We start from the raw sequence: 288,358 nt of genomic DNA on the forward strand, positions 1-288,358 counted from the left end.
AAGGTTACAGTTCAAAATCAGTTCAATTATGTCCCACAGTCAAACGTTTCAGTGTTAAAAACGATGCAACCTAGTAATACCCGAATAACATCGCTAAATACATGTTGGTGCGAATATGTGGCCCAACCGTTGTAACTCAAACTCATTGATGCCGCCAAGAAGTCAATGAAATGTAGTTTTTCAAAATGTGTGTATTCCTTCAGCGCGTGCTAACGGCCAGGATTGGTCCCATAGTAAAAAAAGATTTAAATATCTAAATTCTTAAATAAAGTGCTACCACAGAGACCAGTGTAATCGCTGAATTCCATCAGTCATGTCAAATTAAGAAGAATGTTATTCCTTGGAGTCCAATGGGCTCATTTATCACATTTGTAAGGCCACAGTCCAAAGTCAGTTCAATTAAGTCCCACAGTCAAATGTTTCACTGTTAAAAGCGATGCAACCTAGTAACATCCGAATAATGTCGCTAAGTACATGTTGGTACGAATATGTGACACAACCGTTGTAACTCAAACGGATTAATACCGCTAGAAAGTCAATAAAATGTAGTTTTTGAAACTGTTCCTATTTAATCATTGCGTGCTAACGGCCAGGATTTGTCCCACAGTAAAAAAAGACTTATTTATCTAAATTTTTAAATAAAGCGCTACCACAGAGCCTAGTGTAATCGCTGAATTCCAGCAATCATGTCATATTAAGAAAAATGTTATTCCTTAGAGTCCAATGGTCTCATTTATCACATTTACAAGGTCACAGTCCAGAATCAGTTCAATTAAGTCCCACAGTCAATCGTTTCACTGTTAAAAGCGATACAACTTAGTAATATCGGAACAAAATCACTAAATTCATGTTGGTACGAATATGTGACGAAACCGTTGTAACTCAAACGGATTGACACCGTTAGAAAGTCAATGAAATGTAGTTTTTGAAACTGTCTCTATTTCTTCAGCGCGAACTACCGACTAGGATTGGTCCGACACTAAAAACTGACTAACTTATCTTAATTTTTAAGTAAAGCTCTTCCACAGCGCTCAGTGTAATCGCTGAGTTCCAGCAATCATGACAAATTAAGAAGAATGTTATTTCTTGTAGTCCAATTGGCTCATATATCACATTTATAATGTCAAAGTCCAAAATCAGTTCAATTAAGTCCTACAGTCAAACGTTTCACTGTTGAAAGCGATGCAACCTAGTAATATCCGAATAATATCGCTAAATACATGTTGGTACGAATATGTGGCCCAACCGTTGTGACTCAAACTTTATTGATACCGCCAAGAAGTCAATGAAAATTAGTTTTTGAGAATGTCTCTATTCCTTCAGCGCGTGCTAACGGCCAGAATTAGTCCCACACTAAAGAAAGACTGATTTACCTAAACTTTTAAATAAAGTGCTACCACCGAACCTAGTGTAATCGCTGAATTCCTGCAATCATGTCAAATTAAGAAGAATGTTATTCCTTGGAGTCCAATTGGCTCATTCATCACATTTATAAGGCCACAGTTCAAAATCAGTTCAATTAAGTCCCACTGTCAAACGTTTCACTGTTAAAAGCCATGCAACCTAGTAATACCCGAATAATGTCGCTAAATACATGTTGTTACGAATATGTGACGCAACCGTTGTAACTCAAACTGATTAATACCGCCAAGAAGTCAATGAAATGTTATCTTTGAGAATGTCTCTATTCTTTCATCCCGTGCTAACGGCCAGGATTTGTCCCACAGTAAAAAAAGATTTAAGTATCTCAATTTTTAAATTAGGCACTACCACACAGCCCAGTGTAATCGCTGAATTCCATCAATCATGTCAATTTAAGAAGAATGTTATTCCTTGGAGTCCAATTGGCTCATTTATCACATTTGCTAGGTTACAGTCAAAAGTCAGTTCAATTAAGTCCCACAGTCAAACGTTTCACTGTTAAAAGCGATGCAACCTAGTAAAATCCGAATAATATCGCTAAATACATGTTGGTACGAATATGTGACACAACCGTTGTAACTCAAACGGATTGACACCGCTAGAAAGTCAACGAAATGTAGTTTCTGAAAATGTCTCTATTTCCTCTGCGCGCGAAGACGGCTAGGATTGGTCCCACAGTAGAAAATGACTTGTTTAACTAAATTTTTGAATAAAGCGCTACCACAGCGCTCAGTATAATCGCTGACTTCCAGCAATTCCGACAAATTAAGAAGAATGTTATTTCTTGTAGTCCAATTGGCTCATATATCACTTTTATAATGTCAAGGTCCAAAATCAGTTCAATTTAGTCCCACAGTCAAACGTGTCACTTTTAAAAGCGATGCAACCTAGTAATATCCGAATAATATCGTTAAATACATGTTGGTACGAATATGTGGCCCAACCGTTGTAACTCAAACTGATTGATACCGCCAAGAAGTCAATAAAAATCAGCTATTGAGAATGTCTCTATTCCTTCAGCGCGTGCTAACGGCCAGGATTGGTCCCACAGTAAATAAAGACTGATTTATCTAAACTTTTAAATAAAGCGCTACTACAGAAAGTAGTGTAATCGCTGAATTCCAGCAATCATGTCAAATTAAGAAGAATGTTATTCCTTGGAGTCCAATTGGCTCATTTATCACATTTATAAGGTCAAACACCAAAATCTGAAACTGTTCCTACTTATTCAGCGCGTGCTAACTGCCAGGATTCATCCCACAGTAAAGAAAAACTTACATATCTAAATTTTTGAAAAATGCGCTACCACAGAGCCTAGTGTAATCGCTGAATTCCAGCAATCTTGTCAAATTAAGAAGAATGTTATTCCTTGGAGTCAAACTAGCTCATTTATCACATTTATAAGGTCAAAGTACAAAATCAGTTCAATTAAGTCCCACAGTCAAACGTGTCACTTTTAAAAGCGATGCAACCTAGTAATATCCGAATAGTATCGCTAAATACATGTTGGTACGAATATGTGGCCCAACCGTTGTAACTCAAACTGATTGATATTGCCAAGAAGTCAATAAAAATCAGCTATTGAGAATGTCTCTATTACTTCAGTGCATGCTAACGGCCAGAATTAGTCCCACACTAAAGAAAGACTGATTTATCTAAACTTTTAAATAAAACGCTACCACCGAACCTAGTGTAATCGCTGAATTCCAGCAATCATGTCAAATTAAGAAAAATGTTATTCCTTGGAGCCCAGTTGGCTCATTCATCACATTTATAAGGCCACAGTTCAAAATCTGTTCAATTAAGTCCCACAGTCAAACGTTTCACTGTTAAAAGCCATGCAACCTAGTAATACCCGAATAATGTTGCTAAATACATGTTGGAACGAATATGTGACGCAACCGTTGTAACTCAAACTGATTGATACCGCCAAGAAGTCAATAAATATCAGCTATTGAGAATGTCTCTATTCTTTTAGCGCGTGCTAACGGCCAGGATTGGTCCCACAGTAAATAAAGACTGATTTATCTAAACTTTTAAATAAAGCGCTACCACAGAACGTAGTGTAATCGCTGAATTCCAGCAATCATGTCAAATTAAGAAGAATGTTTTTCCTTGGAGTCCAATTGGCTCATGTATCACATTTATAAGGTCAAAGTCCCAAATCTGAAGCTGTTCCTACTTATTCAGCCCGTGCTAACTGCCAGGATTCGGCCCACAGTAAAGAAAAACTTACATATCTAAATTTTTAAATAATGCGCTACCACAGAGCCTAGTGTAATCGCTGAATTCCAGCAATCTTGTCAAATTAAGAAGGATGTTATTCCTTGGAGTCAAACTAGCTCATTTATCACATTTATAAGGTCAAAGTACAAAATCAGTTCAATCAAATCAAACAGTCAAACGTGTCACTTTTAAAAGCGATGCAACCTAGTAATATCCGAGTAATATCGCTAAATATATATTGGTACGAATATGTGGCCCAACCGTTGTTACTCAAACTGATTGATACCGCCAAGAAGTCAATAAAAATCAGCTATTGAAAATGTCTCTATTCCTTCAGCGCGTGCTAACGGCCAGGATTGGTCCCACAGTAAATAAAGACTGATTTATCTGAACTTTTAAATAAAGCGAAAGCACAGAACCTAGTGTAATCGCTGAATTCCAGCAATCATGTCAAATTAAGAAGAATGTTACTCCTTGGAGCCTAATTGGCTCATTCATCACATTTATAAGGCCACAGTTCAAAATCAGTTCAATTAAGTCCCACAGTCAAACGTTTCACTGTTAAAAGCCATGCAACCTAGTATTAGCCGAATAATGTCGCTAAATACATGTTGGTACGAATATGTGACGCAACCGTTGTAACTCAAACTGATAGATACAGCCAAGAAGTCAATGAAATGTAGTTTTAGAGAATGTCTCTAATCTTTCAGCCCGTGCCAACGGCCAGGATTTGTCCCACAGTAAAAAAAGATTTAAATATCTTAATTTTTAAATTAAGCGCTACAACAGAGCCCAGTGTAATCGCTGAATTTCATCAATCATGTCAAATTAAGAAGAATGTTTTTTCTTGTAGTCAAACTGGCTCATTTATCACATTTATAAGGTCACAGTCCAAATTCAGTTCAAAAAGGTCCCACAGTCAAACGTTTCACTGTTAAAAGGGATGCAACCTATTAATATCCGAATAATATCGCTAGATACATGTGGGTACGAATATGTGACGCAACCGTTGTAACTCAAACGGATTGAAACCGTTAGAAAGTCAATGAAATGTAGTTTGTGAAAATGTCTCTATTTCTTCTGCGCGCGCTGACGGCTAGGATTGGTCCCACAGTAGAAAATGACCTGTTTAACTAAATTTTTAAATAAAGCGCTGTCGCAGCGCCCAGTGTAACTGCTGAGTTCAAGCAATCATGTCAGAATAAGAATAATGTTATTTCTTGGTGTTCAATTTTCCCATTTATCACATTCATAAGGTCAAAGTCCAAAATCACTTCAATTAAGTCCCACAGTCAATCGTTTTACTGTTAAAAGCGATACAACTTAGTAATATCGGAAAAAAAATCACTAAATACATGTTGGTACGAATAAGTGACTCAACCGTTGTTACTCAAGCGGATTTAAATCGCTAGAATGTCAATGAAATGTAGTTTTTGAAACTGTTCCTACTTATTCAGCGCGTACTAACTGCCAGGATTCGGCCCACAGTAAAGAAAAACTTACATATCTAAATTTTTAAATAATGCGCTACCACAGAGCCTAGTGTAATCGCTGAATTCCAGCAATCTTGTCAAATTAAGAAGAATTTTATTCCTTGGAGTCAAACTAGCTTATTTATCACATTTATAAGGTCAAAGTACAAAATCAGTTCAACTAAGTCCCACAGTCAAACGTTTCACTGTTAAAAGCGCTGCAACCTATTAATATCCGAATAATATCGCTAAATACATGTTGGTACGAATATGTGACGCAACCGTTGTAACTCAAACGGATTTATATCGCTAGAATGTCAATGAAATGTAGTTTTAGAAACTGTTCCTATTTAATCATTGCGTGCTAACGGCCAGGATTGGTCCCACAGTAAAAAATGACTCATCTATCTTAATTTTTAAATAGCGCTTACACAGCGCCCAGTGTAATTGCTGAGTTCCAGCAATCATGTCAAATTAAGAAGAATGTTATTTCTTGTAGTCAAACTGGCTCATTTATGACATTCATAAGGTCACAGTCCAAAGTAACTTCAATTAAGTCCCAGAGTCAATCGTTTCACTGTTAAAAGCGATATAGCTTAGAAATATCGGAAAAGTATCACCAAATACATGTTGGTACGAATATGTGACGCAACCGTTGTAACTCAAACTGATTGAAACCGCCAAGAAATCAATGAAATGTAGTTTTTGAGAATGTCTCTATTCCTTCAGCGCGTGCTAACAGCCAGGATTGGTCCCAAAGTAAAGAAAGACTTAAACATCTAAACTTTTAAATAAAGCGCTACCACAAAGACTAGTGTAATCGCTGAATTCCAGCAATCATGTCAAATTAAGAAGAATGTTATTCCTTGGAGTCCAATTGGCTCATTTATCACATTTACAAGGTCACAGTCCAAAGTCAGTTCAATTAAATCCCACAGTCAATCGTTTCACTGTTGAAAGCGATGCAACCTAGTAATATCCGAATAATATCGCTAAATACATGTTGGTACGATTATGTAGCCCAACCGTTGTAACTCAATCTGAATGATACCGTCAAGAAGTTAATGAAAATTAGCTTTTGAGAATGTCTCTATTCCTTCAGCGCGTGCTAACAGCCAGGATTGGTCCCACAGTAAAAAACACTGATTTATCTAAATTTTTAAATAAAGCGCTACCACAGAGCCTAGTGTAATCGCTGAATTCCAGCAATCATGTCAAATTAAGAAGAATGTTATTTCTTGTAGTCAAACTGGCTCATTTATCACATTTATAAGGTCACAGTCCAGAATCAGTTCAATTAAGTCCCACAGTCAATCGCTTCACTGTTAAAAGCGATGCAACCTATGAATATCCGAATAATATCGCCAGATACATGTTGGTACGAATATGTGACGCAGCCGTTGTAACTCAATCGGATTTATATCGCTAGAAAATCAATGAAATGTAGTTTTTGAAACTGTTTTTTTTTATACAGCGCGTGCTAACGGCCAGGATTGGTCCCCAGTAAAAAAAGACTTATTAATCTATAATTCTAAATAAAGCGCTACCACAGAGCCTAGTGTAATCGCTGAATTCCAGCAATCATGTCAAATTAAGAAAAATGTTATTCCTTAGAGTCCAATTGGCTCATTTATCGCATTTACAAGGTCACAGTCCAGAATCAGTTCAATTAAGTCCCACAGTCAATCGTTTTACTGTTAAAGTCGATACAACTTAGTAATATCGGAAAGAAATCACTAAATACATGTTGGTACGAATATTTGACGCAACTGTTGTAACTCAAACGGATTGACACCGTTAGAAAGTCAATGAAATGTAGTTTTTGAAACTGTCTCTATTACTTCAGCGCGAACTACCGACTAGGATTGGTCCCACAGTAAAAAATGACTTATTTATCTTATTTTTTAAATTAAAGCTCTACCACAGCGCTCAGTGTAATCGCTGAGTTACAGCAATCCTGACAAATTAAGAAGAATGTTATTTCTTGCAGTCAAACTGACTCATTTATCACATTTATTAGGTCAAAGTCCAAAATCAGTTCAATTAAGTCCCACAGTCAAACGTTTCACTGTTGAAAGCGATGCAACCTAGTAATATCCGAATAATATCGCTAAATACATGTTGGTACGAATATGTGACGCAACCGTTGTAACTCAAACTGATTGATACCGCCAAGAAGTCAATGAAAATTAGTTTTTGAGAATGTCTCTATTCCTTCAGCGCGTGCTAACGGCCAGAATTAGTCCCACACTAAAGAAAGACTGATTTACCTAAACTTTTAAATAAAGTGCTACCACCGAACCTAGTGTAATCGCTGAATTCCAGCAATCATGTCAAATTAAGAAGAATATTATTCCTTGGAGTCCAATTGGCTCATTCATCACATTTATAAGGCCACAGTTAAAAATCAGTTCAATTAAGTCCCACAGTCAAACGTTTCACTGTTAAAAGCCATGCAACCTAGTAATACCCGAATAATGTCGCTAAATATATGTTGGTACGAATATGTGACGCAACCGTTGTAACTCAAACTGATTGTTACCGCCAAGAAGTCAATGAAATGTAGTTTTTCAAAATGTGTCTATTCCTTCAGCGCGTGCTAACGGCCAGGATTGGTCCCATAGTAAAAAAAGATTTAAATATCTAAATTCTTAAATAAAGTGCTACCACAGAGATCAGTGTAATCGCTGAGATCCATCAATCATGTCAAAATAAGAAGAATGTTATTCCTTGGAGTCCAATTGGCTCATTAATCACATTTGTAAGACCACAGTCCAAAGTCAGTTCAATTAAGTCCCACAGTCAAATGTTTCACTGTTAAAAGCGATGCAACCTAGTAACATCCGAATAATGTCGCTAAATACATGTTGGTACGAATATTTGACACAACCGTTGTAACTCAAACGGATTTATACCGCTAGAAAGTCAATAAAATGTAGTTTTTGAAACTGTTCTTATTTAATCATTGCGTGCTAACGGCAAGGATTTGTCCCACAGTAAAAAAAGACTTATTTATCTAAATTTTTAAATAAAGCGCTACCACAGAGCCTAGTGTAATGCTGAATTCCAGCAATCATGTCAAATTAAGAAGAATGTTATTTCTTGTAGTCAAACTGGCTCATTTATCACATTTATAAGGTAAAAGTCCAAAATCAGTTCAATTAAATCCCACAGTCAAACGTTTCACTGTTAAGGGAGATGCAACCTATTAATATCCGAATAATATCGCTAGATACATGTTGGTACGAATATGTGACGCAATAGTTGTAACTCACACGGATTTATATCGCTAGAATATCAATGAAATGTAGTTTTTGAAACTGTTTCTATTTAATCAGCGCATGCTAACTCCCAGGATTCGTCCCACGGTAAAGAAAGACTTACCTACCTAAGTTTTTAAATAAAGCGCTACCACAGAGCCTAGTGTAATCGCTGAATTCCAGCAATCATGTCAAATTAAGAAGAATGTTATTTCTTGTAGTCAAACTGGCTCATTTATCACATTTATAAGGTCAAAGTCCAAAATCAGTTCAATTAGGTCCCACAGTCAAACGTTTCACTGTTAAAAGCGCTGCAACCTATTAATATCCGAATAATATCGCTAGATACATGTTGGTACGAATATGTGACTCAACCGTTGTAACCCAAACGGATTCATATCGCTAGAAAATTATTGAAATGTAGTTTCTGAAACTGTTCCCATTTATTCAGCGCGTGCTAGCGGCCAGGCTTGGTCCCACAGTAAAAGAAGTCTTACTTATCTAAATTTTTAAATAAAGCGCTACCACAGAGTCTAGTGTAATCGCTGAATTCCAGCAATCATGTCAAATTAAGAAAAATGTTATTCCTTAGAGTCCAATTGGCTCATTTATCACATTTACAAGGTCACAGTCCAGAATCAGTTCAATTAAGTCCCACAGTCAATCGTTTCACTGTTAAAAGCGATACAACTTAGTAATATCGGAAAAAATCACTAAATGCATGTTGGTACGAATATTTGACGCAACCGTTGTAACTCAAACGGATTGACACCGTTAGAAAGTCAATGAAATGTGGTTTTTGAAACTGTCTCTATTTCTTCAGCGCGAACTACCGACTAGGATTAGTCCCACAGTAAAAAACGTCTTATTTATCTTAATTTTTAAATAAAGCTCTACCACAGCGCTCAGTGTAATCGCTGAGTTCCAGCAATCCTGACAAATTAAGAAGAATGTTAATTCTTATAGTCAAACTGGCTCATTTATCACGTTTATTAGGTCAAAGTCCAAAATCAGTTCAATTAAGTCCCACAGCCAAACGTTTCACTGTTGAAAGCGATGCAACCTAGTAATCCCCGAATAATATCGCTAAATACATGTTGGTACGAATATGTGACACAACCGTTGTAACTCAAACAGATTTATACCGCTAGAAAGTCAATGAAATGTAGTTTTTGAAACTGTTCCAATTTATTCAGCGCGTGCTAACTGCCAGGATTTGTCCCACAGTAAAGGAAGACTTACATATCTAATTTTTTAAATCAAGCGCTACCACAGAGACTAGTGTAATCGCTGAATTCCAGCAATCATGTCAAATTAAGAAGAATGTTATTTCTTGTAGTCAAACTGGCTCATTTATCACATTTATAAGGTCATAGTCCAAAATCAGTTCAATTAGGTCCCACAGTCAAACGTTTCACTGTTAAAAGCGATACAACTTAGTAATATCGGAAAAAAATCACTAAATGCATGTTGGTACGAATATTTGACGCAACCGTTGTAACTCAAACGGATTGACACCGTTAGAAAGTCAATGAGATGTAGTTTTTGAAACTGTCTCTATTTCTTCAGCGCGAACTACCGACTAGGATTAGTCCCACAGTAAAAAACGTCTTATTTATCTTAATTTTTAAATAAAGCTCCACCACAGCGCTCAGTGTAATCGTTGAGTTCCAGCAATCATGACAAATTAAGAAGAATGTTAATTCTTATAGTCAAACTGGCTCATTTATCACATTTATTAGGTCAAAGTCCAAAATCAGTTCAATAAAGTCCCACAGCCAAACGTTTCACTGTTGAAAGCGATGCAACCTAGTAATCCCCGAATAATATCGCTAAATACATGTTGGTACGAATATGTGACACAACCGTTGTAACTCAAACAGATTTATACCGCTAGAAAGTCAATGAAATGTAGTTTTTGAAACTGTTCCAATTTATTCAGCGCATGCTAACTGCCAGGATTTGTCCCACAGTAAAAAATGACTTACCCATCTAAGTTTTTAAATAAAGCTCTACCACAGCGCTCAGTGTAATCGCTGAGTTCTAGCAATCATGACAAATTAACAAGAATGTTATTTCTTATAGTCAAACTGGCTCATTTCTCACATTTATTAGGTCAAAGTCTAAAATCAGTTCAATTAAGTCCCACAGCCAAACGCTTCACTGTTAAAAGCGATGCAACCTAGTATTCCCCGAATAAAATCGCTAAATACATGTTGGTACGAATATGTGACGCAACCGTTGTAACTCAAACTGATTGATACCGCCAAGAAGTCAATGAAATGTAGTTTTTGAGGATGACTCAATTCCTTCAGCGCGAATTACCGACTAAAATTGGTGCCACAGTAAAAAATGACTTATTTATCTTAATTCTTAAATAAAGGTCTACCACAGCGCTCAGTGTAATCGCTGAATTCCAGCTATCATGACAAATTAAGAAGAATGTTATTTCTTGTAGTCATACTGACTCATTTATCACATTTATTAGGTCAAAGTCCAAAATCAGTTCAATTAAGTCCCACAGTCAAACGTTTCACTGTTAAAAGCGATGCAACCTAGTAATATCCGAATAATATCGCTAAATACATGTTGGTACGAATATGTGGCCCAACCGTTGTAACTCAAACGGATTTATACCGCTAGAATATCAATGAAATGCAGTTTTTGAAACTGTTTCAATTTATTCAGCGCGTGCTAACTGCCAGGGTTTGTCCCACAGTAAAAGAAGACTTACTTATCTAAATTTTTAAATAAAGCGCTACCACAGACTCTAGTGTAATCGCTGAATTCCAGCATTCATGTCAAATTAAGAAAAATGTTATTCCTTAGAGTCCAATTGGCTCATTTATCACATTTACAAGGTCACAGTCCAGAATCAGTTCAATTAAGTCCCACAGTCAATCGCTTCACTGTTAAAAGCGATGCAACCTATGAATATCCGAATAATATCGCCAGATACATGTTGGTACGAATATGTCACGCAGCCGTTGTAACTCAAACGGATTTATATCGCTAGAAAATCAATGAAATGAAGTTTTTGAGACTGTTCCTTTTTATACAGCGCGTGCTAACGGCCAGGATTGGTCCCCAGTAAAAAAAGACTTATTAATCTATAATTCTAAATAAAGCGCTACCACAGAGCCTAGTGTAATCGCTGAATTCCAGCATTCATGTCAAATTAAGAAAAATGTTATTCCTTAGAGTCCAATTGGCTCATTTATCACATTTACAAGGTCACAGTCCAGAATCAGTTCAATTAAGTCCCACAGTCAATCGCTTCACTGTTAAAAGCGATGCAACCTATGAATATCCGAATAATATCGCCAGATACATGTTGGTACGAATATGTCACGCAGCCGTTGTAACTCAAACGGATTTATATCGCTAGAAAATCAATGAAATGAAGTTTTTGAGACTGTTCCTTTTTATACAGCGCGTGCTAACGGCCAGGATTGGTCCCCAGTAAAAAAAGACTTATTAATCTATAATTCTAAATAAAGCGCTACCACAGAGCCTAGTGTAATCGCTGAATTCCAGCAATCATGTCAAATTAAGAAAAATGTTATTCCTTAGAGTCCAATTGGCTCATTTATCACATTTACAAGGTCACAGTCCAGAATCAGTTCAATTAAGTCCCACAGTCAATCGTTTCACTGTTAAAAGCGATACAACTTAGTGATATCGGAAAAAATCACTAAATGCATGTTGGTACGAATATTTGACGCAACCGTTGTAACTCAAACGGATTGACACCGTTAGAAAGTCAATGAAATGTGGTTTTTGAAACTGTCTCTATTTCTTCAGCGCGAACTACCGACTAGGATTAGTCCCACAGTAAAAAACGTCTTATTTATCTTATTTTTTAATTAAAGCTCTACCACAGCGCTCAGTGTAATCGCTGAGTTACAGCAATCCTGACAAATTAAGAAGAATGTTATTTCTTGCAGTCAAACGTTTCACTGTTGAAAGCGATGCAACCTAGTAATATCCGAATAATATCGCTAAATACATGTTGGTACGAATATGTGACGCAACCGTTGTAACTCAAACTGATTGATACCGCCAAGAAGTCAATGAAAATTAGTTTTTGAGAATGTCTCTATTCCTTCAGCGCGTGCTAACTCCCAGGATTCGTCCCACAGTAAAGAAAGACTTACCTACCTAAGTTTTTAAATAACGCGCTACCACAGAGCCTAGTGTAATCGCTGAATTCCAGCAATCATGTCAAATTAAGAAGAATGTTATTTCTTGTAGTCAAACTGGCTCATTTATCACATATATCAGGTCAAAGTCCAAAATCAGTTCAATTAGGTCCCACAGTCAAACGTTTCACTGTTAAAAGCGCTGCAACCTATTAATATCCGAATAATATCGCTAGATACATGTTGGTACGAATATGTGACTCAACCGTTGTAACCCAAACGGATTTATATCGCTAGAAAATTATTGAAATGTAGTTTCTGAAACTGTTCCTATTTATTCAGCGCGTGCTAGCGGCCAGGCTTGGTCCCACAGTAAAAGAAGTCTTACTTATCTAAATTTTTAAATAAAGCGCTACCACAGAGTCTAGTGTAATCGCTAAATTCCAGCAATCATGTCAAATTAAGAAAAATGTTATTCCTTAGAGTCCAATTGGCTCATTTATCACATTTACAAGGTCACAGTCCAGAATCAGTTCAATTAAGTCCCACAGTCAATCGTTTCACTGTTAAAAGCGATACAACTTAGTAATATCGGAAAAAATCACTAAATGCATGTTGGTACGAATATTTGACGCAACCGTTGTAACTCAAACGGATTGACACCGTTAGAAAGTCAATGAAATGTAGTTTTTGAAACTGTCTCTATTTCTTCAGCGCGAACTACCGACTAGGATTAGTCCCACAGCAAAAAACGTCTTATTTATCTTAATTTTTAAATAAAGCTCTACCACAGCGCTCAGTGTAATCGCTGAGTTCCAGCAATCATGACAAATTAAGAAGAATGTTAATTCTTATAGTCAAACTGGCTCATTTATCACGTTTATTAGGTCAAAGTCCAAAATCAGTTCAATTAAGTCCCACAGCCAAACGTTTCACTGTTGAAAGCGATGCAACCTAGTAATCCCCGAATAATATCGCAAAATACATGTTGGTACGAATATGTGACACAACCGTTGTAACTCAAACAGATTTATACCGTTAGAAAGTCAATGAAATATAGTTTTTGAAACTGTTCCAATTTATTCAGCGCGTGCTAACTGCCAGGATTTGTCCCACAGTAAAAGAAGACTTACATATCTAATATTTTAAATCAAGCGCTACCACAAAGCCTAGTGTAATCGCTGAATTCCAGCAATCATGTCAAATTAAGAAGAATGTTATTTCTTGTAGTCAAACTGGCTCATTTATCACATTTATGAGGTCACAGTCCAGAATCAGTTCAATTAAGTCCCACAGTCAATCGCTTCACTGTTAAAAGCGATGAAACCTATGAATATCCGAATAATATCGCCAGATACATGTTGGTACGAATATGTGACGCAGCCGTTGTAACTCAAACGGATTTATATCGCTAGAAAATCAATGAAATGTAGTTTTTGAAACTGTTCCTTTTTATACAGCGCGTGCTAACGGCCAGGATTGGTCCCCAGTAAAAAAAGACTTATTAATCTATAATTCTAAATAAAGCGCTACCACAGAGCCTAGTGTAATCGCTGAATTCCAGCAATCATGTCAAATTAAGAAAAATGTTATTCCTTAGAGTCCAATTGGCTCATTTATCGCATTTACAAGGTCACAGTCCAGAATCAGTTCAATTAAGTCCCACAGTCAATCGTTTTACTGTTAAAATCGATACAACTTAGTAATATCGGAAAGAAATCACTAAATACATGTTGGTACGAATATTTGACGCAACCGTTGTAACTCAAACGGATTGACACCGTTAGAAAGTCAATGAAATGTAGTTTTTGAAACTGTCTCTATTACTTCAGCGCGAACTACCGACTATGATTGGTCCCACAGTAAAAAATGACTTATTTATCTTATTTTTTAATTAAAGCTCTACCACAGCGCTCAGTGTAATCGCTGAGTTACAGCAATCCTGACAAATTAAGAAGAATGTTATTTCTTGCAGTCAAACTGACTCATTTATCACATTTATTAGGTCAAAGTCCAAAATCAGTTCAATTAAGTACCACAGTCAAACGTTTCACTGTTGAAAGCGATACAACCTAGTAATATCCGAATAATATCGCTAAATACATGTTGGTACGAATATGTGACGCAACCGTTGTAACTCAAACTGATTGATACCGCCAAGAAGTCAATGAAAATTAGTTTTTGAGAATGTCTCTATTCCTTCAGCGCGTGCTAACGGCCAGAATTAGTCCCACACTAAAGAAAGACTGATTTACCTAAACTTTTAAATAATGTGCTACCACCGAACCTAGTGTAATCGCTGAATTCCAGCAATCATGTCAAATTAAGAAGAATATTATTCCTTGGAGTCCAATTGGCTCATTCATCACATTTATAAGGCCACAGTTCAAAATCAGTTCAATTAAGTCCCACAGTCAAACGTTTCACTGTTAAAAGCCATGCAACCTAGTAATACCCGAATAATGTCGCTAAATATATGTTGGTGCGAATATGTGACGCAACCGTTGTAACTCAAACTGATTGTTACCGCCAAGAAGTCAATGAAATGTAGTTTTTCAAAATGTGTCTATTCCTTCAGCGCGTGCTAACGGCCAGGATTGGTCCCATAGTAAAAAAAGATTTAAATATCTAAATTCTTAAATAAAGTGCTACCGCAGAGATCAGTGTAATCGCTGAATTCCATCAATCATGTCAAAATAAGAAGAATGTTATTCCTTGGAGTCCAATTGGCTCATTAATCACATTTGTAAGACCACAGTCCAAAGTCAGTTCAATTAAGTCCCACAGTCAAATGTTTCACTGTTAAAAGCGATGCAACCTAGTAACATCCGAATAATGTCGCTAAATACATGTTGGTACGAATATTTGACACAACCGTTGTAACTCAAACGGATTTATACCGCTAGAAAGTCAATAAAATGTAGTTTTTGAAACTGTTCTTATTTAATCATTGCGTGCTGACGGCCAGGATTTGTCCCACAGTAAAAAAAGACTTATTTATCTAAATTTTTAAATAAAGCGCTACCACAGAGCCTAGTGTAATGCTGAATTCCAGCAATCATGTCAAATTAAGAAGAATGTTATTTCTTGTAGTCAAACTGGCTCATTTATCACATTTATAAGGTAAAAGTCCAAAATCAGTTCAATTAAATCCCACAGTCAAACGTTTCACTGTTAAAGGAGATGCAACCTATTAATATCCGAATAATATCGCTAGATACATGTTGGTACGGATATGTGACGCAATAGTTGTAACTCACACGGATTTATATCGCTAGAATATCAATGAAATGTAGTTTTTGAAACTGTTCCTATTTATTCAGCGCATGCTAACTCCCAGGATTCGTCCCACAGTAAAGAAAGACTTACCTACCTAAGTTTTTAAATAAAGCGCTACCACAGAGCCTAGTGTAATCGCTGAATTCCAGCAATCATGTCAAATTAAGAAGAATGTTATTTCTTGTAGTCAAACTGGCTCATTTATCACATTTATAAGGACAAAGTCCAAAATCAGTTCAATTAGGTCCCACAGTCAAACGTTTCACTGTTAAAAGCGCTGCAACCTATTAATATCCGAATAATATCGCTAGATACATGTTGGTACGAATATGTGACTCAACCGTTGTAACCCAAACGGATTCATATCGCTAGAAAATTATTGAAATGTAGTTTCTGAAACTGTTCCTATTTATTCAGCGCGTGCTAGCGGCCAGGCTTGGTCCCACAGTAAAAGAAGTCTTACTTATCTAAATTTTTAAATAAAGCGCTACCACAGAGTCTAGTGTAATCGCTGAATTCCAGCAATCATGTCAAATTAAGAAAAATGTTATTCCTTAGAGTCCAATTGGCTCATTTATCACATTTACAAGGTCACAGTCCAGAATCAGTTCAATTAAGTCCCACAGTCAATCGTTTCAATGTTAAAAGCGATACGACTTAGTAATATCGGAAAAAATCACTAAATGCATGTTGGTACGAATAGTTGACGCAACCGTTGTAACTCAAACGGATTGACACCGTTAGAAAGTCAATGAAATGTAGTTTTTGAAACTGTCTCTATTTCTTCAGCGCGAACTACCGACTAGGATTAGTCCCACAGTAAAAAACGTCTTATTTATCTTAATTTTTAAATAAAGCTCTACCACAGCGCTCAGTGTAATCGCTGAGTTCCAGCAATCATGACAAATTAAGAAGAATGTTAATTCTTATAGTCAAACTGGCTCATTTATCACGTTTATTAGGTCAAAGTCCAAAATCAGTTCAATTAAGTCCCACAGCCAAACGTTTCACTGTTAAAAGCGATGCAACCTAGTAATCCCCGAATAATATCGCTAAATACATGTTGGTACGAATATGTGACACAACCGTTGTAACTCAAACAGATTTATACCGTTAGAAAGTCAATGAAATATAGTTTTTGAAACTGTTCCAATTTATTCAGCGCGTGCTAACTGCCAGGATTTGTCCCACAGTAAAGGAAGACTTACATATCTAATTTTTTAAATCAAGCGCTACCACAAAGCCTAGTGTAATCGCTGAATTCCAGCAATCATGTCAAATTAAGAAGAATGTTATTTCTTGTAGTCAAACTGGCTCATTTATCACATTTATAAGGTCATAGTCCAAAATCAGTTCAATTAGGTCCCACAGTCAAACGTTTCACTGTTAAAAGCGATACAACTTAGTAATATCGGAAAAAAATCACTAAATGCATGTTGGTTCGAATATTTGACGCAACCGTTGTAACTCAAACGGATTGACACCGTTAAAAAGTCAATGAAATGTAGTTTTTGAAACTGTCTCTATTTCTTCAACGCGAACTACCGACTAGGATTAGTACCACAGTAACAAACGTCTTATTTATCTTAATTTTTAAATAAAGCTCCACCACAGCGCTCAGTGTAATCGTTGAGTTCCAGCAATCATGACAAATTAAGAAGAAAGGTAATTCTTATAGTCAAACTGGCTCATTTATCACATTTATTAGGTCAAAGTCCAAAATCAGTTCAATTAAGTCCCACAGCCAAACGTTTCACTGTTGAAAGCGATGCAACCTAGTAATCCCCGAATAATATCGCCAAATACATGTTGGTACGAATATGTGACACAACCGTTGTAACTCAAACAGATTTATACCGCTAGAAAGTCAATGAAATGTAGTTTTTGAAACTGTTCCAATTTATTCAGCGCATGCTAACTGCCAGGATTTGTCCCACAGTAAAAGAAGACTTACTTATCTAAATTTTTAAATAAAGCGCTACCACAGACTCTAGTGTAATCGCTGAATTCCAGCATTCATGTCAAATTAAGAAAAATGTTATTCCTTAGAGTCCAATTGTCTCATTTATCACATTTACAAGGTCACAGTCCAGAATCAGTTCAATTAAGTCCCACAGTCAATCGCTTCACTATTAAAAGCGATGCAACCTATGAATATCCGAATAATATCGCCAGATACATGTTGGTACGAATATGTGACGCCGCCGTTGTAACTCAAACGGATTTATATCGCTAGAAAATCAATGAAATGTAATTTTTGAAACTGTTCCTTTTTATACAGCGCGTGCTAACGGCCAGGATTGGTCCCCAGTAAAAAAAGACTTATTAATCTATAATTCTAAATAAAGCGCTACCACAGAGCCTAGTGTAATCGCTGAATTCCAGCAATCATGTCTAATTAAGAAAAATGTTATTCCTTAGAGTCCAATTGGCTCATTTATCGCATTTACAAGGTCACAGTCCAGAATCAGTTCAATTAAGTCCCACAGTTAATCGTTTCACTGTTAAAAGCGATACAACTTAGTAATATTGGAAAGAAATCACTAAATACATGTTGGTACGAATATTTGACGCAACCGTTGTAACTCAAACGGATTGACACCGTTAGATAGTCAATGAAATGTAGTTTTTAAAACTGTCTCTATTACTTCAGCGCGAACTACCGACTAGGATTGGTCCCACAGTAAAAAATGACTTATTTATCTTATTTTTTAATTAAAGCTCTACCACAGCGCTCAGTGTAATCGCTGAGTTACAGCAATCCTGACAAATTAAGAAGAATGTTATTTCTTGCAGTCAAACGTTTCACTGTTGAAAGCGATGCAACCTAGTAATATCCGAATAATATCGCTAAATACATGTTGGTACGAATATGTGACGCAACCGTTGTAACTCAAACTGATTGATACCGCCAAGAAGTCAATGAAAATTAGTTTTTGAGAATGTCTCTATTCCTTCAGCGCGTGCTAACGGCCAGAATTAGTCCCACACTAAAGAAAGACTGATTTACCTAAACTTTTAAATAAAGTGCTACCACCGAACCTAGTGTAATCGCTGAATTCCATCAATCATGTCAAAATAAGAAGAATGTTATTCCTTGGAGTCCAATTGGCTCATTAATCACATTTGTAAGACCACAGTCCAAAGTCAGTTCAATTAAGTCCCACAGTCAAATGTTTCACTGTTAAAAGCGATGCAACCTAGTAACATCCGAATAATGTCGCTAAATACATGTTGGTACGAATATTTGACACAACCGTTGTAACTCAAACGGATTTATACCGCTAGAAAGTCAATAAAATGTAGTTTTTGAAACTGTTCTTATTTAGTCATTGCGTGCTAACGGCCAGGATTTGTCCCACAGTAAAAAAAGACTTATTTATCTAAATTTTTAAATAAAGCGCTACCACAGAGCCTAGTGTAATCGCTGAATTCCAGCAATCATGTCATATTAAGAAAAATGTTATTACTCAGAGTCCAATTGTCTCATTTATTACATTTACAAGGTCACAGTCCAGAATCAGTTCAATTAAGTCCCACAGTCAATCGTTTCACTGTTAAAAGCGATACAACTTAGTAATATCGGAACAAAATCACTAAATACATGTTGGTACGAATATGTGACGCAACCGTTGTAACTCAAACGGATTGACACCGTTAGAAAGTCAATGAAATGTAGTTTTTGAAACTGTCTCTATTTCTTCAGCGCGAACTACCGACTAGGATTGGTCCGACACTAAAAACTGACTAATTTATCTTAATTTTTAAGTAAAGCTCTACCACAGCGCTCAGTGTAATCGCTGAGTTCCAGCAATCATGACAAATTAAGAAGAATGTTATTTCTTGTAGTCCAATTGGCTCATATATCACATTTATAATTTCAAAGTCCAAAATCAGTTCAATTAAGTCCCACAGTCAAACGTGTCACTTTTAAAAGCGATGCAACCTAGTAATATCCGAATAATATCGTTAAATACATGTTGGTACGAATATGTGGCCCAACCGTTGTAACTCAAACTGATTGATACCGCCAAGAAGTCAATAAATATCAGCTATTGAGAATGTCTCTATTCCTTCAGCGCGTGCTAACGGCCAGGATTGGTCCCACAGTAAATAAAGACTGATTTATCTAAACTTTTAAATAAAGCGCTACCAAAGAACCTAGTGTAATCGCTGAATTCCAACAATCATATCAAATTAAGAAGAATGTTATTCCTTGGAGTCCAATTGGCTCATTTATCACATTTATAAGGTCAAAGTCCAAAATCAGTTCAATTAAGTCCCACAGTCAAACATTTCACTGTTAAAAGCGATGCAACCTAGTAATATCAGAAAAATATCCCTCAATACATGTGGGGACGAATATGTGACGCAACCGTTGTAACTCAAACGGACTGATACCGTTAGAAATTCATTGAAATGTAGTTTTTGAAACTGTCTCTATTTCTTCATCGCGCGATAGCGGCTAGGATTGGTCCAACAGTAAAGAATGACTTATTTATCTTAATTTTTAAATAAAGTGCAACCACAGCGTCCAGTGTAATCGCTGAGTTCCAGCAATCATGTCAAATTAAGAAGAATGTTATTCCTTGGAGTCGAATTGGCTCATTTATCACATTTATAAGGTCACAGTCCAGAATCAGTTCAATTAACTCCCACAGTAAATCGTTTCACTCTTAAAAGCGATACAACTTAGTAATATCGGAAGAAAATCACTAAATACATGTTGGTACGAACATGTGGCCCAACCGTTGTAACTCAAACTGATTGATACCGCCAAGAAGTCAATAAATATCAGCTATTGAGAATGTCTCTATTCCTTCAGCGCGTGCTAACGGCCAGGATTGGTCCCACAGTAAATAAAGACTGACTTATCTAAACTTTTAAATAAAGCGCTACCAAAGAACCTAGTGTAATCGCTGAATTCCAGCAATCATATCAAATTCAGAAGAATGTTATTCCTTGGAGTCCAATTGGCTCATTTATCACATTTATAAGGTCAAAGTCCAAAATCAGTTCAATTAAGTCCCACAGTCAAACGTTTCACTGTTAAAAGCGATGCCACCTAGTAATATCCGAATAATATCGCTAAATACATGTTGGTACGAATATGTGACACAACCGTTGTAACTCAAACGGATTTATACCGTTAGAAAGTCAATGAAATGTAGTTTTTGAAACTGTTCCTGTTTATACTGCGCGTGCTAACGGCCAGGATTGGTCCCCAGTAAAAAAAGAATTATTAATCTATAATTCTAAATAAAGCGCTACCACAGAGCCTAGTGTAATCGCTGAATTCCAGCAATCATTTCAAATTAAGAAGAATGTTATTTCCTGTAGTCAAACTGGCCCATTTATTACATTTATAAGGTCAAAGTCCAAAATCAGTTCAAATAGGTCCCACAGTCAAACGTTTCACTGTTAAAAGCGATGCAACCTAATAATATCCGAATAATATCGCTAGATACATGTGGGTACGAATATGTGACACAACCGTTGTAACTCAAACGGATTTATGTCGCTAGAAAATCAATGAAATGTAGTTTTTGAAACTGTTCCTGTTTATACAGCGCGTGCTAACGGCCAGGATTGGTCCCCAGTAAAAAAAGACTTATTAATCTATAATTCTAAATAAAGCGCTACCACAGAGCCTAGTGTAATCGCTGAATTCCAGCAATCATGTCAAAATAAGAAAAATGTTATTCCTTAGAGTCCAATTGGCTCATTTATCGCATTTACAAGGTCACAGTCCAGAATCAGTTCAATTAAGTCCCACAGTCAATCGTTTTACTGTTAAAATCGATACAACTTAGTAATATTGGAAAGAAATCACTAAATACATGTTGGTACTGATATGTGACGCGACCGTTGTAACTCAAACTGATTGATACCGCCAAGAAGTCAATGAAAAATAGTTTTTGAGAATGTCTCAATTCTTTCAGCGCGTGCTAACGGCCAGAATTAGTCCCACACTAAAGAGAGAATGATTTACCTAAACTTTTAAATAAAGCGCTACCACCGAAGCTAGTGTAATCGCTGAATTCCAGCAATCATGTCAAATTAAGAAGAATGTTATTCCTTGGAGTCCAATTGGCTCATTTATCACATTTACAAGGTCACAGTCAAAAGTCAGTTCAATTAAGTCCCACAGTCAAACGTTTCACTGTTAAAAGCGATGAAACCTATTAAAATCCGAATAATATCGCTAAATACATGTTGGTACGAATATGTGACACAACCGTTGTAACTCAAACGGATTGACACTGCTAGAAAGTCAATGAAATGTAGTTTGTGAAAATGTCTCTATTTCTTCTGCGCGCGCAGACGGCTAGGATTGGTCCCACAGTAGAAAATGACTTGTTTAACTAAATTTTTAAATAAAGCGCTGCCGCAGCGCCCAGTGTAATTGCTGAGTTCAAGCAATCATGTCAGAATAAGAAGAATGTTATTTCTTGGAGTTCAATTGTGTCATTTATCACATTCATAAGGTCAAAGTCCAAAATCACTTCAATTAAGTCCCACAATCAATCGTTTCACTGTTAAAAGCAATACAACTTAGTAATATCGGAAAAAAATCTCTATATACATGTTGGTACGAATAAGTGACTCAACCGTTGTAACTCAAGCGAATAGACACCGCCAAGAAGTCAATGAAAATTAGTTTTTGTGAATATCTCTATTTCTTCAGCGCGAACTACCGACTAGGATTGGTCCGACACTAAAAACTGACTAATTTATCTTAATTTTTAAGTAAAGCTCTACCACAGCGCTCAGTGTAATCGCTGAGTTCCAGCAATCATGACAAATTAAGAAGAATGTTATTTCTTGTAGTCCAATTTGCTCATTCATCACATTTATAAGGCCACAGTTCAAAATCACCTCAATTAAGTCCCACTGTCAAACGTTTCACTGTTAAAAGCCATGCAACCTAGTAATACCCGAATTATGTCGCTAAATACATGTTGGTACGAATATGTGACGCAACCGTTGTAACTCAAACTGATTGATACCGCCAAGAAGTCAATGAAATGTAATTTTTGAGAATGTCTCTATTCTTTCAGCCCGTGCTAACGGCCAGGATTTGTCCCACAGTAAAAAAAGATTTAAGTATCTCAATTTTTAAATAAAGCGCTACCACTGAACCTAGTGTAATCGCTGAATTCCAGCAATCATGTCAAGTTAAGAAGAATGTTATTCCTTGGAGTCCAATTGGCTCATTTATCACATTTGCAAGGTTACAGTCAAAAGTCAGTTCAATTAAGTCCCACAGTCAAACGTTTCACTGTTAAAAGCGATGCAACCTAGTAAAATCCGAATAATATCGCTAAATACATGTTGGTACGAATATGTGACACAACGTTGTAACTCAAACGGATTGACACCGCTAGAAAGTCAATGAAATGTAGTTTGTGAAAATGTCTCTATTTCTTCTGCCCGCGCAGACGGCTAGAATTGGTCCCACAGTAGAAAAGGACTTGTTTAACTAAATTTTTAAATAAAGCGCTGCGCAGCGCCCAGTGTAACTGCTGAATTCCAGCAATCATGTCATATTAAGAAAAATGTTATTCCTTAGAGTCCAATTGTCTCATTTATCACATTTACAAGGTCGCAGTCCAGAATCAGTTCAATTAAGTCCCACAGTCAATCGTTTCACTGTTAAAAGCGATACAACTTAGTAATATCGAAACAAAATCACTAAATACATGTTGGTACGAATATGTGACGAAACCGTTGTAACTCAAACGGATTGACACCGTTAGAAAGTCAATGAAATGTAGTTTTTGAAATTGTCTCTATTTCTTCAGCGCGAAGTACCGACTAGGATTGGTCCCACAGTAAAGAAATAACTGATTTATCTAAACTTTTAATTAAAGCGCTACAACAGAACCTAGTGAAATCGCTGAATTCCAGAAATCATGTCAAATTAAAAAGAATGTTATTCGTTGAAGTCCAATTGGCTCATTTATCACATTTATAAGGTTACAGTTCAAAATCAGTTCAATTATGTCCCACAGTCAAACGTTTCAGTGTTAAAAACGATGCAACCTAGTAATACCCGAATAACATCGTTAAATACATGTTGGTACGAATATGTGGCCCAACCGTTGTAACTCAAATTCATTGATGCCGCCAAGAAGTCAATGAAATGTAGTTTTTCAAAATGTGTGTATTCTTTCAGCGCGTGCTAACGGCCAGGATTGGTCCCATAGTAAAAAAAGATTTAAATATCTAAATTCTTAAATAAAGTGCTACCACAGAGACCAGTGTAATCGCTGAATTCCATCAGTCATGTCAAATTAAGAAGAATGTTATTCCTTGGAGTCCAATGGGCTCATTTATCACATTTGTAAGGCCACAGTCCAAAGTCAGTTCAATTAAGTCCCACAGTCAAATGTTTCACTGTTAAAAGCGATGCAACCTAGTAACATCCGAATAATGTCGCTAAGTACATGTTGGTACGAATATGTGACACAACCGTTGTAACTCAAACGGATTAATACCGCTAGAAAGTCAATAAAATGTAGTTTTTGAAACTGTTCCTATTTAATCATTGCGTGCTAACGGCCAGGATTTGTCACACATTAAAAAAAGACTTATTTATCTAAATTTTTAAATAAAGCGCTACCACAGAGCCTAGTTTAATCGCTGAATTCCAGCAATCATGTCATATTAAGAAAAATGTTATTCCTTAGAGTCCAATGGTCTCATTTATCACATTTACAAGGTCACAGTCCAGAATCAGTTCAATTAAGTCCCACAGTCAATCGTTTCACTGTTAAAAGCGATACAACTTAGTAATATCGGAACAAAATCACTAAATACATGTTGGTACGAATATGTGACGAAACCGTTGTAACTCAAACGGATTGATACCGCTAGAAAGTCAATGAAATGTAGTTTTTGAAACTGTCTCTATTTCTTCAGCGCGAACTACCGACTAGGATTGGTCCGACACTAAAAACTGACTAACTTATCTTAATTTTTAAGTAAAGCTATACCACAGCGCTCAGTGTAATCGCTGAGTTCCAGCAATCATGACAAATTAAGAAGAATGTTATTTCTTGTAGTCCAATTGGCTCATATATCACATTTATAATGTCAAAGTCCAAAATCAGCTCAATTAAGTCCCACAGTCAAACGTGTCACTTTTAAAAGCGATGCAACCTAGTAATATCCGAATAATATCGTTAAATACATGTTGGTACGAATATGTGGCCCAACCGTTGTAACTCAAACTGATTGATACCGCCAAGGAGTCAATAAATATCAGCTATTGAGAATGTCTCTATTCCTTTAGCGCGTGCTAACGGCCACGATTGGTCCCACAGTAAATAAAGACTGATTTATCTAAACTTCTAAATAAAGCGCTACCACAGAGTCTAGTGTAATCGCTGAATTCCAGCAATCATGTCAAATGAAGAAAAATGTTATTCCTTAGAGTTCAATTGGCTCATTTATTGCATTTACAAGGTCACAGTCCAGAATTAGTTCAATTAAGTCCCACAGTCAATCGTTTCACTGTTAAAAGCGATACAACTTAGTAATATCGGAAAGAAATCACTAAGTACATGTTGGTACGAATATGTGACGCAACCGTTGTAACTCAAACGGATTGACACCGTTAGAAAGTCAATGAAATGTAGTTTTTGAAACTGTCTCTATTACTTCAGCACGAACTACCGACTAGGATTGGTCCCACAGTAAAAAATGACTTATTTATCTTATTTTTTAATTAAAGCTCTACCACAGCGCTCAGTGTAATCGCTGAGTTCCAGCACTCCCGACAAATTAAGAAGAATGTTATTTCTTGTAGTCAAACTGACTCATTTATCACATTTATTAGGTCAAAGTCCAAAATCAGTTCAATTAAGTCCTACAGTCAAACGTTTCACTGTTGAAAGCGATGCAACCTAGTAATATCCGAATAATATCGCTAAATATATGTTGGTACGAATATGTGGCCCAACCGTTGTGACTCAAAATTTATTGATACTGCCAAGAAGTCAATGAAAATTAGTTTTTGAGAATGTCTCTATTCCTTCAGCGCGTGCTAACGGCCAGAATTAGTCCCACACTAAAGAAAGACTGATTTACCTAAACTTTTAAATAAAGTGCTACCACCGAACCTAGTGTAATCGCTGAATTCCAGCAATCATGTCAAATTAAGAAGAATGTTATTCCTTGTAGTCCAATTTGCTCATTCATCACATTTATAAGGCCACAGTTCAAAATCACTTCAATTAAGTCCCACTGTCAAACGTTTCACTGTTAAAAGCCATGCAACCTAGTAATACCCGAATTATGTCGCTAAATACATGTTGGTACGAATATGTGACGCAACCGTTGTAACTCAAACTGATTGATACCGCCAAGAAGTCAATGAAATGTAATTTTTGAGAATGTCTCTATTCTTTCAGCCCGTGCTAACGGCCAGGATTTGTCCCACAGTAAAAAAAGATTTAAGTATCTCAATTTTTAAATAAAGCGCTACCACCGAACCTAGTGTAATCGCTGAATTCCAGCAATCATGTCAAGTTAAGAAGAATGTTATTCCTTGGAGTCCAATTGGCTCATTTATCACATTTGCAAGGTTACAGTCAAAAGTCAGTTCAATTAAGTCCCACAGTCAAACGTTTCACTGTTAAAAGCGATGCAACCTAGTAAAATCCGAATAATATCGCTAAATACATGTTGGTACGAATATGTGACACAACCGTTGTAACTCAAACGGATTGACACCGATAGAAAGTCAATGAAATGTAGTTTGTGAAAATGTCTCTATTCCTTTAGCGCGTGCTAACGGCCACGATTGGTCCCACAGTAAATAAAGACTGATTTATCTAAACTTCTAAATAAAGCGCTACCACAGAGCCTAGTGTAATCGCTGAATTCCAGCAATCATGTCATATTAAGAAAAATGTTATTCCTTAGAGTCCAATAGTCTCATTTATTACATTTACAAGGTCACAGTCCAGAATCAGTTCAATTAAGTCCCACAGTCAATCGTTTCACTGTTAAAAGCGATACAACTTAGTAATATCGGAACAAAATCACTAAATACATGTTGGTACGAATATGTGACGAAACCGTTGTAACTCAAACGGATTGACACCGTTAGAAAGTCAATGAAATGTAGTTTTTGAAACTGTCTCTATTACTTCAGCACGAACTACCCACTAGGATTGGTCCCACAGTGAAAAAATGACTTATTTATCTTATTTTTTAATTAAAGCTATACCACAGCGCTCAGTGTAATCGCTGAGTTCCAGCAATCATGACAAATTAAGAAGAATGTTATTTCTTGTAGTCCAATTGGCTCATATATCACATTTATAATGTCAAAGTCCAAAATCAGTTCAATTAAGTCCCACAGTCAAACGTGTCACTTTTAAAAGCGATGCAACCTAGTAATATCCGAATAATATCGCTAAATACATGTTGGTACGAATATGTGGCCCAACCGTTGTGACTCAAACTTTATTGATACTGCCAAGAAGTCAATGAAAATTAGTTTTTGAGAATGTCTCTATTCCTTCAGCGCGTGCTAACGGCCAGAATTAGTCCCACACTAAAGAAAGACTGATTTACCTAAACTTTTAAATAAAGTGCTACCACCGAACCTAGTGTAATCGCTGAATTCCAGCAATCATGTCAAATTAAGAAGAATGTTATTCCTTGGAGTCCAATTGGCTCATTCATCACATTTATAAGGCCACAGTTCAAAATCAGTTCAATTAAGTCCCACTGTCAAACGTTTCACTGTTAAAAGCGATGCAACCTAGTAAAATCCGAATAATATCGCTAAATACATGTTGGTACGAATATGTGACACAACCGTTGTAACTCAAACGGATTGACACCGCTAGAAAGTCAACGAAATGTAGTTTGTGAAAATGTCTCTATTTCCTCTGCGCGCGAAGACGGCTAGGATTGGTCCCACAGTAGAAAATGACTTGTTTAACTAAATTTTTGAATAAAGCGCTACCACAGCGCTCAGTGTAATCGCTGAGTTCCAGCAATTCCGACAAATTATGAAGAATGTTATTTCTTGTAGTCCAATTGGCTCATATATCACTTTTATAATGTCAAAGTCCAAAATCAGTTCAATTAAGTCCCACAGTCAAACGTTTCACTGTTAAACGCCATGCAACCTAGTAATACCCGAATAATGTTGCTAAATACATGTTGGTACGAATATGTGACGCCACCGTTGTAACTCAAACTGATTGATACCGCCAAGAAGTCAATAAAAATCAGCTATTGAGAATGTCTCTATTCCTTCAGCGCGTGCTAACGGCCAGGATTGGTCCCACAGTAAATAAAGACTGATTTATCTAAACTTTTAAATAAAGCGCTACTACAGAAAGTAGTGTAATCGCTGAATTCCAGCAATCATGTCAAATTAAGAAGAATGTTTTTCCTTGGAGTCCAATTGGCTCATGTATCACATTTATAAGGTCAAAGTCCCAAATCTGAAGCTGTTCCTACTTATTCAGCCCGTGCTAACTGCCAGGATTCGGCCCACAGTAAAGAAAAACTTACATATCTAACTTTTTAAATAATGCGCTACCACAGAGCCTAGTGTAATCGCTGAATTCCAGCAATCTTGTCAAATTAAGAAGGATGTTATTCCTTGGAGTCAAACTAGCTCATTTATCACATTTATAAGGTCAAAGTACAAAATCAGTTCAATTAAATCCCACAGTCAAACGTGTCACTTTTAAAAGCGATGCAACCTAGTAATATCCGAATAATATCGCTAAATACATGTTGGTACGAATATGTGGCCCAACCGTTGTAACTCAAACTGATTGATATTGCCAAGAAGTCAATAAAAATCAGCTATTGAGAATGTCTCTATTACTTCAGTGCATGCTAACGGCCAGAATTAGTCCCACACTAAAGAAAGACTGATTTATCTAAACTTTTTAATAAAACGTTACCACCGAACCTAGTGTAATCGCTGAATTCCAGCAATCATGTCAAATTAAGAAAAATGTTATTCCTTGGAGCCCAGTTGGCTCATTCATCACATTTATAAGGCCACAGTTCAAAATCTGTTCAATTAAGTCCCACAGTCAAACGTTTCACTGTTAAAAGCCATGCAACCTAGTAATACCCGAATAATGTTGCTAAATACATGTTGGTACGAATATGTGACGCAACCGTTGTAACTCAAACTGATTGATACCGCCAAGAAGTCAATAAATATCAGCTATTGAGAATGTCTCTATTCCTTTAGCGCGTGCTAACGGCCAGGATTGGTCCCACAGTAAATAAAGACTGATTTATCTAAACTTTTAAATAAAGCGCTACCACAGAACGTAGTGTAATCGCTGAATTCCAGCAATCATGTCAAATTAAGAAGAATGTTTTTCCTTGGAGTCCAATTGGCTCATGTATCACATTTATAAGGTCAAAGTCCCAAATCTGAAGCTGTTCCTACTTATTCAGCCCGTGCTAACTGCCAGGATTCGGCCCACAGTAAAGAAAAACTTACATATCTAAATTTTTAAATAATGCGCTACCACAGAGCCTAGTGTAATCGCTGAATTCCAGCAATCTTGTCAAATTAAGAAGGATGTTATTCCTTGGAGTCAAACTAGCTCATTTATCACATTTATAAGGTCAAAGTACAAAATCAGTTCAATTAAATCCCACAGTGAAACGTGTCACTTTTAAAAGCGATGCAACCTAGTAATATCTGAGTAATATCGCTAAATATATGTTGGTACGAATATGTGGCCCAACCGTTGTTACTCAAACTGATTGATACCGCCAAGAAGTCAATAAAAATCAGCTATTGAAAATGTCTCTATTCCTTCAGCGCGTGCTAACGGCCAGGATTGGTCCCACAGTAAATAAAGACTGATTTATCTGAACTTTTAAATAAAGCGAAAGCACAGAACCTAGTGTAATCGCTGAATTCCAGCAATCATGTCAAATTAAGAAGAATGTTATTCCTTGGAGCCCAATTGGCTCATTCATCACATTTATAAGGCCACAGTTCAAAATCTGTTCAATTAAGTCCCACAGTCAAACGTTTCACTGTTAAACGCCATGCAACCTAGTAATACCCGAATAATGTTGCTAAATACATGTTGGTACGAATATGTGACGCCACCGTTGTAACTCAAACTGATTGATACCGCCAAGAAGTCAATAAATATCAGCTATTGAGAATGTCTCTATTCCTTTAGCGCGTGCTAACGGCCAGGATTGGTCCCACAGTAAATAAAGACTGATTTATATAAACTTTTAAATAAAGCGCTACCACAGAACGTAGTGTAATCGCTGAATTCCAGCAATCATGTCAAATTAAGAAGAATGTTTTTCCTTGGAGTCCAATTGGATCATGTATCACATTTATAAGGTCAAAGTCCCAAATCTGAAGCTGTTCCTACTTATTCAGCCCGTGCTAACTGCCAGGATTCGGCCCACAGTAAAGAAAAACTTACATATCTAAATTTTTAAATAATGCGCTACCACAGAGCCTAGTGTAATCGCTGAATTCCAGCAATCTTGTCAAATTAAGAAGGATGTTATTCCTTGGAGTCAAACTAGCTCATTTATCACATTTATAAGGTCAAAGTACAAAATCAGTTCAATTAAATCCCACAGTCAAACGTGTCACTTTTAAAAGCGATGCAACCTAGTAATATCCGAATAATATCGCTAAATACATGTTGGTACGAATATGTGGCCCAACCGTTGTAACTCAAACTGATTGATATTGCCAAGAAGTCAATAAAAATCAGCTATTGAGAATGTCTCTATTACTTCAGTGCATGCTAACGGCCAGAATTAGTCCCACACTAAAGAAAGACTGATTTATCTAAACTTTTAAATAAAACGCTACCACCGAACCTAGTGTAATCGCTGAATTCCAGCAATCATGTCAAATTAAGAAAAATGTTATTCCTTGGAGCCCAGTTGGCTCATTCATCACATTTATAAGGCCACAGTTCAAAATCTGTTCAATTAAGTCCCACAGTCAAACGTTTCACTGTTAAAAGCCATGCAACCTAGTAATACCCGAATAATGTTGCTAAATACATGTTGGTACGAATATGTGACGCAACCGTTGTAACTCAAACTGATTGATACCGCCAAGAAGTCAATAAATATCAGCTATTGAGAATGTCTCTATTCCTTTAGCGCGTGCTAACGGCCAGGATTGGTCCCACAGTAAATAAAGACTGATTTATCTAAACTTTTAAATAAAGCGCTACCACAGAACGTAGTGTAATCGCTGAATTCCAGCAATCATGTCAAATTAAGAAGAATGTTTTTCCTTGGAGTCCAATTGGCTCATGTATCACATTTATAAGGTCAAAGTCCCAAATCTGAAGCTGTTCCTACTTATTCAGCCCGTGCTAACTGCCAGGATTCGGCCCACAGTAAAGAAAAACTTACATATCTAAATTTTTAAATAATGCGCTACCACAGAGCCTAGTGTAATCGCTGAATTCCAGCAATCTTGTCAAATTAAGAAGGATGTTATTCCTTGGAGTCAAACTAGCTCATTTATCACATTTATAAGGTCAAAGTACAAAATCAGTTCAATTAAATCCCACAGTCAAACGTGTCACTTTTAAAAGCGATGCAACCTAGTAATATCTGAGTAATATCGCTAAATATATGTTGGTACGAATATGTGGCCCAACCGTTGTTACTCAAACTGATTGATACCGCCAAGAAGTCAATAAAAATCAGCTATTGAAAATGTCTCTATTCCTTCAGCGCGTGCTAACGGCCAGGATTGGTCCCACAGTAAATAAAGACTGATTTATCTGAACTTTTAAATAAAGCGAAAGCACAGAACCTAGTGTAATCGCTGAATTCCAGCAATCATGTCAAATTAAGAAGAATGTTATTCCTTGGAGCCCAATTGGCTCATTCATCACATTTATAAGGCCACAGTTCAAAATCAGTTCAATTAAGTCCCACAGTCAAACGTTTCACTGTTAAAAGCCATGCAACCTAGTAATAGCCGAATAATGTCGCTAAATACATGTTGGTACGAACATGTGACGCGACCGTTGTAACTCAAACTGATTGATACCGCCAAGAAGTCAATGAAATGTAGTTTTTGAGAATGTCTCTAATCTTTCAGACCGTGCCAACGGCCAGGATTTGTCCCACAGTAAAAAAAGATTTAAATATCTTAATTTTTAAATTAAGCGCTACAACAGAGCCCAGTGTAATCGCTGAATTCCATCAATCATGTCAAATTAAGAAGAATGTTTTTTCTTGTAGTCAAACTGGCTCATTTATCACATATATAAAGTCAAAGTCCAAAATCAGTTCAAAAAGGTCCCACAGTCAAACGTTTCACTGTTAAAAGGGATGCAACCTATTAATATCCGAATAATATCGCTAGATACATGTGGGTACGAATATGTGACGCAACCGTTGTAACTCAAACGGATTGAAACCGTTAGAAAGTCAATGAAATGTAGTTTGTGAAAATGTCTCTATTTCTTCTGCGCGCGCTGACGGCTAGGATTGGTCCCACAGTAGAAAATGACCTGTTTAACTAAATTTTTAAATAAAGCGCTGCCGCAGCGCCCAGTGTAACTGCTGAGTTCAAGCAATCATGTCAGAATAAGAATAATGTTATTTCTTGGTGTTCAATTTTCCCATTTATCACATTCATAAGGTCAAAGTCCAAAATCACTTCAATTAAGTCCCACAGTCAATCGTTTTACTGTTAAAAGCGATACAACTTAGTAATATCGGAAAAAAAATCACTAAATACATGTTGGTACGAATAAGTGACTCAACCGTTGTTACTCAAGCGGATTTATATCGCTAGAATGTCAATGAAATGTAGTTTTTGAAACTGTTCCTACTAATTCAGCGCGTACTTACTGCCAGGATTCGGCCCACAGTAAATAAAGACTGATTTATCTAAACTTTTAAATAAAGCGCTACCACAGAACCTAGTGTAATCGCTGAATTCCATCAATCATGTCAAATTAAGAAGAATGTTATTCCTTGGAGTCCAATTGGCTCATTTATCACATTTATAAGGTCAAAGTCCAAAATCTGAAACTGTTCCTACTTATTCAGCCCGTGCTAACTGCCAGGATTCGGCCCACAGTAAAGAAAAACTTACATATCTAAATTTTTAAATAATGCGCTACCACAGAGCCTAGTGTAATCGCTGAATTCCAGCAATCTTGTCAAATTAAGAAGGATGTTATTCCTTGGAGTCAAACTAGCTCATTTATCACATTTATAAGGTCAAAGTACAAAATCAGTTCAATTAAATCCCACAGTCAAACGTGTCACTTTTAAAAGCGATGCAACCTAGTAATATCCGAATAATATCGCTAAATACATGTTGGTACGAATATGTGGCCCAACCGTTGTAACTCAAACTGATTGATATTGCCAAGAAGTCAATAAAAATCAGCTATTGAGAATGTCTCTATTACTTCAGTGCATGCTAACGGCCAGAATTAGTCCCACACTAAAGAAAGACTGATTTATCTAAACTTTTAAATAAAACGCTACCACCGAACCTAGTGTAATCGCTGAATTCCAGCAATCATGTCAAATTAAGAAAAATGTTATTCCTTGGAGCCCAGTTGGCTCATTCATCACATTTATAAGGCCACAGTTCAAAATCTGTTCAATTAAGTCCCACAGTCAAACGTTTCACTGTTAAAAGCCATGCAACCTAGTAATACCCGAATAATGTTGCTAAATACATGTTGGTACGAATATGTGACGCAACCGTTGTAACTCAAACTGATTGATACCGCCAAGAAGTCAATAAATATCAGCTATTGAGAATGTCTCTATTCCTTTAGCGCGTGCTAACGGCCAGGATTGGTCTCACAGTAAATAAAGACTGATTTATCTAAACTTTTAAATAAAGCGCTACCACAGAACGTAGTGTAATCGCTGAATTCCAGCAATCATGTCAAATTAAGAAGAATGTTTTTCCTTGGAGTCCAATTGGCTCATGTATCACATTTATAAGGTCAAAGTCCCAAATCTGAAGCTGTTCCTACTTATTCAGCCCGTGCTAACTGCCAGGATTCGGCCCACAGTAAAGAAAAACTTACATATCTAAATTTTTAAATAATGCGCTACCACAGAGCCTAGTGTAATCGCTGAATTCCAGCAATCTTGTCAAATTAAGAAGGATGTTATTCCTTGGAGTCAAACTAGCTCATTTATCACATTTATAAGGTCAAAGTACAAAATCAGTTCAATTAAATCCCACAGTCAAACGTGTCACTTTTAAAAGCGATGCAACCTAGTAATATCTGAGTAATATCGCTAAATATATGTTGGTACGAATATGTGGCCCAACCGTTGTTACTCAAACTGATTGATACCGCCAAGAAGTCAATAAAAATCAGCTATTGAAAATGTCTCTATTCCTTCAGCGCGTGCTAACGGCCAGGATTGGTCCCACAGTAAATAAAGACTGATTTATCTGAACTTTTAAATAAAGCGAAAGCACAGAACCTAGTGTAATCGCTGAATTCCAGCAATCATGTCAAATTAAGAAGAATGTTATTCCTTGGAGCCCAATTGGCTCATTCATCACATTTATAAGGCCACAGTTCAAAATCAGTTCAATTAAGTCCCACAGTCAAACGTTTCACTGTTAAAAGCCATGCAACCTAGTAATAGCCGAATAATGTCGCTAAATACATGTTGGTACGAACATGTGACGCGACCGTTGTAACTCAAACTGATTGATACCGCCAAGAAGTCAATGAAATGTAGTTTTTGAGAATGTCTCTAATCTTTCAGACCGTGCCAACGGCCAGGATTTGTCCCACAGTAAAAAAAGATTTAAATATCTTAATTTTTAAATTAAGCGCTACAACAGAGCCCAGTGTAATCGCTGAATTCCATCAATCATGTCAAATTAAGAAGAATGTTTTTTCTTGTAGTCAAACTGGCTCATTTATCACATATATAAAGTCAAAGTCCAAAATCAGTTCAAAAAGGTCCCACAGTCAAACGTTTCACTGTTAAAAGGGATGCAACCTATTAATATCCGAATAATATCGCTAGATACATGTGGGTACGAATATGTGACGCAACCGTTGTAACTCAAACGGATTGAAACCGTTAGAAAGTCAATGAAAAGTAGTTTGTGAAAATGTCTCTATTTCTTCTGCGCGCGCTGACGGCTAGGATTGGTCCCACAGTAGAAAATGACCTGTTTAACTAAATTTTTAAATAAAGCGCTGCCGCAGCGCCCAGTGTAACTGCTGAGTTCAAGCAATCATGTCAGAATAAGAATAATGTTATTTCTTGGTGTTCAATTTTCCCATTTATCACATTCATAAGGTCAAAGTCCAAAATCACTTCAATTAAGTCCCACAGTCAATCGTTTTACTGTTAAAAGCGATACAACTTAGTAATATCGGAAAAAAAATCACTAAATACATGTTGGTACGAATAAGTGACTCAACCGTTGTTACTCAAGCGGATTTATATCGCTAGAATGTCAATGAAATGTAGTTTTTGAAACTGTTCCTACTTATTCAGCGCGTACTTACTGCCAGGATTCGGCCCACAGTAAAGAAAAACTTACATATCTAAATTTTTAAATAATGCGCTACCACAGAGCCTAGTGTAATCGCTGAATTCCAGCAATCTTGTCAAATTAAGAAGAATTTTATTCCTTGGAGTCAAACTAGCTTATTTATCACATTTATAAGGTCAAAGTACAAAATCAGTTCAACTAAGTCCCACAGTCAAACGTTTCACTGTTAAAAGCGCTGCAACCTATTAATATCCGAATAATATCGCTAAATACATGTTGGTACGAATATGTGACGCAACCGTTGTAACTCAAACGGATTTATATCGCTAGAATGTCAATGAAATGTAGTTTTAGAAACTGTTCCTATTTAATCATTGCGTGCTAACGGCCAGGATTGGTCCCACAGTAAAAAATGACTCATCTATCTTAATTTTTAAATAGCGCTTACACAGCGCCCAGTGTAATTGCTGAGTTCCAGCAATCATGTCAAATTAAGAAGAATGTTATTTCTTGTAGTCAAACTGGCTCATTTATGACATTCATAAGGTCACAGTCCAAAGTAACTTCAATTAAGTCCCAGAGTCAATCGTTTCACTGTTAAAAGCGATATAGCTTAGAAATATCGGAAAAGTATCACCAAATACATGTTGGTACGAATATGTGACGCAACCGTTGTAACTCAAACTGATTGAGACCGCCAAGAAATCAATGAAATGTAGTTTTAGAGAATGTCTCTATTCCTTCAGCGCGTGCTAACAGCCAGGATTGGTCCCACAGTAAAAAACACTGATTTATCTAAATTTTTAAATGAAGCGCTACCACAAAGACTAGTGTAATCGCTGAATTCCAGCAATCATGTCAAATTAAGACGAATGTTATTCCTTGGAGTCGAATTGGCTCATTTATCACATTTACAAGGTCACAGTCCAAAGTCAGTTCAATTAAATCCCACAGCCAATCGTTTCACTGTTGAAAGCGATGCAACCTAGTAATATCCGAATAATATCGCTAAATACATGTTGGTACGAATATGTAGCCCAACCGTTGTAACTCAATCTGAATGATATCGTCAAGAAGTTAATGAAAATTAGCTTTTGAGAATGTCTCTATTCCTTCAGCGCGTGCTAACGGCCAGGATTGGTCCCACAGTAAAAAACACTGATTTATCTAAATTTTTAAATGAAGCGCTACCACAGAACCTAGTGCAATCGCTGAATCCCAGCAATCATGTCAAATTAAGAAGAATATTATTCCTTGGAGTCGAATTGGCTCATTTATCACATTTATAAGGCCACAGTTCGAAATCAGTTCAATTAAGTCCCAGAGCCACACGTTTCACTGTTAAAAGCGATGCAATCTAATAATTCCCAAATAATATCGCTAAATACATGTTGGTACGAATACGTGACACAACCGTTATAACTCAAACGGATTTATACTGCTAGAAAGTCAATGAAATGTAGTTTTTGAAACTGTTCCTGTTTATACAGCGGGTGCTAACGGCCAGGATTGGTCCCCAAGTAAAAAAAGACTTATTTATCTATATTTTTAAATAAAGTGCTACCACAGAGCCTAGTGTAATGCTGAATTCCAGCAATCATGTCAAATTAAGAAGAATGTTATTTCTTCTAGTCAAACTGGCTCATTTATCACATTTATAAGGTAAAACTCCAAAATCAGTTCAATTAAATCCCACAGTCAAACGTTTCACTGTTAAGGGAGATGCAACCTATTAATATCCGAATAATATCGCTAGATACATGTTGGTACGAATATGTGACTCAACCGTTGTAACCCAAACGGATTTATATCGCTAGAAAATTATTGAAATGTAGTTTCTGAAACTGTTCCTATTTATTCAGCGCGTGCTAGCGGCCAGGCTTGGTCCCACAGTAAAAGAAGTCTTACTTATATAAATTTTTAAATAAAGCGCTACCACAGAGTCTAGTGTAATCGCTAAATTCCAGCAATCATGTCAAATTAAGAAAAATGTTATTCCTTAGAGTCCAATTGGCTCATTTATCACATTTACAAGGTCACAGTCCAGAATCAGTTCAATTAAGTCCCACAGTCAATCGTTTCACTGTTAAAAGCGATACAACTTAGTAATATCGGAAAAAATCACTAAATGCATGTTGGTACGAATATTTGACGCAACCGTTGTAACTCAAACGGATTGACACCGTTAGAAAGTCAATGAAATGTAGTTTTTGAAACTGTCTCTATTTCTTCAGCGCGAACTACCGACTAGGATTAGTCCCACAGTAAAAAACGTCTTATTTATCTTAATTTTTAAATAAAGCTCTACCACAGCGCTCAGTGTAATCGCTGAGTTCCAGCAATCATGACAAATTAAGAAGAATGTTAATTCTTATAGTCAAACTGGCTCATTTATCACGTTTATTAGGTCAAAGTCCAAAATCAGTTCAATTAAGTCCCACAGCCAAACGTTTCACTGTTGAAAGCGATGCAACCTAGTAATCCCCGAATAATATCGCAAAATACATGTTGGTACGAATATGTGACACAACCGTTGTAACTCAAACAGATTTATACCGTTAGAAAGTCAATGAAATGTAGTTTTTGAAACTGTTCCAATTTATTCAGCGCGTTCTAATTGCCAGGATTTGTCCCACAGTAAAAGAAGACTTACATATCTAATTTTTTAAATCAAGCGCTACCACAGAGCCTAGTGTAATCGCTGAATTCCAGCAATCATGTCAAATTAAGAAGAATGTTATTTCTTGTAGTCAAACTGGCTCATTTATCACATTTATAAGGTCACAGTCCAGAATCAGTTCAATTAAGTCCCACAGTCAATCGCTTCACTGTTAAAAGCGATGCAACCTATGAATATCCGAATAATATCGCCAGATACATGTTGGTACGAATATGTGACGCAGCCGTTGTAACTCAAACGGATTTATATCGCTAGAAAATCAATGAAATGTAGTTTTTGAAACTGTTCCTTTTTATACAGCGCGTGCTAACGGCCAGGATTGGTCCCCAGTAAAAAAAGACTTATTAATCTATAATTCTAAATAAAGCGCTACAACAGAGCCTAGTGTAATCGCTGAATTCCAGCAATCATGTCAAATTAAGAAAAATGTTATTCCTTAAACTCCAATTGGCTCATTTATCGCATTTACAAGGTCACAGTCCAGAATCAGTTCAATTAAGTCCCACAGTCAATCGTTTTACTGTTAAAATCGATACAACTTAGTAATATCGGAAAGAAATCACTAAATACATGTTGGTACGAATATTTGACGCAACCGTTGTAACTCAAACGGATTGACACTGTTAGAAAGTCAATGAAATGAAGTTTTTGAAACTGTCTCTATTACTTCAGCGCGAACTACCGACTAGGATTGGTCCCACAGTAAAAAATGACTTATTTATCTTATTTTTTAATTAAAGCTCTACCACAGCGCTCAGTGTAATCGCTGAGTTACAGCAATCCTGACAAATTAAGAAGAATGTTATTTCTTGCAGTCAAACTGACTCATTTATCACATTTATTAGGTCAAAGTCCAAAATCAGTTCAATTAAGTCCCACAGTCAAACGTTTCACTGTTGAAAGCGATGCAACCTAGTAATATCCGAATAATATCGCTAAATACATGTTGGTACGAATATGTGACGCAACCGTTGTAACTCAAACTGATTGATACCGCCAAGAAGTCAATGAAAATTAGTTTTTGAGAATGTCTCTATTCCTTCAGCGCGTGCTAACGGCCAGGATTGGTCCCACAGTAAAAAACACTGATTTATCTAAATTTTTAAATGAAGCGCTACCACAGAACCTAGTGCAATCGCTGAATCCCAGCAATCATGTCAAATTAAGAAGAATATTATTCCTTGGAGTCGAATTGGCTCATTTATCACATTTATAAGGCCACAGTTCGAAATCAGTTCAATTAAGTCCCAGAGCCACACGTTTCACTGTTAAAAGCGATGCAATCTAATAATTCCCAAATAATATCGCTAAATACATGTTGGTACGAATACGTGACACAACCGTTGTAACTCAAACGGATTTATACTGCTAGAAAGTCAATGAAATGTAGTTTTTGAAACTGTTCCTGTTTATACAGCGGGTGCTAACGGCCAGGATTGGTCCCCAAGTAAAAAAAGACTTATTTATCTATATTTTTAAATAAAGTGCTACCACAGAGCCTAGTGTAATGCTGAATTCCAGCAATCATGTCAAATTAAGAAGAATGTTATTTCTTCTAGTCAAACTGGCTCATTTATCACATTTATAAGGTAAAACTCCAAAATCAGTTCAATTAAATCCCACAGTCAAACGTTTCACTGTTAAGGGAGATGCAACCTATTAATATCCGAATAATATCGCTAGATACATGTTGGTACGAATATTTGACGCAACCGTTGTAACTCAAACGGATTGACACCGTTAGAAAGTCAATGAAATGTAGTTTTTGAAACTGTCTCTATCTCTTCAGCGCGAACTACCGACTAGGATTAGTCCCACAGTAAAAAACGTCTTATTTATCTTAATTTTTAAATAAAGCTCTACCACAGCGCTCAGTGTAATCGCTGAGTTCCAGCAATCATGACAAATTAAGAAGAATGTTAATTCTTATAGTCAAACTGGCTCATTTATCACGTTTATTAGGTCAAAGTCCAAAATCAGTTCAATTAAGTCCCACAGCCAAACGTTTCACTGTTGAAAGCGATGCAACTTAGTAATCCCCGAATAATATCGCAAAATACATGTTGGTACGAATATGTGACACAACCGTTGTAACTCAAACAGATTTATACCGTTAGAAAGTCAATGAAATGTAGTTTTTGAAACTGTTCTAATTTATTCAGCGCGTGCTAATTGCCAGGATTTGTCCCACAGTAAAAGAAGACTTACATATCTAATTTTTTAAATCAAGCGCTACCACAGAGCCTAGTGTAATCGCTGAATTCCAGCAATCATGTCAAATTAAGAAGAATGTTATTTCTTGTAGTCAAACTGGCTCATTTATCACATTTATAAGGTCACAGTCCAGAATCAGTTCAATTAAGTCCCACAGTCAATCGCTTCACTGTTAAAAGCGATGCAACCTATGAATATCCGAATAATATCGCCAGATACATGTTGGTACGAATATGTGACGCAGCCGTTGTAACTCAAACGGATTTATATCGCTAGAAAATCAATGAAATGTAGTTTTTGAAACTGTTCCTTTTTATACAGCGCGTGCTAACGGCCAGGATTGGTCCCCAGTAAAAAAAGAATTATTAATCTATAATTCTAAATAAAGCGCTACAACAGAGCCTAGTGTAATCGCTGAATTCCAGCAATCATGTCAAATTAAGAAAAATGTTATTCCTTGGAGTCCAATTGGCTCATTCATCACATTTATAAGGCCACATTTCAAAATCAGTTCAATTAAGTCCCACAGTCAAACGTTTCACTGTTAAAAGCCATGCAACCTAGTAATACCCGAATAATGTCGCTAAATATATGTTGGTACGAATATGTGACGCAACCGTTGTAACTCAAACTGATTGTTACCGCCAAGAAGTCAATGAAATGTAGTTTTTCAAAATGTGTCTATTCCTTCAGCGCGTGCTAACGGCCAGGATTGGTCCCATAGTAAATAAAGATTTAAATATCTAAATTCTTAAATAAAGTGCTACCACAGAGATCAGTGTAATCGCTGAGATCCATCAATCATGTCAAAATAAGAAGAATGTTATTCCTTGGAGTCCAATTGGCTCATTAATCACATTTGTAAGACCACAGTCCAAAGTCAGTTCAATTAAGTCCCACAATCAAATGTTTCACTGTTAAAAGCGATGCAACCTAGTAACATCCGAATAATGTCGCTAAATACATGTTGGTACGAATATTTGACACAACCGTTGTAACTCAAACGGATTTATACCGCTAGAAAGTCAATAAAATGTAGTTTTTGAAACTGTTCTTATTTAATCATTGCGTGCTAACGGCCAGGATTTGTCCCACAGTAAAAAGAGACTTATTTATCTAAATTTTTAAATAAAACGCTACCACAGAGCCTAGTGTAATCGCTGAATTCCAGCAATCATGTCATATTAAGAAAAATGTTATTACTCCGAGTCCAATTGTCTCATTTATCACATTTACAAGGTCACAGTCCAGAATCAGTTCAATTAAGTCCCACAGTCAATCGTTTCACTGTTAAAAGCAATACAACTTAGTAATATCGGAAAAAAAATCTCTATATACATGTTGGTACGAATATGTGACGCAACCGTTGTAACTCAAACGGATTGGCACCGTTAGAAAGTCAATGAAATGTAGTTTTTGAAACTGTCTCTATTTCTTCAGCGCGAACTACCGACTAGGATTGGTCCGACACTAAAAACTGACTAATTTATCTTAATTTTTAAGTAAAGCTCTACCACAGCGCTCAGTGTAATCGCTGAGTTCCAGCAATCATGACAAATTAAGAAGAATGTTATTTCTTGTAGTCCAATTGGCTTATATATCACATTTAAAATGTCAAAGTCCAAAATCAGTTCAATTAAGTCCCACAGTCAAACGTGTCACTTTTAAAAGCGATGCAACCTAGTAATATCCGAATAATATCGTTAAATACATGTTGGTACGAATATGTGGCCCAACCGTTGTAACTCAAACTGATTGATACCGCCAAGAAGTCAATAAATATCTCCTATTGAGAATGTCTCTATTCCTTCAGCGCGTGCTAACGGCCAGGATTGGTCCCACAGTAAATAAAGACTGATTTATCTAAACTTTTAAATAAAGCGCTACCAAAGAACCTAGTGTAATCGCTCAATTCCAGCAATCATGTCAAACTAGGAAGAATGTTATTCCTTGGAGTCCAATTGGCTCATTTATCACATTTATAAGGTCAAAGTCCAAAATCAGTTCAATTAAGTCCCACAGTCAAACGTTTCACTGTTAAAAGCGATGCAACCTAGTAATATCGGAAGAAAATCACTAAATACATGTTGGTACGAATATGTGGCCCAACCGTTGTAACTCAAACTGATTGATACCGCCAAGAAGTCAATAAATATCAGCTATTGAGAATGTCTCTATTCCTTCAGCGCGTGCTAACGGCCAGGATTGGTCCCACAGTAAATAAAGACTGATTTATCTAAACTTTTAAATAAAGCGCTACCAAAGAACCTAGTGTAATCGCTGAATTCCAGCAATCATATCAAATTAAGAAGAATGTTATTCCTTGGAGTCCAATTGGCTCATTTATCACATTTATAAGGTCAAAGTCCAAAATCATTTCAATTAAGTCCCACAGTCAAACGTTTCACTGTTAAAAGCGATGCCACCTAGTAATATCCGAATAATATCGCTAAATACATGTTGGTACGAATATGTGACACAACCGTTGTAACTCAAACGGATTTATACCGTTAGAAAGTCAATGAAATGTAGTTTTTGAAACTGTTCCTGTTTATACTGCGCGTGCTAACGGCCAGGATTGGTCCCCAGTAAAAAAAGAATTATTAATCTATAATTCTAAATAAAGCGCTACCACAGAGCCTAGTGTAATCGCTGCATTCCAGCAATCATTTCAAATTAAGAAGAATTTTATTTCTTGTAGTCAAACTGGCCCATTTATCACATTTATAAGGTCACAGTCCAGAATCAGTTCAATTAAGTCCCACAGTCAATCGCTTCACTGTTAAAAGCGATGCAACCTATTAATATCCGAATAATATCGCTAGATACATGTTGGTACGAATATGTGACGCAGCCGTTGTAACTCAAACGGTTTTATGTCGCTAAAAAATCAATGAAATGTAGTTTTTGAAACTGTTCCTTTTCATACAGCGCGTGCTAACGGCCAGGATTGGTCCCCAGTAAAAAAAGACTTATTAATCTATAATTCTAAATAAAGCGCTACCACAGAGCCTAGTGTAATCGCTGAATTCCAGCAATCATGTCAAATTAAGAAAAATGTTATTCCTTAGAGTCCAATTGGCTCATTTATCGCATTTACAAGGTCACAGTCCAGAATCAGTTCAATTAAGTCCCACAGTCAATCGTTTTACTGTTAAAATCGATACAACTTAGTAATATCGGAAAGAAATCACTAAATACATGTTGGTACGAATATTTGACGCAACCGTTGTAACTCAAACGGATTGACACCGTTAGAAAGTCAATGAAATGTAGTTTTTAAAACTGTCTCTATTACTTCAGCGCGAACTACCGACTAGGATTGGTCCCACAGTAAAAAATGACTTATTTATCTTATTTTTTAATTAAAGCTCTACCACAGCGCTCAGTGTAATCGCTGAGTTCCAGCAATCCTGACAAATTAAGAAGAATGTTATTTCTTGCAGTCAAACTGACTCATTTATCACATTTATTAGGTCAAAGTCCAAAATTAGTTCAATTAAGTCCCACAGTCAAACGTTTCACTGTTGAAAGCGATGCAACCTAGTAATATCCGAATAATATCGCTAAATACATGCTGGTACGAATATGTGGCACAACCGTTGTAACTCAAACTGATTGATACCGCCAAGAAGTCAATGAAAATTAGTTTTTGAGAATGTCTCAATTCTTTCAGCGCGTGCTAACGGCCAGAATTAGTCCCACACTAAAGAGAGAATGATTTACCTAAACTTTTAAATAAAGTGCTACCACCGAACCTAGTGTAATCGCTGAATTCCAGCAATCATGTCAAATTAAGAAGAATGTTATTCCTTGGAGTCCAATTGGCTCATTCATCACATTTATAAGGCCACAGTTCAAAATCAGTTCAATTAAGTCCCACAGTCAAACGTTTCACTGTTAAAAGCCATGCAACCTAGTAATATCCGAATAATATCGCTAGATACATGTTGGTACGAATATGTGACACAACCGTTGTAACCCAAACGGATTCATATCGCTAGAAAATTATTGAAATGTAGTTTCTGAAACTGTTCCTATTTATTCAGCGCGTGCTAACTGCCAGGATTTGTCCCACAGTAAAAGAAGACTTACATATCTAATTTTTTAAATCAAGCGCTACCACAGAGCCTAGTGTAATCGCTGAATTCCAGCAATCATGTCAAATTAAGAAGAATTTTATTTCTTGTAGTCAAACTGGCTCATTTATCACATTTATAAGGTCACAGTCCAGAATCAGTTCAATTAAGTCCCACAGTCAATCGCTTCACTGTTAAAAGCGATGCAACCTATGAATATCCGAATAATATCGCCAGATACATGTTGGTACGAATATGTGACGCAGCCGTTGTAACTCAAACGGATTTATATCGCTAGAAAATCAATGAAATGTAGTTTTTGAAACTGTTCCTTTTTATACAGCGCGTGCTAACGGCCAGGATTGGTCCCCAGTAAAAAAAGACTTATTAATCTATAATTCTAAATAAAGCGCTACCACAGAGCCTAGTGTAATCGCTGAATTCCAGCAATCATGTCAAATTAAGAAAAATGTTATTCCTTAGAGTCCAATTGGCTCATTTATCGCATTTACAAGGTCACAGTCCAGAATCAGTTCAATTAAGTCCCACAGTCAATCGTTTTACTGTTAAAATCGATACAACTTAGTAATATCAAAAAGAAATCACTAAATACATGTTGGTACGAATATTTGACGCAACCGTTGTAACTCAAACGGATTGACACCGTTAGAAAGTCAATGAAATGAAGTTTTTGAAACTGTCTCTATTACTTCAGCGCGAACTACCGACTAGGATTGGTCCCACAGTAAAAAATGACTTATTTATCTTATTTTTTAATTAAAGCTCTACCACAGCGCTCAGTGTAATCGCTGAGTTACAGCAATCCTGACAAATTAAGAAGAATGTTATTTCTTGCAGTCAAACTGACTCATTTATCACATTTATTAGGTCAAAGTCCAAAATCAGTTCAATTAAGTCCCACAGTCAAACGTTTCACTGTTGAAAGCGATGCAACCTAGTAATATCCGAATAATATCGCTAAATACATGTTGGTACGAATATGTGACGCAACCGTTGTAACTCAAACTGATTGATACCGCCAAGAAGTCAATGAAAATTAGTTTTTGAGAATGTCTCTATTCCTTCAGCGCGTGCTAACGGGCAGAATTAGTCCCACACTAAAGAAAGACTGATTTACCTAAACTTTTAAATAAAGTGCTACCACCGAACCTAGTGTAATCGCTGAATTATAGCAATCATGTCAAATTAAGAAGAATATTATTCCTTGGAGTCCAATTGGCTCATTCATCACATTTATAAGGCCACATTTCAAAATCAGTTCAATTAAGTCCCACAGTCAAACGTTTCACTGTTAAAAGCCATGCAACCTAGTAATACCCGAATAATGTCGCTAAATATATGTTGGTACGAATATGTGACGCAACCGTTGTAACTCAAACTGATTGTTACCGCCAAGAAGTCAATGAAATGTAGTTTTTCAAAATGTGTCTATTCCTTCAGCGCGTGCTAACGGCCAGGATTGGTCCCATAGTAAAAAAAGATTTAAATATCTAAATTCTTAAATAAAGTGCTACCACAGAGATCAGTGTAATCGCTGAGATCCATCAATCATGTCAAAACAAGAAGAATGTTATTCCTTGGAGTCCAATTGGCTCATTAATCACATTTGTAAGACCACAGTCCAAAGTCAGTTCAATTAAGTCCCACAGTCAAATGTTTCACTGTTAAAAGCGATGCAACCTAGTAACATCCGAATAATGTCGCTAAATACATGTTGGTACGAATATTTGACACAACCGTTGTAACTCAAACGGATTTATACCGCTAGAAAGTCAATAAAATGTAGTTTTTGAAACTGTTCTTATTTAATCATTGCGTGCTAACGGCCAGAATTAGTCCCACACTAAAGAGAGAATGATTTACCTAAACTTTTAAATAAAGTGCTACCACCGAACCTAGTGTAATCGCTGAATTCCAGCAATCATGTCAAATTAAGAAGAATGTTATTCCTTGGAGTCCAATTGGCTCATTCATCACATTTATAAGGCCACAGTTCAAAATCAGTTCAATTAAGTCCCACAGTCAAACGTTTCACTGTTAAAAGCCATGCAACCTAGTAATATCCGAATAATATCGCTAGATACATGTTGGTACGAATATGTGACACAACCGTTGTAACCCAAACGGATTCATATCGCTAGAAAATTATTGAAATGTAGTTTCTGAAACTGTTCCTATTTATTCAGCGCGTGCTAACTGCCAGGATTTGTCCCACAGTAAAAGAAGACTTACATATCTAATTTTTTAAATCAAGCGCTACCACAGAGCCTAGTGTAATCGCTGAATTCCAGCAATCATGTCAAATTAAGAAGAATTTTATTTCTTGTAGTCAAACTGGCTCATTTATCACATTTATAAGGTCACAGTCCAGAATCAGTTCAATTAAGTCCCACAGTCAATCGCTTCACTGTTAAAAGCGATGCAACCTATGAATATCCGAATAATATCGCCAGATACATGTTGGTACGAATATGTGACGCAGCCGTTGTAACTCAAACGGATTTATATCGCTAGAAAATCAATGAAATGTAGTTTTTGAAACTGTTCCTTTTTATACAGCGCGTGCTAACGGCCAGGATTGGTCCCCAGTAAAAAAAGACTTATTAATCTATAATTCTAAATAAAGCGCTACCACAGAGCCTAGTGTAATCGCTGAATTCCAGCAATCATGTCAAATTAAGAAAAATGTTATTCCTTAGAGTCCAATTGGCTCATTTATCGCATTTACAAGGTCACAGTCCAGAATCAGTTCAATTAAGTCCCACAGTCAATCGTTTTACTGTTAAAATCGATACAACTTAGTAATATCAAAAAGAAATCACTAAATACATGTTGGTACGAATATTTGACGCAACCGTTGTAACTCAAACGGATTGACACCGTTAGAAAGTCAATGAAATGAAGTTTTTGAAACTGTCTCTATTACTTCAGCGCGAACTACCGACTAGGATTGGTCCCACAGTAAAAAATGACTTATTTATCTTATTTTTTAATTAAAGCTCTACCACAGCGCTCAGTGTAATCGCTGAGTTACAGCAATCCTGACAAATTAAGAAGAATGTTATTTCTTGCAGTCAAACTGACTCATTTATCACATTTATTAGGTCAAAGTCCAAAATCAGTTCAATTAAGTCCCACAGTCAAACGTTTCACTGTTGAAAGCGATGCAACCTAGTAATATCCGAATAATATCGCTAAATACATGTTGGTACGAATATGTGACGCAACCGTTGTAACTCAAACTGATTGATACCGCCAAGAAGTCAATGAAAATTAGTTTTTGAGAATGTCTCTATTCCTTCAGCGCGTGCTAACGGGCAGAATTAGTCCCACACTAAAGAAAGACTGATTTACCTAAACTTTTAAATAAAGTGCTACCACCGAACCTAGTGTAATCGCTGAATTATAGCAATCATGTCAAATTAAGAAGAATATTATTCCTTGGAGTCCAATTGGCTCATTCATCACATTTATAAGGCCACATTTCAAAATCAGTTCAATTAAGTCCCACAGTCAAACGTTTCACTGTTAAAAGCCATGCAACCTAGTAATACCCGAATAATGTCGCTAAATATATGTTGGTACGAATATGTGACGCAACCGTTGTAACTCAAACTGATTGTTACCGCCAAGAAGTCAATGAAATGTAGTTTTTCAAAATGTGTCTATTCCTTCAGCGCGTGCTAACGGCCAGGATTGGTCCCATAGTAAAAAAAGATTTAAATATCTAAATTCTTAAATAAAGTGCTACCACAGAGATCAGTGTAATCGCTGAGATCCATCAATCATGTCAAAACAAGAAGAATGTTATTCCTTGGAGTCCAATTGGCTCATTAATCACATTTGTAAGACCACAGTCCAAAGTCAGTTCAATTAAGTCCCACAGTCAAATGTTTCACTGTTAAAAGCGATGCAACCTAGTAACATCCGAATAATGTCGCTAAATACATGTTGGTACGAATATTTGACACAACCGTTGTAACTCAAACGGATTTATACCGCTAGAAAGTCAATAAAATGTAGTTTTTGAAACTGTTCTTATTTAATCATTGCGTGCTAACGGCCAGAATTAGTCCCACACTAAAGAGAGAATGATTTACCTAAACTTTTAAATAAAGTGCTACCACCGAACCTAGTGTAATCGCTGAATTCCAGCAATCATGTCAAATTAAGAAGAATGTTATTCCTTGGAGTCCAATTGGCTCATTCATCACATTTATAAGGCCACAGTTCAAAATCAGTTCAATTAAGTCCCACAGTCAAACGTTTCACTGTTAAAAGCCATGCAACCTAGTAATATCCGAATAATATCGCTAGATACATGTTGGTACGAATATGTGACACAACCGTTGTAACCCAAACGGATTCATATCGCTAGAAAATTATTGAAATGTAGTTTCTGAAACTGTTCCTATTTATTCAGCGCGTGCTAACTGCCAGGATTTGTCCCACAGTAAAAGAAGACTTACATATCTAATTTTTTAAATCAAGCGCTACCACAGAGCCTAGTGTAATCGCTGAATTCCAGCAATCATGTCAAATTAAGAAGAATTTTATTTCTTGTAGTCAAACTGGCTCATTTATCACATTTATAAGGTCACAGTCCAGAATCAGTTCAATTAAGTCCCACAGTCAATCGCTTCACTGTTAAAAGCGATGCAACCTATGAATATCCGAATAATATCGCCAGATACATGTTGGTACGAATATGTGACGCAGCCGTTGTAACTCAAACGGATTTATATCGCTAGAAAATCAATGAAATGTAGTTTTTGAAACTGTTCCTTTTTATACAGCGCGTGCTAACGGCCAGGATTGGTCCCCAGTAAAAAAAGACTTATTAATCTATAATTCTAAATAAAGCGCTACCACAGAGCCTAGTGTAATCGCTGAATTCCAGCAATCATGTCAAATTAAGAAAAATGTTATTCCTTAGAGTCCAATTGGCTCATTTATCGCATTTACAAGGTCACAGTCCAGAATCAGTTCAATTAAGTCCCACAGTCAATCGTTTTACTGTTAAAATCGATACAACTTAGTAATATCAAAAAGAAATCACTAAATACATGTTGGTACGAATATTTGACGCAACCGTTGTAACTCAAACGGATTGACACCGTTAGAAAGTCAATGAAATGACGTTTTTGAAACTGTCTCTATTACTTCAGCGCGAACTACCGACTAGGATTGGTCCCACAGTAAAAAATGACTTATTTATCTTATTTTTTAATTAAAGCTCTACCACAGCGCTCAGTGTAATCGCTGAGTTACAGCAATCCTGACAAATTAAGAAGAATGTTATTTCTTGCAGTCAAACTGACTCATTTATCACATTTATTAGGTCAAAGTAAAAAATCAGTTCAATTAAGTCCCACAGTCAAACGTTTCACTGTTGAAAGCGATGCAACCTAGTAATATCCGAATAATATCGCTAAATACATGTTGGTACGAATATGTGACGCAACCGTTGTAACTCAAACTGATTGATACCGCCAAGAAGTCAATGAAAATTAGTTTTTGAGAATGTCTCTATTCCTTCAGCGCGTGCTAACGGGCAGAATTAGTCCCACACTAAAGAAAGACTGATTTACCTAAACTTTTAAATAAAGTGCTACCACCGAACCTAGTGTAATCGCTGAATTATAGCAATCATGTCAAATTAAGAAGAATATTATTCCTTGGAGTCCAATTGGCTCATTCATCACATTTATAAGGCCACATTTCAAAATCAGTTCAATTAAGTCCCACAGTCAAACGTTTCACTGTTAAAAGCCATGCAACCTAGTAATACCCGAATAATGTCGCTAAATATATGTTGGTACGAATATGTGACGCAACCGTTGTAACTCAAACTGATTGTTACCGCCAAGAAGTCAATGAAATGTAGTTTTTCAAAATGTGTCTATTCCTTCAGCGCGTGCTAACGGCCAGGATTGGTCCCATAGTAAAAAAAGATTTAAATATCTAAATTCTTAAATAAAGTGCTACCACAGAGATCAGTGTAATCGCTGAGATCCATCAATCATGTCAAAACAAGAAGAATGTTATTCCTTGGAGTCCAATTGGCTCATTAATCACATTTGTAAGACCACAGTCCAAAGTCAGTTCAATTAAGTCCCACAGTCAAATGTTTCACTGTTAAAAGCGATGCAACCTAGTAACATCCGAATAATGTCGCTAAATACATGTTGGTACGAATATTTGACACAACCGTTGTAACTCAAACGGATTTATACCGCTAGAAAGTCAATAAAATGTAGTTTTTGAAACTGTTCTTATTTAATCATTGCGTGCTAACGGCCAGGATTTTTCCCACAGTAAAAAAAGACTTATTTATCTAAATTTTTAAATAAAGCGCTACCACAGAGCCTAGTGTAATCGCTGAATTCCAGCAATCATGTCATATTAAGAAAAATGTTATTACTCAGAGTCCAATTGTCTCATTTATCACATTTACAAGGTCACAGTCCGGAATCAGTTCAATTAAGTCCCACAGTCAATCGTTTCACTGTTAAAAGCGATACAACTTAGTAATATCGGAACAAAATCACTAAATACATGTTGGTACGAATATGTGACGCAACCGTTGTAACTCAAACGGATTGACACCGTTAGAAAGTCAATGAAATGTAGTTTTTGAAACTGTCTCTATTTCTTCAGCGCGAACTACCGACTAGGATTGGTCCGACACTAAAAACTGACTAATTTATCTTAATTTTTAAGTAAAGCTCTACCACAGCGCTCAGTGTAATCGCTGAGTTCCAGCAATCATGACAAATTAAGAAGAATGTTATTTCTTGTAGTCCAATAGGCTCATATATCACATTTATAATGTCAAAGTCCAAAATCATTTCAATTAAGTCCCACAGCCAAACGTGTCACTTTTAAAAGCGATGCAACCTAGTAATATCCAAATAATATCGTTAAATACATGTTGGTACGAATATGTGGCCCAACCGTTGTAACTCAAACTGATTGATACCGCCAAGAAGTCAATAAATATCAGCTATTGAGAATGTCTCTATTCCTTCAGCGCGTGCTAACGACCAGGATTGGTCCCACAGTAAATAAAGACTGATTTATCTAAACTTTTAAATAAAGTGCTACCAAAGAACCTAGTGTAATCGCTGAATTCCAGCAATCATATCAAATTAAGAAGAATGTTATTCCTTGGAGTCCAATTGGCTCATTTATCACATTTATAAGGTCAAAGTCCAAAATCAGTTCAATTAAGTCCCACAGTCAAACGTTTCACTGTTAAAAGCGATGCAACCTAGTAATATCGGAAGAAAATCACTAAATACATGTTGGTACGAATATGTGGCCCAACCGTTGTAACTCAAACTGATTGATACCGCCAAGAAGTCAATAAATATCAGCTATTGAGAATGTCTCTATTCCTTCAGCGCGTGCTAACGGCCAGGATTGGTCCCACAGTAAATAAAGACTGATTTATCTAAACTTTTAAATAAAGCGCTACCAAAGAACCTAGTGTAATCGCTGAATTCCAGCAATCATATCAAATTAAGAAGAATGTTATTCCTTGGAGTCCAATTGGCTCATTTATCACATTTATAAGGTCAAAGTCCAAAATCATTTCAATTAAGTCCCACAGTCAAACGTTTCACTGTTAAAAGCGATGCCACCTAGTAATATCCGAATAATATCGCTAAATACATGTTGGTACGAATATGTGACACAACCGTTGTAACTCAAACGGATTTATACCGTTAGAAAGTCAATGAAATGTAGTTTTTGAAACTGTTCCTGTTTATACTGCGCGTGCTAACGGCCAGGATTGGTCCCCAGTAAAAAAAGAATTATTAATCTATAATTCTAAATAAAGCGCTACCACAGAGCCTAGTGTAATCGCTGAATTCCAGCAATCATTTCAAATTAAGAAGAATGTTATTTCCTGTAGTCAAACTGACCCATTTATTAAATTTATAAGGTCAAAGTCCAAAATCAGTTCAAATAGGTCCCACAGTCAAACGTTTCACTGTTAAAAGCGATGCAACCTATTAATATCCGAATAATATCGCTAGATACATGTGGGTACGAATATGTGACGCAACCGTTGTAACTCAAACGGTTTTATGTCGCTAGAAAATCAATGAAATGTAGTTTTTGAAACTGTTCCTTTTCATACAGCGCGTGCTAACGGCCAGGATTGGTCCCCAGTAAAAAAAGACTTATTAATCTATAATTCTAAATAAAGCGCTACCACAGAGCCTAGTGTAATCGCTGAATTCTAGCAATCATGTCAAATTAAGAAAAATGTTATTCCTTAGAGTCCAATTGGCTCATTTATCGCATTTACAAGGTCACAGTCCAGAATCAGTTCAATTAAGTCCCACAGTCAATCGTTTTACTGTTAAAATCGATACAACTTAGTAATATCGGAAAGAAATCACTAAATACATGTTGGTACGAATATTTGACGCAACCGTTGTAACTCAAACGGATTGACACCGTTAGAAAGTCAATGAAATGTAGTTTTTAAAACTGTCTCTATTACTTCAGCGCGAACTACCGACTAGGATTGGTCCCACAGTAAAAAATGACTTATTTATCTTATTTTTTAATTAAAGCTCTACCACAGCGCTCAGTGTAATCGCTGAGTTCCAGCAATCCTGACAAATTAAGAAGAATGTTATTTCTTGTCGTCAAACTGACTCATTTATCACATTTATTAGGTCAAAGTCCAAAATTAGTTCAATTAAGTCCCACAGTCAAACGTTTCACTGTTGAAAGCGATGCAACCTAGTAATATCCGAATAATATCGCTAAATACAATGTGGTACGAATATGTGGCACAACCGTTGTAACTCAAACTGATTGATACCGCCAAGAAGTCAATGAAAAATAGTTTTTGAGAATGTCTCAATTCTTTCAGCGCGTGATAACGGCCAGAATTAGTCCCACACTAAAGAGAGAATGATTTACCTAAACTTTTAAATAAAGCGCTACCACCGAAGCTAGTGTAATCGCTGAATTCCAGCAATCATGTCAAATTAAGAAGAATGTTATTCCTTGGAGTCCAATTGGCTCATTCATCACATTTATAAGGCCACAGTTCAAAATCAGTTCAATTAAGTCCCACAGTCAAACGTTTCACTGTTAAAAGCCATGCAACCTAGTAATACCCGAATAATGTCGCTAAATACATGTTGGTACGAATATGTGACACAACCGTTGTAACTCAAACGGATTTTTACCGCTAGAATGTCAATGAAATGTAATTTTTTAAACTGTTCCTGTTTATACAGCGCGTGCTAACGGCCAGGATTGGTCCCCAGTAAAAAAAGACTTATTAATCTATAATTCTAAATAAAGCGCTACCACAGAGCCTAGTGTAATTGCTGAATTCCAGCAATCATGTCAAATTAAGAAGAATTTTATTTCTTGTAGTCAAACTGGCTCATCTATCACATTTATAAGGTTACAGTCCAGAATCAGTTCAATTAAGTCCCACAGTCAATCGTTTCAATGTTAAAAGCGATACAACTTAGTAATATTGGAAAGAAATCACTAAATACATGTTGGTACGAATATGTGACGCGACCGTTGTAACTCAAACTGATTGATACCGCCAAGAAGTCAATGAAATGTAATTTTTGAGAATGTCTCTATTCTTTCAGCCCGTGCTAACGGCCAGGATTTGTCCCACAGTAAAAAAAGATTTAAGTATCTCAATTTTTAAATAAAGCGCTACCACCGAACCTAGTGTAATCGCTGATTTCCAGCAATCATGTCAAGTTAAGAAGAATGTTATTCCTTGGAGTCCAATTGGCTCATTTATCACATTTATAAGGTCAAAGTCCGAAATCTGAAACTGTTCCTACTTATTCAGCGCGTGCTAACTGCCAGGATTCGGCCCACAGTAAAGAAAAACTTACATATCTAAATTTTTGAATAATGCGCTACTACAGAGCCTAGTGTAATCGCTGAAATCCAGCAATCTTGTCAAATTAAGAAGAATGTTATTCCTTGGAGTCAAACTAACTCATTTATCACATTTATAAGGTCAAAGTACAAAATCAGTTCAATTAAGTCCCACAGTCAAACGTGTCACTTTTAAAAGCGATGCAACCTAGTAATATCCGAATAATATCGCTAAATACATGTTGGTACGAATATGTGGCCCAACCGTTGTAACTCAAACTGATTGATACCGCCAAGAAGTCAAAATATATCAGCTATTGAGAATGTCTCTATTCCTTCAGCGCGTGCTAACGGCCACGATTAGTCCCACATTAAATAAAGACTGATTTATCTAAACTTTTAAATAAAGCGCTACCACAGAGTCTAGTGTAATCGCTGAATTCCAGCAATCATGTCATATTAAGAAAAATGTTATTCCTTAGAGTCCAATTGTCTCATTTATCACATTTACAAGGTCACAGTCCAGAATCAGTTCAATTAAGTCCCACAGTCAATCGTTTCACTGTTAAAAGCGATACAACTTAGTAATATCGGAACAAAATCACTAAATACATGTTGGTACAAATATGTGACGCAACTGTTGTAACTCAAACGGATTGACACCGTTAGTAAGTCAATGAAATGTAGTTTTTGAAACTGTCTCTATTTCTTCAGCGCGAACTACCGACATGGATTGGTCCGACACTAAAAACTGACTAATTTATCTTAATTTTTAAGTAAAACTCTACCACAGCGCTCAGTGTAATCGCTGAGTTCCAGCAATCATGACAAATTAAGAAGAATGTTATTTCTTGTAGTCCAATTGGCTCATATATCACATTTATAATGTCAAAGTCCAAAATCAGTTCAATTAAGTCCCACAGTCAAACGTGTCACTTTTAAAAGCGAAGCAACCTAGTAATATCCGAATAATATCGTTAAATACATGTTGGTACGAATATGTGGCCCAACCGTTGTAACTCAAACTGATTGATACCGCCAAGAAGTCAATAAATATCAGCTATTGAGAATGTCTCTACTCCTTCAGCGCGTCTAACGGCCAGAATTAGTCCCACACTAAAGAAAGACTGATTTACCTAAACTTTTAAATAAAGCGCTACCACCGAACCTAGTGTAATCGCTGAATTCCAGCAATCATGTCAGATTAAGAAGAATGTTATTCCTTGGAGTCCAATTTGCTCATTCATCACATTTATAAGGCCACAGTTCAAAATCACTTCAATTAAGTCCCACTGTCAAACGTTTCACTGTTAAAAGCCATGCAACCTAGTAATACCCGAATAATGTCGCTAAATACATGTTGGTACGAATATGTGACGCAACCGTTGTAACTCAAACTGATTGATACCGCCAAGAAGTCAATGAAATGTAATTTTTGAGAATGTCTCTGTTCTTTCAGCCCGTGCTAACGGCCAGGATTTGTCCCACAGTAAAAAAAGATTTAAGTATCTCAATTTTTAAATAAATCGCTACCACCGAACCTAGTGTAATCGCTGAATTCCAGCAATCATGTCAAATTAAGAAGAATGTTATTCCTTGGAGTCCAATTGGCTCATTTATCACATTTATAAGGTCAAAGTCCAAAATCTGAAACTGTTCCTACTTATTCAGCGCGTGCTAACTGCCACGATTCGGCCGACAGTAAAGAAAAACTTACATATCTAAATTTTTGAATAATGCGCTACCACAGAGCCTAGTGTAATCGCTGAATTCCAGCAATCTTGTCAAATTAAGAAGAATGTTATTCCTTGGAGTCCCATTGGCTCATTTATCACATTTATAAGATCAAAGTCCAAAATCAGTTCAATTAAGTCCCACAGTCAAACGTGTCACTTTTAAAAGCGATGCAACCTAGTAATATCCGAATAATATCGCTAAATACATGTTAGTACGAATATGTGGCCCAACGGTTGTAACTCAAACTGATTGATATTGCCAAGAAGTCAATAAAAATCAGCTATTGAGAATGTCTCTATTACTTCAGCGCGTGCTAACGGCCAGGATTGGTCCCACAGTTAATAAAGACTGATTTATCTAAACTTTTAAATAAAGCGCTACCACAGAACCTAGTGTAATCGCTGAATTCCATCAATCATGTCAAATTAAGAAGAATGTTATTCCTTGGAGTCCAATTGGCTCATTTATCACATTTAAAAGATCAAAGTCCAAAATCAGTTCAATTAAGTCCCACAGTCAAACGTTTTACTGTTGAAAGCCATGCAACCTAGTAATACCCGAATAATGTCGCTAAATACATGTTGGTACGAATATGTGACGCAACCGTTGTAACTCAAACTGATTGATACCGCCAAGAAGTCAATGAAATGTAATTTTTGAGAATGTCTCTATTCTTTCAGCCCGTGCTAACGGCCAGGATTTGTCCCACAGTAAAAAAAGAATTAAGTATCTCAATTTTTAAATAAAGCGCTACCACCGAACCTAGTGTAATCGCTGAATTCCAGCAATCATGTCAAATTAAGAAGAATGTTATTCCTTGGAGTCCAATTGGCTCATTTATCACATTTATAAGGTCAAAGTCCAAAATCTGAAACTGTTCCTACTTATTCAGCCCGTGCTAACTGCCACGATTCGGCCGACAGTAAAGAAAAACTTACATATCTAAATTTTTGAATAATGCGCTACCACAGAGACTAGTGTAATCGCTGAATTCCAGCAATCTTGTCAAATTAAGAAGAATGTTATTCCTTGGAGTCCCATTGGCTCATTTATCACATTTGTAAGATCAAAGTCCAAAATCAGTTCAATTAAGTCCCACAGTCAAACGTGTCACTTTTAAAAGCGATGCAACCTAGTAATATCCGAATAATATCGCTAAATACATGTTAGTACGAATATGTGGCCCAACGGTTGTAACTCAAACTGATTGATATTGCCAAGAAGTCAATAAAAATCAGCTATTGAGAATGTCTCTATTACTTCAGCGCGTGCTAACGGCCAGGATTGGTCCCACAGTAAATAAAGACTGATTTATCTAAACTTTTAAATAAAGCGCTACCACAGAACCTAGTGTAATCGCTGAATTCCATCAATCATGTCAAATTAAGAAGAATGTTATTCCTTGGAGTCCAATTGGCTCATTTATCACATTTAAAAGATCAAAGTCCAAAATCAGTTCAATTAAGTCCCACAGTCAAACGTTTTACTGTTGAAAGCGATGCAACCTAGTAATATCCGAATAATACGCTAAATACATGTTGGTACGAATATGTGGCCCAACCGTTGTAACTCAAACTGATTGATATCGCCAAGAAGTCAATGAAAATTAGTTTTTGAGAATGTCTCTATTCCTTCAGCGCATGCTAACGGCCAGAATTAGTCCCACAGTAAATAAAGACTGATTTATCTAAACTTTTAAATAAAACGCTACCACCGAACCTAGTGTAATCGCTGAATTCCAGCAATCATGTCAAATTAAGAAGAATGTTATTCCTTGGAACCCAATTGGCTCATTCATCACATTTATAAGGCCACAGTTCAAAATCAGTTCAATTAAGTCCCACAGTCAAACGTTTCACTGTTATAAGCCATACAACCTAGTAATACTCGAATAATGTCGCTAAATACATTTTGGTAAGAATATGTGACGCAACCGTTGTAACTCAAACTGATTGATACCGCCAAGAAGTCAATAAATTTCAGCTATTGAGAATGTCTCTATTCCTTTAGCGCGTGCTAACGGCCAGGATTGGTCCCACAGTAAATAAACACTGATTTATCTAAACTTTTAAATAAAGCGCTACCACAGAACGTAGTGTAATCGCTGAATTCCAGCAATCATGTCAAATTAAGAAGAATGTTATTCCTTGGAGTCCAATTGGCTCATTTATCACATTTATAAGGTCAAAGTCCAAAATCTGAAACTGTTCCTACTTATTCAGCGCGTGCTAACTGCCAGGATTCGGCCCACAGTAAAGAAAAACTTACATATCTAAATTTTTGAATAATGCGCTACCACAGAGCCTAGTGTAATCGCTGAATTCCAGCAATCTTGTCAAATTAAGAAGAATGTTATTCCTTTGAGTCAAACTAGCTCATTTATCACATTTTTAAGGTCAAAGTACAAAATCAGTTCAATTATTTCCCACAGTCAAACGTGTCACTTTTAAAAGCGATGCAACCTAGTAATATCCGAATAATATCGCTAAATACATGTTGGTACGAATATGTGGCCCGACGGTTGTAACTCAAACTGATTGATATTGCCAAGAAGTCAATAAAAATCAGCTATTGAGAATGTCTCTATTACTTCAGCGCGTGCTAACGGCCAGGATTGGTCCCACAGTAAATAAAGACTGATTTATCTAAACTTTTAAATAAAGCGCTACCACAGAACCTAGTGTAATCGCTGAATTCCATCAATCATGTCAAATTAAGAAGAATGTTATTCCTTGGAGTCCAATTGGCTCATTTATCACATTTATAAGGTCAAAGTCCAAAATCTGAAACTGTTCCTACTTATTCAGCCCGTGCTAACTGCCAGGATTCGGCCCACAGTAAAGAAAAACTTACATATCTAAATTTTTAAATAATGCGCTACCACAGAGCCTAGTGTAATCGCTGAATTCCAGCAATCTTGTCAAATTAAGAAGGATGTTATTCCTTGGAGTCAAACTAGCTCATTAATCACATTTATAAGGTCAAAGTACAAAATCAGTTCAATTAAGTCCCACAGTCAATCGTTTCACTCTTAAAAGCGATACAACTTAGTAATATTGGAAAGAAATCACTAAATACATGTTGGTACGAATATTTGACGCAACCGTTGTAACTCAAACGGATTGACACCGTTAGAGAGTCAATGAAATGTAGTTTTTGAAACTGTCTCTATTACTTCAGCGCGAACTACCGACTAGGATTGGTCACACAGTAAAAAATGACTAATTTATCTTATTTTTTAATTAAAGTTCTACCACAGCGCTCAGTGTAATCGCTGAGTTCCAGCAATCCCGACAAATTAAGAAGAATGTTATTTCTTGTAGTCAAACTGACTCATTTATCACATTTATTAGGTCAAAGTCCAAAATCAGTTCAATTAAGTCCTACAGTCAAACGTTTCACTGTTGAAAGCGATGCAACCTAGTAATATCCGAATAATATCGCTAAATACATGTTGGTACGAATATGTGGCCCAACCGTTGTGACTCAAACCTTATTGATACCGCCAAGAAGTCAATGAAAATTAGTTTTTGAGAATGTCTCTATTCCTTCAGCGCGTACTAACGGCCAGAATTAGTCCCACACTAAAGAAAGACTGATTTACCTAAACTTTTAAATAAAGCGCTACCACCGAACCTAGTGTAATCGCTGAATTCCAGCAATCATGTCAAATTAAGAAGAATGTTATTCCTTGGAGTCCAATTTCCTCATTCATCACATTTATAAGGCCACAGTTCAAAATCACTTCAATTAAGTCCCACTGTAAAACGTTTCACTGTTAAAAGCCATGCAACCTAGTAATACCCGAATAATGTCGCTAAATACATGTTGGTACGAATATGTGACGCAACCGTTGTAACTCAAACTGATTGATACCGCCAAGAAGTCAATGAAATGTTATTTTTGAGAATGTCTCTATTCTTTCAGCCCGTGCTAACGGCTAGGATTTGTCCCACAGTAAAAAAACATTTAAGTATCTCAATTTTTAAATAAAGCGCTACCACAGAACCTAGTGTAATCGCTGAATTCCATCAATCATGTCAAATTAAGAAGGATGTTATTCCTTGGAGTCAAACTAGCTCATTAATCACATTTATAAGGTCAAAGTACAAAATCAGTTCAATTAAGTCCCACAGTCAATCGTTTCACTCTTAAAAGCGATACAACTTAGTAATATTGGAAAGAAATCACTAAATACATGTTGGTACGAATATTTGACGCAACCGTTGTAACTCAAACGGATTGACACCGTTAGAAAGTCAATGAAATGTAGTTTTTAAAACTGTCTCTATTACTTCAGCGCGAACTACCGACTAGGATTGGTCACACAGTAAAAAATGACTTATTTATCTTATTTTTTAATTAAAGTTCTACCACAGCGCTCAGTGTAATCGCTGAGTTCCAGCAATCCTGACAAATTAAGAAGAATGTTATTTCTTGTAGTCAAACTGACACATTTATCACATTTATTAGGTCAAAGTCCAAAATCAGTTCAATTAAGTCCTACAGTCAAACGTTTCACTGTTGAAAGCGATGCAACCTAGTAATATCCGAATAATGTCGCTAAATACATGTTGGTACGAATATGTGGCCCAACCGTTGTAACTCAAACCTTATTGATACCGCCAAGAAGTCCATGAAAATTAGTTTTTGAGAATGTCTCTATTCCTTCAGCGCGTACTAACGGCCAGAATTAGTCCCACACTAAAGAAAGACTGATTTACCTAAACTTTTAAATAAAGCGCTACCACCGAACTTAGTGTAATCGCTGAATTTCAGCAATCATGTCAAATTAAGAAGAATGTTATTCCTTGGAGTCCAATTTGCTCATTCATCACATTTATAAGGCCACAGTTCAAAATCACTTCAATTAAGTCCCACTGTCAAACGTTTCACTGTTAAAAGCCATGCAACCTAGTAATACCCGAATAATGTCGCTAAATACATGTTGGTACGAATATGTGACGCAACCGTTGTAACTCAAACTGATTGATACCGCCAAGAAGTCAATGAAATGTAATTTTTGAGAATGTCTCTATTCTTTCAGCCCGTGCTAACGGCTAGGATTTGTCCCACAGTAAAAAAACATTTAAGTATCTCAATTTTTAAATAAAGCGCTACCACCGAACCTAGTGTAATCGCTGAATTCCAGCAATCATGTCAAATTAAGAAGAATGTTATTCTTGGAGTCCAATTGGCTCATTTATCACATTTATAAGGTCAAAGTCCAAAATCTGAAACTGTTCCTACTTATTCAGCGCGTGCTAACTGCCAGGATTCGGCCCACAGTAAAGAAAAACTTACATATCTAAATTTTTGAATAATGCGCTACCACAGAGCCTAGTGTAATCGCTGAATTCCAGCAATCTTGTCAAATTAAGAAGAATGTTATTCCTTGGAGTCAAACTAGCCCATTTATCACATTTTTAAGGTCAAAGTACAAAATCAGTTCAATTAAGTCCCACAGTCAAACGTGTCACTTTTAAAAGCGATGCAACCTAGTAATATCCGAATAATATCGCTAAATACATGTTGGTACGAATATGTGACGCAACCGTTGTAACTCAAACTGATTGATACCGCCAAGAAGTCAATGAAATGTAATTTTTGAGAATGTCTCTATTACTTCAGCGCGTGCTAACGGCCAGGATTGATCCCACAGTAAATAAAGACTGATTTATCTAAACTTTTAAATAAAGCGCTACCACAAAACCTAGTGTAATCGCTGAATTCCATCAATCATGTCAAATTAAGAAGAATGTTATTCCTTGGAGTCCAATTGGCTCATTTATCACATTTATAAAATCAAAGTCCAAAATCAGTTCAATTTAGTCCTACAGTCAAACGTTTCACTGTTGAAAGCGATGTAACCTAGTAATACCCGAATAATATCGCTAAATACATGTTGGTACGAATATGTGGCCCAACCGTTGTGACTCAAACCTTATTGATACCGCCAAGAAGTCAATGAAAATTAGTTTTTGAGAATGTCTCTATTCCTTCAGCGCGTGCTAACGCCAGGATTGGTCCCACAGTAAATAAAGACTGATTTATCTAAACTTTTAAATAAAGCGCTACCACAGAACCTAGTGTAATGGCTGAATTCCATCAATCATGTCAAATTCAGAAGAATGTTATTCCTTGGAGTCCAATTGGCTCATTTATCACATTTATAAGGTCAAAGTCCAAAATCTGAAACTGTTCCTACTTATTCAGCGCGTGCTAACTGCCACGATTCGGCCGACAGTAAAGAAAAACTTACATATCTAAATTTTTGAATAATGCGCTACCACAGAGCCTAGTGTAATCGCTGAATTCCAGCAATCTTGTCAAATTAAGAAGAATGTTATTCCTTTGAGTCCCATTGGCTCATTTATCACATTTATAAGATCAAAGTCCAAAATCAGTTCAATTAAGTCCCACAGTCAAACGTGTCACTTTTAAAAGCGATGCAACCTAGTAATATCCGAATAGTATCGCTAAATACATGTTAGTACGAATATGTGGCCCAACGGTTGTAACTCAAACTGATTGATATTGCCAAGAAGTCAATGAAAATCAGCTATTGAGAATGTCTCTATTACTTCAGCGCGTGCTAACGGCCAGGATTGGTCCCACAGTAAATAAAGACTGATTTATCTAAACTTTTAAATAAAGCGCTACCACAGAACCTAGTGTAATCGCTGAATTCCATCAATCATGTCAAATTAAGAAGAATGTTATTCCTTGGAGTCCAATTGGCTCATTTATCACATTTATAAGATCAAAGTCCAAAATCAGTTCAATTAAGTCCCACAGTCAAACGTTTCACTGTTAAAAGCCATGCAACCTAGTAATACCCGAATAATGTCGCTAAATACATGTTGGTACGAATATGTGGCCCAACCGTTGTGACTCAAACCTTATTGATACCGCCAAGAAGTCAATGAAAATTAGTTTTTCAGAATGTCTCTATTCCTTCAGCGCGTGCTAACGGCCAGAATTAGTCCCACACTAAAGAAAGACTGATTTACCTAAACTTTTAAATACAGCGCTACCACCGAACCTAGTGTAATCGCTGAATTCCAGCAATAATGTCAAATTAAGAAGAATGTTATTCCTTGGAGTCCAATTTGCTCATTCATCACATTTATAAGGCCACAGTTCAAAATCACTTCAATTAAATCCCACTGTCAAACGTTTCACTGTTAAAAGCCATGCAACATAGTAATACCCGAATAATGTCGCTAAATACATGTTGGTGCGAATATGTGACGCAACCGTTGTAACTCAAACTGACTGATACCGCCAAGAAGTCAATGAAATGTAATTTTTGAGAATGTCTCTATTCTTTCAGCCCGTGCTAACGGCTAGGATTTGTCCCACAGTAAAAAAACATTTAAGTATCTCAATTTTTAAATAAAGCGCTACCACCGAACCTAGTGTAATCGCTAAATTCCAGCAATCATGTCAAATTAAGAAGAATGTTATTCCTTGGAGTCCAATTGGCTCATTTATCACATTTATAAGGTCAAAGTCCAAAATCTGAAACTGTTCCTACTTATTCAGCGCGTGCTAACTGCCAGGATTCGGCCCACAGTAAAGAAAAACTTGCATATCTAAATTTTTGAATAATGCGCTACCACAGAGCCTAGTGTAATCGCTGAATTCCAGCAATCTTGTCAAATTAAGAAGAATGTTATTCCTTGGAGTCAAACTAGCTCATTTATCACATTTATAAGGTCAAAGTACAAAATGAGTTCAATTAAGTCCCACAGTCAAACGTGTCACTTTTAAAAGCGATGCAACCTAGTAATATCCGAATAATACGCTAAATACATGTTGGTACGAATATGTGGCCGAACCGTTGTAACTCAAACTGATTGATACCGCCAAGAAGTAAATGAAAATTAGTTTTTGAGAATGTCTCTATTCCTTCAGCGCATGCTAACGGCCAGAATTAGTCCCACAGTAAATAAAGACTGATTTATCTAAATTTTTAAATAAAACGCTACCACCAAACCTAGTGTAATCGCTGAATTCCAGCAATCATGTCAAATTAAGAAGAATGTTATTCCTTGGAGCCCAATTGGCTCATTCATCACATTTATAAGGCCACAGTTCAAAATCAGTTCAATTAAGTCCCACAGTCAAACGTTTCACTGTTAAAAGCCATGCAACCTAGTAATACCCGAATAATGTCGCTAAATACATGTTGGTACGAATATGTGACGCAACCGTTGTAACTCAAACTGATTGATACCGCCAAGAAGTCAATAAAAATCAGCTATTGAGAATGTCTCTATTCCTTCAGCGCGTGCTAACGGCCAGGATTGGTCCCACAGTAAATAAACACTGATTTATCTAAACTTATAAATAAAGCGCTACTACAGAAAGTAGTATAATCGTTGAATTCCAGCAATCATGTCAAATTAAGAAGAATGTTATTCCTTGGAGTCCAATTGGCTCATTTATCACATTTATAAGGTCAAAGTCCAAAATCTGAAACTGTTCCTACTTATTCAGCGCGTGCTAACTGCCAGGATTCGGCCCACAGTAAAGAAAAACTTACATATCTAAATTTTTGAATAATGCGCTACCACAGAGCCTAGTGTCTGAATTCCAGCAATCTTGTCAAATTAAGAAGAATGTTATTCCTTGGAGTCAAACTAGCTCATTTATCACAGTTATAAGGTCAAAGTACAAAATCAGTTCAATTAAGTCCCACAGTCAAACGTTTCACTTATAAAAGCGATGCAACCTAGTAATATCCGAATAATATCGCTAAATACATGTTGGTACGAAAATGTGGCCCAACCGTTGTAACGCAAACTGATTGATATTGCCAAGGAGTCAATAAAAATCAGCTATTGAGAATGTCTCTATTACTTCAGCGCGTGCTAACGGCCAGGATTGGTGCCACAGTAAATAAAGACTGATTTGTCTAAACTTTTAAATAAAGCGCTACCACAGAACCTAGTGTAATCGCTGAATTCCATCAATCATGTCAAATTAAGAAGAATGTTATTCCTTGGAGTCCAATTGGCTCATTTATCACATTTATAAGGTCAAAGTCCAAAATCAGTTCAATTAACTCCCACAGTCAAACGTTTCACTGTTGAAAGCGATGCAACCTAGTAATATCCGAATAATACGCTAAATACATGTTGGTACGAATATGTGGCCCAACCGGTGTAACTCAAACTGATTGATACCGCCCAGAAGTCAATAAAAATCAGCTATTGAGAATGTCTCTATTCCTTCAGCGCGTGCTAACGGCCAGAATTGGTCCCACAGTAAATAAACACTGATTTATCTAAACTTTTAAATAAAGCGCTACTACAGAAAGTAGTGTAATCGTTGAATTCCAGCAATCATGTCAAATTAAGAAGAATGTCATTCCTTGGAGTCCAATTGGCTCATTTATCACATTTATAAAATCAAAGTCCAAAATCAGTTCAATTAAGTCCCACAGTCAAACGTTTCACTGTTGAAAGCGATGCAACCTAGTAATATCCGAATAATACGCTAAATACATGTTGGTACGAATATGTGGCCCAACCGTTGTAACTCAAACTGATTGATACCGCCAAGAAGTCAATGAAGATTAGTTTTTGAGAATGTCTCTATTCCTTCAGCGCATGCTAACGGCCAGAATTAGTCCCACAGTAAATAAAGACTGATTTATCTAAACTTTTAAATAAAACGCTACCACCAAACCTAGTGTAATCGCTGAATTCCAGCAATCATGTCAAATTAAGAAGAATGTTATTCCTTGGAGTCAAACTAGCTCATTTATCACATTTATAAGGTCAAAGTACAAAATCAGTTCAATTAAGTCCCACAGTCAAACGTTTCACTTATAAAAGCGATGCAACCTAGTAATATCCGAATAATATCGCTAAATACATGTTGGTACGAAAATGTGGCCCAACCGTTGTAACTCAAACTGATTGATATTGCCAAGAAGTCAATAAAAATCAGCTATTGAGAATGTCTCTATTACTTCAGCGCGTGCTAACGGCCAGGAATGGTGCCACAGTAAATAAACACTGATTTATCTAAACTTTTAAATAAAGCGCTACTACAGAAAGTAGTGTAATCGTTGAATTCCAGCAATCATGTAAAATTAAGAAGAATGTTATTCCTTGGAGTCCAATTGGCTCATTTATCACATTTATAAGGTCAAAGTCCAAAATCTGAAACTGTTCCTACTTATTCAGCGCGTGCTATCTGCCAGGATTCGGCCCACAGTAAAGAAAAACTTACATATCTAAATTTTTGAATAATGCGCTACCACAGAGCCTAGTGTAATCGCTGAATTCCAGCAATCTTGTCAAATTAAGAAGAATGTTATTCCTTGGAGTCTAACTAGCTCATTTATCACATTTATAAGGTCAAAGTACAAAATCAGTTCAATTAAGTCCCACAGTCAAACGTTTCACTTATAAAAGCGATGCAACCTAGTAATATCCGAATAATATCGCTAAATACATGTTGGTACGAAAATGTGGCCCAACCGTTGTAACTCAAACTGATTGATATTGCCAAGAAGTCAATAAAAATCAGCTATTGAGAATGTCTCTATTACTTCAGCGCGTGCTAACGGCCAGGATTGGTCCCACAGTAAATAAAGACTGATTTATCTAAACTTTTAAATAAAGCGCTACCACAGAACCTAGTGTAATCGCTGAATTCCATCAATCATGTCAAATTAAGAAGAATGTTATTCCTTGGAGTCCAATTGGCTCATTTATCACATTTATAAGGTCAAAGTCCAAAATCAGTTCAATTAAGTCCCACAGTCAAACGTTTCACTGTTGAAAGCGATGCAACCTAGTAATATCCGAATAATATCGCTAAATACATGCTGGTAGGAATATGTGGCACAACCGTTGTAACTCAAACTGATTGATACCGCCGAGAAGTCAATGAAAAATAGTTTTTGAGAATGTCTCAATTCATTCAACGCGTGCTAACGGCCAGAATTAGTCCCACACTAAAGAGAGAATGACTTACCTAAACTTTTAAATAAAGCGCTACCACCGAAGCTAGTGTAATCGCTGAATTCCAGCAATCATGTCAAATTAAGAAGAATGTTATTTCTTGGAGTCCAATTGGCTCATTCATCACATTTATAAGGCCACATTTCAAAATCAGTTCAATTAAGTCCCACAGTCAAACGTTTCACTGTTAAAAGCCATGCAACCTAGTAATACCCGAATAATGTCGCTAAATACATGTTGGTACGAATATGTGACGCAACCGTTGTTACTCAAACTGATTGATACCGCCAAGAAGTCAATAAATATCAGCTGTTGAGAATGTCTCTATTCCTTTAGCGCATGCTAACGGCCAGGATAGGTCCCACAGTAAATAAAGACTGATTTATCTAAACTTTTAAATAAAGCGCTACTACAGAACGTAGTGTAATCGCTGAATTCCAGCAATCATGTCAAATTAAGAAGAATGTTATTCCTTGGGGTCCAATTGGCTCATTTATCACATTTATAAGGTCAAAGTCCAAAATTTGAAACTGTTCCTACTTATTCAGTCCGTGCTAACTGCCAGGATTCGGCCCACAGTAAAGAAAAACTTACATATCTAAATTTTTAAATAATGCGCTACCACAGAGCCTAGTGTAATTGCTGAATTCCAGCAATCTTGTCAAATTAATAAGGATGTTATTCCTTGGAGTCAAACTAGCTCATTTATCACATTCATAAGGTCAAAGTCCAAAATCACTTCAATTAAGTCCCACAGTCAATCGTTTCACTGTTAAAAGCAATACAACTTAGTAATATCGGAAAAAAAATCTCTATATACATGTTGGTACGGATAAGTGACTCAACCGTTGTAACTCAAGCAAATTGATACCGCCAAGAAGTCAATAAAAATCAGCTATTGAGAATGTCTCTATTACTTCAGCGCGTGCTAACGGCCAGGATTGGTCCCACAGTAAATAAAGACTGATTTATCTAAACTTTTAAATAAAGCGCTACCACAGAACCTAGTGTAATCGCTGAATTCCATCAATCATGTCAAATTAAGAAGAATGTTATTCCTTGGAGTCCAATTGGCTCATTTATCACATTTATAAGGTCAAAGTCCAAAATCAGTTCAATTAAGTCCCACAGTCAAACGTTTCACTGTTGAAAGCGATGCAACCTAGTAATATCCGAATAATATCGCTAAATACATGCTGGTAGGAATATGTGGCACAACCGTTGTAACTCAAACTGATTGATACCGCCGAGAAGTCAATGAAAAATAGTTTTTGAGAATGTCTCAATTCATTCAACGCGTGCTAACGGCCAGAATTAGTCCCACACTAAAGAGAGAATGACTTACCTAAACTTTTAAATAAAGCGCTACCACCGAAGCTAGTGTAATCGCTGAATTCCAGCAATCATGTCAAATTAAGAAGAATGTTATTTCTTGGAGTCCAATTGGCTCATTCATCACATTTATAAGGCCACATTTCAAAATCAGTTCAATTAAGTCCCACAGTCAAACGTTTCACTGTTAAAAGCCATGCAACCTAGTAATACCCGAATAATGTCGCTAAATACATGTTGGTACGAATATGTGACGCAACCGTTGTTACTCAAACTGATTGATACCGCCAAGAAGTCAATAAATATCAGCTGTTGAGAATGTCTCTATTCCTTTAGCGCATGCTAACGGCCAGGATAGGTCCCACAGTAAATAAAGACTGATTTATCTAAACTTTTAAATAAAGCGCTACTACAGAACGTAGTGTAATCGCTGAATTCCAGCAATCATGTCAAATTAAGAAGAATGTTATTCCTTGGGGTCCAATTGGCTCATTTATCACATTTATAAGGTCAAAGTCCAAAATTTGAAACTGTTCCTACTTATTCAGTCCGTGCTAACTGCCAGGATTCGGCCCACAGTAAAGAAAAACTTACATATCTAAATTTTTAAATAATGCGCTACCACAGAGCCTAGTGTAATTGCTGAATTCCAGCAATCTTGTCAAATTAATAAGGATGTTATTCCTTGGAGTCAAACTAGCTCATTTATCACATTCATAAGGTCAAAGTCCAAAATCACTTCAATTAAGTCCCACAGTCAATCGTTTCACTGTTAAAAGCAATACAACTTAGTAATATCGGAAAAAAAATCTCTATATACATGTTGGTACGGATAAGTGACTCAACCGTTGTAACTCAAGCAAATTGATACCGCCAAGAAGTCAATGAAAATTAGTTTTTGAGAATATCTGTACTCCTTCAGCACGTGCTAACGGCCAGGATTGGTTCCACAGTAAAGAGATAACTGATTTATCTAAACTTTTAATTAAAGCGCTACCACAGCACCTAGTGAAATCGCTGAATTCCAGAAATCATGTCAAATTAAAAAGAATGTTATTCGTTGAAGTCCAATTGGCTCATTTATCACATTTATAAGGTTACAGTTTAAAATCAGTTCAATTATGTCCCACAGTCAAACGTTTCACTGTTAAAAACGATGCAACCTAGTAATACCCGAATAACATCGCTAAATACATGTTGGTACGAATATGTGACGCAACCGTTGTAACTCAAACTGATTGATACCGCCAAGAAGTCAATGAAATGTAGTTTTACAAAATGTGTGTATTCCTTCAGCGCGTGCTAACGGCCAGGATTGGTCCCATAGTAAAAAAAAGATTTAAATATCTAAATTTTTAAATAAAGTGCTACCACAGAGACCAGTGTAATCGCTGAATTCCATCAATCATGTCAAATTAAGAAGAATGTTATTCCTTGGAGTCCAATTGGCTCATTTATCACATTTGTAAGGCCACAGTCCAAAGTCAGTTCAATTAAGTCCCACAGTCAAATGTTTCACTTTTAAAAGCGATGCAACCTAGTAACATCCGAATAATGTCGCTAAACACATGTTGGTACGAATATGTGACACAACCGCTGTAACTCAAACGGATTAATACCGCTAGAAAGTCAATAAAATGTAGTTTTTGAAACTGTTCCTATTTAATCATTGCGTGTTAACGGCCAGGATTTGTCCCACAGTATAAAAAGACTTATTTATCTAAATTTTTAAATAAAGCGCTACCACAGAGCCTAGTGTAATTGCTGAATTCCTGCAATCATGTCATATCAAGAAAAATGTTATTCCTTAGAGTCCAATTGTCTCATTTATCACATTTACAAGGTCGCAGTCCAGAATCAGTTCAATTGAGTCCCACAGTCAATCGTTTCACTGTTAAAAGCGATACAACTTAGTAATATCGGAACAAAATCACTAAATACATGTTGGCACGAATATGTGTCGCAACCGTTGTAACTCAAACGGATTGACACCGTTAGAAAGTCAATGAAATGTAGTTTTTGAAACTGTCTCTATTTCTTCAGCGCGAACTACCGACTAAGATTGGTCCGACACTAAAAACTGACTAATTTATCTTAATTTTTAAGTAAAGCTCTACCACAGCGCTCAGTGTAATCGCTGAGTTCAAGCAATCATGTCATATTAAGAAAAATGTTATTCCTTAGAGTCCAATTGGCTCATTTATCGCATTTACAAGGTCACAGTCCAGAATCAGTTCAATTACGTCCCACAGTCAATCGTTTCACTGTTAAAAGCGATACAACTTAGTAATATCGGAAAGAAATCACTAAATACATGTTGGTACAAATATTTGACGCAACCGTTGTAACTCAAACGGATTGACACCGTTAGAAAGTCAATGAAATGTAGTTTTTGAAACTGTCTCTATTATTTCAGCGCGAACTACCGACTAGGATTGGTCCCACAGTAAAAAATGACTTATTTATCTTATTTTTTAGTTAAAGCTCTACCACAGCGCTCAGTGTAATCGCTGAGTTCCAGCAATCCCGATAAATTAAGAAGAATGTTATTCCTTGGAGTCCAATTGGCTCATTCATCATATTTATAAGGCTACAGTTCAAAATCAGTTCAATTAAGTCCCACTGTCAAACGTTTCACTGTTAAAAGCCATGCAAGCTAGTAATAACCGAATAATGTTGCTAAATACATGTTGGTACGAATATGTGACGCAACCGTTGTAACTCAAACTGATTGATACCTCCAAGAAGTCAATGAAATGTAATTTTTGAGAATGTCTCTATTCTTTCAGCCCGTGCTAACGGCCAGGATTTGTCCCACAGTAAAAAAAGATTTAAGTATCTCAATTCTTAAATAAAGTGCTACCACAGAGACCAGTGTAATCGCTGAATTCCATCAATCATGTCAAATTAAGAAGAATGTTATTCCATGGAGTCCAATTGGCTCATTTATCACATTTGTAAGGCCACAGTCCAAAGTCAGTTCAATTAAGTCCCACAGTCAAATGTTTCACTTTTAAAAGCGATGCAACCTAGTAACATCCGAATAATGTCGCTAAATACATGTTGGTACGAATATGTGACACAACCGTTGTAACTCAAACGGATTAATACCGCTAGAAAGTCAATAAAATGTAGTTTTTGAAACTGTTCCTATTTAATCATTGCGTGCTAACGGCCAGGATTTGTCCCACAGTAAAAAAAGACTTATTTATCTAAATTTTTAAATAAAGCGCTACCACAGAGCCTAGTGTAATCGCTGAATTCCAGCAATCATGTCATATTAAGAAAAATGTTATTCCTTAGAGTCCAATTGTCTCATTTATCACATTTACAAGGTCGCAGTCCAGAATCAGTTCAATTAAGTCCCACAGTCAATCGTTTCACTGTTAAAAGCGATGCAACTTAGTAATATCGGAACAAAATCACTAAATACATGTTGGTACGAATATGTGACGCAACTGTTGTAACTCAAACGGATTGACATCCTTAGAAAGTCAATGAAATGTAGTTTTTGAAACTGTCTCTATTTCTTCAGCGCGAACTACCGACTAGGGTTGGTCCGACACTAAAAACTGACTAATTTATCTTAATTTTTAAGTAAAGCTCTACCACAGCGCTCAGTGTAATCGCTGAGTTCCAGCAATCATGTCATATTAAGAAAATGTTATTCCTTAGAGTCCAATTGGCTCATTTATCGCATTTACAAGGTCACAGTCCAGAATCAGTTCAATTAAGTCCCACAGTCAATCATTTCACTGTTAAAAGCGATACAACTTAGTAATATCGAAACAAAATCACTAAATACATGTTGGTACGAATATGTGACGCAACCGTTGTAACTCAAACGGATTGACTCCCTTAGAAAGTCAATGAAATGTAGTTTTTGAAACTGTCTCTATTACTTCAGCGCGAACTACCGACTAGGACTGGTCCCACAGTAAAAAATGACTTATTTATCTTATTTTTTAGTTAAAGCTCTACCACAGCGCTCAGTGTAATCGCTGAGTTCCAGCAATCCCGACAAATTAAGAAGAATGTTATTCCTTGGAGTCCAATTGGCTCATTCATCACATTTATAAGGCCACAGTTCAAAATCAGTTCAATTAAGTCCCACTGTCAAACTTTTCACTGTTAAAAGCCATGCAACCTAGTAATACCCGAATAATGTCGCTAAATACATGTTGGTACGAATATGTGACGCAACCGTTGTAACTCAAACTGATTGATACCCCCAAGAAGTCAATGAAATGTAATTTTTGAGAATGTCTCTATTCTTTCCGCCCATGCTAACGGCCAGGATTTGTCCCACAGTAAAAAAAAGATTTAAGTATCTCAATTTTTAAATTAAGCGCTACCACACAGCCTAGTGTAATTGCTGAATTCCTGCAATCATGTCATATTAAGAAAAATGTTATTCCTTAGAGTCCAATTGTCTCATTTATCACATTTACAAGGTCGCAGTCCAGAATCAGTTCAATTGAGTCCCACAGTCAATCGTTTCACTGTTAAAAGCGATACAACTTAGTAATATCGGAACAAAATCACTAAATACATGTTGGCACGAATATGTGTCGCAACCGTTGTAACTCAAACGGATTGACACCGTTAGAAAGTCAATGAAATGTAGTTTTTGAAACTGTCTCTATTTCTTCAGCGCGAACTACCGACTAGGATTGGTCCGACACTAAAAACTGACTAATTTATCTTAATTTTTAAGTAAAGCTCTACCACAGCGCTCAGTGTAATCGCTGAGTTCAAGCAATCATGTCATATTAAGAAAAATGTTATTCCTTAGAGTCCAATTGGCTCATTTATCGCATTTACAAGGTCACAGTCCAGAATCAGTTCAATTACGTCCCACAGTCAATCGTTTCACTGTTAAAAGCGATACAACTTAGTAATATCGGAAAGAAATCACTAAATACATGTTGGTACAAATATTTGACGCAACCGTTGTAACTCAAACGGATTGACACCGTTAGAAAGTCAAGGAAATGTAGTTTTTGAAACTGTCTCTATTACTTCAGCGCGAACTACCGACTAGGATTGGTCCCACAGTAAAAAATGACTTATTTATCTTATTTTTTAGTTAAAGCTCTACCACAGCGCTCAGTGTAATCGCTGAGTTCCAGCAATCCCGATAAATTAAGAAGAATGTTATTCCTTGGAGTCCAATTGGCTCATTCATCATATTTATAAGGCTACAGTTCAAAATCAGTTCAATTAAGTCCCACTGTCAAACGTTTCACTGTTAAAAGCCATGCAAGCTAGTAATAACCGAATAATGTCGCTAAATACATGTTGGTACGAATATGTGACGCAACCGTTGTAACTCAAACTGATTGATACCTCCAAGAAGTCAATGAAATGTAATTTTTGAGAATGTCTCTATTCTTTCAGCCCGTGCTAACGGCCAGGATTTGTCCCACAGTAAAAAAAGATTTAAGTATCTCAATTCTTAAATAAAGTGCTACTACAGAGACCAGTGTAATCGCTGAACTCCATCAATCATGTCAAATTAAGAAGAATGTTATTCCATGGAGTCCAATTGGCTCATTTATCACATTTGTAAGGCCACAGTCCAAAGTCAGTTCAATTAAGTCCCACAGTCAAATGTTTCACTTTCAAAAGCGATGCAACCTAGTAACATCCGAATAATGTCGCTAAATACATGTTGGTACGAATATGTGACACAACCGTTGTAACTCAAACGGATTAATACCGCTAGAAAGTCAATAAAATGTAGTTTTTGAAACTGTTCCTATTTAATCATTGCGTGCTAACGGCCAGGATTTGTCCCACAGTAAAAAAAGACTTATTTATCTAAATTTTTAAATAAAGCGCTACCACAGAGCCTAGTGTAATCGCTGAATTCCAGCAATCATGTCATATTAAGAAAAATGTTATTCCTTAGAGTCCAATTGTCTCATTTATCACATTTACAAGGTCGCAGTCCAGAATCAGTTCAATTAAGTCTCACAGTCAATCGTTTCACTGTTAAAAGCGATGCAACTTAGTAATATTGGAACAAAATCACTAAATACATGTTGGTACGAATATGTGACGCAACCGTTGTAACTCAAACGGATTGACATCCTTAGAAAGTCGATGAAATTTAGTTTTTGAAACTGTCTCTATTTCTTCAGCGCGAACTACCGACTAGGGTTGGTCCGACACTAAAAACTGACTAATTTATCTTAATTTTTAAGTAAAGCTCTACCACAGCGCTCAGTGTAATCGCTGAGTTCCAGCAATCATGTCATATTAAGAAAAATGTTATTCCTTAGAGTCCAATTGGCTCATTTATCGCATTTACAAGGTCACAGTCCAGAATCAGTTCAATTAAGTCCCACAGTCAATCATTTCACTGTTAAAAGCGATACAACTTAGTAATATCGAAACAAAATCACTAAATACATGTTGGTACGAATATGTGACGCAACCGTTGTAACTCAAACGGATTGACACCCTTAGAAAGTCAATGAAATGTAGTTTTTGAAACTGTCTCTATTACTTCAGCGCGAACTACCGACTAGGATTGGTCCCACAGTAAAAAATGACTTATTTATCTTATTTTTTAGTTAAAGCTCTACCACAGCGCTCAGTGTAATCGCTGAGTTCCAGCAATCCCGACAAATTAAGAAGAATGTTATTCCTTGGAGTCCAATTGGCTCATTCATCACATTTATAAGGCCACAGTTCAAAATCAGTTCAATTAAGTCCCACTGTCAAACTTTTCACTGTTAAAAGCCATGCAACCTAGTAATACCCGAATAATGTCACTAAATACATGTTGGTACGAATATGTGACGCAACCGTTGTAACTCAAACTGATTGATACCCCCAAGAAGTCAATGAAATGTAATTTTTGAGAATGTCTCTATTCTTTCCGCCCATGCTAACGGCCAGGATTTGTCCCACAGTAAAAAAAAGATTTAAGTATCTCAATTTTTAAATTAAGCGCTACCACACAGCCTAGTGTAATTGCTGAATTCCTGCAATCATGTCATATTAAGAAAAATGTTATTCCTTAGAGTCCAATTGTCTCATTTATCACATTTACAAGGTCGCAGTCCAGAATCAGTTCAATTGAGTCCCACAGTCAATCGTTTCACTGTTAAAAGCGATACAACTTAGTAATATCGGAACAAAATCACTAAATACATGTTGGCACGAATATGTGTCGCAACCGTTGTAACTCAAACGGATTGACACCGTTAGAAAGTCAATGAAATGTAGTTTTTGAAACTGTCTCTATTTCTTCAGCGCGAACTACCGACTAGGATTGGTCCGACACTAAAAACTGACTAATTTATCTTAATTTTTAAGTAAAGCTCTACCACAGCGCTCAGTGTAATCGCTGAGTTCAAGCAATCATGTCATATTAAGAAAAATGTTATTCCTTAGAGTCCAATTGGCTCATTTATCGCATTTACAAGGTCACAGTCCAGAATCAGTTCAATTACGTCCCACAGTCAATCGTTTCACTGTTAAAAGCGATACAACTTAGTAATATCGGAAAGAAATCACTAAATACATGTTGGTACAAATATTTGACGCAACCGTTGTAACTCAAACGGATTGACACCGTTAGAAAGTCAATGAAATGTAGTTTTTGAAACTGTCTCTATTACTTCAGCGCGAACTACCGACTAGGATTGGTCCCACAGTAAAAAATGACTTATTTATCTTATTTTTTAGTTAAAGCTCTACCACAGCGCTCAGTGTAATCGCTGAGTTCCAGCAATCCCGATAAATTAAGAAGAATGTTATTCCTTGGAGTCCAATTGGCTCATTCATCATATTTATAAGGCTACAGTTCAAAATCAGTTCAATTAAGTCCCACTGTCAAACGTTTCACTGTTAAAAGCCATGCAAGCTAGTAATAACCGAATAATGTCGCTAAATACATGTTGGTACGAATATGTGACGCAACCGTTGTAACTCAAACTGATTGATACCTCCAAGAAGTCAATGAAATGTAATTTTTGAGAATGTCTCTATTCTTTCAGCCCGTGCTAACGGCCAGGATTTGTCCCACAGTAAAAAAAGATTTAAGTATCTCAATTCTTAAATAAAGTGCTACCACAGAGACCAGTGTAATCGCTGAATTCCATCAATCATGTCAAATTAAGAAGAATGTTATTCCATGGAGTCCAATTGGCTCATTTATCACATTTGTAAGGCCACAGTCCAAAGTCAGTTCAATTAAGTCCCACAGTCAAATGTTTCACTTTTAAAAGCGATGCAACCTAGTAACATCCGAATAATGTCGCTAAATACATGTTGGTACGAATATGTGACACAACCGTTGTAACTCAAACGGATTAATACCGCTAAAAAGTCAATAAAATGTAGTTTTTGAAACTGTTCCTATTTAATCATTGCGTGCTAACGGCCAGGATTTGTCCCACAGTAAAAAAAGACTTATTTATCTAAATTTTTAAATAAAGCGCTACCACAGAGCCTAGTGTAATCGCTGAATTCCAGCAATCATGTCATATTAAGAAAAATGTTATTCCTTAGAGTCCAATTGTCTCATTTATCACATTTACAAGGTCGCAGTCCAGAATCAGTTCAATTAAGTCCCACAGTCAATCGTTTCACTGTTAAAAGCGATGCAACTTAGTAATATCGGAACAAAATCACTAAATACATGTTGGTACGAATATGTGACGCAACCGTTGTAACTCAAACGGATTGACATCCTTAGAAAGTCAATGAAATGTAGTTTTTGAAACTGTCTCTATTTCTTCAGCGCGAACTACCGACTAGGGTTGGTCCGACACTAAAAACTGACTAATTTATCTTAATTTTTAAGTAAAGCTCTACCACAGCGCTCAGTGTAATCGCTGAGTTCCAGCAATCATGTCATATTAAGAAAAATGTTATTCCTTAGAGTCCAATTGGCTCATTTATCGCATTTACAAGGTCACAGTCCAGAATCAGTTCAATTAAGTCCCACAGTCAATCATTTCACTGTTAAAAGCGATACAACTTAGTAATATCGAAACAAAATCACTAAATACATGTTGGTACGAATATGTGACGCAACCGTTGTAACTCAAACGGATTGACACCCTTAGAAAGTCAATGAAATGTAGTTTTTGAAACTGTCTCTATTACTTCAGCGCGAACTACCGACTAGGATTGGTCCCACAGTAAAAAATGACTTATTTATCTTATTTTTTAGTTAAAGCTCTACCACAGCGCTCAGTGTAATCGCTGAGTTCCAGCAATCCCGACAAATTAAGAAGAATGTTATTCCTTGGAGTCCAATTGGCTCATTCATCACATTTATAAGGCCACAGATCAAAATCAGTTCAATTAAGTCCCACTGTCAAACTTTTCACTGTTAAAAGCCATGCAACCTAGTAATACCCGAATAATGTCACTAAATACATGTTGGTACGAATATGTGACGCAACCGTTGTAACTCAAACTGATTGATACCCCCAAGAAGTCAATGAAATGTAATTTTTGAGAATGTCTCTATTCTTTCCGCCCATGCTAACGGCCAGGATTTGTCCCACAGTAAAAAAAAGATTTAAGTATCTCAATTTTTAAATTAAGCGCTACCACACAGCCTAGTGTAATTGCTGAATTCCTGCAATCATGTCATATTAAGAAAAATGTTATTCCTTAGAGTCCAATTGTCTCATTTATCACATTTACAAGGTCGCAGTCCAGAATCAGTTCAATTGAGTCCCACAGTCAATCGTTTCACTGTTAAAAGCGATACAACTTAGTAATATCGGAACAAAATCACTAAATACATGTTGGCACGAATATGTGTCGCAACCGTTGTAACTCAAACGGATTGACACCGTTAGAAAGTCAATGAAATGTAGTTTTTGAAACTGTCTCTATTTCTTCAGCGCGAACTACCGACTAGGATTGGTCCGACACTAAAAACTGACTAATTTATCTTAATTTTTAAGTAAAGCTCTACCACAGCGCTCAGTGTAATCGCTGAGTTCAAGCAATCATGTCATATTAAGAAAAATGTTATTCCTTAGAGTCCAATTGGCTCATTTATCGCATTTACAAGGTCAAAGTCCAGAATCAGTTCAATTACGTCCCACAGTCAATCGTTTCACTGTTAAAAGCGATACAACTTAGTAATATCGGAAAGAAATCACTAAATACATGTTGGTACAAATATTTGACGCAACCGTTGTAACTCAAACGGATTGACACCGTTAGAAAGTCAATGAAATGTAGTTTTTGAAACTGTCTCTATTACTTCAGCGCGAACTACCGACTAGGATTGGTCCCACAGTAAAAAATGACTTATTTATCTTATTTTTTAGTTAAAGCTCTACCACAGCGCTCAGTGTAATCGCTGAGTTCCAGCAATCCCGATAAATTAAGAAGAATGTTATTCCTTGGAGTCCAATTGGCTCATTCATCATATTTATAAGGCTACAGTTCAAAATCAGTTCAATTAAGTCCCACTGTCAAACGTTTCACTGTTACAAGCCATGCAAGCTAGTAATAACCGAATAATGTCGCTAAATACATGTTGGTACGAATATGTGACGCAACCGTTGTAACTCAAACTGATTGATACCTCCAAGAAGTCAATGAAATGTAATTTTTGAGAATGTCTCTATTCTTTCAGCCCGTGCTAACGGCCAGGATTTGTCCCACAGTAAAAAAAGATTTAAGTATCTCAATTCTTAAATAAAGTGCTACCACAGAGACCAGTGTAATCGCTGAATTCCATCAATCATGTCAAATTAAGAAGAATGTTATTCCATGGAGTCCAATTGGCTCATTTATCACATTTGTAAGGCCACAGTCCAAAGTCAGTTCAATTAAGTCCCACAGTCAAATGTTTCACTTTTAAAAGCGATGCAACCTAGTAACATCCGAATAATGTCGCTAAATACATGTTGGTACGAATATGTGACACAACCGTTGTAACTCAAACGGATTAATACCGCTAAAAAGTCAATAAAATGTAGTTTTTGAAACTGTTCCTATTTAATCATTGCGTGCTAACGGCCAGGATTTGTCCCACAGTAAAAAAAGACTTATTTATCTAAATTTTTAAATAAAGCGCTACCACAGAGCCTAGTGTAATCGCTGAATTCCAGCAATCATGTCATATTAAGAAAAATGTTATTCCTTAGAGTCCAATTGTCTCATTTATCACATTTACAAGGTCGCAGTCCAGAATCAGTTCAATTAAGTCCCACAGTCAATCGTTTCACTGTTAAAAGCGATGCAACTTAGTAATATCGGAACAAAATCACTAAATACATGTTGGTACGAATATGTGACGCAACCGTTGTAACTCAAACGGATTGACATCCTTAGAAAGTCAATGAAATGTAGTTTTTGAAACTGTCTCTATTTCTTCAGCGCGAACTACCGACTAGGGTTGGTCCGACACTAAAAACTGACTAATTTATCTTAATTTTTAAGTAAAGCTCTACCACAGCGCTCAGTGTAATCGCTGAGTTCCAGCAATCATGTCATATTAAGAAAAATGTTATTCCTTAGAGTCCAATTGGCTCATTTATCGCATTTACAAGGTCACAGTCCAGAATCAGTTCAATTAAGTCCCACAGTCAATCATTTCACTGTTAAAAGCGATACAACTTAGTAATATCGAAACAAAATCACTAAATACATGTTGGTACGAATATGTGACGCAACCGTTGTAACTCAAACGGATTGACACCCTTAGAAAGTCAATGAAATGTAGTTTTTGAAACTGTCTCTATTACTTCAGCGCGAACTACCGACTAGGATTGGTCCCACAGTAAAAAATGACTTATTTATCTTATTTTTTAGTTAAAGCTCTACCACAGCGCTCAGTGTAATCGCTGAGTTCCAGCAATCCCGACAAATTAAGAAGAATGTTATTCCTTGGAGTCCAATTGGCTCATTCATCACATTTATAAGGCCACAGTTCAAAATCAGTTCAATTAAGTCCCACTGTCAAACTTTTCACTGTTAAAAGCCATGCAACCTAGTAATACCCGAATAATGTCGCTAAATACATGTTGGTACGAATATGTGACGCAACCGTTGTAACTCAAACTGATTGATACCCCCAAGAAGTCAATGAAATGTAATTTTTGAGAATGTCTCTATTCTTTCCGCCCATGCTAACGGCCAGGATTTGTCCCACAGTAAAAAAAAGATTTAAGTATCTCAATTTTTAAATTAAGCGCTACCATACAGCCCAGTGTAATCGCTGAATTCCATCAATCATGTCAAATTAAGAAGAATGTTATTCCTTGGAGTCCAATTGGCTCATTTATCACATTTGCAAGGTTACAGTCAAAAGTCAGTTCAATTAAGTCCCACAGTCAAACGTTTCACTGTTAAAAGCGATGCAACCTAGTAACATCCGAATAATATCGCTAAATACATGTTGGTACGAATATGTGACACAACCGTTGTAACTCAAACGGATTGACACCGCTAGAAAGTCAATGAAATGTAGTTTGTGAAAATGTCTCTATTTCTTCTGCGCGCGCAGACGGCTAGGATTGGTCCCACAGTAGAAAATGACTTGTTTAACTAAATTTTTAAATAAAGCGCTGCGCAGCGCCCAGTGTAACTGCTGAATTCCAGCAATCATGTCATATTAAGAAAAATGTTATTCCTTAGAGTCCAATTGTCTCATTTATCACATTTACAAGGTCGCAGTCTAGAATCAGTTCAATTAAGTCCCACAGTCAATCGTTTCACTGTTAAAAGCGATACAACTTAGTAATATCGAAACAAAATCACTAAATACATGTTGGTACGAATATGTGACGAAACCGTTGTAACTCAAACGGATTGACACCGTTAGAAAGTCAATGAAATGTAGTTTTTGAAATTGTCTCTATTTCTTCAGCGCGAACTACCGACTAGGATTGGTCCCACAGCAAAGAAATAACTGATTTGTCTAAACTTTTAATTAAAGCGCTACCACAGAACCTAGTGAAATCGCTGAATTCCAGAAATCATGTCAAATTAAAAAGAATGTTATTCGTTGAAGTCCAATTGGCTCATTTATCACATTTATAAGGCTACAGTTCAAAATCAGTTCAATTATGTCCCACAGTCAAACGTTTCAGTGTTAAAAACGATGCAACCTAGTAATACCCGAATAACATCGCTAAATACATGTTGGTACGAACATGTGGCCCAACCGTTGTAACTCAAATTCATTGATGCCGCCAAGAAGTCAATGAAATGTAGTTTTTCAAAATGTGTGTATTCTTTCAGCGCGTGCTAACGGCCAGGATTGGTCCCATAGTAAAAAAAGATTTAAATATCTAAATTCTTAAATAAAGTGCTACCACAGAGACCAGTGTAATCGCTGAATTCCATCAGTCATGTCAAATTAAGAAGAATGTTATTCCTTGGAGTCCAATTGGCTCATTTATCACATTTGTAAGGCCACAGTCCAGAGTCAGTTCAATTAAGTCCCGCAGTCAAATGTTTCACTGTTAAAAGCGATGCAACCTAGTAACATCCGAATAATGTCGCTAAATACATGTTGGTACGAATATGTGACACAACCGTTGTAACTCAAACGGATTAATACCGCTAGAAAGTCAATAAAATGTAGTTTTTAAAACTGTTCCTATTTAATCATTGCGTGCTAACGGCCAGGATTTGTCCCACAGTAAAAAAAGACTTATTTATCTAAATTTTTAAATAAAGCGCTACCACAGAGCCTAGTGTAATCGCTGAATTCCAGCAATCATGTCATATTAAGAAAAATGTTATTCCTTGGAGTCCAATTGGCTCATTCATCACATTTATAAGGCCACAGTTCAAAATCAGTTCAATTAAGTCCCACTGTCAAACGTTTCACTGTTAAAAGCCATGCAACCTAGTAATACCCGAATAATGTCGCTAAATACATGTTGGTACGAATATGTGACGCAACCGTTGTAACTCAAACTGATTGATACCGCCAAGAAGTCAATGAAATGTAATTTTTGAGAATGTCTCTATTCTTTCAGCCCGTGCTAACGGCCAGGATTTGTCCCACAGTAAAAAAAGATTTAAGTATCTCAATTTTTAAATTAAGCGCTACCACACAGCCCAGTGTAATCGCTGAATTCCATCAATCATGTCAATTTAAGAAGAATGTTATTCCTTGGAGTCCAATTGGCTCATTTATCACATTTGTTAGGTTACAGTCAAAAGTCAGTTCAATTAAGTCCCACAGTCAAACGTTTCACTGTTAAAAGCGATGCAACCTAGTAAAATCCGAATAATATCGCTAAATACATGTTGGTACGAATATGTGGCCCAACCGTTGCAACTCAAACTGATTGATACCGCCAAGAAGTCAATAAAAATCAGCTATTGAGAATGTCTCTATTCCTTCAGCGCGTGCTAACGGCCAGGATTGGTCCCACAGTAAATAAAGACTGATTTATCTAAACTTTTAAATAAAGCGCTACTACAGAAAGTAGTGTAATCGCTGAATTCCAGCAATCATGTCAAATTAAGAAGAATGTTATTCCTTGGAGTCCAATTGGCTCATTTATCACATTTATAAGGTCAAAGTCCAAAATCTGAAACTGTTCCTACTTATTCAGCGCGTGCTAACTGCCAGGATTCGGCCCACAGTAAAGAAAAACTTACATATCTAAATTTTTGAAAAATGCGCTACCACAGAGCCTAGTGTAATCGCTGAATTCCAGCAATCTTGTCAAATTAAGAAGAATGTTATTCCTTGGAGTCAAACTAGCTCATTTATCGCATTTATAAGGTCAAAGTACAAAATCAGTTCAATTAAGTCCCACAGTCAAACGTGTCACTTTTAAAAGCGATGCAACCTAGTAATATCCGAATAATATCGCTAAATACATGTTGGTACGAATATGTGGCCCAACCGTTGTAACTAAAACTGATTGATATTGCCAAGAAGTCAATAAAAATCAGCTATTGAGAATGTCTCTATTACTTCAGTGCATGCTAACGGCCAGAATTAGTCCCACACTAAAGAGAGACTGATTTATCTAAACTTTTAAATAAAACGCTACCACCGAACCTAGTGTAATCGCTGAATTCCAGCAATCATATCAAATTACGAAAAATGTTATTCCTTGGAGCCCAGTTGGCTCATTCATCACATTTATAAGGCCACAGTTCAAAATCTGTTCAATTAAGTCCCACAGTCGAACGTTTCACTGTTAAAAGCCATGCAACTTAGTAATACCCGAATAATGTCGCTAAATACATGTTGGTACGAATATGTGACGCAACCGTTGTAACTCAAACTGATTGATACCGCCAAGAAGTCAATAAATATCAGCTATTGAGAATGTCTCTATTCCTTTAGCGCGTGCTAACGGCCAGGATTGGTCCCACAGTAAATAAAGACTGATTTATCTAAACTTTTAAATAAAGCGCTACCACAGAACGTAGTGTAACCGCTGAATTCCAGCAATCATGTCAAATTAAGAAGAATGTTTTTCCTTGGAGTCCAATTGGCTCATGTATCACATTTATAAGGTCAAAGTCCCAAATCTGAAGCTGTTCCTACTTATTCAGCCCGTGCTAACTGCCAGGATTCGGCCCACAGTAAAGAAAAACTTACATATCTAAGTTTTTAAATAATGCGCTACCACAGAGCCTAGTGTAATCGCTGAATTCCAGCAATCTTGTCAAATTAAGAAGGATGTTATTCCTTGGAGTCAAACTAGCTCATTTATCACATTTATAAGGTCAAAGTACAAAATCAGTTCAATTAAATCCCACAGTCAAACGTGTCACTTTTAAAAGCGATGCAACCTAGTAATATCCGAATAATGTCGCTAAATACATGTTGGTACGAATATGTGACGCAACCGTTGTAACTCAAACTGATTGATACCCCCAACAAGTCAATGAAATGTAATTTTTGAGAATGTCTCTATTCTTTCAGCCCGTGCTAACGGCCAGGATTTGTCCCACAGTAAAAAAAAGATTTAAGTATCTCAATTTTTAAATTAATGGCTACCACACAGCCCAGTGTAATCGCTGAATTCCATCAATCATGTCAAATTAAGAAGAATGTTATTCCTTGGAGTCCAATTGGCTCATTTATCACATTTGCAAGGTTACAGTCAAAAGTCAGTTCAATTAAGTCCCACAGTCAAACGTTTCACTGTTAAAAGCGATGCAACCTAGTAAAATCCGAATAATATCGCTAAATACATGTTGGTACGAATATGTGACACAACCGTTGTAACTCAAACGGATTGACACCGCTAGAAAGTCAATGAAATGTAGTTTGTGAAAATGTCTCTATTTCTTCTGCGCGCGCAGACGGCTAGGATTGGTCCTACAGTAGAAAATGACTTGTTTAACTAAATTTTTAAATAAAGCGCTGCGCAGCGCCCAGTGTAACTGCTGAATTCCAGCAATCATGTCATATTAAGAAAAATGTTATTCCTTAGAGTCCAATTGTCTCATTTATCACATTTACAAGGTCGCAGTCTAGAATCAGTTCAATTAAGTCCCACAGTCAATCGTTTCACTGTTAAAAGCGATACAACTTAGTAATATCGAAACAAAATCACTAAATACATGTTGGTACGAATATGTGACGAAACCGTTGTAACTCAAACGGATTGACACCGTTAGAAAGTCAATGAAATGTAGTTTTTGAAATTGTCTCTATTTCTTCAGCGCGAACTACCGACTAGGATTGGTCCCACAGCAAAGAAATAACTGATTTATCTAAACTTTTAATTAAAGCGCTACCACAGAACCTAGTGAAATCGCTGAATTCCAGAAATCATGTCAAATTAAAAAGAATGTTATTCGTTGAAGTCCAATTGGCTCATTTATCACATTTAGAAGATTACAGTTCAAAATCAGTTCAATTATGTCCCACAGTGAAACGTTTCAGTGTTAAAAACGATGCAACCTAGTAATACCCGAATAACATCGCTAAATACATGTTGGTACGAATATGTGGCCCAACCGTTGTAACTCAAATTCATTGATGCCGCCAAGAAGTCAATGAAATGTAGTTTTTCAAAATGTGTGTATTCCTTCAGCGCGTGCTAACGGCCAGGATTGGTCCCATAGTAAAAAAAGATTTAAATATCTAAATTCTTAAATAAAGTGCTACCACCGAGACCAGTGTAATCGCTGAATTCCATCAGTCATGTCAAATTAAGAAGAATGTTATTCCTTGGAGTCCAATTGGCTCATTTATCACATTTGTAAGGCCACAGTCCAAAGTCAGTTCAATTAAGTCCCGCAGTCAAATGTTTCACTGTTAAAAGCGATGCAACCTAGTAACATCCGAATAATGTCGCTAAATACATGTTGGTACGAATATGTGACACAACCGTTGTAACTCAAACGGATTAATACCGCTAGAAAGTCAATAAAATGTAGTTTTTGAAACTGTTCCTATTTAATCATTGCGTGCTAACGGCCAGGATTTGTCCCACAGTAAAAAAAGACTTATTTATTTAAATTTTTAAATAAAGCGCTACCACAGCGCCCAGCGAAGTCGGTAAATTCCAGCAATCATGTCAAATTAAGCAATATGTTATTCCTTGGGTCCAATTGTCTCATTTATCACATTTATGAGGTCAAATTCCGAAATCAGTTCAATTAAGTCCCGCAGTCAAATGTTTCACTGTTAAAAGCGATGCAACCTAGTAACATCCGAATAATGTCGCTAAATACATGTTGGTACGAATATGTGACACAACCGTTGTAACTCAAACGGATTAATACCGCTAGAAAGTCAATAAAATGTAGTTTTTGAAACTGTTCCTATTTAATCATTGCGTGCTAACGGCCAGGATTTGTCCCACAGTAAAAAAAGACTTATTTATCTAAATTTTTAAATAAAGCGCTACCACAGAGCCTAGTGTAATCGCTGAATTCCAGCAATCATGTCATATTAAGAAAAATGTTATTCCTTAGAGTCCAATTGTCTCATTTATCACATTTACAAGGTCACAGTCCAGAATCAGTTCAATTAAGTCCCACAGTCAATCGTTTCACTGTTAAAAGCGATACAACTTAGTAATATCGGAACAAAATCACTAAATACATGTTGGTACGAATATGTGACGCAACCGTTGTAACTCAAACGGATTGACACCGTTAGAAAGTCAATGAAATGTAGTTTTTGAAATTGTCTCTATTTCTTCAGCGCGAACTACCGACTAGGATTGGTCCGACACTAAAAACTGACTAACTTATCTTAATTTTTAAGTAAAGCTCTACCACAGCGCTCAGTGTAATCGCTGAGTTCCAGCAATCATGACAAATTAAGAAAAATGTTATTTCTTGTAGTCCAATTGGCTCATATATCACATTTATAATGTCAAAGTCCAAAATCAGTTCAATTAAGTCCCACAGTCAAACGTTTCACTGTTGAAAGCGATGCAACCTAGTAATATCCGAATAATATCGCTAAATACATGTTGGTACGAATATGTGGCCCAACCGTTGTGACTCAAACCTTATTGATACCGCCAAGAAGTCAATGAAAATTAGTTTTTGAGAATGTCTCTATTCCTTCAGCGCGTGCTAACGGCCAGAATTAGTCCCACACTAAAGAAAGACTGATTTACCTAAACTTTTAAATAAAGCGCTACCACCGAACCTAGTGTAATCGCTGAATTCCAGCAATCATGTCAAATTAAGAAGAATGTTATTCCTTGGAGTTCAATTGGCTCATTCATCACATTTATAAGGCCACAGTTCAAAATCAGTTCAATTAAGTCCCACTGTCAAACGTTTCACTGTTAAAAGCCATGCAACCTAGTAATACCCGAATAATGTCGCTAAATACATGTTGGTACGAATGTGTGACGCAACCGTTGTAACTCAAACTGATTGATACCGCCAAGAAGTCAATGAAATGTAATTTTTGAGAATGTCTCTATTCTTTCAGCCCGTGCTAACGGCCAGGATTTGTGCCACAGTACAAAAAGATTTAAGTATCTCAATTTTTAAATTAAGCGCTACCACACAGCCCAGTGTAATCGCTGAATTCCATCAATCATGTCAATTTAAGAAGAATGTTATTCCTTGGAGTCCAATTGGCTCATTTATCACATTTGCTAGGTTACAGTCAAAAGTCAGTTCAATTAAGTCCCACAGTCAAACGTTTCACTGTTAAAAGCGATGCAACCTAGTAAAATCCGAATAATGTCGCTAAATACATGTTGGTACGAATATGTGACGCAACCGTTGTAACTCAAACTGATTGATACCGCCAAGAAGTCAATGAAATGTAATTTTTGAGAATGTCTCTAATCCTTTAGCGCGTGCTAACGGCCAGGATTGGTCCCACAGTAAATAAAGACTGATTTATCTAAACTTTTAAATAAAGCGCTACCACAGAACGTAGTGTAACCGCTGAATTCCAGCAATCATGTCAAATTAAGAAGAATGTTTTTCCTTGGAGTCCAATTGGCTCATGTATCACATTTATAAGGTCAAAGTCCCAAATCTGAAGCTGTTCCTACTTATTCAGCACGTGCTAACTGCCAGGATTCGGCCCACAGTAAAGAAAAACTTACATATCTAAGTTTTTAAATAATGCGCTACCACAGAGCCTAGTGTAATCGCTGAATTCCAGCAATCTTGTCAAATTAAGAAGGATGTTATTCCTTGGAGTCAAACTAGCTCATTTATCACATTTATAAGGTCAAAGTACAAAATCAGTTCAATTAAATCCCACAGTCAAACGTGTCACTTTTAAAAGCGATGCAACCTAGTAATATCCGAATAATGTCGCTAAATACATGTTGGTACGAATATGTGACGCAACCGTTGTAACTCAAACTGATTGATACCCCCAACAAGTCAATGAAATGTAATTTTTGAGAATGTCTCTATTCTTTCAGCCCGTGCTAACGGCCAGGATTTGTCCCACAGTAAAAAAAAGATTTAAGTATCTCTATTTTTAAATTAAGGGCTACCACACAGCCCAGTGTAATCGCTGAATTCCATCAATCATGTCAAATTAAGAAGAATGTTATTCCTTGGAGTCCAATTGGCTCATTTATAACATTTGCAAGGTTACAGTCAAAAGTCAGTTCAATTAAGTCCCACAGTCAAACGTTTCACTGTTAAAAGCGATGCAACCTGGTAAAATCCGAATAATATCGCTAGATACATGTTGGTACGAATATGTGACACAACTGTTGTAACTGAAACGGATTGACACCGCTAGAAAGTCAATGAAATGTAGTTTGTGAAAATGTCTCTATTTCTTCTGCGCGCGCAGACGGCTAGGATTGGTCCCACAGTAGAAAATGACTTGTTTAACTAAATTTTTAAATAAAGCGCTGCGCAGCTCCCAGTGTAACTGCTGAATTCCAGCAATCATGTCATATTAAGAAAAATGTTATTCCTTAGAGTCCAATTGTCTCATTTATCACATTTACAAGGTCGCAGTCTAGAATCAGTTCAATTAAGTCCCACAGTCAATCGTTTCACTGTTAAAAGCGATACAACTTAGTAATATCGGAACAAAATCACTAAATACATGTTGGTACGAATATGTGACGCAACCGTTGTAACTCAAACGGATTGACACCGTTAGAAAGTCAATGAAATGTAGTTTTTGAAATTGTCTCTATTTCTTCAGCGCGAACTACCGACTAGGATTGGTCCGACACTAAAAACTGACTAACTTATCTTAATTTTTAAGTAAAGCTCTACCACAGCGCTCAGTGTAATCGCTGAGTTCCAGCAATCATGACAAATTAAGAAAAATGTTATTTCTTGTAGTCCAATTGGCTCATATATCACATTTATAATGTCAAAGTCCAAAATCAGTTCAATTAAGTCCCACAGTCAAACGTTTCACTGTTGAAAGCGATGCAACCTAGTAATATCCGAATAATATCGCTAAATACATGTTGGTACGAATATGTGGCCCAACCGTTGTGACTCAAACCTTATTGATACCGCCAAGAAGTCAATGAAAATTAGTTTTTGAGAATGTCTCTATTCCTTCAGCGCGTGCTAACGGCCAGAATTAGTCCCACACTAAAGAAAGACTGATTTACCTAAACTTTTAAATAAAGCGCTACCACCGAACCTAGTGTAATCGCTGAATTCCAGCAATCATGTCAAATTAAGAAGAATGTTATTCCTTGGAGTTCAATTGGCTCATTCATCACATTTATAAGGCCACAGTTCAAAATCAGTTCAATTAAGTCCCACTGTCAAACGTTTCACTGTTAAAAGCCATGCAACCTAGTAATACCCGAATAATGTCGCTAAATACATGTTGGTACGAATGTGTGACGCAACCGTTGTAACTCAAACTGATTGATACCGCCAAGAAGTCAATGAAATGTAATTTTTGAGAATGTCTCTATTCTTTCAGCCCGTGCTAACGGCCAGGATTTGTGCCACAGTACAAAAAGATTTAAGTATCTCAATTTTTAAATTAAGCGCTACCACACAGCCCAGTGTAATCGCTGAATTCCATCAATCATGTCAATTTAAGAAGAATGTTATTCCTTGGAGTCCAATTGGCTCATTTATCACATTTGCTAGGTTACAGTCAAAAGTCAGTTCAATTAAGTCCCACAGTCAAACGTTTCACTGTTAAAAGCGATGCAACCTAGTAAAATCCGAATAATGTCGCTAAATACATGTTGGTACGAATATGTGACGCAACCGTTGTAACTCAAACTGATTGATACCGCCAAGAAGTCAATGAAATGTAATTTTTGAGAATGTCTCTAATCCTTTAGCGCGTGCTAACGGCCAGGATTGGTCCCACAGTAAATAAAGACTGATTTATCTAAACTTTTAAATAAAGCGCTACCACAGAACGTAGTGTAACCGCTGAATTCCAGCAATCATGTCAAATTAAGAAGAATGTTTTTCCTTGGAGTCCAATTGGCTCATGTATCACATTTATAAGGTCAAAGTCCCAAATCTGAAGCTGTTCCTACTTATTCAGCACGTGCTAACTGCCAGGATTCGGCCCACAGTAAAGAAAAACTTACATATCTAAGTTTTTAAATAATGCGCTACCACAGAGCCTAGTGTAATCGCTGAATTCCAGCAATCTTGTCAAATTAAGAAGGATGTTATTCCTTGGAGTCAAACTAGCTCATTTATCACATTTATAAGGTCAAAGTACAAAATCAGTTCAATTAAATCCCACAGTCAAACGTGTCACTTTTAAAAGCGATGCAACCTAGTAATATCCGAATAATGTCGCTAAATACATGTTGGTACGAATATGTGACGCAACCGTTGTAACTCAAACTGATTGATACCCCCAACAAGTCAATGAAATGTAATTTTTGAGAATGTCTCTATTCTTTCAGCCCGTGCTAACGGCCAGGATTTGTCCCACAGTAAAAAAAAGATTTAAGTATCTCTATTTTTAAATTAAGGGCTACCACACAGCCCAGTGTAATCGCTGAATTCCATCAATCATGTCAAATTAAGAAGAATGTTATTCCTTGGAGTCCAATTGGCTCATTTATAACATTTGCAAGGTTACAGTCAAAAGTCAGTTCAATTAAGTCCCACAGTCAAACGTTTCACTGTTAAAAGCGATGCAACCTGGTAAAATCCGAATAATATCGCTAGATACATGTTGGTACGAATATGTGACACAACTGTTGTAACTGAAACGGATTGACACCGCTAGAAAGTCAATGAAATGTAGTTTGTGAAAATGTCTCTATTTCTTCTGCGCGCGCAGACGGCTAGGATTGGTCCCACAGTAGAAAATGACTTGTTTAACTAAATTTTTAAATAAAGCGCTGCGCAGCTCCCAGTGTAACTGCTGAATTCCAGCAATCATGTCATATTAAGAAAAATGTTATTCCTTAGAGTCCAATTGTCTCATTTATCACATTTACAAGGTCGCAGTCTAGAATCAGTTCAATTAAGTCCCACAGTCAAACGTGTCACTTTTAAAAGCGATGCAACCTAGTAATATCCGAATAATATCGTTAAATACATGTTGGTACGAATATGTGGCCCAACGGTTGTAACTCAAACTGATTGATACCGCCAAGAAGTCAACAAATATCAGCTATTGAGAATGTCTCTATTCCTTTAGCGCGTGCTAACGGCCACGATTGGTCCCACAGTAAATAAAGACTGATTTATCTAAACTTCTGAATAAAGCGCTACCACAGAGTCTAGTGTAATCGCTGAATTCCAGCAATCATGTCAAATGAAGAAAAATGTTATTCCTTAGAGTCCAATTGGCTCATTTATCGCATTTACAAGGTCACAGGCCAGAATTAGTTCAATTAAGTCCCACAGTCAATCGTTTCACTGTTAAAAGCGATACAACTTAGTAATATCGGAAAGAAATCACTAACTACATGTTGGTACGAATATTTGACGCAACCGTTGTAACTCAAACGGATTGACACCGTTAGAAAGTCAATGAAATGTAGTTTTTGAAACTGTCTCTATTACTTCAGCACGAACTACCGACTAGGATTGGTCCCACAGTAAAAAATGACTTATTTATCTTATTTTTTAATTAAAGCTCTACCACAGCGCTCAGTGTAATCGCTGAGTTCCAGCAATCCCGACAAATTAAGAAGAATGTTATTTCTTGTAGTCAAACTGACTCATTTATCACATTTAATAGGTCAAAGTCCAAAATCAGTTCAATTAAGTCCTACAGTCAAACGTTTCACTGTTGAAAGCGATGCAACCTAGTAATATCCGAATAATATCGCTAAATACATGTTGGTACGAATATGTGGCCCAACCGTTGTGACTCAAACCTTATTGATACCGCCAAGAAGTCAATGAAAATTAGTTTTAGAGAATGTCTCTATTCCTTCAGCGCGTGCTAACGGCCAGAATTAGTCCCACACTAAAGAAAGACTGATTTACCTAAACTTTTAAATAAAGCGCTACCACCGAACCTAGTGTAATCGCTGAATTCCAGCAATCATGTCAAATTAAGAAGAATGTTATTCCTTGGAGTCCAATTGGCTCATTCATCACATTTATAAGGCCACAGTTCAAAATCAGTTCAATTAAGTCCCACTGTGAAACGTTTCACTGTTAAAAGCCATGCAACCTAGTAATACCCGAATAATGTCGCTAAATACATGTTGGTACGAATATGTGACGCAACCGTTGTAACTCAAACTGATTGATACCGCCAAGAAGTCAATGAAATGTAATTTTTGAGAATGTCTCTATTCTTTCAGCCCGTGCTAACGGCCAGGATTTGTCCCACAGTAAAAAAAGATTTAAGTATCTCAATTTTTAAATAAAGCGCTACCACACAGCCCAGTGTAATCGCTGAATTCCATCAATCATGTCAATTTAAGAAGAATGTTATTCCTTGGAGTCCAATTGGCTCATTTATCACATTTGCTAGGTTACAGTCAAAAGTCAGTTCAATTAAGTCCCACAGTCAAACGTTTCACTGTTAAAAGCGATGCAACCTAGTAAAATCCGAATAATATCGCTAAATACATGTTGGTACGAATATGTGACACAACCGTTGTAACTCAAACGGATTGACACCGCTAGAAAGTCAACGAAATGTAGTTTGTGAAAATGTCTCTTTTTCCTCTGCGCGTGAAGACGGCTAGGATTGGTCCCACAGTAGAAAATGACTTGTTTAACTAAATTTTTGAATAAAGCGCTACCACAGCGCTCAGTGTAATCGCTGAGTTCCAGCAATTCCGACAAATTAAGAAGAATGTTATTTCTTGTAGTCCAATTGGCTCATATATCACATTTATAATGTCAAAGTCCAAAATCAGTTCAATTAAGTCCCACAGTCAAACGTGTCACTTTTAAAAGCGATGAAACCTAGTAATATCCGAATAATATCGCTAAATACATGTTGGTACGAATATGTGGCCAAACCGTTGTAACTCAAACTGATTGATATTGCCAAGAAGTCAATAAAAATCAGCTATTGAGAATGTCTCTATTACTTCAGTGCATGCTAACGGCCAGAATTAGTCCCACACTAAAGAAAGACTGATTTATCTAAACTTTTAAATAAAACGCTACCACCGAACCTAGTGTAATTGCTGAATTCCAGCAATCATGTCAAATTAAGAAAAATGTTATTCCTTGGAGCCCAGTTGGCTCATTCATCACATTTATAAGGCCACAGTTCAAATTCTGTTCAATTAAGTCCCACAGTCGAACGTTTCACTGTTAAAAGCCATGCAACCTAGTAATACCCGAATAATGTCGCTAAATACATGTTGGTACGAATATGTGACGCAACCGTTGTAACTCAAACTGATTGATACCGCCAAGAAGTCAATAAATATCAGCTATTGAGAATGTCTCTATTCCTTTAGCGCGTGCTAACGGCCAGGATTGGTCCCACAGTAAATAAAGACTGATTTATCTAAACTTTTAAATAAAGCGCTACCACAGAACGTAGTGTAATCGCTGAATTCCAGCAATCATGTCAAATTAAGAAGAATGTTTTTCCTTGGAGTCCAATTGGCTCATGTATCACATTTATAAGGTCAAAGTCCCAAATCTGAAGCTGTTCCTACTTATTCAGCCCGTGCTAACTGCCAGGATTCGGCCCACAGTAGAAAATGACTTGTTTAACTAAATTTTTGAATAAAGCGCTACCACAGAGCCTAGTGTAATCGCTGAATTCCAGCAATCTTGTCAAATTAAGAAGAATTTTATTCCTTGGAGTCAAACTAGCTCATTTATCACATTTATAAGGTCAAAGTACAAAATCAGTTCAATTAAGTCCCACAGTCAAACGTGTCACTTTTAAAAGCGATGAAACCTAGTAATATCCGAATAATATCGCTAAATACATGTTGGTACGAATATGTGGCCAAACCGTTGTAACTCAAACTGATTGATATTGCCAAGAAGTCAATAAAAATCAGCTATTGAGAATGTCTCTATTACTTCAGTGCATGATAACGGCCAGAATTAGTCCCACACTAAAGAAAGACTGATTTATCTAAACTTTTAAATAAAACGCTACCACCGAACCTAGTGTAATCGCTGAATTCCAGCAATCATGTCAAATTAAGAAAAATGTTATTCCTTGGAGCCCAGTTGGCTCATTCATCACATTTATAAGGCCACAGTTCAAATTCTGTTCAATTAAGTCCCACAGTCGAACGTTTCACTGTTAAAAGCCATGCAACCTAGTAATACCCGAATAATGTCGCTAAATACATGTTGGTACGAATATGTGACGCAACCGTTGTAACTCAAACTGATTGATACCGCCAAGAAGTCAATAAATATCAGCTATTGAGAATGTCTCTATTCCTTTAGCGCGTGCTAACGGCCAGGATTGGTCCCACAGTAAATAAAGACTGATTTATCTAAACTTTTAAATAAAGCGCTACCACAGAACGTAGTGTAATCGCTGAATTCCAGCAATCATGTCAAATTAAGAAGAATGTTTTTCCTTGGAGTCCAATTGGCTCATGTATCACATTTTTAAGGTCAAAGTCCCAAATCTGAAGCTGTTCCTACTTATTCAGCCCGTGCTAACTGCCAGGATTCGGCCCACAGTAAAGAAAAACTTACATATCTAAATTTTTAAATAATGCGCTACCACAGAGCCTAGTGTAATCGCTGAATTCCAGCAATCTTGTCAAATTAAGAAGAATTTTATTCCTTGGAGTCAAACTAGCTCATTTATCACATTTATAAGGTCAAAGTACAAAATCAGTTCAATTAAGTCCCACAGTCAAACGTGTCACTTTTAAAAGCGATGAAACCTAGTAATATCCGAATAATATCGCTAAATACATGTTGGTACGAATATGTGGCCAAACCGTTGTAACTCAAACTGATTGATATTGCCAAGAAGTCAATAAAAATCAGCTATTGAGAATGTCTCTATTACTTCAGTGCGTGCTAACGGCCAGAATTAGTCCCACACTAAAGAAAGACTGATTTATCTAAACTTTTAAATAAAACGCTACCACCGAACCTAGTGTAATCGCTGAATTCCAGCAATCATGTCAAATTAAGAAAAATGTTATTCCTTGGGCCCAGTTGGCTCATTCATCACATTTATAAGGCCACAGTTCAAATTCTGTTCAATTAAGTCCCACAGTCGAACGTTTCACTGTTAAAAGCCATGCAACCTAGTAATACCCGAATAATGTCGCTAAATACATGTTGGTACGAATATGTGACGCAACCGTTGTAACTCAAACTGATTGATACCGCCAAGAAGTCAATAAATATCAGCTATTGAGAATGTCTCTATTCCTTTAGCGCGTGCTAACGGGCAGGATTGGTCCCACAGTAAATAAAGACTGATTTATCTAAACTTTTAAAGAAAGCGCTACCACAGAACGTAGTGTAATCGCTGAATTCCAGCAATCATGTCAAATTAAGAAGAATGTTTTTCCTTGGAGTCCAATTGGCTCATGTATCACATTGATAAGGTCAAAGTCCCAAATCTGAAGCTGTTCCTACTTATTCAGCCCGTGCTAACTGCCAGGATTCGGCCCACAGTAAAGAAAAACTTACATATCTATATTTTTAAATAAAGCGCTACCACAGAGCCTAGTGTAATGCTGAATTCCAGCAATCATGTCAAATTAAGAAGAATGTTATTTCTTGTAGTCAAACTGGCTCATTTGTCACATTTATAAGGTAAAAGTCCAAAATCAGTTCAATTAAATCCCACAGTCAAACGTTTCACTGTTAAGGGAGATGCAACCTAATAATATCCGAATAATATCGCTAGATACATGTTGGTACGAATATGTGACGCAATAGTTGTAACTCACGCGGATTTATATCGCTAGAATATCAATGAAATGTAGTTTTTGAAACTGTTCCTATTTATTCAGCGCATGCTAACTCCCAGGATTCGTCCCACAGTAAAGAAAGACTTACCTACCTAAGTTTTTAAATAAAGCGCTACCACAGAGCCTAGTGTAATCGCTGAATTCCAGCAATCATGTCAAATTAAGAAGAATGTTATTTCTTGTAGTCAAACTGGCTCATTTATCACATTTATAAGGTCAAAGTCCAAAATCAGTTCAATTAGGTCCCACAGTCAAACGTTTCACTGTTAAAAGCCATGCAACCTAGTATTAGCCGAATAATGTCGCTAAATACATGTTGGTACGAATATGTGACGCAACCGTTGTAACTCAAACTGATAGATACAGCCAAGAAGTCAATGAAATGTAGTTTTAGAGAATGTCTCTAATCTTTCAGCCCGTGCCAACGGCCAGGATTTGTCCCACAGTAAAAAAAGATTTAAATATCTTAATTTTTAAATTAAGCGCTACAACAGAGCCCAGTGTAATCGCTGAATTTCATCAATCATGTCAAATTAAGAAGAATGTTTTTTCTTGTAGTCAAACTGGCTCATTTATCACATTTATAAGGTCACAGTCCAAATTCAGTTCAAAAAGGTCCCACAGTCAAACGTTTCACTGTTAAAAGGGATGCAACCTATTAATATCCGAATAATATCGCTAGATACATGTGGGTACGAATATGTGACGCAACCGTTGTAACTCAAACGGATTGAAACCGTTAGAAAGTCAATGAAATGTAGTTTGTGAAAATGTCTCTATTTCTTCTGCGCGCGCTGACGGCTAGGATTGGTCCCACAGTAGAAAATGACCTGTTTAACTAAATTTTTAAATAAAGCGCTGTCGCAGCGCCCAGTGTAACTGCTGAGTTCAAGCAATCATGTCAGAATAAGAATAATGTTATTTCTTGGTGTTCAATTTTCCCATTTATCACATTCATAAGGTCAAAGTCCAAAATCACTTCAATTAAGTCCCACAGTCAATCGTTTTACTGTTAAAAGCGATACAACTTAGTATTATCGGAAAAAAAATCACTAAATACATGTTGGTACGAATAAGTGACTCAACCGTTGTTACTCAAGCGGATTTAAATAGCTAGAATGTCAATGAAATGTAGTTTTTGAAACTGTTTCTACTTATTCAGCGCGTACTAACTGCCAGGATTCGGCCCACAGTAAAGAAAAACTTACATATCTAAATTTTTAAATAATGCGCTACCACAGAGCCTAGTGTAATCGCTGAATTCCAGCAATCTTGTCAAATTAAGAAGAATTTTATTCCTTGGAGTCAAACTAGCTTATTTATCACATTTATAAGGTCAAAGTACAAAATCAGTTCAACTAAGTCCCACAGTCAAACGTTTCACTGTTAAAAGCGCTGCAACCTATTAATATCCGAATAATATCGCTAAATACATGTTGGTACGAATATGTGACGCAACCGTTGTAACTCAAACGGATTTATATCGCTAGAATGTCAATGAAATGTAGTTTTAGAAACTGTTCCTATTTAATCATTGCGTGCTAACGGCCAGGATTGGTCCCACAGTAAAAAATGACTCATCTATCTTAATTTTTAAATAGCGCTTACACAGCGCCCAGTGTAATTGCTGAGTTCCAGCAATCATGTCAAATTAAGAAGAATGTTATTTCTTGTAGTCAAACTGGCTCATTTATGACATTCAAAAGGTCACAGTCCAAAGTAACTTCAATTAAGTCCCAGAGTCAATCGTTTCACTGTTAAAAGCGATATAGCTTAGAAATATCGGAAAAGTATCACCAAATACATGTTGGTACGAATATGTGACGCAACCGTTGTAACTCAAACTGATTGAAACCGCCAAGAAATCAATGAAATGTAGTTTTTGAGAATGTCTCTATTCCTTCAGCGCGTGCTAACAGCCAGGAATGGTCCCAAAGTAAAGAAAGACTTAAACATCTAAACTTTTAAATAAAGCGCTACCACAGAGCCTAGTGTAATCGCTGAATTCCAGCAATCATGTCAAATTAAGAAAAATGTTATTCCTTAGAGTCCAATTGGCTCATTTATCGCATTTACAAGGTCACAGTCCAGAATCAGTTCAATTAAGTCCCACAGTCAATCGTTTTACTGTTAAAGTCGATACAACTTAGTAATATCGGAAAGAAATCACTAAATACATGTTGGTACGAATATTTGACGCAACCGTTGTAACTCAAACGGATTGACACCGTTAGAAAGTCAATGAAATGTAGTTTTTGAAACTGTCTCTATTACTTCAGCGCGAACTACCGACTAGGATTGGTCCCACAGTAAAAAATGACTTATTTATCTTATTTTTTAATTAAAGCTCTACCACAGCGCTCAGTGTAATCGCTGAGTTACAGCAATCCTGACAAATTAAGAAGAATGTTATTTCTTGCAGTCAAACTGACTCATTTATCACATTTATTAGGTCAAAGTCCAAAATCAGTTCAATTAAGTCCCACAGTCAAACGTTTCACTGTTGAAAGCGATGCAACCTAGTAATATCCGAATAATATCGCTAAATACATGTTGGTACGAATATGTGACGCAACCGTTGTAACTCAAACTGATTGATACCGCCAAGAAGTCAATGAAAATTAGTTTTTGAGAATGTCTCTATTCCTTCAGCGCGTGCTAACGGCCAGAATTAGTCCCACACTAAAGAAAGACTGATTTACCTAAACTTTTAAATACAGTGCTACCACCGAACCTAGTGTAATCGCTGAATTCCAGCAATCATGTCAAATTAAGAAGAATATTATTCCTTGGAGTCCAATTGGCTCATTCATCACATTTATAAGGCCACAGTTCAAAATCAGTTCAATTAAGTCCCACAGTCAAACGTTTCACTGTTAAAAGCCATGCAACCTAGTAATACCCGAATAATGTCGCTAAATATATGTTGGTACGAATATGTGACGCAACCGTTGTAACTCAAACTGATTGTTACCGCCAAGAAGTCAATGAAATGTAGTTTTTCAAAATGTGTCTATTTCTTCAGCGCGTGCTAACGGCCAGGATTGGTCCCATAGTAAAAAAAGATTTAAATATCTAAATTCTTAAATAAAGTGCTACCACAGAGATCAGTGTAATCGCTGAGATCCATCAATCATGTCAAAATAAGAAGAATGTTATTCCTTGGAGTCCAATTGGCTCATTAATCACATTTGTAAGACCACAGTCCAAAGTCAGTTCAATTAAGTCCCACAGTCAAATGTTTCACTGTTAAAAGCGATGCAACCTAGTAACATCCGAATAATGTCGCAAAATACATGTTGGTACGAATATTTGACACAACCGTTGTAACTCAAACGGATTTATACCGCTAGAAAGTCAATAAAATGTAGTTTTTGAAACTGTTCTTATTTAATCATTGCGTGCTAACGGCTAGGATTTGTCCCACAGTAAAAAAAGACTTATTTATCTAAATTTTTAAATAAAGCGCTACCACAGAGCCTAGTGTAATGCTGAATTCCAGCAATCATGTCAAATTAAGAAGAATGTTATTTCTTGTAGTCAAACTGGCTCATTTATCACATTTATAAGGTAAAAGTCCAAAATCAGTTCAATTAAATCCCACAGTCAAACGTTTCACTGTTAAGGGAGATGCAACCTATTAATATCCGAATAATATCGCTAGATACATGTTGGTACGAATATGTGACGCAATAGTTGTAACTCACACGGATTTATATCGCTAGAATATCAATGAAATGTAGTTTTTGAAACTGTTTCTATTTAATCAGCGCATGCTAACTCCCAGGATTCGTCCCACGGTAAAGAAAGACTTACCTACCTAAGTTTTTAAATAAAGCGCTACCACAGAGCCTAGTGTAATCGCTGAATTCCAGCAATCATGTCAAATTAAGAAGAATGTTATTTCTTGTAGTCAAACTGGCTCATTTATCACATTTATAAGGTCAAAGTCCAAAATCAGTTCAATTAGGTCCCACAGTCGAACGTTTCACTGTTAAAAGCGCTGCAACCTATTAATATCCGAATAATATCGCTAGATACATGTTGGTACGAATATGTGACTCAACCGTTGTAACCCAAACGGATTCATATCGCTAGAAAATTATTGAAATGTAGTTTCTGAAACTGTTCCCATTTATTCAGCGCGTGCTAGCGGCCAGGCTTGGTCCCACAGTAAAAGAAGTCTTACTTATCTAAATTTTTAAATAAAGCGCTACCACAGAGTCTAGTGTAATCGCTGAATTCCAGCAATCATGTCAAATTAAGAAAAATGTTATTCCTTAGAGTCCAATTGGCTCATTTATCACATTTACAAGGTCACAGTCCAGAATCAGTTCAATTAAGTCCCACAGTCAATCGTTTCACTGTTAAAAGCGATACAACTTAGTAATATCGGAAAAAATCACTAAATGCATGTTGGTACGAATATTTGACGCAACCGTTGTAACTCAAACGGATTGACACCGTTAGAAAGTCAATGAAATGTGGTTTTTGAAACTGTCTCTATTTCTTCAGCGCGAACTACCGACTAGGATTAGTCCCACAGTAAAAAACGTCTTATTTATCTTAATTTTTAAATAAAGCTCTACCACAGCGCTCAGTGTAATCGCTGAGTTCCAGCAATCCTGACAAATTAAGAAGAATGTTAATTCTTATAGTCAAACTGGCTCATTTATCACGTTTATTAGGTCAAAGTCCAAAATCAGTTCAATTAAGTCCCACAGCCAAACGTTTCACTGCTGAAAGCGATGCAACCTAGTAATCCCCGAATAATATCGCTAAATACATGTTGGTACGAATATGTGACACAACCGTTGTAACTCAAACAGATTTATACCGCTAGAAAGTCAATGAAATGTAGTTTTTGAAACTGTTCCAATTTATTCAGCGCGTGCTAACTGCCAGGATTTGTCCCACAGTAAAGGAAGACTTACATGTCTAATTTTTTAAATCAAGCGCTACCACAGAGACTAGTGTAATCGCTGAATTCCAGCAATCATGTCAAATTAAGAAGAATGTTATTTCTTGTAGTCAAACTGGCTCATTTATCACATTTATAAGGTCATAGTCCAAAATCAGTTCAATTAGGTCCCACAGTCAAACGTTTCACTGTTAAAAGCGATACAACTTAGTAATATCGGAAAAAAATCACTAAATGCATGTTGGTACGAATATTTGACGCAACCGTTGTAACTCAAACGGATTGACACCGTTAGAAAGTCAATGAGATGTAGTTTTTGAAACTGTCTCTATTTCTTCAGCGCGAACTACCGACTAGGATTAGTCCCACAGTAAAAAACGTCTTATTTATCTTAATTTTTAAATAAAGCTCCACCACAGCGCTCAGTGTAATCGTTGAGTTCCAGCAATCATGACAAATTAAGAAGAATGTTAATTCTTATAGTCAAACTGGCTCATTTATCACATTTATTAGGTCAAAGTCCAAAATCAGTTCAATAAAGTCCCACAGCCAAACGTTTCACTGTTGAAAGCGATGCAACCTAGTAATCCCCGAATAATATCGCTAAATACATGTTGGTACGAATATGTGACACAACCGTTGTAACTCAAACAGATTTATACCGCTAGAAAGTCAATGAAATGTAGTTTTTGAAACTGTTCCAATTTATTCAGCGCATGCTAACTGCCAGGATTTGTCCCACAGTAAAAAATGACTTACCCATCTAAGTTTTTAAATAAAGCTCTACCACAGCGCTCAGTGTAATCGCTGAGTTCTAGCAATCATGACAAATTAACAAGAATGTTATTTCTTATAGTCAAACTGGCTCATTTCTCACATTTATTAGGTCAAAGTCTAAAATCAGTTCAATTAAGTCCCACAGCCAAACGCTTCACTGTTAAAAGCGATGCAACCTAGTATTCCCCGAATAAAATCGCTAAATACATGTTGGTACGAATATGTGACGCAACCGTTGTAACTCAAACTGATTGATACCGCCAAGAAGTCAATGAAATGTAGTTTTTGAGGATGACTCAATTCCTTCAGCGCGAATTACCGACTAAAATTGGTGCCACAGTAAAAAATGACTTATTTATCTTAATTCTTAAATAAAGGTCTACCACAGCGCTCAGTGTAATCGCTGAATTCCAGCTATCATGACAAATTAAGAAGAATGTTATTTCTTGTAGTCATACTGACTCATTTATCACATTTATTAGGTCAAAGTCCAAAATCAGTTCAATTAAGTCCCACAGTCAAACGTTTCACTGTTAAAAGCGATGCAACCTAGTAATATCCGAATAATATCACTAAATACATGTTGGTACGAATATGTGGCCCAACCGTTGTAACTCAAACGGATTTATACCGCTAGGATATCAATGAAATGCAGTTTTTGAAACTGTTTCAATTTATTCAGCGCGTGCTAACTGCCAGGATTTGTCCCACAGTAAAAGAAGACTTACTTATCTAAATTTTTAAATAAAGCGCTACCACAGACTCTAGTGTAATCGCTGAATTCCAGCATTCATGTCAAATTAAGAAAAATGTTATTCCTTAGAGTCCAATTGGCTCATTTATCACATTTACAAGGTCACAGTCCAGAATCAGTTCAATTAAGTCCCACAGTCAATCGTTTCACTGTTAAAAGCGATACAACTTAGTAATATCGGAAAAAATCACTAAATGCATGTTGGTACGAATATTTGACGCAACCGTTGTAACTCAAACGGATTGACACCGTTAGAAAGTCAATGAAATGTGGTTTTTGAAACTGTCTCTATTTCTTCAGCGCGAACTACCGACTAGGATTAGTCCCACAGTAAAAAACGTCTTATTTATCTTAATTTTTAAATAAAGCTCTACCACAGCGCTCAGTGTAATCGCTGAGTTCCAGCAATCCTGACAAATTAAGAAGAATGTTAATTCTTATAGTCAAACTGGCTCATTTATCACGTTTATTAGGTCAAAGTCCAAAATCAGTTCAATTAAGTCCCACAGCCAAACGTTTCACTGTTGAAAGCGATGCAACCTAGTAATCCCCGAATAATATCGCTAAATACATGTTGGTACGAATATGTGACACAACCGTTGTAACTCAAACAGATTTATACCGCTAGAAAGTCAATGAAATGTAGTTTTTGAAACTGTTCCAATTTATTCAGCGCGTGCTAACTGCCAGGATTTGTCCCACAGTAAAGGAAGACTTACATATCTAATTTTTTAAATCAAGCGCTACCACAGAGACTAGTGTAATCGCTGAATTCCAGCAATCATGTCAAATTAAGAAGAATGTTATTTCTTGTAGTCAAACTGGCTCATTTATCACATTTATAAGGTCATAGTCCAAAATCAGTTCAATTAGGTCCCACAGTCAAACGTTTCACTGTTAAAAGCGATACAACTTAGTAATATCGGAAAAAAATCACTAAATGCATGTTGGTACGAATATTTGACGCAACCGTTGTAACTCAAACGGATTGACACCGTTAGAAAGTCAATGAGATGTAGTTTTTGAAACTGTCTCTATTTCTTCAGCGCGAACTACCGACTAGGATTAGTCCCACAGTAAAAAACGTCTTATTTATCTTAATTTTTAAATAAAGCTCCACCACAGCGCTCAGTGTAATCGTTGAGTTCCAGCAATCATGACAAATTAAGAAGAATGTTAATTCTTATAGTCAAACTGGCTCATTTATCACATTTATTAGGTCAAAGTCCAAAATCAGTTCAATAAAGTCCCACAGCCAAACGTTTCACTGTTGAAAGCGATGCAACCTAGTAATCCCCGAATAATATCGCTAAATACATGTTGGTACGAATATGTGACACAACCGTTGTAACTCAAACAGATTTATACCGCTAGAAAGTCAATGAAATGTAGTTTTTGAAACTGTTCCAATTTATTCAGCGCATGCTAACTGCCAGGATTTGTCCCACAGTAAAAAATGACTTACCCATCTAAGTTTTTAAATAAAGCTCTACCACAGCGCTCAGTGTAATCGCTGAGTTCTAGCAATCATGACAAATTAACAAGAATGTTATTTCTTATAGTCAAACTGGCTCATTTCTCATATTTATTAGGTCAAAGTCTAAAATCAGTTCAATTAAGTCCCACAGCCAAACGCTTCACTGTTAAAAGCGATGCAACCTAGTATTCCCCGAATAAAATCGCTAAATACATGTTGGTACGAATATGTGACGCAACCGTTGTAACTCAAACTGATTGATACCGCCAAGAAGTCAATGAAATGTAGTTTTTGAGGATGACTCAATTCCTTCAGCGCGAATTACCGACTAAAATTGGTGCCACAGTAAAAAATGACTTATTTATCTTAATTCTTAAATAAAGGTCTACCACAGCGCTCAGTGTAATCGCTGAATTCCAGCTATCATGACAAATTAAGAAGAATGTTATTTCTTGTAGTCATACTGACTCATTTATCACATTTATTAGGTCAAAGTCCAAAATCAGTTCAATTAAGTCCCACAGTCAAACGTTTCACTGTTAAAAGCGATGCAACCTAGTAATATCCGAATAATATTGCTAAATACATGTTGGTACGAATATGTGGCCCAACCGTTGTAACTCAAACGGATTTATACCGCTAGAATATCAATGAAATGCAGTTTTTGAAACTGTTTCAATTTATTCAGCGCGTGCTAACTGCCAGGATTTGTCCCACAGTAAAAGAAGACTTACTTATCTAAATTTTTAAATAAAGCGCTACCACAGACTCTAGTGTAATCGCTGAATTCCAGCATTCATGTCAAATTAAGAAAAATGTTATTCCTTAGAGTCCAATTGGCTCATTTATCACATTTACAAGGTCACAGTCCAGAATCAGTTCAATTAAGTCCCACAGTCAATCGCTTCACTGTTAAAAGCGATGCAACCTATGAATATCCGAATAATATCGCCAGATACATGTTGGTACGAATATGTCACGCAGCCGTTGTAACTCAAACGGATTTATATCGCTAGAAAATCAATGAAATGTAGTTTTTGAGACTGTTCCTTTTTATACAGCGCGTGCTAACGGCCAGGATTGGTCCCCAGTAAAAAAAGACTTATTAATCTATAATTCTAAATAAAGCGCTACCACAGAGCCTAGTGTAATCGCTGAATTCCAGCAATCATGTCAAATTAAGAAAAATGTTATTCCTTAGAGTCCAATTGGCTCATTTATCGCATTTACAAGGTCACAGTCCAGAATCAGTTCAATTAAGTCCCTCAGTTAATCGTTTCACTGTTAAAAGCGATACAACTTAGTAATATTGGAAAGAAATCACTAAATACATGTTGGTACGAATATTTGACGCAACCGTTGTAACTCAAACGGATTGACACCGTTAGAAAGTCAATGAAATGTAGTTTTTGAAACTGTCTCTATTACTTCAGCGCGAACTACCGACTAGGATTGGTCCCACAGTAAAAAATGACTTATTTATCTTATCTTTTAATTAAAGCTCTACCACAGCGCTCAGTGTAATCTCTGAGTTACAGCAATCCTGACAAATTAAGAAGAATGTTATTTCTTGCAGTCAAACGTTTCACTGTTGAAAGCGATGCAACCTAGTAATATCCGAATAATATCGCTAAATACATGTTGGTTCGAATATGTGACGCAACCGTTGTAACTCAAACTGATTGATACCGCCAAGAAGTCAATGAAAATTAGTTTTTGAGAATGTCTCTATTCCTTCAGCGCGTGCTAACGGCCAGAATTAGTCCCACACTAAAGAAAGACTAATTTATCTAAACTTTTAAATAAAGTGCTACCACCGAACCTAGTGTAATCGCTGAATTCCAGCAATCATGTCAAATTAAGAAGAATATTATTCCTTGGAGTCCAATTGGCTCATTCATCACATTTATAAGGCCACAGTTCAAAATCAGTTCAATTAAGTCCCACAGTCAAACGTTTCACTGTTAAAAGCCATGCAACCTAGTAATACCCGAATAATGTCGCTAAATATATGTTGGTGCGAATATGTGACGCAACCGTTGTAACTCAAACTGATTGTTACCGCCAAGAAGTCAATGAAATGTAGTTTTTCAAAATGTGTCTATTCCTTCAGCGCGTGCTAACGGCCAGGATTGGTCCCATAGTAAAAAAAGATTTAAATATCTAAATTCTTAAATAAAGTGCTACCACAGAGATCAGTGTAATCGCTGAATTCCATCAATCATGTCAAAATAAGATAAAAACATTGTGGCTTCACGATAAAATACCAATATTAGGACCAACAATGAGTATGTTTATTATTTTTTATTGACAATATATTTCGGATAAAAATTATCCATCATCAGGTCTAAAAGCAAATAAATAATGTTAAAAACAGTTAAAAACAAGTATAAAATTATTCAACATATCATACATAAACTACACCTCACACTACAACAAATCAAATTTACAAGAAAATCTAAAAACAAAACGAGTTTAGAAGAGAGTAAGGTAATTAAATTTTTATTACCAATGCTCTGCTTCTATATTCGTCTTTTGTATTTAAAACCGGTTTGATGTAATTGATCATTAGCGCCTCAAGAGTCATTAAATGATAAACGTTCCGCGTTGATGAACATAAAATTGATACATTTTCCATTGTTAAAAGATTATTGCAATCGTCGAAATGCTTTCCCACCGGACCAGTTCTTTTATGTTCCTTAAGTCGTTTGATTAAATGTCGGCTCGTCTGTCCGACATAGCACGAGTTGCATCGTGGACATTCTATTTTGTATACCAAACAACTTTTGAAACATTTTTCAATTACAGGTTTCAATGGAGGCAGAGAACTTTTCAACTTTTTCAATGGGAAAATAATTTTACACGGAATATTCAACTTTCTCATAGAAGTTTCAAATTTCTCCGAAACTCGCCCACGATATTGAATGAAAATCATCTTCTCTTCAGACTCTTCTTTCTCGTTTTCTTCATCAGGATTCTCGTTATCATTATTTTCCATAATCTTAGATATCGTACTTTTAATTATCGGGTCATAGAAAGCTTTCGGATATTGATTTTTCTCAAGAACAGTTTTACCTTTTTCTAGACTTTGGTGAAAATTCGACCATGTGCTACACGCTCGATGTATTCGATGAACTAGGCCGGATACGACTGACCGTTTATATTTCCGTGGTGCCAGTGAATGAAAGTTCATCGTCAGGCCTGTATCGGTAGCTTTCGTGTACCATGTCGATGATAAATTGTTATTTGAACGAATAATTAACATATCCAGAAAAGGTATAGACGTATTCTTCCCTTCTTTTTCAATGGTAAATTTGAGTGACGGATGCAGGTCGTTAATTTGTAGAAGTTTTCCGTCAATTCTATTACGTTCTATGTTTCTCAAAACATCATCCATATACCTTGAATACAGTACAGCATCGTCTTTGAGGATAGAGTCAAACTTGCTTAGCCAACCATTAGCGAGAAGTGGAGCTGGTGGGCTGCCTGAACATAAAAGAACTGGTCCGGTGGGAAAGCATTTCGACGATTGCAATAATCTTTTAACAATGGAAAATGTATCAATTTTATGTTCATCAACGCGGAACGTTTATCATTTAATGACTCTTGAGGCGCTAATGATCAATTACATCAAACCGGTTTTAAATACAAAAGACGAATATAGAAGCAGAGCATTGGTAATAAAAATTTAATTACCTTACTCTCTTCTAAACTCGTTTTGTTTTTAGATTTTCTTGTAAATTTGATTTGTTGTAGTGTGAGGTGTAGTTTATGTATGATATGTTGAATAATTTTATACTTGTTTTTAACTGTTTTTAACATTATTTATTTGCTTTTAGACCTGATGATGGATAATTTTTATCCGAAATATATTGTCAATAAAAAATAATAAACATACTCATTGTTGGTCCTAATATTGGTATTTTATCGTGAAGCCACAATGTTTTTATCTTATTCGTTATTTGTATTGGAATTGAAACGAAATGGCCGGTGGAAATATTTTCTTGACTACCGTAAATTTCAACGAAAGAGAATAAGTCACAGCCTGCGTATCAGTTTTCTAGAGAATTGTTTAAGAGCGAATATTATCCCAAAGTTTCTGAAGTTTCGAATACCAGAAAATGGTTGTTTCGACGATAGAATAGTAGAAGACTTTCAACTACGACTCTTGAGAAAGGAATTGTTTAAAGCTAAAGGTGAACAACAATCTGTTAACGAGAAACTGACGAAATCTAGAAACGCTTTAAAACAGAAAATCAACATAAAGCTTTTACCATCACTTATACTTCATATAAGAATTCATAACAGACTACATGAAAAAGAACATACTGACAAATTAAATGATAAACTCACTAGACTATCAAGTGAACAAGATAAACCGTTATTTAACGTTGATAACACTGTGATCTGTTACCAGTTGGACAAAAAACCGCCAAAATACGTTTTGGACACGTTAGCCCTGGGTCCGAGAAATGCTGTACTTGGAAAGTTTAATAAGAATGACGTTCTTACAGAGCTTGATGATCTGATTAGATTTTGCAGAGGACAAAAGGTGGAAGAAGATGTCATTACTGATATGAATATTAAAACACTAGCATATATCAAAAGATGCAGTAAACAAAAAGGATCCAGAAATTTGCAATTGACGAATAGATACCTTAAAGAGAATAACCTCGTTGCGCTACCTTTCGATAAGGGCATCGGAATTTGCATCATGAAAGTAGAAACGTACAATAATAAAATGAGTGAAATCACCGATTTACCTCAATTTGAAAAACTCGTCGGGAGAAGGAAGAATGAGAAGCACCCAATGCTTAAAGAAGAAGAAAGAGTTTTATCCATGTTAAAGTTGTTGAAAAAAGATAATAAAATCTCGGACGCATTGTACGATAAGATGAAACCAGTAGGAAGCCAACCGCCACGTCTATATGGCCTAGCGAAGGTACATAAGAAAGATACACCAGTTCGACCAGTACTTTCCATGCCTGGCTCAGCCTACTATAAAATTGGTAATCAAGTTTCAAAATGGTTATCTGTTTTAAAGGAGTGCAATATCAATTCCTCAACAAAGGAAATTTCTGATCTGTTATCTCAAATTCAACTTAATACGAACGAAGAACTAGTTAGTTTTGATATAAAGTCTTTGTATACAAACGTTCCGCTTGATGAAGCCATAAATGATTGCACCGAGCTTTTATTTTCTGGTAAATACGAACAGCCTCCGGTAGATAAAGAAACCTTTAAAACCTTAGTCTCTTTGTGCAGTCGTGACGTAGTTTTATTATCACACGATGGTTATTACAAGCAAATCGATGGCTTAGCTATGGGCAGCCCACCAGCTCCACTTCTCGCTAATGGTTGGCTAAGCAAGTTTGACTCTATCCTCAAAGACGATGCTGTACTGTACTCAAGGTATATGGATGATGTTTTGAGAAACATAGAACGTAATAGAATTGACGGAAAACTTCTACAAATTAACGACCTGCATCCGTCACTCAAATTTACCATTGAAAAAGAAGGGAAGAATACGTCTATACCTTTTCTGGATATGTTAATTATTCGTTCAAATAACAATTTATCATCGACATGGTACACGAAAGCTACCGATACAGGCCTGACGATGAACTTTCATTCACTGGCACCACGGAAATATAAACGGTCAGTCGTATCCGGCCTAGTTCATCGAATACATCGAGCGTGTAGCACATGGTCGAATTTTCACCAAAGTCTAGAAAAAGGTAAAACTGTTCTTGAGAAAAATCAATATCCGAAAGCTTTCTATGACCCGATAATTAAAAGTACGATATCTAAGATTATGGAAAATAATGATAACGAGAATCCTGATGAAGAAAACGAGAAAGAAGAGTCTGAAGAGAAGATGATTTTCATTCAATATCGTGGGCGAGTTTCGGAGAAATTTGAAACTTCTATGAGAAAGTTGAATATTCCGTGTAAAATTATTTTCACATTGAAAAAGTTGAAAAGTTCTCTGCCTCCATTGAAACCTGTAATTGAAAAATGTTTCAAAAGTTGTTTGGTATACAAAATAGAATGTCCAAGATGCAACTCGTGCTATGTCGGACAGACGAGCCGACATTTAATCAAACGACTTAAGGAACATAAAAGAACTGGTCCGGTGGGAAAGCATTTCGACGATTGCAATAATCTTTTAACAATGGAAAATGTATCAATTTTATGTTCATCAACGCGGAACGTTTATCATTTAATGACTCTTGAGGCGCTAATGATCAATTACATCAAACCGGTTTTAAATACAAAAGACGAATATAGAAGCAGAGCATTGGTAATAAAAATTTAATTACCTTACTCTCTTCTAAACTCGTTTGGTTTTTAGATTTTCTTGTAAATTTGATTTGTTGTAGTGTGAGGTGTAGTTTATGTATGATATGTTGAATAATTTTATACTTGTTTTTAACTGTTTTTAACATTATTTATTTGCTTTTAGACCTGATGATGGATAATTTTTATCCGAAATATATTGTCAATAAAAAATAATAAACATACTCATTGTTGGTCCTAATATTGGTATCATGTCAAAATAAGAAGAATGTTATTCCTTGGAGTCCAATTGGCTCATTAATCACATTTGTAAGACCACAGTCCAAAGTCAGTTCAATTAAGTCCCACAGTCAAATGTTTCACTGTTAAAAGCGATGCAACCTAGTAACATCCGAATAATGTCGCTAAATACATGTTGGTACGAATATTTGACACAACCGTTGTAACTCAAACGGATTTATACCGCTAGAAAGTCAATAAAATGTAGTTTTTGAAACTGTTCTTATTTAATCATTGCGTGCTAACGGCCAGGATTTGTCCCACAGTAAAAAAAGACTTATTTATCTAAATTTTTAAATAAAGCGCTACCACAGAGCCTAGTGTAATCGCTGAATTCCAGCAATCATGTCATATTAAGAAAAATGTTATTTCTTGTAGTCAAACTGGCTCATTTATCACATTTATAAGGTAAAAGTCCAAAATCAGTTCAATTAAATCCCACAGTCAAACGTTTCACTGTTAAGGGAGATGCAACCTATTAATATCCGAATAATATCGCTAGATACATGTTGGTACGAATATGTGACGCAATAGTTGTAACTCACACGGATTTATATCGCTAGAATATCAATGAAATGTAGTTTTTGAAACTTTTCCTATTTATTCAGCGCATGCTAACTCCCAGGATTCGTCCCACAGTAAAGAAAGACTTACCTACCTAAGTTTTTAAATAAAGCGCTACCACAGAGCCTAGTGTAATCGCTGAATTCCAGCAATCATGTCAAATTAAGAAGAATGTTATTTCTTGTAGTCAAACTGGCTCATTTATCACATATATAAGGTCAAAGTCCAAAATCAGTTCAATTAGGTCCCACAGTCAAACGTTTCACTGTTAAAAGCGCTGCAACCTATTAATATCCGAATAATATCGCTAGATACATGTTGGTACGAATATGTGACTCAACCGTTGTAACCCAAACGGATTTATATCGCTAGAAAATTATTGAAATGTAGTATCTGAAACTGTTCCTATTTATTCAGCGCGTGCTAGCGGCCAGGCTTGGTCCCACAGTAAAAGAAGTCTTACTTATCTAAATTTTTAAATAAAGCGCTACCACAGAGTCTAGTGTAATCGCTAAATTCCAGCAATCATGTCAAATTAAGAAAAATGTTATTCCTTAGAGTCCAATTGGCTCATTTATCACATTTACAAGGTCACAGTCCAGAATCAGTTCAATTAAGTCCCACAGTCAATCGTTTCACTGTTAAAAGCGATACAACTTAGTAATATCGGAAAAAATCACTAAATGCATGTTGGTACGAATATTTGACGCAACCGTTGTAACTCAAACGGATTGACACCGTTAGAAAGTCAATGAAATGTGGTTTTTGAAACTGTCTCTATTTCTTCAGCGCGAACTACCGACTAGGATTAGTCCCACAGTAAAAAACGTCTTATTTATCTTAATTTTTAAATAAAGCTCTACCACAGCGCTCAGTGTAATCGCTGAGTTCCAGCAATCATGACAAATTAAGAAGAATGTTAATTCTTATAGTCAAACTGGCTCATTTATCACGTTTATTAGGTCAAAGTCCAAAATCAGTTCAATTAAGTCCCACAGCCAAACGTTTCACTGTTGAAAGCGATGCAACCTAGTAATCCCCGAATAATATCGCAAAATACATGTTGGTACGAATATGTGACACAACCGTTGTAACTCAAACAGATTTATACCGTTAGAAAGTCAATGAAATGTAGTTTTTGAAACTGTTCCAATTTATTCAGCGCGTGCTAACTGCCAGGATTGGTCCCACAGTAAAAGAAGACTTACATATCTAATTTTTTAAATCAAGCGCTACCACAGAGCCTAGTGTAATCGCTGAATTCCAGCAATCATGTCAAATTAAGAAGAATGTTATTTCTTGTAGTCAAACTGGCTCATTTATCACATTTATAAGGTCACAGTCCAGAATCAGTTCAATTAAGTCCCACAGTCAATCGCTTCACTGTTAAAAGCGATGCAACCTATGAATATCCGAATAATATCGCCAGATACATGTTGGTACGAATATGTGACGCAGCCCTTGTAACTCAAACGGATTGACACCGTTAGAAAGTCAATGAAATGTAGTTTTTGAAACTGTCTCTATTACTTCAGCGCGAACTACCGACTAGGATTGGTCCCACAGTAAAAAATGACTTATTTATCTTATTTTTTAATTAAAGCTCTACCACAGCGCTCAGTGTAATCGCTGAGTTACAGCAATCCTGACAAATTAAGAAGAATGTTATTTCTTGCAGTCAAACGTTTCACTGTTGAAAGCGATGCAACCTAGTAATATCCGAATAATATCGCTAAATACATGTTGGTACGAATATGTGACGCAACCGTTGTAACTCAAACTGATTGATACCGCCAAGAAGTCAATGAAAATTAGTTTTTGAGAATGTCTCTATTCCTTCAGCGCGTGCTAACGGCCAGAATTAGTCCCACACTAAAGAAAGACTGATTTACCTAAACTTTTAAATAAAGTGCTACCACCGAACCTAGTGTAATCGCTGAATTCCAGCAATCATGTCAAATTAAGAAGAATATTATTCCTTGGAGTCCAATTGGCTCATTCATCACATTTATAAGGCCACAGTTCAAAATCAGTTCAATTAAGTCCCACAGTCAAACGTTTCACTGTTAAAAGCCATGCAACCTAGTAATACCCGAATAATGTCGCTAAATATATGTTGGTGCGAATATGTGACGCAACCGTTGTAACTCAAACAGATTTATACCGCTAGAAAGTCAATAAAATGTAGTTTTTGAAACTGTTCTTATTTAATCATTGCGTGCTAACGGCCAGGATTTGTCCCACAGTAAAAAAAGACTTATTTATCTAAATTTTTAAATAAAGCGCTACCACAGAGCCTAGTGTAATCGCTGAATTCCAGCAATCATGTCATATTAAGAAAAATGTTATTTCTTGTAGTCAAACTGGCTCATTTATCACATTTATAAGGTAAAAGTCCAAAATCAGTTCAATTAAATCCCACAGTCAAACGTTTCACTGTTAAGGGAGATGCAACCTATTAATATCCGAATAATATCGCTAGATACATGTTGGTACGAATATGTGACGCAATAGTTGTAACTCACACGGATTTATATCGCTAGAATATCAATGAAATGTAGTTTTTGAAACTTTTCCTATTTATTCAGCGCATGCTAACTCCCAGGATTCGTCCCACAGTAAAGAAAGACTTACCTACCTAAGTTTTTAAATAAAGCGCTACCACAGAGCCTAGTGTAATCGCTGAATTCCAGCAATCATGTCAAATTAAGAAGAATGTTATTTCTTGTAGTCAAACTGGCTCATTTATCACATATATAAGGTCAAAGTCCAAAATCAGTTCAATTAGGTCCCACAGTCAAACGTTTCACTGTTAAAAGCGCTGCAACCTATTAATATCCGAATAATATCGCTAGATACATGTTGGTACGAATATGTGACTCAACCGTTGTAACCCAAACGGATTTATATCGCTAGAAAATTATTGAAATGTAGTATCTGAAACTGTTCCTATTTATTCAGCGCGTGCTAGCGGCCAGGCTTGGTCCCACAGTAAAAGAAGTCTTACTTATCTAAATTTTTAAATAAAGCGCTACCACAGAGTCTAGTGTAATCGCTAAATTCCAGCAATCATGTCAAATTAAGAAAAATGTTATTCCTTAGAGTCCAATTGGCTCATTTATCACATTTACAAGGTCACAGTCCAGAATCAGTTCAATTAAGTCCCACAGTCAATCGTTTCACTGTTAAAAGCGATACAACTTAGTAATATCGGAAAAAATCACTAAATGCATGTTGGTACGAATATTTGACGCAACCGTTGTAACTCAAACGGATTGACACCGTTAGAAAGTCAATGAAATGTGGTTTTTGAAACTGTCTCTATTTCTTCAGCGCGAACTACCGACTAGGATTAGTCCCACAGTAAAAAACGTCTTATTTATCTTAATTTTTAAATAAAGCTCTACCACAGCGCTCAGTGTAATCGCTGAGTTCCAGCAATCATGACAAATTAAGAAGAATGTTAATTCTTATAGTCAAACTGGCTCATTTATCACGTTTATTAGGTCAAAGTCCAAAATCAGTTCAATTAAGTCCCACAGCCAAACGTTTCACTGTTGAAAGCGATGCAACCTAGTAATCCCCGAATAATATCGCAAAATACATGTTGGTACGAATATGTGACACAACCGTTGTAACTCAAACAGATTTATACCGTTAAAAAGTCAATGAAATGTAGTTTTTGAAACTGTTCCAATTTATTCAGCGCGTGCTAACTGCCAGGATTGGTCCCACAGTAAAAGAAGACTTACATATCTAATTTTTTAAATCAAGCGCTACCACAGAGCCTAGTGTAATCGCTGAATTCCAGCAATCATGTCAAATTAAGAAGAATGTTATTTCTTGTAGTCAAACTGGCTCATTTATCACATTTATAAGGTCACAGTCCAGAATCAGTTCAATTAAGTCCCACAGTCAATCGCTTCACTGTTAAAAGCGATGCAACCTATGAATATCCGAATAATATCGCCAGATACATGTTGGTACGAATATGTGACGCAGCCCTTGTAACTCAAACGGATTGACACCGTTAGAAAGTCAATGAAATGTAGTTTTTGAAACTGTCTCTATTACTTCAGCGCGAACTACCGACTAGGATTGGTCCCACAGTAAAAAATGACTTATTTATCTTATTTTTTAATTAAAGCTCTACCACAGCGCTCAGTGTAATCGCTGAGTTACAGCAATCCTGACAAATTAAGAAGAATGTTATTTCTTGCAGTCAAACGTTTCACTGTTGAAAGCGATGCAACCTAGTAATATCCGAATAATATCGCTAAATACATGTTGGTACGAATATGTGACGCAACCGTTGTAACTCAAACTGATTGATACCGCCAAGAAGTCAATGAAAATTAGTTTTTGAGAATGTCTCTATTCCTTCAGCGCGTGCTAACGGCCAGAATTAGTCCCACACTAAAGAAAGACTGATTTACCTAAACTTTTAAATAAAGTGCTACCACCGAACCTAGTGTAATCGCTGAATTCCAGCAATCATGTCAAATTAAGAAGAATATTATTCCTTGGAGTCCAATTGGCTCATTCATCACATTTATAAGGCCACAGTTCAAAATCAGTTCAATTAAGTCCCACAGTCAAACGTTTCACTGTTAAAAGCCATGCAACCTAGTAATACCCGAATAATGTCGCTAAATATATGTTGGTGCGAATATGTGACGCAACCGTTGTAACTCAAACTGATTGTTACCGCCAAGAAGTCAATGAAATGTAGTTTTTCAAAATGTGTCTATTCCTTCAGCGCGTGCTAACGGCCAGGATTGGTCCCATAGTAAAAAAAGATTTAAATATCTAAATTCTTAAATATAGTGCTACCACAGAGATCAGTGTAATCGCTGAATTCCATCAATCATGTCAAAATAAGAAGAATGTTATTCCTTGGAGTCCAATTGGCTCATTAATCACATTTGTAAGACCACAGTCCAAAGTCAGTTCAATTAAGTCCCACAGTCAAATGTTTCACTGTTAAAAGCGATGCAACCTAGTAACATCCGAATAATGTCGCTAAATACATGTTGGTACGAATATTTGACACAACCGTTGTAACTCAAACGGATTTATACCGCTAGAAAGTCAATAAAATGTAGTTTTTGAAACTGTTCTTATTTAATCATTGCGTGCTAACGGCCAGGATTTGTCCCACAGTAAAAAAAGACTTATTTATCTAAATCTTTAAATAAAGCGCTACCACAGAGCCTAGTGTAATCGCTGAATTCCAGCAATCATGTCATATTAAGAAAAATGTTATTTCTTGTAGTCAAACTGGCTCATTTATCACATTTATAAGGTAAAAGTCCAAAATCAGTTCAATTAAATCCCACAGTCAAACGTTTCACTGTTAAGGGAGATGCAACCTATTAATATCTGAATAATATCGCTAGATACATGTTGGTACGAATATGTGACGCAATAGTTGTAACTCACACGGATTTATATCGCTAGAATATCAATGAAATGTAGTTTTTGAAACTTTTCCTATTTATTCAGCGCATGCTAACTCCCAGGATTCGTCCCACAGTAAAGAAAGACTTACCTACCTAAGTTTTTAAATAAAGCGCTACCACAGAGCCTAGTGTAATCGCTGAATTCCAGCAATCATGTCAAATTAAGAAGAATGTTATTTCTTGTAGTCAAACTGGCTCATTTATCACATATATAAGGTCAAAGTCCAAAATCAGTTCAATTAGGTCCCACAGTCAAACGTTTCACTGTTAAAAGCGCTGCAACCTATTAATATCCGAATAATATCGCTAGATACATGTTGGTACGAATATGTGACTCAACCGTTGTAACCCAAACGGATTTATATCGCTAGAAAATTATTGAAATGTAGTTTCTGAAACTGTTCCTATTTATTCAGCGCGTGCTAGCGGCCAGGCTTGGTCCCACAGTAAAAGAAGTCTTACTTATATAAATTTTTAAATAAAGCGCTACCACAGAGTCTAGTGTAATCGCTAAATTCCAGCAATCATGTCAAATTAAGAAAAATGTTATTCCTTAGAGTCCAATTGGCTCATTTATCACATTTACAAGGTCACAGTCCAGAATCAGTTCAATTAAGTCCCACAGTCAATCGTTTCACTGTTAAAAGCGATACAACTTAGTAATATCGGAAAAAATCACTAAATGCATGTTGGTACGAATATTTGACGCAACCGTTGTAACTCAAACGGATTGACACCGTTAGAAAGTCAATGAAATGTAGTTTTTGAAACTGTCTCTATTTCTTCAGCGCGAACTACCGACTAGGATTAGTCCCACAGCAAAAAACGTCTTATTTATCTTAATTTTTAAATAAAGCTCTACCACAGCGCTCAGTGTAATCGCTGAGTTCCAGCAATCATGACAAATTAAGAAGAATGTTAATTCTTATAGTCAAACTGGCTCATTTATCACGTTTATTAGGTCAAAGTCCAAAATCAGTTCAATTAAGTCCCACAGCCAAACGTTTCACTGTTGAAAGCGATGCAACCTAGTAATCCCCGAATAATGTCGCTAAATATATGTTGGTACGAATATGTGACGCAACCGTTGTAACTCAAACTGATTGTTACCGCCAAGAAGTCAATGAAATGTAGTTTTTCAAAATGTGTCTATTTCTTCAGCGCGTGCTAACGGCCAGGATTGGTCCCACAGTAAAAGAAGACTTACTTATCTAAATTTTTAAATAAAGCGCTACCACAGACTCTAGTGTAATCGCTGAATTCCAGCATTCATGTCAAATTAAGAAAAATGTTATTCCTTAGAGTCCAATTGTCTCATTTATCACATTTACAAGGTCACAGTCCAGAATCAGTTCAATTAAGTCCCACAGTCAATCGCTTCACTGTTAAAAGCGATGCAACCTATGAATATCCGAATAATATCGCCAGATACATGTTGGTACGAATATGTGACGCAGCCGTTGTAACTCAAACGGATTTATATCGCTAGAAAATCAATGAAATGTAGTTTTTGAAACTGTTCCTTTTTATACAGCGCGTGCTAACGGCCAGGATTGGTCCCCAGTAAAAAAAGACTTATTAATCTATAATTCTAAATAAAGCGCTACCACAGAGCCTAGTGTAATCGCTGAATTCCAGCAATCATGTCTAATTAAGAAAAATGTTATTCCTTAGAGTCCAATTGGCTCATTTATCGCATTTACAAGATCTCAGTCCAGAATCAGTTCAATTAAGTCCCACAGTTAATCGTTTCACTGTTAAAAGCGATACAACTTAGTAATATTGGAAAGAAATCACTAAATACATGTTGGTACGAATATTTGACGCAACCGTTGTAACTCAAACGGATTGACACCGTTAGAAAGTCAATGAAATGTAGTTTTTAAAACTGTCTCTATTACTTCAGCGCGAACTACCGACTAGGATTGGTCCCACAGTAAAAAATGACTTATTTATCTTATTTTTTAATTAAAGCTCTACCACAGCGCTCAGTGTAATCGCTGAGTTACAGCAATCCTGACAAATTAAGAAGAATGTTATTTCTTGCAGTCAAACGTTTCACTGTTGAAAGCGATGCAACCTAGTAATATCCGAATAATATCGCTAAATACATGTTGGTACGAATATGTGACGCAACCGTTGTAACTCAAACTGATTGATACCGCCAAGAAGTCAATGAAAATTAGTTTTTGAGAATGTCTCTATTCCTTCAGCGCGTGCTAACGGCCAGAATTAGTCCCACACTAAAGAAAGACTGATTTACCTAAACTTTTAAATAAAGTGCTACCACCGAACCTAGTGTAATCGCTGAATTCCATCAATCATGTCAAAATAAGAAGAATGTTATTCCTTGGAGTCCAATTGGCTCATTAATCACATTTGTAAGACCACAGTCCAAAGTCAGTTCAATTAAGTCCCACAGTCAAATGTTTCACTGTTGAAAGCGATGCAACCTAGTAATCCCCGAATAATATCGCTAAATACATGTTGGTACGAATATGTGACACAACCGTTGTAACTCAAACAGATTTATACCGCTAGAAAGTCAATGAAATGTAGTTTTTGAAACTGTTCCAATTTATTCAGCGCATGCTAACTGCCAGGATTTGTCCCACAGTAAAAGAAGACTTACTTATCTAAATTTTTAAATAAAGCGCTACCACAGACTCTAGTGTAATCGCTGAATTCCAGCATTCATGTCAAATTAAGAAAAATGTTATTCCTTAGAGTCCAATTGTCTCATTTATCACATTTACAAGGTCACAGTCCAGAATCAGTTCAATTAAGTCCCACAGTCAATCGCTTCACTGTTAAAAGCGATGCAACCTATGAATATCCGAATAATATCGCCAGATACATGTTGGTACGAATATGTGACGCAGCCGTTGTAACTCAAACGGATTTATATCGCTAGAAAATCAATGAAATGTAGTTTTTGAAACTGTTCCTTTTTATACAGCGCGTGCTAACGGCCAGGATTGGTCCCCAGTAAAAAAAGACTTATTAATCTATAATTCTAAATAAAGCGCTACCACAGAGCCTAGTGTAATCGCTGAATTCCAGCAATCATGTCTAATTAAGAAAAATGTTATTCCTTAGAGTCCAATTGGCTCATTTATCGCATTTACAAGGTCTCAGTCCAGAATCAGTTCAATTAAGTCCCACAGTTAATCGTTTCACTGTTAAAAGCGATACAACTTAGTAATATTGGAAAGAAATCACTAAATACATGTTGGTACGAATATTTGACGCAACCGTTGTAACTCAAACGGATTGACACCGTTAGAAAGTCAATGAAATGTAGTTTTTAAAACTGTCTCTATTACTTCAGCGCGAACTACCGACTAGGATTGGTCCCACAGTAAAAAATGAATTATTTATCTTATTTTTTAATTAAAGCTCTACCACAGCGCTCAGTGTAATCGCTGAGTTACAGCAATCCTGACAAATTAAGAAGAATGTTATTTCTTGCAGTCAAACGTTTCACTGTTGAAAGCGATGCAACCTAGTAATATCCGAATAATATCGCTAAATACATGTTGGTACAAATATGTGACGCAACCGTTGTAACTCAAACTGATTGATACCGCCAAGAAGTCAATGAAAATTAGTTTTTGAGAATGTCTCTATTCCTTCAGCGCGTGCTAACGGCCAGAATTAGTCCCACACTAAAGAAAGACTGATTTACCTAAACTTTTAAATAAAGTGCTACCACCGAACCTAGTGTAATCGCTGAATTCCATCAATCATGTCAAAATAAGAAGAATGTTATTCCTTGGAGTCCAATTGGCTCATTAATCACATTTGTAAGACCACAGTCCAAAGTCAGTTCAATTAAGTCCCACAGTCAAATGTTTCACTGTTAAAAGCGATGCAACCTAGTAACATCCGAATAATGTCGCTAAATACATGTTGGTACGAATATTTGACACAACCGTTGTAACTCAAACGGATTTATACCGCTAGAAAGTCAATAAAATGTAGTTTTTGAAACTGTTCTTATTTAATCATTGCGTGCTAACGGCCAGGATTTGTCCCACAGTAAAAAAAGACTTATTTATCTAAATTTTTAAATAAAGCGCTACCACAGAGCCTAGTGTAATCGCTGAATTCCAGCAATCATGTCATATTAAGAAAAATGTTATTACTCAGAGTCCAATTGTCTCATTTATTACATTTACAAGGTCACAGTCCAGAATCAGTTCAATTAAGTCCCACAGTCAATCGTTTCACTGTTAAAAGCGATACAACTTAGTAATATCGGAACAAAATCACTAAATACATGTTGGTACGAATATGTGACGCAACCGTTGTAACTCAAACGGATTGACACCGTTAGAAAGTCAATGAAATGTAGTTTTTGAAACTGTCTCTATTTCTTCAGCGCGAACTACCGACTAGGATTGGTCCGACACTAAAAACTGACTAATTTATCTTAATTTTTAAGTAAAGCTCTACCACAGCGCTCAGTGTAATCGCTGAGTTCCAGCAATCATGACAAATTAAGAAGAATGTTATTTCTTGTAGTCCAATTGGCTCATATATCACATTTATTAGGTCAAAGTCCAAAATCAGTTCAATTAAGTCCCACAGTCAAACGTGTCACTTTTAAAAGCGATGCAACCTAGTAATATCCGAATAATATCGTTAAATACATGTTGGTACGAATATGTGGCCCAACCGTTGTAACTCAAACTGATTGATACCGCCAAGAAGTCAATAAATATCAGCTATTGAGAATGTCTCTATTCCTTCAGCGCGTGCTAACGGCCAGGATTGGTCCCACAGTAAATAAAGACTGATTTATCTAAACTTTTAAATAAAGCGCTACCAAAGAACCTAGTGTAATCGCTGAATTCCAACAATCATATCAAATTAAGAAGAATGTTATTCCTTGGAGTCCAATTGGCTCATTTATCACATTTATAAGGTCAAATTCCAAAATCAGTTCAATTAAGTCCCACAGTCAAACATTTCACTATTAAAAGCGATGCAACCTAGTAATATCAGAAAAATATCCCTCAATACATGTGGGGACGAATATGTGACGCAACCGTTGTAACTCAAACGGACTGATATCGTTAGAAATTCATTGAAATGTAGTTTTTGAAACTGTCTCTATTTCTTCATCGCGCGATAGCGGCTAGGATTGGTCCCACAGTAAAGAATGACTTATTTATCTTAATTTTTAAATAAAGTGCAACCACAGCGTCCAGTGTAATCGCTGAGTTCCAGCAATCATGTCAAATTAAGAAGAATGTTATTCCTTGGAGTCGAATTGGCTCATTTATCACATTTATAAGGTCACAGTCCAGAATCAGTTCAATTAACTCCCACAGTAAATCGTTTCACTCTTAAAAGCGATACAACTTAGTAATATCGGAAGAAAATCACTAAATACATGTTGGTACGAACATGTGGCCCAACCGTTGTAACTCAAACTGATTAATACCGCCAAGAAGTCAATAAATATCAGCTATTGAGAATGTCTCTATTCCTTCAGCGCGTGCTAACGGCCAGGATTGGTCCCACAGTAAATAAAGACTGACTTATCTAAACTTTTAAATAAAGCGCTACCAAAGAACCTAGTGTAATCGCTGAATTCCAGCAATCATATCAAATTCAGAAGAATGTTATTCCTTGGAGTCCAATTGGCTCATTTATCACATTTATAAGGTCAAAGTCCAAAATCAGTTCAATTAAGTCCCACAGTCAAACGTTTCACTGTTAAAAGCGATGCCACCTAGTAATATCCGAATAATATTGCTAAATACATGTTGGTACGAATATGTGACACAACCGTTGTAACTCAAACGGATTTATACCGTTAGAAAGTCAATGAAATGTAGTTTTTGAAACTGTTCCTGTTTATACTGCGCGTGCTAACGGCCAGGATTGGTCCCCAGTAAAAAAAGAATTATTAATCTATAATTCTAAATAAAGCGCTACCACAGAGCCTAGTGTAATCGCTGAATTCCAGCAATCATTTCAAATTAAGAAGAATGTTATTTCCTGTAGTCAAACTGGCCCATTTATTACATTTATAAGGTCAAAGTCCAAAATCAGTTCAAATAGGTCCCACAGTCAAACGTTTCACTGTTAAAAGCGATGCAACCTAATAATATCCGAATAATATCGCTAGATACATGTGGGTACGAATATGTGACACAACCGTTGTAACTCAAACGGATTTATGTCGCTAGAAAATCAATGAAATGTAGTTTTTGAAACTGTTCCTGTTTATACAGCGCGTGCTAACGGCCAGGATTGGTCCCCAGTAAAAAAAGACTTATTAATCTATAATTCTAAATAAAGCGCTACCACAGAGCCTAGTGTAATCGCTGAATTCCAGCAATCATGTCAAAATAAGAAAAATGTTATTCCTTAGAGTCCAATTGGCTCATTTATCGCATTTACAAGGTCACAGTCCAGAATCAGTTCAATTAAGTCCCACAGTCAATCGTTTTACTGTTAAAATCGATACAACTTAGTAATATTGGAAAGAAATCACTAAATACATGTTGGTACGAATATGTGACGCGACCGTTGTAACTCAAACTGATTGATACCGCCAAGAAGTCAATGAAAAATAGTTTTTGAGAATGTCTCAATTCTTTCAGCGCGTGCTAACGGCCAGAATTAGTCCCACACTAAAGAGAGAATGATTTACCTAAACTTTTAAATAAAGCGCTACCACCGAAGCTAGTGTAATCGCTGAATTCCAGCAATCATGTCAAATTAAGAAGAATGTTATTCCTTGGAGTCCAATTGGCTCATTTATCACATTTACAAGGTCACAGTCAAAAGTCAGTTCAATTAAGTCCCACAGTCAAACGTTTCACTGTTAAAAGCGATGAAACCTATTAAAATCCGAATAATATCGCTAAATACATGTTGGTACGAATATGTGACACAACCGTTGTAACTCAAACGGATTGACACCGCTAGAAAGTCAATGAAATGTAGTTTGTGAAAATGTCTCTATTTCTTCTGCGCGCGCAGACGGCTAGGATTGGTCCCACAGTAGAAAATGACTTGTTTAACTAAATTTTTAAATAAAGCGCTGCCGCAGCGCCCAGTGTAACTGCTGAGTTCAAGCAATCATGTCAGAATAAGAAGAATGTTATTTCTTGGAGTTCAATTGTGTCATTTATCACATTCATAAGGTCAAAGTCCAAAATCACTTCAATTAAGTCCCACAGTCAATCGTTTCACTGTTAAAAGCAATACAACTTAGTAATATCGGAAAAAAATCTCTATATACATGTTGGTACGAATAAGTGACTCAACCGTTGTAACTCAAGCGAATTGACACCGCCAAGAAGTCAATGAAAATTAGTTTTTGTGAATATCTCTATTTCTTCAGCGCGAACTACCGACTAGGATTGGTCCGACACTAAAAACTGACTAATTTATCTTAATTTTTAAGTAAAGCTCTACCACAGCGCTCAGTGTAATCGCTGAGTTCCAGCAATCATGACAAATTAAGAAGAATGTTATTTCTTGTAGTCCAATTTGCTCATTCATCACATTTATAAGGCCACAGTTCAAAATCACTTCAATTAAGTCCCACTGTCAAACGTTTCACTGTTAAAAGCCATGCAACCTAGTAATACCCGAATTATGTCGCTAAATACATGTTGGTACGAATATGTGACGCAACCGTTGTAACTCAAACTGATTGACACCGCCAAGAAGTCAATGAAATGTAGTTTTTCAAAATGTGTGTATTCTTTCAGCGCGTGCTAACGGCCAGGATTGGTCCCATAGTAAAAAAAGATTTAAATATCTAAATTCTTAAATAAAGTGCTACCACAGAGACCAGTGTAATCGCTGAATTCCATCAGTCATGTCAAATTAAGAAGAATGTTATTCCTTGGAGTCCAATGGGCTCATTTATCACATTTGTAAGGCCACAGTCCAAAGTCAGTTCAATTAAGTCCCACAGTCAAATGTTTCACTGTTAAAAGCGATGCAACCTAGTAACATCCGAATAATGTCGCTAAATACATGTTGGTACGAATATGTGACACAACCGTTGTAACTCAAACGGATTAATACCGCTAGAAAGTCAATAAAATGTAGTTTTTGAAACTGTTCCTATTTAATCATTGCGTGCTAACGGCCAGGATTTGTCACACATTAAAAAAAGACTTATTTATCTAAATTTTTAAATAAAGCGCTACCACAGAGCCTAGTTTAATCGCTGAATTCCAGCAATCATGTCATATTAAGAAAAATGTTATTCCTTAGAGTCCAATGGTCTCATTTATCACATTTACAAGGTCACAGTCCAGAATCAGTTCAATTAAGTCCCACAGTCAATCGTTTCACTGTTAAAAGCGATACAACTTAGTAATATCGGAACAAAATCACTAAATACATGTTGGTACGAATATGTGACGAAACCGTTGTAACTCAAACGGATTGACACCGTTAGAAAGTCAATGAAATGTAGTTTTTGAAACTGTCTCTATTTCTTCAGCGCGAACTACCGACTAGGATTGGTCCGACACTAAAAACTGACTAACTTATCTTAATTTTTAAGTAAAGCTATACCACAGCGCTCAGTGTAATCGCTGAGTTCCAGCAATCATGACAAATTAAGAAGAATGTTATTTCTTGTAGTCCAATTGGCTCATATATCACATTTATAATGTCAAAGTCCAAAATCAGCTCAATTAAGTCCCACAGTCAAACGTGTCACTTTTAAAAGCGATGCAACCTAGTAATATCCGAATAATATCGTTAAATACATGTTGGTACGAATATGTGGCCCAACCGTTGTAACTCAAACTGATTGATACCGCCAAGGAGTCAATAAATATCAGCTATTGAGAATGTCTCTATTCCTTTAGCGCGTGCTAACGGCCACGATTGGTCCCACAGTAAATAAAGACTGATTTATCTAAACTTCTAAATAAAGCGCTACCACAGAGTCTAGTGTAATCGCTGAATTCCAGCAATCATGTCAAATGAAGAAAAATGTTATTCCTTAGAGTCCAATTGGCTCATTTATTGCATTTACAAGGTCACAGTCCAGAATTAGTTCAATTAAGTCCCACAGTCAATCGTTTCACTGTTAAAAGCGATACAACTTAGTAATATCGGAAAGAAATCACTAAGTACATGTTGGTACGAATATTTGACGCAACCGTTGTAACTCAAACGGATTGACACCGTTAGAAAGTCAATGAAATGTAGTTTTTGAAACTGTCTCTATTACTTCAGCACGAACTACCGACTAGGATTGGTCCCACAGTAAAAAATGACTTATTTATCTTATTTTTTAATTAAAGCTCTACCACAGCGCTCAGTGTAATCGCTGAGTTCCAGCACTCCCGACAAATTAAGAAGAATGTTATTTCTTGTAGTCAAACTGACTCATTTATCACATTTATTAGGTCAAAGTCCAAAATCAGTTCAATTAAGTCCTACAGTCAAACGTTTCACTGTTGAAAGCGATGCAACCTAGTAATATCCGAATAATATCGCTAAATACATGTTGGTACGAATATGTGGCCCAACCGTTGTGACTCAAAATTTATTGATACTGCCAAGAAGTCAATGAAAATTAGTTTTTGAGAATGTCTCTATTCCTTCAGCGCGTGCTAACGGCCAGAATTAGTCCCACACTAAAGAAAGACTGATTTACCTAAACTTTTAAATAAAGTGCTACCACCGAACCTAGTGTAATCGCTGAATTCCAGCAATCATGTCAAATTAAGAAGAATGTTATTCCTTGTAGTCCAATTTGCTCATTCATCACATTTATAAGGCCACAGTTCAAAATCACTTCAATTAAGTCCCACTGTCAAACGTTTCACTGTTAAAAGCCATGCAACCTAGTAATACCCGAATTATGTCGCTAAATACATGTTGGTACGAATATGTGACGCAACCGTTGTAACTCAAACTGATTGATACCGCCAAGAAGTCAATGAAATGTAATTTTTCAGAATGTCTCTATTCTTTCAGCCCGTGCTAACGGCCAGGATTTGTCCCACAGTAAAAAAAGATTTAAGTATCTCAATTTTTAAATAAAGCGCTACCACCGAACCTAGTGTAATCGCTGAATTCCAGCAATCATGTCAAGTTAAGAAGAATGTTATTCCTTGGAGTCCAATTGGCTCATTTATCACATTTGCAAGGTTACAGTCAAAAGTCAGTTCAATTAAGTCCCACAGTCAAACGTTTCACTGTTAAAAGCGATGCAACCTAGTAAAATCCGAATAATATCGCTAAATACATGTTGGTACGAATATGTGACACAACCGTTGTAACTCAAACGGATTGACACCGATAGAAAGTCAATGAAATGTAGTTTGTGAAAATGTCTCTATTTCTTCTGCCCGCGCAGACGGCTAGAATTGGTCCCACAGTAGAAAAGGACTTGTTTAACTAAATTTTTAAATAAAGCGCTGCGCAGCGCCCAGTGTAACTGCTGAATTCCAGCAATCATGTCATATTAAGAAAAATGTTATTCCTTAGAGTCCAATTGTCTCATTTATCACATTTACAAGGTCGCAGTCCAGAATCAGTTCAATTAAGTCCCACAGTCAATCGTTTCACTGTTAAAAGTGATACAACTTAGTAATATCGAAACAAAATCACTAAATACATGTTGGTACGAATATGTGACGAAACCGTTGTAACTCAAACGGATTGACACCGTTAGAAAGTCAATGAAATGTAGTTTTTGAAATTGTCTCTATTTCTAATGCGCGAAGTACCGACTAGGATTGGTCCCACAGTAAAGAAATAACTGATTTATCTAAACTTTTAATTAAAGCGCTACAACAGAACCTAGTGAAATCGCTGAATTCCAGAAATCATGTCAAATTAAAAAGAATGTTATTCGTTGAAGTCCAATTGGCTCATTTATCACATTTATAAGGTTACAGTTCAAAATCAGTTCAATTATGTCCCACAGTCAAACGTTTCAGTGTTAAAAACGATGCAACCTAGTAATACCCGAATAACATCGCTAAATACATGTTGGTACGAATATGTGGCCCAACCGTTGTAACTCAAACTCATTGATGCCGCCAAGAAGTCAATGAAATGTAGTTTTTCAAAATGTGTGTATTCTTTCAGTGCGTGCTAACGGCCAGGATTGGTCCCATAGTAAAAAAAGATTTAAATATCTAAATTCTTAAATAAAGTGCTACCACAGAGACCAGTGTAATCGCTGAATTCCATCAGTCATGTCAAATTAAGAAGAATGTTATTCCTTGGAGTCCAATGGGCTCATTTATCACATTTGTAAGGCCACAGTCCAAAGTCAGTTCAATTAAGTCCCACAGTCAAATGTTTCACTGTTAAAAGCGATGCAACCTAGTAACATCCGAATAATGTCGCTAAATACATGTTGGTACGAATATGTGACACAACCGTTGTAACTCAAACGGATTAATATCGCTAGAAAGTCAATAAAATGTAGTTTTTGAAACTGTTCCTATTTAATCATTGCGTGCTAACGGCCAGGATTTGTCACACATTAAAAAAAGACTTATTTATCTAAATTTTTAAATAAAGCGCTACCACAGAGCCTAGTGTAATCGCTGAATTCCAGCAATCATGTCATATTAAGAAAAATGTTATTCCTTAGAGTCCAATGGTCTCATTTATCACATTTACAAGGTCACAGTCCAGAATCAGTTCAATTAAGTCCCACAGTCAATCGTTTCACTGTTAAAAGCGATACAACTTAGTAATATCGGAACAAAATCACTAAATACATGTTGGTACGAATATGTGACGAAACCGTTGTAACTCAAACGGATTGACACCGTTAGAAAGTCAATGAAATGTAGTTTTTGAAACTGTCTCTATTTCTTCAGCGCGAACTACCGACTAGGATTGGTCCGACACTAAAAACTGACTAACTTATCTTAATTTTTAAGTAAAGCTATACCACAGCGCTCAGTGTAATCGCTGAGTTCCAGCAATCATGACAAATTAAGAAGAATGTTATTTCTTGTAGTCCAATTGGCTCATATATCACATTTATAATGTCAAAGTCCAAAATCAGTTCAATTAAGTCCCACAGTCAAACGTGTCACTTTTAAAAGCGATGCAACCTAGTAATATCCGAATAATATCGTTAAATACATGTTGGTACGAATATGTGGCCCAACCGTTGTAACTCAAACTGATTGATACCGCCAAGGAGTCAATAAATATCAGCTATTGAGAATGTCTCTATTCCTTTAGCGCGTGCTAACGGCCACGATTGGTCCCACAGTAAATAAAGACTGATTTATCTAAACTTCTAAATAAAGCGCTACCACAGAGTCTAGTGTAATCGCTGAATTCCAGCAATCATGTCAAATGAAGAAAAATGTTATTCCTTAGAGTCCAATTGGCTCATTTATTGCATTTACAAGGTCACAGTCCAGAATTAGTTCAATTAAGTCCCACAGTCAATCGTTTCACTGTTAAAAGCGATACAACTTAGTAATATCGGAAAGAAATCACTAAGTACATGTTGGTACGAATATTTGACGCAACCGTTGTAACTCAAACGGATTGACACCGTTAGAAAGTCAATGAAATGTAGTTTTTGAAACTGTCTCTATTACTTCAGCACGAACTACCGACTAGGATTGGTCCCACAGTAAAAAATGACTTATTTATCTTATTTTTTAATTAAAGCTCTACCACAGCGCTCAGTGTAATCGCTGAGTTCCAGCACTCCCGACAAATTAAGAAGAATGTTATTTCTTGTAGTCAAACTGACTCATTTATCACATTTATTAGGTCAAAGTCCAAAATCAGTTCAATTAAGTCCTACAGTCAAACGTTTCACTGTTGAAAGCGATGCAACCTAGTAATATCCGAATAATATCGCTAAATACATGTTGGTACGAATATGTGGCCCAACCGTTGTGACTCAAACTTTATTGATACTGCCAAGAAGTCAATGAAAATTAGTTTTTGAGAATGTCTCTATTCCTTCAGCGCGTGCTAACGGCCAGAATTAGTCCCACACTAAAGAAAGACTGATTTACCTAAACTTTTAAATAAAGTGCTACCACCGAACCTAGTGTAATCGCTGAATTCCAGCAATCATGTCAAATTAAGAAGAATGTTATTCCTTGGAGTCCAATTGGCTCATTCATCACATTTATAAGGCCACAGTTCAAAATCAGTTCAATTAAGTCCCACTGTCAAACGTTTCACTGTTAAAAGCGATGCAACCTAGTAAAATCCGAATAATATCGCTAAATACATGTTGGTACGAATATGTGACACAACCGTTGTAACTCAAACGGATTGACACCGCTAGAAAGTCAACGAAATGTAGTTTGTGAAAATGTCTCTATTTCCTCTGCGCGCGAAGACGGCTAGGATTGGTCCCACAGTAGAAAATGACTTGTTTAACTAAATTTTTGAATAAAGCGCTACCACAGCGCTCAGTGTAATCGCTGAGTTCCAGCAATTCCGACAAATTATGAAGAATGTTATTTCTTGTAGTCCAATTGGCTCATATATCACTTTTATTATGTCAAAGTCCAAAATCAGTTCAATTAAGTCCCACAGTCAAACGTGTCACTTTTAAAAGCGATGCAACCTAGTAATATCCGAATAATATCGTTAAATACATGTTGGTACGAATATGTGGCCCAACCGTTGTAACTCAAACTGATTGATACCGCCAAGAAGTCAATAAAAATCAGCTATTGAGAATGTCTCTATTCCTTCAGCGCGTGCTAACGGCCAGGATTGGTCCCACAGTAAATAAAGACTGATTTATCTAAACTTTTAAATAAAGCGCTACTACAGAAAGTAGTGTAATCGCTGAATTCCAGCATTCATGTCAAACTAAGAAGAATGTTATTCCTTGGAGTCCAATTGGCTCATTTATCACATTTATAAGGTCAAAGTCCAAAATCTGAAACTGTTCCTACTTATTCAGCGCGTGCTAACTGCCAGGATTCGGCCCACAGTAAAGAAAAACTTACATATCTAAATTTTTGAAAAATGCGCTACCACAGAGCCTAGTGTAATCGCTGAATTCCAGCAATCTTGTCAAATTAAGAAGAATGTTATTCCTTGGAGTCAAACTAGCTCATTTATCACATTTATAAGGTCAAAGTACACAATCAGTTCAATTAAGTCCCACAGTCAAACGTGTCACTATTAAAAGCGATGCAACCTAGTAATATCCGAATAATATCGCTAAATACATGTTGGTACGAATATGTGGCCCAACCGTTGTAACTCAAACTGATTGATATTGCCAAGAAGTCAATAAAAATCAGCTATTAAGAATGTCTCTATTGCTTCAGTGCATGCTAACGGCCAGAATTAGTCCCACACTAAAGAAAGATTGATTTATCTAAAATTTTAAATAAAACGCTACCACCGAACCTAGTGTAATCGCTGAATTCCAGCAATCATGTCAAATTAAGAAAAATGTTATTCCTTGGAGCCCAGTTGGCTCATTCATCACATTTATAAGGCCACAGTTCAAAATCTGTTCAATTAAGTCCCACAGTCAAACGTTTCACTGTTAAACGCCATGCAACCTAGTAATACCCGAATAATGTTGCTAAATACATGTTGGTACGAATATGTGACGCCACCGTTGTAACTCAAACTGATTGATACCGCCAAGAAGTCAATAAATATCAGCCATTGAGAATGTTTCTATTCCTTTAGCGCGTGCTAACGGCCAGGATTGGTCCCACAGTAAATAAAGACTGATTTATCTAAACTTTTAAATAAAGCGCTACCACAGAACGTGGTGTAATCGCTGAATTCCAGCAATCATGTCAAATTAAGAAGAATGTTTTTCCTTGGAGTCCAATTGGATCATGTATCACATTTATAAGGTCAAAGTCCCAAATCTGAAGCTGTTCCTACTTATTCAGCCCGTGCTAACTGCCAGGATTCGGCCCACAGTAAAGAAAAACTTACATATCTAAATTTTTGAAAAATGCGCTACCACAGAGCCTAGTGTAATCGCTGAATTCCAGCAATCTTGTCAAATTAAGAAGAATGTTATTCCTTGGAGTCAAACTAGCTCATTTATCACATTTATAAGGTCAAAGTACACAATCAGTTCAATTAAGTCCCACAGTCAAACGTGTCACTATTAAAAGCGATGCAACCTAGTAATATCCGAATAATATCGCTAAATACATGTTGGTACGAATATGTGGCCCAACCGTTGTAACTCAAACTGATTGATATTGCCAAGAAGTCAATAAAAATCAGCTATTAAGAATGTCTCTATTGCTTCAGTGCATGCTAACGGCCAGAATTAGTCCCACACTAAAGAAAGATTGATTTATCTAAAATTTTAAATAAAACGCTACCACCGAACCTAGTGTAATCGCTGAATTCCAGCAATCATGTCAAATTAAGAAAAATGTTATTCCTTGGAGCCCAGTTGGCTCATTCATCACATTTATAAGGCCACAGTTCAAAATCTGTTCAATTAAGTCCCACAGTCAAACGTTTCACTGTTAAACGCCATGCAACCTAGTAATACCCGAATAATGTTGCTAAATACATGTTGGTACGAATATGTGACGCCACCGTTGTAACTCAAACTGATTGATACCGCCAAGAAGTCAATAAATATCAGCCATTGAGAATGTTTCTATTCCTTTAGCGCGTGCTAACGGCCAGGATTGGTCCCACAGTAAATAAAGACTGATTTATCTAAACTTTTAAATAAAGCGCTACCACAGAACGTGGTGTAATCGCTGAATTCCAGCAATCATGTCAAATTAAGAAGAATGTTTTTCCTTGGAGTCCAATTGGATCATGTATCACATTTATAAGGTCAAAGTCCCAAATCTGAAGCTGTTCCTACTTATTCAGCCCGTGCTAACTGCCAGGATTCGGCCCACAGTAAAGAAAAACTTACATATCTAACTTTTTAAATAATGCGCTACCACAGAGCCTAGTGTAATCGCTGAATTCCAGCAATCTTGTCAAATTAAGAAGGATGTTATTCCTTGGAGTCAAACTAGCTCATTTATCACATTTATAAGGTCAAAGTACAAAATCAGTTCAATTAAATCCCACAGTCAAACGTGTCACTTTAAAAGCGATGCAACCTAGTAATATCCGAATAATATCGCTAAATACATGTTGGTACGAATATGTGGCCCAACCGTTGTAACTCAAACTGATTGATATTGCCAAGAAGTCAATAAAAATCAGCTATTGAGAATGTCTCTATTACTTCAGTGCATGCTAACGGCCAGAATTAGTCCCACACTAAAGAAAGACTGATTTATCTAAACTTTTAAATAAAACGCTACCACCGAACCTAGTGTAATCGCTGAATTCCAGCAATCATGTCAAATTAAGAAAAATGTTATTCCTTGGAGCCCAGTTGGCTCATTCATCACATTTATAAGGCCACAGTTCAAAATCTGTTCAATTAAGTCCCACAGTCAAACGTTTCACTGTTAAAAGCCATGCAACCTAGTAATACCCGAATAATGTTGCTAAATACATGTTGGTACGAATATGTGACGCAACCGTTGTAACTCAAACTGATTGATACCGCCAAGAAGTCAATAAATATCAGCTATTGAGAATGTCTCTATTCCTTTAGCGCGTGCTAACGGCCAGGATTGGTCCCACAGTAAATAAAGACTGATTTATCTAAACTTTTAAATAAAGCGCTACCACAGAACGTAGTGTAATCGCTGAATTCCAGCAATCATGTCAAATTAAGAAGAATGTTTTTCCTTGGAGTCCAATTGGCTCATGTATCACATTTATAAGGTCAAAGTCCCAAATCTGAAGCTGTTCCTACTTATTCAGCCCGTGCTAACTGCCAGGATTCGGCCCACAGTAAAGAAAAACTTACATATCTAAATTTTTAAATAATGCGCTACCACAGAGCCTAGTGTAATCGCTGAATTCCAGCAATCTTGTCAAATTAAGAAGGATGTTATTCCTTGGAGTCAAACTAGCTCATTTATCACATTTATAAGGTCAAAGTACAAAATCAGTTCAATTAAATCCCACAGTCAAACGTGTCACTTTTAAAAGCGATGCAACCTAGTAATATCTGAGTAATATCGCTAAATATATGTTGGTACGAATATGTGGCCCAACCGTTGTTACTCAAACTGATTGATACCGCCAAGAAGTCAATAAAAATCAGCTATTGAAAATGTCTCTATTCCTTCAGCGCGTGCTAACGGCCAGGATTGGTCCCACAGTAAATAAAGACTGATTTATCTAAACTTTTAAATAAAGCGAAAGCACAGAACCTAGTGTAATCGCTGAATTCCAGCAATCATGTCAAATTAAGAAGAATGTTATTCCTTGGAGCCCAATTGGCTCATTCATCACATTTATAAGGCCACAGTTCAAAATCTGTTCAATTAAGTCCCACAGTCAAACGTTTCACTGTTAAACGCCATGCAACCTAGTAATACCCGAATAATGTTGCTAAATACATGTTGGTACGAATATGTGACGCCACCGTTGTAACTCAAACTGATTGATACCGCCAAGAAGTCAATAAATATCAGCTATTGAGAATGTCTCTATTCCTTTAGCGCGTGCTAACGGCCAGGATTAGTCCCACAGTAAATAAAGACTGATTTATCTAAACTTTTAAATAAAGCGCTACCACAGAACGTAGTGTAATCGCTGAATTCCAGCAATCATGTCAAATTAAGAAGAATGTTTTTCCTTGGGGTCCAATTGGATCATGTATCACATTTATAAGGTCAAAGTCCCAAATCTGAAGCTGTTCCTACTTATTCAGCCCGTGCTAACTGCCAGGATTCGGCCCACAGTAAAGAAAAACTTACATATCTAAATTTTTAAATAATGCGCTACCACAGAGCCTAGTGTAATCGCTGAATTCCAGCAATCTTGTCAAATTAAGAAGGATGTTATTCCTTGGAGTCAAACTAGCTCATTTATCACATTTATAAGGTCAAAGTACAAAATCAGTTCAATTAAATCCCACAGTCAAACGTGTCACTTTTAAAAGCGATGCAACCTAGTAATATCTGAGTAATATCGCTAAATATATGTTGGTACGAATATGTGGCCCAACCGTTGTTACTCAAACTGATTGATACCGCCAAGAAGTCAATAAAAATCAGCTATTGAAAATGTCTCTATTCCTTCAGCGCGTGCTAACGGCCAGGATTGGTCCCACAGTAAATAAAGACTGATTTATCTGAACTTTTAAATAAAGCGAAAGCACAGAACCTAGTGTAATCGCTGAATTCCAGCAATCATGTCAAATTAAGAAAAATGTTATTCCTTGGAGCCCAATTGGCTCATTCATCACCTTTATAAGGCCACAGTTCAAAATCAGTTCAATTAAGTCCCACAGTCAAACGTTTCACTGTTAAAAGCCATGCAACCTAGTAATAGCCGAATAATGTCGCTAAATACATGTTGGTACGAACATGTGACGCAACCGTTGTAACTCAAACTGATTGATACCGCCAAGAAGTCAATGAAATGTAGTTTTTGAGAATGTCTCTAATCTTTCAGACCGTGCCAACGGCCAGGATTTGTCCCACAGTAAAAAAAGATTTAAATATCTTAATTTTTAAATTAAGCGCTACAACAGAGCCCAGTGTAATCGCTGAATTCCATCAATCATGTCAAATTAAGAAGAATGTTTTTTCTTGTAGTCAAACTGGCTCATTTATCACATATATAAAGTCAAAGACCAAAATCAGTTCAAAAAGGTCCCACAGTCAAACGTTTCACTGTTAAAAGGGATGCAACCTATTAATATCCGAATAATATCGCTAGATACATGTGGGTACGAATATGTGACGCAACCGTTGTAACTCAAACGGATTGAAACCGTTAGAAAGTCAATGAAATGTAGTTTGTGAAAATGTCTCTATTTCTTCTGCGCGCGCTGACGGCTAGGATTGGTCCCACAGTAGAAAATGACCTGTTTAACTAAATTTTTAAATAAAGCGCTGCCGCAGCGCCCAGTGTAACTGCTGAGTTCAAGCAATCATGTCAGAATAAGAATAATGTTATTTCTTGGTGTTCAATTTTCCCATTTAGCACATTCATAAGGTCAAAGTCCAAAATCACTTCAATTAAGTCCCACAGTCAATCGTTTTACTGTTAAAAGCGATACAACTTAGTAATATCGGAAAAAAAATCACTAAATACATGTTGGTACGAATAAGTGACTCAACCGTTGTTACTCAAGCGGATTTAAATCGCTAGAATGTCAATGAAATGTAGTTTTTGAAACTGTTCCTACTTATTCAGCGCGTACTAACTGCCAGGATTCGGCCCACAGTAAAGAAAAACTTACATATCTAAATTTTTAAATAATGCGCTACCACAGAGCCTAGTGTAATCGCTGAATTCCAGCAATCTTGTCAAATTAAGAAGAATTTTATTCCTTGGAGTCAAACTAGCTTATTTATCACATTTATAAGGTCAAAGTACAAAATCAGTTCAACTAAGTCCCACAGTCAAACGTTTCACTGTTAAAAGCGCTGCAACCTATTAATATCCGAATAATATCGCTAAATACATGTTGGTACGAATATGTGACGCAACCGTTGTAACTCAAACGGATTTATATCGCTAGAATGTCAATGAAATGTAGTTTTAGAAACTGTTCCTATTTAATCATTGCGTGCTAACGGCCAGGATTGGTCCCACAGTAAAAAATGACTCATCTATCTTAATTTTTAAATAGCGCTTACACAGCGCCCAGTGTAATTGCTGAGTTCCAGCAATCATGTCAAATTAAGAAGAATGTTATTTCTTGTAGTCAAACTGGCTCATTTATGACATTCATAAGGTCACAGTCCAAAGTAACTTCAATTAAGTCCCAGAGTCAATCGTTTCACTGTTAAAAGCGATATAGCTTAGAAATATCGGAAAAGTATCACCAAATACATGTTGGTACGAATATGTGACGCAACCGTTGTAACTCAAACTGAATGATATCGTCAAGAAGTTAATGAAAATTAGCTTTTGAGAATGTCTCTATTCCTTCAGCGCGTGCTAACGGCCAGGATTGGTCCCACAGTAAAAAACACTGATTTATCTAAATTTTTAAATGAAGCGCTACCACAGAACCTAGTGCAATCGCTGAATCCCAGCAATCATGTCAAATTAAGAAGAATATTATTCCTTGGAGTCGAATTGGCTCATTTATCACATTTATAAGGCCACAGTTCGAAATCAGTTCAATTAAGTCCCAGAGCCACACGTTTCACTGTTAAAAGCGATGCAATCTAATAATTCCCAAATAATATCGCTAAATACATGTTGGTACGAATACGTGACACAACCGTTGTAACTCAAACGGATTTATACTGCTAGAAAGTCAATGAAATGTAGTTTTTGTAACTGTTCCTGCTTATACAGCGGGTGCTAACGGCCAGGATTGGTCCCCAAGTAAAAAAAGACTTATTTATCTATATTTTTAAATAAAGTGCTACCACAGAGCCTAGTGTAATGCTGAATTCCAGCAATCATGTCAAATTAAGAAGAATGTTATTTCTTCTAGTCAAACTGGCTCATTTATCACATTTATAAGGTAAAACTCCAAAATCAGTTCAATTAAATCCCACAGTCAAACGTTTCACTGTTAAGGGAGATGCAACCTATTAATATCCGAATAATATCGCTAGATACATGTTGGTACGAATATGTGACGCAATAGTTGTAACTCACACGGATTTATATCGCTAGAATATCAATGAAATGTAGTTTTTGAAACTTTTCCTATTTATTCAGCGCATGCTAACTCCCAGGATTCGTCCCACAGTAAAGAAAGACTTACCTACCTAAGTTTTTAAATAAAGCGCTACCACAGAGCCTAGTGTAATCGCTGAATTCCAGCAATCATGTCAAATTAAGAAGAATGTTATTTCTTGTAGTCAAACTGGCTCATTTATCACATTTATAAGGTCAAAGTCCAAAATCAGTTCAATTAGGTCCCACAGTCAAACGTTTCACTGTTAAAAGCGCTGCAACCTATTAATATCCGAATAATATCGCTAGATACATGTTGGTACGAATATGTGACTCAACCGTTGTAACCCAAACGGATTTATATCGCTAGAAAATTATTGAAATGTAGTTTCTGAAACTGTTCCTATTTATTCAGCGCGTGCTAGCGGCCAGGCTTGGTCCCACAGTAAAAGAAGTCTTACTTATATAAATTTTTAAATAAAGCGCTACCACAGAGTCTAGTGTAATCGCTAAATTCCAGCAATCATGTCAAATTAAGAAAAATGTTATTCCTTAGAGTCCAATTGGCTCATTTATCACATTTACAAGGTCACAGTCCAGAATCAGTTCAATTAAGTCCCACAGTCAATCGTTTCACTGTTAAAAGCGATACAACTTAGTAATATCGGAAAAAATCACTAAATGCATGTTGGTACGAATATTTGACGCAACCGTTGTAACTCAAACGGATTGACACCGTTAGAAAGTCAATGAAATGTAGTTTTTGAAACTGTCTCTATTTCTTCAGCGCGAACTACCGACTAGGATTAGTCCCACAGTAAAAAACGTCTTATTTATCTTAATTTTTAAATAAAGCTCTACCACAGCGCTCAGTGTAATCGCTGAGTTCCAGCAATCATGACAAATTAAGAAGAATGTTAATTCTTATAGTCAAACTGGCTCATTTATCACGTTTATTAGGTCAAAGTCCAAAATCAGTTCAATTAAGTCCCACAGCCAAACGTTTCACTGTTGAAAGCGATGCAACCTAGTAATCCCCGAATAATATCGCAAAATACATGCTGGTACGAATATGTGACACAACCGTTGTAACTCAAACAGATTTATACCGTTAGAAAGTCAATGAAATGTAGTTTTTGAAACTGTTCCAATTTATTCAGCGCGTGCTAATTGCCAGGATTTGTCCCACAGTAAAAGAAGACTTACATATCTATTTTTTTAAATCAAGCGCTACCACAGAGCCTAGTGTAATCGCTGAATTCCAGCAATCATGTCAAATTAAGAAGAATGTTATTTCTTGTAGTCAAACTGGCTCATTTATCACATTTATAAGGTCACAGTCCAGAATCAGTTCAATTAAGTCCCACAGTCAATCGCTTCACTGTTAAAAGCGATGCAACCTATGAATATCCGAATAATATCGCCAGATACATGTTGGTACGAATATGTGACGCAGCCGTTGTAACTCAAACGGATTTATATCGCTAGAAAATCAATGAAATGTAGTTTTTGAAACTGTTCCTTTTTATACAGCGCGTGCTAACGGCCAGGATTGGTCCCCAGTAAAAAAAGACTTATTAATCTATAATTCTAAATAAAGCGCTACAACAGAGCCTAGTGTAATCGCTGAATTCCAGCAATCATGTCAAATTAAGAAAAATGTTATTCCTTAAAGTCCAATTGGCTCATTTATCGCATTTACAAGGTCACAGTCCAGAATCAGTTCAATTAAGTCCCACAGTCAATCGTTTTACTGTTAAAATCGATACAACTTAGTAATATCGGAAAGAAATCACTAAATACATGTTGGTACGAATATTTGACGCAACCGTTGTAACTTAAACGGATTGACACCGTTAGAAAGTCAATGAAATGAAGTTTTTGAAACTGTCTCTATTACTTCAGCGCGAACTACCGACTAGGATTGGTCCCACAGTAAAAAATGACTTATTTATCTTATTTTTTAATTAAAGCTCTACCACAGCGCTCAGTGTAATCGCTGAGTTACAGCAATCCTGACAAATTAAGAAGAATGTTATTTCTTGCAGTCAAACTGACTCATTTATCACATTTATTAGGTCAAAGTCCAAAATCAGTTCAATTAAGTCCCACAGTCAAACGTTTCACTGTTGAAAGCGATGCAACCTAGTAATATCCGAATAATATCGCTAAATACATGTTGGTACGAATATGTGACGCAACCGTTGTAACTCAAACTGATTGATACCGCCAAGAAGTCAATGAAAATTAGTTTTTGAGAATGTCTCTATTCCTTCAGCGCGTGCTAACGGCCAGAATTAGTCCCACACTAAAGAAAGACTGATTTACCTAAACTTTTAAATAAAGTGCTACCACCGAACCTAGTGTAATCGCTGAATTCCAGCAATCATGTCAAATTAAGAAGAATATTATTCCTTGGAGTCCAATTGGCTCATTCATCACATTTATAAGGCCACAGTTCAAAATCAGTTCAATTAAGTCCCACAGTCAAACGTTTCACTGTTAAAAGCCATGCAACCTAGTAATACCCGAATAATGTCGCTAAATATATGTTGGTACGAATATGTGACGCAACCGTTGTAACTCAAACTGATTGTTACCGCCAAGAAGTTAATGAAAATTAGCTTTTGAGAATGTCTCTATTCCTTCAGCGCGTGCTAACGGCCAGGATTGGTCCCACAGTAAAAAACACTGATTTATCTAAATTTTTAAATGAAGCGCTACCACAGAACCTAGTGCAATCGCTGAATCCCAGCAATCATGTCAAATTAAGAAGAATATTATTCCTTGGAGTCGAATTGGCTCATTTATCACATTTATAAGGCCACAGTTCGAAATCAGTTCAATTAAGTCCCAGAGCCACACGTTTCACTGTTAAAAGCGATGCAATCTAATAATTCCCAAATAATATCGCTAAATACATGTTGGTACGAATACGTGACACAACCGTTGTAACTCAAACGGATTTATACTGCTAGAAAGTCAATGAAATGTAGTTTTTGAAACTGTTCCTGTTTATACAGCGGGTGCTAACGGCCAGGATTGGTCCCCAAGTAAAAAAAGACTTATTTATCTATATTTTTAAATAAAGTGCTACCACAGAGCCTAGTGTAATGCTGAATTCCAGCAATCATGTCAAATTAAGAAGAATGTTATTTCTTCTAGTCAAACTGGCTCATTTATCACATTTATAAGGTAAAACTCCAAAATCAGTTCAATTAAATCCCACAGTCAAACGTTTCACTGTTAAGGGAGATGCAACCTATTAATATCCGAATAATATCGCTAGATACATGTTGGTACGAATATGTGACGCAATAGTTGTAACTCACACGGATTTATATCGCTAGAATATCAATGAAATGTAGTTTTTGAAACTTTTCCTATTTATTCAGCGCATGCTAACTCCCAGGATTCGTCCCACAGTAAAGAAAGACTTACCTACCTAAGTTTTAAAATAAAGCGCTACCACAGAGCCTAGTGTAATCGCTGAATTCCAGCAATCATGTCAAATTAAGAAGAATGTTATTTCTTGTAGTCAAACTGGCTCATTTATCACATTTATAAGGTCAAAGTCCAAAATCAGTTCAATTAGGTCCCACAGTCAAACGTTTCACTGTTAAAAGCGCTGCAACCTATTAATATCCGAATAATATCGCTAGATACATGTTGGTACGAATATGTGACTCAACCGTTGTAACCCAAACGGATTTATATCGCTAGAAAATTATTGAAATGTAGTTTCTGAAACTGTTCCTATTTATTCAGCGCGAACTACCGACTAGGATTAGTCCCACAGTAAAAAACGTCTTATTTATCTTAATTTTTAAATAAAGCTCTACCACAGCGCTCAGTGTAATCGCTGAGTTCCAGCAATCATGACAAATTAAGAAGAATGTTAATTCTTATAGTCAAACTGGCTCATTTATCACGTTTATTAGGTCAAAGTCCAAAATCAGTTCAATTAAGTCCCACAGCCAAACGTTTCACTGTTGAAAGCGATGCAACCTAGTAATCCCCGAATAATATCGCAAAATACATGTTGGTACGAATATGTGACACAACCGTTGTAACTCAAACTGATTGTTACCGCCAAGAAGTTAATGAAAATTAGCTTTTGAGAATGTCTCTATTCCTTCAGCGCGTGCTAACGGCCAGGATTGGTCCCACAGTAAAAAACACTGATTTATCTAAATTTTTAAATGAAGCGCTACCACAGAACCTAGTGCAATCGCTGAATCCCAGCAATCATGTCAAATTAAGAAGAATATTATTCCTTGGAGTCAAATTGGCTCATTTATCACATTTATAAGGCCACAGTTCGAAATCAGTTCAATTAAGTCCCAGAGCCACACGTTTCACTGTTAAAAGCGATGCAATCTAATAATTCCCAAATAATATCGCTAAATACATGTTGGTACGAATACGTGACACAACCGTTGTAACTCAAACGGATTTATACTGCTAGAAAGTCAATGAAATGTAGTTTTTGAAACTGTTCCTGTTTATACAGCGGGTGCTAACGGCCAGGATTGGTCCCCAAGTAAAAAAAGACTTATTTATCTATATTTTTAAATAAAGTGCTACCACAGAGCCTAGTGTAATGCTGAATTCCAGCAATCATGTCAAATTAAGAAGAATGTTATTTCTTCTAGTCAAACTGGCTCATTTATCACATTTATAAGGTAAAACTCCAAAATCAGTTCAATTAAATCCCACAGTCAAACGTTTCACTGTTAAGGGAGATGCAACCTATTAATATCCGAATAATATCGCTAGATACATGTTGGTACGAATATGTGACGCAATAGTTGTAACTCACACGGATTTATATCGCTAGAATATCAATGAAATGTAGTTTTTGAAACTTTTCCTATTTATTCAGCGCATGCTAACTCCCAGGATTCGTCCCACAGTAAAGAAAGACTTACCTACCTAAGTTTTAAAATAAAGCGCTACCACAGAGCCTAGTGTAATCGCTGAATTCCAGCAATCATGTCAAATTAAGAAGAATGTTATTTCTTGTAGTCAAACTGGCTCATTTATCACATTTATAAGGTCAAAGTCCAAAATCAGTTCAATTAGGTCCCACAGTCAAACGTTTCACTGTTAAAAGCGCTGCAACCTATTAATATCCGAATAATATCGCTAGATACATGTTGGTACGAATATGTGACTCAACCGTTGTAACCCAAACGGATTTATATCGCTAGAAAATTATTGAAATGTAGTTTCTGAAACTGTTCCTATTTATTCAGCGCGTGCTAACGGCCAGGATTGGTCCCCAAGTAAAAAAAGACTTATTTATCTATATTTTTAAATAAAGTGCTACCACAGAGCCTAGTGTAATGCTGAATTCCAGCAATCATGTCAAATTAAGAAGAATGTTATTTCTTCTAGTCAAACTGGCTCATTTATCACATTTATAAGGTAAAACTCCAAAATCAGTTCAATTAGGTCCCACAGTCAAACGTTTCACTGTTAAAAGCGCTGCAACCTATTAATATCCGAATAATATCGCTAGATACATGTTGGTACGAATATGTGACTCAACCGTTGTAACCCAAACGGATTTATATCGCTAGAAAATTATTGAAATGTAGTTTCTGAAACTGTTCCTATTTATTCAGCGCGTGCTAACGGCCAGGATTGGTCCCCAAGTAAAAAAAGACTTATTTATCTATATTTTTAAATAAAGTGCTACCACAGAGCCTAGTGTAATGCTGAATTCCAGCAATCATGTCAAATTAAGAAGAATGTTATTTCTTCTAGTCAAACTGGCTCATTTATCACATTTATAAGGTAAAACTCCAAAATCAGTTCAATTAAATCCCACAGTCAAACGTTTCACTGTTAAGGGAGATGCAACCTATTAATATCCGAATAATATCGCTAGATACATGTTGGTACGAATATGTGACGCAATAGTTGTAACTCACACGGATTTATATCGCTAGAATATCAATGAAATGTAGTTTTTGAAACTTTTCCTATTTATTCAGCGCATGCTAACTCCCAGGATTCGTCCCACAGTAAAGAAAGACTTACCTACCTAAGTTTTAAAATAAAGCGCTACCACAGAGCCTAGTGTAATCGCTGAATTCCAGCAATCATGTCAAATTAAGAAGAATGTTATTTCTTGTAGTCAAACTGGCTCATTTATCACATTTATAAGGTCAAAGTCCAAAATCAGTTCAATTAGGTCCCACAGTCAAACGTTTCACTGTTAAAAGCGCTGCAACCTATTAATATCCGAATAATATCGCTAGATACATGTTGGTACGAATATGTGACTCAACCGTTGTAACCCAAACGGATTTATATCGCTAGAAAATTATTGAAATGTAGTTTCTGAAACTGTTCCTATTTATTCAGCGCGTGCTAACGGCCAGGATTGGTCCCCAAGTAAAAAAAGACTTATTTATCTATATTTTTAAATAAAGTGCTACCACAGAGCCTAGTGTAATGCTGAATTCCAGCAATCATGTCAAATTAAGAAGAATGTTATTTCTTCTAGTCAAACTGGCTCATTTATCACATTTATAAGGTAAAACTCCAAAATCAGTTCAATTAGGTCCCACAGTCAAACGTTTCACTGTTAAAAGCGCTGCAACCTATTAATATCCGAATAATATCGCTAGATACATGTTGGTACGAATATGTGACTCAACCGTTGTAACCCAAACGGATTTATATCGCTAGAAAATTATTGAAATGTAGTTTCTGAAACTGTTCCTATTTATTCAGCGCGTGCTAACGGCCAGGATTGGTCCCCAAGTAAAAAAAGACTTATTTATCTATATTTTTAAATAAAGTGCTACCACAGAGCCTAGTGTAATGCTGAATTCCAGCAATCATGTCAAATTAAGAAGAATGTTATTTCTTCTAGTCAAACTGGCTCATTTATCACATTTATAAGGTAAAACTCCAAAATCAGTTCAATTAAATCCCACAGTCAAACGTTTCACTGTTAAGGGAGATGCAACCTATTAATATCCGAATAATATCGCTAGATACATGTTGGTACGAATATGTGACGCAATAGTTGTAACTCACACGGATTTATATCGCTAGAATATCAATGAAATGTAGTTTTTGAAACTTTTCCTATTTATTCAGCGCATGCTAACTCCCAGGATTCGTCCCACAGTAAAGAAAGACTTACCTACCTAAGTTTTAAAATAAAGCGCTACCACAGAGCCTAGTGTAATCGCTGAATTCCAGCAATCATGTCAAATTAAGAAGAATGTTATTTCTTGTAGTCAAACTGGCTCATTTATCACATTTATAAGGTCAAAGTCCAAAATCAGTTCAATTAGGTCCCACAGTCAAACGTTTCACTGTTAAAAGCGCTGCAACCTATTAATATCCGAATAATATCGCTAGATACATGTTGGTACGAATATGTGACTCAACCGTTGTAACCCAAACGGATTTATATCGCTAGAAAATTATTGAAATGTAGTTTCTGAAACTGTTCCTATTTATTCAGCGCGAACTACCGACTAGGATTAGTCCCACAGTAAAAAACGTCTTATTTATCTTAATTTTTAAATAAAGCTCTACCACAGCGCTCAGTGTAATCGCTGAGTTCCAGCAATCATGACAAATTAAGAAGAATGTTAATTCTTATAGTCAAACTGGCTCATTTATCACGTTTATTAGGTCAAAGTCCAAAATCAGTTCAATTAAGTCCCACAGCCAAACGTTTCACTGTTGAAAGCGATGCAACCTAGTAATCCCCGAATAATATCGCAAAATACATGTTGGTACGAATATGTGACACAACCGTTGTAACTCAAACAGATTTATACCGTTAGAAAGTCAATGAAATGTAGTTTTTGAAACTGTTCCAATTTATTCAGCGCGTGCTAATTGCCAGGATTTGTCCCACAGTAAAAGAAGACTTACATATCTAATTTTTTAAATCAAGCGCTACCACAGAGCCTAGTGTAATCGCTGAATTCCAGCAATCATGTCAAATTAAGAAGAATGTTATTTCTTGTAGTCAAACTGGCTCATTTATCACAATTATAAGGTCACAGTCCAGAATCAGTTCAATTAAGTCCCACAGTCAATCGCTTCACTGTTAAAAGCGATGCAACCTATGAATATCCGAATAATATCGCCAGATACATGTTGGTACGAATATGTGACGCAGCCGTTGTAACTCAAACGGATTTATATCGCTAGAAAATCAATGAAATGTAGTTTTTGAAACTGTTCCTTTTTATACAGCGCGTGCTAACGGCCAGGATTGGTCCCCAGTAAAAAAAGACTTATTAATCTATAATTCTAAATAAAGCGCTACAACAGAGCCTAGTGTAATCGCTGAATTCCAGCAATCATGTCAAATTAAGAAAAATGTTATTCCTTAAAGTCCAATTGGCTCATTTATCGCATTTACAAGGTCACAGTCCAGAATCAGTTCAATTAAGTCCCACAGTCAATCGTTTTACTGTTAAAATCGATACAACTTAGTAATATCGGAAAGAAATCACTAAATACATGTTGGTACGAATATTTGACGCAACCGTTGTAACTCAAACGGATTGACACCGTTAGAAAGTCAATGAAATGAAGTTTTTGAAACTGTCTCTATTACTTCCGCGCGAACTACCGACTAGGATTGGTCCCACAGTAAAAAATGACTTATTTATCTTATTTTTTAATTAAAGCTCTACCACAGCGCTCAGTGTAATCGCTGAGTTACAGCAATCCTGACAAATTAGGAAGAATGTTATTTCTTGCAGTCAAACTGACTCATTTATCACATTTATTAGGTCAAAGTCCAAAATCAGTTCAATTAAGTCCCACAGTCAAACGTTTCACTGTTGAAAGCGATGCAACCTAGTAATATCCGAATAATATCGCTAAATACATGTTGGTACGAATATGTGACGCAACCGTTGTAACTCAAACCGATTGATACCGCCAAGAAGTCAATGAAAATTAGTTTTTGAGAATGTCTCTATTCCTTCAGCGCGTGCTAACGGCCAGAATTAGTCCCACACTAAAGAAAGACTGATTTACCTAAACTTTTAAATAAAGTGCTACCACCGAACCTAGTGTAATCGCTGAATTCCAGCAATCATGTCAAATTAAGAAGAATATTATTCCTTGGAGTCCAATTGGCTCATTCATCACATTTATAAGGCCACAGTTCAAAATCAGTTCAATTAAGTCCCACAGTCAAACGTTTCACTGTTAAAAGCCATGCAACCTAGTAATACCCGAATAATGTCGCTAAATATATGTTGGTACGAATATGTGACGCAACCGTTGTAACTCAAACTGATTGTTACCGCCAAGAAGTCAATGAAATGTAGTTTTTCAAAATGTGTCTATTCCTTCAGCGCGTGCTAACGGCCAGGATTGGTCCCATAGTAAATAAAGATTTAAATATCTAAATTCTTAAATAAAGTGCTACCACAGAGATCAGTGTAATCGCTGAGATCCATCAATCATGTCAAAATAAGAAGAATGTTATTCCTTGGAGTCCAATTGGCTCATTAATCACATTTGTAAGACCACAGTCCAAAGTCAGTTCAATTAAGTCCCACAGTCAAATGTTTCACTGTTAAAAGCGATGCAACCTAGTAACATCCGAATAATGTCGCTAAATACATGTTGGTACGAATATTTGACACAACCGTTGTAACTCAAACGGATTTATACCGCTAGAAAGTCAATAAAATGTAGTTTTTGAAACTGTTCTTATTTAATCATTGCGTGCTAACGGCCAGGATTTGTCCCACAGTAAAAAGAGACTTATTTATCTAAATTTTTAAATAAAACGCTACCACAGAGCCTAGTGTAATCGCTGAATTCCAGCAATCATGTCATATTAAGAAAAATGTTATTACTCCGAGTCCAATTGTCTCATTTATCACATTTACAAGGTCACAGTCCAGAATCAGTTCAATTAAGTCCCACAGTCAATCGTTTCACTGTTAAAAGCAATACAACTTAGTAATATCGGAAAAAAAATCTCTATATACATGTTGGTACGAATATGTGACGCAACCGTTGTAACTCAAACGGATTGGCACCGTTAGAAAGTCAATGAAATGTAGTTTTTGAAACTGTCTCTATTTCTTCAGCGCGAACTACCGACTAGGATTGGTCCGACACTAAAAACTGACTAATTTATCTTAATTTTTAAGTAAAGCTCTACCACAGCGCTCAGTGTAATCGCTGAGTTCCAGCAATCATGACAAATTAAGAAGAATGTTATTTCTTGTAGTCCAATTGGCTTATATATCACATTTAAAATGTCAAAGTCCAAAATCAGTTCAATTAAGTCCCACAGTCAAACGTGTCACTTTTAAAAGCGATGCAACCTAGTAATATCCGAATAATATCGTTAAATACATGTTGGTACGAATATGTGGCCCAACCGTTGTAACTCAAACTGATTGATACCGCCAAGAAGTCAATAAATATCAGCTATTGAGAATGTCTCTATTCCTTCAGCGCGTGCTAACGGCCAGGATTGGTCCCACAGTAAATAAAGACTGATTTATCTAAACTTTTAAATAAAGCGCTACCAAAGAACCTAGTGTAATCGCACAATTCCAGCAATCATGTCAAACTAAGAAGAATGTTATTCCTTGGAGTCCAATTGGCTCATTTATCACATTTATAAGGTCAAAGTCCAAAATCAGTTCAATTAAGTCCCAGAGCCAAACGTTTCACTGTTAAAAGCGATGCAATCTAGTAATTCCCAAATAATATCGCTAAATACATGTTGGTACGAATACGTGACACAACCGTTGTAACTCAAACGGATTTATACCGCTAGAAAGTCAATGAAATGTAGTTTTTGAAACTGTTCCTGTTTATACAGCGGGTGCTAACGGCCAGGATTGGTCCCCAAGTAAAAAAAGACTTATTTATCTATATTTTTAAATAAAGCGCTACCACAGAGCCTAGTGTAATGCTGAATTCCAGCAATCATGTCAAATTAAGAAGAATGTTATTTCTTGTAGTCAAACTGGCTCATTTATCACATTTATAAGGTAAAAGTCCAAAATCAGTTCAATTAAATCCCACAGTCAAACGTTTCACTGTTAAGGGAGATGCAACCTATTAATATCCGAATAATATCGCTAGATACATGTTGGTACGAATATGTGACGCAATAGTTGTAACTCACACGGATTTATATCGCTAGAATATCAATGAAATGTAGTTTTTGAAACTGTTCCTATTTATTCAGCGCATGCTAACTCCCAGGATTCGTCCCGCAGTAAAGAAAGACTTACCTACCTAAGTTTTTAAATAAAGCGCTACCACAGAGCCTAGTGTAATCGCTGAATTCCAGCAATCATGTCAAATTAAGAAGAATGTTATTTCTTGTAGTCAAACTGGCTCATTTATCACATTTATAAGGTCAAAGTCCAAAATCAGTTCAATTAGGTCCCACAGTCAAACGTTTCACTGTTAAAAGCGCTGCAACCTATTAATATCCGAATAATATCGCTAGATACATGTTGGTACGAATATGTGACTCAACCGTTGTAACCCAAACGGATTCATATCGCTAGAAAATTATTGAAATGTAGTTTCTGAAACTGTTCCTATTTATTCAGCGCGTGCTAACTGCCAGGATTTGTCCCACAGTAAAAGAAGACTTACATATCTAATTTTTTAAATCAAGCGCTACCACAGAGCCTAGTGTAATCGCTGAATTCCAGCAATCATGTCAAATTAAGAAGAATTTTATTTCTTGTAGTCAAACTGGCTCATTTATCACATTTATAAGGTCACAGTCCAGAATCAGTTCAATTAAGTCCCACAGTCAATCGCTTCACTGTTAAAAGCGATGCAACCTATGAATATCCGAATAATATCGCCAGATACATGTTGGTACGAATATGTGACGCAGCCGTTGTAACTCAAACGGATTTATATCGCTAGAAAATCAATGAAATGTAGTTTTTGAAACTGTTCCTTTTTATACAGCGCGTGCTAACGGCCAGGATTGGTCCCCAGTAAAAAAAGACTTATTAATCTATAATTCTAAATAAAGCGCTACCACAGAGCCTAGTGTAATCGCTGAATTCCAGCAATCATGTCAAATTAAGAAAAATGTTATTCCTTAGAGTCCAATTGGCTCATTTATCGCATTTACAAGGTCACAGTCCAGAATCAGTTCAATTAAGTCCCACAGTCAATCGTTTTACTGTTAAAATCGATACAACTTAGTAATATCAAAAAGAAATCACTAAATACATGTTGGTACGAATATTTGACGCAACCGTTGTAACTCAAACGGATTGACACCGTTAGAAAGTCAATGAAATGAAGTTTTTGAAACTGTCTCTATTACTTCAGCGCGAACTACCGACTAGGATTGGTCCCACAGTAAAAAATGACTTATTTATCTTATTTTTTAATTAAAGCTCTACCACAGCGCTCAGTGTAATCGCTGAGTTACAGCAATCCTGACAAATTAAGAAGAATGTTATTTCTTGCAGTCAAACTTACTCATTTATCACATTTATTAGGTCAAAGTCCAAAATCAGTTCAATTAAGTCCCACAGTCAAACGTTTCACTGTTGAAAGCGATGCAACCTAGTAATATCCGAATAATATCGCTAAATACATGTTGGTACGAATATGTGACGCAACCGTTGTAACTCAAACTGATTGATACCGCCAAGAAGTCAATGAAAATTAGTTTTTGAGAATGTCTCTATTCCTTCAGCGCGTGCTAACGGGCAGAATTAGTCCCACACTAAAGAAAGACTGATTTACCTAAACTTTTAAATAAAGTGCTACCACCGAACCTAGTGTAATCGCTGAATTCCAGCAATCATGTCAAATTAAGAAGAATATTATTCCTTGGAGTCCAATTGGCTCATTCATCACATTTATAAGGCCACATTTCAAAATCAGTTCAATTAAGTCCCACAGTCAAACGTTTCACTGTTAAAAGCCATGCAACCTAGTAATATCCGAATAATGTCGCTAAATATATGTTGGTACGAATATGTGACGCAAACCGTTGTAACTCAAACTGATTGTTACCGCCAAGAAGTCAATGAAATGTAGTTTTTCAAAATGTGTCTATTCCTTCAGCGCGTGCTAACGGCCAGGATTGGTCCCATAGTAAAAAAAGATTTAAATATCTAAATTCTTAAAAAAAGTGCTACCACAGAGATCAGTGTAATCGCTGAGATCCATCAATCATGTCAAAACAAGAAGAATGTTATTCCTTGGAGTCCAATTGGCTCATTAATCACATTTGTAAGACCACAGTCCAAAGTCAGTTCAATTAAGTCCCACAGTCAAATGTTTCACTGTTAAAAGCGATGCAACCTAGTAACATCCGAATAATGTCGCTAAATACATGTTGGTACGAATATTTGACACAACCGTTGTAACTCAAACGGATTTATACCGCTAGAAAGTCAATAAAATGTAGTTTTTGAAACTGTTCTTATTTAATCATTGCGTGCTAACGGCCAGGATTTTTCCCACAGTAAAAAAAGACTTATTTATCTAAATTTTTAAATAAAGCGCTACCACAGAGCCTAGTGTAATCGCTGAATTCCAGCAATCATGTCATATTAAGAAAAATGTTATTACTCAGAGTCCAATTGTCTCATTTATCACATTTACAAGGTCACAGTCCGGAATCAGTTCAATTAAGTCCCACAGTCAATCGTTTCACTGTTAAAAGCGATACAACTTAGTAATATCGGAACAAAATCACTAAATACATGTTGGTACGAATATGTGACGCAACCGTTGTAACTCAAACGGATTGACACCGTTAGAAAGTCAATGAAATGTAGTTTTTGAAACTGTCTCTATTTCTTCAGCGCGAACTACCGACTAGGATTGGTCCGACACTAAAAACTGACTAATTTATCTTAATTTTTAAGTAAAGCTCTACCACAGCGCTCAGTGTAATCGCTGAGTTCCAGCAATCATGACAAATTAAGAAGAATGTTATTTCTTGTAGTCCAATTGGCTCATATATCACATTTATAATGTCAAAGTCCAAAATCAGTTCAATTAAGTCCCACAGCCAAACGTGTCACTTTTAAAAGCGATGCAACCTAGTAATATCCGAATAATATCGTTAAATACATGTTGGTACGAATATGTGGCCCAACCGTTGTAACTCAAACTGATTGATACCGCCAAAAAGTCAATAAATATCAGCTATTGAGAATGTCTCTATTCCTTCAGCGCGTGCTAACGACCAGGATTGGTCCCACAGTAAATAAAGACTGATTTATCTAAACTTTTAAATAAAGCGCTACCAAAGAACCTAGTGTAATCGCTCAATTCCAGCAATCATGTCAAACTAAGAAGAATGTTATTCCTTGGAGTCCAATTGGCTCATTTATCACATTTATAAGGTCAAAGTCCAAAATCAGTTCAATTAAGTCCCAGAGCCAAACGTTTCACTGTTAAAAGCGATGCAATCTAGTAATTCCCAAATAATATCGCTAAATACATGTTGGTACGAATACGTGACACAACCGTTGTAACTCAAACGGATTTATACCGCTAGAAAATTATTGAAATGTAGTTTCTGAAACTGTTCCTATTTATTCAGCGCGTGCTAACTGCCAGGATTTGTCCCACAGTAAAAGAAGACTTACATATCTAATTTTTTAAATCAAGCGCTACCACAGAGCCTAGTGTAATCGCTGAATTCCAGCAATCATGTCAAATTAAGAAGAATTTTATTTCTTGTAGTCAAACTGGCTCATTTATCACATTTATAAGGTCACAGTCCAGAATCAGTTCAATTAAGTCCCACAGTCAATCGCTTCACTGTTAAAAGCGATGCAACCTATGAATATCCGAATAATATCGCCAGATACATGTTGGTACGAATATGTGACGCAGCCGTTGTAACTCAAACGGATTTATATCGCTAGAAAATCAATGAAATGTAGTTTTTGAAACTGTTCCTTTTTATACAGCGCGTGCTAACGGCCAGGATTGGTCCCCAGTAAAAAAAGACTTATTAATCTATAATTCTAAATAAAGCGCTACCACAGAGCCTAGTGTAATCGCTGAATTCCAGCAATCATGTCAAATTAAGAAAAATGTTATTTCTTGCAGTCAAACTTACTCATTTATCACATTTATTAGGTCAAAGTCCAAAATCAGTTCAATTAAGTCCCACAGTCAAACGTTTCACTGTTGAAAGCGATGCAACCTAGTAATATCCGAATAATATCGCTAAATACATGTTGGTACGAATATGTGACGCAACCGTTGTAACTCAAACTGATTGATACCGCCAAGAAGTCAATGAAAATTAGTTTTTGAGAATGTCTCTATTCCTTCAGCGCGTGCTAACGGGCAGAATTAGTCCCACACTAAAGAAAGACTGATTTACCTAAACTTTTAAATAAAGTGCTACCACCGAACCTAGTTTAATCGCTGAATTCCAGCAATCATGTCAAATTAAGAAGAATATTATTCCCTGGAGTCCAATTGGCTCATTCATCACATTTATAAGGCCACATTTCAAAATCAGTTCAATTAAGTCCCACAGTCAAACGTTTCACTGTTAAAAGCCATGCAACCTAGTAATACCCGAATAATGTCGCTAAATATATGTTGGTACGAATATGTGACGCAAACCGTTGTAACTCAAACTGATTGTTACCGCCAAGAAGTCAATGAAATGTAGTTTTTCAAAATGTGTCTATTCCTTCAGCGCGTGCTAACGGCCAGGATTGGTCCCATAGTAAAAAAAGATTTAAATATCTAAATTCTTAAATAAAGTGCTACCACAGAGATCAGTGTAATCGCTGAGATCCATCAATCATGTCAAAACAAGAAGAATGTTATTCCTTGGAGTCCAATTGGCTCATTAATCACATTTGTAAGACCACAGTCCAAAGTCAGTTCAATTAAGTCCCACAGTCAAATGTTTCACTGTTAAAAGCGATGCAACCTAGTAACATCCGAATAATGTCGCTAAATACATGTTGGTACGAATATTTGACACAACCGTTGTAACTCAAACGGATTTATACCGCTAGAAAGTCAATAAAATGTAGTTTTTGAAACTGTTCTTATTTAATCATTGCGTGCTAACGGCCAGGATTTTTCCCACAGTAAAAAAAGACTTATTTATCTAAATTTTTAAATAAAGCGCTACCACAGAGCCTAGTGTAATCGCTGAATTCCAGCAATCATGTCATATTAAGAAAAATGTTATTACTCAGAGTCCAATTGTCTCATTTATCACATTTACAAGGTCACAGTCCGGAATCAGTTCAATTAAGTCCCACAGTCAATCGTTTCACTGTTAAAAGCGATACAACTTAGTAATATCGGAACAAAATCACTAAATACATGTTGGTACGAATATGTGACGCAACCGTTGTAACTCAAACGGATTGACACCGTTAGAAAGTCAATGAAATGTAGTTTTTGAAACTGTCTCTATTTCTTCAGCGCGAACTACCGACTAGGATTGGTCCGACACTAAAAACTGACTAATTTATCTTAATTTTTAAGTAAAGCTCTACCACAGCGCTCAGTGTAATCGCTGAGTTCCAGCAATCATGACAAATTAAGAAGAATGTTATTTCTTGTAGTCCAATTGGCTCATATATCACATTTATAATGTCAAAGTCCAAAATCAGTTCAATTAAGTCCCACAGCCAAACGTGTCACTTTTAAAAGCGATGCAACCTAGTAATATCCGAATAATATCGTTAAATACATGTTGGTACGAATATGTGGCCCAACCGTTGTAACTCAAACTGATTGATACCGCCAAGAAGTCAATAAATATCAGCTATTGAGAATGTCTCTATTCCTTCAGCGCGTGCTAACGACCAGGATTGGTCCCACAGTAAATAAAGACTGATTTATCTAAACTTTTAAATAAAGCGCTACCAAAGAACCTAGTGTAATCGCTGAATTCCAGCAATCATATCAAATTAAGAAGAATGTTATTCCTTGGAGTCCAATTGGCTCATTTATCACATTTATAAGGTCAAAGTCCAAAATCAGTTCAATTAAGTCCCACAGTCAAACGTCTCACTGTTAAAAGCGATGCAACCTAGTAATATCGGAAGAAAATCACAAAATACATGTTGGTACGAATATGTGGCCCAACCGTTGTAACTCAAACTGATTGATACCGCCAAGAAGTCAATAAATATCAGCTATTGAGAATGTCTCTATTCCTTCAGCGCGTGCTAACGGCCAGGATTGGTCCCACAGTAAATAAAGACTGATTTATCTAAACTTTTAAATAAAGCGCTACCAAAGAACCTAGTGTAATCGCTGAATTCCAGCAATCATATCAAATTAAGAAGAATGTTATTCCTTGGAGTCCAATTGGCTCATTTATCACATTTATAAGGTCAAAGTCCAAAATCATTTCAATTAAGTCCCACAGTCAAACGTTTCACTGTTAAAAGCGATGCCACCTAGTAATATCCGAATAATATCGCTAAATACATGTTGGTACGAATATGTGACACAACCGTTGTAACTCAAACGGATTTATACCGTTAGAAAGTCAATGAAATGTAGTTTTTGAAACTGTTCCTGTTTATACTTCGCGTGCTAACGGCCAGGATTGGTCCCCAGTAAAAAAAGAATTATTAATCTATAATTCTAAATAAAGCGCTACCACAGAGCCTAGTGTAATCGCTGAATTCCAGCAATCATTTCAAATTAAGAAGAATGTTATTTCCTGTAGTCAAACTGGCCCATTTATTAAATTCATAAGGTCAAAGTCCAAAATCAGTTCAAATAGGTCCCACAGTCAAACGTTTCACTGTTAAAAGCGATGCAACCTATTAATATCCGAATAATATCGCTAGATACATGTGGGTACGAATATGTGACGCAACCGTTGTAACTCAAACGGTTTTATGTCGCTAGAAAATCAATGAAATGTAGTTTTTGAAACTGTTCCTTTTCATACAGCGCGTGCTAACGGCCAGGATTGGTCCCCAGTAAAAAAAGACTTATTAATCTATAATTCTAAATAAAGCGCTACCACAGAGCCTAGTGTAATCGCTGAATTCCAGCAATCATGTCAAATTAAGAAAAATGTTATTCCTTAGAGTCCAATTGGCTCATTTATCGCATTTACAAGGTCACAGTCCAGAATCAGTTCAATTAAGTCCCACAGTCAATCGTTTTACTGTTAAAATCGATACAACTTAGTAATATCGGAAAGAAATCACTAAATACATGTTGGTACGAATATTTGACGCAACCGTTGTAACTCAAACGGATTGACACCGTTAGAAAGTCAATGAAATGTAGTTTTTAAAACTGTCTCTATTACTTCAGCGCGAACTACCGACTAGGATTGGTCCCACAGTAAAAAATGACTTATTTATCTTATTTTTTAATTAAAGCTCTACCACAGCGCTCAGTGTAATCGCTGAGTTCCAGCAATCCTGACAAATTAAGAAGAATGTTATTTCTTGTCGTCAAACTGACTCATTTATCACATTTATTAGGTCAAAGTCCAAAATTAGTTCAATTAAGTCCCACAGTCAAACGTTTCACTGTTGAAAGCGATGCAACCTAGTAATATCCGAATAATATCGCTAAATACATGCTGGTACGAATATGTGGCACAACCGTTGTAACTCAAACTGATTGATACCGCCAAGACGTCAATGAAAAATAGTTTTTGAGAATGTCTCAATTCTTTCAGCGCGTGCTAACGGCCAGAATTAGTCCCACACTAAAGAGAGAATGATTTACCTAAACTTTTAAATAAAGCGCTACCACCGAAGCTAGTGTAATCGCTGAATTCCAGCAATCATGTCAAATTAAGAAGAATGTTATTCCTTGGAGTCCAATTGGCTCATTCATCACATTTATAAGGCCACAGTTCAAAATCAGTTCAATTAAGTCCCACAGTCAAACGTTTCACTGTTAAAAGCCATGCAACCTAGTAATACCCGAATAATGTCGCTAAATACATGTTGGTACGAATATGTGACACAACCGTTGTAACTCAAACGGATTTTTACCGCTAGAATGTCAATGAAATGTAGTTTTTTAAACTGTTCCTGTTTATACAGCGCGTGCTAACGGCCAGGATTGGTCCCCAGTAAAAAAAGACTTATTAATCTATAATTCTAAATAAAGCGCTACCACAGAGCCTAGTGTAATTGCTGAATTCCAGCAATCATGTCAAATTAAGAAGAATTTTATTTCTTGTAGTCAAACTGGCTCATCTATCACATTTATAAGGTTACAGTCCAGAATCAGTTCAATTAAGTCCCACAGTCAATCGTTTCAATGTTAAAAGCGATACAACTTAGTAATATTTGAAAGAAATCACTAAATACATGTTGGTACGAATATGTGACGCGACCGTTGTAACTCAAACTGATTGATACCGCCAAGAAGTCAATGAAATGTAATTTTTGAGAATGTCTCTATTCTTTCAGCCCGTGCTAACGGCCAGGATTTGTCCCACAGTAAAAAAAGATTTAAGTATCTCAATTTTTAAATAAAGCGCTACCACCGAACCTAGTGTAATCGCTGATTTCCAGCAATCATGTCAAGTTAAGAAGAATGTTATTCCTTGGAGTCCAATTGGCTCATTTATCACATTTATAAGGTCAAAGTTCGAAATCTGAAACTGTTCCTACTTATTCAGCGCGTGCTAACTGCCAGGATTCGGCCCACAGTAAAGAAAAACTTACATATCTAAATTTTTGAATAATGCGCTACTACAGAGCCTAGTGTAATCGCTGAAATCCAGCAATCTTGTCAAATTAAGAAGAATGTTATTCCTTGGAGTCAAACTAACTCATTTATCACATTTATAAGGTCAAAGTACAAAATCAGTTCAATTAAGTCCCACAGTCAAACGTGTCACTTTTAAAAGCGATGCAACCTAGTAATATCCGAATAATATCGCTAAATACATGTTGGTACGAATATGTGGCCCAACGGTTGTAACTCAAACTGATTGATATTGCCAAGAAGTCAATAAAAATCAGCTATTGAGAATGTCTCTATTACTTCCACGCGTGCTAACGGCCAGGATTGGTCCCACAGTAAATAAAGACTGATTTATCTAAACTTTTAAATAAAGCGCTACCACAGAACCTAGTGTAATCGCTGAATTCCATCAATCATGGCAAATTAAGAAGAATGTTATTCCTTGGAGTCCAATTGGCTCATTTATCACAGTTATAAGATCAAAGTCCAAAATCAGTTCAATTAAGTCCCACAGTCAAACGTTTCACTGTTGAAAGCGATGCAACCTAGTAATATCCGAATAATACGCTAAATACATGTTGGTACGAATATGTGGCCCAACCGTTGTAACTCAAACTGATTGATACCGCCAAGAAGTCAAAATATATCAGCTATTGAGAATGTCTCTATTCCTTCAGCGCGTGCTAACGGCCACGATTAGTCCCACATTAAATAAAGACTGATTTATCTAAACTTTTAAATAAAGCGCTACCACAGAGTCTAGTGTAATCGCTGAATTCCAGCAATCATGTCATATTAAGAAAAATGTTATTCCTTAGAGTCCAATTGTCTCATTTATCACATTTACAAGGTCACAGTCCAGAATCAGTTCAATTAAGTCCCACAGTCAATCGTTTCACTGTTAAAAGCGATACAACTTCGTAATATCGGAACAAAATCACTAAATACATGTTGGTACAAATATGTGACGCAACTGTTGTAACTCAAACGGATTGACACCGTTAGTAAGTCAATGAAATGTAGTTTTTGAAACTGTCTCTATTTCTTCAGCGCGAACTACCGACATGGATTGGTCCGACACTAAAAACTGACTAATTTATCTTAATTTTTAAGTAAAGCTCTACCACACCGCTCAGTGTAATCGCTGAGTTCCAGCAATCATGACAAATTAAGAAGAATGTTATTTCTTGTAGTCCAATTGGCTCATATATCACATTTATAATGTCAAAGTCCAAAATCAGTTCAATTAAGTCCCACAGTCAAACGTGTCACTTTTAAAAGCGAAGCAACCTAGTAATATCCGAATAATATCGTTAAATACATGTTGGTACGAATATGTGGCCCAACCGTTGTAACTCAAACTGATTGATACCGCCAAGAAGTCAATAAATATCAGCTATTGAGAATGTCTCTACTCCTTCAGCGCGTCTAACGGCCAGAATTAGTCCCACACTAAAGAAAGACTGATTTACCTAAACTTTTAAATAAAGCGCTACCACCGAACCTAGTGTAATCGCTGAATTCCAGCAATCATGTCAAATTAAGAAGAATGTTATTCCTTGGAGTCCAATTTGCTCATTCGTCACATTTATAAGGCCACAGTTCAAAATCACTTCAACTAAGTCCCACTGTCAAACGTTTCACTGTTAAAAGCCACGCAACCTAGTAATACCCGAATAATGTCGCTAAATACATGTTGGTACGAATATGTGACGCAACCGTTGTAACTCAAACTGATTGATACCGCCAAGAAGTCAATGAAATGTAATTTTTGAGAATGTCTCTATTCTTTCAGCCCGTGCTAACGGCCAGGATTTGTCCCACAGTAAAAAAAGAATTAAGTATCTCAATTTTTAAATAAAGCGCTACCACCGAACCTAGTGTAATCGCTGAATTCCAGCAATCATGTCAAATTAAGAAGAATGTTATTCCTTGGAGTCCAATTGGCTCATTTATCACATTTATAAGGTCAAAGTCCAAAATCTGAAACTGTTCCTACTTATTCAGCCCGTGCTAACTGCCACGATTCGGCCGACAGTAAAGAAAAACTTACATATCTAAATTTTTGAATAATGCGCTACCACAGAGACTAGTGTAATCGCTGAATTCCAGCAATCTTGTCAAATTAAGAAGAATGTTATTCCTTGGAGTCCCATTGGCTCATTTATCACATTTATAAGGTCAAAGTCCAAAATCTGAAACTGTTCCTACTTATTCAGCGCGTGCTAACTGCCAGGATTCGGCCCACAGTAAAGAAAAACTTACATATCTAAATTTTTGAATAATGCGCTACTACAGAGCCTAGTGTAATCGCTGAATTCCAGCAATCTTGTCAAATTAAGAAGAATGTTATTCCTTGGAGTCAAACTAACTCATTTATCACATTTATAAGGTCAAAGTACAAAATCAGTTCAATTAAGTCCCACAGTCAAACGTGTCACTTTTAAAAGCGATGCAACCTAGTAATATCCGAATAATATCGCTAAATACATGTTGGTACGAATATGTGGCCCAACGGTTGTAACTCAAACTGATTGATATTGCCAAGAAGTCAATAAAAATCAGCTATTGAGAATGTCTCTATTACTTCCACGCGTGCTAACGGCCAGGATTGGTCCCACAGTAAATAAAGACTGATTTATCTAAACTTTTAAATAAAGCGCTACCACAGAACCTAGTGTAATCGCTGAATTCCATCAATCATGGCAAATTAAGAAGAATGTTATTCCTTGGAGTCCAATTGGCTCATTTATCACAGTTATAAGATCAAAGTCCAAAATCAGTTCAATTAAGTCCCACAGTCAAACGTTTCACTGTTGAAAGCGATGCAACCTAGTAATATCCGAATAATACGCTAAATACATGTTGGTACGAATATGTGGCCCAACCGTTGTAACTCAAACTGATTGATACCGCCAAGAAGTCAAAATATATCAGCTATTGAGAATGTCTCTATTCCTTCAGCGCGTGCTAACGGCCACGATTAGTCCCACATTAAATAAAGACTGATTTATCTAAACTTTTAAATAAAGCGCTACCACAGAGTCTAGTGTAATCGCTGAATTCCAGCAATCATGTCATATTAAGAAAAATGTTATTCCTTAGAGTCCAATTGTCTCATTTATCACATTTACAAGGTCACAGTCCAGAATCAGTTCAATTAAGTCCCACAGTCAATCGTTTCACTGTTAAAAGCGATACAACTTCGTAATATCGGAACAAAATCACTAAATACATGTTGGTACAAATATGTGACGCAACTGTTGTAACTCAAACGGATTGACACCGTTAGTAAGTCAATGAAATGTAGTTTTTGAAACTGTCTCTATTTCTTCAGCGCGAACTACCGACATGGATTGGTCCGACACTAAAAACTGACTAATTTATCTTAATTTTTAAGTAAAGCTCTACCACACCGCTCAGTGTAATCGCTGAGTTCCAGCAATCATGACAAATTAAGAAGAATGTTATTTCTTGTAGTCCAATTGGCTCATATATCACATTTATAATGTCAAAGTCCAAAATCAGTTCAATTAAGTCCCACAGTCAAACGTGTCACTTTTAAAAGCGAAGCAACCTAGTAATATCCGAATAATATCGTTAAATACATGTTGGTACGAATATGTGGCCCAACCGTTGTAACTCAAACTGATTGATACCGCCAAGAAGTCAATAAATATCAGCTATTGAGAATGTCTCTACTCCTTCAGCGCGTCTAACGGCCAGAATTAGTCCCACGCTAAATAAAGACTGATTTACCTAAACTTTTAAATAAAGCGCTACCACCGAACCTAGTGTAATCGCTGAATTCCAGCAATCATGTCAAATTAAGAAGAATGTTATTCCTTGGAGTCCAATTTGCTCATTCATCACATTTATAAGGCCACAGTTCAAAATCACTTCAACTAAGTCCCACTGTCAAACGTTTCACTGTTAAAAGCCACGCAACCTAGTAATACCCGAATAATGTCGCTAAATACATGTTGGTACGAATATGTGACGCAACCGTTGTAACTCAAACTGATTGATACCGCCAAGAAGTCAATGAAATGTAATTTTTGAGAATGTCTCTATTCTTTCAGCCCGTGCTAACGGCCAGGATTTGTCCCACAGTAAAAAAAGAATTAAGTATCTCAATTTTTAAATAAAGCGCTACCACCGAACCTAGTGTAATCGCTGAATTCCAGCAATCATGTCAAATTAAGAAGAATGTTATTCCTTGGAGTCCAATTGGCTCATTTATCACATTTATAAGGTCAAAGTTCAAAATCTGAAACTGTTCCTACTTATTCAGCCCGTGCTAACTGCCACGATTCGGCCGACAGTAAAGAAAAACTTACATATCTAAATTTTTGAATAATGCGCTACCACAGAGACTAGTGTAATCGCTGAATTCCAGCAATCTTGTCAAATTAAGAAGAATGTTATTCCTTGGAGTCCCATTGGCTCATTTATCACATTTATAAGATCAAAGTCCAAAATCAGTTCAATTAAGTCCCACAGTCAAACGTGTCACTTTTAAAAGCGATGCAACCTAGTAATATCCGAATAATATCGCTAAATACATGTTAGTACGAATATGTGGCCCAACGGTTGTAACTCAAACTGATTGATATTGCCAAGAAGTCAATAAAAATCAGCTATTGAGAATGTCTCTATTACTTCAGCGCGTGCTAACGGCTAGGATTGGTCCCACAGTAAATAAAGACTGATTTATCTAAACTTTTAAATAAAGCGCTACCACAGAACCTAGTGTAATCGCTGAATTCCAGCAATCATGTCAAATTAAAAAGAATGTTATTCCTTGGAGCCCAATTGGCTCATTCATCACATTTATAAGGCCACAGTTCAAAATCAGTTCAATTAAGTCCCACAGTCAAACGTTTCACTGTTATAAGCCATACAACCTAGTAATACTCGAATAATGTCGCTAAATACATGTTGGTACGAATATGTGACGCAACCGTTGTAACTCAAACTGATTGATACCGCCAAGAAGTCAATAAATTTCAGCTATTGAGAATGTCTCTATTCCTTTAGCGCGTGCTAACGGCCAGGATTGGTCCCACAGTAAATAAACACTGATTTATCTAAACTTTTAAATAAAGCGCTACCACAGAACGTAGTGTAATCGCTGAATTCCAGCAATCATGTCAAATTAAGAAGAATGTTATTCCTTGGAGTCCAATTGGCTCATTTATCACATTTATAAGGTCAAAGTCCAAAATCTGAAACTGTTCCTACTTATTCAGCCCGTGCTAACTGCCAGGATTCGGCCCACAGTAAAGAAAAACTTACATATCTAAATTTTTAAATAATGCGCTACCACAGAGCCTAGTGTAATCGCTGAATTCCAGCAATCTTGTCAAATTAAGAAGGATGTTATTCCTTGGAGTCAAACTAGCTCATTAATCACATTTATAAGGTCAAAGTACAAAATCAGTTCAATTAAGTCCCACAGTCAATCGTTTCACTCTTAAAAGCGATACAATTTAGTAATATTGGAAAGAAATCACTAAATACATGTTGGTACGAATATTTGACGCAACCTTTGTAACTCAAACGGATTGACACCGTTAGAAAGTCAATGAAATGTAGTTTTTGAAACTGTCTCTATTACTTCAGCGCGAACTACCGACTAGGATTGGTCACACAGTAAAAAATGACTAATTTATCTTATTTTTTAATTAAAGTTCTACCACAGCGCTCAGTGTAATCGCTGAGTTCCAGCAATCCCGACAAATTAAGAAGAATGTTATTTCTTGTAGTCAAACTGACTCATTTATCACATTTATTAGGTCAAAGTCCAAAATCAGTTCAATTAAGTCCTACAGTCAAACGTTTCACTGTTGAAAGCGATGCAACCTAGTAATATCCGAATAATATCGCTAAATACATGTTGGTACGAATATGTGGCCCAACCGTTGTGACTCAAACCTTATTGATACCGCCAGGAAGTCAATGAAAATTAGTTTTTGAGAATGTCTCTATTCCTTCAGCGCGTACTAACGGCCAGAATTAGTCCCACACTAAAGAAAGACTGATTTACCTAAACTTTTAAATAAAGCGCTACCACCGAACCTAGTGTAATCGCTGAATTCCAGCAATCATGTCAAATTAAGAAGAATGTTATTCCTTGGAGTCCAATTTCCTCATTCATCACATTTATAAGGCCACAGTTCAAAATCACTTCAATTAAGTCCCACTGTAAAACATTTCACTGTTAAAAGCCATGCAACCTAGTAATACCCGAATAATGTCGCTAAATACATGTTGGTACGAATATGTGACGCAACCATTGTAACTCAAACTGATTGATACCGCCAAGAAGTCAATGAAATGTTATTTTTGAGAATGTCTCTATTCTTTCAGCCCGTGCTAACGGCTAGGATTTGTCCCACAGTAAAAAAACATTTAAGTATCTCAATTTTTAAATAAAGCGCTACCACCGAACATCGTGTAATCGCTGAATTCCAGCAATCATGTCAAATTAAGAAGAATGTTATTCCTTGGAGTCCAATTGGCTCATTTATCACATTTATAAGGTCAAAGTCCAAAATCTGAAACTGTTCCTACTTATTCAGCGCGTGTTAACTGCCAGGATTCGGCCCACAGTAAAGAAAAACTTACATATCTAAATTTTTGAATAATGCGCTACCACAGAGCCTAGTGTAATCGCTGAATTCCAGCAATCTTGTCAAAATAAGAAGAATGTTATTCCTTTGAGTCAAACTAGCTCATTTATCACATTTTTAAGGTCAAAGTACAAAATCAGTTCAATTAAGTCCCACAGTCAAACGTGTCACTTTTAAAAGCGATGCAACCTAGTAATATCCGAATAATATCGCTAAATACATGTTGGTACGAATATGTGGCCCGACGGTTGTAACTCAAACTGATTGATATTGCGAAGAAGTCAATAAAAATCAGCTATTGAGAATGTCTCTATTACTTCAGCACGTGCTAACGGCCAGGATTGGTCCCACAGTAAATAAAGACTGATTTATCTAAACTTTTAAATAAAGCGCTACCACAGAACCTAGTGTAATCGCTGAATTCCATCAATCATGTCAAATTAAGAAGAATGTTATTCCTTGGAGTCCGATTGGCTCAATCATCACATTTATAAGATCAAAGTCCAAAATCAGTTCAATTAAGTCCCACAGTCAAACGTTTTACTGTTGAAAGCGATGCAACCTAGTAATATCCGAATAATACGCTAAATACATGTTGGTACGAATATGTGGCCCAACCGTTGTAACTCAAACTGATTGATACCGCCAAGAAGTCAATGAAAATTAGTTTTTGAGAATGTCTCTATTCCTTCAGTGCATGCTAACGGCCAGAATTAGTCCCACAGTAAATAAAGACTGATTTATCTAAACTTTTAAATAAAGCGCTACCACAGAACCTAGTGTAATCGCTGAATTCCATCAATCATGTCAAATTAAGAAGGATGTTATTCCTTGGAGTCAAACTAGCTCATTAATCACATTTATAAGGTCAAAGTACAAAATCAGTTCAATTAAGTCCCACAGTCAATCGTTTCACTCTTAAAAGCGATACAACTTAGTAATATTGGAAAGAAATCACTAAATACATGTTGGTACGAATATTTGACGCAACCGTTGTAACTCAAACGGATTGACACCGTTAGAAAGTCAATGAAATGTAGTTTTTAAAACTGTCTCTATTACTTCAGCGCAAACTACCGACTAGGATTGGTCACACAGTAAAAAATGACTTATTTATCTTATTTTTTAATTAAAGTTCTACAACAGCGCTCAGTGTAATCGCTGAGTTCCAGCAATCCTGACAAATTAAGAAGAATGTTATTTCTTGTAGTCAAACTGACTCATTTATCACATTTATTAGGTCAAAGTCCAAAATCAGTTCAATTAAGTCCTACAGTCAAACGTTTCACTGTTGAAAGCGATGCAACCTAGTAATATCCGAATAATGTCGCTAAATACATGTTGGTACGAATATGTGGCCCAACCGTTGCAACTCAAACCTTATTGATACCGCCAAGAAGTCCATGAAAATTAGTTTTTGAGAATGTCTCTATTCCTTCAGCGCGTACTAACGGCCAGAATTAGTCCCACACTAAAGAAAGACTGATTTACCTAAACTTTTAAATAAAACGCTACCACCGAACCTAGTGTAATCGCTGAATTCCAGCAATCATGTCAAATTAAGAAGAATGTTATTCCTTGGAGTCCAATTTGCTCATTCATCACATTTATAAGGCCACAGTTCAAAATCACTTCAATTAAGTCCCACTGTCAAACGTTTCACTGTTAAAAGTCATGCAACCTAGTAATACCCGAATAATGTCGCTAAATACATGTTGGTACGAATATGTGACGCAACCGTTGTAACTCAAACTGATTGATACCGCCAAGAAGTCAATGAAATGTAATTTTTGAGAATGTCTCTATTCTTTCAGCCCGTGCTAACGGCTAGGATTTGTCCCACAGTAAAAAAACATTTAAGTATCTCAATTTTTAAATAAAGCGCTACCACCGAACCTAGTGTAATCCCTGAATTCCAGCAATCATGTCAAATTAAGAAGAATGTTATTCTTGGAGTCCAATTGGCTCATTTATCACATTTATAAGGTCAAAGTCCAAAATCTGAAACTTTTCCTACTTATTCAGCGCGTGCTAACTGCCAGGATTCGGCCCACAAAAAAGAAAAACTTACATATCTAAATTTTTGAATAATGCGCTACCACAGAGCCTAGTGTAATCGCTGAATTCCAGCAATCTTGTCAAATTAAGAAGAATGTTATTCCTTGGAGTCAAACTAGCTCATTTATCACATTTTTAAGGTCAAAGTACAAAATCAGTTCAATTAAGTCCCACAGTCAAACGTGTCACTTTTAAAAGCGATGCAACCTAGTAATATCCGAATAATATCGCTAAATACATGTTGGTACGAATATGTGGCCCGTCGGTTGTAACTCAAACTGATTGATATTGCCAAGAAGTCAATAAAAATCAGCTATTGAGAATGTCTCTATTACTTCAGCGCGTGCTAACGGCCAGGATTGATCCCACAGTAAATAAAGACTGATTTATCTAAACTTTTAAATAAAGCGCTACCACAAAACCTAGTGTAATCGCTGAATTCCATCAATCATGTCAAATTAAGAAGAATGTTATTCCTTGGAGTCCAATTGGCTCATTTATCACATTTATAAAATCAAAGTCCAAAATCAGTTCAATTAAGTCCTACAGTCAAACGTTTCACTGTTGAAAGCGATGCAACCTAGTAATACCCGAATAATATCGCTAAATACATGTTGGTACGAATATGTGGCCCAACCGTTGTGACTCAAACCTTATTGATACCGCCAAGAAGTCAATGAAAATTAGTTTTTGAGAATGTCTCTATTCCTTCAGCGCGTGCTAACGGCCAGGATTGGTCCCACAGTAAATAAAGACTGATTTATCTAAACTTTTAAATAAAGCGCTACCACAGAACCTAGTGTAATGGCTGAATTCCATCAATCATGTCAAATTAAGAAGAATGTTATTCCTTGGAGTCCAATTGGCTCATTTATCACATTTATAAGGTCAAAGTCCAAAATCTGAAACTGTTCCTACTTATTCAGCGCGTGCTAACTGCCACGATTCGGCCGACAGTAAAGAAAATCTTACATATCTAAATTTTTGAATAATGCGCTACCACAGAGCCTAGTGTAATCGCTGAATTCCAGCAATCTTGTCAAATTAAGAAGAATGTTATTCTTGGAGTCCAATTGGCTCATTTATCACATTTATAAGGTCAAAGTCCAAAATCTGAAACTGTTCCTACTTATTCAGCGCGTGCTAACTGCCAGGATTCGGCCCACAAAAAAGAAAAACTTACATATCTAAATTTTTGAATAATGCGCTACCACAGAGCCTAGTGTAATCGCTGAATTCCAGCAATCTTGTCAAATTAAGAAGAATGTTATTCCTTGGAGTCAAACTAGCTCATTTATCACATTTTTAAGGTCAAAGTACAAAATCAGTTCAATTAAGTCCCACAGTCAAACGTGTCACTTTTAAAAGCGATGCAACCTAGTAATATCCGAATAATATCGCTAAATACATGTTGGTACGAATATGTGGCCCGTCGGTTGTAACTCAAACTGATTGATATTGCCAAGAAGTCAATAAAAATCAGCTATTGAGAATGTCTCTATTACTTCAGCGCGTGCTAACGGCCAGGATTGATCCCACAGTAAATAAAGACTGATTTATCTAAACTTTTAAATAAAGCGCTACCACAAAACCTAGTGTAATCGCTGAATTCCATCAATCATGTCAAATTAAGAAGAATGTTATTCCTTGGAGTCCAATTGGCTCATTTATCACATTTATAAAATCGAAGTCCAAAATCAGTTCAATTAAGTCCTACAGTCAAACGTTTCACTGTTGAAAGCGATGCAACCTAGTAATACCCGAATAATATCGCTAAATACATGTTGGTACGAATATGTGGCCCAACCGTTGTGACTCAAACCTTATTGATACCGCCAAGAAGTCAATGAAAATTAGTTTTTGAGAATGTCTCTATTCCTTCAGCGCGTGCTAACGGCCAGGATTGGTCCCACAGTAAATAAAGACTGATTTATCTAAACTTTTAAATAAAGCGCTACCACAGAACCTAGTGTAATGGCTGAATTCCATCAATCATGTCAAATTAAGAAGAATGTTATTCCTTGGAGTCCAATTGGCTCATTTATCACATTTATAAGGTCAAAGTCCAAAATCTGAAACTGTTCCTACTTATTCAGCGCGTGCTAACTGCCACGATTCGGCCGACAGTAAAGAAAATCTTACATATCTAAATTTTTGAATAATGCGCTACCACAGAGCCTAGTGTAATCGCTGAATTCCAGCAATCTTGTCAAATTAAGAAGAATGTTATTCCTTGGAGTCCCATTGGCTCATTTATCACATTTATAAGATCAAAGTCCAAAATCAGTTCAATTAAGTCCCACAGTCAAACGTGTCACTTTTAAAAGCGATGCAACCTAGTAATATCCGAATAGTATCGCTAAATACATGTTAGTACGAATATGTGGCCCAACGGTTGTAACTCAAACTGATTGATATTGCCAAGAAGTCAATGAAAATCAGCTATTGAGAATGTCTCTATTACTTCAGCGCGTGCTAACGGCCAGGATTGGTCCCACAGTAAATAAAGACTGATTTATCTAAACTTTTAAATAAAGCGCTACCACAGAACCTAGTGTAATCGCTGAATTCCAGCAATAATGTCAAATTAAGAAGAATGTTATTCCTTGGAGTCCAATTTGCTCATTCATCACATTTATAAGGCCACAGTTCAAAATCACTTCAATTAAATCCCACTGTCAAACGTTTCACTGTTAAAAGCCATGCAACATAGTAATACCCGAATAATGTCGCTAAATACATGTTGGTGCGAATATGTGACGCAACCGTTGTAACTCAAACTGACTGATACCGCCAAGAAGTCAATGAAATGTAATTTTTGAGAATGTCTCTATTCTTTCAGCCCGTGCTAACGGCTAGGATTTGTCCCACAGTAAAAAAACATTTAAGTATCTCAATTTTTAAATAAAGCGCTACCACCGAACCTAGTGTAATCGCTAAATTCCAGCAATCATGTCAAATTAAGAAGAATGTTATTCCTTGGAGTCCAATTGGCTCATTTATCACATTTATAAGGTCAAAGTCCAAAATCTGAAACTGTTCCTACTTATTCAGCGCGTGCTAACTGCCAGGATTCGGCCCACAGTAAAGAAAAACTTACATATCTAAATTTTTGAATAATGCGCTACCACAGAGCCTAGTGTAATCGCTGAATTCCAGCAATCTTGTCAAATTAAGAAGAATGTTATTCCTTGGAGTCAAACTAGCTCATTTATCACATTTATAAGGTCAAAGTACAAAATGAGTTCAATTAAGTCCCACAGTCAAACGTGTCACTTTTAAAAGCGATGCAACCTAGTAATATCCGAATAATACGCTAAATACATGTTGGTACGAATATGTGGCCGAACCGTTGTAACTCAAACTGATTGATACCGCCAAGAAGTAAATGAAAATTAGTTTTTGAGAATGTCTCTATTCCTTCAGCGCATGCTAATGGCCAGAATTAGTCCCACAGTAAATAAAGACTGATTTATCTAAATTTTTAAATAAAACGCTACCACCAAACCTAGTGTAATCGCTGAATTCCAGCAATCATGTCAAATTAAGAAGAATGTTATTCCTTGGAGCCCAATTGGCTCATTCATCACATTTATAAGGCCACAGTTCAAAATCAGTTCAATTAAGTCCCACAGTCAAACGTTTCACTGTTAAAAGCCATGCAACCTAGTAATACCCGAATAATGTCGCTAAATACATGTTGGTGCGAATATGTGACGCAACCGTTGTAACTCAAACTGATTGATACCGCCAAGAAGTCAATAAAAATCAGCTATTGAGAATGTCTCTATTCCTTCAGCGCGTGCTAAGGGCCAGGATTGGTCCCACAGTAAATAAACACTGATTTATCTAAACTTATAAATAAAGCGCTACTACAGAAAGTAGTATAATCGTTGAATTCCAGCAATCATGTCAAATTAAGAAGAATGTTATTCCTTGGAGTCCAATTGGCTCATTTATCACATTTATAAGGTCAAAGTCCAAAATCTGAAACTGTTCCTACTTATTCAGCGCGTGCTAACTGCCAGGATTCGGCCCACAGTAAAGAAAAACTTACATATCTAAATTTTTGAATAATGCGCTACCACAGAGCCTATTGTCTGAATTCCAGCAATCTTGTCAAATTAAGAAGAATGTTATTCCTTGGAGTCAAACTAGCTCATTCATCACAGTTATAAGGTCAAAGTACAAAATCAGTTCAATTAAGTCCCACAGTCAAACGTTTCACTTATAAAAGCGATGCAACCTAGTAATATCCGAATAATATCGCTAAATACATGTTGGTACGAAAATGTGGCCCAACCGTTGTAACGCAAACTGATTGATATTGCCAAGGAGTCAATAAAAATCAGCTATTTAGAATGTCTCTATTACTTCAGCGCGTGCTAACGGCCAGGATTGGTCCCACAGTAAATAAAGACTGATTTGTCTAAACTTTTAAATAAAGCGCTACCACAGAACCTAGTGTAATCGCTGAATTCCATCAATCATGTCAAATTAAGAAGAATGTTATTCCTTGGAGTCCAATTGGCTCATTTATCACATTTATAAGGTCAAAGTCCAAAATCAGTTCAATTAACTCCCACAGTCAAACGTTTCACTGTTGAAAGCGATGCAACCTAGTAATATCCGAATAATACGCTAAATACATGTTGGTACGAATATGTGGCCCAACCGTTGTAACTCAAACTGATTGATACCGCCCAGAAGTCAATAAAAATCAGCTATTGAGAATGTCTCTATTCCTTCAGCGCGTGCTAACGGCCAGAATTGGTCCCACAGTAAATAAACACTGATTTATCTAAACTTTTAAATAAAGCGCTACTACAGAAAGTAGTGTAATCGTTGAATTCCAGCAATCATGTCAAATTAAGAAGAATGTCATTCCTTGGAGTCCAATTGGCTCATTTATCACATTTATAAAATCAAAGTCCAAAATCAGTTCAATTAAGTCCCACAGTCAAACGTTTCACTGTTGAAAGCGATGCAACCTAGTAATATCCGAATAATACGCTAAATACATGTTGGTACGAATATGTGGCCCAACCGTTGTAACTCAAACTGATTGATACCGCCAAGAAGTCAATGAAGATTAGTTTTTGAGAATGTCTCTATTCCTTCAGCGCATGCTAACGGCCAGAATTAGTCCCACAGTAAATAAAGACTGATTTATCTAAACTTTTAAATAAAACGCTACCACCAAACCTAGTGTAATCGCTGAATTCCAGCAATCATGTCAAATTAAGAAGAATGTTATTCCTTGGAACCCAATTGGCTCATTCATCACATTTATAAGGCCACAGTTCAAAATCAGTTCAATTAAGACCCACAGTCAAACGTTTCACTGTTAAAAGCCATGCAACCTAGTAATACCCGAATAATGTCGCTAAATACATGTTGGTACGAATATGTGACGCAACCGTTGTAACTCAAACTGATTGATACCGCCAGGAAGTCAATAAAAGTCAGCTATTGAGAATGTCTCTATTCCTTCAGCGCGTGCTAACGGCCAGGATTGGTCCCACAGTAAATAAACACTGATTTATCTAAACTTTTAAATAAAGCGCTACTACAGAAAGTAGTGTAATCGTTGAATTCCAGCAATCATGTCAAATTAAGAAGAATGTTATTCCTTGGAGTCCAATTGGCTCATTTATCACATTTATAAGGTCAAAGTCCAAAATCTGAAACTGTTCCTACTTATTCAGCGCGTGCTATCTGCCAGGATTCGGCCCACAGTAAAGAAAAACTTACATATCTAAATTTTTGAATAATGCGCTACCACAGAGCCTAGTGTAATCGCTGAATTCCAGCAATCTTGTCAAATTAAGAAGAATGTTATTCCTTGGAGTCAAACTAGCTCATTTATCACATTTATAAGGTCAAAGTACAAAATCAGTTCAATTAAGTCCCACAGTCAAACGTTTCACTTATAAAAGCGATGCAACCTAGTAATATCCGAATAATATCGCTAAATACATGTTGGTACGAAAATGTGGCCCAACCGTTGTAACTCAAACTGATTGATATTGCCAAGAAGTCAATAAAAATCAGCTATTGAGAATGTCTCTATTACTTCAGCGCGTGCTAACGGCCAGGATTGGTGCCACAGTAAATAAACACTGATTTATCTAAACTTTTAAATAAAGCGCTACTACAGAAAGTAGTGTAATCGTTGAATTCCAGCAATCATGTAAAATTAAGAAGAATGTTATTCCTTGGAGTCCAATTGGCTCATTTATCACATTTATAAGGTCAAAGTCCAAAATCTGAAACTGTTCCTACTTATTCAGCGCGTGCTATCTGCCAGGATTCGGCCCACAGTAAAGAAAAACTTACATATCTAAATTTTTGAATAATGCGCTACCACAGAGCCTAGTGTAATCGCTGAATTCCAGCAATCTTGTCAAATTAAGAAGAATGTTATTCCTTGGAGTCAAACTAGCTCATTTATCACATTTATAAGGTCAAAGTACAAAATCAGTTCAATTAAGTCCCACAGTCAAACGTTTCACTTATAAAAGCGATGCAACCTAGTAATATCCGAATAATATCGCTAAATACATGTTGGTACGAAAATGTGGCCCAACCGTTGTAACTCAAACTGATTGATATTGCCAAGAAGTCAATAAAAATCAGCTATTGAGAATGTCTCTATTACTTCAGCGCGTGCTAACGGCCAGGATTGGTCCCACAGTAAATAAAGACTGATTTATCTAAACTTTTAAATAAAGCGCTACCACAGAACCTAGTGTAATCGCTGAATTCCATCAATCATGTCAAATTAAGAAGAATGTTATTCCTTGGAGTCCAATTGGCTCATTTATCACATTTATAAGGTCAAAGTCCAAAATCAGTTCAATTAAGTCCCACAGTCAAACGTTTCACTGTTGAAAGCGATGCAACCTAGTAATATCCGAATAATATCGCTAAATACATGCTGGTAGGAATATGTGGCACAACCGTTGTAACTCAAACTGATTGATACCGCCAAGAAGTCAATGAAAAATAGTTTTTGAGAATGTCTCAATTCATTCAGCGCGTGCTAACGGCCAGAATTAATCCCACACTAAAGAGAGAATGACTTACCTAAACTTTTAAATAAAGCGCTACCACCGAAGCTAGTGTAATCGCTGAATTCCAGCAATCATGTCAAATTAAGAAGAATGTTATTCCTTGGAGTCCAATTGGCTCATTTATCACATTTAAAAGGTCAAAGTCCAAAATTTGAAACTGTTCCTACTTATTCAGTCCGTGCTAACTGCCAGGATTCGGCCCACAGTAAAGAAAAACTTACATATCTAAATTTTTAAATAATGCGCTACCACAGAGCCTAGTGTAATTGCTGAATTCCAGCAATCTTGTCAAATTAATAAGGATGTTATTCCTTGGAGTCAAACTAGCTCATTTATCACATTCATAAGGTCAAAGTCCAAAATCACTTCAATTAAGTCCCACAGTCAATCGTTTCACTGTTAAAAGCAATACAACTTAGTAATATCGGAAAAAAAATCTCTATATACATGTTGGTACGGATAAGTGACTCAACCGTTGTAACTCAAGCGAATTGATACCGCCAAGAAGTCAATGAAAATTAGTTTTTGAGAATATCTGTACTCCTTCAGCACGTGCTAACGGCCAGGATTGGTTCCACAGTAAAGAGATAACTGATTTATCTAAACTTTTAATTAAAGCGCTACCACAGAACCTAGTGAAATCGCTGAATTCCAGAAATCATGTCAAATTAAAAAGAATGTTATTCGTTGAAGTCCAATTGGCTCATTTATCACATTTATAAGGTTACAGTTTAAAATCAGTTCAATTATGTCCCACAGTCAAACGTTTCACTGTTAAAAACGATGCAACCTAGTAATACCCGAATAACATCGCTAAATACATGTTGGTACGAATATGTGACGCAACCGTTGTAACTCAAACTGATTGATACCGCCAAGAAGTCAATGAAATGTAGTTTTACAAAATGTGTGTATTCCTTCAGCGCGTGCTAACGGCCAGGATTGGTCCCATAGTAAAAAAAAGATTTAAATATCTAAATTTTTAAATAAAGTGCTACCACAGAGACCAGTGTAATCGCTGAATTCCATCAATCATGTCAAATTAAGAAGAATGTTATTCCTTGGAGTCCAATTGGCTCATTTATCACATTTGTAAGGCCACAGTCCAAAGTCAGTTCAATTAAGTCCCACAGTCAAATGTTTCACTTTTAAAAGCGATGCAACCTAGTAACATCCGAATAATGTCGCTAAACACATGTTGGTACGAATATGTGACACAACCGCTGTAACTCAAACGGATTAATACCGCTAGAAAGTCAATAAAATGTAGTTTTTGAAACTGTTCCTATTTAATCATTGCGTGTTAACGGCCAGGATTTGTCCCACAGTATAAAAAGACTTATTTATCTAAATTTTTAAATAAAGCGCTACCACAGAGCCTAGTGTAATTGCTGAATTCCTGCAATCATGTCATATCAAGAAAAATGTTATTCCTTAGAGTCCAATTGTCTCATTTATCACATTTACAAGGTCGCAGTCCAGAATCAGTTCAATTGAGTCCCACAGTCAATCGTTTCACTGTTAAAAGCGATACAACTTAGTAATATCGGAACAAAATCACTAAATACATGTTGGCACGAATATGTGTCGCAACCGTTGTAACTCAAACGGATTGACACCGTTAGAAAGTCAATGAAATGTAGTTTTTGAAACTGTCTCTATTTCTTCAGCGCGAACTACCGACTAGGATTTGTCCGACACTAAAAACTGACTAATTTATCTTAATTTTTAAGTAAAGCTCTACCACAGCGCTCAGTGTAATCGCTGAGTTCAAGCAATCATGTCATATTAAGAAAAATGTTATTCCTTAGAGTCCAATTGGCTCATTTATCGCATTTACAAGGTCACAGTCCAGAATCAGTTCAATTACGTCCCACAGTCAATCGTTTCACTGTTAAAAGCGATACAACTTAGTAATATCGGAAAGAAATCCCTAAATACATGTTGGTACAAATATTTGACGCAACCGTTGTAACTCAAACGGATTGACACCGTTAGAAAGTCAATGAAATGTAGTTTTTGAAACTGTCTCTATTACTTCAGCGCGAACTACCGACTAGGATTGGTCCCACAGTAAAAAATGACTTATTTATCTTATTTTTTAGTTAAAGCTCTACCACAGCGCTCAGTGTAATCGCTGAGTTCCAGCAATCCCGATAAATTAAGAAGAATGTTATTCCTTGGAGTCCAATTGGCTCATTCATCATATTTATAAGGCTACAGTTCAAAATCAGTTCAATTAAGTCCCACTGTCAAACGTTTCACTGTTAAAAGCCATGCAAGCTAGTAATAACCGAATAATGTTGCTAAATACATGTTGGTACGAATATGTGACGCAACCGTTGTAACTCAAACTGATTGATACCTCCAAGAAGTCAATGAAATGTAATTTTTGAGAATGTCTCTATTCTTTCAGCCCGTGCTAACGGCCAGGATTTGTCCCACAGTAAAAAAAGATTTAAGTATCTCAATTCTTAAATAAAGTGCTACCACAGAGACCAGTGTAATCGCTGAATTCCATCAATCATGTCAAATTAAGAAGAATGTTATTCCATGGAGTCCAATTGGCTCATTTATCACATTTGTAAGGCCACAGTCCAAAGTCAGTTCAATTAAGTCCCACAGTCAAATGTTTCACTTTTAAAAGCGATGCAACCTAGTAACATCCGAATAATGTCGCTAAATACATGTTGGTACGAATATGTGACACAACCGTTGTAACTCAAACGGATTAATACCGCTAGAAAGTCAATAAAATGTAGTTTTTGAAACTGTTCCTATTTAATCATTGCGTGCTAACGGCCAGGATTTGTCCCACAGTAAAAAAAGACTTATTTATCTAAATTTTTAAATAAAGCGCTACCACAGAGCCTAGTGTAATCGCTGAATTCCAGCAATCATGTCATATTAAGAAAAATGTTATTCCTTAGAGTCCAATTGTCTCATTTATCACATTTACAAGGTCGCAGTCCAGAATCAGTTCAATTAAGTCCCACAGTCAATCGTTTCACTGTTAAAAGCGATGCAACTTAGTAATATCGGAACAAAATCACTAAATACATGTTGGTACGAATATGTGACGCAACCGTTGTAACTCAAACGGATTGACATCCTTAGAAAGTCAATGAAATGTAGTTTTTGAAACTGTCTCTATTTCTTCAGCGCGAACTACCGACTAGGGTTGGTCCGACACTAAAAACTGACTAATTTATCTTAATTTTTAAGTAAAGCTCTACCACAGCGCTCAGTGTAATCGCTGAGTTCCAGCAATCATGTCATATTAAGAAAAATGTTATTCCTTAGAGTCCAATTGGCTCATTTATCGCATTTACAAGGTCACAGTCCAGAATCAGTTCAATTAAGTCCCACAGTCAATCATTTCACTGTTAAAAGCGATACAACTTAGTAATATCGAAACAAAATCACTAAATACATGTTGGTACGAATATGTGACGCAACCGTTGTAACTCAAACGGATTGACACCCTTAGAAAGTCAATGAAATGTAGTTTTTGAAACTGTCTCTATTACTTCAGCGCGAACTACCGACTAGGATTGGTCCCACAGTAAAAAATGACTTATTTATCTTATTTTTTAGTTAAAGCTCTACCACAGCGCTCAGTGTAATCGCTGAGTTCCAGCAATCCCGACAAATTAAGAAGAATGTTATTCCTTGGAGTCCAATTGGCTCATTCATCACATTTATAAGGCCACTGTTCAAAATCAGTTCAATTAAGTCCCACTGTCAAACTTTTCACTGTTAAAAGCCATGCAACCTAGTAATACCCGAATAATGTCGCTAAATACATGTTGGTACGAATATGTGGCCCAACCGTTGTAACTCAAACTGATTGATACCCCCAAGAAGTCAATGAAATGTAATTTTTGAGAATGTCTCTATTCTTTCCGCCCATGCTAACGGCCAGGATTTGTCCCACAGTAAAAAAAAGATTTAAGTATCTCAATTTTTAAATTAAGCGCTACCACACAGCCTAGTGTAATTGCTGAATTCCTGCAATCATGTCATATTAAGAAAAATGTTATTCCTTAGAGTCCAATTGTCTCATTTATCACATTTACAAGGTCGCAGTCCAGAATCAGTTCAATTGAGTCCCACAGTCAATCGTTTCACTGTTAAAAACGATACAACTTAGTAATATCGGAACAAAATCACTAAATACATGTTGGCACGAATATGTGTCGCAACCGTTGTAACTCAAACGGATTGACACCGTTAGAAAGTCAATGAAATGTAGTTTTTGAAACTGTCTCTATTTCTTCAGCGCGAACTACCGACTAGGATTGGTCCGACACTAAAAACTGACTAATTTATCTTAATTTTTAAGTAAAGCTCTACCACAGCGCTCAGTGTAATCGCTGAGTTCAAGCAATCATGTCATATTAAGAAAAATGTTATTCCTTAGAGTCCAATTGGCTCATTTATCGCATTTACAAGGTCACAGTCCAGAATCAGTTCAATTACGTCCCACAGTCAATCGTTTCACTGTTAAAAGCGATACAACTTAGTAATATCGAAACAAAATCACTAAATACATGTTGGTACGAATATGTGACGCAACCGTTGTAACTCAAACGGATTGACACCCTTAGAAAGTCAATGAAATGTAGTTTTTGAAACTGTCTCTATTACTTCAGCGCGAACTACCGACTAGGATTGGTCCCACAGTAAAAAATGACTTATTTATCTTATTTTTTAGTTAAAGCTCTACCACAGCGCTCAGTGTAATCGCTGAGTTCCAGCAATCCCGATAAATTAAGAAGAATGTTATTCCTTGGAGTCCAATTGGCTCATTCATCATATTTATAAGGCTACAGTTCAAAATCAGTTCAATTAAGTCCCACTGTCAAACGTTTCACTGTTAAAAGCCATGCAAGCTAGTAATAACCGAATAATGTCGCTAAATACATGTTGGTACGAATATGTGACGCAACCGTTGTAACTCAAACTGATTGATACCTCCAAGAAGTGAATGAAATGTAATTTTTGAGAATGTCTCTATTCTTTCAGCCCGTGCTAACGGCCGGGATTTGTCCCACAGTAAAAAAAGATTTAAGTATCTCAATTCTTAAATAAAGTGCTACCACAGAGACCAGTGTAATCGCTGAATTCCATCAATCATGTCAAATTAAGAAGAATGTTATTCCATGGAGTCCAATTGGCTCATTTATCACATTTGTAAGGCCACAGTCCAAAGTCAGTTCAATTAAGTCCCACAGTCAAATGTTTCACTTTTAAAAGCGATGCAACCTAGTAACATCCGAATAATGTCGCTAAATACATGTTGGTACGAATATGTGACACAACCGTTGTAACTCAAACGGATTAATACCGCTAGAAAGTCAATAAAATGTAGTTTTTGAAACTGTTCCTATTTAATCATTGCGTGCTAACGGCCAGGATTTGTCCCACAGTAAAAAAAGACTTATTTATCTAAATTTTTAAATAAAGCGCTACCACAGAGCCTAGTGTAATCGCTGAATTCCAGCAATCATGTCATATTAAGAAAAATGTTATTCCTTAGAGTCCAATTGTCTCATTTACCACATTTACAAGGTCGCAGTCCAGAATCAGTTCAATTAAGTCCCACAGTCAATCGTTTCACTGTTAAAAGCGATGCAACTTAGTAATATCGGAACAAAATCACTAAATACATGTTGGTACGAATATGTGACGCAACCGTTGTAACTCAAACGGATTGACATCCTTAGAAAGTCAATGAAATGTAGTTTTTGAAACTGTCTCTATTTCTTCAGCGCGAACTACCGACTAGGGTTGGTCCGACACTAAAAACTGACTAATTTATCTTAATTTTTAAGTAAAGCTCTACCACAGCGCTCAGTGTAATCGCTGAGTTCCAGCAATCATGTCATATTAAGAAAAATGTTATTCCTTAGAGTCCAATTGGCTCATTTATCGCATTTACAAGGTCACAGTCCAGAATCAGTTCAATTAAGTCCCACAGTCAATCATTTCACTGTTAAAAGCGATACAACTTAGTAATATCGAAACAAAATCACTAAATACATGTTGGTACGAATATGTGACGCAACCGTTGTAACTCAAACGGATTGACACCCTTAGAAAGTCAATGAAATGTAGTTTTTGAAACTGTCTCTATTACTTCAGCGCGAACTACCGACTAGGATTGGTCCCACAGTAAAAATGACTTATTTATCTTATTTTTTAGTTAAAGCTCTACCACAGCGCTCAGTGTAATTGCTGAATTCCTGCAATCATGTCATATTAAGAAAAATGTTATTCCTTAGAGTCCAATTGTCTCATTTATCACATTTACAAGGTCGCAGTCCAGAATCAGTTCAATTGAGTCCCACAGTCAATCGTTTCACTGTTAAAAGCGATACAACTTAGTAATATCGGAACAAAATCACTAAATACATGTTGGTACGAATATGTGACGCAACCGTTGTAACTCAAACGGATTGACACCGTTAGAAAGTCAATGAAATGTAGTTTTTGAAACTGTCTCTATTTCTTCAGCGCGAACTACCGACTAGGATTGGTCCGACACTAAAAACTGACTAATTTATCTTAATTTTTAAGTAAAGCTCTACCACAGCGCTCAGTGTAATCGCTGAGTTCAAGCAATCATGTCATATTAAGAAAAATGTTATTCCTTAGAGTCCAATTGTCTCATTTATCACATTTACAAGGTCGCAGTCTAGAATCAGTTCAATTAAGTCCCACAGTCAATCGTTTCACTGTTAAAAGCGATACAACTTAGTAATATCGAAACAAAATCACTAAATACATGTTGGTACGAATATGTGACGAAAGCGTTGTAACTCAAACGGATTGACACCGTTAGAAAGTCAATGAAATGTAGTTTTTGAAATTGTCTCTATTTCTTCAGCGCGAACTACCGACTAGGATTGGTCCCACAGCAAAGAAATAACTGATTTATCTAAACTTTTAATTAAAGCGCTACCACAGAACCTAGTGAAATCGCTGAATTCCAGAAATCATGTCAAATTAAAAAGAATGTTTCTCGTTGAAGTCCAATTGGCTCATTTATCACATTTATAAGGTTACAGTTCAAAATCAGTTCAATTATGTCCCACAGTGAAACGTTTCAGTGTTAAAAACGATGCAACCTAGTAATACCCGAATAACATCGCTAAATACATGTTGGTACGAATATGTGGCCCAACCGTTGTAACTCAAATTCATTGATGCCGCCAAGAAGTCAATGAAATGTAGTTTTTCAAAATGTGTGTATTCTTTCAGCGCGTGCTAACGGCCAGGATTGGTCCCATAGTAAAAAAAGATTTAAATATCTAAATTCTTAAATAAAGTGCTACCACAGAGACCAGTGTAATCGCTGAATTCCATCAGTCATGTCAAATTAAGAAGAATGTTATTCCTTGGAGTCCAATTGGCTCATTTATCACATTTGTAAGGCCACAGTCCAGAGTCAGTTCAATTAAGTCCCGCAGTCAAATGTTTCACTGTTAAAAGCGATGCAACCTAGTAACATCCGAATAATGTCGCTAAATACATGTTGGTACGAATATGTGACACAACCGTTGTAACTCAAACGGATTAATACCGCTAGAAAGTCAATAAAATGTAGTTTAAACTGTTCCCATTTAATGATTGCGTGCTAACGGCCAGGATTTGTCCCACAGTAAAAAAAGACTTATTTATCTAAATTTTTAAATAAAGCGCTACCACAGAGCCTAGTGTAATCGCTGAATTCCAGCAATCATGTCATATTAAGAAAAATGTTATTCCTTGGAGTCCAATTGGCTCATTCATCACATTTATAAGGCCACAGTTCAAAATCAGTTCAATTAAGTCCCACTGTCAAACGTTTCACTGTTAAAAGCCATGCAACCTAGTAATACCCGAATAATGTCGCTAAATACATGTTGGTACGAATATGTGACGCAACCGTTGTAACTCAAACTGATTGATACCGCCAAGAAGTCAATGAAATGTAATTTTTGAGAATGTCTCTATTCTTTCAGCCCGTGCTAACGGCCAGGATTTGTCCCACAGTAAAAAAAGATTTAAGTATCTCAATTTTTAAATTAAGCGCTACCACACAGCCCAGTGTATTCGCTGAATTCCATCAATCATGTCAATTTAAGAAGAATGTTATTCCTTGGAGTCCAATTGGCTCATTTATCACATTTGTTAGGTTACAGTCAAAAGTCAGTTCAATTAAGTCCCACAGTCAAACGTTTCACTGTTAAAAGCGATGCAACCTAGTAAAATCCGAATAATATCGCTAAATACATGTTGGTACGAATATGTGACACAACCGTTGTAACTCAAACGGATTGACACCGCTAGAAAGTCAACGAAATGTAGTTTGTGAAAATATCTCTATTTCCTCTGCGCGCGAAGACGGCTAGGATTGGTCCCACAGTAGAAAATGACTTTTTTAACTAAATTTTTGAATAAAGCTCTACCACAGCGCTCAGTGTAATCGCTGAGTTCCAGCAATTCCGACAAATTAAGAATAATGTTATTTCTTGTAGTCCAATTGGCTCATATATCACATTTATAATGTCAAAGTCCAAAATCAGTTCAATTAAGTCCCACAGTCAAACGTGTCACTTTTAAAAGCGATGCAACCTAGTAATATCCGAATAATATCGTTAAATACATGTTGGTACGTATATGTGGCCCAACCGTTGCAACTCAAACTGATTGATACCGCCAAGAAGTCAATAAAAATCAGCTATTGAGAATGTCTCTATTCCTTCAGCGCGTGCTAACGGCCAGGATTGGTCCCACAGTAAATAAAGACTGATTTATCTAAACTTTTAAATAAAGCGCTACTACAGAAAGTAGTGTAATCGCTGAATTCCAGCAATCATGTCAAATTAAGAAGAATGTTATTCCTTGGAGTCCAATTTGCTCATTTATCACATTTATAAGGTCAAAGTCTAAAATCTGAAACTGTTCCTACTTATTCAGCGCGTGCTAACTGCCAGGATTCGGCCCACAGTAAAGAAAAACTTACATATCTAAATTTTTGAAAAATGCACTACCACAGAGCCTAGTGTAATCGCTGAATTCCAGCAATCTTGTCAAATTAAGAAGAATGTTATTCCTTGGAGTCAAACTAGCTCATTTATCGCATTTATAAGGTCAAAGTACAAAATCAGTTCAATTAAGTCCCACAGTCAAACGTGTCACTTTTAAAAGCGATGCAACCTAGTAATATCCGAATAATATCGCTAAATACATGTTGGTACGAATATGTGGCCCAACCGTTGTAGCTCAAACTGATTGATATTGCCCAGAAGTCAATAAAAGCAGCTATTGAGAATGTCTCTATTACTTCAGTGCATGCTAACGGCCAGAATTAGTCCCACACTAAAGAGAGACTGATTTATCTAAACTTTTAAATAAAACGCTACCACCGAACCTAGTGTAATCGCTGAATTCCAGCAATCATATCAAATTACGAAAAATGTTATTCCTTGGAGCCCAGTTGGCTAATTCATCACATTTATAAGGCCACAGTTCAAAATCTGTTCAATTAAGTCCCACAGTCGAACGTTTCACTGTTAAAAGCCATGCAACTTAGTAATACCCGAATAATGTCGCTAAATACATGTTGGTACGAATATGTGACGCAACCGTTGTAACTCAAACTGATTGATACCGCCAAGAAGTCAATAAATATCAGCTATTGAGAATGTCTCTATTCCTTTAGCGCGTGCTAACGGCCAGGATTGGTCCCACAGTAAATAAAGACTGATTTATCTAAACTTTTAAATAAAGCGCTACCACAGAACGTAGTGTAACCGCTGAATTCCAGCAATCATGTCAAATTAAGAAGAATGTTTTTCCTTGGAGTCCAGTTGGCTCATGTATCACATTTATAAGGTCAAAGTCCCAAATCTGAAGCTGTTCCTACTTATTCAGCCCGTGCTAACTGCCAGGATTCGGCCCACAGTAAAGAAAAACTTACATATCTAAGTTTTTAAATAATGCGCTACCACAGAGCCTAGTGTAATCGCTGAATTCCAGCAATCTTGTCAAATTAAGAAGGATGTTATTCCTTGGAGTCAAACTAGCTCATTTATCACATTTATAAGGTCAAAGTACAAAATCAGTTCAATTAAATCCCACAGTCAAACGTGTCACTTTTAAAAGCGATGCAACCTAGTAATATCCGAATAATGTCGCTAAATACATGTTGGTACGAATATGTGACGCAACCGTTGTAACTCAAACTGATTGATACCCCCAACAAGTCAATGAAATGTAATTTTTGAGAATGTCTCTATTCTTTCAGCCCGTGCTAACGGCCAGGATTTGTCCCACAGTAAAAAAAAGATTTAAGTATCTCAATTTTTAAATTAAGGGCTACCACACAGCCCAGTGTAATCGCTGAATTCCATCAATCATGTCAAATTAAGAAGAATGTTATTCCTTGGAGTCCAATTGGCTCATTTATCACATTTGCAAGGTTACAGTCAAAAGTCAGTTCAATTAAGTCCCACAGTCAAACGTTTCACTGTTAAAAGCGATGCAACCTAGTAAAATCCGAATAATATCGCTAAATACATGTTGGTACGAATATGTGACACAACCGTTGTAACTCAAACGGATTGACACCGCTAGAAAGTCAATGAAATGTAGTTTGTGAAAATGTCTCTATTTCTTCTGCGCGCGCAGACGGCTAGGATTGGTCCTACAGTAGAAAATGACTTGTTTAACTAAATTTTTAAATAAAGCGCTGCGCAGCGCCCAGTGTAACTGCTGAATTCCAGCAATCATGTCATATTAAGAAAAATGTTATTCCTTAGAGTCCAATTGTCTCATTTATCACATTTACAAGGTCGCAGTCTAGAATCAGTTCAATTAAGTCCCACAGTCAATCGTTTCACTGTTAAAAGCGATACAACTTAGTAATATCGAAACAAAATCACTAAATACATGTTGGTACGAATATGTGACGAAACCGTTGTAACTCAAACGGATTGACACCGTTAGAAAGTCAATGAAATGTAGTTTTTGAAATTGTCTCTATTTCTTCAGCGCGAACTACCGACTAGGATTGGTCCCACAGCAAAGAAATAACTGATTTATCTAAACTTTTAATTAAAGCGCTACCACAGAACCTAGTGAAATCGCTGAATTCCAGAAATCATGTCAAATTAAAAAGAATGTTATTCGTTGAAGTCCAATTGGCTCATTTATCACATTTATAAGGTTACAGTTCAAAATCAGTTAAATTATGTCCCACAGTGAAACGTTTCAGTGTTAAAAACGATGCAACCTAGTAATACCCGAATAACATCGCTAAATACATGTTGGTACGAATATGTGGCCCAACCGTTGTAACTCAAATTCATTGATGCCGCCAAGAAGTCAATGAAATGTAGTTTTTCAAAATGTGTGTATTCCTTCAGCGCGTGCTAACGGCCAGGATTGGTCCCATAGTAAAAAAAGATTTAAATATCTAAATTCTTAAATAAAGTGCTACCACCGAGACCAGTGTAATCGCTGAATTCCATCAGTCATGTCAAATTAAGAAGAATGTTATTCCTTGGAGTCCAATTGGCTCATTTATCACATTTGTAAGGCCACAGTCCAAAGTCAGTTTAATTAAGTCCCGCAGTCAAATGTTTCACTGTTAAAAGCGATGCAACCTAGTAACATCCGAATAATGTCGCTAAATACATGTTGGTACGAATATGTGACACAACCGTTGTAACTCAAACGGATTAATACCGCTAGAAAGTCAATAAAATGTAGTTTTTGAAACTGTTCCTATTTAATCATTGCGTGCTAACGGCCAGGATTTGTCCCACAGTAAAAAAAGACTTATTTATCTAAATTTTTAAATAAAGCGCTACCACAGCGCCCAGCGAAGTCGGTAAATTCCAGCAATCATGTCAAATTAAGCAATATGTTATTCCTTGGGTCCAATTGTCTCATTTATCACATTTATGAGGTCAAATTCCGAAATCAGTTCAATTAAGTCCCGCAGTCAAATGTTTCACTGTTAAAAGCGATGCAACCTAGTAACATCCGAATAATGTCGCTAAATACATGTTGGTACGAATATGTGACACAACCGTTGTAACTCAAACGGATTAATACCGCTAGAAAGTCAATAAAATGTAGTTTTTGAAACTGTTCCTATTTAATCATTGCGTGCTAACGGCCAGGATTTGTCCCACAGTAAAAAAAGACTTATTTATCTAAATTTTTAAATAAAGCGCTACCACAGAGCCTAGTGTAATCGCTGAATTCCAGCAATCATGTCATATTAAGAAAAATGTTATTCCTTAGAGTCCAATTGTCTCATTTATCACATTTACAAGGTCACAGTCCAGAATCAGTTCAATTAAGTCCCACAGTCAATCGTTTCACTGTTAAAAGCGATACAACTTAGTAATATCGGAACAAAATCACTAAATACATGTTGGTACGAATATGTGACGCAACCGTTGTAACTCAAACGGATTGACACCGTTAGAAAGTCAATGAAATGTAGTTTTTGAAATTGTCTCTATTTCTTCAGCGCGAACTACCGACTAGGATTGGTCCGACACTAAAAACTGACTAACTTATCTTAATTTTTAAGTAAAGCTCTACCACAGCGCTCAGTGTAATCACTGAGTTCCAGCAATCATGACAAATTAAGAAAAATGTTATTTCTTGTAGTCCAATTGGCTCATATATCACATTTATAATGTCAAAGTCCAAAATCAGTTCAATTAAGTCCCACAGTCAAACGTTTCACTGTTGAAAGCGATGCAACCTAGTAATATCCGAATAATATCGCTAAATACATGTTGGTACGAATATGTGGCCCAACCGTTGTGACTCAAACCTTATTGATACCGCCAAGAAGTCAATGAAAATTAGTTTTTGAGAATGTCTCTATTCCTTCAGCGCGTGCTAACGGCCAGAATTAGTCCCACACTAAAGAAAGACTGATTTACCTAAACTTTTAAATAAAGCGCTACCACCGAACCTAGTGTAATCGCTGAATTCCAGCAATCATGTCAAATTAAGAAGAATGTTATTCCTTGGAGTCCAATTGGCTCATTCATCACATTTATAAGGCCACAGTTCAAAATCAGTTCAATTAAGTCCCACTGTCAAACGTTTCACTGTTAAAAGCCATGCAACCTAGTAATACCCGAATAATGTCGCTAAATACATGTTGGTACGAATATGTGACGCAACCGTTGTAACTCAAACTGATTGATACCGCCAAGAAGTCAATGAAATGTAATTTTTGAGAATGTCTCTATTCTTTCAGCCCGTGCTAACGGCCAGGATTTGTGCCACAGTAAAAAAAGATTTAAGTATCTCAATTTTTAAATTAAGCGCTACCACACAGCCCAGTGTAATCGCTGAATTCCATCAATCATGTCAATTTAAGAAGAATGTTATTCCTTGGAGTCCAATTGGCTCATTTATCACATTTGCTAGGTTACAGTCAAAAGTCAGTTCAATTAAGTCTCACAGTCAAACGTTTCACTGTTAAAAGCGATGCAACCTAGTAAAATCCGAATAATATCGCTAAATACATGTTGGTACGAGTATGTGACACAACCGTTGTAACTCAAACGGATTGACACCGCTAGAAAGTCAACGAAATGTAGTTTGTGAAAATATCTCTATTTCCTCTGCGCGCGAAGACGGCTAGGATTGGTCCCACAGTAGAAAATGACTTTTTTAACTAAATTTTTGAATAAAGCTCTACCACAGCGCTCAGTGTAATCGCTGAGTTCCAGCAATTCCGACAAATTAAGAAGAATGTTATTTCTTGTAGTCCAATTGGCTCATATATCACATTTATAATGTCAAAGTCCAAAATCAGTTCAATTAAGTCCCACAGTCAAACGTGTCACTTTTAAAAGCGATGCAACCTAGTAATATCCGAATAATATCGTTAAATACATGTTGGTACGAATATGTGGCCCAACCGTTGCAACTCAAACTGATTGATGCCGCCAAGAAGTCAATAAAAATCAGCTATTGAGAATGTCTCTATTCCTTCAGCGCGTGCTAACGGCCAGGATTGGTCCCACAGTAAATAAAGACTGATTTATCTAAACTTTTAAATAAAGCGCTACTACAGAAAGTAGTGTAATCGCTGAATTCCAGCAATCATGTCAAATTAAGAAGAATGTTATTCCTTGGAGTCCAATTGGCTCATTTATCACATTTATAAGGTCAAAGTCCAGAATCTGAAACTGTTCCTACTTATTCAGCGCGTGCTAACTGCTAGGATTCGGCCCACAGTAAAGAAAAACTTACATATCTAAATTTTTGAAAAATGCGCTACCACAGAGCCTAGTGTAATCGCTGAATTCCAGCAATCTTGTCAAATTAAGAAGAATGTTATTCCTTGGAGTCAAACTAGCTCATTTATCGCATTTATAAGGTCAAAGTACAAAATCAGTTCAATTAAGTCCCACAGTCAAACGTGTCACTTTTAAAAGCGATGCAACCTAGTAATATCCGAATAATATCGCTAAATACATGTTGGTACGAATATGTGGCCCAACCGTTGTAACTCAAACTGATTGATATTGCCAAGAAGTCAATAAAAATCAGCTATTGAGAATGTCTCTATTACTTCAGTGCATGCTAACGGCCAGAATTAGTCCCACACTAAAGAAAGACTGATTTATCTAAACTTTTAAATAAAACGCTACCACCGAACCTAGTGTAATCGCTGAATTCCAGCAATCATATCAAATTAAGAAAAATGTTATTCCTTGGAGCCCAGTTGGCTCATTCATCACATTTATAAGGCCACAGTTCAAAATCTGTTCAATTAAGTCCCACAGTCGAACGTTTCACTGTTAAAAGCCATGCAACCTAGTAATACCCGAATAATGTCGCTAAATACATGTTGGTACGAATATGTGACGCAACCGTTGTAACTCAAACTGATTGATACCGCCAAGAAGTCAATAAATATCAGCTATTGAGAATGTCTCTATTCCTTTAGCACGTGCTAACGGCCAGCATTGGTCCCACAGTAAATAAAGACTGATTTATCTAAACTTTTAAATAAAGCGCTACCACAGAACGTAGTGTAACCGCTGAATTCCAGCAATCATGTCAAATTAAGAAGAATGTTTTTCCTTGGAGTCCAATTGGCTCATGTATCACATTTATAAGGTCAAAGTCCCAAATCTGAAGCTGTTCCTACTTATTCAGCACGTGCTAACTGCCAGGATTCGGCCCACAGTAAAGAAAAACTTACATATCTAAGTTTTTAAATAATGCGCTACCACAGAGCCTAGTGTAATCGCTGAATTCCAGCAATCTTGTCAAATTAAGAAGGATGTTATTCCTTGGAGTCAAACTAGCTCATTTATCACATTTATAAGGTCAAAGTACAAAATCAGTTCAATTAAATCCCACAGTCAAACGTGTCACTTTTAAAAGCGATGCAACCTAGTAATATCCGAATAATGTTGCTAAATACATGTTGGTACGAATATGTGACGCAACCGTTGTAACTCAAACTGATTGATACCGCCAAGAAGTCAATAAATATCAGCTATTGAGAATGTCTCTATTCCTTTAGCACGTGCTAACGGCCAGCATTGGTCCCACAGTAAATAAAGACTGATTTATCTAAACTTTTAAATAAAGCGCTACCACAGAACGTAGTGTAACCGCTGAATTCCAGCAATCATGTCAAATTAAGAAGAATGTTTTTCCTTGGAGTCCAATTGGCTCATGTATCACATTTATAAGGTCAAAGTCCCAAATCTGAAGCTGTTCCTACTTATTCAGCACGTGCTAACTGCCAGGATTCGGCCCACAGTAAAGAAAAACTTACATATCTAAGTTTTTAAATAATGCGCTACCACAGAGCCTAGTGTAATCGCTGAATTCCAGCAATCTTGTCAAATTAAGAAGGATGTTATTCCTTGGAGTCAAACTAGCTCATTTATCACATTTATAAGGTCAAAGTACAAAATCAGTTCAATTAAATCCCACAGTCAAACGTGTCACTTTTAAAAGCGATGCAACCTAGTAATATCCGAATAATGTTGCTAAATACATGTTGGTACGAATATGTGACGCAACCGTTGTAACTCAAACTGATTGATACCCCCAACAAGTCAATGAAATGTAATTTTTGAGAATGTCTCTATTCTTTCAGCCCGTGCTAACGGCCAGGATTTGTCCCACAGTAAAAAAAAGATTTAAGTATCTCTATTTTTAAATTAAGGGCTACCACACAGCCCAGTGTAATCGCTGAATTCCATCAATCATGTCAAATTAAGAAGAATGTTATTCCTTGGAGTCCAATTGGCTCATTTATAACATTTGCAAGGTTACAGTCAAAAGTCAGTTCAATTAAGTCCCACAGTCAAACGTTTCACTGTTAAAAGCGATGCAACCTAGTAAAATCCGAATAATATCGCTAAATACATGTTGGTACGAATATGTGACACAACTGTTGTAACTGAAACGGATTGACACCGCTAGAAAGTCAATGAAATGTAGTTTGTGAAAATGTCTCTATTTCTTCTGCGCGCGCAGACGGCTAGGATTGGTCCCACAGTAGAAAATGACTTGTTTAACTAAATTTTTAAATAAAGCGCTGCGCAGCGCCCAGTGTAACTGCCGAATTCCAGCAATCATGTCATATTAAGAAAAATGTTATTCCTTAGAGTCCAATTGTCTCATTTATCACATTTACAAGGTCACAGTCAAGAATCAGTTCAATTAAGTCCCACAGTCAATCGTTTCACTGTTAAAAGCGATACAACTTAGTAATATCGGAACAAAATCACTAAATACATGTTGGTACGAATATGTGACGCAACCGTTGTAACTCAAACGGATTGACACCGTTAGAAAATCAATGAAATGTAGTTTTTGAAACTGTCACTATTTCTTCAGCGCGAACTACCGACTAGGATTGGTCCGACACTAAAAACTGACTAACTTATCTTAATTTTTAAGTAAAGCTCTACCACAGCGCTCAGTATAATCGCTGAGTTCCAGCAATCATGACAAATTAAGACGAATGTTATTTCTTGTAGTCCGATTGGCTCATATATAACATTTATAATGTCAAAGTCCAAAATCAGTTCAATTAAGTCCCACAGTCAAACGTGTCACTTTTAAAAGCGATGCAACCTAGTAATATCCGAATAATATCGTTAAATACATGTTGGTACGAATATGTGGCCCAACGGTTGTAACTCAAACTGATTGATACCGCCAAGAAGTCAATAAATATCAGCTATTGAGAATGTCTCTATTCCTTTAGCGCGTGCTAACGGCAACGATTGGTCCCACAGTAAATAAAGACTGATTTATCTAAACTTCTGAATAAAGCGCTACCACAGAGTCTAGTGTAATCGCTGAATTCCAGCAATCATGTCAAATGAAGAAAAATGTTATTCCTTAGAGTCCAATTGGCTCATTTATCGCATTTACAAGGTCACAGGCCAGAATTAGTTCAATTAAGTCCCACAGTCAATCGTTTCACTGTTAAAAGCGATACAACTTAGTAATATCGGAAAGAAATCACTAACTACATGTTGGTACGAATATTTGACGCAACCGTTGTAACTCAAACGGATTGACACCGTTAGAAAGTCAATGAAATGTAGTTTTTGAAACTGTCTCTATTACTTCAGCACGAACTACCGACTAGGATTGGTCCCACAGTAAAAAATGACTTATTTATCTTATTTTTTAATTAAAGCTCTACCACAGCGCTCAGTGTAATCGCTGAGTTCCAGCAATCCCGACAAATTAAGAAGAATGTTATTTCTTGTAGTCAAACTGACTCATTTATCACATTTAATAGGTCAAAGTCCAAAATCAGTTCAATTAAGTCCTACAGTCAAACGTTTCACTGTTGAAAGCGATGCAACCTAGTAATATCCGAATAATATCGCTAAATACATGTTGGTACGAATATGTGGCCCAACCGTTGTGACTCAAACCTTATTGATACCGCCAAGAAGTCAATGAAAATTAGTTTTTGAGAATGTCTCTATTCCTTCAGCGCGTGCTAACGGCCAGAATTAGTCCCACACTAAAGAAAGACTGATTTACCTAAACTTTTAAATAAAGCGCTACCACCGAACCTAGTGTAATCGCTGAATTCCAGCAATCATGTCAAATTAAGAAGAATGTTATTCCTTGGAGTCCAATTGGCTCATTCATCACATTTATAAGGCCACAGTTCAAAATCAGTTCAATTAAGTCCCACTGTGAAACGTTTCACTGTTAAAAGCCATGCAACCTAGTAATACCCGAATAATGTCGCTAAATACATGTTGGTACGAATATGTGACGCAACCGTTGTAACTCAAACTGATTGATACCGCGAAGAAGTCAATGAAATGTAATTTTTGAGAATGTCTCTATTCTTTCAGCCCGTGCTAACGGCCAGGATTTGTCCCACAGTAAAAAAAGATTTAAGTATCTCAATTTTTAAATAAAGCGCTACCACACAGCCCAGTGTAATCGCTGAATTCCATCAATCATGTCAATTTAAGAAGAATGTTATTCCTTGGAGTCCAATTGGCTCATTTATCACATTTGCTAGGTTACAGTCAAAAGTCAGTTCAATTAAGTCCCACAGTCAAACGTTTCACTGTTAAAAGCGATGCAACCTAGTAAAATCCGAATAATATCGCTAAATACATGTTGGTACGAATATGTGACACAACCGTTGTAACTCAAACGGATTGACACCGCTAGAAAGTCAACGAAATGTAGTTTGTGAAAATGTCTCTTTTTCCTCTGCGCGCGAAGACGGCTAGGATTGGTCCCACAGTAGAAAATGACTTGTTTAACTAAATTTTTGAATAAAGCGCTACCACAGCGCTCAGTGTAATCGCTGAGTTCCAGCAATTCCGACAAATTAAGAAGAATGTTATTTCTTGTAGTCCAATTGGCTCATATATCACATTTATAATGTCAAAGTCCAAAATCAGTTCAATTAAGTCCCACAGTCAAACGTGTCACTTTTAAAAGCGATGAAACCTAGTAATATCCGAATAATATCGCTAAATACATGTTGGTACGAATATGTGGCCAAACCGTTGTAACTCAAACTGATTGATATTGCCAAGAAGTCAATAAAAATCAGCTATTGAGAATGTCTCTATTACTTCAGTGCATGCTAACGGCCAGAATTAGTCCCACACTAAAGAAAGACTGATTTATCTAAACTTTTAAATAAAACGCTACCACCGAACCTAGTGTAATTGCTGAATTCCAGCAATCATGTCAAATTAAGAAAAATGTTATTCCTTGGAGCCCAGTTGGCTCATTCATCACATTTATAAGGCCACAGTTCAAATTCTGTTCAATTAAGTCCCACAGTCGAACGTTTCACTGTTAAAAGCCATGCAACCTAGTAATACCCGAATAATGTCGCTAAATACATGTTGGTACGAATATGTGACGCAACCGTTGTAACTCAAACTGATTGATACCGCCAAGAAGTCAATAAATATCAGCTATTGAGAATGTCTCTATTCCTTTAGCGCGTGCAAACGGCCAGGATTGGTCCCACAGTAAATAAAGACTGATTTATCTAAACTTTTAAATAAAGCGCTACCACAGAACGTAGTGTAATCGCTGAATTCCAGCAATCATGTCAAATTAAGAAGAATGTTTTTCCTTGGAGTCCAATTGGCTCATGTATCACATTTATAAGGTCAAAGTCCCAAATCTGAAGCTGTTCCTACTTATTCAGCCCGTGCTAACTGCCAGGATTCGGCCCACAGTAGAAAATGACTTGTTTAACTAAATTTTTGAATAAAGCGCTACCACAGAGCCTAGTGTAATCGCTGAATTCCAGCAATCTTGTCAAATTAAGAAGAATTTTATTCCTTGGAGTCAAACTAGCTCATTTATCACATTTATAAGGTCAAAGTACAAAATCAGTTCAATTAAGTCCCACAGTCAAACGTGTCACTTTTAAAAGCGATGAAACCTAGTAATATCCGAATAATATCGCTAAATACATGTTGGTACGAATATGTGGCCAAACCGTTGTAACTCAAACTGATTGATATTGCCAAGAAGTCAATAAAAATCAGCTATTGAGAATGTCTCTATTACTTCAGTGCATGCTAACGGCCAGAATTAGTCCCACACTAAAGAAAGACTGATTTATCTAAACTTTTAAATAAAACGCTACCACCGAACCTAGTGTAATCGCTGAATTCCAGCAATCATGTCAAATTAAGAAAAATGTTATTCCTTGGAGCCCAGTTGGCTCATTCATCACATTTATAAGGCCACAGTTCAAATTCTGTTCAATTAAGTCCCACAGTCGAACGTTTCACTGTTAAAAGCCATGCAACCTAGTAATACCCGAATAATGTCGCTAAATACATGTTGGTACGAATATGTGACGCAACCGTTGTAACTCAAACTGATTGATACCGCCAAGAAGTCAATAAATATCAGCTATTGAGAATGTCTCTATTCCTTTAGCGCGTGCTAACGGCCAGGATTGGTCCCACAGTAAATAAAGACTGATTTATCTAAACTTTTAAATAAAGCGCTACCACAGAACGTAGTGTAATCGCTGAATTCCAGCAATCATGTCAAATTAAGAAGAACGTTTTTCCTTGGAGTCCAATTGGCTCATGTATCACATTTTTAAGGTCAAAGTCCCAAATCTGAAGCTGTTCCTACTTATTCAGCCCGTGCTAACTGCCAGGATTCGGCCCACAGTAAAGAAAAACTTACATATCTAAATTTTTAAATAATGCGCTACCACAGAGCCTAGTGTAATCGCTGAATTCCAGCAATCTTGTCAAATTAAGAAGAATTTTATTCCTTGGAGTCAAACTAGCTCATTTATCACATTTATAAGGTCAAAGTACAAAATCAGTTCAATTAAGTCCCACAGTCAAACGTGTCACTTTTAAAAGCGATGAAACCTAGTAATATCCGAATAATATCGCTAAATACATGTTGGTACGAATATGTGGCCAAACCGTTGTAACTCAAACTGATTGATATTGCCAAGAAGTCAATAAAAATCAGCTATTGAGAATGTCTCTATTACTTCAGTGCGTGCTAACGGCCAGAATTAGTCCCACACTAAAGAAAGACTGATTTATCTAAACTTTTAAATAAAACGCTACCACCGAACCTAGTGTAATCGCTGAATTCCAGCAATCATGTCAAATTAAGAAAAATGTTATTCCTTGGAGCCCAGTTGGCTCATTCATCACATTTATAAGGCCACAGTTCAAATTCTGTTCAATTAAGTCCCACAGTCGAACGTTTCACTGTTAAAAGCCATGCAACCTAGTAATACCCGAATAATGTCGCTAAATACATGTTGGTACGAATATGTGACGCAACCGTTGTAACTCAAACTGATTGATACCGCCAAGAAGTCAATAAATATCAGCTATTGAGAATGTCTCTATTCCTTTAGCGCGTGCTAACGGGCAGGATTGGTCCCACAGTAAATAAAGACTGATTTATCTAAACTTTTAAATAAAGCGCTACCACAGAACGTAGTGTAATCGCTGAATTCCAGCAATCATGTCAAATTAAGAAGAATGTTTTTCCTTGGAGTCCAATTGGCTCATGTATCACATTGATAAGGTCAAAGTCCCAAATCTGAAGCTGTTCCTACTTATTCAGCCCGTGCTAACTGCCAGGATTCGGCCCACAGTAAAGATAAACTTACATATCTATATTTTTAAATAAAGCGCTACCACAGAGCCTAGTGTAATGCTGAATTCCAGCAATCATGTCAAATTAAGAAGAATGTTATTTCTTGTAGTCAAACTGGCTCATTTATCACATTTATAAGGTAAAAGTCCAAAATCAGTTCAATTAAATCCCACAGTCAAACGTTTCACTGTTAAGGGAGATGCAACCTAATAATATCCGAATAATATCGCTAGATACATGTTGGTACGAATATGTGACGCAATAGTTGTAACTCACGCGGATTTATATCGCTAGAATATCAATGAAATGTAGTTTTTGAAACTGTTCCTATTTATTCAGCGCATGCTAACTCCCAGGATTCGTCCCACAGTAAAGAAAGACTTACCTACCTAAGTTTTTAAATAAAGCGCTACCACAGAGCCTAGTGTAATCGCTGAATTCCAGCAATCATGTCAAATTAAGAAGAATGTTATTTCTTGTAGTCAAACTGGCTCATTTATCACATTTATAAGGTCAAAGTCCAAAATCAGTTCAATTAGGTCCCACAGTCAAACGTTTCACTGTTAAAAGCGCTGCAACCTATTAATATCCGAATAATATCGCTAGATACATGTTGGTACGAATATGTGACTCAACCGTTGTAACCCAAACGGATTTATATCGCTAAAAAATTATTGAAATGTAGTTTCTGAAACTGTTCCTATTTATTCAGCGCGTGCTAGCGGCCAGGCTTGGTCCCACAGTAAAAGAAGTCTTACTTATCTAAATTTTTAAATAAAGCGCTACCGCAGAGTCTAGTGTAATCGCTGAATTCCAGCAATCATGTCAAATTAAGAAAAATGTTATTCCTTAGAGTCCAATTGGCTCATTTATCACATTTACAAGGTCACAGTCCAGAATCAGTTCAATTAAGTCCCACAGTCAATCGTTTCACTGTTAAAAGCGATACAACTTAGTAATATCGGAAAAAATCACTAAATGCATGTTGGTAGGAATATTTGACGCAACCGTTGTAACTTAAACGGATTGACACCGTTAGAAAGTCAATAAAATGTAGTTTTTGAAACTGTCTCTATTTCTTCAGCGCGAACTACCGACTAGGATTAGCCCCACAGTAAAAAACGTCTTATTTATCTTAATTTTTAAATAAAGCTCTACCACAGCGCTCAGTGTAATCGCTGAGTTCCAGCAATCATGACAAATTAAGAAGAATGTTAATTCTTATAGTCAAACTGGCTCATTTATCACGTTTATTAGGTCAAAGTCCAAAATCAGTTCAATTAAGTCCCACAGCCAAACGTTTCACTGTTGAAAGCGATGCAACCTAGTAATCCCCGAATAATATCGCTAAATACATGTTGGTACGAATATGTGACACAACCGTTGTAACTCAAACATATTTATACCGCTAGAAAGTCAATGAAATGTAGTTTTTGAAACTGTTCCAATTTATTCAGCGCGTGCCAACTGCCAGGATTTGTCCCACAGTAAAGGAAGACTTACATATCTAATTTTTTAAATAAAGCTCTACCACAGCGCTCAGTGTAATCGCTGAGTTCTAGCAATCATGACAAATTAACAAGAATGTTATTTCTTATAGTCAAACTGGCTCATTTATCACATTTATAAGGTCATAGTCCAAAATCAGTTCTATTAGGTCCCACAGTCAAACGTTTCACTGTTAAAAGTGATACAACTTAGTAATATCGGAAAAAAATCACTAAATGCATGTTGGTACGAATATTTGACGCAACCGTTGTAACTCAAACGGATTGACACCGTTAGAAAGTCAATGAAATGTAGTTTTTGAAACTGTCTCTATTTCTTCAGCGCGAACTACCGACTAGGATTAGTCCCACAGTAAAAAACGTCTTATTTATCTTAATTTTTAAATAAAGCTCTACCACAGCGCTCAGTGTAATCGTTGAGTTCAAGCAATCATGACAAATTAAGAAGAATGTTAATTCTTATAGTCAAACTGGCTCATTTATCACATTTATTAGGTCAAAGTCCAAAATCAGTTCAATTAAGTCCCACAGCCATACGTTTCACTGTTGAAAGCGATGCAACCTAGTAATCCCCGAATAATATCGCTAAAAACATGTTGGTACGAATATGTGACACAACCGTTGTAACTCAAACAGATTTATACCGCTAGAAAGTCAATGAAATGTAGTTTTTGAAACTGTTCCAATTTATTCAGCGCGTTCTAACTGCCAGGATTTGTCCCACAGTAAAAAATGACTTACCTATCTAAGTTTTTAAATAAAGCTCTACCACAGCGCTCAGTGTAATCGCTGAATTCCAGCTATCATGACAAATTAAGAAGAATGTTATTTCTTGTAGTCATACTGACTCATTTATCACATTTATTAGGTCAAAGTCCAAAATCAGTTCAATTAAGTCCCACAGTCAAACGTTTCACTGTTAAAAGCGATGCAACCTAGTAAAATCCGAATAATATCGCTAAATACATGTTGGTACGAATATGTGGCCCAACCGTTGTAACTCAAACGGATTTATACCGCTAGAATATCAATGAAATGCAGTTTTTGAAACTGTTCCAATTTATTCAGCGCGTGCTAACAGCCAGGATCTGTCCCACAGTAAAAGAAGACTTACTTATCTAAATTTTTAAATAAAGCGCTACCACAGAGTCTAGTGTAATCGCTGAATTCCAGCAATCATGTCAAATTAAGAAAAATGTTATTCCTTAGAGTCAAATTGGCTCATTTATCACATTTACAAGGTCACAGTCCAGAATCAGTTCAATTAAGTCCCACAGTCAATCGCTTCACTGTTAAAAGCGATACAACTTAGTAATATCGGAAAAAAATCTTTAAATGCATGTTGGTACGAATATTTGACGCAACCGTTGTAACTCAAACGGATTTATATCGCTAGAATATCAATGAAATGCAGTTTTTGAAACTGTTCCAATTTATTCAGCGCGTGCTAACTGCCAGGATTTGTCCCACAGTAAAGGAAGACTTACATATCTAATTTTTTAAATAAAGCGCTTCCACAGAGCCTAGTGTAATCGCTGAATTCCAGCAATCATGTCAAATTAAGAAGAATGTTATTTCTTGTAGTCAAACTGGCTCATTTATCACATTTATAAGGTCAAAGTCCAAAATCAGTTCAATTAGGTCCCACAGTCAAACGTTTCACTGTTAAGGGAGATGCAACCTATTAATATCCGAATAATATCGCTAGATACATGTTGGTACGAATATGTGACGCAATAGTTGTAACTCACACGGATTTATATCGCTAGAATATCAATGAAATGTAGTTTTTGAAACTGTTCCTATTTATTCAGCGCATGCTAACTCCCAGGATTCGTCCCACAGTAAAGAAAGACTTACCTACCTAAGTTTTTAAATAAAGCGCTACCACAGAGCCTAGTGTAATCGCTGAGTTCCAGCAATCATGTCAAATTAAGAAGAATGTTATTTCTTGTAGTCAAACTGGCTCATTTATCACGTTTATTAGGTCAAAGTCCAAAATCAGTTCAATTAAGTCCCACAGCCAAACGTTTCACTGTTGAAAGCGATGCAACCTAGTAATCCCCGAATAATATCGCTAAATACATGTTGGTACGAATATGTGACACAACCGTTGTAACTCAAACAGATTTATACCGCTAGAAAGTCAATGAAATGTAGTTTTTGAAACTGTTCCAATTTATTCAGCGCGTGCTAACTGCCAGGATTTGTCCCACAGTAAAGGAAGACTTACATATCTAATTTTTTAAATAAAGCTCTACCACAGCGCTCAGTGTAATCGCTGAGTTCTAGCAATCATGACAAATTAACAAGAATGTTATTTCTTATAGTCAAACTGGCTCATTTCTCACATTTATTAGGTCAAAGTCTAAAATCAGTTCAATTAAGTCCCACAGCCAAACGCTTCACTGTTAAAAGCGATGCAACCTAGTAATCCCCGAATAAAATCGCTAAATACATGTTGGTACGAATATGTGACGCAACCGTTGTAACTCAAACTGATTGATACCGCCAAGAAGTCAATGAAATGTAGTTTTTGAGGATGTCTCAATTCCTTCAGCGCGAACTACCGACTAAAATTGGTGCCACAGTAAAAAATGACTTATTTATCTTAATTCTTAAATAAAGGTCTACCACGGCGCTCAGTGTAATCGCTGAATTCCAGCTATCATGACAAATTAAGAAGAATGTTATTTCTTGTAGTCATACTGACTCATTTATCATATTTATTAGGTCAAAGTCCAAAATCAGTTCAATTAAGTCCCACAGTCAAACGTTTCACTGTTAAAAGCGATGCAACCTAGTAATATCCGAATAATATCGCTAAATACATGTTGGTACGAATATGTGGCCCAATCGTTGTAACTCAAACGGATTTATACCTCTAGAATATCAATGAAATGCAGTTTTTGAAACTGTTCCAATTTGTTCAGCGCGTGCTAACTGCCAGGATTTGTCCCACAGTAAAAGAAAACTTACTTATCTAAATTTTTAAATAAAGCTCTACCACAGCGCTCAGTGTAATCGCTGAGTTCTAGCAATCATGACAAATTAAGAAGAATGTTATTTCTTGTAGTCATACTGACTCATTTATCACATTTATTAGGTCAAAGTCCAAAATCAGTTTAATTAAGTCCCACAGTCAAACGTTTCACTGTTAAAAGCGATGCAACCTAGTAATATCCAAATAATATCGCTAAATAAATGTTGGTACGAATATGTGGCCCAACCGTTGCAACTCAAACGGATTTATACCGCTAGAATATCAATGAAATGCAGTTTTTGAAACTGTTCCAATTTATTCAGCGCGTGCTAACTGCCAGGATTTTTCCCACAGTAAAAGAAGACTTACTTATCTAAATTTTTAAATAAAGCGCTACCACAGGGTCTAGTGTAATCGCTGAATTCCAGCAATCATGTCAAATTAAGAAAAATGTTATTCCTTAGAGTCCAATTGGCTCATTTATCACATTTACAAGGTCACAGTCCAGAATCAGTTCAATTAAGTCCCACAGTCAATCGTTTCACTGTTAAAAGCGATACAACTTAGTAATATCGAAAAAAAATCACTAAATGCATGTTGGTACGAATTTTTGACGCAACCGTTGTAACTCAAACGGATTGACACCGTTAGAAAGTCAATGAAATGTAGTTTTTGAAACTGTCTCTATTTCTTCAGCGCGAACTACCGACTAGGATTAGTCCCACAGTAAAAAACGTCTTATTTATCTTAATTTTTAAATAAAGCTCTACCACAGCGCTCAGTGTAATCGCTGAGTTCCAGCAATCATGAAATATTAAGAAGAATGTTAATTTCTATAGTCAAACTGGCTCATTTATCACATTTATTAGGTCAAAGTCCAAAATCAGTTCAATTAAGTCCCACAGCCAAACGTTTCACTGTTGAAAGCGATGCAACCTAGTAATCCCCGAATAATATTGCTAAATACATGTTGGTACGAATATGTGACACAACCGTTGTAACTCAAACAGATTCATACCGCTAGAAAGTCAATGAAATGTAGCTTTTGAAACTGTTCCTGTTTATACAGCGGGTGCTAGCGGCCAGGATTGGTCCCCCAGTAAAAAAAGACTTATTTATCTATATTTTTAAATAAAGCGCTACCACAGAGCCTAGTGTAATTGCTAAATCCCAGCAATTATGTCAAATTAAGAAGAATGTTTTTCTTGCAGTCAAACTGGCTCATTTATCACATTTATAAGGTCAAAGTCCAAAATCAGTTCAATTAAGTCCCACAGTCAAACGTTTCACTGTTAAAAGCGATGCAACCTATTAATATCCGAACAATATCGCTAGATACATGTTGGTACGAATATGTGACGCAACCGTTGTAACTCAAACGGATTTATATCGCTAGAATATCAATGAAATGCAGTTTTTGAAACTGTTCCAATTTATTCAGCGCGTGCTAACTGCCAGGATTTGTCCCACAGTAAAGGAAGACTTACATATCTAATTTTTTAAATAAAGCGCTACCACAGAGCCTAGTGTAATCGCTGAATTCCAGCAATCATGTCAAATTAAGAAGAATGTTATTTCTTGTAGTCAAACTGGCTCATTTATCACATTTATAAGGTCAAAGTCCAAAATCAGTTTAATTAGGTCCCACAGTCAAACGTTTCACTGTTAAAAGCGATGCAACCTATTAATATCCGAATAATATCGCTAGATACATGTTGGTACGAATATGTGACTCAACCGTTGTAACCCAAACGGATTTATATCGCTAGAAAATCAATGAAATGTAGTTTCTGAAACTGTTCCTTTTTATTCAGCGGGTGCTAACGGCCAGGCTTGGTCCCACAGTAAAAAATGACTTATTTATCATAATTTTTGAATAATGCTCTACCACAGCGCTCAGTGTAATCGCTGAGTTCTAGCAATCATGACAAATTAACAAGAATGTTATTTCTTATAGTCAAACTGGCTCATTTCTCACATTTATTAGGTCAAAGTCCAAAATCAGTTCAATTAGGTCCCACAGTCAAACGTTTCACTGTTAAAAGCGATGCAACCTATTAATATCCGAATAATATCGCTAGATACATGTTGGTACGAATATGTGACTCAACCGTTGTAACCCAAACAGATTTATATCGCTAGAAAATCAATGAAATGTAGTTTCTGAAACTGTTCCTCTTTATTCAGCGGGTGCTAACGGCCAGGCTTGGTCCCACAGTAAAAAATGACTTATTTATCATAATTTTTGAATAATGCTCTACCACAGCGCTCAGTGTAATCGCTGAGTTCTAGCAATCATGACAAATTAACAAGAATGTTATTTCTTATAGTCAAACTGGCTCATTTCTCACATTTATTAGGTCAAAGTCCAAAATCAATTCAATTAAGTCCCACAGCCAAACGCTTCACTGTTAAAAGCGATGCAACTCAGTAATCCCCGAATAATATCGCTAAATACATGTTGGTACGAATATGTGACGCAACCGTTGTAACTCAAACTGATTGATACCGCCAAGAAGTCAATGAAATGTAGTTTTTGAAACTGTTCCTATTTATTCATTACGTGCTAACGGCCAGGATTTGTCCCACAGTAAAGAAAGACTTATTTATCTAAATTTTTAAATAAAGCGCTACCACAGAGCTTAGTGTAATCGCTGAGTTCCAGCAATCATGTCAAATTGAGAAGAATGTTATTCCTTGAAGTCCAATTGGCTCACTTATCACATTTATAAGGTCACAGTCCAGAATCAGTTCAATTAAGTCCCACAGTCAATCGTTTCACTGTTAAAAGCGATACAACTTAGTAATATCGGAAAAAAATCACTCAATGCATGTTGGTACGAATATTTGACGCAACCGTTGCAACTCAAACTGATTGATACCGCCAAGAAGTCAATAAAATGTAGTTTTTAGGAATGTGTCTATTCCTTCAGCGTGTGCTAACGGCCAGGATTGGTCCCACAGTAAAAAAAGATTTAAATATCTAAATTCTTTAACAAAGCGCCACCACAGAGCCCAGTGTAATCGCTGAATTCCATCAATCAAGTCAAATTAAGAAGAATGTTCTTCCTTGGAGTCCAATTGTCTCATTTATCACATTTATAAGGTCACAGTCCAAAGTCAGTTCAATTAAGTCCCACAGTCAAACGTTTCACTGTTAAAAGCGATGCAACCTAGTAACATCCGAATAATGTCGCTAAATTCATGTTGGTACGAATATGTGACGCAACCGTTGTAACTCAAACTGATTGATACCGCCAAAAAGTCAATGAAATGTAGTTTTTGAGAATATCTCTATTCCTTCAGCTCGTGCTAAGGGTCAGGATTTATCCCACAGTAAAAAAAGATTTAAGTATCTCAATTTTTAAATAAAGCGCCACCACAGAGACCAGTGTAATCGCTGAATTCCATCAATCATGTCAAATTAAGAAGAATGTTATTCCTTGGAGTCCAATTGGCTCATTTATCACGTTTACAAAGTCACAGTCCAAAGTCAGTTCAATTAAGTCCCACAGTCAAACGTTTCACTGTTAAAAGCGATGCAACCTAGTAACATCCGAATAATATCGCTAAATACATGTTGGTACGAATATGTGACACAACCGTTGTAACTCAAACGGATTGACACCGCTAGGAAGTCAATGAAATGCAGTTTGTGAAAATGTTTCTATTTCTTCTGCGCGCGCTGACGGCTAGGATTGCTCCCACAGTAGAAAATGACTTGTTTAACTAAATTTTTAAATAAAGCGCTCCCGCAGCGCCCAGTGTATCTGCTGAGTTCAAGCAATCATGTCAGAATAAGAAGAATGTTATTTCTTAGAGTTCAATTGTTTCATTTATCACATTCATAAGGTCAAAGTCTAAAATCAGTTCAATTAAGTCCCACAGTCAATCGTTTCACTAATAAAGCCGATACAACTTAGTAATATCGTAAAAAAATCACTAAATACATGTTGGTACGAATATGTGACGCAACCGTTGTAACTCAAACTGATTGATACCGCCAAGAAGTCAATGAAATGTAGTTTTTGAGAATGTGTCTATTCCTTCAGCGCGTGCCAGGATTGGTCCCACAGTAAAAAAATGATTTAAATATCTAAATTCTTTTATAAAGCGCTACCACAGAGCCCAGTGTAATCGCTGAATTCCATCAATCATGTCAAATTAAGAAGAATGGTATTCCTTGGAGTCCAATTGGCTCATTTATCACATTTATAAGGTCACAGCCAAAGTCAGTTCAATTAAGTCCCACAGTCAAACAATTCACTGTTAAAAGCGATGCAACCTAGTAACATCCAAATAATGTCGCTAAATACATGTTGGTACGAATATGTGACACAACCGTTGTAAATCAAACGGATTTATACCGCTAGAAAGTCAATGAAATGTAGTTTTTGAAACTGTTCCTATTTATTCATTGCGTGCTAACGGCCAGGATTTGTCCCACAGTAAAGAAAGACTTATTTATCTAAATTTTTAAATAAAGCGCTACCACAGAGTCTAGTGTAATTGCTGAATTCCAGCACTCATGTCAAATTAAGAAGAATGTTATTCCTTGGAGTCAAACTAGCTCATTTGTCACATTTAAAAGGTCACAGTCCAAAGTCAGTTCAATTAAGTCCCACAGTCAAACGTTTTACTGTTAAAAGCGATGCAACCTAGTAACATCCGAATAATATCGCTAAATACATGTTGGTACGAATATGTGACACAACCGTTGTAACTCAAACGGATTGACACTGCTAGGAAGTCAATGAAATGTAGTTTGTGAAAATGTTTCTATTTCTTCTGCGCGCGCTGACGGCTAGGATTGGTCCCACAGTAGAAAATGACTTGTTTAACTAAATTTTTAAATAAAGCGCTCCCGCAGCGCCCAGTGTATCTGCTGAGTTCAAGCAATCATGTCAGAATAAGAAGAATGTTATTTCTTGGAGTTCAATTGTTTCATTTATCACATTTATAAGGTCAAAGTCTAAAATCACTTCAATTAAGTCTCACAGTCAATCGTTTCACTGTTAAAGGCGATACAACTTAGTAATATCGTAAAAAAATCACTAAATACATGTTGGTGCGAATATGTGACGCAACCGTTGTAACTCAAACTGATTGATACCGCCAAGAAGTCAATGAAATGTAGTTTTTGAGAATGTGTCTACTCCTTCAGCGCGTGCCAGGATTGGTCCCACAGTAAAAAAATGATTTAAATATCTAAATTCTTTTATAAAGCGCTACCACAGAGCCCAGTGTAATCGCTGAATTCCATCAATCATGTCAAATTAAGAAGAATGGTATTCCTTGGAGTCCAATTGGCTCATTTATCACATTTATAAGGTCACAGCCAAAGTCAGTTCAATTAAGTCCCACAGTCAAACGTTTCACTGTTAAAAGCGATGCAACCTAGTAACATCCGAATAATGTCGCTAAATACTTGTTGGTACGAATATGTGACACAACCGTTGTAACTCAAACGGATTTATACCGCTAGAAAATCAATGAAATGTAGTTTTTGAAACTTTTCCTATTTGTTCATTGCGTGCTAACGGCCAGGATTTGTCCCACAGTAAAGAAAGACTTATTTATCTAAATTTTTAAATAAAGCGCTACCACAGAGTCTAGTGTAATTGCTGAATTCCAGCACTCATGTCAAATTAGAAGAATGTTATTCCTTGGAGTCAAACTAGCTCATTTATCACATTTACAAGGTCACAGTCCAAAGTCAGTTCAATTAAGTCCCACAGTCAAACGTTTCACTGTTAAAGGCGATGCAACCTAGTAACATCCGAATAATATCGCTAAATACATGTTGGTACGAATATGTGACACAACCGTTGTAACTCAAACGGAGTGACACCGCTAGGAAGTCAATGAAATGTAGTTTGTGAAAATGTTTCTATTTCTTCTGCGCGCGCTGACGGCTAGGATTGGTCCCACAGTAGAAAATGACTTGTTTAACTAAATTTTTAAATAAAGCGCGCCCGCAGCGCCCAGTGTATCTGCTGAATTCCAGCACTCATGTCAAATTAAGAAGAATGTTATTCCTTGGAGTCAAACTAGCTCATTTATCACATTTATAAGGCCAAAGTACAAAATCAGTTCAATTAAGTCCCACAGTCAAACGTTTCACTGTTAAAAGCGATGCAACCTAGTAACATCCGAATAATATCGCTAAATACATGTTGGTACGAATATGTGGCCCAACCGTTGTAACTCAAACTGATTGATGCCGCCAAGAAGTCAATAAAAACCAGCTATTGAGAATGTCTCTATTCCTTCAGCGCGTGCTAACGGCCAGGATTGGTCCCACAGTTAATAAAGACTGATTTATCTAAACTTTTAAATAAAGCGCTACTACAGAAACTAGTGTAATCGCTGAATTCCAGCAATCATGTCAAATTAAAAAGAATGTTATTCGTTGAAGTCCAATTGGCTCATTTATCACATTTATAAGGTTACAGTTCAAAATCAGTTCAATTATGTCTCACAGTCAAACGTTTCACCGTTAAAAACGATGCAACCTAGTAATACCCGAATAACATCGTTAAATATATGTTGGTACGATATGTGACGCAACCGTTGTTACTCAAACTGATTGATACCGCCAAAAAGTTAATAAAATGTAGTTTTTGAAAATGTGTCTATTCCTTCAGCGTGTGCTAACGGCCAGGATTGGTCCCATAGTAAAAAAAGATTTAAATATCTAAATTCTTAAATAAAGCGTTACCACAGAGACCAGTGTAATCGCTGAATTCCATCAATCATGTCCAATTAAGAAGAATGTTATTCCTTGGGGTCCAATTGGCTCATTTATCACATATGTAAGGCCACAGTCCAAAGTCAGTTCAATTAAGTCCCACAGTCAAACGTTTCACTGTTAAAAGCGATGCAACCTAGTAACATCCGAATAATGTCGCTAAATACATGTTGGTACGAATATGTGACATAACCGTTGTAACTCAAACGGATTTATACCGCTAGAAAGTCAATGAAATGTAGGTTGTGAAAATGTCTCTATTTCTTCTGCGCGCGCTGACGGCTAGGATTGGTCCCACAGTAGAAAATGACTTGTTTAACTAAATTTTTAAATAAAGCGCCGCCGCAGCGCCCAGTGTACTGCTGAGTTCAAGCAATCATGTCAGAATAAGAAGAATGTTATTTCTTGGTGTTCAATTGTCCCATTTATCACATTCATAAGTTCAAAGTCCAAAATCACTTCAATTAAGTCCCACAGTCAATCGTTTCACTAATAAAGGCGATACAACTTAGTAATATCGTAAAAAAATCACTAAATACATGTTGGTACGAATATGTGACGCAACCGTTGTAACTCAAACTGATTGATACCGCCAAGAAGTCAATGAAATGTAGTTTTTGAGAATGTGTCTATTCCTTCAGCGCGTGCCAGGATTGGTCCCACAGTAAAAAAATGATTTAAATATCTAAATTCTTTTATAAAGCGCTACCACAGAGAGCCCAGTGTAATCGCTGAATTCCATCAATCATGTCAAATTAAGAAGAATGGTATTCCTTGGAGTCCAATTGGCTCATTTATCACATTTATAAGGTCACAGCCAAAGTCAGTTCAATTAAGTCCCACAGTCAAACGTTTCACTGTTAAAAGCGATGCAACCTAGTAACATCCGAATAATGTCGCTAAATACATGTTGGTACGAATATGTGACACAACCGTTGTAAATCAAACGGATTTATACCGCTAGAAAGTCAATGAAATGTAGTTTTTGAAACTGTTCCTATTTATTCATTGCGTGCTAACGGCCAGGATTTGTCCCACAGTAAAGAAAGACTTATTTATCTAAATTTTTAAATAAAGCGCTACCACAGAGTCTAGTGTAATTGCTGAATTCCAGCACTCATGTCAAATTAAGAAGAATGTTATTCCTTGGAGTCAAACTAGCTCATTTATCACATTTACAAGGTCACAGTCCAAAGTCAGTTCAATTAAGTCCCACAGTCAAACGTTTTACTGTTAAAAGCGATGCAACCTAGTAACATCCGAATAATATCGCTAAATACATGTTGGTACGATTATGTGACACAACCGTTGTAACTCAAACGGATTGACACCGCTAGGAAGTCAATGAAATGTAGTTTGTGAAAATGTTTCTATTTCTTCTGCGCGCGCTTACGGCTAGGATTGGTCCCACAGTAGAAAATGACTTGTTTAACTAAATTTTTAAATAAAGCGCTCCCGCAGCGCCCAGTGTATCTGCTGAGTTCAAGCAATCATGTCAGAATAAGAAGAATGTTATTTCTTGGAGTTCAATTGTTTCATTTATCACATTCATAAGGTCAAAGTCTAAAATCAGTTCAATTAAGTCCCACAGTCAATCGTTTCACTGTTAAAGGCGATACAACTTAGTAATATCGTAAAAAAATCACTAAATACATGTTGGTGCGATAATGTGACGCAACCGTTGTAACTCAAACTGATTGATACCGCCAAGAAGTCAATGAAATGTAGTTTTTGAGAATGTGTCTATTCCTTCAGCGCGTGCCAGGATTGGTCCCACAGTAAAAAAATGATTTAAATATCTAAATTCTTTTATAAAGCGCTACCACAGAGCCCAGTGTAATCGCTGAATTCCATCAATCATGTCAAATTAAGAAGAATGGTATTCCTTGGAGTCCAATTGGCTCATTTATCACATTTATAAGGTCACAGCCAAAGTCAGTTCAATAAAGTCCCACAGTCAAACGTTTCACTGTTAAAAGCGATGCAACCTAGTAACATCCGAATAATGTCGCTAAATACATGTTGGTACGAATATATGACACAACCGTTGTAACTCAAACGGATTTATACCGCTAGAAAATCAATGAAATGTAGTTTTTGAAACTTTTCCTATTTGTTCATTGCGTGCTAACGGCCAGGATTTGTCCCACAGTAAAGAAAGACTTATTTATCTAAATTTTTAAATAAAGCGCTACCACAGAGTCTAGTGTAATTGCTGAATTCCAGCACTCATGTCAAATTAAGAAGAATGTTATTCCTTGGAGTCAAACTAGCTCATTTATCACATTTACAAGGTCACAGTCCAAAGTCAGTTCAATTAAGTCCCACAGTCAAACGTTTCACTGTTAAAAGCGATGCAACCTAGTAACATCCGAATAATATCGCTAAATACATGTTGGTACGAATATGTGACACAACCGTTGTAACTCAAACGGAATGACACCGCTAGGAAGTCAATAAAAACCAGCTATTGAGAATGTCTCTATTCCTTCAGCGCGTGCTAACGGCCAGGATTGGTCCCACAGTTAATAAAGACTGATTTATCTAAACTTTTAAATAAAGTGCTACCACAGAAACTAGTGTAATCGCTGAATTCCAGCAATCATGTCAAATTAAAAAGAATGTTATTCGTTGAAGTCCAATTGGCTCATTTATCACATTTATAAGGTTACAGTTCAAAATCAGTTCAATTATGTCTCACAGTCAAACGTTTCACCGTTAAAAACGATGCAACCTAGTAATACCCGAATAACATCGTTAAATACATGTTGGTACGAATATGTGACGCAACCGTTGTTACTCAAACTGATTGATACCGCCAAAAAGTTAATAAAATGTAGTTTTTGAAAATGTGTCTATTCCTTCAGCGTGTGCTAACGGCCAGGATTGGTCCCATAGTAAAAAAAGATTTAAATATCTAAATTCTTAAATAAAGCGTTACCACAGAGACCAGTGTAATCGCTGAATTCCATCAATCATGTCCAATTAAGAAGAATGTTATTCCTTGGGGTCCAATTGGCTCATTTATCACATATGTAAGGCCACAGTCCAAAGTCAGTTCAATTAAGTCCCACAGTCAAACGTTTCACTGTTAAAAGCGATGCAACCTAGTAACATCCGAATAATGTCGCTAAATACATGTTGGTACGAATATGTGACACAACCGTTGTAACTCAAACGGATTTATACCGCTAGAAAGTCAATGAAATGTAGGTTGTGAAAATGTCTCTATTTCTTCTGCGCGCACTGACGGCTAGGATTGGTCCCACAGTAGAAAATGACTTGTTTAACTAAATTTTTAAATAAAGCGCCGCAGCAGCGCCCAGTGTAACTGCTGAGTTCAAGCAATCATGTAAGAATAAGAAGAATGTTATTTCTTGGAGTTCAATTGTCCCATTTATCACATTCATAAGGTCAAAGTCCAAAATCCCTTCAATTAAGTCCCACAGTCAATCGTTTTACTGTTAAAAGCGATACAACTTAGTAGTATCGGAAAAAAAATCACTAAATACATGTTGGTACGAATAAGTGACTCAACCGTTGTAACTCAAGCGGATTGATACCGCCAAGAAGTCAATGAAAATTAGTTTTTGAGAATGTCTCTATTCCTTCAGCACGTGCTAAAGGCCAGGATGGGTCCCACAGTAAAGAAATAACTGATTTATCTAAACTTTTAATTAAAGCGTTACCACAGAGCCTAGTGTAATCGCTGAATTCCGTCAATCATGTCAAATTAAGAAGAATGTTATTCCTTGGGGTCCAATTGCCTCATTTATCACATATGTAAGGCCACAGTCCTAAGTCAGTTCAATTAAGTCCCACAGTCAAACGTTTCACTGTTAAAAGCGATGCAACCTAGTAACATCCGAATAATGTCGCTAAATACATGTTGGTACGAATATGTGACACAACCGTTGTAACTCAAACGGATTTATACCGCTAGAAAGTCAATGAAATGTAGTTTTGGAAACTGTTCCTATTTAATCATTGCGTGTTAACGGCCAGGATTTGTCCCACAGTAAAAAAAGACTGATTTATCTACATTTTTAAATAAAGCGCTACCACAGAGGCTAGTGTAATGGCTGAATACCAGCACTCATGGCAAATTAAGAAGAATGTTATTTCTTGTAGTCACACTGGCTCATTTATCGTATTTATAAGGTCAAAGTCCAAAATCAGTTCAATAAAGTCCCACAGTCAAATGTTTCACTGTTAAAAGCGATGCAACCTATTAATATCCGAATAATATCGCTAGGTACTTGTTGGTACGAATATGTGACGCAACCGTTGTAACTCAAACGGATTTATATCACTAGAATGTCAATGAAATGTAGTTTTTGAACCTGTTCCTACTTATTCAGCACGTACTAACTGCCAGGATTCGGCCCACAGTAAAGAAAAACTTACATATCTAAATTTTTAAATAATGCGCTACCACAGAGCCTAGTGTAATCGCTGAATTCCAGCAATCTTGTCAAATTAAGAAGAATTTTATTCCTTGGAGTCAAACTAGCTTATTTATCACATTTATAAGGTCAAAGTATAAAATCTGTTCAACTAAGTCCCATAGTCAAACGTTTCACTGTTAAAAGCGATCCAACCTGGTAATACCAGAATAATATCGCTAAATACATGTTGGTACGAGTATGTGACGCAACCGTTGTAACCCAAACGGATTTATACCGCTAGAACGTCAATGAAATGTAGTTTCTGAACCTGTTCCTATTTATTCAGAGCGTGCTAACGGCCAGGATTGGTCCCAGAGTACAAAAAGACTTATTTATCTAAAATTTTAAATGAAGCGCTACCACAGAGCCTAGTGTAATCGCTGAATTCCAGCAATCATGTCAAATTAAGAAAAATGTTATTCCTTGGAGTCCAATTGGCTCATTTATCACATTTATAAGGTCACAGTCCAGAATCAGTTCAATTAAGTCACACAGTCAATCGTTTCACTGTTGAAAGATATATAACTTAGCAATATCGGAAAAATATCACTAAATACATGTTGGTACGAATATGGGGCCCAACCGTTGTAACTCAAACTGCTTAATACCGCCACGAAGTCAATGAAATGTAGTTTTTGAGGATGTCTCAATTCCTTCAGCGCGTGCTAAGGGCCAGGATTGGTTCCACAGTAAAAAAAGAATTTAAATATCTAAATTTATAAATAAAGCGCTACCACAGAGCCCAGTGTAATCGCTGAATTCCATCAATCATGTCAAATTAAAAAGAATGTTATTTGTTGGACTCCAATTGGTTAATTTATCACATTTATAAGGTCAAAGTCCAAACCCAGTTCAATTAAATCCCACAGTCAAACGTTTCACTGTTAAAAGAGATGCAACCTATTAATATCCTAATAATATCGCTAGATACATGTTGGTACGAATATGTGACGCAACATTTGTAACTCAAACGGATTTATATCGCTAGAATATCAATGAAATGTAGTTTTTGAAACTGTTTCTATTTATTCAGCGCATGCTAACTGCCAGGATTCGTCCCACAGTGAAGAAAGACTTACCTATCTAAGTTTTTAAATAAAGCGCTACCACAGAGCCTAGTGTAATCGCTGAATTCCAGCAATCATGTCAAATTAAGAAGAATGTTATTTCTTGTAGTCAAACTGGCTCATTTATCACATTTATAAGGTCAAAGTCCAAAATCAGTTCAATTAAGTCCCACAGTCAAACGTTTCACTGTTAAAAGCGATGCAACCTAGTAATATCCGAATAATATCGCTAAATACATGGTGGTACGAATATGTGGCCCAACCGTTGTAACTCAAACTGATTGATACCGCCAAGAAGTCAATGAAAATTAGTTTTCGAGAATGTCTCTATTCCTTCAGCGCGTGCTAACGACCAGAATTATTCCCACAGTAAAGAAAGACTGAATTATCTAAACTTTTAAATAAAGCGTTACCTGAATTCCAGCAATCATGTCAAATTAAGAAGAATGTTATTCCTTGGAGTCCAATTGGCTCATTCATCACATTTATAAGGCAACAGTCCAAAATCAGTTCAATTAAGTCCCACAGTCAAACGTTTCACTGTTAAAAGCGATGCAACCTAGTAATATCCGAATAATATCGCTAAATACATGGTGGTACGAATATGTGGCCCAACCGTTGTAACTCAAACTGATTGATACCGCCAAGAAGTCAATGAAAATTAGTTCTCGAGAATGTCTCTATTCCTTCAGCGCGTGCTAACGACCAGAATTATTTCCACAGTAAAGAAAGACTGATTTAACTAAATTTTCAAATAAAGCGCTGCCGCAGCGCCAATGTGTATCTGCTGAGTTCAAGCAATCATGTCAGAATAAGAAAAATGTTATTTCTTGGAGTTCAATTGTCTCATTTATTACATTCATAAGGTCAAAATCTAAAATCAGTTTAATTAAGTCCCACAGTCAGTCGTTTCACTGTTAAAAGCGATACAACTTAGTAATATCGTAAAAAAATCACTAAATACATGTTGGTACGAATATGTGACTCAACCGTTGTAACTCAACTGGATTGATACCGCCAAGAAGTAAATGAAAATTAGTTTTTGAGAATGTCTCTATTCCTTCAGCGCGTGTTAACGGCCAGGATTGGTCCCACAGCAAAGAAGGATTGGTTTTTCTAGACTTCTAAATAAGGCGCTACCACAGAACCTAGTGTAATCGCTGAATTCCAGCAATCATGTAAAGTTGAGAAGAATGTTATTCCTTGAAGTCCAATTGGCTCATTTATCACATTTATAAGGTCACAGTCCAGAATCATTTCAACTAAGTCCCACAGTCAATCGTTTCACTGTTAAAAGCAATACAACTTAGTAATATCGGAAAAAAATCAATAAATGCATGTTGGTACGAATATTTGACGCAACCGTTGTAACTCAAACGGATTGACACCGTCAGAAAGTCAATGAAATGTAGTTTTTGAAATTGTCTCTATTTCTTCAGCGCGAACTACCGACTAGGATTGGTCCCACAGTAAAAAATGACTTATGTATCTTAATTTTTAAATAAAGCTCTACCACAGCGCTCAGTGTAATCGCTGAGTTCCAGCAATCATGACAAATTAAGAAGAATGTTATTTCTTGGAGTCAAACTGACTCATTTATCACATTTATAAGGTCACAGTTTAAAATCAGTTCAATTAAGCCCCACAGTCAAACATTTAACTGTTAAAAGCTATGCAACCTAGTAATACCCGAATAACATCGCTAATTACATGTTGGTGCGAATATGTGACGCAACCGTTGTAACTCAAACTGATTGATACCGCCAAGAAGTCAATGAAATGTAGTTTTTGAGAATGTGTCTATTCCTTCAGCGCGTGCTAACGGCCAGGATTGGTCCCGCAGTAAAAAAAGATTTAAATATCTAAATTCTTTAATAAAGCGCTACCACAGAGCCCAGTGTAATCGTTGAATTCTATTAATCATGTCAAATTAAGAAGAATGTTATTCCTTGGAGTCCAATTGTCTCATTTATCACATTTATAAGGTCACAGTCCAAAGTCAGTTCAATTACGTCCCACAGTCAAACGTTCCACTGTTAAAAGCGATGCAACCTAGTAACATCCGAATAATGTCGCTAAATACATGTTGGTACGAATATGTGACGCAACCGTTGTAACTCAAACTGATTGATACCGCCAAAAAGTCAATGAAATGTAGTTTTTGAGAACGTCTCTATTCGTTCAGCCCGTGCTAACGGCCAGGATTTATGCCACAGTAAAGAAAGACTGATTTATCTAAACTTTTAAATAAAGCGCTACCACAGAACCTAGTGTAATCGCTGAATTCCAGCAATCATGTCAAATTAAGAAGAATGTTATTCCTTGGAGCCCAATTGGCTCATTCATCACATTTAAAAGGAAACAGTCCAAAATCAGTTCTATTAAGTCCCACAGTCAAACGTTTCACTGTTAAAAGCGATTCAACCTAGTAACATCCGAATAATATCGCTAAATACATGTTGGTACGAATATGTGACACAACCGTTGTAACTCAAACGGATTGACACCGCTAGGAAGTCAATGAAATGTAGTTTGTGAAAATGTCTCTATTCCTTCAGCGCGTGCTAACGGCCAGGATTGGTCCCACAGTAAAGAAAGGTTGGTTCATCTAAACTTCTAAACAAAGCGCTACCACAGAACCTAGCGTAATTGCTGAATTCCAGCAATCATGTCAAATTGAGAAGAATGTTATTCCTTGAAGTCCAATTGGCTCATTTATCACATTTAAAAGGTCACAGTCCAGAATCAGTTCAATTAAGTCCCACAGTCAATCGTTTCACTGTTAAAAGCGATACAACTTAGTAATATCGGAAAATAAATCACTAAATACATATTGGTACGAATATTTGACGCAACCGTTGAAACTCAAATGGATTGACACCGTTACAAAGTCAATGAAATGTAGTTTTTGAAATTGTCTCTATTTCTTCCGCGCGAACTACCGACTAGGATTGGTCCAACAGTAAAAAATGACTTATGTATCTTAATTTTTAAATAAAGCTCTACCACAGCGCTCAGTGTAATCGCTGAGTTCCAGCAATCATGACAAATTAAGAAGAATGTTATTTCTTGTAGTCAAACTGACTCATTTATCACATTCATAAGGTAAAAGTCCAAAATCAGTTCAATTAAGTCCCACAGTCAGTCGTTTCACTGTTAAAAGCGATGCAACTTATTAATACCGGAAAAAAATCACTAAATACATGTTGGTACGAATATGTGACGCAACCGTTGTAACTCAAACTGATTGATACCGGCAAGAAGTCAATGAAATGTAGTTTTTGAGAATGTCTCTATTCCTTCAGCCCGTGCTAACGGCCAGGATTTATGCCACAGTAAAAAAACGATTTAAATATCTGAATTCTTTTATAAAGCGCTACCACAGAGCCCAGTGTAATCGCTGAATTCCAGCACTCATGTCAAATTAAGAAGAATGTTATTCCTTAGAGTCCAATTTGCTCATTTATCACATTTATAAGGTCACAGTCCAAATTCTGTACAATTAATTCCCACAGTCAATCGTTTCACTGTTAAAAGCGATGCTACTTAGTAATACCGGAAAAAAATCACTAAATGCATGTTGGTACGAATATTTGACGCAACCGTTGAAACTCAAACGGATTGACACCGTTAGAAAGTCAATGAAATGTAGTTTTTGAAACTGTTCCTATTTATTCAGCGCATGCTAACTGCCAGGATTCGTCCCACAGTAAAGAAAGACTTACCTATCTAAGTTTTTAAATAAAGCGCTACCACAGAGCCTAGTGTAATCGCTGAATTCCAGCAATCATGTCAAATTAAGAAGAATGTTATTTCTTGTAGTCAAACTGGCTCATTTATCACATTTATAAGGTCAAAGTCCAAAATCAGTTCAATTAAGTCCCACAGTCAAATGTTTCACTGTTAAAAGCGATGCAACCTATTAATATCCGAATAATATCGCTAGATACATGTTGGTACGAATATGTGACGCAACCGTTGTAACTCAAACAAATTTATATCGCTAGAATATCAATGAAATGCAGTTTTTGAAACTGTTCCTATTTGTTCAGCGCGTGCGAACTGACAGGATTTGTCCCACAGTAAATGAAGACTTATTTATCTAAATTTTTAAGTAAAGCGCTACCACAAAGTCTAGTGTATTCGCTGAATTCCAGCAATCATGTCAAATTAAGAAAAATGTTATTCCTTAGAGTTCAATTGGCTCATTTATCACATTTACAAGGTTACAGTCCAGAATCAGTTCAATTAAGTCCCACAGTCAAACGTTTCACTGTTAAAAGCGATACAACTTAGTAATATCGGAAAAAAATCACTAAATGCATGTTGGTACGAATATTTGACGCAACCGTTGAAACTCAAACGGATTGACACCGTTAGAAAGTCAATGAAATGTAGTTTTTGAAACTGTCTCTATTTCTTCAGCGCGAACTACCGACTAGGATTGGTGCCACAGCAAAAAATGACTTATTTATCTTAATTTTTAAATAAAGCTCTACCACAGCGCTCAGTGTAATCGCTGAGTTCCAGCAATCATGACAAATTAAGAAGAACGTTATTTCTTGTATTCAAACTGACTCATTTATCACATTTATTAGGTCAAAGTCCAAAATCAGTTCAATTAAGTCCCACAGTCAAACGTTTCACTGTTAAAAGCGATGCAACCTAGTAATATCCGAATAATATCGCTAAATACATGGTGGTACGAATATGTGGCCCAACCGTTGTAACTCAAACTGATTGATACCGCCAAGAAGTCAATGAAAATTAGTTTTCGAGAATGTCTCTATTCCTTCAGCGCGTGCTAACGACCAGAATTATTCCCACAGTAAAGAAAGACTGATTTATCTAAACTTTTAAATAAAGCGTTACCACAGAGCCTAGTGTAATCGCTGAATTCCAGCAATCATGTCAAATTAAGAAGAATGTTATTCCTTGGAGTCCAATTGGCTCATTCATCACATTTATAAGGCAACAGTCCAAAATCAGTTCAATTAAGTCCCACAGTCAATCGTTTCACTGTTAAAAGCGATACAACTTAGTAATATCGGAAAATAAATCACTAAATACATGTTGGTACGAATATTTGACGCAACCGTTGAAACTCAAATGGATTGACACCGTTACAAAGTCAATGAAATGTAGTTTTTGAAATTGTCTCTATTTCTTCCGCGCGAACTACCGACTAGGATTGGTCCAACAGTAAAAAATGACTTATGTATCTTAATTTTTAAATAAAGCTCTACCACAGCGCTCAGTGTAATCGCTGAGTTCCAGCAATCATGACAAATTAAGAAGAATGTTATTTCTTGTAGTCAAACTGACTCATTTATCACATTCATAAGGTAAAAGTCCAAAATCAGTTCAATTAAGTCCCACAGTCAGTCGTTTCACTGTTAAAAGCGATGCAACTTATTAATACCGGAAAAAAATCACTAAATACATGTTGGTACGAATATGTGACGCAACCGTTGTAACTCAAACTGATTGATACCGGCAAGAAGTCAATGAAATGTAGTTTTTGAGAATGTCTCTATTCCTTCAGCCCGTGCTAACGGCCAGGATTTATGCCACAGTAAAAAAACGATTTAAATATCTGAATTCTTTTATAAAGCGCTACCACAGAGCCCAGTGTAATCGCTGAATTCCAGCACTCATGTCAAATTAAGAAGAATGTTATTCCTTAGAGTCCAATTTGCTCATTTATCACATTTATAAGGTCACAGTCCAAATTCTGTACAATTAATTCCCACAGTCAATCGTTTCACTGTGAAAAGCGATGCTACTTAGTAATACCGGAAAGAAATCACTAAATGCATGTTGGTACGAATATTTGACGCAACCGTTGAAACTCAAACGGATTGACACCGTTAGAAAGTCAATGAAATGTAGTTTTTGAAACTGTTCCTATTTATTCAGCGCATGCTAACTGCCAGGATTCGTCCCACAGTAAAGAAAGACTTACCTATCTAAGTTTTTAAATAAAGCGCTACCACAGAGCCTAGTGTAATCGCTGAATTCCAGCAATCATGTCAAATTAAGAAGAATGTTATTTCTTGTAGTCAAACTGGCTCATTTATCACATTTATAAGGTCAAAGTCCAAAATCAGTTCAATTAAGTCCCACAGTCAAATGTTTCACTGTTAAAAGCGATGCAACCTATTAATATCCGAATAATATCGCTAGATACATGTTGGTACGAATATGTGACGCAACCGTTGTAACTCAAACAAATTTATATCGCTAGAATATCAATGAAATGCAGTTTTTGAAACTGTTCCTATTTGTTCAGCGCGTGCGAACTGACAGGATTTGTCCCACAGTAAATGAAGACTTATTTATCTAAATTTTTAAGTAAAGCGCTACCACAAAGTCTAGTGTATTCGCTGAATTCCAGCAATCATGTCAAATTAAGAAAAATGTTATTCCTTAGAGTTCAATTGGCTCATTTATCACATTTACAAGGTTACAGTCCAGAATCAGTTCAATTAAGTCCCACAGTCAAACGTTTCACTGTTAAAAGCGATACAACTTAGTAATATCGGAAAAAAATCACTAAATGCATGTTGGTACGAATATTTGACGCAACCGTTGAAACTCAAACGGATTGACACCGTTAGAAAGTCAATGAAATGTAGTTTTTGAAACTGTCTCTATTTCTTCAGCGCGAACTACCGACTAGGATTGGTGCCACAGCAAAAAATGACTTATTTATCTTAATTTTTAAATAAAGCTCTACCACAGCGCTCAGTGTAATCGCTGAGTTCCAGCAATCATGACAAATTAAGAAGAACGTTATTTCTTGTATTCAAACTGACTCATTTATCACATTTATTAGGTCAAAGTCCAAAATCAGTTCAATTAAGTCCCACAGTCAAACGTTTCACTGTTAAAAGCGATGCAACCTAGTAATATCCGAATAATATCGCTAAATACATGGTGGTACGAATATGTGGCCCAACCGTTGTAACTCAAACTGATTGATACCGCCAAGAAGTCAATGAAAATTAGTTTTCGAGAATGTCTCTATTCCTTCAGCGCGTGCTAACGACCAGAATTATTCCCACAGTAAAGAAAGACTGATTTATCTAAACTTTTAAATAAAGCGTTACCACAGAGCCTAGTGTAATCGCTGAATTCCAGCAATCATGTCAAATTAAGAAGAATGTTATTCCTTGGAGTCCAATTGGCTCATTCATCACATTTATAAGGCAACAGTCCAAAATCAGTTCAATTAAGTCCCACAGTCAATCGTTTCACTGTTAAAAGCGATACAACTTAGTAATATCGGAAAATAAATCACTAAATACATGTTGGTACGAATATTTGACGCAACCGTTGAAACTCAAATGGATTGACACCGTTACAAAGTCAATGAAATGTAGTTTTTGAAATTGTCTCTATTTCTTCCGCGCGAACTACCGACTAGGATTGGTCCAACAGTAAAAAATGACTTATGTATCTTAATTTTTAAATAAAGCTCTACCACAGCGCTCAGTGTAATCGCTGAGTTCCAGCAATCATGACAAATTAAGAAGAATGTTATTTCTTGTAGTCAAACTGACTCATTTATCACATTCATAAGGTAAAAGTCCAAAATCAGTTCAATTAAGTCCCACAGTCAGTCGTTTCACTGTTAAAAGCGATGCAACTTATTAATACCGGAAAAAAATCACTAAATACATGTTGGTACGAATATGTGACGCAACCGTTGTAACTCAAACTGATTGATACCGGCAAGAAGTCAATGAAATGTAGTTTTTGAGAATGTCTCTATTCCTTCAGCCCGTGCTAACGGCCAGGATTTATGCCACAGTAAAAAAACGATTTAAATATCTGAATTCTTTTATAAAGCGCTACCACAGAGCCCAGTGTAATCGCTGAATTCCAGCACTCATGTCAAATTAAGAAGAATGTTATTCCTTAGAGTCCAATTTGCTCATTTATCACATTTATAAGGTCACAGTCCAAATTCTGTACAATTAATTCCCACAGTCAATCGTTTCACTGTGAAAAGCGATGCTACTTAGTAATACCGGAAAAAAATCACTAAATGCATGTTGGTACGAATATTTGACGCAACCGTTGAAACTCAAACGGATTGACACCGTTAGAAAGTCAATGAAATGTAGTTTTTGAAACTGTTCCTATTTATTCAGCGCATGCTAACTGCCAGGATTTGTCCCACAGTAAAGAAAGACTTACCTATCTAAGTTTTTAAATAAAGCGCTACCACAGAGCCTAGTGTAATCGCTGAATTCCAGCAATCATGTCAAATTAAGAAGAATGTTTTTTCTTGTAGTCAAACTGGCTCATTTATCACATTTATAAGGTCAAAGTCCAAAATCAGTTCAATTAAGTCCCACAGTCAAACGTTTCACTGTTAAAAGCGATGCAACCTATTAATATCCGAATAATATCGCTAGATACATGTTGGTACGAATATGTGACGCAACCGTTGTAACTCAAACAAATTTATATCGCTAGAATATCAATGAAATGCAGTTTTTGAAACTGTTCCTATTTGTTCAGCGCGTGCGAACTGACAGGATTTGTCCCACAGTAAATGAAGACTTATTTATCTAAATTTTTAAGTAAAGCGCTACCACAAAGTCTAGCGTATTCGCTGAATTCCAGCAATCATGTCAAATTGAGAAGAATGTTATTCCTTGAAGTTCAATTGGCTCATTTATCACATTTAAAAGGTCACAGTCCAGAATCAGTTCAATTAAGTCCCACAGTCAATCGTTTCACTGTTAAAAGCGATACAACTTAGTAATATCGGAAAATAAATCACTAAATACATGTTGGTACGAATATTTGACGCAACCGTTGAAACTCAAATGGATTGACACCGTTACAAAGTCAATGAAATGTAGTTTTTGAAATTGTCTCTATTTCTTCCGCGCGAACTACCGACTAGGATTGGTCCAACAGTAAAAAATGACTTATGTATCTTAATTTTTAAATAAAGCTCTACCACAGCGCTCAGTGTAATCGCTGAGTTCCAGCAATCATGACAAATTAAGAAGAATGTTATTTCTTGTAGTCAAACTGACTCATTTATCACATTCATAAGGTAAAAGTCCAAAATCAGTTCAATTAAGTCCCACAGTCAGTCGTTTCACTGTTAAAAGCGATGCAACTTATTAATACCGGAAAAAAATCACTAAATACATGTTGGTACGAATATGTGACGCAACCGTTGTAACTTAAACTGATTGATACCGGCAAGAAGTCAATGAAATGTAGTTTTTGAGAATGTCTCTATTCCTTCAGCCCGTGCTAACGGCCAGGATTTATGCCACAGTAAAAAAACGATTTAAATATCTGAATTCTTTTATAAAGCGCTACCACAGAGCCCAGTGTAATCGCTGAATTCCAGCACTCATGTCAAATTAAGAAGAATGTTATTCCTTAGAGTCCAATTTGCTCATTTATCACATTTATAAGGTCACAGTCCAAATTCTGTACAATTAATTCCCACAGTCAATCGTTTCACTGTTAAAAGCGATGCTACTTAGTAATACCGGAAAAAAATCACTAAATGCATGTTGGTATGAATATTTGACGCAACCGTTGAAACTCAAACGGATTGACACCGTTAGAAAGTCAATGAAATGTAGTTTTTGAAACTGTTCCTATTTATTCAGCGCATGCTAACTGCCAGGATTCGTCCCACAGTAAAGAAAGACTTACCTATCTAAGTTTTTAAATAAAGCGCTACCACAGAGCCTAGTGTAATCGCTGAATTCCAGCAATCATGTCAAATTAAGAAGAATGTTATTTCTTGTAGTCAAACTGGCTCATTTATCACATTTATAAGGTCAAAGTCCAAAATCAGTTCAATTAAGTCCCACAGTCAAACGTTTCACTGTTAAAAGCGATGCAACCTATTAATATCCGAATAATATCGCTAGATGCATGTTGGTACGAATATGTGACGCAATCGTTGTAACTCAAACAAATTTATATCGCTAGAATATCAATGAAATGCAGTTTTTGAAACTGTTCCTATTTGTTCAGCGCGTGCGAACTGACAGGATTTGTCCCACAGTAAATGAAGACTTATTTATCTAAATTTTTAAGTAAAGCGCTACCACAAAGTCTAGTGTATTCGCTGAATTCCAGCAATCATGTCAAATTAAGAAAAATGTTATTCCTTAGAGTTCAATTGGCTCATTTATCACATTTACAAGGTTACAGTCCAGAATCAGTTCAATTAAGTCCCACAGTCAAACGTTTCACTGTTAAAAGCGATACAACTTAGTAATATCGGAAAAAAATCACTAAATGCATGTTGGTACGAATATTTGACGCAACCGTTGAAACTCAAACGGATTGACACCGTTAGAAAGTCAATGAAATGTAGTTTTTGAAACTGTCTCTATTTCTTCAGCGCGAACTACCGACTAGGATTGGTGCCACAGCAAAAAATGACTTATTTATCTTAATTTTTAAATAAAGCTCTACCACAGCGCTCAGTGTAATCGCTGAGTTCCAGCAATCATGACAAATTAAGAAGAACGTTATTTCTTGTATTCAAACTGACTCATTTATCACATTTATTAGGCAACAGTTCAAAATCAGTTCAATTAAGTCCCACAGTCAAACGTTTCACTGTTAAAAGCGATGCAACCTAGTATTATCCGAATAATATCGCTAAATACATGGTGGTACGAATATGTGGCCCAACCGTTGTAACTCAAACTGATTGATACCGCCAAGAAGTCAATGAAAATTAGTTCTCGAGAATGTCTCTATTCCTTCAGCGCGTGCTAACGACCAGAATTATTTCCACAGTAAAGAAAGACTGATTTAACTAAATTTTCAAATAAAGCGCTGCCGCAGCGCCAATGTGTATCTGCTGAGTTCAAGCAATCATGTCAGAATAAGAAAAATGTTATTTCTTGGAGTTCAATTGTCTCATTTATTACATTCATAAGGTCAAAATCTAAAATCAGTTTAATTAAGTCCCACAGTCAGTCGTTTCACTGTTAAAAGCGGTACAACTTAGTAATATCGTAAAAAAATCACTAAATACATGTTGGTACGAATATGTGACTCAACCGTTGTAACTCAACTGGATTGATACCGCCAAGAAGTCAATGAAAATTAGTTTTTGAGAATGTCTCTATTCCTTCAGCGCGTGTTAACGGCCAGGATTGGTCCCACAGTAAAGAAGGATTGGTTTTTCTAGACTTCTAAATAAGGCGCTACCACAGAACCTAGTGTAATCGCTGAATTCCAGCAATCATGTAAAGTTGAGAAGAATGTTATTCCTTGACGTCCAATTGGCTCATTTATCACATTTATAAGGTCACAGTCCAGAATCAGTTCAATTAAGTCCCACAGTCAATCGTTTCACTGTTAAAAGCGATACAACTTAGTAATATCGGAAAAAAATCAATAAATGCATGTTGGTACGAATATTTGACGCAACCGTTGTAACTCAAACGGATTGAAACCGTCAGAAAGTCAATGAAATGTAGTTTTTGAAATTGTCTCTATTTCTTCAGCGCGAACTACCGACTAGGATTGGTCCCACAGTAAAAAATGACTTATGTATCTTAATTTTTAAATAAAGCTCTACCACAGCGCTCAGTGTAATCGCTGAGTTCCAGCAATCATGACAAATTAAGAAAAATGTTATTTCTTGGAGTCAAACTGACTCATTTATCACATTTATAAGGTCACAGTTTAAAATCAGTTCAATTAAGCCCCACAGTCAAACATTTAACTGTTAAAAGCTATGCAACCTAGTAATACCCGAATAACATCGCTAATTACATGTTGGTACGAATATGTGACGCAACCGTTGTAACTCAAACTGATTGATACCGCCAAGAAGTCAATGAAATGTAGTTTTTGAGAATGTGTCTATTCCTTCAGCGCGTGCAAACGGCCAGGATTGGTCCCGCAGTAAAAAGAGATTTAAATATCTAAATTCTTTAATAAAGCGCTACCACAGAGCCCAGTGTAATCGTTGAATTCTATTAATCATGTCAAATTAGGAAGAATGTTATTCCTTGGAGTCCAATTGTCTCATTTATCACATTTATAAGGTCACAGTCCAAAGTCAGTTCAATTACGTCCCACAGTCAAACGTTCCACTGTTAAAAGCGATGCAACCTAGGAAACATCCGAATAATGTCGCTAAATACATGTTGGTACGAATATGTGACGCAACCGTTGTAACTCAAACTGATTGATACCGCCAAAAAGTCAATGAAATGTAGTTTTTGAGAATGTCTCTATTCGTTCAGCCCGTGCTAACGGCCAGGATTTATGCCACAGTAAAGAAAGACTGATTTATCTAAACTTTTAAATAAAGCGCTACCACAGAACCTAGTGTAATCGCTGAATTCCAGCAATTATGTCAAATTAAGAAGAATGTTATTCCTTGGAGTCCAATTGGCTCATTCATCACATTTAAAAGAAAACAGTCCAAAATCAGTTCTATTAAGTCCCACAGTCAAACATTTCACTGTTAAAAGCGATTCAACCTAGTAACATCCGAATAATATCGCTAAATACATGTTGGTACGAATATGTGACACAACCGTTGTAACTCAAACGGATTGACACCGCTAGGAAGTCAATGAAATGTAGTTTGTGAAAATGTCTTTATTCCTTCAGCGCGTGCTAACGGCCAGGATTGGTCCCACAGTAAAAAAAGGTTGGTTCATCTAAACTTCTAAACAAAGCGCTACCACAGAACCTAGCGTAATTGCTGAATTCCAGCAATCATGTCAAATTGAGAAGAATGTTATTCCTTGAAGTCCAATTGGCTCATTTATCACATTTAAAAGGTCACAGTCCAGAATCAGTTCAATTAAGTCCCACAGTCAATCGTTTCACTGTTAAAAGCGATACAACTTAGTAATATCGGAAAATAAATCACTAAATACATGTTGGTACGAATATTTGACGCAACCGTTGAAACTCAAATGGATTGACACCGTTACAAAGTCAATGAAATGTAGGTTTTGAAATTGTCTCTATTTCTTCAGCGCGAACTACCGACTAGGATTGGTCCAACAGTAAAAAATGACTTATGTATCTTAATTTTTAAATAAAGCTCTACCACAGCGCTCAGTGTAATCGCTGAGTTCCAGCAATCATGACAAATTAAGAAGAATGTTATTTCTTGTAGTCAAACTGACTCATTTATCACATTCATAAGGTAAAAGTCCAAAATCAGTTCAATTAAGTCCCACAGTCAGTCGTTTCACTGTTAAAAGCGATGCAACTTATTAATACCGGAAAAAAATCACTAAATACATGTTGGTACGAATATGTGACGCAACCGTTGTAACTCAAACTGATTGATACCGGCAAGAAGTCAATGAAATGTAGTTTTTGAGAATGTCTCTATTCCTTCAGCCCGTGCTAACGGCCAGGATTTATGCCACAGTGAAAAAACGATTTAAATATCTGAATTCTTTTATAAAGCGCTACCACAGAGCCCAGTGTAATCGCTGAATTCCAGCACTCATGTCAAATTAAGAAGAATGTTATTCCTTAGAGTCCAATTTGCTCATTTATCACATTTATAAGGTCACAGTCCAAATTCTGTACAATTAATTCCCACAGTCAATCGTTTCACTGTTAAAAGCGATACTACTTAGTAATACCGGAAAAAAATCACTAAATACATGTTGGTACAAATATGTGACGCAACCGTTGTAACTCAAACGGTTTGACACCGCCAAGAAGTCAATGAAGTGTAGTTTTTGAGAATGTTTCTATTCCTTCAGCGCGTGCTAACGGCCAGGATTGGTCCCACAGTAAAAAAAGAATTATATATCTAATTTTTTAAATAAAGCGCTACCACAGAGCCTAGTGTAATCGCTGAATTCCATCAATCATGTCAAATTAAGAAGAATGTTATTCCTTGGAGTCCAATTGGCTCATTTATCCCATTTATAAGGTCACAGTCCAAAGTCAGTTCAATTAAGTCCCACAGTCAAACGTTTCACTGTTAAAAGCGATGCAACCTAGTAACATCCGAACAATATCGCTAACTACATGTTGGTACGAATATGAGACAAAACCGTTGTAACTCAAACGGATTTATTCCGCTAGAAAGTCAATGAAATGTAGTTATTGAAACTGTTCCTATTTATTCAGCACGTGCTAACGGCCAGGATTGGTCCCACAGTAAAAAAGACTTATTTATCTAAACTTTTAAATAAACCGCTGAGATCCAGCAATGATGTCAAATTAAGAAGAATGTTATTCCTTAGAGCCCAATTGGCTCATTTATCACATTTATAAGGTCACAGTCCAAAGTCAGTTCAATTAAGTCCCACCGTCAATCGTTTCACTGTTAAAAGCGATACAACTTAGTAATATCGTAAAAAAATCACTAAATACATGTTGGTACGAATATTTGACGCAACCGTTGTAACTCAAACGGATTGAAACCGTCAGAAAGTCAATGAAATGTAGTTTTTGAAATTGTCTCTATTTCTTCAGCGCGAACTACCGACTAGGATTGGTCCCACAGTAAAAAATGACTTATGTATCTTAATTTTTAAATAAAGCTCTACCACAGCGCTCAGTGTAATCGCTGAGTTCCAGCAATCATGACAAATTAAGAAGAATGTTATTTCTTGGAGTCAAACTGACTCATTTATCATATTTATAAGGTCACAGTTTAAAATCAGTTCAATTAAGCCCCACAGTCAAACATTTAACTGTTAAAAGCTATGCAACCTAGTAATACCCGAATAACATCGCTAATTACATGTTGGTACGAATATGTGACGCAACCGTTGTAACTCAAACTGATTGATACCGCCAAGAAGTCAATGAAATGTAGTTTTTGAGAATGTCTCTATTCGTTCAGCCCGTGCTAACGGCCAGGATTTATGCCACAGTAAAGAAAGACTGATTTATCTAAACTTTTATATAAAGTGCTACCACAGAACCTAGTGTAATCGCTGAATTCCAGCAATTATGTCAAATTAAGAAGAATGTTATTCCTTGGAGTCCAATTGGCTCATTCATCACATTTAAAAGAAAACAGTCCAAAATCAGTTCTATTAAGTCCCACAGTCAAACGTTTCACTGTTAAAAGCGATTCAACCTAGTAACATCCGAATAATATCGCTAAATACATGTTGGTACGAATATGTGACACAACCGTTGTAACTCAAACGGATTGACACCGCTAGGAAGTCAATGAAATGTAGTTTGTGAAAATGTCTTTATTCCTTCAGCGCGTGCTAACGGCCAGGATTGGTCCCACAGTAAAGAAAGGTTGGTTCATCTAAACTTCTAAACAAAGCGCTACCACAGAACCTAGCGTAATTGCTGAATTCCAGCAATCATGTCAAATTGAGAAGAATGTTATTCCTTGAAGTCCAATTGGCTCATTTATCACATTTAAAAGGTCACAGTCCAGAATCAGTTCAATTAAGTCCCACAGTCAATCGTTTCACTGTTAAAAGCGATACAACTTAGTAATATCGGAAAATAAATCACTAAATACATGTTGGTACGAATATTTGACGCAACCGTTGAAACTCAAATGGATTGACACCGTTACAAAGTCAATGAAATGTAGGTTTTGAAATTGTCTCTATTTCTTCAGCGCGAACTACCGACTAGGATTGGTCCAACAGTAAAAAATGACTTATGTATCTTAATTTTTAAATAAAGCTCTACCACAGCGCTCAGTGTAATCGCTGAGTTCCAGCAATCATGACAAATTAAGAAGAATGTTATTTCTTGTAGTCAAACTGACTCATTTATCACATTCATAAGGTAAAAGTCCAAAATCAGTTCAATTAAGTCCCACAGTCAGTCGTTTCACTGTTAAAAGCGATGCAACTTATTAATACCGGAAAAAAATCACTAAATACATGTTGGTACGAATATGTGACGCAACCGTTGCAACTCAAACGGATTGACACCGCCAAGAAGTCAATGAAGTGTAGTTTTTGAGAATGTTTCTATTCCTTCAGCGCGTGCTAACGGCCAGGATTGGTCCCACAGTAAAAAAAGAATTATATATCTAATTTTTTAAATAAAGCTCTACCACAGAGCCTAGTGTAATCGCTGAATTCCATCAATCATGTCAAATTAAGAAGAATGTTATTCCTTGGAGTCCAATTGGCTCATTTATCCCATTTATAAGGTCACAGTCCAAAGTCAGTTCAATTAAGTCCCACAGTCAAACGTTTCACTGTTAAAAGCGATGCAACCTAGTAACATCCGAACAATATCGCTAACTACATGTTGGTACGAATATGAGAGAAAACCGTTGTAACTCAAACGGATTTATTCCGCTAGAAAGTCAATGAAATGTAGTTATTGAAACTGTTCCTATTTATTCAGCGCGTGCTAACGGCCAGGATTGGTCCCACAGTAAAAAAGACTTATTTATCTAAACTTTTAAATAAACCGCTGAGATCCAGCAATGATGTCAAATTAAGAAGAATGTTATTCCTTAGAGCCCAATTTGCTCATTTATCACATTTATAAGGTCACAGTCCAAAGTCAGTTCAATTAAGTCCCACCGTCAATCGTTTCACTGTTAAAAGCGATGCAACTTATTAATACCGGAAAAAAATCACTAAATACATGTTGGTACGAATATGTGACGCAACCGTTGTAACTCGAACGGATTGACACCGCCAACAAGTCAATTACGTGTAGTTTTTAAAAATGTCTCTATTCTTTCAGCGTGTGCTAACGGCCAGGATTGGTCCCACAGTAAAAAAACAATTATATATCTAATTTTTTAAATAAAGCGCTACCACAGAGCCTAGTGTAATCGCTGAATTCCATCAATCATGTCAAATTAAGAAGAATGTTATTCCTTGGAGTCCAATTGGCTCATTTATCACATTTATAAGGTCACAGTCCAAAGTCAGTTCAATTAAGTCCCACAGTCAAACGTTTCACTGTTAAAAGCGATGCAACCTAGTAACATCCGAACAATATCGCTAACTACATGTTGGTACGAATATGAGACAAAACCGTTGTAACTCAAACGGATTTATTCCGCTAGAAAGTCAATGAAATGTAGTTATTGAAACTGTTCCTATTTATTCAGCGCGTGCTAACGGCCAGGATTGGTCCCACAGTAAAAAAGACTTATTTATCTAAACTTTTAAATAAACCGCTGAGATCCAGCAATGATGTCAAATTAAGAAGAATGTTATTCCTTAGAGCCCAATTGGCTCATTTATCACATTTATAAGGTCACAGTCCAAAGTCAGTTCAATTAAGTCCCACCGTCAATCGTTTCACTGTTAAAAGCGATGCAACTTATTAATACCGGAAAAAAATCACTAAATACATGTTGGTACGAATATATGACGCAACCGTTGTAACTCGAACGGATTGACACCGCCAACAAGTCAATTAAGTGTAGTTTTTAAAAATGTCTCTATTCCTTCAGCCCGTGCTAATGGCCAGGATTGGTCCCACAGTAAAAAAAGATTTAAGTATCTTAATTTTTAAATAAAGCGCTACCACAGAGCCCAGTGTAATCGCTGAGATCCAGCAACCATGTCAAATTAAGAAGAATGTTATTCCTTAGAGTCCAATTTGCTCATTTATCACATTTATAAGGTCACAGTCCAAATTCTGTACAATTAATTCCCACAGTCAATCGTTTCACTGTTAAAAGCGATGCTACTTAGTAATACCGGAAAAAAATCACTAAATACATGTTGGTACAAATATGTGACGCAACCGTTGTAACTCAAACGGATTGACACCGCCAAGAAGTCAATGAAGTGTAGTTTTTGAGAATGTCTCTATTCCTTCAGCGTGTGCTAACGGCCAGGATTGGTCCCACAGTAAAAAAACAATTATATATCTAATTTTTTAAATAAAGCGCTACCACAGAGCCTAGTGTAATCGCTGAATTCCATCAATCATGTCAAATTAAGAAGAATGTTATTCCTTGGAGTCCAATTGGCTCATTTATCACATTTATAAGGTCACAGTCCAAAGTCAGTTCAATTAAGTCCCACAGTCAAACGTTTCACTGTTAAAAGCGATGCAACCTAGTAACATCTGAACAATATCGCTAACTACATGTTGGTACGAATATGAGACAAAACCGTTGTAACTCAAACGGATTTATTCCGCTAGAAAGTCAATGAAATGTAGTTATTGAAACTGTTCCTATTTATTCAGCGCGTGCTAACGGCCAGGATTGGTCCCACAGTAAAAAAGACTTATTTATCTAAACTTTTAAATAAAACGCTACCACAGCGCCCAGTGTAATCGCTGAGATCCAGCAATGATGTCAAATTAAGAAGAATGTTATTCCTTAGAGTCCAATTGGCTCATTTATCACATTTATAAGGTCACAGTCCAAAGTCAGTTCAATTAAGTCCCACCGTCAATCGTTTCACTGTTAAAAGCGATGCAACTTATTAATACTGGCAAAAAATCACTAAATACATGTTGGTACGAATATGTGACGCAACCGTTGTAACTCGAACGGATTGACACCGCCAAGAAGTCAATGAAGTGTAGTTTTTGAGAATGTCTCTATTCCTTCAGCCCGTGCTAACGGCCAGGATTGGTCCCACAGTAAAAAAAGATTTAAGTATCTTAATTTTTAAATAAAGCGCTACCACAGAGCCCAGTGTAATCGCTGAATTCCACCAATCATGTCAAATTAAGAAGAATGTTATTCCTTGGAGTTCAATTGGCTCATTTATCACATTTATAAGGTCAAAGTACAAAATCAGTTCAATTAAGTCCCACAGTCAAACGTTTCACTGTTAAAAGCGATGCAACCTAGTAATACCGGAAAAAAATCACTAAATATATGTTGGTACGAATAAGTGACACAACCGTTGTAACTCATACGGAATTATACCGCTAGTAAGTCAATGAAGTGTAGTTTTTGGGAATGTTTTTATTCCTTCAGCACGTGCTAACGGCCAGGATTGGTCCCACAGTAAAAAAAGAATTATATATCTAATTTTTTAAATAAAGCGCTACCACAGAGCCTAGTGTAATCGCTGAATTCCATCAATCATGTCAAATTAAGAAGAATGTTATTCCTTGGAGTCCAATTGGCTCATTTATCCCATTTATAAGGTCACAGTCCAAAGTCAGTTCAATTAAGTCCCACAGTCAAACGTTTCACTGTTAAAAGCGATGCAACCTAGTAACATCCGAACAATATCGCTAACTACATGTTGGTACGAATATGAGACAAAACCGTTGTAACTCAAACGGATTTATTCCGCTAGAAAGTCAATGAAATGTAGTTATTGAAACTGTTCCTATTTATTCAGCGCGTGCTAACAGCCAGTATTGGTCCCACAGTAAAAAAGACTTATTTATCTAAACTTTTAAATAAACCGCTGAGATCCAGCAATGATGTCAAATTAAGAAGAATGTTATTCCTTAGAGCCCAATTGGCTCATTTATCACATTTATAAGGTCACAGTCCAAAGTCAGTTCAATTAAGTCCCACCGTCAATCGTTTCACTGTTAAAAGCGATGCAACTTATTAATACCGGAAAAAAATCACTAAATACATGTTGGTACGAATATGTGACGCAACCGTTGTAACTCGAACGGATTGACACCGCCAACAAGTCAATTAAGTGTAGTTTTTAAAAATGTCTCTATTCCTTCAGCCCGTGCTAATGGCCAGGATTGGTCCCACAGTAAAAAAAGATTTAAGTATCTTAATTTTTAAATAAAGCGCTACCACAGAGCCCAGTGTAATCGCTGAGATCCAGCAATGATGTCAAATTAAGAAGAATGTTATTCCTTAGAGTCCAATTTGCTCATTTATCACATTTATAAGGTCACAGTCCAAATTTTGTACAATTAATTCCCACAGTCAATCGTTTCACTGTTAAAAGCGATGCTACTTAGTAATACCGGAAAAAAATCACTAAATACATGTTGGTACAAATATGTGACGCAACCGTTGTAACTCAAACGGATTGACACCGCCAAGAAGTCAATGAAGTGTAGTTTTTGAGAATGATTCTATTTCTTCAGCGCGTGCTAACGGCCAGGATTGGTCCCACAGTAAAAAAAGAATTATATATCTAATTTTTTAAATAAAGCTCTACCACAGAGCCTAGTGTAATCGCTGAATTCCATCAATCATGTCAAATTAAGAAGAATGTTATTCCTTGGAGTCCAATTGGCTCATTTATCCCATTTATAAGGTCACAGTCCAAAGTCAGTTCAATTAAGTCCCACAGTCAAACGTTTCACTGTTAAAAGCGATGCAACCTAGTAACATCCGAACAATATCGCTAACTACATGTTGGTACGAATATGAGACAAAACCGTTGTAACTCAAACGGATTTATTCCGCTAGAAAGTCAATGAAATGTAGTTATTGAAACTGTTCCTATTTATTCAGCGCGTGCTAACGGCCAGGACTGGTCCCACAGTAAAAAAGACTTATTTATCTAAACGTTTAAATAAACTGCTGAGATCCAGCAATGATGTCAAATTAAGAAGAATGTTATTCCTTAGAGCCCAATTGGCTCATTTATCACATTTATAAGGTCACAGTCCAAAGTCAGTTCAATTAAGTCCCACCGTCAATCGTTTCACAGTTAAAAGCGATGCAACTTATTAATACCGGAAAAAAATCACTAAATACATGTTGGTACGAATATGTGACGCAACCGTTGTAACTCGAACGGATTGACACCGCCAACAAGTCAATTAAGTGTAGTTTTTAAAAATGTCTCTATTCCTTCAGCCCGTGCTAATGGCCAGGATTGGTCCCACAGTAAAAAAAGATTTAAGTATCTTAATTTTTAAATAAAGCGCTACCACAGAGCCCAGTGTAATCGCTGAGTTCCAGCAACCATGTCAAATTAAGAAGAATGTTATTCCTTAGAGTCCAATTTGCTCATTTATCACATTTATAAGGTCACAGTCCAAATTCTGTACAATTAATTCCCACAGTCAATCGTTTCACTGTTAAAAGCGATGCTACTTAGTAATACCGGAAAAAAATCACTAAATACATGTTGGTACAAATATGTGACGCAACCGTTGTAACTCAAACGGATTGACACCGCCAAGAAATCAATGAAGTGTAGTTTTTGAGAATGTCTCTATTCCTTCAGCGTGTGCTAACGGCCAGGATTGGTCCCACAGTAAAAAAAGAATTATATATCTAATTTTTTAAATAAAGCGCTACCACAGAGCCTAGTGTAATCGCTGAATTCCATCAATCATGTCAAATTAAGAAGAATGTTATTCCTTGGAGTCCAATTAGCTCATTTATCACATTTATAAGGTCACAGTCCAAAGTCAGTTCAATTAAGTCCCACAGTCAAACGTTTCACTGTTAAAAGCGATGCAACCTAGTAACATCCGAACAATATCGCTAACTACATGTTGGTACGAATATGAGACAAAACCGTTGTAACTCAAACGGATTTATTCCGCTAGAAAGTCAATGAAATGTAGTTATTGAAACTGTTCCTATTTATTCAGCGCGTGCTAACGGCCAGGATTGGTCCAACAGTAAAAAAGACTTATTTATCTAAACTTTTAAATAAAACGCTACCACAGCGCCCAGTGTAATCGCTGAGATCCAGCAATGATGTCAAATTAAGAAGAATGTTATTCCTTAGAGTCCAATTGGCTCATTTATCACATTTATAAGGTCACAGTCCAAAGTCAGTTCAATTAAGTCCCACCGTCAATCGTTTCACTGTTAAAAGCGATGCAACTTATTAATACTGGCAAAAAATCACTAAATACATGTTGGTACGAATATGTGACGCAACCGTTGTAACTCGAACGGATTGACACCGCCAAGAAGTCAATGAAGTGTAGTTTTTGAGAATGTCTCTATTCTTTCAGCCCGTGCTAACGGCCAGGATTGGTCCCACAGTAAAAAAAGATTTAAGTATCTTAATTTTTAAATAAAGCGCTACCACAGAGCCTAGTGTAATCGCTGAATTCCATCAATCATGTCAAATTAAGAAGAATGTTATTCCTTGGAGTCCAATTGGCTCATTTATCCCATTTATAAGGTCACAGTCCAAAGTCAGTTCAATTAATCCCACAGTCAAACGTTTCACTGTTAAAAGCGATGCAACCTAGTAACATCCGAACAATATCGCTAACTACATGTTGGTACGAATATGAGACAAAACCGTTGTAACTCAAACGGGTTTATTCCGCTAGAAAGTCAATGAATTGTAGTTATTGAAACTGTTCCTATTTATTCAGCGCGTGCTAACGGCCAGGATTGGTCCCACAGTAAAAAAGACTTATTTATCTAAACGTTTAAATAAACTGCTGAGATCCAGCAATGATGTCAAATTAAGAAGAATGTTATTCCTTAGAGCCCAATTGGCTCATTTATCACATTTATAAGGTCACAGTCCAAAGTCAGTTCAATTAAGTCCCACCGTCAATCGTTTCACTGTTAAAAGCGATGCAACTTATTAATACCAGAAAAAAATCACTAAATACATGTTGGTACGAATATGTGACGCAACCGTTGTAACTCGAACGGATTGACACCGCCAACAAGTCAATTAAGTGTAGTTTTTAAAAATGTCTCTATTCCTTCAGCCCGTGCTAATGGCCAGGATTGGTCCCACAGTAAAAAAAGATTTAAGTATCTTAATTTTTAAATAAAGCGCTACCACAGAGCCCAGTGTAATCGCTGAGATCCAGCAACCATGTCAAATTAAGAAGAATGTTATTCCTTAGAGTCCAATTTGCTCATTTATCACATTTATAAGGTCACAGTCCAAATTCTGTACAATTAATTCCCACAGTCAATCGTTTCACTGTTAAAAGCGATGCTACTTAGTAATACCGGAAAAAAATCACTAAATACATGTTGGTACAAATATGTGACGCAACCGTTGTAACTCAAACGGATTGACACCGCCAAGAAGTCAATGAAGTGTAGTTTTTGAGAATGTCTCTATTCCTTCAGCGTGTGCTAACGGCCAGGATTGGTCCCACAGTAAAAAAAGAATTATATATCTAATTTTTTAAATAAAGCGCTACCACAGAGCCTAGTGTAATCGCTGAATTCCATCAATCATGTCAAATTAAGAAGAATGTTATTCCTTGGAGTCCAATTGGCTCATTTATCACATTTATAAGGTCACAGTCCAAAGTCAGTTCAATTAAGTCCCACAGTCAAACGTTTCACTGTTAAAAGCGATGCAACCTAGTAACATCCGAACAATATCGCTAACTACATGTTGGTACGAATATGAGACAAAACCGTTGTAACTCAAACGGATTTATTCCGCTAGAAAGTCAATGAAATGTAGTTATTGAAACTGTTCCTATTTATTCAGCGCGTGCTAACGGCCAGGATTGGTCCCACAGTAAAAAAGACTTATTTATCTAAACTTTTAAATAAAACGCTACCACAGCGCCCAGTGTAATCGCTGAGATCCAGCAATGATGTCAAATTAAGAAGAATGTTATTCCTTAGAGTCCAATGGGCTCATTTATCACATTTATAAGGTCACAGTCCAAAGTCAGTTCAATTAAGTCCCACCGTCAATCGTTTCACTGTTAAAAGCGATGCAACTTATTAATACTGGCAAAAAATCACTAAATACATGTTGGTACGAATATGTGACGCAACTGTTGTAACTCGAATGGATTGACACCGCCAAGAAGTCAATGAAGTGTAGTTTTTGAGAATGTCTCTATTCCTTCAGCCCGTGCTAACGGCCAGAATTGGTCCCACAGTAAAAAAAGATTTAAGTATCTTAATTTTTAAATAAAGCGCTACCACAGAGCCCAGTGTAATCGCTGAATTCCACCAATCATGTCAAATTAAGAAGAATGTTATTCCTTGGAGTTCAATTGGCTCATTTATCACATTTATAAGGTCAAAGTACAAAATCAGTTCAATTAAGTCCCACAGTCAAACGTTTCACTGTTAAAAGCGATGCAACCTAGTAATACCGGAAAAAAATCACTAAATATATGTTGGTACGAATAAGTGACACAACCGTTGTAACTCATACGGAATTATACCGCTAGAAAGTCAATGAAGTGTAGTTTTTGGGAATGTTTTTATTCCTTCAGCACGTGCTAACGGCCAGGATTGGTCCCACAGTAAAAAAAGAATTATATATCTAATTTTTAAATAAAGCGCTACAACAGAGCCTAGTGTAATCGCTGAATTCCTTCAATCAAGTCAAATTAAGAAGAATGTTATTCCTTGGAGTCCAATTGGCTCATTTATCACATTTGTAAGGTCACAGTCCATAGTCAGTTCAATTAAGTCCCACAGTCAAACGTTTTACTGTTAAAAGCGATGCAACCTATTAACATCCGAACAATGTCGCTAACTACATGTTGGTACGAATATGAGACAAAACCGTTGTAACTCAAACGGATTTATTCCGCTAGAAAGTCAATGAAATGTAGTTATTGAAACTGTTCCTATTTATTCAGCGCGTGCTAACGGCCAGGATTGGTCCCACAGTAAAAAAAGACTTATTTATCTAAACTTTTAAATAAATCGCTACCACAGCGCCCAGTGTAATCGCTGAGATCCACCAATCATGTCAAATTAAGAAGAATGTTATTCCTTGGAGTCCAATTGGCTCATTTATCACATTTATAAGGTCACAGTCCAAAGTCAGTTCAATTAAGTCCCACAGTCAATCGTTTCACTGTTAAAAGCGATGCAACTTAGTAATACCGGAAAAAAATCGCTAAATACATGTTGGTACGAATATGTGACGCAACCGTTGTAACTCGAACGGATTGACACCGTTAGAAAGTCAATGAATTGTAGTTTTTGAAACTGTCTCTATTTCTTCAGCGCGTACTAACGGCCAGGATTGGTTCCACAGTAAAAAAAGATTTATTTATCTTAATTTTCAAATAAAGCGCTACCACAGCGCCCAGTGTAATCGCTGAGATCCAGCAATGATGTCAAATTAAGAAGAATGTTATTCCTTGGAGTCCAATTGGCTCATTTATCACATTTATAAGGTCACAGTCCAAAGTCAGTTCAATTATGTCCCACAGTCAAACGTTTCACTGTTAAAAGCGATGCAACCTAGTAACATCCGAACAATATCGCTAACTACATGTTGGTACGAATATGAGACAAAACCGTTGTAACTCAAACGGATTTATTCCGCTAGAAAGTCAATGAAATGTAGTTATTGAAACTGTTCCTATTTATTCAGCGCGTGCTAACGGCCAGGATTGGTCCCACAGTAAAAAAAGACTTATTTATCTTAATTTTTAAATAAAGCGCTACCACTGCGCCCAGTGTAATCGCTGAGATCCAGCAATGATGTCAAATTAAGAAGAATGTTATTCCTTGGAGTCCAATTGGCTCATTTATCACATTTATAAGGTCACAGTCCAAAGTCAGTTCAATTAAGTCCCACAGTCAAACGTTTCACTGTTAAAAGCGATGCAACCTAGTAACATCCGAACAATATCGCTAACTACATGTTGGTACGAATATGAGACAAAACCGTTGTAACTCAAACGGATTTATTCCGCTAGAAAGTCAATGAAATGTAGTTATTGAAACTGTTCCTATTTATTCAGCGCGTGCTAACAGCTAGGATTGGTCCCACAGTAAAAAAAGACTTATTTATCTAAACTTTTAAATAAATCGCTACCACAGCGCCCAGTGTAATCGCTGAGATCCACCAATTATGTCAAATTAAGAAGAATGTTATTCCTTGGAGTCCAATTGGCTCATTTATCACATTTATAAGGTCACAGTCAAAAGTCAGTTCAATTAAGTCCCACAGTCAATCGTTTCACTGTTAAAAGCGATGCAACTTAGTAATACCGGAAAAAAATCACTAAATACATGTTGGTACGAATATGTGACGCAACCGTTGTAACTCGAACGGATTGACACCGTTAGAAAGTCAATGAATTGTAGTTTTTGAAACTGTCTCTATTTCTTCAGCGCGTACTAACGGCCAGGATTGGTTCCACAGTAAAAAAAGACTTATTTATCTTAATTTTTAAATAAAGCGCTACCACAGCGCCCAGTGTAATTGCTGAGTTCCAGCAATGATGTCAAATTAAGAAGAATGTTATTCCTTGGAGTCCAATTGGCTCATTTATCACATTTATAAGGTCACAGTCCAAAGTCAGTTCAATTAAATCCCACAGTCAATCGTTTCACTGTTAAAAGCGATGCAACTTAGTAATACCGGAAAAAAATTACTAAATACATGTTGGTACGAATATGTGACGCAACCGTTGTAACTCGAACGGATTGACACCGTTAGAAAGTCAATGAATTGTAGTTTTTGAAACTGTCTCTATTTCTTCAACGCCTACTAAAAGCCAGGATTGGTCCCAAAGTAAAAAAAGACTTATTTATCTAAACTCTTAAATAAAGTGCTACCACAGCGCCCTGTGTAATCGCTGAGATCCAGCAATGATGTCAAATTAAGAAGAATGTTATTCCTTGGAGTCCAATTGGCTCATTTATCACATTTATAAGGTCACAGTCCAAAGTCAGTTCAATTATGTCCCACAGTCAAACGTTTCACTGTTAAAAGCGATGCAACCTAGTAACATCCGAACAATATCGCTAACTACATGTTGGTACGAATATGAGACAAAACCGTTGTAACTCAAACGGATTTATTCCGCTAGAAAGTCAATGAAATGTAGTTATTGAAACTGTTCCTATTTATTCAGCGCGTGCTAACGGCCAGGATTGGTCCCACAGTAAAAAAAGACTTATTTATCTTAATTTTTAAATAAAGCGCTACCACTGCGCCCAGTGTAATCGCTGAGATCCAGCAATGATGTCAAATTAAGAAGAATGTTATTCCTTGGAGTCCAATTGGCTCATTTATCACATTTATAAGGTCACAGTCCAAAGTCAGTTCAATTAAGTCCCACAGTCAAACGTTTCACTGTTAAAAGCGATGCAACCTAGTAACATCCGAACAATATCGCTAACTACATGTTGGTACGAATATGAGACAAAACCGTTGTAACTCAAACGGATTTATTCCGCTAGAAAGTCAATGAAATGTAGTTATTGAAACTGTTCCTATTTATTCAGCGCGTGCTAACAGCTAGGATTGGTCCCACAGTAAAAAAAGACTTATTTATCTAAACTTTTAAATAAATCGCTACCACAGCGCCCAGTGTAATCGCTGAGATCCACCAATTATGTCAAATTAAGAAGAATGTTATTCCTTGGAGTCCAATTGGCTCATTTATCACATTTATAAGGTCACAGTCAAAAGTCAGTTCAATTAAGTCCCACAGTCAATCGTTTCACTGTTAAAAGCGATGCAACTTAGTAATACCGGAAAAAAATCACTAAATACATGTTGGTACGAATATGTGACGCAACCGTTGTAACTCGAACGGATTGACACCGTTAGAAAGTCAATGAATTGTAGTTTTTGAAACTGTCTCTATTTCTTCAGCGCGTACTAACGGCCAGGATTGGTTCCACAGTAAAAAAAGACTTATTTATCTTAATTTTTAAATAAAGCGCTACCACAGCGCCCAGTGTAATTGCTGAGTTCCAGCAATGATGTCAAATTAAGAAGAATGTTATTCCTTGGAGTCCAATTGGCTCATTTATCACATTTATAAGGTCACAGTCCAAAGTCAGTTCAATTAAATCCCACAGTCAATCGTTTCACTGTTAAAAGCGATGCAACTTAGTAATACCGGAAAAAAATTACTAAATACATGTTGGTACGAATATGTGACGCAACCGTTGTAACTCGAACGGATTGACACCGTTAGAAAGTCAATGAATTGTAGTTTTTGAAACTGTCTCTATTTCTTCAACGCCTACTAAAAGCCAGGATTGGTCCCAAAGTAAAAAAAGACTTATTTATCTAAACTCTTAAATAAAGTGCTACCACAGCGCCCTGTGTAATCGCTGAGATCCAGCAATGATGTCAAATTAAGAAGAATGTTATTCCTTGGAGTCCAATTGGCTCATTTATCACATTTATAAGGTCACAGTCCAAAGTCAGTTCAATTAAATCCCACAGTCAATCGTTTCACTGTTAAAAGCGATGCAACTTAGTAATACCGGAAAAAAATCACTAAATACATGTTGGTACGAATATGTGACGCAACCGTTGTAACTCGAACGGATTGACACCGTTAGAAAGTCAATGAATTGTAGCTTTTGAAACTGTCTCTATTTCTTCAACGCCTACTAAAAGCCAGGATTGGTCCCAAAGTAAAAAAAGACTTATTTATCTAAACTCTTAAATAAAGTGCTATCACAGCGCCCTGTGTAATCGCTGAGATCCAGCAATGATGTCAAATTAAGAAGAATGTTATTCCTTGGAGTCCAATTGGCTCATTTATCACATTTATAAGGTCACAGTCCAAAGTCGGTTCAATTATGTCCCACAGTCAAACGTTTCACTGTTAAAAGCGATGCAACCTAGTAACATCCGAACAATATCGCTAACTACATGTTGGTACGAATATGAGACAAAACCGTTGTAACTCAAACGGATTTATTCCGCTAGAAAGTCAATGAAATGTAGTTATTGAAACTGTTCCTATTTATTCAGCGCGTGCTAACGGCCAGGATTGGTCCCACAGTAAAAAAAGACTTATTTATCTTAATTTTTAAATAAAGCGCTACCACTGCGCCCAGTGTAATCGCTGAGATCCAGCAATGATGTCAAATTAAGAAGAATGTTATTCCTTGGAGTCCAATTGGCTCATTTATCACATTTATAAGGTCACAGTCCAAAGTCAGTTCAATTAAGTCCCACAGTCAAACGTTTCACTGTTAAAAGCGATGCAACCTAGTAACATCCGAACAATATCGCTAACTACATGTTGGTACGAATATGAGACAAAACCGTTGTAACTCAAACGGATTTATTCCGCTAGAAAGTCAATGAAATGTAGTTATTGAAACTGTTCCTATTTATTCAGCGCGTGCTAACAGCTAGGATTGGTCCCACAGTAAAAAAAGACTTATTTATCTAAACTTTTAAATAAATCGCTACCACAGCGCCCAGTGTAATCGCTGAGATCCACCAATTATGTCAAATTAAGAAGAATGTTATTCCTTGGAGTCCAATTGGCTCATTTATCACATTTATAAGGTCACAGTCAAAAGTCAGTTCAATTAAGTCCCACAGTCAATCGTTTCACTGTTAAAAGCGATGCAACTTAGTAATACCGGAAAAAAATCACTAAATACATGTTGGTACGAATATGTGACGCAACCGTTGTAACTCGAACGGATTGACACCGTTAGAAAGTCAATGAATTGTAGTTTTTGAAACTGTCTCTATTTCTTCAGCGCGTACCAACGGCCAGGATTGGTTCCACAGTAAAAAAAGACTTATTTATCTTAATTTTTAAATAAAGCGCTACCACAGCGCCCAGTGTAATCGCTGAGATCCAGCAATGATGTCAAATTAAGAAGAATGTTATTCCTTGGAGTCCAATTGGCTCATTTATCACATTTATAAGGTCACAGTCCAAAGTCAGTTCAATTAAGTCCCACAGTCAATCGTTTCACTGTTAAAAGCGATGCAACTTAGTAATACCGGAAAAAAATCACTAAATACATGTTGGTACGAATATGTGACGCAACCGTTGTAACTCGAACGGATTGACACCGGTAGAAAGTCAATGAATTTTAGTTTTTGAAACTGTCTCTATTTCTTCAACGCCTACTAAAAGCCAGGATTGGTCCCAAAGTAAAAAAAGACTTATTTATCTAAACTCTTAAATAAAGTGCTACCACAGCGCCCTGTGTAATCGCTGAGATCCACCAATCATGTCAAATTAAGAAGAATGTTATTCCTTGGAGTCCAATTGGCTCATTTATCACATTTATAAGGTCACAGTCAAAAGTCAGTTCAATTAAGTCCCACAGTCAAACGTTTCACTGTTAAAAGCGATGCAACCTAGTAACATCCGAACAATATCGCTAACTACATGTTGGTACGAATATGAGACAAAACCGTTGTAACTCAAACGGATTTATTCCGCTAGAAAGTCAATGAAATGTAGTTATTGAAACTGTTCCTATTTATTCAGCGCGTGCTAACAGCTAGGATTGGTCCCACAGTAAAAAAAGACTTATTTATCTAAACTTTTAAATAAATCGCTACCACAGCGCCCAGTGTAATCGCTGAGATCCACCAATTATGTCAAATTAAGAAGAATGTTATTCCTTGGAGTCCAATTGGCTCATTTATCACATTTATAAGGTCACAGTCAAAAGTCAGTTCAATTAAGTCCCACAGTCAATCGTTTCACTGTTAAAAGCGATGCAACTTAGTAATACCGGAAAAAAATCACTAAATACATGTTGGTACGAATATGTGACGCAACCGTTGTAACTCGAACGGATTGACACCGTTAGAAAGTCAATGAATTGTAGTTTTTGAAACTGTCTCTATTTCTTCAGCGCGTACCAACGGCCATGATTGGTTCCACAGTAAAAAAAGACTTATTTATCTTAATTTTTAAATAAAGCGCTACCACAGCGCCCAGTGTAATCGCTGAGATCCAGCAATGATGTCAAATTAAGAAGAATGTTATTCCTTGGAGTCCAATTGGCTCATTTATCACATTTATAAGGTCACAGTCCAAAGTCAGTTCAATTAAGTCCCACAGTCAATCGTTTCACTGTTAAAAGCGATGCAACTTAGTAATACCGGAAAAAAATCACTAAATACATGTTGGTACGAATATGTGACGCAACCGTTGTAACTCGAACGGATTGACACCGGTAGAAAGTCAATGAATTTTAGTTTTTGAAACTGTCTCTATTTCTTCAACGCCTACTAAAAGCCAGGATTGGTCCCAAAGTAAAAAAAGACTTATTTATCTAAACTCTTAAATAAAGTGCTACCACAGCGCCCTGTGTAATCGCTGAGATCCACCAATCATGTCAAATTAAGAAGAATGTTATTCCTTGTAGTCCAATTGGCTCATTTATCACATTTATAAGGTCACAGTCAAAAGTCAGTTCAATTAAGTCCCACAGTCAATCGTTTCACTGTTAAAAGCGATGCAACTTAGTAATACCGGAAAAAAATCACTAAATACATGTTGGTACGAATATGTGACGCAACCGTTGTAACTCGAACGGATTGACACCGTTAGAAAGTCAATGAATTGTAGTTTTTGAAACTGTCTCTATTTCTTCAGCGCGTACTAACGGCCAGGATTGGTTCCACGGTAAAAAAAGACTTATTTATCTTAATTTTTAAATAAATCGCTACCACAGCGCCCAGTGTAATCGCTGAGATCCAGCAATGATGTCAAATTAAAAAGAATGTTATTCCTTAGAGTCCAATTTGCTCATTTATTACATTTATAAGGTCACAGTCCAAAGTCAGTTCAATTAAGTCCCACAGTCAATCGTTTCACTGTTAAAAGCGATCCAACTTAGCAATACCGGAAAAAAATCATTAAATACATGTTGGTACGAATATGTGACTCAACCGTTGTAACTCGAACGGATTGACACCGTTAGAAAGTCAATGAATTGTAGTTTTTGAAACTGTCTCTATTTCTTCACGCGAACTAGCGGCTAGGATTGGTCCCACAGTAAAAAAAGACTTATTTATCTAAACTTTTAAATGAAGCGCTTCCACAGCGCCCAGTGTAATCGCTGAGATCCAGCAATCATGTCAAATTAAGAAGAATGTTATTCCTTAGAGTCCAATTTGCTCATTTATCACATTTATAAGGTCACAGTCCAAAGTCAGTTCAAATAACTCCCACAGTCAATCGTTTCACTGTTAAAAGCGATGCAACTTAGTAATACCGGAAAAAAATCACTAAATACATGTTGGTACGAATATGTGACGCAACCGTTGTAACTCGAACGGATTGACACCGTTAGAAAGTCAATGAATTGTAGTTTTTGAAACTGTCTCTATTTCTTCAGCGCGTACCAACGGCCAGGATTGGTTCCACAGTAAAAAAAGACTTATTTATCTTAATTTTTAAATAAAGCGCTACCACAGCGCCCAGTGTAATCGCTGAGATCCAGCAATGATGTCAAATTAAGAAGAATGTTATTCCTTGGAGTCCAATTGGCTCATTTATCACATTTATAAGGTCACAGTCCAAAGTCAGTTCAATTAAGTCCCACAGTCAATCGTTTCACTGTTAAAAGCGATGCAACTTAGTAATACCGGAAAAAAATCACTAAATACATGTTGGTACGAATATGTGACGCAACCGTTGTAACTCGAACGGATTGACACCGGTAGAAAGTCAATGAATTTTAGTTTTTGAAACTGTCTCTATTTCTTCAACGCCTACTAAAAGCCAGGATTGGTCCCAAAGTAAAAAAAGACTTATTTATCTAAACTCTTAAATAAAGTGCTACCACAGCGCCCTGTGTAATCGCTGAGATCCACCAATCATGTCAAATTAAGAAGAATGTTATTCCTTGTAGTCCAATTGGCTCATTTATCACATTTATAAGGTCACAGTCAAAAGTCAGTTCAATTAAGTCCCACAGTCAATCGTTTCACTGTTAAAAGCGATGCAACTTAGTAATACCGGAAAAAAATCACTAAATACATGTTGGTACGAATATGTGACGCAACCGTTGTAACTCCAACGGATTGACACCGTTAGAAAGTCAATGAATTGTAGTTTTTGAAACTGTCTCTATTTCTTCAGCGCGTACTAACGGCCAGGATTGGTTCCACAGTAAAAAAAGACTTATTTATCTTAATTTTTAAATAAATCGCTACCACAGCGCCCAGTGTAATCGCTGAGATCCAGCAATGATGTCAAATTAAAAAGAATGTTATTCCTTAGAGTCCAATTTGCTCATTTATTACATTTATAAGGTCACAGTCCAAAGTCAGTTCAATTAAGTCCCACAGTCAATCGTTTCACTGTTAAAAGCGATCCAACTTAGCAATACCGGAAAAAAATCATTAAATACATGTTGGTACGAATATGTGACTCAACCGTTGTAACTCGAACGGATTGACACCGTTAGAAAGTCAATGAATTGTAGTTTTTGAAACTGTCTCTATTTCTTCACGCGAACTAGCGGCTAGGATTGGTCCCACAGTAAAAAAAGACTTATTTATCTAAACTTTTAAATGAAGCGCTTCCACAGCGCCCAGTGTAATCGCTGAGATCCAGCAATCATGTCAAATTAAGAAGAATGTTATTCCTTAGAGTCCAATTTGCTCATTTATCACATTTATAAGGTCACAGTCCAAAGTCAGTTCAAATAACTCCCACAGTCAATCGTTTCACTGTTAAAAGCGATGCTACTTAGTAATACCGGAAAAAAATCACTAAATACATGTTGGTACAAATATGTGACGCAACCGTTGTAACTCGAACGGATTGACACCGCCAAGAAGTCAATGAAATGTAGTTTTTGAGGATGTCTCAATTCCTTCAGCGCGTGTTAAGGGCCAGGATTGGTCCCACAGTAAAAAAGATTTAAATATCTAAATTTATAAATAAAGCGCTACCACAGAGCCCAGTGTAATCGCTGAATTCCATCAATCATGTCAAATTAAGAAGAATGTTATTCCTTGGACTCCAATTGGCTCATTTATCACATTTATAAGGTCAAAGTCCAAAATCAGTTCAATTAAGTCCCACAGTCAAACGTTTCACTGTTAAAAGCGATGCAACCTAGTAACATCCGAATAATATCGCTAAATACATGTTGGTACGAATATGTGAGACAACCGTTGTAACTCAAACGGATTTATACCGCTAGAAAGTCTATGAAATGTAGTTTTTGAAACTGTTCCAGTTTATACAGCGGGTGCTAACGGCCAGGATTGGTCCCCCAGTAAAAAAAGACTTATTTATCCATATTTTAATTAAAGCGCTACCACAGAGCCTAGTGTAATTGCTGAATTCCAGCAATCATGTCAAATTAAGAAGAATGTTTTTCTTACAATCAAACTGGCTCATTTATCACATTTATAAGGTCAAAGTCCAAAATCAGTTCAATTAAGTCCCACAGTCAAACGTTTCACTGTTAAAAGCGATGCAACCTAGTAACATCCGAACAATATCGTAACTACATGTTGGTACGAATATGAGACAAAACCGTTGTAACTCAAACGGATTTATTCCGCTAGAAAGTCAATGAAATGTAGTTATTGAAACTGTTCTTATTTATTCAGCGCGTGCTAACGGCCAGGATTGGTCCCACAGTAAAAAAAGACTTATTTATCTTAATTTTTAAATAAAGCGCTACCACTGCGCCCAGTGTAATCGCTGAGATCCAGCAATGATGTCAAATTAAGAAGAATGTTATTCCTTGGAGTCCAATTGGCTCATTTATCACATTTATAAGGTCACAGTCCAAAGTCAGTTCAATTATGTCCCACAGTCAAACGTTTCACTGTTAAAAGCGATGCCACCTAGTAACATCCTAACAATATCGCTAACTACATGTTGGTACGAATATGAGACAAAACCGTTGTAACTCAAACGGATTTATTCCGCTAGAAAGTCAATGAAATGTAGTTATTGAAACTGTTCCTATTTATTCAGCGCGTGCTAACGGCCAGGATTGGTCCCACAGTAAAAAAAGACTTATTTATCTTAATTTTTAAATAAAGCGCTACCACTGCGCCCAGTGTAATTGCTGAGATCCAGCAATGATGTCAAATTAAAAAGAATGTTATTCCTTAGAGTCCAATTTGCTCATTTATTACATTTATAACGTCACAGTCCAAAGTCAGTTCAATTAAGTCCCACAGTCAATCGTTTCACTGTTAAAAGCGATCCCACTTAGCAATACCGGAAAAAAATCATTAAATACATGTTGGTACGAATATGTGACTCAACCGTTGTAACTCGAACGGATTGACACCGTTAGAAAGTCAATGAATTGTAGTTTTTGAAACTGTCTCTACTTCTTCACGCGAACTAGCGGCCAGGATTGGTCCCACAGTAAAAAAGATTTAAATATCTAAATTTATAAATAAAGCGCTACTACAGAGCCCAGTGTAATCGCTGAATTCCATCAATCATGTCAAATTAAAAAGAATGTTATTCCTTGGACTCCAATTGGCTCATTTATCACATTTATAAGGTCAAAGTCCAAAATCAGTTCAATTAAGTCCCACAGTCAAACGTTTCACTGTTAAAAGCGATGCAACCTAGTAACATCCGAATAATATCGCTAAATACATGTTGGTACGAATATGTGAGACAACCGTTGTAACTCAAACGGATTTATACCGCTAGAAAGTCTATGAATTGTAGTTTTTGAAACTGTTCCTGTTTATACAGCGGGTGCTAACGGCCAGGATTGGTCCCCCAGTAAAAAAAGACTTATTTATCCATATTTTAATTAAAGCGCTACCACAGAGCCTAGTGTAATTGCTGAATTCCAGCAATCATGTCAAATTAAGAAGAATGTTTTTCTTACAATCAAACTGGCTCATTTATCACATTTATAAGGTCAAAGTCCAAAATCAGTTCAATTAAGTCCCACAGTCAAACGTTTCACTGTTAAAAGCGATGCAACCTAGTAACATCCGAACAATATCGTAACTACATGTTGGTACGAATATGAGACAAAACCGTTGTAACTCAAACGGATTTATTCCGCTAGAAAGTCAATGAAATGTAGTTATTGAAACTGTTCTTATTTATTCAGCGCGTGCTAACGGCCAGGATTGGTCCCACAGTAAAAAAAGACTTATTTATCTTAATTTTTAAATAAAGCGCTACCACTGCGCCCAGTGTAATCGCTGAGATCCAGTAATGATGTCAAATTAAGAAGAATGTTATTCCTTGGAGTCCAATTGGCTCATTTATCACATTTATAAGGTCACAGTCCAAAGTCAGTTCAATTATGTCCCACAGTCAAACGTTTCACTGTTAAAAGCGATGCAACCTAGTAACATCCGAACAATATCGCTAACTACATGTTGGTACGAATATGAGACAAAACCGTTGTAACTCAAACGGATTTATTCCGCTAGAAAGTCAATGAAATGTAGTTATTGAAACTGTTCCTATTTATTCAGCGCGTGCTAACGGCCAGGATTGGTCCCACAGTAAAAAAAGACTTATTTATCTTAATTTTTAAATAAAGCGCTACCACTGCGCCCAGTGTAATCGCTGAGATCCAGCAATGATGTCAAATTAAGAAGAATGTTATTCCTTGGAGTCCAATTGGCTCATTTATCACATTTATAAGGTCAAAGTACAAAATCAGTTCAATTAAGTCCCACAGTCAAACGTTTCACTGTTAAAAGCGATGCAACCTAGTAATACCGGAAAAAAATCACTAAATATATGTTGGTACGAATAAGTGACACAACCGTTGTAACTCATACGGAAATATACCGCTAGAAAGTCAATGAAGTGTAGTTTTTGGGAATGTTTTTATTCCTTCAGCACGTGCTAACGGCCAGGATTGGTCCCACAGTAAAAAAAGAATTATATATCTATCTTTTAAATAAAGCGCTACAACAGAGCCTAGTGTAATCGCTGAATTCCTTCAATCATGTCAAATTAAGAAGAATGTTATTCCTTGGAGTCCAATTGGCTCATTTATCACATTTGTAAGGTCACAGTCCAAAGTCAGTTCAATTAATTCCCACAGTCAAACGTTTCACTGTTAAAAGCGATGCAACCTATTAACATCCGAACAATGTCGCTAACTACATGTTGGTACGAATATGAGACAAAACCGTTGTAACTCAAACGGATTTATTCCGCTAGAAAGTCAATGAAATGTACTTATTGAAACTGTTCCTATTTATTCAGCGCGTGCTAACGGCCAGGATTGGTCCCACAGTAAAAAAAGACTTATTTATCTAAACTTTTAAATAAATCGCTACCACAGCGCCCAGTGTAATCGCTGAGATCCACCAATCATGTCAAATTAAGAAGAATGTTATTCCTTGGAGTCCAATTGGCTCATTTATCACATTTATAAGGTCACAGTCCAAAGTCAGTTCAATTAAGTCCCACAGTCAATCGTTTCACTGTTAAAAGCGATGCAACTTAGTAATACCGGAAAAAAATCACTAAATACATGTTGGTACGAATATGTGACGCAACCGTTGTAACTCGAACGGATTGACACCGTTAGAAAGTCAATGAATTGTAGTTTTTGAAACTGTCTCTATTTCTTCACGCGAACTAGCGGCTAGGATTGGTCCCACAGTAAAAAAAGACTTATTTATCTAAACTTTTAAATGAAGCGCTTCCACAGCGCCCAGTGTAATCGCTGAGATCCAGCAATCATGTCAAATTAAGAAGAATGTTATTCCTTAGAGTCCAATTTGCTCATTTATCACATTTATAAGGTCACAGTCCAAAGTCAGTTCAAATAAGTCCCACAGTCAATCGTTTCACTGTTAAAAGCGATGCTACTTAGTAATACCGGAAAAAAATCACTAAATACATGTTGGTACAAATATGTGACGCAACCGTTGTAACTCGAACGGATTGACACCGCCAAGAAGTCAATGAAATGTAGTTTTTGAGGATGTCTCAATTCCTTCAGCGCGTTTTAAGGGCCAGGATTGGTCCCACAGTAAAAAAGATTTAAATATCTAAATTTATAAATAAAGCGCTACCACAGAGACCAGTGTAATCGCTGAATTCCATCAATCATGTCAAATTAGGAAGAATGTTATTCCTTGGACTCCAATTGGCTCATTTATCACATTTATAAGGTCAAAGTCCAAAATCAGTTCAATTAAGTCCCACAGTCAAACGTTTCACTGTTAAAAGCGATGCAACCTAGTAACATCCGAATAATATCGCTAAATACATGTTGGTACGAATATGTGAGACAACCGTTGTAACTCAAACGGATTTATACCGCTAGAAAGTCTATGAAATGTAGTTTTTGAAACTGTTCCTGTTTATACAGCGGGTGCTAACGGCCAGGATTGGTCCCCCAGTAAAAAAAGACTTATTTATCCATATTTTAATTAAAGCGCTACCACAGAGCCTAGTGTAATTGCTGAATTCCAGCAATCATGTCAAATTAAGAAGAATGTTTTTCTTACAATCAAACTGGCTCATTTATCACATTTATAAGGTCAAAGTCCAAAATCAGTTCAATTAAGTCCCACAGTCAAACGTTTCACTGTTAAAAGCGATGCAACCTAGTAACATCCGAACAATATCGCTAACTACATGTTGGTACGAATATGAGACAAAACCGTTGTAACTCAAACGGATTTATTCCGCTAGAAAGTCAATGAAATGTAGTTATTGAAACTGTTCTAATTTATTCAGCGCGTGCTAACGGCCAGGATTGGTCCCACAGTAAAAAAAGACTTATTTATCTTAATTTTTAAATAAAGCGCTACCACTGCGCCCAGTGTAATTGCTGAGATCCAGCAATGATGTCAAATTAAGAAGAATGTTATTCCTTGGAGTCCAATTGGCTCATTTATCACATTTATAAGGTCACAGTCCAAAGTCAGTTCAATTATGTCCCACAGTCAAACGTTTCACTGTTAAAAGCGATGCAACCTAGTAACATCCGAACAATATCGCTAACTACATGTTGGTACGAATATGAGACAAAACCGTTGTAACTCAAACGGATTTATTCCGCTAGAAAGTCAATGAAATGTAGTTATTGAAACTGTTCCTATTTATTCAGCGCGTGCTAACGGCCAGGATTGGTCCCACAGTAAAAAAAGACTTATTTATCTTAATTTTTAAATAAAGCGCTACCACTGCGCCCAGTGTAATCGCTGAGATCCAGCAATGATGTCAAATTAAGAAGAATGTTATTCCTTGGAGTCCAATTGGCTCATTTATCACATTTATAAGGTCAAAGTACAAATTCAGTTCAATTAAGTCCCACAGTCAAACGTTTCACTGTTAAAAGCGATGCAACCTAGTAATACCGGAAAAAAATCACTAAATATATGTTGGTACGAATAAGTGACACAACCGTTGTAACTCCTACGGAATTATACCGCTAGAAAGTCAATGAAGTGTAGTTTTTGGGAATGTTTTTATTCCTTCAGCACGTGCTAACGGCCAGGATTGGTCCCACAGTAAAAAAAGAATTATATATCTAATTTTTAAATAAAGCGCTACAACAGAGCCTAGTGTAATCGCTGAATTCCTTCAATCATGTCAAATTAAGAAGAATGTTATTCCTTGGAGTCCAATTGGCTCATTTATCACATTTATAAGGTCAAAGTACAAAATCAGTTCAATTAAGTCCCACAGTCAAACGTTTCACTGTTAAAAGCGATGCAACCTAGTAATACCGGAAAAAAATCACTAAATATATGTTGGTACGAATAAGTGACACAACCGTTGTAACTCCTACGGAATTATACCGCTAGAAAGTCAATGAAGTGTAGTTTTTGGGAATGTTTTTATTCCTTCAGCACGTGCTAACGGCCAGGATTGGTCCCACAGTAAAAAAAGAATTATATATCTAATTTTTAAATAAAGCGCTACAACAGAGCCTAGTGTAATCGCTGAATTCCTTCAATCATGTCAAATTAAGAAGAATGTTATTCCTTGGAGTCCAATTGGCTCATTTATCACATTTATAAGGTCACAGTCCAAAGTCAGTTCAATTAAGTCCCACAGTCAATCGTTTCACTGTTAAAAGCGATGCAACTTAGTAATACCGGAAAAAAATCACTAATACATGTTGGTACGAATATGTGACGCAACCGTTGTAACTCGAACGGATTGACACCGTTAGAAAGTCAATGAATTGTAGTTTTTGAAACTGTCTCTATTTCTTCAGCGCGTACTAACGGCCAGGATTGGTTCCACAGTAAAAAAAGATTTATTTATCTTAATTTTTAAATAAAACGCTACCACAGCGCCCAGTGTAATCGCTGAGATCCAGCAATGATGTCAAATTAAGAAGAATGTTATTCCTTGGAGTCCAATTGGCTCATTTATCACATTTATAAGGTCACAGTCCAAAGTCAGTTCAATTATGTCCCACAGTCAAACGTTTCACTGTTAAAAGCGATGCAACCTAGTAACATCCGAACAATATCGCTAACTACATGTTGGTACGAATATGAGACAAAACCGTTGTAACTCAAACGGATTTATTCCGCTAGAAAGTCAATGAAATGTAGTTATTGAAACTGTTCCTATTTATTCAGCGCGTTCTAACCGCCAGGATTGGTCCCACAGTAAAGAAAGACTTATTTATCTTAATTTTTAAATAAAGCGCTACCACTGCGCCCAGTGTAATCGCTGAGATCCAGCAATGATGTCAAATTAAGAAGAATGTTATTCCTTGGAGTCCAATTGGCTCATTTATCACATTTATAAGGTCACAGTCCAAAGTCAGTTCAATTAAGTCCCACAGTCAAACGTTTCACTGTTAAAAGCGATGCAACCTAGTAACATCCGAACAATATCGCTAACTACATGTTGGTACGAATATGAGACAAAACCGTTGTAACTCAAACGGATTTATTCTGCTAGAAAGTCAATGAAATTTAGTTATTGAAACTGTTCCTATTTATTCAGCGCGTGCTAACGGCTAGGATTGGTCCCACAGTAAAAAAAGACTTATTTATCTAAACTTTTAAATAAATCGCTACCACAGCGCCCAGTGTAATCGCTGAGATCCACCAATTATGTCAAATTAAGAAGAATGTTATTCCTTGGAGTCCAATTGGCTCATTTATCACATTTATAAGGTCACAGTCAAAAGTCAGTTCAATTAAGTCCCACAGTCAATCGTTTCACTGTTAAAAGCGATGCAACTTAGTAATACCGGAAAAAAATCACTAAATACATGTTGGTATGAATATGTGACGCAACCGTTGTAACTCGAACGGATTGACACCGTTAGAAAGTCAATGAATTGTAGTTTTTGAAACTGTCTCTATTTCTTCAGCGCGTACTAACGGCCAGGATTGGTTCCACAGTAAAAAAAGACTTATTTATCTTAATTTTTAAATAAAGCGCTACCACAGCGCAAAGTGTAATCGCTGAGATCCAGCAATGATGTCAAATTAAGAAGAATGTTATTCCTTGGAGTCCAATTGGCTCATTTATCACATTTATAAGGTCAAAGTACAAAATCAGTTCAATTAAGTCCCACAGTCAAACGTTTCACTGTTAAAAGCGATGCAACCTAGTAATACCGGAAAAAAATCACTAAATATATGTTGGTACGAATAAGTGACACAACCGTTGTAACTCATACGGAATTATACCGCTAGAAAGTCAATGAAGTGTAGTTTTTGGGAATGTTTTTATTCCTTCAGCACGTGCTAACGGCCAGGATTGGTCCCACAGTAAAAAAAGAATTATATATCTAATTTTTAAATAAAGCGCTACAACAGAGCCTAGTGTAATCGCTGAATTCCTTCAATCATGTCAAATTAAGAAGAATGTTATTCCTTGGAGTCCAATTGGCTCATTTATCACATTTGTAAGGTCACAGTCCAAAGTCAGTTCAATTAAGTCCCACAGTCAAACGTTTCACTGTTAAAAGCGATGCAACCTATTAACATCCGAACAATGTCGCTAACTACATGTTGGTACGAATATGAGACAAAACCGTTGTAACTCAAACGGATTTATTCCGCTAGAAAGTCAATGAAATGTAGTTATTGAAACTGTTCCTATTTATGCAGCGCGTGCTAACGGCCAGGATTGGTCCCACAGTAAAAGAAAACTTACTTATCTAAATTTTTAAATAAATCGCTACCACAGCGCCCAGTGTAATCGCTGAGATCCACCAATCATGTCAAATTAAGAAGAATGTTATTCCTTGGAGTCCAATTGGCTTATTTATCACATTTATAAGGTCACAGTCCAAAGTCAGTTCAATTAAGTCCCACAGTCAATCGTTTCACTGTTAAAGGCGATGCAACTTAGTAATACCGGAAAAAAATCACTAAATACATGTTGGTACGAATATGTGACGCAACCGTTGTAACTCGAACGGATTGACACCGTTAGAAAGTCAATGAATTGTAGTTTTTGAAACTGTCTCTATTTCTTCAGCGCGTACTAACGGCCAGGATTGGTTCCACAGTAAAAAAAGATTTATTTATCTTAATTTTTAAATAAAGCGCTACCACAGCGCCCAGTGTAATCGCTGAGATCCAGCAATGATGTCAAATTAAGAAGAATGTTATTCCTTGGAGTCCAATTGGCTCATTTATCACATTTATAAGGTCACAGTCCAAAGGCAGTTCAATTATGTCCCACAGTCAAACGTTTCACTGTTAAAAGCGATGCAACCTAGTAACATCCGAACAATATCGCTAACTACATGTTGGTACGAATATGAGACAAAACCGTTGTAACTCAAACGGATTTATTCCGCTAGAAAGTCAATGAAATGTAGTTATTGAAACTGTTCCTATTTATTCAGCGCGTGCTAACGGCCAGGATTGGTCCCACAGTAAAGAAAGACTTATTTATCTTAATTTTTAAATAAAACGCTACCACTGCGCCCAGTGTAATCGCTGAGATCCAGCAATGATGTCAAATTAAGAAGAATGTTATTCCTTGGAGTCCAATTGGCTCATTTATCACATTTATAAGGTCACAGTCCAAAGTCAGTTCAATTAAGTCCCACAGTCAAACGTTTCACTGTTAAAAGCGATGCAACCTAGTAACATCCGAACAATATCGCAAACTACATGTTGGTACGAATATGAGACAAAACCGTTGTAACTCAAACGGATTTATTCCGCTAGAAAGTCAATGAAATGTAGTTATTGAAACTGTTCCTATTTATTCAGCGCGTGCTAACGGCTAGGATTGGTCCCACAGTAAAAAAAGACTTATTTATCTAAACTTTTAAATAAATCGCTACCACAGCGCCCAGTGTAATCGCTGAGATCCACCAATTATGTCAAATTAAGAAGAATGTTATTCCTTGGAGTCCAATTGGCTCATTTATCACATTTATAAGGTCACAGTCAAAAGTCAGTTCAATTAAGTCCCACAGTCAATCGTTTCACTGTTAAAAGCGATGCAACTTAGTAATACCGGAAAAAAATCACTAAATACATGTTGGTATGAATATGTGACGCAACCGTTGTAACTCGAACGGATTGACACCGTTAGAAAGTCAATGAATTGTAGTTTTTGAAACTGTCTCTATTTCTTCAGCGCGTACTAACGGCCAGGATTGGTTCCACAGTAAAAAAAGACTTATTTATCTTAATTTTTAAATAAAGCGCTACCACAGCGCCCAGTGTAATCGCTGAGATCCAGCAATGATGTCAAATTAAGAAGAATGTTATTCCTTGGAGTCCAATTGGCTCATTTATCACATTTATAAGGTCACAGTCCAAAGTCAGTTCAATTAAGTCCCACAGTCAATCGTTTCACTGTTAAAAGCGATGCAACTTAGTAATACCGGAAAAAAATCACTAAATACATGTTGGTACGAATATGTGACGCAACCGTTGTAACTCGAACGGATTGACACCGTTAGAAAGTCAATGAATTGTAGTTTTTGAAACTGTCTCTATTTCTTCAACGCCTACTAAAAGCCAGGATTGGTCCCAAAGTAAAAAAAGACTTATTTATCTAAACTCTTAAATAAAGTGCTACCACAGCGCCCTGTGTAATCGCTGAGATCCACCAATCATGTCAAATTAAGAAGAATGTTATTCCTTGGAGTCCAATTGGCTCATTTATCACATTTATAAGGTCACAGTCAAAAGTCAGTTCAATTAAGTCCCACAGTCAATCGTTTCAATGTTAAAAGCGATGCAACTTAGTAATACCGGAAAAAAATCACTAAATACATGTTGGTACGAATATGTGACGCAACCGTTGTAACTCGAACGGATTGACACCGTTAGAAAGTCAATGAATTGTAGTTTTTGAAACTGTCTCTATTTCTTCAGCGCGTACTAACGGCCAGGATTGGTTCCACAGTAAAAAAAGACTTATTTATCTTAATTTTTAAATAAAGCGCTACCACAGCGCCCAGTGTAATCGCTGAGATCCAGCAATGATGTCAAATTAAAAAGAATGTTATTCCTTAGAGTCCAATCTGCTCATTTATTACATTTATAAGGTCACAGTCCAAAGTCAGTTCAATTAAGTCCCACAGTCAATCGTTTCACTGTTAAAAGCGATGCAACTTAGTAATACCGGAAAAAAATCACTAAATACATGTTGGTACGAATATGTGACGCAACCGTTGTAACTCGAACGGATTGACACCGTTAGAAAGTCAATGAATTGTAGTTTTTGAAACTGTCTCTATTTCTTCAGCGCGTACTAACGGCCAGGATTAGTTCCACAGTAAAAAAAGACTTATTTATCTTAATTTTTAAATAAAGCGCTACCACAGCGCCCAGTGTAATCGCTGAGATCCAGCAATGATGTCAAATTAAGAAGAATGTTATTCCTTGGAGTCCAATTGGCTCATTTATCACATTTATAATGTCACAGTCCAAAGTCAGTTCAATTAAGTCCCACAGTCAATCGTTTCACTGTTAAAAGCGATGCAACTTAGTAATACCGGAAAAAAATCACTAAATACATGTTGGTACGAATATGTGACGCAACCGTTGTAACTCGAACGGATTGACACCGTTAGAAAGTCAATGGATTGTAGTTTTTGAAACTGTCTCTATTTCTTCAACGCCTACTAAAAGCCAGGATTGGTCCCAAAGTAAAAAAAGACTTATTTATCTAAACTCTTAAATAAAGTGCTACCACAGCGCCCTGTGTAATCGCTGAGATCCACCAATCATGTCAAATTAAGAAGAATGTTATTCCTTGGAGTCCAATTGGCTCATTTATCACATTTATAAGGTCACAGTCAAAAGTCAGTTCAATTAAGTCCCACAGTCAATCGTTTCACTGTTAAAAGCGATACAACTTAGTAATACCGGAAAAAAATCACTAAATACATGTTGGTACGAATATGTGACGCAACCGTTGTAACTCGAACGGATTGACACCGTTAGAAAGTCAATGAATTGTAGTTTTTGAAACTGTCTCTATTTCTTCAGCGCGTACTAACGGCCAGGATTGGTTCCACAGTAAAAAAAGACTTATTTATCTTAATTTTTAAATAAAGCGCTACCACAGCGCCCAGTGTAATCGCTGAATTCCATCAATCATGTCAAATTAAGAAGAATGTTATTCCTTGGACTCCAATTGGCTCATTTATCACATTTATAAGGTCAAAGTCCAAAATCAGTTCAATTAAGTCCCACAGTCAAACGTTTCACTGTTAAAAGCGATGCAACCTAGTAACATCCGAATAATATCGCTAAATACATGTTGGTACGAATATGTGAGACAACCGTTGTAACTCAAACGGATTTATACCGCTAGAAAGTCAATGAATTGTAGTTTTTGAAACTGTCTCTATTTCTTCACGCGAACTAGCGGCTAGGATTGGTCCCACAGTAAAAAAAGACTTATTTATCCATATTTTAATTAAAGCGCTACCACAGAGCCTAGTGTAATTGCTGAATTCCAGCAATCATGTCAGAATAAGAAGAATGTTATTTCTTGGAGTTCAATTGTCTCATTTATTACATTCATAAGGTCAAAGTCTAAAATCAGTTCAATTAAGTCCCACAGTCAATCTTTTCACTGTTAAAAGCGATACAACTTAGTAATATCGTAAAAAAATCACTAAATACATGTTGGTACGAATATGTGACTCAACCGTTGTAACTCATGTGGATTGATACCGCCAAGAAGTCAATGAAAATTAGTTTTTGAGAATGTCTCTATTCCCTCAGCGCATGCTAATGGCCAGGATTGGTCCCACAGTAAAGAAAGATTGGTTTATCTAAACTTCTAAATAAAGCGCTACCACAGAACCTAGTGTAATCGCTGAATTCCAGCAATCATGTCAAATTGAGAAGAATGTTATTCCTTGTAGTCCAATTGGCTCATTTATCACATTTATAAGGTCCTAGTCCAGAATCAGTTCAATTAAGTCCCACAGTCAATCGTTTCACTGTTAAAAGCGATACAACTTAGTAATATCGGAAAAAAATCACTAAATGCATGTTGGTACGAATATTTGACGCAACCGTTGTAACTCAAACGGATTGATACCGCGAAGAAGTCAATGAAATGTAGTTTTTGAGAATGTCTCTATTCCCTCAGCGCATGCTAATGGCCAGGATTGGTCCCACAGTAAAAAATGACTTATGTATCTTAATTTTTAAATAAAGCTCTACCACAGCGCTCAGTGTAATCGCTGAGTTCCAGCAATCATGACAAATTAAGAAGAATGTTATTTCTTGTAGTCAAACTGACTCATTTATCACATTTATAAGGTCACAGTTTAAAATCAGTTCAATTATGTCCCACAGTCAAACATTTCACTGTTAAAAGCGATGCAACATAGTAATACCCGAATAACATCGCTAAATATATGTTGGTACGAATATGTGACGCAACCGTCGTAACTCAAACGGATTGATACCGCCAAGAAGTCAATGAAATGTAGTTTTTGAGAATGTCTCTATTTCTTCAGCGGGAACTACCGACTAGGATTGGTCCCACAGTAAAAAATGACTTATGTATCTTAATTTTTAAATAAAGCTCTACCACAGCGCTCAGTGTAATCGCTGAGTTCCAGCAATCATGACAAATTAAGAAGAATGTTATTCCTTGGAGTCCAATTGGCTCATTTATCACATTTACAAGGTCACAGTCCAAAGTCAGTTCAATTAAGTCCCACAGTCCATCGTTTCACTGTTGAAAGCGATATAACTTAGTAATAACGGAAAAATATCAGTAAATACATGTTGGTACGAATATGTGACGCAACCGTTGTAACTCAAACTGATTGATACCGCCAAGAAGTCAATGAAATGTAGTTTTTGATATTGTGTCTATTCCTTCCGCGCGTGCTAACGGCCAGGATTGGTCCCACAGTAAAAAAACGATTTAAATATCTGAATTCTTTTATAAAGCGCTACCACGGAGCCCAGTGTAATCGCTGAATTCCATCAATCATGTCAAATTAAGAAGAATGGTATTCCTTGGAGTCCAATTGGCTCATTTATCACATTTATAAGGTCACATTCCAAAGTCAGTTCAATTAAGTCCCACAGTCAAACGTTTCACTGTTAAAAGCGATGCAACCTAGTAACATCCGAATAATGTCGCTAAATACATGTTGGTACGAATATGTGACACAACCGTTGTAACTCAAACGGATTTATACCGCTAGAAAGTCAATGAAATGCAGTTGTTGAAACTGTTCCTATTTATTCATTGCGTGCTAACGGCCAGGATTTGTCGCACAGTAAAGATACACTTATTTATCTAAATTTTTAAATAAAGCTCCACCACAGCGCTCAGTGTAATCGCTGAGTTCCAGCAATCATGACAAATTAAGAAGAATGTTATTCCTTGGAGTCCAATTGGCTCATTTATCACATTTACAAGGTCACAGTCCAAAGTCAGTTCAATTAAGTCCCACAGTCAATCGTTTCACTGTTAAAAGCGATGCAACCTAGTAATATCCGAATAAGGTCGCTAATACATGTTGGTACGAATATGTGACGCAACCGTTGTAACTCAAACTGATTGATCCCGCCAAAAAGTCAATGAAATGGAGTTTTTGAGAATGTGTCTATTCCTTCAGCGCGTACTAACGGCCAGGATTGGTCCCACAGTAAAAAAACGATTTAAATATCTGAATTATTTTATAAAGCGCTACCACATAGCCCAGTGTAATCGCTGAATTCCATCAATCATGTCAAATTAAGAAGAGTGGTATTCCTTGGAGTCCAATTGGCTCATTTATCACATTTATAAGGTCACAGTCCAAAGTCAGTTCAATTAAGTCCCACAGTCAAACGTTTCACTGTTAAAAGCGATGCAACCTAGTAATGAAATGTAGTTATTGAAACTGTTCCTATTTATTCATTGCGTGCTAACGGCCAGGATTTGTCCCACAGTAAAGAAAGACTTATTTATCTAAATTTTTAAATAAAGCGCTACCACAGAGCCTAGTGTAATTGCTGAATTCCAGCACTCATGTCAAATTATGAAGAATGTTATTCCTTGGAGTCATACTAGCTCATTTATCACATTTATAAGGTCAAAGTACAAAATCAGTTCAATTAAGTCCCACAGTCAAACGTTTCACTGTTAAAAGCGATGCAACCTAGTAACATCCGAATAATGTCGCTAAATACATGTTGGTACGAATATGTGACACAACCGTTGTAACTCAAACGGATTTATACCGCTAGAAAGTCAATGAAATGGAGTTTTTGAAACTGTTCCTATTTATTCATTGCGTGCTAACGGCCAGGATTTGTCGCACAGTAAAGAAACACTTATTTATCTAAATTTTTAAATAAAGCGCTACCACAGAGACTAGTGTAATTGCTGAATTCCAGCACTCATGTCAAATTAAGAAGAATGTTATTCCTTGGAGTCAAACTAGCTCATTTATCACATTTATAAGGTCAAAGTACAAAATCAGTTCAATTAAGTCCCACAGTCAAACGTTTTACAGTTAAAAGCGATGCAACCTAGTAACATCCGAGCAATATCGCTAACTACATGTTGGTACGAATATGAGACACAACCGTTGTAACTCAAACGGATTTATACCTCTAGAAAGTCAATGAAATGTAGTTATTGAAACTGTTCCTATTTATTCATTGCGTGCTAACGGCCAGGATTTGTCGCACAGTAAAGATACACTTATTTATCTAAATTTTTAAATAAAGCTCCACCACAGCGCTCAGTGTAATCGCTGAGTTCCAGCAATCATGACAAATTAAGAAGAATGTTATTCCTTGGAGTCCAATTGGCTCATTTATCACATTTACAAGGTCACAGTCCAAAGTCAGTTCAATTAAGTCCCACAGTCAATCGTTTCACTGTTAAAAGCGATGCAACCTAGTAATATCCGAATAAGGTCGCTAATACATGTTGGTACGAATATGTGACGCAACCGTTGTAACTCAAACTGATTGATCCCGCCAAAAAGTCAATGAAATGGAGTTTTTGAGAATGTGTCTATTCCTTCAGCGCGTACTAACGGCCAGGATTGGTCCCACAGTAAAAAAACGATTTAAATATCTGAATTATTTTATAAAGCGCTACCACAGAGCCCAGTGTAATCGCTGAATTCCATCAATCATGTCAAATTAAGAAGAGTGGTATTCCTTGGAGTCCAATTGGCTCATTTATCACATTTATAAGGTCACAGTCCAAAGTCAGTTCAATTAAGTCCCACAGTCAAACGTTTCACTGTTAAAAGCGATGCAACCTAGTAATGAAATGTAGTTATTGAAACTGTTCCTATTTATTCATTGCGTGCTAACGGCCAGGATTTGTCCCACAGTAAAGAAAGACTTATTTATCTAAATTTTTAAATAAAGCGCTACCACAGAGCCTAGTGTAATTGCTGAATTCCAGCACTCATGTCAAATTATGAAGAATGTTATTCCTTGGAGTCATACTAGCTCATTTATCACATTTATAAGGTCAAAGTACAAAATCAGTTCAATTAAGTCCCACAGTCAAACGTTTCACTGTTAAAAGCGATGCAACCTAGTAACATCCGAATAATGTCGCTAAATACATGTTGGTACGAATATGTGACACAACCGTTGTAACTCAAACGGATTTATACCGCTAGAAAGTCAATGAAATGGAGTTTTTGAAACTGTTCCTATTTATTCATTGCGTGCTAACGGCCAGGATTTGTCGCACAGTAAAGAAACACTTATTTATCTAAATTTTTAAATAAAGCGCTACCACAGAGACTAGTGTAATTGCTGAATTCCAGCACTCATGTCAAATTAAGAAGAATGTTATTCCTTGGAGTCAAACTAGCTCATTTATCACATTTATAAGGTCAAAGTACAAAATCAGTTCAATTAAGTCCCACAGTCAAACGTTTTACTGTTAAAAGCGATGCAACCTAGTAACATCCGAGCAATATCGCTAACTACATGTTGGTACGAATATGAGACACAACCGTTGTAACTCAAACGGATTTATACCTCTAGAAAGTCAATGAAATGTAGTTATTGAAACTGTTCCTATTTATTCAGCGCGTGCTAACGGCCAGGATTGGTCCCACAGTAAAAAAAGACTTATTTATCTAAACTTTTAAATAAAGCGCTACCACAGCGCCCAGTGTAATCGCTGAGATCCAGCAATGATGTCAAATTAAGAAGAATGTTACTCCTTAGAGTCCAATTGGCTCATTTATCACATTTATTATGTCACAGTCCAAAGTCAGGTCAATTAAGTCCCACAGTCAATCGTTTCACTGTTAAAAGCGATGCAACCTAGTAACATCCGAATAATATCGCTAAATACATGTTGGTACGAATATGTGACACAACCGTTGTAACTCAAACGGATTTATACCGCTAGAATGTCAATGAAATGTAGTTATTGAAACTGTTCCTATTTATTCATTGCGTGCTAACGGCCAGGATTTGTCCCACAGTAAAGAAAGACTTATTTATCTAAATTTTTAAATAAAGCGCTACCACAGAGCCTAGTGTAATTGCTGAATTCCAGCACTCATGTCAAATTATGAAGAATGTTATTCCTTGGAGTCATACTAGCTCATTTATCACATTTATAAGGTTAAAGTACAAAATCAGTTCAACTAAGTCCCACAGTCATACGTTTCACTGTTAAAAGCGATTCAACCTAGTAACATGCGAATAATGTCGCTAAATACATGTTGGTACGAATATGTGACACAACCGTTGTAACTCAAACGGATTTATACCGCTAGAAAGTCAATGAAATGTAGTTATTGAAACTGTTCCTATTTATTCAGCGCGTGCTAACGGCCAGGATTGGTCCCACAGTAAAAAAAAGACTTATTTATCTAAACTTTTAAATAAAGCGCTACCACAGCGCCCAGTGTAATCGCTGAGATCCAGCAATGATGTCAAATTAAGAAGAATGTTATTCCTTAGAGTCCAATTGGCTCATTTATCACATTTATTATGTCACAGTCCAAAGTCAGGTCAATTAAGTCCCACAGTCAATCGTTTCACTGTTAAAAGCGATGCAACCTAGTAACATCCGAATAATATCGCTAAATACATGTTGGTACGAATATGTGACACAACCGTTGTAACTCAACCGGATTTATACCGCTAGAAAGTCAATGAAATGTAGTTATTGAAACTGTTCCTATTTATTCATTGCGTGCTAACGGCCAGGATTTGTCCCACAGTAAAGAAAGACTTATTTATCTAAATTTTTAAATAAAGCGCTACCACAGAGCCTAGTGTAATTGCTGAATTCCAGCACTCATGTCAAATTATGAAGAATGTTATTCCTTGGAGTCATACTAGCTCATTTATCACATTTATAAGGTTGAAGTACAAAATCAGTTCAACTAAGTCCCACAGTCATACGTTTCACTGTTAAAAGCGATTCAACCTAGTAACATCCGAATAATGTCGCTAAATACATGTTGGTACGAATATGTGACACAACCGTTGTAACTCAAACGGATTTATACCGCTAGAAAGTCAATGAAATGTAGTTATTGAAACTGTTCCTATTTATTCATTGCGTGCTAACGGCCAGGATTTGTCCCACAGTAAAGAAAGACTTATTTATCTAAATTTTTAAATAAAGCGCTACCACAGAACCTAGTGTAATTGCTGAATTCCGGCACTCATGTCAAATTATGAAGAAAGTTATTCCTTGGAGTCATACTAGCTCATTTATCACATTTATAAGGTCAAAGTACAAAATCAGTTCACTTAAGTCCCACAGTCACACGTTTCACTGTTAAAAGCGATGCAACCTAGTAACATCCGAATAAAGTCGCTAAATACATGTTGGTACGAATATGTGACACAACCGTTGCAACTCAAACGGATTCATACCGCTAGAAAGTCAATGAAATGTAGTTTTTGAAACTGTTCCTATTTATTCATTGCGTGCTTACGGCAAGGATTTATCCCACAGTAAAGAAAGACTTATTTATCTAAATTTTTAAATAAAGCGCTACCACAGAGCGTAGTGTAATTGCTGAATTCCAGCACTCATGTCAAATTAAGAAGAATGTTTTTCCTTGGAGTCAAACTAGCTCATTTATCACATTTATAAGGTCCAAGTACAAAATCAGTTCAATTAAGTCGCACAGTCAAACGTTTCACTGTTAAGAGCGATGCAGCCTAGTAACATCCGAACAATATCGCTAGTTACATGTTGGTACGAATATGAGACACAACCGTTGTAACTCAAACGGATTTATACCGCTAGAAAGTCAATGAAATGTAGTTTTTGAAACTGTTCCTATTTATTCATTGCGTGCTAACGGCCAGGATTTGTCGCACAGTAAAGAAACACTTATTTATCTAAATTTTTAAATAAAGTGCTACCACAGAGACTAGTGTGATTGCTGAATTCCAGCACTCATGTCAAATTAAGAAGAATGTTGTTCCTTGGAGTCAAACTAGCTCATTTATCACATTTATAAGGTCAAAGTACAAAATCAGTTCAATTAAGTCCCACAGTCAAACGTTTTACTGTTAAAAGCGATGCAACCTAGTAACATCCGAACAATATCACTAAATACATGTTGGTACGAGTATGTGACGCAACCGTTGTAACTCGAACGGATTGACACCGCCAAGAAGTCAATGAAGTGTAGTTTATGAGAATGTCTCTAATCCTTCAGCCCGTGCTAACGGCCAGGATTGGTTCCACAGTAAAAAAAGATTTAAGTATCTGAATTTTTAAATAAAGCGGTACCACAGAGCCCAGTGTAATCGCTGAATTCGACCAATCATGTCAAATTAAGAAGAATGTTATTCCTTGGAGTCCAATTAACACATTTATCACATTTATAAGGTCACAGTCAAAAGTCAGTTCAATTAAGTCCCACAGTCAATCGTTTCACTGTTAAAAGCGATGCAACTTAGTAATACCGGAAAAAAATCACTAAATACATGTTGGTACGAATATGTGACTCAACTGTTGTAACTCGAACGGATTGACACCGTTAGAAAGTCAATGAATTGTAGTTTGTGAAACTGTCTCTATTTCTTCACGCAAACTAGCGGCTAGGATTGGTCCCACAGTAAAAAAAGACTTACTTATCTAAACTTTTAAATGAAGCGCTACCACAGAGCCCAGTTTAATCGCTGAGATCCAGCAATCATGTCAAATTAAGAAGAATGTTATTCCTTAGAGTCCAATTTGCTCATTTATCACATTTATAAGGTCACAGTCCAAAGTCAGTTCAATTAATTCCCACAGTCAATCGTTTCACTGTTAAAAGCGATGCTACTTAGTAATACCGAAAAAAAATCACTAAATACATGTTGGTACAAATATGTGACGCAACCGTTGAAACGCGAACGGATTTATTCCGCTAGAAAGTCAATGAAATGTAGTTATTGAAACTGTTCCTATTTATTCAGCGCGTGCTAACGGCCAGGATTGGTCCCACAGTAAAAAAAGACTTATTTATCTAAACTTTTAAATAAATCGCTACCACAGCGCCCAGTGTAATCGCTGAGATTCAGCAATGATGTCAAATTAAAAAGAATGTTATTCCTTAGAGTCCAATTGGCTCATTTATCACATTTATAAGGTCACAGTCCAAAGTCAGTTCAATTAAGTCCCACAGTCAATCGTTTCACTGTTAAAAGCAATGCAACTTAGTAATACCGGAAAAAAATCACTAAATACATGTTGGTACGAATATGTGACGCAACCGTTGTAACTCGAACGGATTGACACCGCCAAGAAGTCAATGAAGTGTAGTTTTTGAGAATGTCTTTATTCCTTCAGCCCGTGCTAACGGCCAGGATTGGTCCCACAGTAAAAAAAGATTTAAATATCTTAATTTTTAAATAAAGCGCTACCACAGAGCCCAGTGTAATCGCTGAATTCCACCAATCATGTCAAATTAAGAAGAATGTTATTCCTTGGAGTCCAATTGGCTCATTTATCACATTTATAAGGTCAAAGTACAAAATCAGTTCAATTAAGTCCCACAGTCAAACGTTTCACTGTTAAAAGCGATGCAACCTAGTAATACCGGAAAAAAATCACTAAATATATGTTGGTACGAATAAGTGACACAACCGTTGTAACTCATACGGATTTATACCGCTAGAAAGTCAATGAAGTGTAGCTTTTGAGAATGTCTCTATTTCTTCAGCGCCTACTAAAGGCCAGGATTGGTCCCACAGTAAAAGAAGACTTATTTATCTAAACTCTTAAATAAAGCGCTACCACAGCGCTCAGTGTAATCGCTGAGATCCACCAATCATGTCAAATTAAGAAGAATGTTATTCCTTGGAGTCCAATTGGCTCATTTATCACATTTATAGGGTCACAGTCATAAGTCAGTTCAATTAAGTCCCACAGTCAATCGTTTCACTGTTAAAAGCGATGCAACTTAGTAATACCGGAAAAAAATCACTAAATACATGTTGGTACGAATATGTGACGCAACCGTTGTAACTCGAACGGATTGACACCGTTAGAAAGTCAATGAATTTTAGTTTTTGAAACTGTCTCTATTTCTTCAGCGCGTACTAACGGCCAGGATTGGTTCCACAGTAAAAAAAGACTTATTTATCTTAATTTTTAAATAAAGCGCTACCACAGAGCCCAGTGTAATCGCTGAGATCCAGCAAGATGTCAAACTAAGAAGAATGTTATTCCTTAGAGTCCAATTTGCTCATTTATTACATTTATAAGGTCACAGTCCAAAGTCAGTTCAATTAAGTCCCACAGTCAATCGTTTCACTGTTAAAAGCGATGCAACTTAGTAATACCGGAAAAAAATCATTAGATACATGTTGGTACGAATATGTGACTCAACCGTTGTAACTCGAACGGATTGACACCGTTAGAGAGTCAATGAATTGTAGTTTTTGAAACTGTCTCTATTTTTTCAGCGCGTACTAACGGCCAGGATTGGTCCCACAGTAAAAAAAGAATTATTTATCTTAATTTTTAAATAATGCGCTACCACAGCGCGCAGTGTAATTGCTGAGTTCCAGCAATCATGTCAAATTAAGAAGATTGTTTTTTCTTTTAGTTAAACTGGCTCATTTATCACATTTGTAAGGTCAAAGTCCAAAATCCATTCAATTAAGTTCCACAGTCCATCGTTTCACTGTTGAAAGCGATATAACTTAGTAATAACGGAAAAATATCAGTAAATACATGTTGGTACGAATATGTGACGCAACCGTCGTAACTCAAACGGATTGATACTGCCAAGAAGTCAATGAAATGTAGTTTTTGAGAATGTCTCTATTCCTTCAGCGCGATCTAACGGCCAGGATTGGTTCCACAGTAAAAAATGACTTATTTATCTAAATTTTAAAATAAAGCGCAACCACAGAGCTTAGTGTAATCGCTGAATTCCAGCAATCATGTCAAAGTAAGAAGAATGTTATTCCTTGGAATCCAATTAGCTCATTTATTACATTTAAAAGGTCACAGTCCAGAATCAGTTCATTTAAGTCCCAGAGTCAATCGTTTCAATGTTAAAAGCGATACAACTTAGTAATATCGGAAAAAATCACTAACTACATGTTGGTACGAATATGCGACACAGCCGTTGTAACTCAAACGGATTGACACCGTTAGAAAGTCAAAGAAATGTAGTTTTTGAAACTGTCTCTATTTCTTCAGCGCGAACTACCGACTAGGATTGGTCCCACAGTGAAAAATGACTTATTTATCTTAATTTCTAAATAGCGCTACCAAACACCCAGTGTAATCGCTGAGTTCCAGCAATCATGTCAAATTAAGAAGAATGTTATCTCTTGTAGTCAAACTGGCTCATTTATCACATTTATAAGGTCACAGTCCAAAGTCAGTTCAATTAAGTCCCACAGTCAAACGTTTTACTGTTAAAAGCGATTCAACCTAGTAACATCCGAACAATATCGCTAACTACATGTTGGTACGAGTATGTGACACAACCGTTGTAACTCGAACGGATTGACACCGTTAGAAAGTAAATGAATTGTAGTTTTTGAAACTGTCTCTATTTCTTCACGCAAACTAACGGCTTTGATTGGTGTCACAGTAAAAATTGACTTATTTATCTTAATTTTAAATAAAGCGCTACCACAGCGCCCAGTGTAATCGCTGAGTTCCAGCAATCATGTCGAATTAAGAAGATGGTTTTTTCTTGTAGTCAAACTGACTCATTTATCACATTTATAAGGTCACAGTTCAAAATCAGTTCAATTAAGTCCCACAGTCCAACGTTTCACTGTTAAAAGCGATGCAACCTAGTAATATCCGAGAAATATCTCTAAATACCTGTTGGTACGAATATGCGACGCAACCGTTGCAACTCAAACGGATTTATATCGCTAGAAAGTCAATGAAATGTAGTTTCTGAAACTGTTCCTCTTTATTCAACGCGTGCTAACGGCCAGAATTGGTCCCACCTTAAAGAAAGACATATTTATCTAAATTTTTAATTAAAGCGCTACCACAGAAACTAGTGTAATCGCTGAATTCCAGCAATCATGTCAAATCAAGAAGAATGTTATTCCTTGGTGTCCAATTGGCTCATTTATCACATTTATAAGGTCACAATCCAAAGTCAGTTCAATTAAGTCCCACAGTCAATCGTTTCACTGTTAAAAGCGATGCAACTAAGTAATATCGGAAAAAAATCACTAACTACATGTTGGTACGAATATGCGACACAGCCGTTGTAACTCAAACGGATTGATACCGTTAGAAAGTCAAAGAAATGTAGTTTTTGAAACTGTCTCTATTTCTTCAGCGCGAACTACCGGCTAGGATTGGTCCCACACTAAAAAATGACTTATTTATCTTAATTTCTAAATAGCGCTACCACAGCGTCCAGTGTAATCGCTGAGTTCCAGCAATCATGTCAAATTAAGAAGAATGTTATCTCTTGTAGTCAAACTGGCTCATTTATGAGATTTAAAAGGTCAAAGTGCACAATCAGTTCAATTAAGTCACACAGTCAAACGTTTCACTGTTAAAAGCGATATAACTTAGTAATTTCTGAAAAGTATCACTAAATACCTGTTGGTACGAATATGCGACGCAACCGTTGCAACTCAAACGGATTTATATCGCTAGAAAGTCAATGAAATGTAGTTTCTGAAACTGTTCCTCTTTATTCAACGCGTGCTAACGGCCAGAATTGGTCCCACCTTAAAGAAAGACATATTTATCTAAATTTTTAATTAAAGCGCTACCACAGAAACTAGTGTAATCGCTGAATTCCAGCAATCATGTCAAATCAAGAAGAATGTTATTCCTTGGTGTCCAATTGGCTCATTTATCACATTTATAAGGTCACAATCCAAAGTCAGTTCAATTAAGTCCCACAGTCAATCGTTTCACTGTTAAAAGCGATGCAACTAAGTAATATCGGAAAAAAATCACTAACTACATGTTGGTACGAATATGCGACACAGCCGTTGTAACTCAAACGGATTGATACCGTTAGAAAGTCAAAGAAATGTAGTTTTTGAAACTGTCTCTATTTCTTCAGCGCGAACTACCGGCTAGGATTGGTCCCACAGTAAAAAATGACTTATTTATCTTAATTTCTAAATAGCGCTACCACAGCGTCCAGTGTAATCGCTGAGTTCCAGCAATCATGTCAAATTAAGAAGAATGTTATCTCTTGTAGTCAAACTGGCTCATTTATGACATTTAAAAGGTCAAAGTGCACAATCAGTTCAATTAAGTCACACAGTCAAACGTTTCACTGTTAAAGGCGATATAACTTAGTAATTTCTGAAAAGTATCACTAAATACATGTTGGTACGAATATGTGACGCAATCGTTGTAACTCAAACTTATTGATACCGCCAAGAAGTCAATTAAGTGTAGTTTTTGAGAATGTTTCTCTTCCTTCAGCGCGTGCTAACGGCCAGGATTGGTCCCACAGTAAAAAAAGATTTATATATCAAAGTTTTTAAATAAAGCGCTACCACAGAGCACAGTGTAATCGCTGAAATCCATCAATCATGTCAAATTAAGAAGAATGTTATTCCTTGGAATCCAATTGGCTCATTTATCACATTTATAAGGTCACAGTCCAAAGTCAGTTCATTTAAGTCCCACAGTCAATCGTTTCACTGTTAAAAGCGATGCAACTAAGTAATATCGGAAAAAAATTACTAACTACATGTTGGTACGAGTATGTGACACAACCGTTGTAACTCGAACGGATTGACACCGTTAGAAAGTAAATGAATTGTAGTTTTTGAAACTGTCTCTATTTCTTCATGCAAACTAACGGCTATGATTGGTGTCACAGTAAAAATTGACTTATTTATCTTAATTTTTAAATAAAGCGCTACCACAGCGCCCAGTGTAATCGCTGAGTTCCAGCAATCATGTCGAATTAAGAAGATGGTTTTTTCTTGTAGTCAAACTGACTCATTTATCACATTTATAAGGTCACAGTTCAAAATCAGTTCAATTAAGTCCCACAGTCCAACGTTTCACTGTTAAAAGCGATGCAACCTAGTAATATCCGAGAAATATCTCTAAATACCTGTTGGTACGAATATGCGACGCAACTGTTGCAACTCAAACGGATTTATATCGCTAGAAAGTCAATGAAATGTAGTTTCTGAAACTGTTCCTCTTTATTCAACGCGTGCTAACGGCCAGAATTGGTCCCACCTTAAAGAAAGACATATTTATCTAAATTTTTAATTAAAGCGCTACCACAGAAACTAGTGTAATCGCTGAATTCCAGCAATCATGTCAAATCAAGAAGAATGTTATTCCTTGGTGTCCAATTGGCTCATTTATCACATTTATAAGGTCACAATCCAAAGTCAGTTCAATTAAGTCCCACAGTCAATCGTTTCACTGTTAAAAGCGATGCAACTAAGTAATATCGGAAAAAAATCACTAACTACATGTTGGTACGAATATGCGACACAGCCGTTGTAACTCAAACGGATTGATACCGTTAGAAAGTCAAAGAAATGTAGTTTTTGAAACTGTCTCTATTTCTTCAGCGCGAACTACCGGCTAGGATTGGTCCCACAGTAAAAAATGACTTATTTATCTTAATTTCTAAATAGCGCTACCACAGCGTCCAGTGTAATCGCTGAGTTCCAGCAATCATGTCAAATTAAGAAGAATGTTATCTCTTGTAGTCAAACTGGCTCATTTATGACATTTAAAAGGTCAAAGTGCACAATCAGTTCAATTAAGTCACACAGTCAAACGTTTCACTGTTAAAGGCGATATAACTTAGTAATTTCTGAAAAGTATCACTAAATACATGTTGGTACGAATATGTGACGCAACCGTTGTAACTCAAACTTATTGATACCGCCAAGAAGTCAATTAAGTGTAGTTTTTGAGAATGTTTCTCTTCCTTCAGCGCGTGCTAACGGCCAGGATTGGTCCCACAGTAAAAAAAGATTTATATATCAAAGTTTTTAAATAAAGCGCTACCACAGAGCACAGTGTAATCGCTGAAATCCATCAATCATGTCAAATTAAGAAGAATGTTATTCCTTGGAATCCAATTGGCTCATTTATCACATTTATAAGGTCACAGTCCAAAGTCAGTTCATTTAAGTCCCACAGTCAAACGTTTCACTGTTAAAAGCGATTCAACCTAGTAATATCCGAACAATATCGCTAACTACATGTTGGTATGAATATGTGACACAACCGTTGTAACTCGAACGGATTGACACCGTTAGAAAGTCAATGAATTGTAGTTTTTGAAACTGTCTCTATTTTTTCACGCAAATTAACGGCTAGGATTGGTGTCACAGTTAAAAATGACTTATTTATCTTAATATTTAAATAAAGCGCTACCATAGCGCCCAGTGTAATTGCTGAGTTCCAGCAATCATGTCAAATTACAAAGATGTTTTTTTTCTTGTAGTTAAACTGGGTCATTTATCACATTTATAAGGTCACAGTTCAAAATCAGTTCAATTAAGTCCCACTGTAAAACGTTTCACTGTTAAAAGCGATGCAACCTAGTAATATCGGAAAAATATCGCTAAATACCTGTTGGTACGAATATGCGACGCAACCGTTGTAACTCAAACGGATTTATATCGCTAGAAAGTCAATGAAATGTAGCTTCTGAAACTGTTCCTATTTATTCAACGCGTGCTAACGGCCAGGATTGGTCCTACCTTAAAAAAAGACTTATTTATCTAAATTTTTAATTAAAGCGCTACCACAGAACCTAGTGTAATCGCTGAATTCTAGCAATCATGTCAAATCAAGAAGAATGTTATTCCTTGGAGTCAAATTGGCTCATTTATCATATTTATAAGGTCACAGTCCAAAGTCAGTTCAATTAAGTCCCACAGTCAATCGTTTCACTGTTAAAAGCGATGCAACTTAGTAATATCGGAAAAAAATCACTAAATACATGTTGGTACGAATATGTGACGCAACCGCTGTAACTCGAACGGATTGACACCGTTAGAAAGTCAATGAATTGTAGTTTTTGAAAGTGTCTCTATTTCTTCACACGAACTGACGGCTAGGATTGGTCCCACAGTAAAAAATGACTTATTTATCCCAATTTTTAAATGAAGCGAATATCGGAAAAGTATCACTAAATACATGTTGGTAGGAATATGTGACGCAACCGTTGTCACTAAAACTGATTGATACCGCCAAGAAGTCAATGAAATGTAGTTTCTGAAATTGTTCCTATTTATTCAACGCGTGCTAACGGCCAGGATTGGTCCTACCTTAAAAAAAGACTTATTTATCTAAATTTTTAATTAAAGCGCTACCACAGAACCTAGTGTAATCGCTGAATTCTAGCAATCATGTCAAAGCAAGAAGAATGTTATTCCTTGGAGTCAAATTGGCTCATTTATCACATTTATAAGATCACAGTCCAAAGTCAGTTCAATTAAGTCCCACAGTCAATCGTTTCACTGTTAAAAGCGATGCAACTTAGTAATATCGGAAAAAAATCACTAAATACATGTTGGTACGAATATGTGACGCAACCGCTGTAACTCGAACGGATTGACACCGTTAGAAAGTCAATGAATTGTAGTTTTTGAAAGTGTCTCTATTTCTTCACGCGAACTGACGGCTAGGATTGGTCCCACAGTAAAAAATGACTTATTTATTCCAATTTTTAAATGAAGTGCTACCAGAGCGCCCAGTGTAATCGCTGAGTTCCGGCAATCATGTAAAACTAAGAAGAATGTTATTTCTTCGGGTCCAGTTGGCTCACTTATCACATTTATAAGGTCACAGTCCAGAGTTACTTCAATTAAGTCCAGAGTCAATCATCTTACTGTTAAAGGAGATATAACTTAGTAATATTGGAAAAGTATCACTAAATACATGTTGGTAGGAATATGTGACGCAACTGTTGTCACTCAAACTGATTGATACCACCAAGAAGTCAATGAAATGTAGTTTTTAAGAATGTCTCTATTTCTTCTCAGCGCGTGCTAACGTTCAGGATTGGTTCCACAGTAAAAAAAGACTTATTTATCTAAATTATTAAACAAAGCGCTACCACAGAGCCTTGTGTAATCGCAGAATTACAGCAATCATGTCAAATTAAGAATAATGATATTCCTTGGAGTCCAATTGGCTCATTTATCACATTTATAAGGTCACAGTTCAGAATCGGTTCAACTAAGTCCCACAGTTAAACGATTCACTGTTAAAAGCGATATAACTTAGTAATTTCTGAAAAGTATCACTAAATACATGTTGGTACGAATATGTGACGCAACCGTTGTAACTCAAACTTATTGATAACGCCAAGAAGTCAATGAAGTGTAGTTTTTGAGAATATTTCTATTCCTTCAGCGCGTGCTAACGGCCAGGATTGGTCCCACAGTAAAAAAAGACTTGTTTATCTAAATTATTAAACAAAGCGCTACCACAGAGCCTAGTGAAATCGCAGAATTACAGCAATCATGTCAAATTAAAAAGAATGATATTCCTTGGAGTCCAATTGGCTCATTTATCACATTTATAAGGTCACAGTTCAAAATCAGTTCAACTAAGTCCCACAGTCAATTGTTTCACTGTTAAAAGCGATGCAACTTAGTAATATCGGAAAAAAATCACTAAATACATGTTGGTACGAATATTTGATGCAACCGTTGTAACTCGAACGGATTGACACCGTTAGAAATTCAATGAATTGTAGTTTTTAAAACTGTCTCTATTTCTTCACGCAAACTAACGGCTAGGATTGGTGTCACAGTAAAAAATGACTTATTTATTTTAATTTTTAAATAAAGCGCTACCACAGCGCCCAGTGTAATCGCTGAGTTCCTGCAATCATGTCAAATTAAGAAGATGGTTTTTTCTTGTAGTCAAACTGGCTCATTTATCACATTTATAAGGTCACAGTTCAAAATCAGTTCAATTAATTCCCACCATAAAACGTTTCGCATCCGAAAAATATCGCTAAATACCTGTTGGTACGAATATGCGACGCAACCGTTGTAACTCAAACGGATTTATATCGCTAGAAAGTCAATGAAATGTCGTTTCTGAAACTGTTCCTATTTATTGAACGCGTGCTAACGGCCAGGATTGGTCCTACCTTGAAAAAAGACTTATTTATCTAAATTTTTAATTAAAGCGCTACCACAGAACCTAGTGTAATCGCTGAATTCCAGCAATCATGTCAAATCAAGAAGAATGTTATTCCTTGGAGTCAAATTGGCTCATTTATCACATTTATAAGGTCACAGTCCAAAGTCAGTTCAATTAAGTCCCACAGTCAATCGTTTCACTGTTAGAAGCGATGCAACTTAGTAATATCGGAAAAAAATCACTAAATACATGTTGGTACGAATATGTGACGCAACCGTTGCAACTCGAACGGATTGACACTGTTAGAATGTCAATGAATTGTAGTTTCTGAAAGTGTCTCTATTTCTTCTCGCGAACTGACGGCTAGGATGGGTCCCACAGTAAAAAATGACTTATTTATCCTAATTTTTAAATGAAGCGCTACCAGAACGCCCAGTGTAATCGCTGAATTGCGGCAATTATGTAAAATTAAGAAGAATGTTATTTCTTGGGGTCCAGTTGGCTCACTTATCACATTTATAAGGTCACAGTCCAGAGTTACTTCAATTAAGTCCAGAGTCAATCATTTCACTGTTAAAAGCGATATAACTTAGTAATATCGGAAAAGTATCACTAAATACATGTTGGTAGGAATATGTGACGCAACCGTTGTAACTCAAACGGATTTATATCGCTAGAAAGTCAATGAAATGTCGTTTCTGAAACTGTTCCTATTTATTGAACGCGTGCTAACGTCCAGGATTGGTCCTACCTTAAAAAAAGACTTATTTATCTAAATTTTTAATTAACCCTATTCGGTCCGGGGGGGCGGATTCCGCCCCCCCCCCTGACGGTTTTTTTTAATAACTCCTGATTGCTTTGTTATATGGCTATGATACTTACTGAATTTCAACATTTATCTATTAGACACCTGCATGCTAATTTTCTAGGTCCCATACCTTTCAGAGGCTTTGATATTGGCCATTACTCGAAACTACCCCTAAAAATCTCTATGAAATCCTCATAATGGGGAAAATATAATAACTCCTGTTAGGATTATCCTTAGAACTTGAAACTGGCAACACAACTTTGTTTTATCAAGAAGAATCATTTTGAATAATTTGAACACGTGACTAATCCGATTTCCCGATTTTGTGGGATTTTAACCGAAAATAGGAAAAAAACGGATTTTCGGGCAATTTTTGGCAATTTTTCATCCGATCCATGTAAAAACCGGAAGATATGTTAAATAACTTTTATTTAGCTTTCAGAAACTTCAAACAGAATATAAAAATTCGCTCTAGAACAAAAGTAATTATATTTTAAGCAGATAGTGGCATTTTTAACAATTTTCAAGATTTTGATGACGTCACAGAAAATGTGCTGACGCAAGCAAATTTTTTTTGGCTCCATTTTGTTCCTTTTATGACGTACTATAAGTGTGCCAAGTTTGATTCAATTTGAACAACCCTATGAAAAGTTATTGAGGGGGGGCGGGCGGAATCCGCCCCCCCCCCGGTTATAGTATGTTCGAAAAACCCCGGACCGAATAGGGTTAAAGCGCTACCACAGAACCTAGTGTAATCGCTGAATTCCAGCAATCATGTCAAATCAAGAAGAATGTTATTCCTTGGAGTCAAATTGGCTCATTTATCACATTTATAAGGTCACAGTCCAAAGTCAGTTCAATTAAGTCCCACAGTCAATCGTGTCACTGTTAAAAGCGATGCAACTTAGTAATATCGGAAAAAAATCACTAAATACATGTTGGTACGAATATGTGACGCAACCGTTGTAACTCAAACGGATTGACACCGTTAGAAAGTCAATGAATTGTAGTTTTTGAAAGTTTCTCTATTTCTTCTCGCGAACTGACGGCTAGGATTGGTCCCACAGTAAAAAATGACTTATTTATCCCAATTTTTAAATGAAGCGCTACCAGAACGCCCAGTGTAATCGCTGAATTGCGGCAATTATGTAAAATTAAGAAGAATGTTATTTCTTGGGGTCCAGTGGGCTCACTTATCACATTTATAAAGTCACAGTCCAGAGTTACTTCAATTAAGTCCAGAGTCAATCATTTCACTGTTAAAAGCGATATAACTTAGTAATATCGGAAAAGTATCACTAAATACATGTTGGTAGGAATATGTGACGCAACCGTTGTCACTCAAACTGATTGATACCGCCAAGAAGTCAATGAAATGTAGTTTTTAAGAAAGTCTCTATTTCTTCTCAGCCCGTGCTAACGGTCAGGATTGGTTCCACAGTAAAAAAAGACTTGTTTATCTAAATTATTAAACAAAGCGCTACCACAGAGCCTAGTGTAATCGCTGAATTGCGGCAATCATGTCAAATTAAGAAGATGGTTTTTTCTTGTAGTCAAACTGGCTCATTTATCACATTTATAAGGTCACCGTTCAAAATCAGTTCAATTAATTCCCACAGTAAAACGTTTCGCTGTTAAAACCGATGCAACCTAGTAATATCCGAAAAATATCGCTAAATACCTGTTGGTACGAATATGCGACGCAACCGTTGTAACTCAAACGGATTTATATCGCTAGAAAGTCAATGAAATGTCGTTTCTGAAACTGTTCCTATTTATTCATTGCGTGCTAACGGCCAGGATTTCTCCCACAGTAAAGAAAGACTTATTTATCTAAATTTTTAATTAAAGCGCTACCACAGAACCTAGTGTAATCGCTGAATTCCAGCAATCATGTCAAATCAAGAAGAATGTTATTCCTTGGAGTCAAATTGGCTCATTTATCACATTTATAAGGTCACAGTCCAAAGTCAGTTCAATTAAGTCCCACAGTCAATCGTTTCACTGTTAAAAGCGATGCAACTTAGTAATATCGGAAAAAAATCACTAAATACATGTTGGTACGAATATGTGACGCAACCGTTGTAACTCGAACGGATTGACACTGTTAGAAAGTCAATGAATTGTAGTTTTTGAAAGTGTCTCTATTTCTTCTCGTGAACTGACGGCTAGGATTGGTCCCACAGTAAAAAATGACTTATTTATCCTAATTTTTAAATGAAGCGCTACCAGAACGCCCAGTGTAATCGCTGAATTGCGGCAATTATGTAAAATTAAGAAGAATGTTATTTCTTGGGGTCCAGTTGGCTCACTTATCACATTTATAAGGTCACAGTCCAGAGTTACTTCAATTAAGTCCAGAGTCAATAATTTCACTGTTAAAAGCGATATAACTTAGTAATATCGGAAAAGTATCACCAAATACATGTTGGTAGGAATATGCGACGCAACCGTTGTAACTCAAACGGATTTATATCGCTAGAAAGTCAATGAAATGTCGTTTCTGAAACCGTTCCTATTTATTGAACGCGTGCTAACGGCCAGGATTGGTCCTACCTTAAAAAAAGACTTATTTATCTAAATTTTTAATTAAAGCGCTACCACAGAACCTCGTGTAATCGCTGAATTCTAGCAATCATGTCAAATCAAGAAGAATGTTATTCCTTGGAGTCAAATTGGCTCATTTATCACATTTATAAGGTCACAGTCCAAAGTCAGTTCAATTAAGTCCCACAGTCAATCGTTTCACTGTTAAAAGCGATGCAACTTAGTAATATCGGAAAAAAATCACTAAATACATGTTGGTACGAATATGTGACGCACTCGCTGTAACTCGAACGGATTGACACCGTTAGAAAGTCAATGAATTGTAGTTTTTGAAAGTGCCTCTATTTCTTCACACGAACTGACGGCTAGGATTGGTCCCACAGTAAAAAATAACTTATTTATCCCAATTTTTAAATGAAGCGCTACCACAGCGCCCAGTGTAATCTCTGAGTTCCGGCAATCATGTAAAACTAAGAAGAATGTAATTTCTCCGGGTCCAGTTGGCTCACTTATCACATTTATAAGGTCACAGTCCAGAGTTACTTCAATTAAGTCCAGAGTCAATAATCTCACTGTTAAAAGCGATATAACTTAGTAATATCGGAAAAGTATCACTAAATACATGTTGGTAGGAATATGTGACGCAACCGTTGTCACTCAAACTGATTGATACCGTCAAGAAGTCAATGAAATGTAGTTTTTGAAACTGTTCCTATTTATTCAACGCGTGCTAACGGCCAGGATTGGTCCTACCTTAAAAAAAGACTTATTTATCTAAATTTTTAATTAAAGGGCTACCACAGAACCTAGTGTAATCGCTGAATTCCAGCAATCATGTCAAATCAAGAAGAATGTTATTCCTTGGAGTTAAATTGGCTCATTTATCACATTTATAAAGTCACAGTCCAAAGTCAGTTCAATTAAGTCCCACAGTCAATCGTTTCACTGTTAAAAGCGATGCAACTTAGTAATATCGGAAGAAAATCACTAAATACATGTTGGTACGAATATGTGACGCAACCGTTGTAACTCCAACGGATTGACACCGTTAGAAAGTCAATGAATTGTAGTTTTTGAAAGTGTCTCTATTTCTTCTCGCGAACTGACGGCTAGGATTGGTCCCACAGTAAAAAATGACTTATTTATCCCAATTTTTAAATGAAGCGCTACCAGAACGCCCAGTGTAATCGCTGAATTGCGGCAATTATGTAAAATTAAGAAGAATGTTATTTCTTGGGGTCCAGTGGGCTCACTTATCACATTTATAAAGTCACAGTCCAGAGTTACTTCAATTAAGTCCAGAGTCAATCACTTCACTGTTAAAAGCGATGTAACTTAGTAATATCGGAAAAGTATCACTAAATACATGTTGGTAGGAATATGTGACGCAACCGTTGTCACTCAAACTGATTGATACCGCCAAGAAGTCATGAAATGTAGTTTTTAAGAAAGTCTCTATTTCTTCTTAGCCCGTGCTAACGGTCATGATTGGTTCCACAGTAAAAAAAGACTTGTTTATCTAAATTAATAAACAAAGCGCTACCACAGAGCCTAGTGTAATCGCTGAGTTCCAGCAATCATGTCAAATTAAGAAGATGGTTTTTTCTTGTAGTCAAACTGGCTCATTTATCACATTTATAAGGTCACAGTTCAAAATCAGTTCAATTAACTCCCACAGTAAAACGTTTCGCTGTTAAAACCGATGCAACCTAGTAATATCCGAAAAATATCGCTAAATACCTGTTGGTACGAATATGCGACGCAACCGTTGTAACTCAAACGGATTTATATCGCTAGAAAGTCAATGAAATGTCGTTTCTGAAACTGTTCCTATTTATTGAACGCGTGCTAACGTCCAGGATTGGTCCTACCTTAAAAAAAGACTTATTTATCTAAATATTTAATTAACCCTATTCGGTCCGGGGGGGCGGATTCCGCCCCCCCTGACGTTTTTTTTTAATAACTCCTGATTGCTTTGTTATATGGCTATGATACTTACTGAATTTCAACATTTATCTATTAGACACCTGCATGCTAATTTTCTAGGTCCCATACCTTTCAGAGGCTTTGATATTGGCCATTACTCGAAACTACCCCTAAAAATCTCTATGAAATCCTCATAATGGGGAAAATATAATAACTCCTGTTAGGATTATCCTTAGAACTTGAAACTGGCCACACAACTTTGTTTTATCAAGAAGAATCATTTTGAATAATTTGAACACGTGACTAATCCGATTTCCCGATTTTGTGGGATTTTAACCGAAAATAGGAAAAAAACGGATTTTCGGGCAATTTTTAGCAATTTTTCATCCGATCCATGTAAAAACCGGAAGATATGTTAAATAACTTTTATTTAGCTTTCAGAAACTTCAAACAGAATATAAAAATTCGCTCTAGAACAAAAGTAATTATATTTTAAGCAGATAGTGGCATTTTTAACAATTCTCAAGATTTTGATGACGTCACAGAAAATGTGCTGACGCAAGCAAATTTTTTTTGGCTCCATTTTGTTCCTTTTATGACGTACTATAAGTGTGCCAAGTTTGATTCAATTTGAACAACCCTATGAAAAGTTATTGAGGGGGGGCGGGCGGAATCCGCCCCCCCCCCCCCCCCCCCCCCCGGTTATAGTATGTTCGAAAAACCCCGGACCGAATAGGGTTAAAGCGCTACCACAGAACCTAGTGTAATCGCTGAATTCCAGCAATCATGTCAAATCAAGAAGAATGTTATTCCTTGGAGTCAAATTGGCTCATTTATCACATTTATAAGGTCACAGTCCAAAGTCAGTTCAATTAAGTCCCACAGTCAATCGTTTCACTGTTAAAAGCGATGCAACTTAGTAATATCGGAAAAAAATCACTAAATACATGTTGGTAGGAATATGTGACGCAACCGTTGTCACTCAAACTGATTGATACCGCCAAGAAGTCAATGAAATGTAGTTTTTAAGAAAGTCTCTATTTCTTCTTAGCCCGTGCTAACGGTCATGATTGGTTCCACAGTAAAAAAAAACTTGTTTATCTAAATTAATAAACAAAGCGCTACCACAGAGCCTAGTGTAATCGCTGAGTTCCAGCAATCATGTCAAATTAAGAAGATGGTTTTTTCTTGTAGTCAAACTGGCTCATTTATCACATTTATAAGGTCACAGTTCAAAATCAGTTCAATTAACTCCCATAGTAAAACGTTTCGCTGTTAAAACCGATGCAACCTAGTAATATCCGAAAAATATCGCTAAATACCTGTTGGTACGAATATGCGACGCAACCGTTGTAACTCAAACGGATTTATATCGCTAGAAAGTCAATGAAATGTCGTTTCTGAAACTGTTCCTATTTATTGAACGCGTGCTAACGTCCAGGATTGGTCCTACCTTAAAAAAAGACTTATTTATCTAAATTTTTAATTAACCCTATTCGGTCCGGGGGGGGGGCGGATTCCGCCCCCCCTGACGGTTTTTTTTTAATAACTCCTGATTGCTTTGTTATATGGCTATGATACTTACTGAATTTCAACATTTATCTATTAGACACCTGCATGCTAATTTTCTAGGTCCCATACCTTTCAGAGGCTTTGATATTGGCCATTACTCGAATCTACCCCTAAAAATCTCTATGAAATCCTCATAATGGGGAAAATATAATAACTCCTGTTAGGATTATCCTTAGAACTTGAAACTGGCCACACAACTTTGTTTTATCAAGAAGAATCATTTTGAATAATTTGAACACGTGACTAATCCGATTTCCTGATTTTGTGGGATTTTAACCGAAAATAGGAAAAAAACGGATTTTCGGGCAATTTTTGGCAATTTTTCATCCGATCCATGTAAAAACCGGAAGATATGTTAAATAACTTTTATTTAGCTTTCAGAAACTTCAAACAGAATATAAAAATTCGCTCTAGAACAAAAGTAATTATATTTTAAGCAGATAGTGGCATTTTTAACAATTTTCAAGATTTTGATGACGTCACAGAAAATGTGCTGACGCAAGCAAATTTTTTTTAGCTCCATTTTGTTCCTTTTATGACGTACTATAAGTGTGCCAAGTTTGATTCAATTTGAACAACCCTATGAAAAGTTATTGAGGGGGGGCGGGCGGAATCCGCCCCCCCCCCCCCCCCCCGGTTATAGTATGTTCGAAAAACCCCGGACCGAATAGGGTTAAAGCGCTACCACAGAACCTAGTGTAATCGCTGAATTCCAGCAATCATGTCAAATCAAGAAGAATGTTATTCCTTGGAGTCAAATTGGCTCATTTATCACATTTATAAGGTCACAGTCCAAAGTCAGTTCAATTAAGTCCCACAGTCAATCGTTTCACTGTTAAAAGCGATGCAACTTAGTAATATCGGAAAAAAATCACTAAATACATGTTGGTACGAATATGTGACGCAACCGTTGTAACTCAAACGGATTGACACCGTTAGAAAGTCAATGAATTGTAGTTTTTGAAAGTTTCTCTATTTCTTCTCGCGAACTGACGGCTAGGATTGGTCCCACAGTAAAAAATGACTTATTTATCCCAATTTTTAAATGAAGCGCTACCAGAACGCCCAGTGTAATCGCTGAATTGCGGCAATTATGTAAAATTAAGAAGAATGTTATTTCTTGGGGTCCAGTGGGCTCACTTATCACATTTATAAAGTCACAGTCCAGAGTTACTTCAATTAAGTCCAGAGTCAATCATTTCACTGTTAAAAGCGATATAACTTAGTAATATCGGAAAAGTATCACTAAATACATGTTGGTAGGAATATGTGACGCAACCGTTGTCACTCAAACTGATTGATACCGCCAAGAAGTCAATGAAATGTAGTTTTTAAGAAAGTCTCTATTTCTTCTCAGCCCGTGCTAACGGTCAGGATTGGTTCCACAGTAAAAAAAGACTTGTTTATCTAAATTATTAAACAAAGCGCTACCACAGAGCCTAGTGTAATCGCTGAATTGCGGCAATCATGTCAAATTAAGAAGATGGTTTTTTCTTGTAGTCAAACTGGCTCATTTATCACATTTATAAGGTCACCGTTCAAAATCAGTTCAATTAATTCCCACAGTAAAACGTTTCGCTGTTAAAACCGATGCAACCTAGTAATATCCGAAAAATATCGCTAAATACCTGTTGGTACGAATATGCGACGCAACCGTTGTAACTCAAACGGATTTATATCGCTAGAAAGTCAATGAAATGTCGTTTCTGAAACTGTTCCTATTTATTCATTGCGTGCTAACGGCCAGGATTTCTCCCACAGTAAAGAAAGACTTATTTATCTAAATTTTTAATTAAAGCGCTACCACAGAACCTAGTGTAATCGCTGAATTCCAGCAATCATGTCAAATCAAGAAGAATGTTATTCCTTGGAGTCAAATTGGCTCATTTATCACATTTATAAGGTCACAGTCCAAAGTCAGTTCAATTAAGTCCCACAGTCAATCGTTTCACTGTTAAAAGCGATGCAACTTAGTAATATCGGAAAAAAATCACTAAATACATGTTGGTACGAATATGTGACGCAACCGTTGTAACTCGAACGGATTGACACTGTTAGAAAGTCAATGAATTGTAGTTTTTGAAAGTGTCTCTATTTCTTCTCGTGAACTGACGGCTAGGATTGGTCCCACAGTAAAAAATGACTTATTTATCCTAATTTTTAAATGAAGCGCTACCAGAACGCCCAGTGTAATCGCTGAATTGCGGCAATTATGTAAAATTAAGAAGAATGTTATTTCTTGGGGTCCAGTTGGCTCACTTATCACATTTATAAGGTCACAGTCCAGAGTTACTTCAATTAAGTCCAGAGTCAATAATTTCACTGTTAAAAGCGATATAACTTAGTAATATCGGAAAAGTATCACCAAATACATGTTGGTAGGAATATGCGACGCAACCGTTGTAACTCAAACGGATTTATATCGCTAGAAAGTCAATGAAATGTCGTTTCTGAAACCGTTCCTATTTATTGAACGCGTGCTAACGGCCAGGATTGGTCCTACCTTAAAAAAAGACTTATTTATCTAAATTTTTAATTAAAGCGCTACCACAGAACCTCGTGTAATCGCTGAATTCTAGCAATCATGTCAAATCAAGAAGAATGTTATTCCTTGGAGTCAAATTGGCTCATTTATCACATTTATAAGGTCACAGTCCAAAGTCAGTTCAATTAAGTCCCACAGTCAATCGTTTCACTGTTAAAAGCGATGCAACTTAGTAATATCGGAAAAAAATCACTAAATACATGTTGGTACGAATATGTGACGCACTCGCTGTAACTCGAACGGATTGACACCGTTAGAAAGTCAATGAATTGTAGTTTTTGAAAGTGCCTCTATTTCTTCACACGAACTGACGGCTAGGATTGGTCCCACAGTAAAAAATGACTTATTTATCCCAATTTTTAAATGAAGCGCTACCACAGCGCCCAGTGTAATCTCTGAGTTCCTGCAATCATGTAAAACTAAGAAGAATGTAATTTCTCCGGGTCCAGTTGGCTCACTTATCACATTTATAAGGTCACAGTCCAGAGTTACTTCAATTAAGTCCAGAGTCAATAATCTCACTGTTAAAAGCGATATAACTTAGTAATATCGGAAAAGTATCACTAAATACATGTTGGTAGGAATATGTGACGCAACCGTTGTCACTCAAACTGATTGATACCGTCAAGAAGACAATGAAATGTAGTTTTTGAAACTGTTCCTATTTATTCAACGCGTGCTAACGGCCAGGATTGGTCCTACCTTAAAAAAAGACTTATTTATCTAAATTTTTAATTAAAGGGCTACCACAGAACCTAGTGTAATCGCTGAATTCCAGCAATCATGTCAAATCAAGAAGAATGTTATTCCTTGGAGTTAAATTGGCTCATTTATCACATTTATAAAGTCACAGTCCAAAGTCAGTTCAATTAAGTCCCACAGTCAATCGTTTCACTGTTAAAAGCGATGCAACTTAGTAATATCGGAAAAAAATCACTAAATACATGTTGGTACGAATATGTGACGCAACCGTTGTAACTCGAACGGATTGACACCGTTAGAAAGTCAATGAATTGTAGTTTTTGAAAGTGTCTCTATTTCTTCTCGCGAACTGACGGCTAGGATTGGTCCCACAGTAAAAAATGACTTATTTATCCCAATTTTTAAATGAAGCGCTACCAGAACGCCCAGTGTAATCGCTGAATTGCGGCAATTATGTAAAATTAAGAAGAATGTTATTTCTTGGGGTCCAGTGGGCTCACTTATCACATTTATAAAGTCACAGTCCAGAGTTACTTCAATTAAGTCCAGAGTCAATCACTTCACTGTTAAAAGCGATGTAACTTAGTAATATCGGAAAAGTATCACTAAATACATGTTGGCAGGAATATGTGACGCAACCGTTGTCACTCAAACTGATTGATACCGCCAAGAAGTCAATGAAATGTAGTTTTTAAGAAAGTCTCTATTTCTTCTCAGCCCGTGCTAACGGTCATGATTGGTTCCACAGTAAAAAAAGACTTGTTTATCTAAATTAATAAACAAAGCGCTACCACAGAGCCTAGTGTAATCGCTGAGTTCCAGCAATCATGTCAAATTAAGAAGATGGTTTTTTCTTGTAGTCAAACTGGCTCATTTATCACATTTATAAGGTCACAGTTCAAAATCAGTTCAATTAACTCCCACAGTAAAACGTTTCGCTGTTAAAACCGATGCAACCTAGTAATATCCGAAAAATATCGCTAAATACCTGTTGGTACGAATATGCGACGCAACCGTTGTAACTCAAACGGATTTATATCGCTAGAAAGTCAATGAAATGTCGTTTCTGAAACCGTTCCTATTTATTGAACGCGTGCTAACGGCCAGGATTGGTCCTACCTTAAAAAAAGACTTATTTATCTAAATTTTTAATTAAAGCGCTACCACAGAACCTCGTGTAATCGCTGAATTCTAGCAATCATGTCAAATCAAGAAGAATGTTATTCCTTGGAGTCAAATTGGCTCATTTATCACATTTATAAGGTCACAGTCCAAAGTCAGTTCAATTAAGTCCCACAGTCAATCGTTTCACTGTTAAAAGCGATGCAACTTAGTAATATCGGAAAAAAATCACTAAATACATGTTGGTACGAATATGTGACGCACTCGCTGTAACTCGAACGGATTGACACCGTTAGAAAGTCAATGAATTGTAGTTTTTGAAAGTGCCTCTATTTCTTCACACGAACTGACGGCTAGGATTGGTCCCACAGTAAAAAATGACTTATTTATCCCAATTTTTAAATGAAGCGCTACCACAGCGCCCAGTGTAATCTCTGAGTTCCTGCAATCATGTAAAACTAAGAAGAATGTAATTTCTCCGGGTCCAGTTGGCTCACTTATCACATTTATAAGGTCACAGTCCAGAGTTACTTCAATTAAGTCCAGAGTCAATAATCTCACTGTTAAAAGCGATATAACTTAGTAATATCGGAAAAGTATCACTAAATACATGTTGGTAGGAATATGTGACGCAACCGTTGTCACTCAAACTGATTGATACCGTCAAGAAGACAATGAAATGTAGTTTTTGAAACTGTTCCTATTTATTCAACGCGTGCTAACGGCCAGGATTGGTCCTACCTTAAAAAAAGACTTATTTATCTAAATTTTTAATTAAAGGGCTACCACAGAACCTAGTGTAATCGCTGAATTCCAGCAATCATGTCAAATCAAGAAGAATGTTATTCCTTGGAGTTAAATTGGCTCATTTATCACATTTATAAAGTCACAGTCCAAAGTCAGTTCAATTAAGTCCCACAGTCAATCGTTTCACTGTTAAAAGCGATGCAACTTAGTAATATCGGAAAAAAATCACTAAATACATGTTGGTACGAATATGTGACGCAACCGTTGTAACTCGAACGGATTGACACCGTTAGAAAGTCAATGAATTGTAGTTTTTGAAAGTGTCTCTATTTCTTCTCGCGAACTGACGGCTAGGATTGGTCCCACAGTAAAAAATGACTTATTTATCCCAATTTTTAAATGAAGCGCTACCAGAACGCCCAGTGTAATCGCTGAATTGCGGCAATTATGTAAAATTAAGAAGAATGTTATTTCTTGGGGTCCAGTGGGCTCACTTATCACATTTATAAAGTCACAGTCCAGAGTTACTTCAATTAAGTCCAGAGTCAATCACTTCACTGTTAAAAGCGATGTAACTTAGTAATATCGGAAAAGTATCACTAAATACATGTTGGCAGGAATATGTGACGCAACCGTTGTCACTCAAACTGATTGATACCGCCAAGAAGTCAATGAAATGTAGTTTTTAAGAAAGTCTCTATTTCTTCTCAGCCCGTGCTAACGGTCATGATTGGTTCCACAGTAAAAAAAGACTTGTTTATCTAAATTAATAAACAAAGCGCTACCACAGAGCCTAGTGTAATCGCTGAGTTCCAGCAATCATGTCAAATTAAGAAGATGGTTTTTTCTTGTAGTCAAACTGGCTCATTTATCACATTTATAAGGTCACAGTTCAAAATCAGTTCAATTAACTCCCACAGTAAAACGTTTCGCTGTTAAAACCGATGCAACCTAGTAATATCCGAAAAATATCGCTAAATACCTGTTGGTACGAATATGCGACGCAACCGTTGTAACTCAAACGGATTTATATCGCTAGAAAGTCAATAAAATGTCGTTTCTGAAACTGTTCCTATTTATTGAACGCGTGCTAACGGCCAGGATTGGTCCTACGTTAAAAAAAGACTTATTTATCTAAATTTTTAATTAAAGCGCTACCACAGAACCTAGTGTAATCGCTGAATTCCAGCAATCATGTCAAATCAAGAAGAATGTTATTCTTTGGAGTCAAATTCGCTCATTTATCACATTTATAAGGTCACAGTCCAAAGTCAGTTCAATTAAGTCCCACAGTCAATCGTTTCACTGTTAAAAGCGATGCAACTTAGTAATATCGGAAAAAAATCACTAAATACATGTTGGTACGAATATGTGACGCAACCGTTGTAACTCGAACGGATTGACACTGTTAGAAAGTCAATGAATTGTAGTTTTTGAAAGTTTCTCTATTTCTTCTCGTGAACTGACGGCTAGGATTGGTCCCACAGTAAAAAATGACTTATTTATCCTAATTTTTAAATGAAGCGCTACCAGAACGCCCAGTGTAATCGCTGAATTGCGGCAATTATGTAAAATTAAGAAGAATGTTATTTCTTGGGGTCCAGTTGGCTCACTTATCACATTTATAAGGTCACAGTCCAGAGTTACTTCAATTAAGTCCAGAGTCAATAATTTCACTGTTAAAAGCGATATAACTTAGTAATATCGGAAAAGTATCACTAAATACATGTTGGTAGGAATATGCGACGCAACCGTTGTAACTCAAACGGATTTATATCGCTAGAAAGTCAATGAAATGTCGTTTCTGAAACTGTTCCTATTTATTGAACGCGTGCTAACGGCCAGGATTTGTCCTACCTTAAAAAAAGACTTATTTATCTAATTTTTTAATTAAAGCGCTACCACAGAACCTAGTGTAATCGCTGAATTCCAGCAATCATGTCAAATCAAGAAGAATGTTATTCCTTGGAGTCAAATTGGCTCATTTATCACATTTATAAGGTCACAGTCCAAAGTCAGTTCAATTAAGTCCCACAGTCAATCCTTTCACTGTTAAAAGCGATGCAACTTAGTAATATCGGAAAAAAATCACTAAATACATGTTGGTACGAATATGTGACGCAACCGTTGCAACTCGAACGGATTGACACCGTTAGAAAGTCAATGAATTGTAGTTTTTGAAAGTGTCTCTATTTCTTCTCGCGAACTGACGGCTAGGATTGGTCCCACAGTAAAAAATGACTTATTTATCCCAATTTTTAAATGAAGCGCTACCAGAACGCCCAGTGTAATCGCTGAATTGCGGCAATTATGTAAAATTAAGAAGAATGTTATTTCTTGGGGTCCAGTGGGCTCACTTATCACATTTATAAAGTCACAGTCCAGAGTTACTTCAATTAAGTCCAGAGTCAATCATTTCACTGTTAAAAGCGATGTAACTTAGTAATATCGGAAAAGTATCACTAAATACATGTTGGTAGGAATATGTGACGCAACCGTTGTCACTCAAACTGATTGATACCGCCAAGAAGTCAATGAAATGTAGTTTTTAAGAAAGTCTCTATTTCTTCTCAGCCCGTGCTAACGGTCATGATTGGTTCCACAGTAAAAAAAGACTTGTTTATCTAAATTAATAAACAAAGCGCTACCACAGAGCCTAGTGTAATCGCTGAGTTCCAGTAATCATGTCAAATTAAGAAGATGGTTTTTTCTTGTAGTCAAACTGGCTCATTTATCACATTTATAAGGTCACAGTTCAAAATCAGTCAAATAACTCCCACAGTAAAACGTTTCGCTGTTAAAACCGATGCAACCTAGT

The 288,358-nt window shown here is 36.5% G+C and overlaps 2 protein-coding genes across 2 annotated transcripts; one reads left to right on the forward strand and one right to left on the reverse strand.

Moving 5' to 3' along the window:
* Positions 1-106,253: 106,253 nt before the first annotated feature.
* LOC130614468 (uncharacterized) lies at positions 106,254-107,824 on the reverse strand. Its single transcript, XM_057435896.1, has 4 exons — positions 107,821-107,824; positions 106,471-107,408; positions 106,373-106,380; positions 106,254-106,269 (listed from the first exon to the last, which is right to left on the reverse strand). Exons 1-4 carry the CDS (start codon positions 107,822-107,824, stop codon positions 106,254-106,256), a joined length of 966 nt encoding a protein of 321 aa, XP_057291879.1.
* A 38-nt stretch (positions 107,825-107,862) lies between these two features.
* LOC130614469 (uncharacterized) lies at positions 107,863-110,404 on the forward strand. Its single transcript, XM_057435897.1, has 3 exons — positions 107,863-110,187; positions 110,278-110,285; positions 110,389-110,404. Exons 1-3 carry the CDS (start codon positions 107,863-107,865, stop codon positions 110,402-110,404), a joined length of 2,349 nt encoding a protein of 782 aa, XP_057291880.1.
* The last annotated feature ends 177,954 nt before the right edge of the window (positions 110,405-288,358 follow it).

This window comes from Hydractinia symbiolongicarpus, chromosome 11 (assembly GCF_029227915.1).
Source record: "Hydractinia symbiolongicarpus strain clone_291-10 chromosome 11, HSymV2.1, whole genome shotgun sequence".
Taxonomy (NCBI): domain Eukaryota; kingdom Metazoa; phylum Cnidaria; class Hydrozoa; order Anthoathecata; family Hydractiniidae; genus Hydractinia; species Hydractinia symbiolongicarpus.

What these genes read in the sequence shown, in the direction of transcription:
- LOC130614469 (XM_057435897.1), top strand. Translation starts at nt 107,863, where the DNA reads ATGTTTTTATCTTATTCGTTATTTGTATTGGAATTGAAACGAAATGGC.